At 39.3% G+C, this 260,458-nt stretch overlaps 3 protein-coding genes across 11 annotated transcripts; all 3 read right to left on the reverse strand.

Annotated features, from left to right (window-relative positions):
* Positions 1 to 44,760: 44,760 nt before the first annotated feature.
* On the reverse strand, positions 44,761 to 84,289 carry Il20rb (interleukin 20 receptor subunit beta). Of its 3 annotated transcripts, none has more exons than XM_046431394.2 (7): positions 74,295 to 84,289; positions 62,427 to 62,553; positions 60,711 to 60,901; positions 56,719 to 56,843; positions 54,450 to 54,660; positions 50,840 to 50,982; positions 44,761 to 46,454 (listed from the first exon to the last, which is right to left on the reverse strand). In XM_046431394.2, the coding sequence occupies exons 1-7, from the start codon at positions 74,332 to 74,334 to the stop codon at positions 46,347 to 46,349; spliced, it is 945 nt and encodes a 314-aa protein (XP_046287350.1). In that variant the 5' UTR covers positions 74,335 to 84,289; the 3' UTR covers positions 44,761 to 46,346. The 3 variants fall into 3 exon arrangements, with proteins under 3 accessions (XP_046287350.1, XP_046287352.1, XP_046287349.1); XM_046431396.2 differs by having other exon boundaries at positions 54,516 to 54,666; XM_046431393.2 differs by having other exon boundaries at positions 54,450 to 54,666.
* A 190-nt stretch (positions 84,290 to 84,479) lies between these two features.
* Positions 84,480 to 168,412, reverse strand: Nck1 (NCK adaptor protein 1). Of its 6 annotated transcripts, XM_058574911.1 has the most exons (6): positions 168,276 to 168,403; positions 142,205 to 142,345; positions 122,675 to 122,775; positions 100,969 to 101,212; positions 87,160 to 87,872; positions 84,480 to 85,122 (listed from the first exon to the last, which is right to left on the reverse strand). In XM_058574911.1, exons 4-6 carry the CDS (start codon positions 101,192 to 101,194, stop codon positions 84,928 to 84,930), a joined length of 1,134 nt encoding a protein of 377 aa, XP_058430894.1. In that variant the 5' UTR covers positions 101,195 to 101,212; positions 122,675 to 122,775; positions 142,205 to 142,345; positions 168,276 to 168,403; the 3' UTR covers positions 84,480 to 84,927. The 6 variants fall into 6 exon arrangements, with proteins under 6 accessions (XP_058430894.1, XP_058430895.1, XP_046287346.1 ...); XM_058574912.1 differs by lacking the exon at positions 122,675 to 122,775; XM_046431390.2 differs by lacking the exon at positions 142,205 to 142,345 and having other exon boundaries at positions 168,276 to 168,402.
* A 6,406-nt stretch (positions 168,413 to 174,818) lies between these two features.
* On the reverse strand, positions 174,819 to 217,161 carry Slc35g2 (solute carrier family 35 member G2). 2 transcript variants are annotated; one of them, XM_058574910.1, is made up of 3 exons: positions 216,991 to 217,161; positions 177,791 to 177,871; positions 174,819 to 176,263 (listed from the first exon to the last, which is right to left on the reverse strand). In XM_058574910.1, the coding sequence occupies exon 3, from the start codon at positions 176,243 to 176,245 to the stop codon at positions 175,007 to 175,009; it is 1,239 nt and encodes a 412-aa protein (XP_058430893.1). In that variant the 5' UTR covers positions 176,246 to 176,263; positions 177,791 to 177,871; positions 216,991 to 217,161; the 3' UTR covers positions 174,819 to 175,006. The 2 variants fall into 2 exon arrangements, with proteins under 2 accessions (XP_058430893.1, XP_046287766.1); XM_046431810.2 differs by lacking the exon at positions 177,791 to 177,871.
* Between the last annotated feature and the right edge of the window lie 43,297 nt (positions 217,162 to 260,458).

Genomic DNA, 260,458 nt, shown 5'->3' on the forward strand with positions numbered 1-260,458 from the left:
TTATTAGATAAGTAGTAAATCCTTCAATTATTGTTGGACTTGGTGACGTAAAACATTTGTAGAGTTGGATTCTTTCATTTTCAGCACAAAGTGACTGTTGTGCTAACACCAAATAATGTGTTGGCGATACTTTCCAAATGGCTAGAAGTTGTTATTTCAGAAGTGTCTGTCACTACTTTGTTGCCAAAACTCCATTGAACCGCAACTTATGACTAGTCTGTGAGATCAGATGCTAAAGTCAGTGAAAAGTAACCACTGCCACTGTACTGCGTTAGCATTTTTAAATACAGGATGTACTTGAATAGCCTGATGTCATGAGGCATTCGTTAGAGTTTTGCATGAGATTCTAATACTTCAGTAGGCCTCTAGTTGTTCATCTACAATGGTTACCACAAAAAAAAGGGGGGGGCAGGATTTTAAACTCAATTATTCCATCCTTTCTTTGAGCTACTGATTGAAAAAGAGAAAAAGAAGAGAGAATATTAAGTCTGTGCCAATCACTTGGCTAGAAAATTATGAATGACTGGTAGTAGGCTCAGGTTTTTGAACTATTTCTTACCTAAATTCTTTCAGAGTAATAATTTTTGTTACTGATTATAAAAGACAGAGTTAATAACATTTGCCATTCAAAACTGCAGTGACCATGGTCTTCATAAAGGCAAACCCAGAAAAGAGTAGGGTTTAAATCTCCCATATCGCCAGTCTTGTTTGTATTGCAAATATATAATATTAAGAAATATTTTGTCTTATTTATAGATTATATGGGGAAAACAGATTCTGTAATAAAGACACCAGAGTTGTCATCCAGCTGCAGCAGCTCTTGGGAGGGGCCAGCAGCAGGTTCTGCAGGGTAACCTGAGTGTGTGCTGCCCGGACTGGGCCCTGGGCCCGCTGCAGCCTGCATGCAGGGTGTGTTCAGGGCTATTGAGAGCAGTAGAAACGACAGGCTGCTGGCTATTGGAGGATGGTGCGGACTTGGGGAGGAGTTGACTTCTTTGAAGTAACATATTTCAGAGGCCAAAAATAAAGGTGCCTGAAATCCTGCTATTGAAAAAAAAAAAAAAAGAATCACTTTTTGGTCAGTGGGATTACAGGAAGAAGCAGGGGTAAATATGTGTCTTTTCCCTCAATCTACTCTCTCTAACTGGGAGTCCTCCATGCATTTTAATACTCTGCACTGTGTGGATCTGAGAAGCCCTCCTTCTCTTGAGTCTTTACGAGCTACATTAGTTTCCTAGGACGGCCATAACAAAGTACCAACAACTAGGTGGCTTAAATAACATAAATTTATCTTCTCACAGCTGAGGGGCTGGAAGCCCAAAGTCAAGGTGTTGGCAGAGTTGGTGTCTTCTGCAGGCTGGGAGGGGGGTGGTCTCTGCAGGCCTCTCCCCTAGTTTCTGGTGGTTTCCAGGGAATCTTTGGTTCCGCGATGCATCCCTCCCATCCCTGCCTCCATCTTCACCTGGTATTCACTCTACGCCATTTTCTTCTTTCATTGTCTTCTCTCTGTCCATGTCTGTCTCCATGTAGCCAAACGTCCCCTTTCTATCAGGACACCAGTCATATTGGGTTAGGGTCCACACTAGTGACCTCACTTGAACTTGATCACTTCTGTAAGGATCCTATTTCCAATAAGGTCACATCCGGAGGTACTAGTAGTTAGTTAGGGCTTCCATATACCTTTTCTGAGGTCACATTCAATCCATAACAAGAACCAACTCAACTTTCTTTCCCTGCATTCAAGATGACACCAAATGCAGGTGAAGGGCCACCTATTTAGAGGTGTCTCCTGTGGAAATCTCAGCCACTGAAGTAAGTACTGCTCTCTTTATGAAGTTGATGACTCTGAAATGGCAGCAGTGTATGGGATAGAAGGCAAGCAAAGCTGTCCAGCAAGGAATAGCAGTGACATCAGTGCTTCCAGAAGGTTCCCATTCAAGCTCCTCAACCCAGGCACAAGGACACTGACTGCAGAGCCATGATTCACCTGACATTCCTCAATAACTCAGTCCTTTACCATGATTTTTGCTGATACTTGGAACCTGGTCTGGAGTCAGGAAACTTGATGGTCTCAGGAGCAACTTTCCTGCCTCACATTCAACCTTTTTTATGCTTTAAGCCTGAAAGTAATGCAATTCTTATATTCTACCCCTTAATATATACTTATTTTGATACTCAAATAAAATCTTAAATAACTGACAGTAGTACATATTTAATTCTCTGGGAGAATACTCCAGGCTTATATCCTAAGGCTTATGAATCACTAACACAAACTGTTTTCTAGATACCCTTTTTGAGAGAGCCTTACTCAATGCAAAAGGCTAGGACAATGACCAGTGACGTTCTCTCACTCATATGGCTCTATAAGAACTTTTTCCCTGGAATCAAACTCAAAAGCTTCTTCACAGCAAAGGAAACAATCAATAATGTGAAGTGAGAACCTACAGAATGGGAGAAAAACCTTTGCCACCCGTATCTCAGATACATATCCCCAGGATATGTAAAGAACTCATAAAAACTTAACACCAAAAAAAAAAAACAAATAACCCAATCAATAAATGGACTTAGGACCTGAACAGACACTTCACAGAAGAATAAATATGATCAAAAAATATATGAACAAACATTCAACATCCTTAGCAATTAGAGAAATGCAAATTAAAACTACACTGAGATCCCATCTCACTCCAATCAGAATGGCAATTATAAAGAACACAAGTAATAATAAATGTTGGGGAGGATGTGGGGGAAAAGGCACACTCATACATTGCTGGTGGGACTGCAAATTGGTACACCCACTCTAGAAAGTAATATGGAGATTCCTTAGAAAACTTATCCCATTCCTCAGCCTATACCCAAAAGACTTAATATCAGCATACTACAGTGACTCAGCCACATCAATGTTTATTGCAGCTCAATTCATAATAGCTAAACTATGAACCCACCTAAGTGCCCTTCAACAGATTGGATAAAGGAAATGTAGTATATGTACACAATAGAATATTACTCAGGCATAAAAAAGAACAAAATTATTTTTTTAATTTCTTTTTAGTTTCATATAGACACAATATTTTTATTTTGTTTATTTATTTTTATGTGGTGCTGAGGATGGAACCCAGTGCCTCACATGTGCAAGGCAAATGTTCCGCCACTGAGCCACAACCCCAACCCAAAAGAACAAAATTATGGCATTTGCCTATAAATGGATGGAACTGGAGAATATCATCTAAGTGAAATAAGCCAATCCCCAAAAAAAAACCAAAAGCTGAATGTTTTCTTTGATATGATGATGTGAATTTCACAATGAAGGGGGCAGTTAGGGAAGAATAAAAGTACTTTGCATTAGAAGAAGAGTCATAAAGGGAAGAGAGAGAAAATGGGAATGGAAAAGAGAATAGAATGAATTGGACATTACTATCCTATGTGCATATATGATCACGTAACCAATGTAACTATACATCATGTACAAGGAGAAGAATGAGAAGTTATACTCCATATAATATGTCAAAATATATTCTACTATTATGTATAGCTAATTAGAACAAATAAAAAGAATTGGAAAATTAAAAAAGAACATTCTCCTTAGATCTTATGGACCAATCAATGGAAAATCCCAGAGAGGTGATGAGAGACGCAAGAGAAGCACATGTCTTTGTAGACTGATATCACAAGGCAACATAACCCTGAAAAGAGGAAAGAGGAGGAACCAAGCCTGATCTGAACTCAGAGGCAGCAAGAGGTAGTATGACAACTATGGGCCTCGTCCTGGAAGACCAAGGATGGCTCCTGGTTCTGCCACTTCTCAGCCACATGAGCCAGGACAGACATGAATGTTTCCTTTGGAAATTTGGGTTGGGAAACAATCCAGTTGTCCCTCAAGGACCCTGGGTGACATCTGCCTGGAAAGAAGGCATGGAGCCATCATCTGAGGATTCTGAAAAGTAAATGCTAGCCGAGATGAGGGAAGGAAACCAGAGTTTAAAGGAACCATCTTTAAAAAGAAAGAAAGATGAGTTTCCTTGTTTTATTCTTCAGTATCTCTGAACCCAGATTCAAAGCCAGTCCAAAACCTGCATAAGAGGAGGAACCGAGAAACTGGGTTCTCCGTGTCATGAAGAGAACCCCACGGTTTTTTTGTTTGCTTGCTTTTCTCTACCTATTCACTCACCTCATGGCTCCGGATGCAGAAGGGTCACAGTAAGTAGGTAGCAGAGTGGGGAAACTAAAACCCGAGCTTTCTAGCCAAAAGATCAGAAGCGGAGGACCTTGGGATTGGTTTAGGCATGAACCTAGAACACAGTTCTGGCCAATGAGAAATGAAAGGAGGCTCTGGGGAGCAGGGAGAGAAGGCAGATTTTGGTAAAATTTTCTTTGCTCTTATAAGGAAAGAGAAAAAAGACAGTCCTGTGCATCACACTGTGGACTGGGACCACAGCAGCCATGTGCAGCCACCATCTGAGCCCGCAGAGGACAAAGCTGACACCGACACAGAGCGAATGGGGGAAAAAAAAAACAATAGAACCGGGAGCCCTGGAATAAACCAGCGTGGAGTGCATTACCCAGGGCTTCTTGCGATGAGAGATCATTTTTTTCTATGTTTTGAGTCAACGAAGAAGAATTTATGGAACCTGCAGCCAAAACGTACCCAAGAGTAATGTCCTATAAGGTACATGCAAGACAAGAAGTTTGCTAGACCAGAAGCAAGGGTCAGGCTCTTAGCTTCCCAGCCGAATATTACATCAGTCTTCCCCAGTGCTCAAAAGATATGTTAACTTTAGGAAAAAATGAGGAAACAGTGTTTGAACAGAGAAGGAAGGAGGCCCTCAGGTATTTGCAAAATGGCTTCCTGGACAAGCACAGGCTCTAAATAGTGAGGTCAGCTCCCTACCGGAAGCCGGAAACACCAAGGTGCTAGAAAAGATAAGAACTTGTCTATTCTTCCCTAATCTATCATCTTTATCCAATTAATGCTCAATAAACGTTTAAATAAATAAAATTTATAGGGAAAAGAATTGGAAACTCCCAGATTTTTACATCCACCTACATTTTTTTTTTGAGACTCATGAAAACACAGACACTATTTCCTTGAAGCTGTGGAAGTGAGTGTCTTGTTCTGCACTTTGCCTTGTGATGTACACACACTTTCACCCAGGAGCACGGTTAGCGTACTTGTCAATTTTAGTGGTCACACAGAATTCTGATACATGATGGTTCACCTAACCATTCCCATTCACTGGGAATTTTGATCACTTTCCATCTTCCCCTAGAATGAATATGCTGCCATAAATATCTTTGTACAAATGACATTTTTTTCAATTTGGATTATTGCCTTAGGGCATATTCCCAGAAGTAGGATTACCAAGTCAAAGGGTATGAATGCTTTTATAGTTCTTATTACAAATTGCCAGCTTGCTCTCCAGAAAAACAGGGACACCTTGCAGGGTGGCCAGCAATGTGCGTGGGTAGTCTTTGTAGAGTCTAATACAGTGGATTTTATCCATCTTATTTAGTTTTTACCAATTAACATTGACGCTCCATAGCTGTTCAAATCCCTATTTCTTTCATTCTTATTTAGGCTGAACATTTCTTCATGCTCATTTACTATTTATAAAACAATAAAATAAAAAAGACATGCCCAGAAAGCAAATCTATCTATTATATGATCTGGTGACATTATAAATTATAAAGGTGAAAGATATCATCTGCATTTCTTTATATGTAGGCAATGTCTTCATAGCTTTGATAAGTCATCATTCCGAATTCAGGTCTTAACTATAAGACTATATAATTCTTTATCTATGTTGGGCTGTAAGCCTTATTTATAATAGTCATAATAATTTTCTAATTTCTTCATTTCACTCAGTCCTTTTTTTTCTTTACTCCCAAAAGTCAAAATTCTTTAATGATTGATTCGACTCACCTTGTTTCTGATGATATCTTCTATTACCTTAAATAACACAAATATATTTCTCTTTCGCTGTAGATATAAATATTCTATTTCATCCTCTTTTGATTTTTTTATGGTTTATTTTACGGTCATTTGTAAGGGCAAACCTGAGGTAAATTTCATTACTTCCTGGACTTCTGAAATACATGGCTAAACCCTTCCCTTATAACATTAACTTGCAAATAAGAGCATGCATCCATTTATTTCTGCCCTGGGAAGGCTGGTGCAGAGCAGCTCTGGGTCCAGGATGCTGTGGTACCACATGCATGATTCCTTAGTGTTGTGGTCTGGATCTTGAGTGTCCCTCCAAAAGCTCATGGGTTATAAGCATGGTCCCCCATGTGGCAAGGTTCAAAGGTAGGACTTTTAGGAAATGATTGGATCATGGGGGACATAACCTCAGTAATGAATTAATCCATTTCAAGGATTAATAATTTAAGTGGACTACTGGGTATCCGCTGCAGGCAGATGGGGACATGGCTGGAGGATGTAGGCCCCTGGGGAAGTGGCCATGAGGACTATATCTGTCCCTGGCCCCTTCCTGTTCCTCTCCTCTTTTTGCTCCTTGGCTACATGTGCTGAACAACTTTCCTCCACCACATCCTTCTGCTATGATCTTTCTACCCTGGAGCAGCAGATCATGAACGGAACCTCTGAAACCTAGAGACAAGATAAATCTTTCCCCTTCTAAGTTGTTCTTGTCAGGTATCACAGTGACAAAGAGTTGATAATGTGCTTATTAACCAGAAAGACTAAGTATAGGGGTACTTAAGCATCCTAAGATTAAAAAATAAATGCACACCACACACACATATACTTTGTATATCTTTCTGAACTATTTCTTACAACTGCATGCAAATCTATAATTGCCTTAAAATGAAAATTTTGAGAAAAAAAAACATTTGCTAATGTGAACATTTAGCAAAGTGTTTTCTCTTAAATATATAAATTTCCAAAAGTATACCCTGACTCTCAATAAAATCCTAGGAGCTCAGAGCATAGCTATTCTTTATCATCAATTCCCTGACACTCAAGGCAAGGGACACCAGGTTGTGAAGACTTTATCCTCAACCTCCCATTATTTAAGGAATCAGTCTTCAAACGCTGCAATGTTAAGGCCAAAGGCAGGTTTCGAAGTGCTAGTTTTAACCAAATTACCAGATATTTATTAAGGAGCACAAGCAATCTGGCTTGAAAGTGGGGCACCAGCTGTCAAGTAAACAACTTGGGACAGGGAAAATTAATATTTTTAAGCTACTAACAAACAGCCCCTTCCTGTTGCTACAGGTGAAGTTTAATTTTTGAAGCTGAGAAGCTGTCATTGGGGTAACCAAGTGGGGTTTGCATCCTTGAGTTTCAGCAGGAATTTGTCCTTAGTCAGGTTTCCTTTCTGCTGTCAGGGCCCACTCCGCTGACCTTTTCAGCCATGCAGATTGATAAAGCAATTTCTTCCTTCTTTTTCTGAGAACAGCCCAGAACCAGCCAGTGCTTTGGACAAAGATTGTTAAGTATTCTCTTCACTAATGAAAATTTGGCTTATATCTCAACAGGATTGCCCTCACAAATCAGTTGTTTTAAAACATGAATTTAAATGTCCTAGTCCATGAAAATTATTGTTTGTTTATGAGAGAATTCCTTTTTTTTTTAAGTCACCAATGCTTATTCCCAGAAGGTTACCAGACCAGCTCTGGCCAGGTGAAACATAAGCCCTAATTACCTTGGCACAATGCAGAGACAGAACCTGGGCTGTGCTCAGCAAGTGCTCCCTTAGCCCATACAGCTGAGACCCCACACTTGAGGCGCTGCCCCTACTGCTGTTTCTGCATCCATCCCAGCAGTCCCAGACCCTGAAACAATCCAAATAGAACAAATGTGGATTTGAACCTCAATTCCACCAGGGTGCAGCTGTGTGACCTTGAGAAATTCACTTTACCTTTCCTGTCTCAAGTTTCCTCATCTGCAAAACAGGTGGTGGGGAATGTTATTTACTAGAGGGGTGCCAAGCAAAAGTTATTCTCTCTTCCTGGCCCCTGCCCTGGGTTGGAGGGTTTGCCATCCTGTACACACAAGCTGCCCTTCAGTCTATCAGAGGGCTGGGCAAAGGCTCCAGCAGCCCAGGTGTCGTCCTTGGAAGACTTCCTTGAAACTGGGGCAGCAGCTTCAAGTAAACGACTTGAAATATGGAAAATTAATATTTTAAGCTGCTAGAAGTAGAGAAATTCCTGCCCATCCTTCCAACGGACACACCAGCAGAATCTGTTCTTAGCAGGCAGTGAGATTTAACAAGTGTGGGGACAGCCTGGAACTCTGCCCAGGGTACAGGGTGGTGACAGGGGTGGAGGATATGGCTCTGAGCCAAGATCCTCCTCACAGATTATATGGAAGATCTTCCCACACTCTGTCCCTCTCCCCTGGCATATAGAGTAGCACTGGCACCAAGGCTGACCTTGGTCTCCTCACATCTAGCAAAAAACATGAAGACCCCTAGAGGGCAGTAGCCTCTGCCCAGTGGGCCACTGTCATTGACCTGCCTGTTCAAAATTCTCTCAGTTGGTCTTCTGGGCCAGAACCAATACCCAGGGCTCTTCTTCTCCCCATGCCCCTGCATCATCCCTCTGCTCCTTGAAAGAAATCTCCCCACACCTCCAGCCCTCACCTTCCTCAACACACAGATACTGATCTCTGCCCAGACCCCCTTTACCAGGTCGGAGTGTCCATCCCCAGGTTCCTCTTCCAGAGTGTGCTCTGCTTCTGAGCACTCTCACCCTGCAGTCTTCTCAGGATGACGCCTGGGCTGCTGGAGCCCTTCCCCAGCCACACTGACACACAGAAGAACCTCTGAGGGTAAGTCCCAGCGCTGCCTGAAGCCCATGCATGACAGGGGCAAGGATCTCAAAACCAGTTCCTTCGCCTTGATGAGGAACAAAATGGGGGATGACTTGGGCTCCTGAGTGCACCAATAATCCAGAAGATCTGCAGCTCCACCCAAAGCCACATTCTCTCTCTCCTCTGGGGTCACCCTACACCCTCCCTAGCCTCCCCCAGGAGCACTGCCTTCACAAATCACTCACCCGTGGTAGAGCGTTCACCTGGCATGCGTGCGGCCCGGGTTCGATCCTCAGCACTACATACAAACAAAGATGTTGTGTCTGCCAAAAACTAAAAAATAAATATTAAAACATAAATCACTCACCCGCTCCCCGTCATCTCAGATCTGCTCCTGGGTAACCTGATCTAAAGCACCACACTTACTTGTTACACTCTGATGAGACAGAGGGTTGGTCAGTTCACCACATATGTGTCGTTGGCCATGTATATGCACATCCACACGCACATTCATGTGGAAAGGAGTGTAAGAACAGGCATGTTTGTGTGTAGGTGTGCTGTGAGTTTGCCTGCATTTGTGTGTATGTACAGATGCGTGAGTTTCTGTCTGCAAATGCAGGTGTGGTGGGGGGAGGAGGAAGTAGTAGTGTGTGTACACATGTTCACACCTGTGTCTTGCTCTCCCACTGGGGAGGTCAAGGGAAGAGGTAGCTTGAAGCATCTGAACACCCCCACAACCCAGAGCCCACACGTTTCCAAGGGTCCTGGATCACAATGGGATGACATTTCACCATAAACACAGCCCCGTTGCTCAGTTAAGTGAACATCAGCTCCATCTCCACACAGAGTCCACTGACACATAAACCAAAGACTTGAGTAAGAGAAGAGTCCTAGGATAAAGGAATCCTGGTGGCCAGGCAGCTGCTCCATTTAATTACTTCCCACACATCTGGGTGCCTGGGAAGCTAAAGCCTGCCCCCCACTACCACCCAGAGGGCTGGAATCACAGTCTTCTACTTGGTTTTGTACATTTAGGTCCATAGCTTCTCCTCTCTGCCTCGGTTTCCTTGTCTTAAAATGAGAATTAAATATTGTGATAATAGTGTATTTACTATATTAATTTGCTACAGCTGCCATAACAAAGTACTAAAGCTGAGTGCCTTTAACAACAGAGAGTTATTGTCTCAGGGATCCAGACAGTTTAAATCAAGGTGTTAACAGGGTCGGTTCCTTTGAAGGGCCATGAGGGAAGGCTCTTCCAGAACCCTCTCCTTGGCGTATAGATGGCTGCCTCTCCCTGTGTCCCTTCACATCATCTTCCCTGAATGTATATCTTCATGTCTATAGTTTCCGTTTTTACAAGGACACCATTCATATTGAATTAGGGCCCACCCTAATAACCTCACTTTAACTTGATAACCTCTGTGAAGACCATACTTCCTAATAGGGTCACATTCTAAAGGTTAGGACTAGGAATACAATCAACCCCTCACACCTGCCCATAAGGTTATTATGTGGATTAAAATGAGTTAGTTCTTATAAAGTGTTTAGTTCAGTACCAGGCAAATAGGAAAAATTTTTCTATAATGATAATGATGACAATTATGTAAACTTCCTAACTTTCAAGTCCTGTAACTAAAAAAAAAAAAAAAAAAAGTAAGAGTGATCACTAAGTGATTCTGAGACAAAGTATAAAAAAACTTCATAAAACAGAAAAGGGGACCGGGTACGGTGGCACACACCTGTAATCCGAGTGGCTTGGGGGGCTGAGGCAGGAGGATGGCAAGTTCAAAGCCAGCCTCAGCAAAAGCAAGGCACTAAGCAACTTGTTGAGCCCCTGTCTCTAAATAAACACAGAATAGGGCTGGGGATGTGGCTCAGTGCCGCTGAATTCAATCCCTAGTACCCCCCAAAACACATACACACACAAACACACACACACACACACACACAAAAGGTGAAAGAGAATACAGAATCTATCCAAAAGTGTTTACTCTCTGGTTATTGCCAGACCAATTTCCACAAATTTAAGAATCATTTCAGCCTACTTTGTGCAAAGCAAAACTGAAGAGGTGGGCAAAATGAACTTACCTTTAAATAATTCTTTTAACGAATGTCTATCACATCTGCAAGACACACTTCCCACAGATACCACACGGGAGCTCACAATAAACAAGCAAAATCAACCACAGTTGGCAAATCATCAGCAAAGACAGGACATGGGGCCTTGCCTCAAGGAACCTCTCTTTTCATTAACTCGTTCTCTTAGATCACAGAACCAGAGAGAAAGGAGAGGCGATCTTTGAATGCACTGTTCAATTTAAGGCTCAGGGGAGTTTCCAGGATAAATACTATAATTGTGTGTTTATATTGTGCAGGTCAATCAGGAAGCTCTGCATGCACGCAGGCCAAGAGAAAATGGAAGTGACTTCCCTGAGGACCCCTGGCAGGAATACAGAGGCTAGGTTTGCTGAATGAGCCTCCCAAGCACGGTGTCCAGCAGAGACCCTGGAACTGAATCCCAGTGTGCTCCACCCCACAGAGCAGCTTCTCTCACTGACCAGCACTTCTAGTTTTCCCCTGCAGGCCTGGGAACAGCAGCTGCACCCACAGGCCAGGCCAGAGGTCACTGTGGCCTCAGCTTTCAAAGGGTTGGTTGACTGTAAGTGCAGTTACTTAATGTAATGCAACTATTATTGTAAATAGACTTTTCTAGGACTTGGATAAATATTGCATCAGACATATTTGTCTCTAACAGAAAATATCACCAACAGTTTCAAAATATGCAGACATTTATGATTTGGAAATGAGAAGATAGGAGAAAAGTGATTTTAGAGTCAATATGCAGCCTAATTATGCTATAGGAGAACCATGAATTTTCTCCATCCACACTCCTATCCTGAATAGTTAGTTGCTCTTGGTCCTTACATTTGCATAATGGTGGTCACTGGTTACACCATATCTTGCCCATTTTTCTCCTCCAAACTAGGGGTGTTATTTTCTGGTTTCCTCATCCACTGCTTGTCTTTTCTGCTCCTCTATCATTGGCTTACACAATTTCCTATACTAAATTCCTTCTGTTGCAATAACTGAAGTATATTTTTCTCAGTTAAAACCCACTGCCATATGGCTAAAGCAATAACAAATTCATACCCTTAGGGAGTTAGGCTTTAAAGCACATGCTTATGGCAAACATAAAGGTAGAAATTTTTAAATGAAAAGTAGTTAATAAGATCATATTGAAAATAAGACATAGTAATCATGCAACAATGGCAGTCTCCTTAACAATGAGAAAGTAGAAGAGGGTGGCATCCCTTTAAGTTGGTTCTATACAAGGCCCTTGGGCAGGGGATTAAGGGGGTCATTTCAGCCTGTGTTCCCCTCACTTTTCTTTGCACCCTATGTGGGGCTATTCTCCCAAGGAAAAGGCTCTTTTTATAACTTGCCCAAAGATTCCCCAAAGTTGCCTCGAATGCCCACAGGCTAGCCTTGGGCTAGTCTTGGCTCCATCCAGAGTTTCCAATAGTCATGGCAGCCAGGAGGAAGATGAAGAGGAACATGAAATAACAACAGAGCCTAAAATGCTGCCAACCTGAACCCTGAAGAGCTTTGTTCAAGATTTTTAATTTCCCAAGAACACAGGGGAAAGGATGTTGAAGAAGGAGGCTCAAAAAGGAAGGAGGAGGAGGAGGAGGAGGAGGAGGAGGAGGAGGAGGAGGAGAAGAAGAAGAAGAAGAAGAAGAAGAAGAAGAAGAAGGAGAAGGAGAAGGAGAAGGAGAAGGAGAAGGAGAAGGAGAAGGAGAAGGAGAAGGAGAAGGAGAAGGAGAAGGAGAAGAAGAAGAAGAAGAAGAAGAAGAAGAAGAAGAAGAAGAAGAAGAAGAAGTCATCTCCCTGTCCTGAAGCAGGGCTTGAACATCAAACACAGAGTCTGTCCTCTGAGAAGCCTAAGGTAGTCCACTGGAAGAGGCCTCATTAGAAGGGGACCCCATGCTTTTGACAAGTGTCCTGTTCCTCAGATAATATGATCCGAATGTTTGTGTGGCTCCAAAATTAGTATGTTGAAATCCTAACCCCTAAGGGGATGGTATTAGAAGGTGAGAGCTTGGGGAGGTGATCAGATCGTGAGGGAAAAGCTCCCATGAATGAGATTAGTGCCCTTATAAAAGAGGCCCAAGGGAACTTCTCACCCCTTCCACCATGAGAGGACACAGCAAAAAAGGCGCCATCTGTGAACCAAGAGATAGGTCTTGTCATAGGCCAAATCCACCAGAACTTTGATCTTGGGCTTTCCATCTTCCCGAATGGTGACAAATTTCCTCAAACACCCTCACAGTTATGGGGTCCATGCAGAAGTAGAGAAGTGATTCTTCTCACCAACTCTGTGACCCACCTCCTCATCCAGGTCCCAAAAGCAGCTTAGATAGTACCCAGAGTCTCATGGAGCATCTCCATCAACTCATGGACCACCCCAGCCCCAGCCCTAGGCCTAGCAGCCTAGAGAGACCCAGGCTTCAGAAGGGATCCCTGTGTCTGGCAGAACCCCCAGTCCGGCCACAAGGCCTCACTCCCAGTCCCCGGAGCTAACTGGACAATGACCTGAGCAGACACTACTGTACCCACCTGTTCTCCTCCTCTTCATCTTTACCTCCTCCTCTCACAAAAAATAATCATCATCATCATCATCATCATCATCATCATCATCATCTATGCTCTTCCAATGGCAAAGCAAATACTCCAGATGCTGGTATGTCTGAATGAGAGAAACAGAGAGAACTCAGTATCCGACGATGCACACTGTCTGGTGTACTTGGCAGAAGGGAAGGTGGCTCTCCTCAGCAGGCAAAGGCAAAGCAGGTGGCTGGCAGAGTGAAAAGAAATCATGGCAGAGACAACTATTTCCTTCTGATGGATCTCCAGACCCCCAAAGGTGGCTCGGCAGCAACATCCTAGGACAGTAGGGACTCCCCAGAGAGTCTGGAGAGGGGCCAGCTCTCTCTGGAGCAGGTGGCTGTGCAGCTCCCTTCTCTCTCTGCTCCCCTCTTCCTCCCCATGTCCTGTCTCCATCCCTTTCTCTTCATTTCACCTCCTCTCCTTCCCATTCCCAAGCCTCCAATTCCTTGCTCTTCCTCCACCTCCCTCTTACTTCCTTGCTCTCCAGAACCACTGTGGGCAGTATCTCTCCTACATGCTGTTGGAGGAGAAAAAAGAAATAGCAGACTCTGGCCCCACCTCAGAGAGTGAGCGATACAAGAAGTAATGGCAGAGCCAGGCAATGCAGTAGGACTGAGCCAAAGATGACTTTGACCCCTCTGTATCCACCTATTACCACCTACGGCATCCTTAGGGGAAGATTGCCTAAAGAGAGAACTCCTTCTGGATCAAAAGACAAAAGGATGGTTTTAGAACCTCAACGACACATTGAATTATCTAATGGAATATAAGAAAGCAAAAAATTTCTATGAGAGACTCATCTATTTTCTTTTAAAATTTTTAACCTGATCTAATCATTATGCAATGAATCCATGTGTCAAAATGGTATATGGTATCCCATTAATATGAACAATTCTTATGTTTTATGCATCAGTTGCCACAAATTTTTTAAATATTCTGTTCAAATGTACTTTTTTAAGACAGAAAGAGAGAATTTTTTAATATTTATTTTTAGTTTTCAGTGGACACAACATCTTTATTTTATTTTTATGTGGTGCTGAGGATGAAACCCAGCGCCCCGCGCATGCCAGGCGAGCGCGCTACTGCTTGAGCCACATCCCCAGCCCTCAAATGTATTTTTAAAGAAAGGTCCTGTTGAGAGCCACAGCCTGAGGGGCCCCAGCAAACTTCCAGCTGCCAGCAAACTTCCAGCTGCCGGCTGATGATTGGCTCACAGCAGCCCCAGCAACATCTAGCTGATTGGCTCCTCGGCCCCAGCAACATCTAGCTGATTGGCTCCTCTGCGGTGATGCTCATTGGACTGTTTCCCTGCCCTTTCAGACCACGGAGCTGCTCATTGGGGGACTTTTTTGGCTCCGCCCACGTGACCCAGCCAATCGGCCTCAAGAGCAGGAGGATTGTGGGAGGTGGAGAGAAGCTTGGGTGGGAGAGAGAGGCTTGTGGAAAGCCGGTGGTGGCAGTTGAGGCTCTGAGGGTTTTTCCTGAGAGACTATTTTGTTTGTCGTGTGTGGTTCTAAAAATAAAGTTAGTTTCTTTTGACAAGTGGCTCCTGATTGTGCCAAGCCAGACTGCGGCATTTGGTGGCTCGCACGGGGAGCGACTGAGGGTAAGTGAACTGCTCGCCCCTGAGGGCAGGGCGAGAGGATGGGTAGCCATTTTAAGATTCCTCTTTTGTTATTTTGTTTCACTTTTGTTTTAAGTTGCCTGTCCCTGGAGATGAGTGAGACGGAAGAAAAACCGCTCACATCTGAGGAAAAACTATTTACATCTGAGGAACAGATAGGGAGAAAGGACGGATGCCCATGTCAGGAGGATAGAAAGGCTATAATGACTTTTTGTTGTTCCCTTTTTATTTCATTCTGTCTCGGTTTTGTTTGGCGTCATCTTGTTGGGTTGTATTATAGTAGAAATACGGGATCAGAAATTAGTAAAAAACAAACTGAAAGAGTGTTAAGTAAATTGTTAGAGGAAGGAGGCATCTCAGTAAAATCAAGAACAATCAGGGCATACGTTGATACAATACAAAAATGTAGCCCATGGCTTTTTAAGGAGGAGTTGTTAAATATATCACAATGGAACCATCATGGTGAAGATTTAAAAAGAATAGAAAAGAAAAGCCCAGGGACTCTGCCAGTTGGCACATTGCCATTGTGGACGTTCATATCTTGTTTGCTTAGTCCAAAGCCTTCAGTTCAGACAATGGTAGAGGAAGGAGAAGACATAATGATTCAAGTAAAAGAGAAGGTCTCTCAAGTTAGTCAGACAGAGGAAAAGATTCAAGTAAAAGAGAAGGCCTCTCAAGTTAGTCAGACAGAGAAAGAAAGTGTAAAACAGAAAAAGCCATCAGGGGGAAAGGTACAACAGGAGACTGCTACTAACACCTTTCTATCACCAGAGGGTGTAAGTGTCCAACCAACAGCACCACCTCTACAGGAGACTGCTACTAACACCTTTCTATCACCAGAGGGTGAAAGTGTCCAACCAACAGCGCCACCTCCATATGCTGGGAGGCCCCCAACCCCCACAGTTGATAGTTGGGATCCTGAGACAAGGTCTCAAATATTAACATGCCCTGTATTTGAGGCAGGAGGGCAGCGATTTTACCAAGTTTTAAATTTCAAAACAGTGAAGCAGCTAAAAGAGGCTGTAACAACCTATGGTCCTCAAGCACCCTTCACTGTAAGCTTGGTCGAATCCATTAACAACTTGAACATGACGCCAGCAGATTGGGCTAATATGTGTAAAGCTGTGCTAAATGGAGGACAATACCTGTTATGGAAGGTTGCCAATGAGGAATTTTGCAAGGAGACGGCTAGGCGAAATGCAGCAGCTGGTTATCCTCAGAGAAATCTAGATATGTTGTTAGGAAAGGGACCTTATGAGGATCAGCAGCAACAAATTGCATATGATCCTGGCGTATACGCACAAATTGCTGCAGATGCAATTAAGGCATGGAAGACTTTACAAGGACATGGAGGTTTACAAGGTCAATTATCTAAGGTAATACAAGGAGCTAATGAACCTTATGCTGAATTTGTAGATAGGCTTATTCAAACAGCTACCAGAGTTTTTGGGAATACAGAACAAGCAATGCCATTACTAAAACACCTGGCTTATGAGCAAGCAAATCGTTGGTGCAGAGATATCATTAGACCATGGAAACATGAAGATTTAAACACATATATTAAATTATGTAGAGACATTAATGAACAAGAGCAAGTCGTGGCAGCTGCAGTAAAACAGGCTTTAGATGCCAGAGACATTAATGAACAAGGGCAAATTGTGGCAGCTGCAGTAAAACAGGCTTTAGATGCCAGGCCAAGAACATGCTACAATTGTGAACAAACAGGACATTTTAAAAGGAATTGCCCCATTGGAGGAGGGTTTAACAAAACTAGGTATCAAAGGAGTAGAATACCAGGTATTTGCCCACGATGCCGTAGAGGGAGACATTGGGCTAATGAACGCCGTTCTCAAACCACCATAGAGGGTACTCCATTATCAAAAAACGAACAAGGACCAGGTGTTTATCCACAATATCGTGGAGAAAGGCATCGGGCTCCATTGCCAAAAAACGGACAGGGGGGCCCAATGCTCCGGGGCCCAAAACCACAAATATACGGAGCACTGGAGGAACCCAGCAACCCCATCAGGGTAGTGCCCAGGACACATTGTCCATCAGATCCCTCATCAGACAAACCAGAGGGAGCGCAGGGTTGGACATCTGCGCCTCCGCCAGAGCAGTACTAACTCCAGAGATGGGAGTTCAAATCATTCCCACAGGGGTGAAAGGACCTCTTCCCAAAGGAACAGTAGGCTTATTATTGGGACGCAGCTCTTCTACTCTAAAAGGACTTATGATAAGTCCTGGGGTAATTGATCCCGATTATGAAGGTGAAATAAAAATTATAGCCAGTTCTCCAAAGGGTATATCAGTAATTTCACCAGGAGATAGAATAGCACAGTTACTAATAATACCCAGCCTACATGATAAATTTTCCAGTCGTACTGTAGAAAGAGGTTCCAAGGGATTAGGCTCCACAGGTGTAGATTGGGCTATGCTTTCTTTAAATTTAGATTCTCGCCCCATGCTAAAACTAAATATTCAAGGACATGAATTTAATGGGCTACTGGATACAGGTGCAGACCTTAGCATCATCTCTCGTCAAGAATGGCCAAAACATTGGCCATTACAACAAGCCACTCAAACGCTTCGAGGCCTAGGAGTGGCGACTAATCCCCATAGAAGTGCAATGGTATTAGATTGGAAGGATCCTGAAGGATGTGAAGGAACTATACAGCCATATGTATTGGATCATCTTCCCGTAAATTTATGGGGACGAGATGTCCTAGATCAATTAGGTTTGACATTAACAAATAACATCAACCAAAATGCACCCACTATTATGACTAGACAAGGTTTTAGGAAAGGAAAAAGATTAGAAAAACAAGAACAAGGTATAGCAGCACCAATACAAATAGATCAAGGAACAGACAGACATGGGTTGGATTTTCAGAAAGGGCCACTGAGACAATAAAAATTACTTGGAAATCAGAAAGACCAGTATGGGTTCCTCAGTGGCCCCTGACTAAAGAAAAGATACAAGCAGCCCATGACCTGGTCAAACAACAATTAGCGGAAGGACATATACAACCTTCTGTATCTCCCCATAATACTCCCATTTTTGTCATCAAAAAGAAATCTGGTAAATGGAGATTATTGCAAGATTTAAGAGCCATTAATAATGAGATGGTTATTATGGGACCTGCTCAATCAGGGATTCCTCAGTTGTCTGCTTTGCCAAAAACCTGGTATGTTTTAGTTATAGATATTAAAGATTGTTTTTTTTTCAATTCCAATTCATCCTGAGGATAGTCCACGTTTTGCATTTACTATCCCTGCACTGAATCATGAAGGTCCTGATCAGAGATATGAATGGAAAGTACTCCCTCAAGGGATGGCCAACAGCCCAACTATGTGTCAAATTTATGTTAACAAAGTAATCCAGCCACTTAGAAATCAAAATCCTGAACTACAAATATTTCACTATATGGATGATGTATTATTAGCACACAAAGATAAAAACACATTGCTAGAATGTTATGCCACACTTACAAACTTATTAAAAAATTATAATCTAGAGATAGCAATAGATAAAGTACAATTAAATTTTCCAATTAATTATTTAGGAGTTCTATTATCCTCAACCATGGTCCGTCCACCAAAAATTCAAATACGAGTAGATCAACTCAAATCACTTAATGACTTTCAAAAGTTATTAGGAGACATAAATTGGATAAGGCCTTATTTAGGTATACCAACAGGAGAGTTGGGACCTTTATTTGATATCCTAAAAGGTCCATCAGATCCAAATTCACCCCGAATGTTAACGCCTGAAGCAAGAAAGGCATTAAAAATCATTGAAACATATATGGAAAATATGCATTTGGATAGAATTGATATAAGTTTGCCTTTATTATTTATTGTACTACCAACAAAAAATATTCCTACAGGAGTATTTTGGCAAGAAGGTCCATTATTATGGATACATTTATCTTATTCTCCTAACACTATTCTTACTAGGTATCCTGAGGCTGTAGGACAATTAATACTCAAAGGAATAAAAGCAGCAAAGGGAGTGTTTGGAATTTCTCCCAATAAAATTATTACTCCATATACTATGAATCAAATTGATGAGTTAGCTAATGAGTTAAATACTTGGGCAATAATCATGTGCAAATCTAATGTTTCATTTGATAACCACTTACCATCTAATCCTTTATTGTCTTTTTGGTCATTGCATCCTGTAATTTTTCCAAAAATGACAAGAAAAACACCTATCATGAATGCTCCAAATATATTCACTGATGGGTCAAATAATGGTACAGCAGCAGTAGTTACCCCTGATCAAACTTTTACATTTTTAGTACCCAAACAATCAGCTCAAAAGGTAGAGCTTAATGCAGTTTTACAAGCTTTTGTGATGTTTAAAGATTCTGTATTTAATTTATTTTCTGATAGTCAGTATATAGTTAACGCTATAGTATCCCTTGAAGATGCTGGTAGGATTTCCCCTTCCTCTACTGTCTTCTCTTTGCTTTCCACTATACAAAGTCTAATCTGGGACAGAAAAGATCCATTCTTTATAGGATATATCAGGGCACATACAGGATTGCCTGGAGCCCTTAGTTTGGGCAATGATTTAGCAGATAAAACTACACATGACATACATATTTTCTCTACACTAGAAGAAGCTATAAATTTTCATAAAAAGTTCCATGTCAATGCTAATACTTTACAAAAGCGTTTTAAAATAACTAAGGAACAAGCTAGACAAATAATAAAACAATGTCAAAATTGTGTGACCTTTTTACCACAAGTTAATCTTGGAGTCAATCCTAGAGGATTGATACCTAACCATATTTGGCAGATGGACGTCACACACTTGCCAGAATTTGGAAAATTAAAATATTTGCATGTTACAGTTGATACTTCTTCTGGATTTTTGATGGGCTCCCTTCATGCCGGAGAAAAAACTAAAGATGTTATAGCTCATTGCTTACAAAATTTTGCCACTGTGGGTGTTCCAAAACAGTTAAAAACAGATAATGCCCCTGGTTATACTTCTACCTCTTTTAAACAATTTTGCTCAACATTTGGCATTACTCATATAACAGGAATCCCATACAATCCACAGGGACAAGGCATAGTTGAAAGAGCTCATCAAACTATTAAAATGTACTTATTAAAGCAAAAAGAAGGAATTGGGAAGGGGTATATATTCCCCAAAGATAAACTTAAAATAACCCTTTTTACTCTAAACTTTTTAAATTTGGATTCATCAGGACTTAGTGCTGCGGAAAGGCATATGTGTCCAAAAAATGTACATAAGCCCAAGGTACTTTGGAAGGATATTCTAACAGGACAATGGAAAGGTCCTGACCCAGTAATTGTCTGGAGTCGGGGGTCTGTTTGTGTGTTTCCACAGGGAGAACAGCAGCCGATTTGGATTCCAGAGAGATTAACCAAGGTCCTGACCCAGTGATTGTCTGGAGTCGGGGGTCTGTTTATGTGTTTCCACAGGGAGAACAGCAGCCGATTTGGATTCCAGAAAGATTAACTAAAGCGATTTCTACAGACCAAAAAGAAGATGATTTGGCTCAAATCCATAACAACTGATATCCAAAACTCCAGTTTGGCTATTCTTACATCTGCAACAGAACCAGGATGCTTTTTTCAATATCTATTTTATTATTGCCCTTTGCCATATCATGAAGTTCTATTTTGTTTTTTGAGCTCATACAGACCTAGGTTAATGTTTTGCTGATCAGTTCTATTTTTTGACTATAGAGTTTTTAAACATTGCAATGGAGATTTCACCTGTAAAAAGTTATAAGGCCTTTACTATAATGTTATGTGTTGTATGTATTATATTATGTGTGCACACTTGTGTTTTGTGTTATATGTTTGAATGTACGTATGTCCATATATCATATATGATGAGCGCTCATGATAAAATGGATCCAAATATTTTTTTTTCACGTGATTTATATGGTTTAATTTAAATTGGGTAAACAACTGTTGAGGATTGTTTTAATATGTAAACAAAAAAGAAGGTTAACAGATCTGTTTGTTTACTTTCACCTTTCCTTTTCATTATATTTAATAATTCTCTTAAAGATAATGTAAATTGTTAAGAAAATTGTTTTCTTTTAGTGCCTTCTGTAATGTTACATAATTTTTTCTTTAGCCATTATTGCCAGAATTCCTATCTTCATCCCAGTGCCGGTGAAGACAATGTAAATTGTTAAGAAAATTGTTTTCTTTTAGTGCCTTCTGGAATGTTACATAATTTTTTCTTTAGCCATTATTGCCAGAATTCCTATCTTCATCCCAGTGCTGGTGAAATCAAAGATAAAACCAGTCTACAGCTTCTACAATAGCCATCACTGAACTGCTTGCAGAACTTGCCTGGACACATTGTGAGCTCACCTGTATGCATTGTGAACTATCTGTTGGTGCAGCGACTTATGGTAGTGTTGGGGTATTTTTGCTGATGATGTCACCGGTGGTACAATTTTTCAAAGGAGCCCTCAATTGGCTTAATGTCATGGCATTTTGCATCCTCCTCTACCAGTGATGGTCTGAAATTTGGGGGCCAACAGAGGTGAGGCAAAGAACCTCACCCCCCCACAGGTGCAAAGGCCTATCCACAAGTATGGCTGTATGCTGGACCGGTAGTCAGTGACGGGTATGATCCAATTGCAGTGGTACCAACCTAAGACAGGAGGCTGACGCCTAGAGGTCAGTTCATCCGATGACGGGTAAGGACCATATGTTGAATTGGACTGCCTAACAGGCACGGTCCCTAAGCCACATGCTTGTTGTTTAAACAGAGAGGGGGAGATGTTGAGAGCCACAGCCTGAGGGGCCCCAGCAAACTTCCAGCTGCCAGCAAACTTCCAGCTGCCGGCTGATGATTGGCTCACAGCAGCCCCAGCAACATCTAGCTGATTGGCTCCTCGGCCCCAGCAACATCTAGCTGATTGGCTCCTCTGCGGTGATGCTCATTGGACTGTTTCCCTGCCCTTTCAGACCACGGAGCTGCTCATTGGGGGACTTTTTTGGCTCCGCCCACGTGACCCAGCCAATCGGCCTCAAGAGCAGGAGGATTGTGGGAGGTGGAGAGAAGCTTGGGTGGGAGAGAGAGGCTTGTGGAAAGCCGGTGGTGGCAGTTGAGGCTCTGAGGGTTTTTCCTGAGAGACTATTTTGTTTGTCGTGTGTGGTTCTAAAAATAAAGTTAGTTTCTTTTGACAAGTGGCTCCTGATTGTGCCCAGCCAGACTGCGGCAAGGTCCTTTTAAAATCTTCCCACACCTTATTATCAAAAGTCCTATCATACACAAGGTCAGAAAGCTTTGGGAGGGCCACAAATACTGTAAATAAAAATACAAAACTTCATCTTAATAAGCAAGGTAAACTCAAGATTTGTATTCAGAGAGAAAAGGTCCAGGAAGAAGATTACTCCTTTCTAACTTGAAAAAGTACAATCCTAAAGATTTCTGGGGACAGACATGCAAGAATGCTCCCCCTTTGTGTCCAGGAAAGACAGAGTCAGGTCTACTGAATACAAACACATCTTTTCCTTTGTACAAAGAGGCAGGGGTCTGGGCTCTTGGGGGAAGCTAAGTATGGGCTGACAGTAAGAAACTCCCCAAACTGTCTAAATGTCATTGAGACCAAGGTTCTGGCACATCCCAGACAAGCAAGAAAGTGCCAACATCATCTACTATCATCTGGGAGTAGGAACCATGGACAGACAAGCTGGCTGGTTCTCCATTTTCTTCTTTATATTTCTTTAAAACTCATCCTAGAGATACTAGTCTAACACACATATGTTGTGTTGATAAGAGTTAACTCTGGGGCTGGGGTTGTGGCTCAGTGGTAGAGCACTCGCCTAGCACGTGCGAGGAGCTGGGTTCGATCCTCAGCACCACATAAAAATAAATTAATTAATTAATAAAGGGTTTGTGTCCAACTACAACAAAAAAAAAATATTTAAAAAAAAAGAGTTAACTCTGCGGCGGTTTCAATTTCAACATAGCTATGAAAAAGGAAGCTAAATTCTCTTGCAGCTTCCCATTGGTATAGGAATCCTTCTTTTAAAAAAATATATATATATATATAAAATATATATATAAAATAAATAAATATATATATATATATATTTAGTTGTAGTAGTTGGACACAATACCTTTATTTTACTTATTTATTTTTATGTGGTGCTGAGGATGGAACCCAGCTCCTCGTATGTGCTCGGCAAGCGCTCTACCACTGAGCCACAACCCCAGCCCCTGGGAAGCCTTCTTGTTGACCCCTATCTCCCAAGATGGGCAGCTGAACTGGAGTACCCTCCCTTAAGAGGATGCCTAGCATTAAGAGGTAACAGCAGATAGCACAACGCCTGCCTAATGGATGGGTGAGGTGGGGACTAAGTAAACAACCAACTAATTAGACCAATGACTTAGACAAAGCAAAAAAAAAGAGATGGATAACAGCCACGTTTTCCTGTTGCTGTCCCATAGCTGCTGCATTAAGGATGATGGACAGGAGAGCTACCTTCTGCCAATTAATTCCAGAGTATAATTTGTAGCCTGGGCCCATCCTGGACGATCCTGGGCTGCTAACAAACCATGACACTGCTTTAATTTCTCCTTTGCCCCCATACTTTATTAAAACCTAGAGTGGGTTCCATCAAATATCCCTTCAAGGAAAAAAACAGAGAGAGGGAGAGAAACGGAGCAACATTTGTCTCAATGCAATTTGAAAGATTAGAGTTTGCTGGATAAAGAGGGAGAGAGGAGGGGGTAGGAATTCTTGTGAAACACACATACGCACAGGGACACACACACACAATTTCTCTTTCGCAATGACCTCCTTATGCCCCATCCATCAGCCTGGGGTTGGCTTATTCTAAGGAGCAGATTCCTTTATTCTGTATAACAGGCCCATCAGACACAATCTGCATGCCAATTACTGGCACAGACCCCTTGATACCAAAAAATGGAAATTAGCTGTCAAGAAAAGGCTTCAGCCGGCCAGGTCTCTTTCTCGCTCTCTATTTCCAGCTCATATACACCCTCACTCTGCTCAGCGCCTGGCTCTCACCAGGGAGTCCCCAGTGGAAAAAGTCATCTAAAAATACAAACATATTTTATTGTTATTAGTATTAGTTGCTGACTTTCTCACTACAATGTGAAATTCACCAGTGGGCAAAAGCTGCTTAGGGCAGAAATGGGTGAGAGAGGTTGATTTCTGATAATTGCATTTCTTTGGGAGCAGATCAAGACGTCCCATGAAAGGACATTCAAAGAAATGTGAGGATAAGGGCAAAAGAAAACAGACAAGGAATGGGATTCTGTAACCGAGATAACAATCGGAACTTCCACACTTAGGAATGGGCCTAGGCAGAGTTGAGGGGCAGAGGTGAGACAAGCTCTATGAACAAGCCTGCATTTCCGCTCCGCATCCTAATCAGCTCTCACAGAGCCAGGCTGCGGCCAACCTGAGGGCTTCCCATGGACAGCATGCTCCGCTGTGTGCCAACCCAAGCAGGCTACCTGCAAGATTTCTACCCCGCTGCTCCCAGAATCTCCAGAAGGAGCAATTTTACCATAGATTTCCTCTTCTCTTTTTTTGCAAAATGAGCCAAAAAGAGGAGAGAGTTTATTTTCCATTGTCAAAGATCCAGGACCCCATTGAGTCTCATCTGGTAGGACAAAGGAATCCATAGGGAAGATTCAGGGTAGCACCTTCACTAAGGAACACATACAACCCAACACTAAAATGGCACTTATCCTTAAAATTTTGATTAAGGAGGGCTGGGGATTTAGCTCAGTGGTAGAGTATTTGCCTAGCATATATAATTAAAATTTAAAAAGTAGGGGGTGGTACTGGGGATGTAGCTCTGTGGCAGAATACTTACCTAGCATGTGCAAGGCCCTGGGTTCAATCCACAGCAGTGCCACCCCTAAAAAAAAAATTGATTAAGGGACATCCCTATATTTTCTTTTTTAATTGCTCAAGGATGACAATTTTAGTTGTATGGATCCATCCAATAACAACAATTTTTATTAAGTATTTTTATGAGTTTTTATTAAGATTAATAATTTTATTAAGTATTATCACTATCATAATTCAAGTCTTGCTCAAAATCTGAATTCCTTCATGGGCAAATAGAAAATGGTTGTACTTTTAAATAAACTGTCTCTTCTTCCCAAGCTAAAATTGTCAGGCAAGCAAATCTGGAGCTTTTTAGATGAATAATTTTCAGAACATGATGTGTAGACAGCTTAAATTATCCAATATGTATACACTGAATGCCTACTTATGTGCTTAGTGCCTCAGCATGCAACAAAGATTGTAGAAGGAATGAATAGAGGCAGGTGCCGTGGTACACACCTATAATCCCAGCGGCTCAGGAGGCTGAAGCAGGAGGATCACAAGTTCAAAGCCAGCCCTAGCAACAGCAAGGTGCTAAGCAACTCACTGACACCCTGTCTCTAAATAAAATAGAAAATAGGGCTGAGGATGTGGCTCAGTGATTGAGTGCCCTTGAATTCAATCTCTGGTACCTTCCCACACACACACACAAAAAGAATGAATAGATGCCAGGTGCTGAGCTAAGTACCACAAGTAGGTGGTGGATAAGACACATGCTCTGCCCTGAGGAGCTCTATCTAGGCCAGACCTAGTTTAAATCCCACATCATCTTTTTTTTAAAAAAAAAATCATGGTTAAGAATGTGTTTTGCAGTTGGTGTTAATAAAGAATCTCCATGCCTTCCACTGGAGGGTGACTTATGTGTCCTTTATCCAAATGCTCATTAGGTTCCCTGTTTTGAGTTACCAACTTAAAAAAAAAAAAAGTTATTGTCTTGAATCACTCCAAACTATTATTGACATAGAAACGAAAGCCACTTGGCCTAGGACCTCCTAGGGTTCTCCTCCTTCTCCTGAATTCAGCCTCCAGAACAAAAGAGAAGGGAAGGAGAGTCAAAGATAACTCTCCCTCCCCACCCCCCAGGTTTCTGGCTTCATCAACGGACACACAAAGATTCTAGTCAGGAATTTTGGATTGCAAGCAACAGAAATGCATGCAACTAGACAGAGTTTTATGAGGTCATAAACCATCTCAGCCACTTTCAGAAAACTCTGGGCCCAGGAGAAGACAAACCCACACTACAAAAGTACAGACTGTCACCTCCTCACCCTTGAGTGGCTCCTCTGCTTCTCCAGTTCCCTCTGTTCCTGTCCACCCTCCCCGTCAGCCAGCTCTGAGTGTCCCCTTCTCTCTAACTTCAGTGAGCCTCAATTGCCACTCCTGACATGACTCTACCCCAGCCTTCCTGCTCCAGTGCCAACCTTGAATGGGAAATCTTGATCACTTAGAATCCTCAGAGTGGGGATCTGATCAGCCCAACGCATCTCATCTGAGCCAGCCCAGCTTCTCAGTGAGCTCCCTTAGGGATGGAGCAGACCCTAACACCTGCCAGATGTGACTGATGTGGGGTCAGGTGGCCTGCTGTTTACTCCTCTGGGATTGTGAACAGAAAAAGAATCTCTAAAGGAGGGGTCTAGGTGATGTGGGTGTCCCCAAATATCCCAAATTCAGTGATATTCTTAAACATCTAGATTTATTCTGCCAATATTCATTGTGAAAGTGCTAAACGCAAGACAAGAGAAGAGGGTTGAGGTTTAAGAGGACAGAATGAAAAGGACAGCAGAAAAAGCTGAAATTTTCTATTGTTTGGCTATGACGATCTTGGGAGAAGTTTGACACTCTGTTGTTTTCTCCTATTGCTGCTTTAACAGATTACCATACACTTAGTGGCTTAAAGCAAAGCAAATGTATTCTTTATAGTTCTAAAGGTCTGAAGTCTGTGTGGGCCTTATGGGGCTAAAATCAAGATGTCAACAGAGACAGGTAGAGTGGCACACACCTGTAATCCCAGCAACTCAGGAGGCTGAGGCAGGAGGATCACAAGTTTGAAGCCAGCCTGGGCAACTTAGTAAGACCCTGGACTAGAGATGTAGTAGTAAGGTGTCCCTGGGTTCATTCTCTAGTACCCAAAAAAGACACAAAACTATCATCAGGGCTGTGTTCCTCTTGGAGGTCCAGTGCAAAATCCATTCCTTGCCTTCCCCAGTTTCTAGAGGCTGCCAGCATTTCCTGGCACATAACCCCACACTTAATATTCCACAATGAATATTCATAGTCTAGGACTAAATATCCAAGAGTACCACTGTCTTTGGCACTTTTGGGGATGCCTGCCTCACCCACACCCACTTCAGGACCCTGTATCACTCCTACCTCTTCTTCTATCATCTCATCTCTGATGTGACACTCTCCTGTCTCCCTCTTTCTCTCACAAGGAGCTTCGTGGTTACACTGGGTCCCCTCAGATAATCCAGGATAATCTCCCCATCTCAAGATTCTTAACTCAATCACACCTGCCAAGTCCCTGCCATGTAAGGCAACAGATTCACAGGTTCCAAGGTTAGGACATGGACATCTTTGGAGGGCCCAACACAAATACGATGATCACATGGGTTAAATCCTACCACGAGGCTGTGGAAAACCCACCAGGTCTAGACTCTACCATCTGATCCGCTTTCTTCAAAAACCTCACTTGAATACAGTAGGAGTTAAAATTAAATGCCAAGAGATTAGGAATATGCAGGATGGTACAGAAAAGGAGGCAGAAATTCTGACCTCTCCTTGGAGAAGTCTAGTGATGGAAGAAGAGGAAAGCACTGTAATCTGAGGAATCATCAGGCCAGAGGAAGAAGTTGTGATTTGCTTGCTACAGCCTAGTGAGCCCCTGGCCACCAGGAAGGAAAGGACTTAAGGTCATCCCCTCAGTTTCTTCCGAGTTTTCCATCATTATTTTGTTCTATGTTTTTCAGGAGGAGCAAAGGGGACAATTTTATAAGACATCTTGAATGGCTAAATTCAAGCAAAACCTAAAAACATGTCTCCACTTGCCATGCAAATATTTACCCAGGCTTGTCAGATGGACCCCGACAGAAAGCACATTTCGCCACCAGAGTAAAGAAAGATGTCACTGAAATTAACTTGGGTTCCAAGGGTGACATTAATACAGCTAGACTGTGGAGCATCAGGTCCCAATTTACATGTCAGCTTCTGTGGTGCTAAATGGAAATCTTCCCCTTGTTGTGCCAATTATGTAGGTGAGAAGCCCCCCTGCTTCAGGGCCCAGTGCTGGACTGTCTGTGAGCCCAAGGGCCACTTATCTACTCATGTAGGTGAATTTTTTGATGCTTGGCTCTAGAGGAAAATGCATCTTACATAAGGTGCTGCTCCATAGATAAGTCTGTTGTTGATATGCCTAGACTGCCTTTGCCACGGCTATTATCACAGATACATGCGACGTACATCTTTTTTATCGGTGTACATTGTACTCATGGTTAAATAAATAAATAAATAAATAAAGCAAAAGAGACCACAGGATGTCATTTTTTTAAAAAGAAGTTTTGCTACAGATTCAACCCATACTACATATTATTCCTGATATATAAAACTGGAACATCAAACAGGCATTAGTCAAATTTGTGAGATTTTTCAGAATGGAGTTCTCTACAATTGGTGTGCTTCAGCAGCATTTCCAGGATGCGTGACTAGCTGAATGAACTGCTCAGTACTTCCTGTTATGATTCTGACTGTCATTACTGTTTTAAAATGTGTGGAGGTGTTTCCTGCCCCCCACAGTTCCCCCCTTTAAAAAAAAAAGAAGAGGAGGATTTGGTTATGAGCTCTTTTAGCTCAGGGAATAGAAAAGTGGGGGCAGATATTCCTATCTTCTCTGGGCTATTTATTCTTTAACATCCAGGAACTTCTCACCCAGGGAAACTGAGGCAGTTCCACCTCATGGCTGTTCCAATGAAAGCCTTCAGCAGTGTGAGCCCCAATGACATTATGTTGGGGGAACTGTCATGTCCCTCCGGTGAAGACCCCCATCTGCCTGGGGGGTTCAGAGCCACATCGGGTAACCCACAATCTAGCACCAGTTTTAAAGGTGTTCAGGCAGTGGTGGGACAATAATTTGCTTCCCATTTTACCGGACCCAGGAAGGCAGAAACTTGAACCATGATGAACAATATTGAAATCAACCAAAGCAGCCAGAGCCAGGCCCAGAGGCTCACGGAGGCTGAAGAGGCAGGTTGACAATATCATCTCTCTGTGTCCTCACCTGCGAGAGTCCTGGAGTGGAGTAGCTGACCAGTGACAACTTCCACATTCCGACTGCATGCACGCAATCCTCCTGGACAGGCTTCATGGCCACTCTCAATACATTTCAAAGCAGCTGAAATGATGGCCAGGGACCGCACTCAAGCCCTGGCTGACCCTTCTGGCCTGAGAAAAGCCCAAATGCCTGATGAGCACTGATACTGAGAGGAAAGAGCACAAGGTACATGTTAGGACACCTGGACAGGTGGGTAGGGGCACAGGGGTGGAGACTGGCAGGGCCGGCCTCCTAAGCAACAGGAAGCCTCAATAGAAGCTGGGAGTGATCTGGCTCATCACTTGCCCCAAGAGGGTGCAGCTGACAGCTTAAATTTCAAACAACGTGCAGAAACCCAAGGGAGGAGACTCGGTGACCCACTCCCATCCCCTGGGCTCTCTCTCTGTGGGTCCTTCTCCTGGCTGCACTAGGCTTTCCCTCTAATGGCCTCCTGTGCTCCACCTCCAGACTTTACACCCTATATACAGAGATCGGCTTTTAGAGTCCTAGACAGGAGTGGACACTAGGAGAGAGTCTTAGTCACTTCCCGGAGCCCAATCCAGACCACCAGAATTCTTCTCAGCCCAGAACTCTTTGTGTTCCAGCTCCCCTAATCCCCCGCCCTCTGCTTCTCCCATCCGCAGCTGACTCTCCACCCACTGGTGAACCATAGTTATGTTGCTATGTTGCCTTCTCCAGAACACGGAGCATAAAATGATTCAGTCAAAAGCTCCTGCATTCCCCCACACACACACCTACAAATCCCCTTCCTAGCCCTCTGCTGTTGGCGGCATAGTAAATGGTATCACGCAGACTGTGCCAGGGTGCCCATGTCTTGCTCTGGACCCAAATGACAATTCTTCTTCTCAACATAAGTTTAAAGACCTCTTCATTGTTGATTGTAGCAGCAAATAACTCTAAGAAATCAGGACAAGGAACCCAACAAAAAGACCCCCCAAACAGACTGAGTGCTCAGGTTTAGAGAGAGCAAAGGATGAGAGGGAGAGATGGCGGGAGGAGGTGAAAGGGAAGAACGTGAGCACCACCATCCGCCCACCTAGCCTGTCAAGCTGCCAGCCAGTTCTTTTACAGAGCACAGACAAAACATCCTGCATTCGTGAATTTAAAAACAGACATCAATTGCCTACTATGTGCCTTTCCATAAAAATCAACAAATAAAGAACCAACGTTTAGAGATTTTTCTTTGAGCATCTGCAAATACAAAGATAAACAGCTTACTGTAAGTAGGTCCAAAAGTGAGTCCAATATCTAGTAAATTGTATTGGCTGACTCTGTCAATGTGGTAAGGATAGCATGTCATCTTGAGACCCTTGGAGATCCTTATTAGTTATGCCAGTTAAGGCTACATATTTTATGTAAATATGTATATTTACATATTTCAGTAGATGATGCAGAGGCCCTTGGGGACATAAGGTGAACAATCCCTTATCATTGATGCCCTGGAGGACTGTCACATGATGTTGTCGTGCTGTGAAGACATGTTCCTGCCCGAAACCCCTAGAACTGCTGAGCTCAGAAGAGAGACAGTTTGCAGGGGCAGCTCAAGCCTTCCAGGAGTAACAAGTTTATTAAGATCCAGACTTGAGGCTAGGAAAGCTGTCAGGATAGACAGGCCTGGAGGCAGGGAAGCCTAAGGTGGGGTGGGGACTCAGGCTGCAACAGAGTATCTGGGGTCTGAGGATTTGGGAGAACTAAATCTAACAGGGTGCTTGGCTGGGGCGTGTGCTGAGCTCTGAGAGTAACAGCTGTTTACATAACTTTGATACTAGCTGACAATTCACTCTGCAGAGTACAAGCATTTACCCATCCAGGACCAGACTTTGGCAGGGATCAGGATCAGCCCTTGTGGCAGTGACCACATTGGTGCCCAGGGTGACCATCTGTGGTTTAAGAAGAGCACAGGCACGGGCTGGGGATGTGGCTCAAGCGGTAGCGTGCTCGCCTGGCATGCGTGCGGCCTGGGTTTGATCCTCAGCACCACATACAAACAAAGATGTTGTGTCCGCCAAAAGCTTATAAATAAATTAATTAATTAAAATTCTCTCTCTCTGTCTTTAAAAAAAAATTTTTTTTTAAAAAAAAGAAGAGCACAGGCAGGGTATGGAGGCCTTAAGAGGCGATTCTCCTGACCCAGTATTAAAAACCCATGGGTACTTGTGCAGGTAAGGTAAACATTAAAGCAAAAGTTTGGAATTTTAATTCCAAACTTGAGATGCGATTCAAACGTTAGAATCCTGATTCTTAAAAATAAACCAAAAAAAAAAAAAACAGGGTTTTTTGTTTTTTGTTTTGTTTTGTTTTTCCAGTCTAAATAGAGTGGACAGTTGGAGGAGGTTTGGCAAAACTTGGGGGGGGAAAGTGGAAAGGCTCCTTAGGAGCCTCCTTCCAGCCTACGGTCCTGGTCCCTGGAGGTCCCCACATCTCACTCCTCTCTCCAACCCCTCATCCTCGCCGTGCAGCGACATCTCTGTTGTGCCAGGCGTCGCAACCCACACAGGACTCCATACCCTCAGCCTGCCCAGCGAGCGTCACCTGGCCCGCATTGCCTCGCCATAATAATCTCATATATCAAAGCTGGGAGAGACCCGGCTCTGCTCCACGCTGAATATCATTATCAGAAGTCCCTCGCTCCCTCGGCTTCGTATGCAAACTCCTGAGCTCCCTGGAGAACTTCCAGAAGAAAGTGCCCTGCACCACGGACAATTTGTTATTTTGCGCGAGAGGACGCGGAGGCTCCACGGGGACCGAGCCAAGTCAACCATAGCCCGGAGCCGGCACCAACCCAGACTTCCACTGACACCTAGTGGACGCGCCGAGAACGACAGCTGATTCTGCGCGCTCCCCGGGGAAGCCGCTGGGGAGAGTCAAACCCCCACTGGTCCAGATGTTGACAAATATTCCAAAAGAGGAGAGAAGGGAAATAAATGTTGGGATTCACCAGCTCTTTAGGGCTAGACGAACCAACACTTCATGTTTAAGTATATGAACTTGGCAAGGGGAGAGAGAAATGAAGTCATAACTCTTCAATCCATCTCAGGATAAAGCCAGGGCATGAAGAAGAGGTAAGGAAGGAATAGAATCAAAAGCATAAGCTGGATTCAGCTTCACAGCACGCATGCCCCTGACCAAGGATTGAGTCCTAAACATACTCAAAAAACCTGTGAGAGAGTCACTGCAGCAGTATTTGAAATAGCAAGAAAAAAAAGCACTATATATTAATCTAGATGAAACATATTTTTGCCAGGTGTAGTGGTGCTCACCTGTAATCCCAAGGACTCTGAAGGCTGAGGAAGGAGATCACAAGTTCAAGGCCAGCCTGGACACCTTAGGGAAACACTATCTCAACTTAAAAATAAAAAGGGCTGGGGTATAGCTCAGTGGTAGAGTGCCCCTGGATTCAATCCCCAGTACTGATACCCGCCCCCCAATAAAAAGAAACCCACACTTTTCAAGCAATGTAACTCAGCTGAACATAATATAACTTTTTTAAAAATATTATTTAGTTGTAGTTGGACACAATACCTTTATTTTACTTATTTATATGTGGCGCTGAGGACTGAACCCAGGGCCTCCCACATGCTAGGCGAGTGCTCTACAGCTGAGCCATAACCCCAGCCCCCATAATAAAAATTTTATTGTTCCATAATTCAATTCTTCATCAGCTTACTCCATAGGTTCACTTTTAAGTCTTAGTACAAAGAGTATGGGGTGGGTGGAGGGGGAGAGAGACCTGTCATTCCTCAGGGTTTGGAGGATATTACAGAGAGGGTTGGGTGCATGCCCATTCCCCAGTCCTGATCAGATGTCTTCCATTCATGTCTGAGACGTTGCTGCGCTAGACAAGCAAGATGTGGGGCCTGGGCCCAGATCTTCACAGTCTTCCCACAGAGTGGACAAGCCCATTTCCAAAGAATCAGCACCCCTCCATCAAATTGCTCTGGGAGGAATTTATCAAGAGTGGTTTGGGCAGAAAGGCTCCCTCCCTGGCCTGACCTCCCTCCCCAGGAAAGCTGATACAGGACAAATTGGCTCAGTATCCTGAAAAGCCACAGTGCCAGGGCCCTCTTCAGACCCTCGCTCTCACAGAAACCTGAGCCAGGACTTTCAGATAAAAACATCAGGTGCAAACGCTGATGTCCCCCAGGCCAAGCCCTCCTTCAACAGGCTCAGAAGGCCCTGGGCCTCAAAGGTGCTGCTCACCAGCTCTTGTTCCCTCCTTTGGCTGCACCATCAGCCCAGACCCTGAAGTCCCAACAACCAATCAGGGGAGCAGGGAACAGGAAGAAGAACCTGGACACTACCCACCGGGGCCATGGGGCACCTAGACCCAGAGAGGCAACATGGATGCCTCGGGAACTGTAGTGCTTGACACAGGAGCAGCCCATGTAGCCACACCCCACAGGGCTCAGCACCCATGGGTCACCCCATGTGAAAGCAGAGCAGCTAATCAATCAGCAGAAAGTTCCATCCACTAGAATCATCGAGTACAGACCATACACCAGCCACTGCGCTAAGCACTTTACATGTATTATCTCATTTAACCTCTAGCCATTCTGATGTGGGAGGTATTATTATTAGTCCTAAGGAATTAAAGCTCAGAGAGAGGTTAAATAACTTGCCGAAGATCACACAGCTTTTAATGGTAGAGTCAGAACTCAAAACACAGGAGTCTGAGCCCATAAGCAGCACTCTTGGTTCCTCTGCTCGGCTGCCTCTGGCTCTGTGACTCTCCAGGATCTTGAGCTGGTCCACCCTGTATTGGCTCCCATGAGAGGTGTCTGCTGTTCTGGGTAGGAAAGAGCCTGAGCATCTCTGGGCCATACCTCCCAGGCAGTGAGGAGTGAAGGAAGACTTGCAGCACAGGAGAAAGAGACCCCAACCCCAGAGTCCAAGCAGGAGGACCCTCCCATACACCTGGCCCAAGATCCTCTGTTCCCTGGAGCAAGAACCCAGCATAAGACAAGGGACATTGAGGTGCCCACGTTCACACTGCAAAAATCCAGCTGCACCAGATGCATCTCTACACAGGAGCAGCCCTTTAGTGTTTCTATACCCAGACAACACCTACTGTGAAGCTCAGAGCTGCTTCTAATTCCTTTTTTTCTAACGTCAGACTACCACACCTCCCAGGAGAGCCTTCCCCAAGCACTTGAAGTGTTTTTGGAGTGAAGTGTGGGCACCTGTCCTTCTTAACCTTCCGAGGTGACTCTGCCATGCCACCTCATCTGCCCTTGACTTTCTCTTTGGTTCTTTCCTCCTGTACCTGTTTTGGAAGGAGTTATCTGTCACCCCCACACACACCCCACTCCTCACCACCCCAGCCCTTCAGAGCTTCCTGCAGTGGACACTCAGCTGCCCTCCGTTGATTGGTACCACTCTCCTGGCAAACCCAGCACCCTGACAACCCCCAGTGTCCTGACACCCCTACTGCTATCGCCTCTGGACACCCAGTACTGCAAAACCAAAATGCATCCCAAATCACATCCCAAAACGAACTCATCTTCTTTGTCCCCATGACCCTGGGCTGCTCCAGCTCCTTCCCTAGCATGTCAACCAAAAGCAGGACCAACTATATAATTTGTGAGCCCCTTTGTGCATGAGGTGGAAAAAGTGTCACCACAGGTATGGAGAATGTTTTTCCCTTCCTTTTCTGATCTCTTTCTAAGCTAGTCGCCATGATTTTTATTTGATATTTAATAGTGTTCTAAGTGAAAAAGAGAAACTTTTTTTAGTTACTGGTATCAATTTTACTGCTCATCTTTATATTGTGCAGTTTCAATTTTAAATGCAAACGTCAGAGCATTTAGCAGGTGTGCAGAACCATGGGAATCACATAATTCTTATTTCATGGCTTGTCCCTGTGGGGTGCCAGGAGCTGGCCAGAGGCAAAAACAAGGCAGATTCAGGAAGTATGGAAGGAGGAAGGGAGGATTCCCCCAAGCATGACTAGCAAGGGAGAATTCCCAGCCACAGGTACCTAAGGGCTCTGTCCTATGACAGTCCAACCTGCCAGCCAGCTGGCCTGCCAATGCACCTCAACTCACCTGGGAGTAGGGTTAAGGAAAGTCAAGCTAGGCATTTCTCCTTCTGGTGGATCAGGCTCCAACCCATAGCAGATGGATGATCTGACCTCTAAACCTCCATGTGGGAGGCCCTTGGTACCTGGATCATGGGTGGTGAGAGGTTCAGACACTTTATGGTAATGCCATCCTGGGTTGGGGCTAGCTACCACCCCACCATGCCCCAAGACAAAAATGTGTGATCAACAAATCTTCCCTAGGCCCGTACCCAGGGGTCCCTGTGGAGATAACCATGGTGGTTCTGGGGTGAAGGAGGGAAGAGGCGGCCAATTGGAAGAGGACAAGAAACAGGTTTGGGTGGAGCTGAGAACCTGTGCCAAGGAGGCAGCACGGGGGGATCTAACATGAGCTGAAGCTGCAGGCCCAGGCATGAGCACGAGGGACTTCTCTTAGAAAAGACAATAAAAAGATAAAAGTGTTAAGAGTATCAAAACAGCAACCAAAAGAGCATTGAACTGCAGAGGGAAGGAGGCCTCCTGACTCAGGTCCGCGCTGGCACATACCTGTGAAGGTGGCCCTGACCACACTCCTCTGGGACACCTCGCCTGGATGGTGGCAGCCACCGGACTCCTCTCCCTTCCTTGGGTCACCCCTCCAGTCCATGGCTCTGCTGCCAGCTGCATCTAGGGTAATCCTTCTCCTGGAATCCAAGGCCCTACCTGATTGGGGCCACCCTGCCCCTCCACCCTGGGCTGCTGCTCAGCCTCCTGTCTGCTCCAGGGGACCAAGAGAGCATCTGCACAGCTGAGAAGGGTCAGGACAAGTGGCTGCATCCTGCCCACACTTCGTACTGCCTCCACTGGACCTTGGGCTTGGGACTCCCTGGGAGAGCTACTTTCAGATTCCTCACCCCCTCTCATGGTGGAGCTGGCCTTCATGCCTTGGTTGCACCCCCATGGTCCTGCCTGAGCCAAATACCCTTGACCCAGGATGGACACCCAACCCATGCACTGGCTCAGGCAGATTCTCTTTCAAAAGAATTTGAACCAAAGGACCCAGAATTTGATCATGGATGGTCCCTGGAACTGAGAAAGACAGGAGCTAGGCTGGGAGGGGTTCGTGAAGGCCTTGGGAGGTGCTGAGAAAGAACAAAGAATCAGTCCCATAGAGGGAAGAAGCAACAGAGAGGACAGGCCACAAGGTCAGAGAGAGAGGACAGAGCTGCTCTGGCTATCCAAGGCAGCGGGCAGGGCTGTCCCATGTCCTGTGAGAAGGCAAGTTGAAATGACTCAGCACCAGTTTTAAGAAAAAGAATGCAGCAGGGTGTAGTGACACATGTCTATAATCCCAGGGACTTGAGAGGCCAAGGTAGGAGGATAGAAAGTTCAAGGCCAGCCTCAGCAATTTAGCAAGACCTGTCTCAAAATAAAAAATAAAAAAGGCTGGGGATGTAGCTCAGTAGTAGGGCACCCCTGCAGGGGGAGCGGGATCCAAATTTAGTTTCAAAAGTGAATATTTAGTTAGAAATACAAAAGTAAATCATAATGGTACAGATACACTATTTGACACACCTCTGTAGTATCAGTTTTCTGACACTAGACAGCGCTTTCCAATCTCCTCTTCATATATGGACTCTGTAGTCACTGTTTTTAGATGAAAAGGTAATTTAATCTTCCCTCTAAACCTAGTTGATGAAAATTTGCCATTTGTTACTGATAGCTTAGACAAGTTCCTCTTATTTCCACAGTAGACATGGTTATATCATGTACACTTTTAGAATTGTTATCAAATTTGGAGGAAAAAAAAACCTTTAAAAAATTTCCTTTACAAGTCAACTGCAAGTATTGGAGGCACTTCCCATTCTGAGCATGTATGTGTGCTCTGACTGAAGCTAAAGTTTTAAACATTCTTTGAACTAATAACATTCATTACCCAGTTTGTCATTTTGTGGGACTTATTATGAGGTTTGTATTCACTTGTTTCTTAGGAGAAAACTTCCTTTTTGATCCATAGTGTGGACATGAGACAGACAAAAAATTGTTTTCAACAGAACTTTTGCTGATACTTATTGTTCTCCATATATAGAAAGAAAGGACAGGGACTGACCCTCAGTCAGAAGTCAGGATCCATTGAACCTCAACTCCTAAGCAATAGTTTTATTTTTTTAATATTTATTTTTTAGTTATAGGTGGACACATGTCTTTATTTTTATGTGGTGCTGAGGTTCGAACCCAGTGCCTCACGCATGCTAGGCAAGCGCTCTACCTCTGAGCCACAATCCCAGCCCCTAACCATTAATTTTATTGGTTCTCTTAATGCATGAGTCTGATCAAATATATCCCAGTTGAATTTTAATATTTTATGTGGCATTGCTCTTTCTTCCCCCAACTCCATCCTCAGTGCTGAACCCAGGGCCTCACACATGCATGGCAAGTGTGAGCTCTACCACGGATCTCTATCCCCAATCCCACTGTCTGTCTCCAAGTCACAGTTTACAAGGTCGGTCAACTTATATTCCCCTTGTATTTGTGTTTCCAGTTTCTGTTTTCTTCATTTATACAGTGTTTAAGTTTGTAATCCTGATATTGATAAGAGACTCACCAAATACACCCCCACCTTCTCTTAGAGTACTTGATGTCAACTTGTTCTCTTTCCATGTACCATTTTGGACTCATGACTTTTCAGATTTACTGTATGCTAGTTGACCTCAGCTAGTGTTTGATTTCTGACACTCAGGTTATCTCAACTCTGGGCAGCAGGACCCCGTTTTAGATTGGCTCCTGTGCCCTGTGCATTTCACTAATTTATTGATTTCTAGCCTTGTTGTTCACTGTTCATGTTCACCTTGCACTTCCAGCTCATTATGTGGAAACTTCCATTTCTCCCAAGGTTCTTCCAGTGGGAAAGAATATGAAAGAAAAGAATATGGGAGCCACAATGGATTGTGAATGACACAGCTCCCTGGTCATTTTAATAGACACAGATAAAAAAAAAAAAACTATGTGCTTTTAATGTACTATTTTTGTTCTCTTAAAAGCATGAGTTCATATTGATTTTTCCAGTCCAGTTCTAAAAAAAAAACTCAAACTCTTCATTCTACAATTGTAGTTCCTTTTCTCTTATGCAAAAAAAATTCTAGATTTCTAACCAAGTAAACATAATTATTTATTTATCTTTATCATCTGAAAAACAAATTGTTCTAAGATAGCATTACAACATCATCCAACAATCCAATAAATGTTCCAGTTATCAAATAAAGTTCAACTCTTCTAATTCTTATTTTTGTTGGTTTTCAGACTGCACTCCACTAAGGATTTGGAAAAACTCTCTTTGCCCTAGAGTCACTCGTCATCTCTCATTCTCTGGCTCTATGAGTCTTTGTCTGGTACCGGGATTTGGTTCAACTGTTTTCTGGTGATTTAAGTTTGAGGGCCCTGGCATCAGAATGGTTAGCCAACCAAAGCTCTTAGAAGTGGACACTCTACCTACTGCAAGATGGCAGAGAAACCTCCAACAGAACAATGGCCAAAATTCTCCCATGGTGATCGCACTTCATTTGTCCATCATCAGGGGCTAATACACAGGGATAAGATCATGATTGGCTCACACAATATCTAGCTGAATGAACAATTCTGCCCACCCCCCATCTAATCTATCTTTTCCTTTGTTACTTTCATAGGTTGAGGGGGGATGTCTTTTTTTTAAAGGACTGTTCTTATTTTCCAATTTTTTAAATTTATCTTGCTTCTTTTGTGAGCTATAAACTCTCCCACCGGTTGTAATATTCAACTTAATAAACCAGTGCATTGTATTGTGCATGGTTACATCAAGGTCCATAGAGAAAAACTGAAACGTTCTCCCAGTTAGGAGTTTGGGGGAGGGGGATTGCCAAGAATTAAACCCAGGGGCACTCAACTACTGAGCCACATCCCTAGCCCTATTTTGTATTTTATTTGAAGACAGGGTCTCACTGAGTTGCTTAGTGCCTCGCTTTTGCTGAGGCTGGCTTTGAACTCGTGATCCTCCCATTTAGGCTTCCAAGCCACTGGGATTACAGGCATGCACTACTGCACCTAGCAGTAGTATCTTGAACCCAAAACTAGTCAAAGTTTTTAATTTTCTCACAGGGAGATCATATTCTTTATAATTAACCCAAAAATGTACTTTAAGTACAGTATACTAAGATGTTTTTGTGTACTCTCTTTTGATTTATAAATCAAAATTCAGATTTAGCTTTATATATGTTTCATTTTGTCCTTATTTTGATCATAGAGATCAACACTGTACAGAATGTATATTCTCAGAAGTCTTTGGAAAGCACAATTACCAATCACCTTAATTTTATAGAAAATTCAAAGTTCCCAAAGCCAAATAAGAATGTCATAAAATATAACAGTTACATTTAAAGTTTAAATGAAAAAATATATAACCAGATATATCAAATTATATCATGATGAATTTTTTCATGGACTGAAAAATGTATCAGATTATTTCACCTTTACATCATTTCAGAAAGTTAAAATGGAAGCTTTTCTATAGAATCCTACAACGTCCAAATTATGTGAGTTCTAACAGAACCAGCTCATAAGAGACCCCAGTGTTTAAAATCATAGCACACACCATCGGACCACAGCTGTAGCTATTTAGTATTAGTGGAGAAATCCAAATACTTCCCTGGAATAAATTATGGCAGACCCCAAATTCCTGACTTAGCATTCTGTAGGAGCTGCATCTGTGATTTTAAAGAAAACCATAAAATCATCTTCTTTGAACTAGAAGCAAATTAATGTCATCTGGTTTTAATTATTCATATATCATGCCTTTTTAAAGTTTAAATTAGCATTTAGTTCCAAAAAAAATCCCAATTTTGCAATAAATCCTTTAGGTGGGAAATGACTATTTAAATGAGTCATGAGGGGGCTGGGGATGTGGCTCAAGCGGTAGCACGCTCGCCTGGCATGCATGCGGCTCAGGTTCGATCCTCAGCACCACATGCAAACAAAGATGTTGTGTCCGCTGAAAACTAAAAATAAATAATAAAAAATTTTAAAAAATAAAAAATAAATGAGTCATTAGCCAAGAAAAGAGTGGGCCCCTCTTCCTCATGTCCCTCACCACCGCCCCCCCCCAAAATTCAGCTTTTGATTTTCAGCAACATGTTTAGAACCACACCTCAGGCCATCAATTCTTCATTGTGAGGCTTCTTGTCAACTCAAAGTCAAACTCCTTCAGACTTCAAAACTCTTAGAAAAGGAAAAAAATTGAGAGTAAAAGAAGAGAGGGATGGAGGGAGGTAGACAGGCAGGAGAAGAGGAGAGAAAAAAGAAAAGGCAGAGAATTACTTGTTTCAAAACAGTGCAATTTGTAGCCAGGAGTGGTGGTGCTCACCTGTAATCCCAGCAGCTGGGGAGGCTGAGGCAGGAGGATCACAAGTTCAAAGCCAGCCTCAGCTATTTAGTGAGGTCCTAAACAACTTAGTGAGACTTGTCTCAAAATAAAAAACTAAAATATGTGGCTCAGTGGTTAAGCAACTCTGGACAATCCCAGGTGCAGTTTGTATATGCTTTTAATCCCACACAGACATGTACAATCAGTCTATAGGGCTAAAGAGCAATAATCCATAATCAATAAGGTAAACAAAAGCAAATTCAACACATTTCAGACTTTTTACACTTACAGCCTCACTGTTTGCTGGGATGGCATATTTCCAAGCAGATGACTCCCTGATGTCTCTTAATATTACTTTTAATTTAGTAAATTTCAAGTGCTAAGAACCTGCCAATTTTTTGTAAGTAGAAAAATCCTTTTATCTGAAAAAGAGATCACCTCGTAAACTAAAGCTGAACTTAAAGTTATATTTATATTTAAATTTCAGCATTACTTGCTACCATATGCTAAATTAAAACTCTTCACTCATTAAAATACAGTAATTGCACCAGGCTCAGTGGCCCAAGCCTATAATCCTAGTGATTTGGGAGATTGAAGCAGGAAGGTGGCAAATTTGAGACCAGTCTCAGCAATTTAGTGTTGACCCTATCTCAAAATAAAAAATATAAAAGACTGGGGATGTAGCTGGGTGGTAGAGCATCCCTGAGTTCATTCTCTGGTACAGCAAAATCAATTAATTAATTGATTGATTGATTGATTATATACCATCATTATCTCCCCCCCCCCCGCCATAATCCAGGCCTAATCTGAGGGAGGGGTTCGTTGTAATCTATTTCCAGTTGCAAGACTCAAAATTTAAGGTGAGGCAGTGGAGGAAGGAGTGCGGATGAAGTAGCTTCACCTGGGAAAGCCCTCAGGATGACGTAGTTGGTAGGTTGGCCGTAGGTGTCACCCCACCAGGGACCCCTTTCCGGGTTGTGATCTCCTAAGGCTGGAGATCCGAGAGCATGTTTCCTAGGCTTAATCTTTTTTATTGTTGTTTTGGGTTGGTGTTGGTTTTGAGGTGCCAGGCATCTAACCAAGGCCTGCACATTGTTTGTGGGCGTCATCTTACACTGAGGCGATTTGATGAAAGACTCAGCTGGTGTCTCCAGTGGTATTTGGAGGCGCGTGGCCTCTTGGTAGATGGGCAGTTTTCAGTACAAGAGCAAAATGCAGGACCTAATGAGGTTTGCTGGGGCACTCGTTTTTCCAAGGTTCCAGGTTTTTTAAAAGTCGTTTTAAAATTGTCTTCAATGGGGTGCAGTGGAGGGACCAGGAACCTCCTCCACAGCCTGGGGGCCTGGACTTCGCTCCTAGGTGCGGGAGAGGGCAGCCTCTCACTGAAGGAGGCAAAGAGGAAGCGCTGTCCTCTGGTTGCGAGCCTCATTCTCCACTTCAAGCAGGTGTGGGTTTTCCAGGCTCACTTGGTTTGTCCCGAACTTGAGGACCTGAGGGTCCCAGGAGCGAGAAAAAGAAGGCCATAGTTTGGGATCAGCTCTGATGTTTCTGGTCCCAATTTCACAGACTAGGTGTCACAGTGGCGCCCCCTAGTGATCCGTAGCCAGAGGAACACCCCCCAGAAAGTCAGTCTAATCCAGGATGGTTGGAAATGGGACACACAGCAAGAAAGACATCAAAAGACGTCTTTTTCTTCTTCTTCTTCTTTTTTTTAGAAGTTGGGAATAGCATCACAGTACACAGGGCGAGCCAGGCACTCTGTGATGCCCCCAATGTGCCAGGGACAGATAGAACACAGACACAGAGCTAAGAGACAGGCCACTAAGGTCTCAATTCACTACTGACAATGAAAGTTTATTAGAGGCAAAGCCCGTGGGAATTTTCCAAATGACTCCTCATTCTGGGAAAATGGTCAGAGTCTTCCTTTATCCCCGGAGGCCCAGGGAGTTTCATTGCGCTCGGGAACAGCAGAGGGAATTTTCCAGAACTCACCACAAGGTGGCGCCAGACACCCATGGACGTCATGAGGTCCTCCAATCCAGGTGGCCCCAGAAGCTGGCGCTGGAAACTCAAAGAGATCATCAGCATTTACATAGTCAAAGGCCAAAGGATAAAATAAGGCGCGGAGGAAATAAGAAAAGACACCCTTTTTAAAGAGATGGGGAGGAGTGGCAGAGAGTGTCTACAAAAGGAACTCAAAAGAACTTTGCCATAGGACCTCTTGGCAGGACACGATGTAGGCGCGGGCAGACTGGAGATGGCCTCTGGAGAGGCTGTACAGACCTTCAGGTGGAAGAGGGCAGTGACTGGGGCCAGAGATTGGTGGTGAAGGAGAAAACACGTTCTGAATTGTGCATTTACATTTACTAGTAGTTTTTACTGACACAATAAATGAGTTAATAAGCCCAACCCAACTGAAATACATTCTATTCAATTATTCTTTGAAAATTCATCTTGTCAGCCCTTGTTGGATATCATTAGGGACTGATGAATTCAAATGTATTGTACCAATTGATGCCAGCCAACCCTCTCCTGATGTTCCCACTGCCAAACCTTTAGCTAGTAGGAGCATTTTGTATAGATGGGTTGTGGATAAGTTTGAATGACTCAATTATTTAAAGCTTTGTTTTATGATCCAACAAAGTATAGGTGTTCTAGAATCACCTTGTACCTTTCAGCCCCCAGACTTGTAGAAAAATAGCATCGGAAACCAAAATCTGGGAATCGGGGTGCATTTTGGCAGTGACATTTCTAATGGGCTGTTTCAGTGGGGAATAAAAAGCCAAAATATGTTTGATTTACTGTTTTATGCAAACATGACTACATATTAACTTGTTTGATTCAGTCATAACCACATACAGTTCTTATTCAAACTGTGAGATCAACAACTGACCCTCCTTTTCACTAATCCTGAAAGCTAGGTTCCCAACAAAATAAACAATTATTTCTTGCTCTAACTGATAATTTAGGAGAATAGCATTTTTAAATGAACTATCAATATTAACAGTGCAAATACTGAACAACATTTTTGCATTAGTCTACATACCTCCAAACATTTGTTGCCAAATTGCTTTGTTATTGAATCACTGGTAATTTGTCACACTGTATGGCTATGAAAAAAAACTTACCCAACAGATATCTTAGGTTCCATTGTTTGTGTTCACTTTCATTTTGAGAAAGCTTCAACCGGCCGCCAGGCCCCATTTTTCTACTCTACCTTTCATTTTTCCATAAGCCTCATAAACTCCCAATATACTAATTCACTAAATAATATACTTCTTTATTATCACATTATTAGTATTTTTCCCTTGTCCTGTTGGAACATAATCCTCTTGGAACAGAGGACAGTGGGAGATGTTCCCTGAAGGCAAAATCAGGACAGCTGGGCTTGACTCTGGGGCATCCAGGGGACAGCTCCTGGGTGGGCAGCGGCAAAAGCTGCAGGAGACATCACTGAAACCAAGGAAGCCACCCTGGGCTGCTCACAGACACCCAGTGCCCTCCAACTCTTCCCCAGAAGCCTGTAGGTCTCAATGATGGCTGTGAGAGGAAAGCCAAGGATGACCAGGCTCCTGGGCCTGGTAACTGAGCATCTGGAAGGCTAAAGCTTCCAGAAGAAGCATGAAGTCAGAGCTATGCCTTATAACTAGGGTAAGCTCACTCCTGGCTCACCAGAATAATCCCAGTTGATAGCTCTTGTCCTGTTATCATTAAATGCACCCCACGTCCACTTGTTAGAGCGTCCCAACTTAAAGGAACAAGTGACAGGGATAAATTAATTGGAGGGAGAGGCTCCAGGAGGGAGGAAATCTTCAGCTACAGAGGAGGCAGCCCCTCTATGATCAAGAACTAATTCAGTGTCTGGTGCATGGTTGGGGCTCAATAAACACATGTGTTGGGGACATGGGGAGACAACAGAGAACTGAGAGAAATTTCCATGTACCTATACAGGCTAGCAAAAATGGATGGAATCCTGTGAGAGATTCAAGCAGAGGAGGTCAGAGGTCATTTCTTGGTTCTGGGCTTGGCCAGGTGACGGAGGGACGATACTCACAGATTAAAGAGGCAGGGAAGAGGAAGGATCAAGGATGGCCCATGTAGTCGTGTGGTCTTTATTTTTTATAAAATGAACATGTTTCCAGTTCAGGCACAATATAAAATTCACACATACTCTCCATAAAGGAGTCAAAACCAACAAGAAGAACATAAAGGCAAAGCTCTTAGGATATCTCATCCCTGGACACAGCCCCTCCCCAATCTACTTGAGACCCTGCCAGGTGGAGAGAGGATGGTGGGGTGGTGGTGTTACAAAGGGGAAAACATCTGGTTGAGGCAGTTAGACTGTCCCCACCACAGGCTGGCTGGAAGGGCCAGGAAGTGGGGGTAGAGAGGAACCCACTCAGAGGCTCCAGACCTGGGAGGGAGTGGGGAATAAAAAGGTACAGGTCTTGCTCAACAATCAATCCTTCACTCCTCAAGAAACTTCCTCCCTCCACTCCTTCTCTAGCCTTAGGCTTTCTTCTTCACCTGGTTGGGGAGAGGAGTGAGTAGGGGCTTCCAGAGTTGAGAACAGGAAAAGCAGAGTAGAAGAGGCAGAGTCTGATCTCTGAGTGGAATGCCTAAAGGAAAAGGAAGTACCCACAGAAATCCTATGGAAAGGGGCCTCTGGGAAAAACCAAGAGCGCCCTGCTCAGGTGATCTTGTTGCCTCCTGACTCAACTGGAGCTCTTGTACAATAGAAGCTGTCCCCAAGCAAGCAGCCTGTGGCTAGGGGCTGAAGCATGAAGCCAGAGCTGTGTGTACTTTATGTTTCTCTGGACCTAAGGCTGGTGATGTAACTAAAACCCCGAAGCCCGCTTTTTTTGCAGGAACCAAAAAGACTACCCCTTTTGATTTTTACTTCTGCACTTTGACAACTTCACAGGAAAAACAGACGCTACAAACATTACACTTGGAACTGACCACCTCCTGCCCTCTCGTCACACAACACACATATTACCTGCCATCCTCAGGATGTGCACACAGTCCACACTTGATGGTGTTTTGTGGATCTCCAGCACTGGTGCACATCCTATGTTGGGGGGCTGTGGCCTTCCAGTTCACCCACCATGGCTTGCTGAGCCCTCCACCTCTGCATAGGCATTTAGCTTGAAGGGAGATCAACACTTGCTCCCATCCTTCCTTTCCTCTTCCATTTCCTCTGGGAAAGCGGGGAGCCCAAGCCAACTCATGTGTGGCCTTTGGTCCTTCTTACTACACATTTATATCCTGCTCTCCAGGAGCACTGGCCTTTCCCAGCATGAATGCCACCCGCAGTCCTGCAAGTGCTGAATGTATTTACATACATAGAAAGAGAGACAGAGAGCAGAGACAGGTGAGTAATTAATCCCCATTGCAGATGAGAAATCTGAGGACCAGAGGGATGAAGTCACTTTCCCCAGGGTCACTCAGCTAGCAAATGTCAGCTCCGGGTCTGGAAGTCACATCTCCTGAACTCTCACCAGTGCCACTGGCATGACACTCAGCCTCTGACAGTTGCTTCCGCACATGGACATGGCAGGCTCTTCATACTTCTCTTGTCCTTCATCCATGGAGGAAAACAGGAACACAGCCTCACCCCTCACCAGTCCTGTGTCCTGCAGGCCAGTCTGTGGGCCCTTCCTCAGGTCTAGATCCAGGCCTTGAAGAGTTCCTCAGAAGATAGCACAGCTGTGGCACAGACATCCACCTCTTCCCTTCTGCAGCTGATTACCTTCTGGGGTGAATTGGTTATTTTCTGAAAATTAATTTTCATCAATAATTATTAGATGTCACTAGTAGAAAGCAGTGAGAGTAAAGAATGTCACAAAAATCCCAATTATTTGATGAAATTTCAAGCTGTTAAAAAAAATCCCAAAGACAATTCCAACCCCTAGATCAGCGACTTCCAGCATTTGCTGAGGTCATCTCCCAGTTTACTGCCAAGCTATTCCCTCCAGGCCCTGATGCATCAGTGCTCCAAAATTACAGAATTCTGGAGGGGGGAGGGAACTAACCATTTTCCACCAAGAGCTTAAGAACAATGAACTAGTCTAAGATGCTTCATGAACAGCAGCTATCACAGTGCCAAGTCCAGAGAAGGTGCTCATAAATGCAGTCTCTTTCTTACTCATATTTTTTTCCTGAGACCCTGGTGCATAATCATTGCTAGTTGCAAACATGCAGATACCCATTTTTTCAAAGTGACTTCATTGCTAGTCTGCTCACCTCCACAAATTCTCTGTGTTCTTCTATAGTTACCTCCCACTGACCTCCTGGTCATCACTCCTAAAGTACATGCACACAAATGAACAGGCATGATGGTTTCCCCCACCTTGTTCTCCTAGACATCAGCATCATCCAGCCAATCACCCTTGATCCTGTTTCTAAAGAGGCAGCTTCAGGGGTTTACTCTTGGTGTCCACCAGCCAATAAGAAAAGATATCACACAAGAAGGGCTCTCTGAGCAGGAGTGTTAGCCTGGAGCAGCCATCAATTCACCACTGCTGGTCCTAGTCAGATTCTCAGGACACTGGCTGTCAAACCTGTACTGGTTTGCTTGATTATTTTAAATCCTAGAGCAGTGCTGTCCAATGAAAGCAATGAGAGCCACATATACAATTTTTAAAATCTAGCAGCACATTTTAAAAAGTAAAAAGAAATAGGTGGAGTTATTGTAGTGATATACTTTATTTAACAGATACACCAAAATATTGTCATTTAACATGCAGTAAAAAATTACTGAAAATTTTCAAATCTTTTGTACTGTCCTCCCAATCTATCACATATGACTATAACGGATAGCACAATTCTAAAACATCTAAATTAAATAATCCCAGCAGCTCTGGAGGCTGAAGCAGGAGGATTGCAAGTTCAAAGCCAGGCTCAGCAAAAGCAGTGTGCTAAGCAACTCAGTGAGAACCTGTCTCTAAATAAAATACAAAATAGGGCTGGGTATGTGGCTCAGTGGCCAAGTGCCACTGAGTTCAGTCTCTGGTACCCCTCAAAAAAAAAAATTAAACATTGTTGTACAATTAGAACGAACTTTCAAGCAAGGTTCCAATGATATTTTTAAAATATGTGTTATCATTTTTTTTAATTTAGTTGTAGTTTATTTATTTTATTTGTTTTTATTTTTATGTGGTGCCAGATCAAACCCAGTGCCTCATGCATGCTAGGCAAGTGCTCTACCACTGAGCCACAACCCAGGCCCCCCAAAATATGTTTTCAATATTTAAAAATCATGAGATTTCTCATAAGGATCTGAACTTCTAGGTTTCCTATTTACAACTTGGAGATCTCAGGCTGGGGTGTAGCTCGGTGGGAAAATGCATGTCTAGTTGGGTTTGATCCCCAGCACTGCAAAAAATAAATAAATGAATCTTGGAGGTCTGGCAGCACTGGCTCAGACCTTGGTGGCAACCTTCTGGAGCTAAAAAGCAGCTGCTTTCTTTAGATGGAATGATTTTCCCTGGGTCCATCACCTCTCCTTATTGAGTGATGGTCATTGTACTGCATTGACATTTTTTTCCAGTACCTATTTGACCCCCAAAAGCATCTGAACTCACAACTGCCACTTTCTGTGAAGCAAACAAGGCCACATTGGGGGTGGTCCATTGTTACTAACTTGGGGCCATCTCTATGCTTGCCACCCACCTTATAGTAGAATATGACAGCAAGAAAAGAAAGAATGAAGTCAGTCACAGAAAGGAAAGGAAGACCCTTTAGCACCAAAGCCCCATCCCTGGGAAGCAACTATGGATGAAAGACATGGGGAAAAATTATATTTTTAAATAGAGAATATACACTGGACCGAATTAACATGATTTTCCTTGCATGGGTACTTTTGCTTTGACTGTTACATGGTGATATAAACTTTAATGGAAAAGAATTCTTCATGGCACATTTCAGAGTGCAGCCATCCCAATTGTAAAATTGTAGATATAGACATGTAACGTTTCACCCACACAGATAAATTAAGCACAAACCTGGAAGGACATTTTGGAGAATTGCCAAGGATTTCCGATTGGTAATTTTCTACGGTTTAATTGGCTAGATGAGTGGATTTTGCAAGGCTGACTGGAAATCGCTTTTTTTTTTTTTAACAGTTTCGAGGATTATGTGTAAATAATGCAAATGTCGGAGAGAAGCTAGGTTCTGCTGAGAGAAGGGGGATAGTGGTAGTGATGCCCGGCTCCAGAATGTGTTTGGGATTTAATGGACACTGATGATCTATCTCTCACACAGCACTGTGGGGAAATGCATTGACTCAGAGAATTTGTCCACTTTAGAAATCCAGGGGAGAAAACAGAATAGAAGTTGGAATATCCAGGGAGGCTCTGGAGAGGTGGCCAGATGCACCGTGTGGGAACTGCTGGCTTCTGCTTCTCCCCACCATGGCACGGACACATCCCCACCATGGCCCGGGCACACTCACTCCTGTGCTCTGTGTTCCCTGGAGTAGAATAAGAATCCTAGGCTAGTGCAGAGCTAGGAACACCGGCAGGGACCCCTAGTCTTTGGGAGTCACTATGAAGTCCAAATTGCCCCCCATGTCCCCACGCCATACCCACCAAAGACAAAGCATAGTCCAGACTTCCCATATTCCCACACATGCTCTTTACCCTGATGCCCTTGGCAGATAAGTTGAATATGTTGTGTTGGAGTATGTTATTGGATGTAGCCACTGTTGGAACTGTAGAAAGGGACCAAGAAGGTTCAGCAGGACAGTTCAGAAGAGAAAAACTGTATATGACTCCTGAAATGGCAAGCATCCTGGGCTGGGCAAACACCAGGTTGTGTTCATGCCAGATCCTGGGAGAAAGCAGAGGTGGCCTCAGGGAGGTGCCTATACCCTGGAGAAGGGAGATCTCTCCTAGACCCTCTGATTAGAAATTGCTGTGGTTTGAATATGTTCTCCCAAAAGCATGTATTAGAAACTGAATTCCCAAGGCAACAGCCTTAAGGTGGGACCTTTGAGAGATGATTAGCTGAGGGCTCTGCTTTCACCAATGGATTGATGCAGATCGTAAAAGGACTTGAGAATGGGAAGAGAGAACCTACAGAATAGGAGAAAATCTGTGCTGCTTCTTCTGACAGAGGATTAATAGCCAGAATATATAAAGAACTCAAAAAATTCAGCATCAAAAAAACTCAGCCAGGCTCTGTGGTGCATGCCTGTAATCCCAGCAGCTAGGAAGGCTGAGGCAGGAGGATCCCAAGTTTAAAGCCAGCCTCAGCAAAAGCGTGGTGCTAAGCAACTCAGTGAGACCCTGTCTCTAAATAAAATGCAAAATAGGGCTGGGGATGTGGCTCAGTGGTTGAGTGTCCCTGTATTCAATCCCTGGTATCCCCCCCCCGCAAAAAAAAAACCCTCAATTTATAAATGGGCAAATGAATTAAACAGATGTCTCAAAAGAAAAAAATGCAAATGGCCAAAAAATACATTAAAAAATGTTCAACATAATTAGCAATTGAAGAAATGCAAACCAAAACTAAAATGAGATTTCATCTCACTCCAGTTAGAATGGCAACATCAAGCACACAAACAATAATAAATGCTGAAGAGGATGTGGAGAGAAAGGAACACTTCTACACTGTTAGTAGGATTGTATATTACTACAGCCACTATGGAAATCAGCACGGAGATTCCTCAAAAGACTAAGAATGAAACCACCATATGACCCAGCTATACCACTCCTAGTATTTATCCTGAAGAATTAGTTGTTATACTATACTGATCCATGCACACCCATGTTTATAGCAGCACAATTCACAATAGCCAAACTGTGGAACCAGCCTAGGTGTCCATCAATGGATGAATGGATAAAGAAAATGTGGTATATATATACAATGGAGTTTCAGCCAGTCGTAAAGAATGGAACTTAAGAATATTATGGTAAGCAAAATAAGTCAAACCCAAAGGTCATATTTTCCTCAGAACCAAATGAACTTCTATTGTTTATGAATTATCCAATCTGTGATATTCTATTCTAGCAATACAGACTGAGACAGAAGTGGAGTCCTATAGGTGTTCTTCCCTAAAAACCGAAAAACCCACAAAAGCATGCCATGCCCACCTAAGGCCTAAGGTACAGCCCTCTGATCAGTGTCATGCTGCAAGAAAAGAGGAAGCTTATTTACCAAGGTGTCTGGGAGGACCACCACGGGGCAGCAGGAGTACCGGAGCAGCTGACCCATTTTCCAGATGGAGAACGGCACAACCACGAGGATCAGCATGAAGCCAAGGAAGGCAAACAGGGCCAGGGCCAGTGGGAGAGCCTCTTCTGGAGACAGAAAGACAAGAAGACGCTTAGAAACCACAATGAAGGGGAAGCCTCCAAGCCCAGGCCTCCCCTGACCCCTGGAGTTGGCTCCGAATGTCAATCAAGACGGCAAAAGCCAGAAACCTGAGATTTGATATGTGCCCTGGTGACCAAAATTACCGCCATTTTTCTAAAATCTAAATTTTAGATTTAATCTAGAAAATCTAGATTAAGGTATGGTTTCCAGAAAGCTCCAGGGAAGATTAAAATCTCTTTCTCGGGAAGGGGAAGGGAGGAGCATTGTGTGTGAAGGCAAGAGTGGTGTTAGCACATACCTGGCACAGCTGCCAGAGGAAGGCAGGGGGCCAGGCCCCAGAACGGGCTGGGTGGTAACTGAAAACAAAGTGTTTCGCAATTTGCTCTTGGCACTGATCCATCTTATGGAGGAGAATATTAAGTCCGGAAAACAGTCACATAATAACTATGCTATATCAAGCCCCTGTTATGTGGCTCCTCCTTCCAGCTCTATGCTGGGGGCTGGGTGGTAAATCCCTGTTCTTTGCAATGGGCATGAGTTTCTCTGCTTTTATAAGATGATTCTATGCTCAGAATGGTTAGGCAATTTACCCCAGGTCACACAGATAGGGTTAGCTCCAAAGCCCATAATTATTGTAATTGTAAATGTAGCAGAAAGGAACAGACCTGGGCATCTGGAAATGCAGAAAGGAAATGCAATACTTTCCCATCTCTGTTCTGTGTAACCTGGAGTAACTCATTTAAGCCCCCCTGGTCGGGCAGTTTGCTCACAATGTGAAGGGTAACCTAGCCAGGGAGGTTGTAGAGAAGCTGGTAGTCAAACATGTGGCTGGGGCCATGCATATTGTTTCAAAGATTTTGAAAAATATTTTAGCAGTGTACATTGAGAGATACACAAATGTTCATACCCTTTCAATCCACTCCTGTGATTTCAATTCCAAAAAAATAATTCCAAGGAAGGAAACAATTATATGCATCAGTCTGTTCATGGAAACATCTGGAATACAGCACATGCCACCCACTGATACCATCCCATCTTTTGCTTGTTGGGAGTCTGTCTCCACTAGAGGAGAAATTCTTGAGGGCAGGGATTTCCCTGCTGTATCCAAGTGCACAGGCCAGGATTTGGCACACAGTGAGTACTCAGTAAATATTCATTTAATAAAAGAATGAACATCATCTTCAAAAGCAAATGGAAGCTGGGTGTGGTGGCGCCTGCCTGTAATCCTAGTGGATAGGGAGGCTTAGGCAGGAGAATCACAAGTTCAAAGCCAGCCTCAGCAAAAGCAAAGTGCTAAGCAACTCAGTAAGACCCTGTCTCTAAGTAAAATGTAAAATAGGGCTGGAGACGTGACTCAGTGGTTGAGTACCCCTAAATTCAATCCCTGATACCCACCCCCCAAAAAAAAAGCAAACGGAAGTGATTCAAATACCCAATAATAGGGGATTCACCAGCATGGTAGGCTAGTCATTCAGCTATTAAAATGAGAATCAGGACAGATACACACTTGGTTACTACAGCATGTTTTATAGTGGCAAAGGATTAGAAAACAAAAAATATTCTCATTAATAAAAAGATATTAAATATATTGGTTTATTATGCAGCATTTTTAAAAAACTGAGGTGGACCCAAAGATACCGACATAAAATGATGCTCATGATATACTACTAAGTGAAGACAAGCCAGGCACAGAACAGTAGGTATGGGATAGGCCCCTTTGTGTGTGTGAGCATTTGAATCACACAGACAGTGCTGGGAGGATTAAATGCCAGACTCGCCAAAAGAAACCTCCTGAGTGGTGTATGGGGAAGAATGGACAATATTTAACTCTGACCCTTCTTAAAATTTCTGTCTTGATTGGGTTTTTTAAACAAGACATGATTTTTTTGAAGTGTATAAAACAATAATCAGAAAATCTACATGGGAACTGTTATAGATATGTTAGTTATTTGAGAAAAAAAAAAAAGAAAAACAGGCACAGTGTTTATATGCTATAGAACTCCCACATGTAAGTAATGACTGAGGGTTATGCTCCTTTGGAGGGCAATTTGAAAACAGCAATCAAAATTAAAGGTCTATGTCTTCAATTGAATCAATCTACCTTGAAGAATTTATCCTTCAAATAAATATATACCAGAAAAATTATCTTTTTTTTTTCTCACAATGTTGAGAGAGTCAAACTTAAGGTCTTGTGCATGCTAGACAAGCACTCTACCACTGAGCTACACACCCATTCCTGCCAAAATGATCAATGTATTAGAGGAAATTAATTAGTGCATTGGCCGTAATAGCAAAATATTTTGGGAAAAACTAAGTGCCCATTAATAGGGGACTAGTTAAATCAGTTATTTCATATACATATAATGAAATAGTATGTAGCAATAAAGAAGGATAAAGGAACTACTTTATTAATACAGCAAAATCTATAAGATATATAAAATAAAAAAAGACAAGATCCAAAACAATGTATAGAACATGCCACCATTTGTGCTAAAAGGAAAAGCAACAAGAATTCAAAGCCAGCCTCAGCAACAGCAAGGTGCTAAGCAACTCAGTGAGACCCTGTCTCTAAATAAAATACAAAATAGGGCTGGGGATGTGGCTCAGTGGTCGAGTGCCCCTGAGTTCAATCCCTAGTACCCACCCCACAAAGAAAAGGAAAGGCAACATATGTAAATACATTCTCATTTACTTGTATATGCATTTAAGTCTTCAGAAGTATATGCAAGAAGTTCGTATCTATGGAAGAGGGTATAGGAATCATATGGATGAGGAAGAGATATGGAAAATAAAATTTCCATGTGTCTCATATTTTTGGCACCATATGAATGTACTATCTATTCAAAAGGCTAAAAGATCACACACACACACACAAGTAGTGATATTTGGGTGGCAGGATCATAGGATGTAGAATTTTGTTGGGTTTATTTTTTCCAAAAGGGTTTTCAAGCGATTTAAGTTTTTAGACTATAAGGGGGTGGTGGGGGGGCGGGTCTGGAGGAGTAGCTCAGTGGTAGAAAACTTGCCTCACACCTGTGAGGCAATGAGTTCAATCCTTAGCACTACATAAAAATAAATAAATTAAATAAAGGTATTATATCCATCTACAATTAAAAAAAAATTTTAAATGTCAAGGGGGGGGCGAAACAAGAGGCTTCTGGAGACTCTCCATAAAGCCCCTTCCAGATAAAAGAAACTGTGGCATTGTATGGTGTATGACCTCCTTCCCAGGATCACCAAGGAACCTGGCAGCCTCTCCTGCAGCCACCTCTAATCACAGGCAGTATTCATCAGCCTTGGCACATCTGGCCTAGGGAGGAGGAAGCTCTCACAGGGAGAGTGACAGCTGCTCAAGAATCTCCCCCAGCGCTAGGATGGCCTCCTGCATACGTTTACCACCGGAACCCACCCAGGTCTGTGAAATCAAGGGAAGGCTCAGAATCAAAGGCACCTGAGCATGCACCAAGAGGGGCTGTCACCTCTGCGGAGGCCCAAGGAACAGGCAGACCTTCTTTACCTTGCACCTCCACACACTCTGCCTGGCTGAAGGCACTGTGCCTCCCGATGACCTTCACCAGAGACTGGGCCTTCACACAGTATGTGGCCCCTGGGTCCATGGTTTCCAGGTGCACAGGAACGCCCCTACTCCTCACCACTTTGGTCTGTTCCTTTGGGAGACCAGAAAACACAGTTATTCTCTGAGGGCAGCAAGACTGGAAAGGTTGAGGAGAGTCAGGGAGGGAACACTGCAGAGATTTCCTTTCCGGGGTGTGTACAGAATGTTCCCTGTTACTCATGCATGTGTGCACTCAGTTGCTCGTTTATCCACTCACGTTTATTAGGCACCTAATAAGTATCAGGCACTGTTCCAGGAACAGGGACAGAGCACAGAACAAAGGAGGCAAAGTCTCTGCTATTGTAGAGCTTTCGTGGGGAAGACCAACAATATATAAATACATGTCAGGTGGCCATAAAGGCTGTGCAGAGAAAAGGCAAGGGGCTAGAGAGTGACAGGGAGGCACTAGTTTAGACAATGTGGTTAGGGGAAACCTTTCTGAAAGGATGATACTTGAGCAGAGACTGGAAATTTGGAAATCTGACTGGGCAAGGATTTGGCATGGTCACTGCTGCCACAGGGATCAGTGCATAAAATCAGAGCTGGTGGGCCATGCCTCCCCACTTGCCCATCCATCCCTCTGTCTATGCACTCCGCTGTCTACCTTTCCACTTCCACTGTCTGCCCCGGGCCTGTGCTCTGCATCTGAGCCTGCAGAGGCTTGTGTAGGCTGAGCCTAGGTGACTCAGGGCACATACTTCTCTTTCAGCACTGGCCCTGCCAGTTACAAGGGTGGGGAGCCACTCTGTCCCAAAGAATCTGAGGGAGCTGTGTGCTGCCTCCTGCCAGGCGCTGACCTGTCCCCAGCACCACTCCACCTATCTGGTTGGCAATGCCATGTCCTATCAGTTGGCTCTGACCTCATGGGGATAAGGGCTGGAACCTGGTATTATTGCCTGCCCTACCTGCCCCCACCACCTTCCAGGGGACACTTCCCCACCCAAAGCCCCTATTGAGTGTGTGGCAGGGCATATGCACTGCCCTCAGACACCACTAAGTGATCTGGGATACCTCCGGTCTGAGAAGGGTCCTATCAGAGACCAACTAGCTCCCTGCAACCACTAAGCTTGGCCCGATGAGCATGAACAATGGGATTCCTCTCCAAAGACTTTGGTCTTGGGAAACTGAATACCTGGATCTGGAAGTAGGGATAAAGGGGAGAGGATACTGTGAGGGGCCTCAGGCTCAGAGGCCTTGAGTGGCTGGGAAGGCACAATCATAGGCATATGTTGGAAGGTGTGATGAAGGGCAGGGCCTGGGAGTAAGCTGGGCAGGGGGCCACAGGAAGAGGACTCACCGGAAGGAGGCAAGGCCACCACAGGTAGGGGGCCCTGGGGAAAGGAGACTCTGCCAGCTCTGCTCAGGGATTCTGTGAGAGCCCATATTAATACTCTGAGAAAGCCCATTACTTCCTGGTGCTGATGGCAGCAGGCCTCTAGGCCCTGTCTCCCTCTCAGCTTGGACAGGGGTTCCATGGATTTGAGTGTCCCCCCACTTTCCACTGGTGCTCCACCCCTTCTGCTGCTGCTATTTGTGAGGGCTGGACTCCACTCACATGGATTACAGCAGCTTTCCCACGGGGAGGGGCAGCTCCCTCCCGGGCTTTCTGCATGGCCTACCTGCTCATAATTAAATGGGCTTATTCATAAGCCAGCTCCTGGCTGGCTGCTCCCTTCTGTTCCTTGCCAAGATACACACCCTCAAGAGGCTTGTACCAGCCTCATAGGCTCTTGAAATCATCCAGTTGATCTGGAACACCCTGGCCTGCTTCCCCTAACTGGCTGAGGAGATCAGCTGATGAGAGAGGGGAAAAGTCCATTCAAAAGATGTTCCAGGTCAATCTAGCTTAATTTGGGGCATGAGGCTGTCCCCAAACTTCAGCAGATCTACCTGAAAACGTTCCCAGCCAAGGCCAAAGTGGACTAAGGCATTTTTATTTTTTAAAGAGGCCCATGGAACGGTCAGCATCCAGTCATCTCTCCCTTCACAGGCTTCACCCAGAGCTGCTCATTCTCAGGCTGCCCAGACAGTGAGCACTGCAGGACCTGGCTTTCCTCACCCACCCTCAGAGAGCTGTGCCATCTCCCCCCAAAACCCGATTCACCTTGGCACCAGGCTCCCTCCTCCAGTAGACCACGAGGAACTCAAACTGCGGCCCCAGGTCTTCCAGCTCAATAACCAGGTGGAAACCATCCTTGGACACCTCCATCCTGGGTGGAGTGAGGATGGCTGTTGGCAAGACAAGGGCAGAATCAAAGCCAGTCCCAGGCAGGACCACTTTTTGAATGATGAATGAATGAAACCCAAATGGCAAAGATTTACTATGATTCTTTTTTTTGGGGGGGGGGCCTCTTAACTTCAATAAAGTCTTCTATTCTTTTCCAGAAATACATATACTCAAGAAAAGAGGAAAATGGATTACATACTCAAGTAGACATTATAACTTTCCCTTCTAAAATTGTGTGCTCCAGGTTCCACTAACCCAATTTTTTAGCAGACATTGCTCTTCTCCTTGGCTCATCTAATGAGCAGATGCCGTTTCTTAATGCTTGCCAAACACCTGCCTGAACTTGGGTCTATGTGGAGCATAGCTGGGCCCCATCTTTTCCCCTTAGGAATGAACATACCTGGCAGGGCATGTGCATCCCTATAGTTCTCATAGACAGTGGCATGTAGAGGCACCTGAATACTTTCAGACATGTGCAAACCAGAGGCCTTTGGACGGGTTAGCTATTCTGTTCTAGGCCTTATCTCACATCCTGACAGAGGGATATTATTGGCAAGTCAAAGGCTTTTTACAAATTTTAACATTGACTCTAGAAATTACAACTTAAATATAAATATCATCTTTCACATTACTTGGATCGCAAAGAGAGAGGGATCCCCACCAGCAGGCCAAGAACAGAAGGGGTCACAGAGGCAGCTCCCACCCCCTCGCTACTGATGATGAATCCATATGTGCCTTGCAGATCCAGGTCCTCTGACCTCCATCTTTATTGAGGATAGATATTATTAGAGAAAATGACCCAAAGTTTCAGTTCAGAGAAGAATTTTTTGACAGTATTGGGCAGGAACCTCTGTCCTAAGCATTCTGCATACTTGTCTCATTTAATCCACCCAGGAAACCTAAGAGGGTAAATATTATTCTGTTTGTATGGAAATGTTAAGGGACTTTCCCAGAATCACAGTTAATGACCAGAATTTGAGCCCATGTCTATGTTTCTAGCTCCCCCATGAGGGGCGTTTATTGTTTGTACCAGGCAATCCCAAGTCCAGCTATAAATGAAAATAACTAGGGAGAATTTTGAACTCCCAATGACCAGGATGCACACAAATCAGTCAAATCAGACCCTCCAGGAATGGGCCCCAGAAGTGTGGTTCTTAAGCGCCTCCTCGACTCCAGCATGCAGTCGAGGCTAAGAACCTCTGCTCCCAACAAGTTTAAGGGCAGAAGATCCTCTATAGGGTAACCTTAAAGAAGGATCTTTCACATTCCTGGGGAAAAGTCAGAGTGGCCTTTTACAAACGGAAAAGGACAGACGGAATGCCTTTAAGAGATCACCATGCCACCCAGCTCAGTTGCTGACTCCACTGTGCAGGGATAGCTCAAGAACACATCTTCAACCTTCTGATGCAAGTACGGGCTCTTTTCTTCAGCTCCCCCTGCAGCAAGACCTTTTCCTATTTATTCTGGCCTTCTCAGCCCATGTTTGACAGCACAGCCCTGCCCACATAGTTTGGAAGGCACTCCCTTATCTATTTGACCCCAGTCTTCCTTCCAACAGCTGCCAATCCCCAGCAATAGTCTTGGCATCTCCCAGGTGCCAGAGGGAGGTGGTGCTGGGTGCTACCTGGGTACTGCAGGCAGAGGCAGAGCTGCAGTGCCCTCCCCAGTGCCTAGGATCCTTCCATTTCCACTAAGTCCTCCCATTGCCTGGGAAGGAGGCCAGAGGGAGGAATCCATTTTTGGCACCACAGTTCCTACTGGTGTTTCATTCCAACAATCCTGTTCCTGCCCCACCCCTCCACTCCTCTGTTCTCTGGCTCTCAACTCCAGGCATCCCTAGGGCAAAAAGTGATAACACCTACCCACAGTTGAGTGCTATGGTAGGACAGCACTCCGCTGAGTAATTTGCACATTTCTTCTCATGTGGTCCTTACAACTATCCAGTGAAGCAACCTGTTGCCCCTTTTACAGATGAAAAGGCAGGGACCCAAGCATCAAGTAGCTGAATTGGGATTTGAACCACATCCCTCAAGTTCCACGGGGCCAACTTCCCTTTCAAAGCTGTCTTCATCTTCCTCAGCCTCTTGCTTGGGCACCCCCACCTTCTGAGCCCTCCTGAGGTCCACACAATGTCACAAGATCCTTAACCACTCTGACTTGCCCCATTACTTCCTCTGCCCTCACTCACAGCAGAGAATCTTCTGCCACCTCTGAATATAAGGCTACCAAAGGCCCTTGCCCTTGTTCTTCCTGCAGCTCCCAACCGTCTGCATTCTCACCCACACCTGCTTAGGGGAAGAGCTGCCCGGCTGATTCCCACCTCCATCAGTCTTCCACCCCGGCAACCACACTGTTATCCCCTCCATTCCATGAGGTCACTTTCTTGAGGACCCATGCAGGGGCCTCCTTCAGCCTTTTCTCCCTCCATGACCTCCCAGCCCATTCACCTTCTCTCCATAGACATGTTAAACCCTGAGGTTCCCCAAGACCCCAGGGTCTCTTTGTCTCTCATATCTTCTCCCTGGATAATCTTATACTCTCCCAAATCTTTAACACAACTCTATGTTGTGTGTCTCTGGCTTTTGACCCCTCTGAGGACCAGACCCTGATGTCCAGCTGCCAGTCAGGCATCCATGGCATGCTATTCTGCTGGAATCTCCATCACAAAGGGCACAGAGACAGAGATGTCTCTCATTGCTCAAGACCAGTTGCTCCTCCCAGTGTCTCTGCTTTGGACGGCATTCTCTCTGACTCTAATCAGAAGCTGGACACCATCACCATCTCTCCCAGCCCTATCTTCTAATAACTGGTCTCCAAGCCCCGTCCTTTCTAACTCATCATGTCTCTTGAATTCATCCTTTCCTCCTCCTCCTTCTCCTCCTCGCTTGGGACTGGGCTCCATCTTGAATCAGCTGGAGTGTTACAACCCTCTCCTCGTTCTTCCCCTGCCCTGGACAGGCTTGCCCATTCCAGGTCACTTTCCACACAGCAGCCAGAAGGATTGTGCTGTGAGACAGACCTTGCCTAGACACTCTCTCTTCCATGGCTACCTTCTGTTGAATTGACAAGCTTCATATCAAAGCCACATGGATAGCTGCTTCTCTACCCTCTGCCATCCATCCAGTCCTGGCTTCTACTGTTTTCCACCTCTGCACATCCTTTCATGCTCTGGCCATTGCTTGCACTCAGCTATATGTGAACACCTACCCGGATTCTTGTCTTCTTTCTCAATCATTTTCCAGGTACCATAGCAATTAGAAGAGTCATTTCCCAGCAACCACAGAAGGGTACTATTTCTCATGACCCATTAAAAATATAGCTCTTTTTAAACAACAAAGTTGCTTACAGTCAGTAAATATGGAATTCATGAGGCACCAGAAGGGAGGCAGTACAAGATTTATGGAGGTATGAGCGGTGTAGTCAGAGGCAGTCTTAGTGCTATCTCCCTATTTCCAGAACAGCCAGGTTCCCAATGCCAATGTCTCCACCATCCACAAACCCTGACCGAGACAGTCAGCAACGACATCCAAAGCCAAAGAACCAAAGAGAGGGAAGTGATCAGCAATTTTAAAAATATATCAGTGGGCTGAGGGTTTAGCTCAGTGGTAGCGTGCTTGCCTAGCCCATGTGAGGCACTGGGTTTGATCCTCAGCACATCATTAAATAAATCAACAAACAAATAAAAATAAAGGTATCATGTCCATCTATAACTAAAAATATTTTTCAAAAATGTATCAGTAAGAGTGATTTACATCCACCATACTCTGGCTTTGCAAGATTATTTTGATGATAAAAAGGATCCTGAAAGTCTTGGTGAACATGAGAAGGGGAGCATGGGAGAGCAGAGAGTAAGGAAAAAAGTGCCTTACTTGAGTTTCGATTAAAGGGGTGCTTCAGGGTGCTCCAGGCAGAAGTTTGGGAGCCCAATGTGGCCCTGACACGGAGTTTGTAAGGGACTGTGGCAGTGATGTCATCCGTGACGTCACACTTGGGTTCTTCAGTGACCGTGCACCAGCTGGTGGGGATCCAGATCCAGCTTATGTACAGGCTCTCATACTCTCTGGCCAAAGAAAAGAGGATGCAGCGTCACACCAACCCCTTGACCCAGGCACAAAGGTGATGGGAACTGCCTCCATTCTCCCACTCTTTATACTCAGCATTTGCTCCCCATCCCAGCTCCTCCACTCTCTTCCCTCACCAACCATCCATTCTTCACTCCTTTTGTCACCAGCCAAGGGAAACCTAGGCATGAACCCCAATCTGTGTATTTCTCTCCATGTTCACAGTCAGCACCCTTATCTCAGCCATCCTCATGTCCTGCCTTGCTGAGGTCTCCCAGCCTCTGCTCTTGCTGTTCTTCAAGCCATTCACCACCCTCAGCATACCATGACATTTCTGTCTTCCATGGCTTTTTACAGCACTTAGAATGGAATCCAAACTCATCCCCATTGCTACAAGACTCTGGCCAGCTCAGAAAAGAGATATTCTTGCCACACTGACCTCCTGGTCATTTCTCCCAGAATGCTGATCTCTTAATTCCAAAGGACCTTTGATCAGCTGTTCACTCTCTCAAATGATCTGTCCCTGCTGTTCACAGGGATGGTTCCTTGCAGATCTGATGTAAGGATCACCACCTCAGAGAGGCCTTTCCAACCACCTATTATAAAGCAGCTGCAGAGTCAGCCCTTTTGCCTCAGCCTTATAGTTGTTCTAGCACAAATCACTCTCTGAAATTGCCTCAAGCATTGCTACCCAGTAGAACTTTCTGAATTGATTGAAATGTTCAGTACTGGTAGTGCTCAATATGGCAGCCACTAGCCACGTATGGCTCTGGAACATCCAAAATGTGACCGGTGTGACTGGGAAGCAGATATTTGAGTTTAATTTAAATTAATTTAAACTTAAATAACTCCCTGTAGCTAAAGGATACCATACTGAAAAAGAATGGACCTATTATATTTTCTGCCCATCTCCTCCTTCAGATATTAAGTTCCCTGTATCCAGAAATGTTGTCAGCTGTGTCTTGAGCCTACAATACCTACACACTTCTAATAATGTGATCAGTTTGTATTTACTGCCAATGAAATACATTGAGCACTTTCTCTGCTGCTGTCACTACTCAACAGTTGCAAATTCCTGGAGAAGACTAGAGCCTGGTAGGCCCCAGGGCCAGCTGATCTTTAAGGCAAATATTTGTTTTGGCTTCTAAGTACAAGACTATATATAGTCAAGAAAACTGAGATATCTCTCTCCTCCCAAAGGATCTGGATCTCCAATGATTTGTCCATCTCAACTCAGGGTCAAACTCTTTGGACAGCTGACTCACTGTTGAAAAGAAGCCACAACAAAATGTATGTCTACACATTCATGTTTCCAGAGAGTTCACTGTCAAAACCAAAGGGGAGTTCCTTGCTTCCTTGACTCTTTCAATGCCCACTCACACAGAGAGGGCAGATCATTGGAGATAATCCATCCCTGGGCTCACAAGGCCTCCTTGAGCCAAGAAGGAAGGGGCTGTGTCTCCAGGAACCAATTGCTGTCTGAGGGAGGAAAAATTATTCAAACAACAAAAACCAATCACTCACCCCTGATACTCAACAGAATAGTGTACTGTTTCTCCAGGCAGGATCACTGGGCTCCATGTCAAGAGATGCTTCATGTTGGTTGAGTGCACAGAGAGGTTCTGAGGGGCAGGCAGACTGGCCACTCCATCTGGGTGAAGGCAGAGAGGAAGGCTGAGGGGTGGCTGACATGGGGGAATACCACAGCTGCAGACTGGTAGCATCCAGTGAAAGGCCACACAGGTTTATGAATGATGACAACTCTAATTTTATCATACTTGTGCTAATGCTAATTTTTGGATACCATAATTATAATTTTGCCTTTGTGATAAAAGGGCATATTAACAATGATAATGGGTAATCTTAAGCAAGATCTTATATTCTATTAAGCTATGTGCTAGATTGTTCCTTTAATCTTCATTACCCTACTGGGACTAAGGACCATTGGTTCATCCACTATACAAATGAGAAAACCAAAGCCTATTATATAGGCATGTTATGTATGTACTTATTTTAACAAACATATAAAAATTGTACATATTTATGGTACACCTACCACATGGTGCTTTGATACACACACATACTGTGTAATGTTCAAATCAGTATCTATCTCCTCAAACATGTATTATTGCTTTGTGGGGAAAAAACATCCAAAGTCCTTTCTTCCAGCCTTTTAGAAATATCTAATACATTTTCATTATCTATACTCACTCTACTGTGCAATAAAATATCAGAATTTTTTTTCACACCAATTCATGTCTTTATATAGTACAATTCTTATTACACATATATATCACAATTTTTCATATCTCTGTTTGTATATAAAGTATATTGACACCCAATTTGTGTCTTCATACATGTACTTTGGTTAATGATGTCCATCATATTCCACCATCCTTGCTAATCCCCTGCCCCCTCCCTTTCCTTTTCACCCCTCTCTCCTATCTAGAATTCATCTATTCCTCCCATGCTCCTCCTCCCTACCCCACTATGAGTCAGACTCCTTATATCAGAGAAAACATTAGGCATTTTTTTTGGGGGGGATTGGCTAATTTCACTTAGTATCATCTTCTCCAACACCATCCATTTACCTGCAAATGCCATGATTTTATTCTCTCATATTGCTGAGTAAAATCCCATTGTGTATATATGCCACATTTTTTTATATCCATTCATCCACTGAAGGGCATCTAGGTTGGCTCCACGGTTTAGCTATTATGAATTGTGCTGCTATAAACATTGATGTGGCTGTGTCCCTGAGGTATGCTGTTTTTAAGTCCTTTGGGTATAGTCCGAGGAGAGGGATAGCTGGGTGAACTGGTGGTTCCATTCCCAGATTTCCAAGGAATCTCCATACTGCTTTCCATATTGGCTGCATCAATTTGTAGTCCCACCAGCAATGTATGAGTGTACCTTTTCCCCCACATCCTCCCCAACACTTATGGTTGTTTGTCTTCATAATAGCTGCCATTCAGAATATCAGAATTTCTCAAATCTAAGTATAATTTAGTACCTGTTGGCCAAACTGTTTCCTCTTCCCTCCCTCTCTCCTAATCCCCCCGTGCTCTGGTAATCACCACTCTGTTCTAAATCTTTATGAGATCCACATTTTGGGATCCCACATTTGAATAAGATCATGTAATATCTCTGTGTCTGTCTTGTTTCATTTAATGTAATATCCTCCAGTTCCATCCACGATGTTGCAAATGAAATAATTTCATCCTTTTTATGGACAAACATTATTCCACTGTATATGTACCACAGTTTTGTCTTTTTATAAATTTATCAGTTGATGTACATTTAGGTTGTTTCCATCTCTTGTCTATTGTGAATAGTGCTGCAATGAACACGGGAATGTAGATATCTCTGCAACATACTGATTTCATTTCCTTTGGATATATACCCAGTAGTAGGATTGCTGGATCATATGGTAGTCTTATTTTTAATTTTTTGAGGAAGCTCCACACAGTTTTCAATAGTCACTATATTAATTTATATTCCTAACAATAGTGTGCAAATATTCCCACCCTTGTCAGTACTTGTTATCTTTAATCTCTTTGATAATAGACATTTGTTTTTGGTCTGTCCTGGGAATCAAACCCAGAGTCTTAAACATGCTAGGCAAGCATTCTGCCATTGAGCTACAACCCAACCCTGATAATAGTCACTCTTATTGGGGTGAGGTGTTAAATCATTGTGGTTTTGATTTGCATTTACCTTATGATTAATGATATTGAACATTTTTCATATACTTGTTAGCCATTTGTGTTTTTTTTTAAAAAATAAATGTCTATTTAGATCTATTATCCATTTTTTAAATCAGATTATTTGGGTGTTTTGTTTGTTTTGCTATTTGAATTCCTTATATATTCTGGACATTAACCCTGAAGGATATTGCTTATGACAGGCCCTTATTCCAGGCTTTGATGCAGTCATGTGCTATGTCACCTTAAGCAACTTGAATTAACCTGAGCCTCCCACTCCTTTGTGGCAAACCCATGCAGGCTCTTGCTAGCTTCTTGTCATATTCCTCTCCTGCTCATGCCAACATATGGTATGAAAGCACAACTCTTCATGACCTCTAACAGTACAAAATGGGGCATCAGCTTCCAGGTGGGGAGTGTAGGCTCAGGTCAGCTATGAAGTGAGTCCAGTCATAAGAGGTGCTAAGCCAGCCTAGAGACTCCACCCCAGAGCAATTGCAAGGCCATGAGCCAATCTGGGACATCTGCTCACATAGATGTGTGTGGTGCACCAAGAATGGTTGGCTCAGAATGAAAGAAGCCTGTGAAGCTGAATCTACTCTCATAAGGACTTTGGGTACCCCAAAGTGCAACCTTGCAGGTAACACCAGAGTGATCTTGACTGTCTACTGAAATCCTCTCTTCTCATTTTACATGCTCCTATTTTAATGCCCAACACCTGCCTCCCTTTGCTGTTGTAATCACAGTGATAACATCAACAGCACAGTGGAGTGAGGGGACAGCTGGGGCCCTCTGTGCCTATCTCCATATTGGCACCTGCTGTTTGTTATCAAGCCCTCTTATCACAAAGAAATGGGGCCAGGGGGCTTCTGGGGACACCTCATCTGATTCCCTTGCCTCTTCTCTAATGTAGGACACTGGTGATACATCTTCATCTCACACGTACTAGCCACAGTCAGCCCTATGAGGAAACACCTGGGGCACCCACAAGGAGGCTTCCTGACCTCCCAATTCCTCACTTTGAAATCATCAAAGAGATGGAAAGGAAAAAGGCCATGTGGGGGTGGGGGTGGGACAGGAGGGTCTCCTCTGACATCCTTCCTCTGGGAAAATTAAAAAAAAAACTATTTTGGAAATATGAAGCTGCATAAATGTAAGGCTACATTTCATATAATAAAAATTATGTATTAATATAATTTATTCATTAATATACTTCAATTATATACTTTAAAAGCCCTCAAAAATTAAGTCTTCAGACCCAGATGGTTTCACTAGAGAATGCTACCAAACATTTACAGAAGAATTAACACAAACTTTACACACACTATTTCAATACATAGAAGAGGAAAGAACACTTTCCAACTTATTTTATGAGGCTAGTATTACCCTGATGGCAAAACCAGACAAAGATAATTTATATTTTATTTGTTTGTTTACAATGATGGAGATTGAACACAGAGTCTTGTATGTGCTAGGCAAATTCTCTACCACTGAGATACAGCCCCAACCCAAACAAAAATAATTTGCATAAGTGTTTTTACGAACTTAGGTGCAAAAAAAATCAATAAAATATTAGTAATCCAAATCTAATAATGTATAAAAATTATGACCAAGTAGGATTTTTTCCAGGTATGCAAGGGTGGGTGGTTCAACATTTAAAAATCAATTAGTGCAACCCACCATGTCAATAAACTAAAGAAGAAAAACCACATAATCTTTTCAGTTGACACAGAAAAAGTATTTATAAAACCTAACACTCATACATGATTAAAACAAAACAAAGTCTCTCTTCAATTAAAAAGAGCAAGGAGTTTATCTGAACTTGAGAAAGATCATCCATAAAAAGTCTACAGCTATGATTTTAGCAACATAGTAAGAGACTGAATTCTTCCCCACTAAGAACAAGAATAGGCAAGGATTTCCACTCTCACCACTCTTATTCAACAGAATACTAGAAATTCTAGTCACTGTATTAAGGAATGCAAAAGAATAAAAAAAATACAGATTAGAAAGGAAGGAGTAAAGCTCCCTCAATTTACAGATGATATAATAGTGTATGTAGAAAATCCCATGGAATAAAACAAGAACAAAAACAATTCTTGATATTCCAAGTAAGTTCGAAAGACATAAGATAAACAAAATTTAATCATATTTCCATAGATTAGCAATGAAGATTTACACATAGAAATTAAAACTACAATCACTCAAAAAACAATGAAATGCATGAATGCAAATCCAACAAAATATATCAAGATTGATATGGAGAAAAGTTTTCAATGTTGATGTGAAAAACTGAAAAAGACTTAAATAAATGGAGAGACATATCATGTTCACGGATTGGAATATTCAAAATAGTTCAGATGGCAATTCTCCTCCAAACTGACACACAGGTTTCACACAATTCTATCAAAGGCCTGTCAAGGTTATTTTTGTAAACTTTATTTTAAAAGGCAAAGGAATTAGAATAACCAAAACTACTTTTTCTTCTGTGTGTGTGTGTGGAGATATATATATATATATATATATATATATATATATATATATATATATATATATACTCAGCATGTGCTGAGCAGCTAACTAACCCAAACTAAAATAATTTTGCAAATAAAGCAGAGGAACTAATCTATTCAATTCCAAGAACTATAATAAAAATTGGAAGCACTCCCTCTAAAAACTGGAACAATACAGGGATGCTCTCTTTCACCACTACTATTCAACATTGTCCTTAAATTCTAGCCAGAGCAATTCGACAGATGAAAGAAATTAAAGGAATATGAAAATAGGAAATAGGAAAAGAAGAACTCAAACTATCATTATTTGCTGACGACATGATTCTATAGAGGATCCAAAAAACTCCACCAGAAAACTTCTAGAATTAATAAATGAATTCAGCAAAGTAGCAGGATATAAAATCAATACCCATAAGTCAAATGCATTTCTATACATCAGTGATGAATCTTCTGAAAAAGAAATTAGGAAAACTACTCCATTCACAATAACCTCAAAAAACAAAACTTGGGAATCAACAAAAGAGGTGAAAGACCTGTACAATGAAACTACAGAACACTAAAGAAAGAAATTGAAGAACACCTTAGAAGATGGAACAATCTCCCATGCTCTTTGACAGGCAAAATTAATATTGTCAAAATGGCCATACTACCCAAAGTGCTATACAGATTCAATGTGATTCCAATTAAAATCCCATCATTCCTTATAGAAATAGAAAAGGCAATCATGACGTTCATTTGGAAAAATAAGAGACCCAGAATAGCCAAAGCAATCCTTAGCAAGAAGAGTGAAGCAGGAGACAACACAATACTGGGCCTTAAACTATACTACAAAGCTATAGTAACAAAAATGGCATGGTATTAGCACCAAAATAGACATGTAGGGCAATGGGACAGAATAGAAGACACAGAGACAAATCCACATAAAAACAGTTATCTCATACTAGACAAAGGTCCCAAAAACATACACTGGAGAAAAGATAGCCTTTTTAACAAATGGTGCTGGGAGAACTGGAAATCCATATACAGCAAAATGAAACTAAACCCCTATCTCTCACCATGCAAAAAACTCAACTCAAAGTGGATCAAGGACCTTGGAATTAGACCAGAGAGCCTTCAACTAATAGAGGAAAAAGTAAGCCTGAATCTTCATCACGTCAAATTAGGCCCCAACTTCCATAATGAGACTCCTACAGCATGAGAAATAAAATCAAGAATTAATAAATGGAATGGATTCAAATTAAAAAGCTTCTTCTCAGAAAAGGAAACAATCAATGAAGTAAAGAGAGAGCCTACAGAAGGGGAGCAAACTTTTGCCACAAGCACATCAGATAGAGTATTAATCCCCAGGATATATAAAGAACTCAAAAAACTTAACACCAAGCAAACAAATAGCCTAGTCAATAAATGGGCTAAGGAGCTGAACAGACCCTTCTCAAAAGAAGATGTATAATCAATCAACAAATATATGAAAAAATGTTCAGCATCTCTAGTAATTAGAGAAATGCTGATCAAAACTACTCTTTCATCTCACACCAGTCAGAATGGCAGTTATCAAGAATACATGCAATAATAAGTGGAGAGGATGTGGGGGAAAAGGTATACCCATACATTGCTGGTGGCACTGCAAATTGGTGCAACCAGTCTGGAAAAGGATTCCTTAGAAAACTTGGACTGGAACCACCATTTGACCCAGCTATCCCACTCCTCTGTCTTTACCCAAAGGACTTAAAATCAGCATACTATACTGATAGTAATGTGGCCATATCAATGTTTATAGCAGCTCTTTTCACAATAAATAAACTGTGGAAGTAAACTAGATGCATTTCAATAGATGGATGGATAAAGAAACTGTGGTATATATACACAGTAGAATATTACTCAGCATTAAAAGAGAAAAATATTATGGCATTTGCAGGTAAATGGATGGAACTAGAGAACATCATGCTAAGCAATGTAAGCCAATCCCAAACACCCAAAGGCCAAATGTTCTGTTAAGTGGATGCTGACCCATAATGGTGGGGGGGGCATGGGAAAATGGAGGAACTTTGATTGGACAAAAAGGAGGGAGAGGAGGGGAAATGGGGGCAGGAAAGATGGTGGAATGAGATGGACATTATTACCCTGAGTACGTGTATGACTGCACATATAGTGCGACACTACATCGTGTACAATCAGAGAAATGAAAAGTTGTGCTGCAACTGTGTACAATGAATCAAAATGCATTCTGCTGTCATATATACCTAATTTAAATAAATAAATAATATAAAGCTGCTTAGGTGAGGGAAAAAACCTGCAAAAAAAAATTCTAATAATCCAATTAAAAAATGGGCAAAAGGTACAAAGAGGCATTTCACCAAAGGTGATTTATCACATGCAAATAGGCACGTGAAAAAAATATTGCATATTTAGCTATTATAGAAAAAACAAAATAACACTACAATGAGATAGCAGTGTATACAACTATCAGAATGGCAATTTTTTTTTTGTCACTAGGGAATGAATCCAGGGGTACTCAACCACTGAGCCACATCCCCAGTCCTTTTTTGTGTTTTTTTTAAGAGATGGAGTCTCATTGAGTTACTTAGGGCCTCACTAAGTTGCTGAGGCTGGCTTTGAACTAATGATCCTTCTGCCTCAGCCTCTCAAGCTGCTGGGATTATAGGCGTATGCCACCACGCCTGGCTGGCAAAAATTTTTAAAATAACAAAACCAAAAGCTGGCAAGGAGACAGAAAAAGTAGATCCCTCAGACATTACTGGTAAGAATGTAAAATAGTACCTTCACTCTAGAAAATGGGCTGTTTCTTGTAAAACTAAACATGCAATTACTGTCCGACCTAGCAATTGCACTCTTAGGTGTTTATCCTAGGGAAATGAAAATTTTCATAATATAAATCCTGCACATGAACGTGCATAGTCAAACTGGAATCAGCCCAGAGGTCCTTCAATAGGTGAATGGTTAAACAAATGGTGGTACATACAAACCATGGAAGGGGGCCGTGTGCAAGGAACACAAGTGGCCACTAGAAGCTAGGAACAGCAAGGAAATAGATCCTCCCCAAGAGCCTCCAGAAGGAACACAGTCCTGCCAAAATCTGATCTTAGCCCAGTAAAATGGTGAAAATTAGTTGTATTTTGAAATACTTCAGACTTTCAGAGGAATTATAAAATAGCGGTGAGCTCCCACACACCTTTCACTCAGGCATCCATGGGTCCATGACTGTAGTTCAATTTTGAAAACTGAGATATTAATGTTGATGAATATGATTAACTAAGCTTCAGTCTTTATTCACATTTCACTAGTTCCCCTAAGGCTCTTTGCCCTGCCCCTAGGAACCAGTCCAGGACTCCCCATTCAGTTGTCACAAATAGTTAGTCTCTTCCAATCTGTTCTCAGTGTGTCTTTGTCTTTTACGACCTTGACATTTTTGAAGAGTACTGGTCAGCTGTTTTGCAGACTGTCTCTCAGTTGGGGTTTGTCTGATGCTTTCACATGATTTGACTGAGGTTATACTTTTGCCATGTCCTCACAGGGAGCACATGATGTCGGTATGTTTTTTTACCAGTAATGTTAATCTTGATCACTTTGTTAAGACAATGTCTCCACAGTAAAGCTATCAATTTCCCCTTTAGTGTTAATTAGCACCTTAGGGGAGATGCTTTGAGACTATGTAAATATTCTGTTTCTCTTCAAACTTCCACACATTAATTTTGCATCTATTGGTGGAGAGTTCTTACAACAAGTACTGTTATTATGTACTAATAGTGATTTTTTTCATTTAATTGGAATTTGGTAGAAAGAGTGTTCTCCACTGTTTATCTATTCAATTATTTATTTCTACCAATATGGATTCATATTTATTTTATTCTTTGATTAAAACCAATACATTGCTATTATTTTATTATTCAAATTGTTCCAACTTTGGACACCAGGGACTCTTTCAGCTTGACTCCTGTGTCCATTTGACTTATCTCTATTCTTCACCCCTTTTCATGTAATTATTATTAATAGACTTTTTTAAAAAATAATTTTATATCTACAGAAAAAAAGATGCAAGGACAGTACACAGAGTTCTCATATACCCATCACTCTGCTTCCACCATGCCAACATTTTATCCAACCATGACTCGTTTACCAAAACTAAGGAACCAGTGTTGGTGTGTTACTGTAACTTAACTCCGGACTTTATTTAGGTTTTTCAAATTTTTCCACTAATGTCTTTTTCCATTCCAGGATTCAATCCAGCATGTGGTGTTGAATTTACCTCCCCTGTCCTCTTCAGAGCCCTTCATTACTTACCACAGGACACTCCTGTCTCGTCTTGTATTCTCCCTGCCCAGCCCTGTAATCAACCACTTCTCTTAAAGAGCCCCATCCAGGAAGTTTTGAAAAACCCCAATGCCCCCAGCAACATCCTAAATTAGTTCAGAATCTCTGGCTGTAAAAAGCTCTCCAGGTGATTTCAATGTTCATTCAAGATTGGGACCCACTGATCTAGACCTTATTTCTGGTTGCCAAAAGAATAATTAATACTACATTTCAACTCTAGATGTCACGGACTTCAGTTATCTGAAAACAAAGGACTGTTTTGTTGTTGTTGTTGTTGTTTTTTCATCTCTCTGCTAATCAGCACCCAGCTCGGAATCTGGTGCTCTGAATAAAAACAGAACTGAAGCAAGTCTTGACTTCCTTGGGAAACAGCTTATGTCTTACTTTTTTTTTTCCCCCTAATCTCTCATCCATCTTAAATTAGTCCTTTCTGCTGCTCTAAGGTTTATGCTGAACACCTCTATCCTAAAATCTTAAGTCACAAAAAAGAAGGGAGCATGAAGGCTGCACACCATGAACTGTGGGCAAACTTTCTAGGCAGAAATCAGCATCTCTTCCCTGTAAGAGACCCAGCTGGGTCTGATGTCAACTGCCTTCATTTGAGTCCTCTTCCACCATTCTTTTCCTTAAATAACCTTCAAGTCAAATGCATCAGAAAAAGCACTACTGTTTCCTCTACTTTGTTCCTCCTCCCTTTTGTGGGCCTGTGTCAATGTCTCAGTTTTTTCTGCACAGAAACACAAAGGGCCTCTGGAGCTAGTGAAACCAGAACCAAATCCCAATTCCCCCTCTTCCTAGAATGTTTGTACTTGGACAAATAATTGAAGGTTTCCAAGTCCGTTTCCTAGTGTGTAAAATGTGGGAAATAACAACTGCCTTGCAGGATTGATGTGAGAAGTCAAGAGTATATTTTCTACTAAACTGGAGCACAGAAATAGCAATTGTGATTGTCACTGTCATTAATGTGATTATTATTTGAAGGAAGAATCAGTTTCCTAAATACAATACTCTTATTGGAAGGAACAAAGCAAGGCAAATGATTTCTATGAAAGAAAGCAACAAAACTACCCATCTGTTCAGTGATCTAGTTACCAACAGAAGTTCATTTAGAATTTGCAGAATTCCTCACAGGCACCTACACAATCCAGAGGAAGTGGTCAAAATTGCAAAAAAGCAACCTGCACTTATCTGCTGACACCACCATCTGTTTGCACCATCATCGAAGTCTTCAAAGTGATTTTGTTTGCATCATTTTAGTTAACTCCTCCACACTTCAAGGTGACTGTGATAACCACTTCACATGTGAGAAAACTAAAGTTATATGATCTTGTCACTGAACAAGGGAGTGATAAAGCAAAAATTCACACTTTTAAGTCTTTTTGACTCTGACATCTTTTGGTTTCTACCACCGTTTTCTTTTTGTTTATCTGTAAGTCTGTAAGTGTCAGAAGAAAGCACTTACCCCCAGGTCTGTTTGAAACAGGAGTGTTTAAGAAAAGCCTCAAAAGACTGAATTCAATGAAGAAAATGTCAGGTTAAAAAATGCTAACCTTTCTGATTGTCATTTGGCCTCCCATCTTCTGCCTTTGGCAACTTTTTTGTTCCCAAAATTAAACAATCAAACAACTAACTTACCAAACAACCAACATACTTGACCTGTGCTAGGAGTTTGGGGGACACCAGAAAAGACAAACAGGTTCTTCTGTGTTGAAAAGCAAAGCAACCCAACGAAGCTAGAGCACATGGAGTCAAGTGCCAAAGGATAGAGTTCTGGGAAATGTCTGCAGGGAGAAGGATCTGCCTGGAATGATGATGGGAACATGGACTTGGGATGGGGAAAGGAACTGGAGGTAGTGCTTCTGGTGGGAAATTATATATAAAGACCAGGAAGAGGAAATCAGATAGAATGTACTGACTGTAAAGACAGCACCTGCCTGCAATCCGCATGTTTTCAAGGAGAATGAGAATCAAATAAATACAGGATGGGGTCTGAATGTACTGTGTTATGAGAAATGGACATGCAAAATTTGGACGTCCTGTGCTGTGCAACTGAGAGCTGTGAAGGATTTGGGAATAGGAAGGAACACTAAGTTGGATGTTTAAACCAATTCTAAACATTGCCTGATTTATTGCCTGATTTAAATAAACTAGAATATTAGTTCTGTGTTGAAAGAAACAAACCAAACCAACCAACTAACTTGAGACTCCCACTGACATCACAAAGTGACTGGTATTAAAATTAAAAATTTCTCTTAAATGCAGTTTGACATGGAGAAATACCAACAGCTAAGGACCAATAAAGCAGTTTTTGGACCAATAAAGCAGGTACATACATGCAACCAGGAGTGGAGTAGAGAAAATGTTGTAATAGTACTGTAAGAGAAAATTCCCCAAATATTTTCTAAAATGCTATAGAATACCTTATCCAATTTTTATAAGGCTTGTACCCCAAATTTAAGTTCTCAAATTGTCTATTCATGTGTTTTGTTAGAATCCTTAAATATGTTACTTTAAACAGCATAGATAAATAGACTGAGAATTCCACTGCACCTTGTAATACCAGGTAATGAGATAAAAAGCAAAATGCACAGAGCTATGCCAGCTTTTAGACTATTTTAATGAGGTCTTTCTAGATAGTTCTGCAGACACTTAGGAGAGAGGTTTCCAAACATAGTGCAGGACTTTTCTTTGAGATGTGGGGATGCTGATGTAAGAGGTGAGAAACCTTTTTAAAAACAGACATAAGATGTTCTATACAGGTATTGCAACCCCAAACCCTGGGAAAGTATTTTTCACCTTCTTAATCCAAGGCCCAAACAACCAGATGTATTTTAATTCATACTTACCTGTGAACAAACATGGAATCAAGGCGTAGAAAAACCACATGATAAAACTTGTCCAGATTCCTTCTAGAACCCTAGTGAAGGGGTTAATTTGACCTGGAATGCCTTTTCCTTCCAGAGTGAAGCATTCTGTCCATCTCAGCCATCTTGCTTCTGAGCAGAGATTTGAGCCGAGGTCTGAGTCACAGTGAAGCCTGAATTGTTCTGAAAAAGAGGAGCTGGTCCAAACAGCTCAGAAGGGGCGGGCTCTCCAGCACCCTCCTTTCTGCCCAAACCCAGATATTGCATCAAGGGGAGTGGCCTAAGAGAGTTCCAAAGACAAGGTAACTCTTAAGGAGCTTGAGAATCTGCCTGGGGGAGTTATCTGGACCACAGGCTCTGTCTTGGAGGCCCCTGCGTGTCCCAAGAGGTCAGTAAGTAGGCAGGATTTTCTTCTCCCCTCATCCAATAGCTGTCTTCTTCCAAGTCTCCCTTCCTATGACTTCATTCAAGCTGGGTACTGATTAGCACTTTTTGCTAATACTCACCTCAGAAAAAAATAGGGAAGTTAAAAAAAATCAATACCTTTTTAAAGGCAAAAAAGAATATAAAATTTCATATTTACATACATTTGCAAAATTCTAGAAAGAGATATAAGAAATTGACAAGATTGGTTACCTCAAGGCAGAGGGGCCACAGAAGTGGCACCTAACTCATAGGGCTATTTTGGGAAGTAGGAAGTTGGAGGCAAAAAATGGGAACAAGACTCTTTACTGAGTACTATACCTTTTGATGAGTGAATCATGTGAATAGATTATTGAAAAAGTAAAATCAATTTTGAAAGAAGGAAAACCTTTTAACAGAGTCTTAACTCTTCAATGAGTTTAAACACCCTAATGTGCAAATACCGTAGTGGAATAAACATGAGTTTTACAGTAGAAGTTTCACAAGATCTTTGCAATTTAACCTCGGGAAAGTCATTCAGATTCATTCAACAAAAGCATCCACTGAGGGCCTTTCACGTGCTAGATCCTGAGAATTCAATAGGTCCTGCCTTCAACAAGAACCTCCCAAATAGTGACAATGCCCAAGCAAATAATTATAAATCAATAATGAAAATTCAGTGACAGAAATATTCATAAGGAATGTAGGAGCACTACAGAGAAAGATCTAATCCAGTCTGTGGATCACAGAAGGCCCCCTGAAGGAGGTGACTTTGAGGTTATTAAACTTTGGGAGGGAAAACCAAAACCAAACAAAAACCCCCAGAAAAACAGCCAGGCACTGTGACTAGGAAACTGGAAGAAAATTGGTGCAAATGGAGAACAAAGTTGGAGTCCCAAGAAAAATAGTTCTCAAAGACTGAAACAGAATTCCAGAGAGCTTTCCATGTCTTGTTGAGGGGCTTTGAGTTTATCCTGAGAATAGTAAAGGTCAAAGAAAGGGTTGAACGCTCAAATCTGGCCATAATATTCTCTATATTTGAACTCCTAAAGTTTCTGACTAGGGTGGAGAAAGCAGTGAAGGAGGCCAGATTGGAGGACCAAGGCTATCAGTCACCTAGATGAGAGATGGCCGACATTAGGTCTCTCTTGTCTGTGGAGAGAAGTGAGCAAATTCAAAGGAGGTAGAATTTCAGGAAATTGAATTTCAGCTCCTAGATATTTGAGAGGATTGTGAGGGCCACAGAAGCAAAGTCAAACATGACTTACAGGTTCTGTGTTTGGGTAACTGGGTGGATGTCAGCACCTCAACTACAACAACAGAGGAGCAGAGTGGGGTGGGGTCAGGGCAGGCAGGGTTGAGTTGGTGCAAGAAAAGTTTGCATGTGTTTAACCTGATACACTTGAATTTGAGATGCTTATATGGGCAGAAGTCTCTAATCTTTGTCTCAAGGTGATAGGTAAGCTAGGCACAGTGGTGCATACCTATGGTCAGAGCTACTCAGGGAGGCTGAGATGGAAGGATGGCTTGAGCCCATGAGTTCAAGACCAGCCTGGGTGATACAGAAGACCTTGTATAAAACAAAAAACTTCCAAATCAAGCTGATGGGTGTCAAGGGTATGGTAGCGTCTCCCCTGCCTCTGGCATTTCATTGGTAGTGGGTAAGATCATCCAAGGAAAATGTAGATTCAGAAGGGCTGTGAATGTGCTCCTGAAGAAGACCCACATTTACAGACCAGGGCAAGAAAAAGAAATAGGGAAATGGGTTGGGGCAGGGGAGCGGGTCAGAGAAATGGTCCTAGAAAAAACTGTGGTCTGGAAGCAATGAAAGATGAAGTGGCTATCACAGCACAGTACAGAAGAGAGGACCAGTGAGCTGAACATCAGAAAGTGTCCCCTGGATTTAGCAAGAGGTGTTTCAGTGGAGGCCTTGGATCAGAAGCTAGATGGGTTGAGGAACAGATATAGTAGCTCTCTTTTGATACAAAATAGAAAAACAAAATTCCATAAGCCCCATTTTTTTCTTTTCATTTATAAGTACAATAATGGCTTGTATAATAGTGATGGGGCATATAAAAGAATGCAGACAAAATCCATTGGCACAATGCGGGGAACAGAATAGGCCTTCACAAGTAGTATGTTCCATCATTTGATGTTAATAAGCATACATTAAGGACTCTGATTGGCTGGCCCTTTGCTGGCTGCTTCTCTTTGGGTTTACCTCTGGAACAGCAATCTCTCTGGTTGGAGATATTTACCAGGAAGTTGTGAAAAGCATGGGCTCCAGAGCCAGAATACCTAAGTTGCCATCCAGGCTCCTCTACTTATGCTGCTTTAGGCAAGTCATTTCAACTATCTGCCTTAGTATTCTCATCTCTAGATTGGGAACAATTATAGTGGCACCTAACTCATAGGACCATTTTGAGGACTAAATGAGATAGTAATTTAGAACAGGACTTGGTAGAAGGGTGTACAATACTAGCTGAATTCTTTTTTTTCTTTTTTAACTGCACCATGATCAAGAACATTTGGTGCATGATTCCAGCACTGTCAGTGGTCACCATATCTTGGCCCTGACCTCTGGTTACTGACATCTTACACAATCCTTCATGGCTCTTCCAGCATCTGATCCTGTTCCGTCTTACCTTTGGGTATGAGCACATCCCAACTTGGAGTGCTTTGTATATGCTTCATACACGGCCTCAACACCTGTCTCCAATCTTTATTCTCCCAGTTCTGGTTCCCTGATTTCTTTTTTAAATCCAGGAAAAAAAAAAAAAACTTAGCAATATAAGTGAATGTGTACTAGATATCTACTATCTACCAGGAATTGTCCTAAGTACTTCCCATACATTATTCACATTTCCCATTACACAACAGACTTAAGGTAAGGTTTGAGTCTCAAGACACTGGGTTCAGAGAAATTGGCTTATTAGAGATCACAAAGCTAGTGGGGGATGCAGACAGGAAATCCAATTGAAGTCCGCCAAACTCCCAAGTACTTTTCATTCACCTTAACAACAAAGGAGTGCTCTCAATGTGTCTGAGGGGCACAGTTTAGTGAGTGAGGCAAGAGTCTACTTAGCAAAGTTTCGTAGACAGGCTTCAATACAGTGCTCCAAGAATATACCCATCTAGGTGTACTGATAGGGAAAAAATGTGGGAGAATGACATGAGCAAAGTGCAAGGATGGAACAGTTGAGAGGAAAACACACTGAATTAGAGAAGGATAAGAAAAGGAAAGGTACTCCAGTGCCACAAAAAATAAAATTTTTAAAAAGAGGTTAAGTCATCAATGTTGTGTTCACCGAACTTGTAGATTTTAAGATGGATAGTTGGTTCTACTTGGGCATGGGTCCCTTCCAAGACAACCCTGCCCAGCACTGCCATGCTCTTGACAAGCACTGTCTTCCACAGAGCTGGAGAATCATCCATGTTTAAGATATCTGCTGGAAGAATAGACTGATTTCTTATCATAAGCAGGTACAGTCGAGAAATGGACTTGTTTCCTAATAAACTATTTGCCACTTAAATTTTTGAAAATTAATTATGGAAGGAAAAGCAAGCAGGTAAAAGGTTTTTCTGGAAAGGAAAAGAGGCTGAGGGGGAGGAAGGAAAACTTAATGGCCAAAGAGACTTGTAAACTCCCAGTGCCCTGCATAGGGGAAGGATTAGAATGAAAATACCTACGATACAAAACTGGAGTTACATATTCTTAGAGCTGTCCAGGCCAGGCCAGGCCTTGGTGCCAAGGCACAGACCACATGGTTAATTACTCCATTCCTATAAACTTCCCTTACCCTGCCTACCATAGAATAGTTCCTCCCCCCACACCAAGATTCCTAAATATTTAGGTCCTATTTTAGCACACATATCCTGTAGTTGTAACGACTCCTCAATGGTTTTTCTTTCTTCTGGAAGTAATATAGGAAATTTAAATAGTGAAATTCCTTTGTCCAGACTCTTAAAATTCCCTAGAAGTCTGTTCCAGGTATAATTTCTTTTGTTTTTTAAAAATATTTATTATTTTTAGTTGTACTTGGACATAACATCTTTATTTTTAGGTGGTGCTGAGGATCAAACCCAAGTCCTCACACATGCTAGGCGAGCTACCAGTGAGCCACAATCCCAGCCCCTCCAGGTGTAATTTCTACACCATTTTCCAGCTCCAATTCAGAACTCTTGCATCCATCCAAGGCCTCACACATGCTAGGCGAGCTACCAGTGAGCCACAATCCCAGCCCCTCCAGGTGTAATTTCTACACCATTTTCCAGTTCCAATTCAGAACTCTTGCATCTTTTTTTTTTTTTAACCTCATCTGAACATACTTCTAGTTTTTCAATTTCCCTAATATTTACTGTCCAGCCACCAAGAATTTAATTTCCCTTGACTTCAATTCTTCCCTCAGGATGTGATCAAGTAAAACCCTACATCTAAAACTGCCCTCCTTTAAATTTATTTTGTCTATAGTATCCCCCCAACTCCTCTTAAGATGGTGAATAAGGGTTTATTCAGAGAATCCCTTTTTGATTAAAATTTCCAAATTTAAATTTTAAAATGCCATTTTAATCAATTTAAAATTTTTAAAACCAGAAATAGTGACCTATAAATCATGATGATAATAGTTGCTATTGCTCTATTTCACTCATCACTGGTTAATCCTTCTGTTAAACAGAGCACACAATATGCTCAAGGGTCAGTTTTATGAGACCTCCTTTGATCATCTTGTACACATTAACAACCTCAATCTTAACTCTACAACCTCATCAACCTGTTCTATTTTTAATTCAGAGCTCTACTCCATTAAGCACTGCATCATTGAAACATAAGTTTTATGAAAGCGCTGTCCATTTTCTTCACAACTATTTTGCTAGGTGAGACTAGCCTGGCAGCTGAACAATCAAATACTTAAGGTGAGTTAGTTGGATGGATAGTATCTCTGAAGTTATTTAAACATACACACATGCAATAATATACACATAGATAGCCCATCTGAGGGATGCCTCCAATGACCTAACTTCTTTCCACTAGGTCCACCATCTCCCAATAGCCCTGTGGGCTAGGGACTGCGCCCTCAATATGTGAGACATTGAGTCCAACAGTTCAGAAATACTGTTTTCTCATCTTTACACCAAGTGATTATCATAAGCCTTGGTGAAATTACCATTTATTATCTATAATAGCCCCCTTACTCTAGACTAGAAAACATCAAAACCAGTTTGTTTAACATCATTTACTCTAGAGAAGTCAAGCTCATTCAGGGGTTATTAATTTCCTCCAGAAGTGCTAAAAAACATCAATTTTATAACTATTCCTGTGTTTTAGTCTATATTTAAGTGGACAATTCTTAATAGTCATTTTCTGGAATCACCCTTTTATCTCCAAAATTTTCCAAGGCTATCCGCCAAAATTTCTCCATAGTCTATGATGTAAATTATCTGAGCCCAAAAGATTATGTAAAGCAACTAAACATCTTAAGACATCTACTTTAAAAGGTCTACTTAAAATGTTTGTTTTCCAATCTGAAAGTCATCATTCCAAGAGGTACAAGAAAACATGGAAGGAGGAAATTGAGTATTGTGACATTTTAGTTAAAATATATAAAATTTGTTAACATTATTTCAAAAGAATAAGTTTTACCTGCGCTTTAAGTAATTTTGAGAGCAAACACATAAAAATCAGCCAGTCTAGCAGATAAATATTTATGTAGACCACTGTAGGCATCAGACCAATTCCGAAATATCTGATGTGATGAAAGTGCTCTACCCAGCAAACATTCTCAAAAATACACTGATATAAAACAGGGCAACTGAAATGCCTCCTCCTATTCTTCAAAATCTGCCAAGCACAGCGTAGGTTCTACTCATTAAACAAGTCTTAGCAAATTGTGTATACTTTTAGTTCAAAAGAGAAACAGAAAAGTTAACCAGAAATATACAATTCCTCATTTAGCTGGTTTAGATCATGTAACAGCAAGAAATTAGGGTGTGGAGCGTACATATTTTGCTTGTCTGTCAATTTTTTAGAATATAGCAAAGGTGAGTCACATGAACTTTTAAACACCAACAAAATCACCTTATCAGGAGAGGAGCAAGCCAATACTTCCTACCTTGCAACAAAAGCTAATAATGTTTTCCCCCAGAATCAATAATTTGATGTTTTAAAAGTACACCAGATGCTGTCCAGAACATAAAATGATGATATCATCTACCCTATATTGAATATCCCTTTAAGAAAAAATGACAGCATACACAAGGCCCAAGGTTCACTCCCCAGTACTGCCATATAATAAATACTTTTTTTCTAAATAAATATTTAGAAATATATATTAAAAATATTTTTTCTAAATTTAAATATTATGTATATGATATTTAAATTTAGAAAAATGCAAAGAACTCTTATCTTCTAGCAAAGTATTTAAAATGGAAAAAGTCAAAGCATGAGTAATGCTACACAAATTTATTGGACAATGCAGAAGTGTTTCTAAAAAATGAAAATTTCAGGATCCCAAGTCTCAAACTCTTCAAGAAACAGAAAAAATGAAGAGTAACAGTAACCGAATTTGGAAATTGAACTAGATAGGTAGGGAAAGGGGCTTTACTATTTGAATTTCTTCACCATTCATATTAGTAAAAAGAATAAGGGGGGGGTGGTCTGGAGTTGTGGCTCAATGGTAGAGCACTTGCCTAATGTGTGAGGCACTGGGTTTGATTCTCAGCACCACATAAAAATAAAGGTCCAACAACACATAAAATATGTTAAAAAAATAATAAGGGGACCACCTGTACTGGGTTTCAGCTGATTGCTATTAGGGGAATTGAATTACAGTGCTGCCAGCTTCTCATTTTAAAGAAGGAAATGTTGAATTTTATCCGAAACCCCCCACTTAAAAAAAAAAAAAAAGTGCTATTTTCTTTCTTTTCCTTAGAGATGGGATTTTAGTATGTTGCCCATGGTGGGCTCACAGGTTCTCTTGCCTCAGCCTCCCAAGTAGCTGAGGCTACAGGTATGCACCACTCTCCCAGGCTTCGTTCTTTTTTATATATACCTTTATTGTTATGTGGTGCTAAGTGAGGATCAAAACCAATGCCTCACACATGCAAGGCAAGCACTCTACCACTGAGCTACACCTGCAGCCCCTCATTAATTCTTTCAAGCACTGTATGGTCAACTAGTACTCCTATAAGGCCACTATGTTTGGTTAAAGTCTGAACAAGGCACTCTGTCAAGACGAGGGGGTAAAATTCTGGATTTCTTTATAGGAAGGGGTTGGGCCTGTTGGGAGAAAAAGGTGCCTTTTCCTACTTTTCACAAAGGAACTACATAGACAGTGGCAATCTTGCTTCTTTGTTACCTTTGGATAACATGACAGAGCATTACAGCTAGAAATAATTCATATGACATTTATCTATAAGGATGACCTTATTCTAACAACCCAGGTCGCTCAACTGCTAGGCCTTTTTATCCTTCTGGTAATGGTAATAGATTTGCACTCACCCTTCCTGCTTTCTGCGAAACAGTCTTTAATACCACTAGGTTCATGTGTGAACATATATATCCAGCTGAATCCTAAGGACCTACAAACAAATAAGGGTTACAGTAGCAATAGCCATTCTTCTTATTACTAAGCTCCTTCCTAGATTTTGGAGAAGTTATTTGTAGAAGTGGGTTGGGCAGGGCTACATGTGTGTTAGGTACATTTAAATTTGATAACTAATCACCTCCTATATGATAGAAAACTTCACTACTTTTCCTAGGACATTCCTCCTAGTCTAAAAGTAGCGCAGAGCACTTTCTGATACACACACCACCAGTCTGGGGATGAGGAAACTTGGTTCCTAACACAAATCCTATTATTACCTAGCTATGCAGCTGTTTTATAAGGTTGTTCCAATTCCTAAAAAAATTGCTTCAAGTAAAATTTATGCTTATAAAAAGTCATTGTCGTAAGATTAACAATGAAGTTCAAAGTACTTCCCAGTAAAGCTTCTATCCCATAATGAGCACACAATAGCTATTACTGGCACGTGTTACCTGGGAACTCTACATGGCATGGGAACATGTACCTTGCTTCCAGGGCTACACCACTTCTAGCTACTTCCTCAAAATCATGCTCTATTAATATCAGTTCAGTGGGGGATTTGCTATAAATAGTTGATATTTGTTCATACAAATTGCTCCTTTTAAAAATTAAGCATTCATCTTCATTTTTCATAATGAAGAGTTGGTAGAAAAAGAGAAAGCATCATTAAATGTTAAAAAGGATGTTTACTACCTAGTCATTCTACTCTCTTAAACTGTTTTCCTCAATTTATATTCATGTGATTTTACAGCCAAAAAAGCATAAATAACTTTTATTTCCGTTAAACTTATCTAATAATTAATTTAATAAAGCACTGAGAAAGATAATAAAATATGAACTATAAGATTTTAAGAACAGATATACACCATTGTCTTAATTATATTTGCTGACTTCTGTTGCTTAGTGGGAAAAGCCAGGGCTGCCACCCAGTGGCAACATTAGTCTTTAAATGATTTTAAGATTTAAATAATTTTTTTAAATATACATTTCACAACTTAAATTTTACCATCAATAACTCTGATGTATTATCTGTTTATAATAGCAGAAAATGGAAATATTCATATACTTTAGGTAATATAGGAGAAATTTTTGAAAAATATGATTTTTTAATGTTTCCTTTTAATAAGTATTTTGAATTAAAAATATGATGGTTACTTTGCTTAAATTTAAATTTTCAGCATAATGAGAAGTATGACCACAAAATACAATGGTTGTTTCCTGTGGCTTACAGCAGTGGATTCAATACTTTTATAGAAGGGCTGGGGTTGTGGCTCAGTGGTAGCGCCCTTGCCTAACATGCACAAGGCACTGGGTTCGATTCTCAGCACCGCATACAAATATATAAAATAAAGGTTCGTCAACAACTAAAAAATATTAAAAAACAAAAACAAAAAACTTTACAGAAGCCTGTCATCCATTCACCTAAACTACAACTTGTTAAACAAAAATAAAGAGTTTAAAAATAATGTAATTTTATCTAACCATAAGCACATTCCATTTCCCCCCTCAGGTTTATATCAAATTTAGTGTCTCAGTCAATAAAACTCAAAGCTGAAAAGAGGAGGTGCTTGGGGAGCAGCTTAGTAGTATAGCACTTGCCAACATGTATAGAAGGCCCTGGATTTGATTCCAAGCATGGAATTGGGGTGATATGGGGTGGACATTGAAAGAAGGAAGTAAAAATAGGAAATACTGTCTCTTACAACGTATGTTTGGAGAGGAAGAAAACCAAAACGCCCTACATATCTTATTGTCTTCTATTTCCCCAAAACTTGTTCATAATTTTTTCACACGGGCATCAATATAACATGTTCTAATACAAGATGCTTTGGTAAAGTAACACTAGGAAAAAGAAAGTAACACAGAGCAGCCATTTACATTTTTAAAAGCTCAGTATCTCAGAGACTGCTTTGTTCTCGAGTAACAAGAAAAAAAAAAAAATCAAAGAAAATTCTTAAGAATCGAGTGATTTTTTTGTTTCAACAGTTGTAATTAAAAATTATGTTAAGATGTTTCTAACCCATGCCCCATCTGTTTCATAGTACAGTGAAGATAATGAATGAACTGTTAAAAATAACGGCATACACAACATACTTGGTATTTACAATGGCTTGTGACAAATACATACCTGAAAATAATTTCTAATTTTCCATTTATTATTGCTATTTAGTCACAGAAAAGATTAACACTCTCCAAGAAATTTATTTGAGCATATGCCATATATAGATATAATTTTATATGAAGAGAAACCATGGCAGAATTAATGGGGTGCCTTTACAAGGAAATCAGTAATAGGAATAAAGAAATTCTTCCATATAAAGACTTCTGATCTGTATTACTCCTTTTTTTCCTCCAAAATATAAAACCTTAATATTAGAAGCAAAGAGAAAAACAGCAAAGAAGGAAAAAGTAAAATAGAAGACCAAGGATAAGAACTGTTCTATGCAGATGCATTGCATACGTAGTATATAATGTATGGGCTGAGTTATAATAAAAATACTTATGTATTATAGTCAATTCCGAGAGTTAGAAACAGCAATTTCCAATCAAGCATGATTGGACTGACACTTCCTCAGTCTTCAATTACATGATGAATTAAAGCTGTAGAGCAGTCATTTTGATCAGCAATATCATGATAAATGCTTGACAAGATATAATTTTTCTCCTTGTTCACTTGTAAAAATTGGTGCCTTTTTGTAATGTTCTACAAGTTCTTCCATGGTGCTGAATTTACGCTGCCCAATGCAGTAGACAGTCTCTTTTAGTTGGACTTTAAAATGCTTGTTTTTCCCCTGTGCTTTTAGTGATACTGAGAAATCATTTGGCTAAAAGAGAGAAAAAAAAAAATAATAGTCAACATTTTGAAAGCCATATATTTGCATTTTCATATTAAACTAATAAACTGCTAAACTCCAAGTGCTTAATAAGTACAAGGCATTATGCAAAATTTTACATTATTTCTTTTACTTCTTAAAACAAACTCTTTTTACAGATGAGAAAAATGAGGCAGAAAAGCCAACTTGCCCAATATCACCCATTTAGTTAACAAAAGAGGACTCAAAACCATGCAATCAAGAGTTTCTGAACATCTTGGTGTCCACAGCATAACAACTACAGTAAATCTTTTAGTTTAATATCTGAGGCACAATAACTGTCTTCTCTCCAGGCAGTCTACTGAATACAGGAGAAAAATCTCATACATCCACCCCATCTCTTTTCGATTTGTAGCTAATAGTAGGTGACGAAGAGGTAATACTCTGAAGTCTCAAAAATAAAAGAAACAAAGTGAGTGAGAATCAGTCTAAAGTCTAATGGAAGGTCACAAACTCAAAAGCCTACAAGGGCCAAAAAAGTAATGTAAACAGGTGTCAAAAGTAGATGGACAGAGAGAATGACAGTGTACAGGCCAATCTAAAGCAGACACTTGTCATCTGTGATTGTTGTCCTGTAGAATAATATTCAATGTTGGCAGGTCTCATCATCTTAAAAGAAAATTTTGAAGTCTGGATTCTTATACAAAATATACCTATTCAAGACCTCAACCTTAAAAATTATATTGCTCAAAATAATGGTATATTTTGCCTTATATCTAGCTCTACCCACAAGGAAATACATAGTATTCTATACTCAAGTTCATTCTTTTTTAATTAGTGGGGTTTTGTTGTTAGGTTTAAAAACAAAAGCAAACACCAACCAACCAAACAATCTTCTGAAAAATCTATATCAACATTGGAAACCTCTTTTTATTCCCAAAGTTTCAAACAGTGGGCCAGACCAGACATCTGGCCACTACTCTTACTATCAACCACCTAATCTTCTGAAGGGTTAGGTACAAGCCCCATCTCCCGGAACTTTCCCTAAGGAAGTTCAAATAATTTTCTTTTCTCTTTCAACCTTTTGTATAAATATACCTTCATTTTTTGTATAAATTATGCTCACCAAAGTCAATACTAATCATGACTTGCTAAGTGGAAGAGTAGTGCTATCAATTACCAAAGGAAAAGAGAGGTAATTTTTAAGGAAAATTAGTGTCATCAAATTTTAATATGTAAGACAATACCCAAAAGAGACCAAATAACTATATTCTTCCTCAATTTTTATGGTTTTATAGTTTTTTCATTTTACTAGTACTGTAATATAATTTACTTTTTATTGGAAATGTATTTCTAACAGTGTTAAAATAGAATTTTTTTTTGCTTTTGTTTTACTGTACTAGAAATTGAACCCAGAACCTCACACATGGTAAGAAACTGCTCTATCAATCTTTTAACTTTGAAACAAGGCCTGCCTTCCTAAGTTGCTCAGGCTGGCCTCAAACTTTTGATCCTCCTGCCTCAGTCTCTCCCAAGCCATTGAGATTATAGGTGTGTACCACCTCATCCAGCACTAAAATAGATTTATAAAGTATAAAATAAAAGTGTATTTTGATTTTCAAACAACCAATATGAAGAAACTTAAATATCAATTTTTTAAATTTAGGGAATTTCTATGTTTTAAAGACTACAGTGATTATTTTCTAATATATTGCATCTGATAGCAATTTAAGAAATATTTTCCTGGTTTTATCTACTGCATTATTCTACTTTAAATGAAGATGTCAATGTTTAATTTTCTTCCTTTTTCTGTTTAATGCAACAGAACACATTCCAGGAACACCAAATCAACACAACTGGACAAGGACAAATAAATTCAGTATAATATCACTGCTACAGCTATGTTTTATTCAAGATACATATAGTTAGAAAAAACAGCAACTTTACCTTCAGAACATTTATGCTTAGGTCCCAGCATACAAATTCTCTTTATTTATTTATTTTAATACCCACAGCTCTGTTTCCATTTACCTTTGAAAATCAACTTACCGAAGATTCACTATCACGAATGAGGAAATCCCCTTCATGCCCTCTTTCATTTAATGCCATTTCTGCTTGATGCCTGGTGACTTTGCCATAATACCAAGGATTGCCAGCAAACTTTCCAGTGAGTGAAGGCCTAATGTAATCACACTGTGGAGGTGATGGCTCCAAACCTGAGGTTAATGGATTATTCTGCATAATGGTAACATAGTTTTTTGGTACCAGACCAACCATTCCATTGATCTTCCTGCATTTCCACCATTCTGGGTCATTTTCTGGTTTTTCAATAACATCCATTACATCACCTTTCTCAAAATTAAGTTCTTCATCATTGGATGAGCTGAATGGGTAAAGAGCCTGTACCACATGCAACACTTGCCCACTATTTAAGTTATTGACAACTGCTGCTAATTTCTCTGACAGAGAACCCACATGGTCACCCAAGGGACTGTCACCTTCTTCAGTTACATAGTTTGAAGGGAACCATCCAATTTGTCCATTGTAGCTACCCCGCCACCACCCATCACTGCATTTCTCCATGACGATCACCTTCGTCCCTTTTATCAATGATAATTCATCCTCTCTCTCAGCCATGTAGTTAAATTTCACATAGGCAGGCATACTGAGGTCATAGAGACGTTCCCCTGGGTCAACAAAGCTATCATCAGCAGGAGATGCAGAATCTGGAACACTAGGTTTTCTTTTCACTTTTCCAATGCCTGTTTAAAAGAAGAGAAGGTAATAAGAATATAAGTGACTACCAAAAACACCAATTTATTCATTATATAAAAATAATCCTCAATTCTATGTAGTTTGTTTTGTTTTTTAGTTTTAAGCCTTTACATGTAGATAACAAATGTCTGTGTAGCATAAACATCTTTTTGGAAATGAGATAAAAATTCTCCTTTCCTGGCACCAAAACAGGCTGGTAGACCAATGGTATGGAATAGAGGACACAGAGACAAATCCACAAAATTACAACTACCTTATATTAGACAAAGGTGCTAAAATTATGCACTGGAGAAAGGATAGCATATTCAATAAACGGTGCTGGGAGAACTGGAAATCCATATGCAATAAAATGATTGAATCCCTTTCTCTCACCATGCCCAAAAATCAACTCAAAATGGATCAAGGAGCTGGGAATCAAACCAGAGACTCTGCGTCTAACAGAAGATGGTTGGCCCTAATCTTCATCACGTGGGGGCAGGCCCCAAATTCCTTAATAAGACACCTATAGTATAAGAGTTAAAACCAAGAATCAACAAATGGGATGAATTCAAACTAAAAAGTTTTTTCTCAGCAAGAGAAATAATATGTGAGGTGAACAGGGAGCCTCCATCCTGGGAACAAATCTTTACCCCTCAAACATCAGATAGAGCTTTAATCTCTACAGTAAACAAAGAACTGAAAAAGTTAAAAAACAAAAAACCCAATCAACAAATGGGCCAAGGACCTGAACAGACACTTCTCAGAAGAGGATATACAATCAATCAACAAATACATGAAAAAATGCTCACCAACTCTAGCAATCAGAGAAATGCAAATTAAAACTACTCTAAGATACCATCTCATTCCAATAAGAATGGCAGCCATTATGAAGTCAAACAACAATAAGTGCTGGTGAGGATGCAGGAGGAAAAAGGTACACTCATACCCTGCTGGTGGGACTGCAAATTGGTGCAGCCAATTTGGAAAGCAGTATGGAGATTCCTGGGAAAGCTGGGAATGGAACCACCATTTGACCCAGCTATTCCCCTTCTCGGATATACCCAAAGACCTAAAAAGAGCATACTACAGGAACACAGCCACATCAATGTTTATAGCAGCACAATTCACAATAGCTAGACTGTGGAACCAACCTAGATGCCCTTCAATAGATGAATGGATAAAAAAAAAAAAAAATGTGGCATTTATACACAATGGAATATTACTCAGCACTAAAAAAACAACAAGATCATGGCATTTGCAGGGAAATGGATGGCATTAGAGCAGATTATGCTAGATGAAGTTAGCCAATCCCTAAAAAACAAATGCTGAATATCTTCTCTGATATAAGGGGGGTGACTCAAAATGGGATAGGGAGAAAGAGCATGAGAAGAAGATCACCACTAAATAGGGAAGAGAGGTGGGAGGGAAAAGGAGGGAGAAGGGGAATTGCACGGAAGATGGAAGGAGACCCTCATCGTTATACAGAATACATGTATGATGTTGTGAGGAGAAAAAAAAGTGTGTCACATTAGATTGGGTAGAGAGAAGTAATGGGAGGGATAGGGAGGGGAAGGGGGGATAGGAAGAGCGGCAGAATAAAATAGACATTATTATTGCTGTATGTATATAGGTGACTGTATGACCAATGTGATTCTGCAACCTGTACAATCAGAAAAATGAGAAATTATACTCCATTTGATTCAAATGGATGAATTGTCAAGATCATTGTACTGTCATGTGTAGCTAATATAAATAAATAAATAAATAAAATTGTAATGCAAAAAAAAGAGCTCATGTATAATGACATAATTTGGTGTGAACATACTTTATATATGGAGTTACAAAAAATAGTGCTGTGAATGGATAATTATGAATGTAATGCACTCCGCTAATGTCATGAAATTAATTAATTAATTAATTAATTAATTCTCCTTTCCTAATCACAGATTTAATCTCAGCTATGTGACTGTTTACCTTTTCATCTTGGTTCCTGTCAAAGACCTGGAAGTAACCACATAATTATAAAGTTGTCATACATTAATAGACTTCCTCTTAAATGTTAATATACATTACTTTTTCTCATAGCTATAATCTAAGCATAAAAAAGGCTCCACCAAACTCATACTAATCTCATTAACCTGGATTTTATAATTAGCTGTATAGACACAAAAGAAAAACTTAAATTAGAACTTAATATGCAATATAAAATTGTAGTGATGTCTGGGTGGGTAATCTTCTCATTTGCTTTTTTAGTTCCCAGAACCAGCAAACTCGATCTCATATTTATTTTAAAATGATGTATTATTTACTGTTTTGTCTCCCTCCACCCATTCGCATGTAACCTCCACAAGGGCAGGGAATTTTGGTTACAGACATAATTCCAGGGACCTTATTAAATGCTCAAAACTAGCAGATATTTATTTATTTATTTTGAGAGAGAGAGAGAGAATTTATTTATTTACTTATTTTTTTTTTAGTTTTCGGCGGACACAACATCTTTGTTTGTATGTGGTGCTGAGGATCGAATGAGGGCGGCACGCATGCCAGGCGAGTGCGCTACCGCTTGAGCCATATCCCCAGCCCAAAACTAGCAGATATTTAAACTTCTAAAATTCCTTCCTACTGTCTCAAAACTTTCTCATTACCCTCACTCATTTTCTTCAGCCAAGTCCCTAAACTTTGATCCTTTTGAGTTCAAAATACAATCATTCCTCTTTTGAAACTCTTTGGCATCCTTGCTTCCCTCTCATTCAATTTTGTTAAGTCTACAAACATATTAGAATCTTCTACTCCAAAATAAAGTCACTTCTGCTCACAAACTCTTGAGAATCTGATTCTTTATATCTGCCAATGCTATCAAAATTGCCCAATTAAAACATGAAAATTGTGCCACCACCTTACTGCCAAATCTGAATCTTTTAGAGTCCCCAGTCTTCTCAATATCTTCATGCAGCAACCAAGATCATAGACCTCTCTCTCCAGTATGTTTTCTTTCTCTGAACTTTCCTGAGTATCCTGTTCTCTCTCCTGACTACTTACATATTCTTTTTTTATTTTTAAAGGAAAAAGCATTCTTTTTTTCTTAACCTTTATTTTTTAAATTTATTTTTATGTGGTGCTGAGGATCAAACCCAGTGCCTCACACGTGCTAGTCAAATGCTCTACCACTGAGCTACAACCCTACCCCTAAATATTCTTGTATAGCCTGTGTGGGCTCCTCTAAACCTTGCTATTATGATGTACTTGTGTGTTTTCCTTTATATGAAAGTGAAATTCTCAAGGACAGAAAACTAAATCTTATTCCTTTGTATCTCCAATGCTTGGTAGTACCCACATTAGTAGTAGGAACAAAGTGAATGTTTGCTGAATAAGTAGGTGAATGATTGTTCCTGGGTTAAAAGTGTTTTCCAAAATGACATGCCTGGCCTCCCCTCTATTTCAAGGAAATTATACACTTTCATTTTAACTTCTATGTAGAAGATGCTTAGATCTATTTGCAGCTCTAAGCTCTTTCTGGAATTCAAGCACCAGAATTCCAATTGTCATTAGATAGCTACAGGTTATATTAGTATCTCAAACCCAGTACTATGTCCACATAAAAATAATCTCTTTTATACTCATAAATCAATTTTCTCTCCTCTAGTTTTCTGACTTTTGGTTAACAGTTTCATCATTCTTAAAAATTTCTACATCAGAAGTAATTATCACAGTAGGGAAGTCCAGGGCTCCCACTAAATACTGTCAGAATTAACTTTTGCAAAACAAAACCCTGAAACTTATTAAAAAAATGTATAAAAACTAAGGCAAGGATTAGTTAAGAAAGCTAATGCTGTGTGCTGCCTACCATTCCCCACACTCCAAGTCAGTATAAGGCTGTAAGGGCACCAACCTGCACTCCCAATGCCTGAGGGAGTGACACAAATTTTTAAACAATTGTGATTGTGGGTTTCAACTTGTCTGGCAGTTCCCGGAAGAACTGGCACAATGGTTTGCCTTGGGTTTGCCTTACTGGAGCATTCCCAGGGTTAGGGTGTCTTTCTGGGTGGCTTTTAACTAAATCATTGCATTGATTCAGCAGCCTGCGGCAAGGATCAACAATTGAAACAAGGGACAGATCACAGAAAGCCTGAAAAGGAAGATGATGGGAAAAAATATACATAGAATAATAAGGGATTTTTTAAAGCTCTTGTAAATACTAGATGTTATGGTTTGGATGTGAGGTGTCCCCCAAAAGCTCACGTGTGAGACAATGTAAGAAAGTTCAGAGAAGAAATAATTGAGTTATGACAGCCTTAACCCAATCATTTAATTAATCACTTGATGACTGAAGGAAGGTGAGGCGTGGCTAGGGGGAGGTGGAGCACTGGGGGTGTGGCTTAGAGGAGGTGGGGGCACTGGGGGTGTAGCTTTGGGTGCACAGTTGTATCTGGCAAGTGAAGATCTCTCTCTGCTTTCTGATGGAACCACTTCCCTTCACCACACTCTTGTACCATGATGTTCAGTCCCACCTTGAGCCCTGAGGAATGGAGCCAGCTGTCTATTGTCATGAGCCCCCAAAATATTAAGAAAATTTCATGTATTTAGAAGAATAAAATAATATAGAAATAAATTTAGCCTAAGAAGTATAAATTTACACAATTATAAAATACTGCTGAAAGAAATCAAAGAAAACTAAATAAATAGACATCCTGATGCTAAATTTCAGATTTGGCAAGGGACTTTAAGTAGCCAAAACAATCTTGAAAATGGAAAAGGTGGAAGACTCATCAGTTTTGTGCTCAACTTACTACAAAGCCAAAATAATCAAAATAGTGTTGTGTTAAGATAAAGGCAGACAGATGAACAAAACTGAATTTTGAAATTCCTGAAACTCATCAGCTATGGACTCATCAGCTAGTAGTTTTTGTCAAGGGCACTAAGACCATTTGATAAGGAGAAAAAATCATCTTTTCAATGAATAGTACTGGGGAAAATCCATACTTAAAAGACACTGGACTCCACATCATATATAAAAATAAACTCAAAATGGACCAATGACCCAATTTTTTTAGAGCTAAAACTATAAAACTCTTAGAAGAATATACATGAGTACATCTTTATGATTTTGGATTTAGCAATGGATTCTTAAGTTATTGACACCAAAAGCACAAGGAACCCTCCCTCTCAAAAGAAAGAAAAATTATTTTCTTCATTGAAAATTAAAAACATTTATGCACAAGGATACTTTCAAGAAAATGAAGCCAGATGTTGTGGGGCACGCCTTTAATCCCAGTTACTCAGAAGGCTGAGGCAGGAGGATGGCAAGTTTGATGCCAGTCTTAGCAACTTAGCAAGACCCTGACTCAAAAAATAAAAGGTCTGGGTGGGCAGGCCACTGATAGAGTGCACCTGAGTTCAATCCCTAGTATTTCAAAAAACACAACCTACAAAAATAGGTTGTATATTATAATTCTGATTAACAGTCTAGAGCATAAAAAGACCTCTTAGAAGCCAAAGATAAAAACAATTAGAAAAGGATACACAAATAAATATTTTTCCAAAGAAAATATACAAATAGTCAACAAGCATAAAAAAGTTGCTGAACAGCATCAACCATTAGAGAAATGCAAATCAAAACCATGCAATAACTTCATACCCACTAGGATGGCTATAAACAAACAGATAAGAAACAGAAGTGTTGGAAACGATATAGAGAGACTGGAACCCTCTCACAGTGCTGGGTAGCATGTAAAATGATGATACAGGAGACAATTTCACAGTTCCTCAAAAAGTTAAACAATTACCATATATTCCAGCAATTCCTTCCCCAGGAATATAACATCAAAGAACTGAAAATAGATATGCAAACAAATACTTATATATGAATATTCACAGCATCATTAATCATAATAACCAAAACACGAGAACTTGAATTTTTAAAGAATACAATTCAGTGATATTGAAGAACTTTAACAATATTATACTGTCCAACAGATAAGTAGAAAAACAAAATGTGACATCGATCCATAAAATGGAATATTATTCAGCAATAAAAGGAATGAAGTACTGACACATGGATTAACGTTGAAAGTATTATGTTAAGTGAAAGGCACAAGATCATATATTGTATGGTTCCATTTGTATGAAATATCTGGAACAGGTAAATTCAGAGAGACAGAAGGCAGATTAGTGGTTCCCAGGGGCTAAAAGAGAGAAGGGAAGTGGAGAGTGACCGTTTAACAGGTACAGGGTTTCCTTCTTCAATGTTGTTTTGGAATTAGAAATGAAAGGATGTTGATGTTTGTCCTCGATATCAATGAATTGCATATTTTAAAATGGTTAATTTTATGTTACATGAATTTTACCTCTTCTCTTTTTAACCCTTGTACTCTAATACTAAGTTATATCCCCATTGCCCACCCCTACCAAAATTTTTTAGGTGTCTTAAAGCAAATCCTTAAGAGTTTTCTTATCATATCTCCTTACTATCAACACTGTTTCCATTACTGTCATTCTAGTTCAGGCCTATTATGTAGTACAAGACCTTCAATACTCTTTAAATGACAGCAATTTCCTTCCTAATCTCTCCCTAATTCAACCCATCATTCATCCACATCAACCAGTCTAATCATTCTATAAATACAGTCACAATCACACTAATACCACTGCTCAAAAGTCAACAGTAGGGCTACAGATGTAGTTCAGTGGCAGAGTGCTTGCCTAGCATGTGTGAGGCCCGGGTTCTATCCCCACACTCTAAGTAAGTAAATAAGAGAAATACTCTGCCTAGAGTCTACTGCCCTCTCTGTAGAGTGTTCTCAACCTTCCTTTCCAGTTCTATGGTACAAACTATTTTCAAAAAGCATAAATGTTGAATCAGCCTTTGAGTTTTAATTCCAGCTCTACTACTTAATTAATTATGGGATCTTGAGCATGTCATTCCACTTTTTCTGAGCTTAGAAATATAGAAAATGCCACTTACCACATAAGAGTGTGTTGAGAGTTGAATAAAATAATACACAATAACTGTATAGTAAATACAGCAAATGTTAAATAAAAGCATATTTCTAATAATGCTCTTCACTAAATCTTAATGAAAGTGGGCTGGCTTTAAATTCCCTAAAATGTTTCCATTCTTCATGACTTAGTTTACCCTGTTTGCTAGTTTCTTTCCTAAAACTACATTAAAACTCCAGTCTCTCAAAAACCAACTCATAGTCATTTAAAAGCATCATATCAAATAATAACTTTATTATTAATATTCTTGCTCCATGTTTCTCAATATCCTTCATTTTCCATGCCTACTTCCAATGACATGTTAAGCTCTCCTTTTTTTTCAAATATCCTAGCACCCTGTATTTCTGAGGCACCTGCATTAGAGACATTGGTCTATTAAGTCCATCTACTAGAACATAAGCTTTCCAGGAAGAGTGTTGTATGCCTGGTTGATCTTTTGCGTTTCTTATACCATCAGTGTCTGCACACAGCAGACACTCATACTACATGTTTGTTAAATGGAATATGGGTATACAAATACAAAAATATTTTTCTGAAAATGAAGACTAGTGTAGAAATGATTTTTGATTCTGAAAGAGATAATGTCTAAGATGAATTATATATGATCAAGAAAGGAATGAAGAATTTTTGGACAAATCCAATAACTAAAATGTTAAGTGAGAAAACATCAGGAAGAGCCTATTTTACTCTTAGAGGCCAGAAATATTTCAAAGAAGAACATAAGCTTAGAATATTTGTTTTCTATACAGCACAAAACCCTTTGTGATGTCTTCAACCTCAGACCCATTTCTCCCTGACAAAGACACTACAACTAATGTGCCACAGGAAGCTGTCAACCTCCTCAGGGTTACTTAAAACTCATGTTCTTTGAAGGGTCTGGAGCTTGTAATTTATGTTTTTCTGCCTAAAACACTGCCCAACCTCATTCTTCAAGAAGTAGTCTAGATTACCTACTCACTGAAGATTTCTCTCTCCCCCTGCAAAACAGTTCACATATTATTCCTATGTGCCATTACTATTCTTTGTATTTTAACTGGAAGATCCCCTTTATACCATTATTTGCTTCCTTGAGGTCAAACATTTAATTACCTTTCTATCCTCTATTCTCTGTGTCTGACCCATATTAAATGTTCTTTAAATGTTTATCATGTGAATAACTGAACAAATGCAAGCATACTGGTAAGCAATTTTTGAGAAGGGTCTGTGTATCAGTCTTTGTTTCCATTGCTAGAAAATGATGGAACTTCCAATCTCTCATCATCAAAGTATTTCACAAAGCTGTATAAACAAAATGTGTTAGCATCTCTCAGCTTCTCAATTATGTTATAATCAGCAACAATTAGATCTTTTCACAACAGGTCTTCCTTCAATCAATATATTCTCTTTTCTAAATCGTTCCCTGTCTTGTTTGTTCAGGCTATTGTAACAAAAATATACCATAAATTGGGTAACTTATAAACAAGTGAGATTTACTTCTCACAGTTCTAGAAGCCAAAAGTCCAAATTCAAGGCACTGACAAAACTATATCTAGTGAGAGCCTGTTCCTCATGGATGGTACCTTCCTTTAAATGGCAGAAGGAGCAAACAAGGTCCATTGGGCCTCTTTGATAAGGTCATTAATACCATTCATGGCAACTATGCCCTGATGACCTTGTCACCACCATTTAACACTATTACATTGATGATATAAATTTCTGAATATACAGCCTGGTTATTGTTAGCTTTGCTTTTGAAAAAAATAGTATTAGTATAGCCTCCAATCTTTTCCTACTACCTACTAGTCTTACTTCTCTATTTCTATAGCAATGTTTCTTAACTATAACAATGCATTATAAGTTCCTCAAAAGTTTGTAAGAACCTGGATAAGCACTGTGAATGCTTCACCTTATGTAATAACCATTCCTATTCTGAGGCAAATCTTTGTACCAATAACTCTTCCCCATGTACCTGGTTTCTAAATCCTTGATATACTGGATGCCAGTATTTGGTAGTATCACAGTTTCTCAATAGCATTGTTAAAGTGTATCTATCCAAGTGGATAAACTACATCATGCTTTAATTAGCTAGCACACATAAAAGGGAACCATTGCATCCCTTCACCTGAGTATCTGTATCATGGACTATGATGAAATTTTAGCACTTAACATTACCACAACAGCTCTTACTAAGTCTTTACTCATGTAAACTGCTACCAGGCTAGGGCCTCACCAATCTTGTAATACTTACTGTTCCAGCATCAGGTCTTTCTTGCTTGAAGCATGTCATTTTTTTCTACATCTAAGTCTCTGAGTAAATGTTCAACAGAATGGGTCCACAGAAAGTATCACTTATGCTTTTTCAAATTCCTCAGTAAACTATTATATGTTCTTATTTTGCTACTTCTTTAGGACCAATTTCACCCTCATGGATTTCCCCTGATTCCTATGATACACATAAGACCACTTAAATTGTTTACCAAAACTGTAAGACTTTTAGAGTTAGAAGGGACTTTCCAGGATCATCTAGTCTTGCCTAACTCTATTTACAAAGAACAGGAAATCAGAAAAATTTAGTTACATACCCTAGGCTAGTCAGTAGTTTATCTGGGGACAGAACTAAGGAATTCTAAATACAAGTATGTGATACTCTTTCCATTACAGCCTTTCTTGTATTTTTACTTATTCTCTAAATGAAATAAACTATTGTTTATTATTATTTGTTTTATCTAAAACAATGTTCAATTTTTGTTTTAACGAGTATTCTGGTTACCACCCAAAGAGAGCACATATCCTGTTTCCTTTACTTATTTAAGTCCGTTCAGGGAATAGGTGAATGGATAACCTATCTCTACTCTGAAAAGCTGGCAAAATAAGCAGAAATTTTAAGGTGCCACAGGGATTGAGGAAAGGAATATTTTGGCTACAAATATTAGATCCTGGCCCTGGGACTATAAATACATTTAAGAGTAACAATTAACTTCCTAAGACTCAGACAAGAGAATAATTTTATCATTTTATTAATGAGATGATAAATACTAAATCACTGTATCACAATAATTTTTATACCATTTCTGATTGGTTTATGGTCAACATTACTTATGACCACACCTACATATAGAATCCATTGTATTGGTAATAAATAACAACTATCATCTACCTCCCTATCAGAAAATAAGCTGTGTAAGAGTTAATGTTAGTATTTCACTCTGTGATTTTTGCCTGCTTTGGGTAGACGTGCATAAATGTTTTCATAAATAAGTCCTCTGAAAAGAAAACTAGTCCCAAACCTGGAAATGTACAGATCTAAAAAAATGTAATAATTCTCCAAAAAGTAAACAGAAGTTATGAGACATTCCACAAAAATACCTCATGTCCTAGCCACCAAAGCTAACCAAAGAAATAAATGAATGCTCATATTAAAATTATAACATTCTTTTTCAACAAAGTGCTTACTCCTCTTCGTTTTGCCCTTTTCCCCGGAATCTCTCGTCAGGTTACCCTTTGTTTCCTTAGATTCCTTGTGCATAAGAGACTTCTACAACAACTCCTCTGTTCATTTTTTAGAAATACCAAGCAAATAGTCAAGGAGATCAAATAAGTTCACTCCTTAGGATCATAAAAAGATTATCAGCAGACATACAGACTAGACTTTTTAAGTTAGTACTAGTATTTTACTAATGCTTTTACTAAATGTTACTTTACACAGTTTCTACAAAATCTAGAAGTAGCAAAACACTATCATGTTAATTAATTCAAAGGTTGAGGATACAGGAATTTGTTCACTCAATCGCTTTTTCTAATGTTTTTAGTATGTTTACAATTGATTTATTTCACTTCAAATGTCTGTGGCTAAGTTGAAAATTACTGAATTAGAATTAACTGTATCAAATCCAAAACATTGGATGTCCTTTTCCTATTTGTTAAATTTTCAGACCAAAACATTTTAAAATTATTTTATTTAGCAAGTCAAAACTAATTCTTGATTTATTACCATCATTTAGCTTACATTACATAAACAACACTAAGTACTAACTTATATAAACCCAAGTTCTTTCCATAGTCTCCCTTAAATTCACAAAACTGAAAAATCTAAATCAAAAACAACAAAACTACAGATTAAAAAAAAAAAAAAAGAATAACTTACTGAAAAAATCTTTAAAGGCGTTTAACCAATCCATCTGAATAAAAATCCTGTGTTCTCTTTTGTAAGTTTGTTAACACAGCTCAGGATAATTCTCAGTCAGCTTCCTGGTCTGTTCTGCAACACTGAAACTTCCCACACCCAATCCATGTGACCTGGCTGACACCCAAGCAATAGAAAGTTTTTCTGAGGCTTCTCTCTTTCCAAAACCCTCCCCCAACCCCAAAGTAGAAAAGAAGCTATAAAGCAAGTAAATCATCATGGCCAAAAATGTGAGCTTATTATTTACAATTATTTTGGAAGAAGAAACATTATAACACATATATATTTTTTAATAATTAAAAATATATTCACACGTTCATCCTTTTGTTTCCTCCTTTTCCTTAACTCCCAAACATTTTAACTAACTAGTTAGACTAGTATCTATACTAGTATAATCACTGTGAAACGAATTAATTATGTGGGACACTTAAGTTACCAAAAAGGGGTGCAGGGCTGAGGGTTAGCTAAGTGGTAGGGCACTTGTCTAGCATGCATGAGGTCATGGGGTTTGATCATCCCTAGTACCCACCCCACCAAAAAAAAAAAAAGCCAAAAGGGGTGCAGAAACTCTTGAGAAAAAGGAGAAGGCAGACAGATGCAAAACAAGATTCATATCCTTATACAGGCTAACTACAGATCACTAATGTAAAGCCATGTTTCTGAACACCTTGGAATACAGGTAGCAATAACTATAATATTATAATAAAGTTAACAACAATTTCTTAAAATAGAGATAAGTCTTTGGTTCAGAGACTGACATTATAAATACTTAACGGAATTCTTACTTTCAATTGTACTGTATTTTAGCTTTTGCTGTACAATAGTTAAAAACATTAAACATTTGTCTTATATTGCTGATAGTTAAAAGACCTAGAATAACAATACTGTTGAATAAAAAATAAAAACTAATATAAAGCAGTGAGTCAAAATAATTTTACATATTTGGGGACTGGGGTTGTGGCTCAGAGATAGAGCACTTGCCTACCATGCGTGAGGCACTGGGTTCAATCCTCAGTACCACATAAAAATAAAATAAAGATACTGTGTCCATCTAACTAAAAATAAATATTTAAAAATAATAATACTGCATATTTGTCAATCATGCTACAATGATCCCAAACTATTTTTTACAAGGAGGAATTTTTCTTTTCTTCTAGAACAGTTAAGCAACAGCATATCTGCCTAAATAACAAAATTAATTTCTATCCCTCCCAATTCCTTCCTGTCAGCTAAGAAGAATTTAATTAAGAACATTAAAAAAAAAAAAAAAAAGCCAGTCTTCAACCGTACATATTTCCTTCCTATCAGCTTAGCCAAGTCCAGCGTGAAGTAGCTACTGCTGCCTCTGAGCCTCACGTAAAGCCAGTAAAATCAACAAACTTAGAGGAAGAATAGAGGGGGTAAAAAGGAAATCAAAATAGGAAGGACATTAGCCTTTAGATGCTAATGTACAGTAATGATCCACAAATGTTTTAAAATAAAATGGTTTGTCTTTTAAAGTGAAATTCAAAATGTCAAGTCATTAGATATTAAAATTTAGTAAAGTGCCATTTAAAATAAATTGCCTTGATTTCCAAGAAGGCTATACTGTGTTGTACTTACTTTTCCCTGCCTCAATTAGAGGCAGAATTTGCCTCTAAGTCTAAACTCCAACAGGATACTCTGAATCAAGGAGCTATAAGGTCAGAGTTAATTCTGCTCTTTAGTACCACTTGACCTTTGAACTTGGACCTGGATTTATAGAAACTACTAACTCTTATGACTGTCACAAGTCTCCTAACTTGAACACCTGCTATAAAACCAAACTTACCTAATGATTAACTGAAATTCCAGTCCTGGCCTTTTCAAGTCAATTTTTCCTACTCGTGTCAATTTTGTACAGTGAACCAAGTTCCAGAATCCATTTAAAAGGAATTTGTTTTTCTTTCAATACAAAAGCAACTTACCTAAAGTATCCTTCAGGTTTTTTACAATAGATGCTTTCCGAGCACTGTTTTTTCTTTCCACATAATTAGAAGGCACAAAACCTGTTTTATTCATGGAATTTCGAACTCTCCACCAGGATTTAGAATCATCCAGAAGCCATAATCTCTCATTCTTCTTGATGTCCAACTCTTGTTCTTGCTGAGCCACATAATCAAATTTGGCTACTACTACTACTTCTTCTGCCATCTTTTAGCAGCTTTAGCACTGTAAACAGAAAACATTTTTATATGAAATTCAAATAGTGGTAGTCTACATGCTTTTTCAAAAAAGACATCAAGATTACTGAAATCAAGGATATTGAAAGGCTCAAAGTAAAACTACAGAAAAAATACAACAGGTAAATAATAATTTTAAAAAACTTGTGTTATTATATTAACAGTGATATTAAATTAAGGCAAAAACCATTACTAGCAATGAAGTTCACCAAATGACAAAAAGTTCTATTCATATAAATAAGATCAAAACTTTTATATACCAAATAGCAGAAACCTGAGCAGTGTTTTTCTTTCCACATAGTTTGAAGGCATAAAACCAAAATAAATACACTGAAAGAACCATAAGGAGAAACTGACAAATCTATAATTACAGAGGGTAATTTTTAACATTTACCTCAGTAATGAAACAATCTAAGAGACAAAAACATTAAGGAACTGATATCACAATAGTAAGTTTGATCTAATAGACATATACTTCTAAACAGAAGAACAGATATGGAACATACCACAAAAATAGATCAAATGCCAGGCCATAAAGCATGTTTCACCAGGCACAGTGGCACACGCCTATAATCCCAGCAGCTCGGGAGGCTGAGGGAGCAGAATTGCGAGTTCAAAACTAGCCTCAGCAAATGAGAGATACTAAGCAACTCAATGAGACCCTGACTTTAAATAAAATACAAAATAGGGCTGGGGATGTGGCTCATTGGTCGGGTGCCCCTGAATTCAATCCCTGGTACCTCAAAAAAAAAAAAAAGTCTCAAAAACTCTCATGTAAATGGTATCCCCTTCATCCATATTCTCTGGCAACCATAAAAAACAAACAAACAAAAGACAGCTTTTTAAGAAACATGTTTGGAAACGTCTAAAAACACATGAATTTAAGAGGGAATCATATAGAGTTTGGAAAGTACTTAGAAAGTAAATGATAATGAAGACTATAGTCCTACTTTGTTGATGCAGCAAAAGGACTATGTAGAGGGAGATTTTAAAATAGTAAAAGAAGAAGAGCTAAACATAGAGCTGAGGAAGGTAGAGTGTAGTTCAATGTAAGAGCCTACATTTAGTATGCTTGAGGCCTTAGGTTCAATCCTCACCACCAAAAAAGAAAGAAGGAGCTAAAAATTTTAATTAATGAACTGAGCACTTATCCTAAGCAGTTGGAAAAATAAGGTCTAAAGAAAAATAGGAAGGAAATAATAAAAATAAGAGCAGAATTGCAGAATTTAATGAAACAGACAATAAAGATACACTAGAAAGTCCCAATAAATTGAAAATGTAGTTCTTTATCAAAACTAAAATTTGAAAACATTTCTGACGCAAAACTGATCAATTAAAAAAAGTACACCCAAATACCAGGAATAAAAAAGGAATCACAATTATAGATGCTGAAAACATTCAAAAGATCCAGCACTACTATAAGCAATTCAAATCTGAAATCAAGTGAAACACAAATTTATAGAAAAATAAAAAGAATACTACTAAATCAGTCATTAAGCAATCTTCCCACAATGCAAATGCTAGGTGATTTTATAGGCAAGTTCTAGGAACAAATCTTTCCAATTTATATAAACTATTTAAGAACAAAGAAAAATAATTACAAGCCAATTTCACTCTCCTGAAACCAGATCAGATCTTTGCTTTCTTCAGAGATTTATTTGAGGGGGCGCGGGGGGGGGGGGGGGGGGAGCGGTAGTGCTTAGATTGAACCTAGGGTCTACACATGCTAGGCAAGCAATCTACCACCAACCTGCATCCCCAGCCTGAGAGATCTTACATAAACAGCTACCAATTGCCTAGCAAGCAAATAAATTCAGCTTTTTATTTGGATATTGACCAGTAATCTCTTTTCAACAACCTTTGAAGCAAGTTTCTTTTTTTTTTAATATCCTTAGAAAAATGCATTTTAATCCAGAATTAAAATGGCAAGCAAAGTCTCAAAATGAGTCACACATTGTTTACTCTTAAGCATGTAAAAAACTAATGCAAAAAAAGAAAAAAAAATGATTTGATATTCAAGAAACAATGATGAGGGCTAGAGTTATCGCTCAATGGTAGAGTGCTTACCTAGCATATGTGAGGCTGAGTTCGAACCCCAGCACCACATAAAAATTAAAAAAAAAAAAAGTATTATCTCTACAACTAAATAAACAAATAAAAAGAAACTATGATGAGCAGAGAAATCAGAAAAAAATTATTTGTATTACTGCAACTTGATTTTGAAGTAATTTCAAACAGAAGATTTTCAACCAAGTAATTTTCAATTACTGGTACACTAAGGAAAGAAGTTACAACAATAAGCAATAGGCTATCTGAGAAAATGAAAAGCTAGAAGCAGGGATTTTTTTTTTTTTTTTTTAAATACCTGGCAGCAACTCTGTGTCCCATCACCACCCATTTAATCCATTGGCTTAATGAAATTCAATTCTAAGTCCCAAAAGAATCTATTTTGAAAACTGACAAACTGATACGAAAATTTATCAAGAAAAGTAAACATGTAAAACTGGCAACAAATGTTCTGGAAAAAATAAGAATTGGAATGCCAACATTACAGATTATGTACCCAGCATTTCACAATGTCTCTTTTTCAAAATACCCTTCTACTAGCACCTCTTCTGTCATTAGCTTAGTCATGCAAGTTGGGAGGTTGATTCTACTTATAAAAGTGACTCTATAGACTAATTCAAGCCCCACCTGAATATTAGAATCACTTCCTGAACTTATCACAGGAGACCTACTGGGAAGTAGAGCCAGAGTTGCTAAAATAAGCACTGAAAGCTGCCCCCTGAACCTCCAGTTACTTGAGCTAATAAATTTCTTTACCAAGATAACTTTAATTGGATTTTCTGTTATCCTCAGTAAAGACAGTTACCCAATCAGATATCAAAATGTGCTTTAAAAAGAAAAATGGAAGTCCCAAAAAACCAAAAGCCAAATGTTGTCTTTGATATGAGAATGCAGAAGCATAATGGCAACTGGGTGGGGGAGGGGGGAAGCATGGGAGGATCTGAGGAACTTAGATAGGGCAAAGGGGAGGGAGGGGAAAGGAGGGGACAAAGGGGTAAGAATGATGGTGGAATGAGTTAGACATCATTACCCTAAGTATAAGACATGAATGGCGTAAAAATATTCTGTGTACAAATCAGTGTCTTGAAAAACTGTGCTGTGTAATATGAAATGAATTGCATTCTTCCATCATGTATAATAAATCAGAATAAATTTTTTAAAATAAAATATTTTTAAAAATGAAGTAACTTAAAATAAGATGATACTAGTACAGAAACAAACAGACCAACAGAATATTCATTGAGGTCTACAAAATACACACACAGGTGGCTTTAGAAGCCCTCTTCTCTAATATACAAGTTTTGAGTTCTTATTTAGGCTTCTTAAAAGTAGAGTACACTTCAAAGCAGGTGATGTATAATCTGAATATAGAAAAAGACTTCAGTGTATAATCCCTCCAAATATTTAAATGTCTCTCCTAAACCAAATTCAAAGCAAGTAACTTTTTACAGTGATTTCCTCTGGTAAGTTGTTTCAAATCAATCAATCTAGTTTTCACAAAAACAATTCTCTAATTTTAGCACAATTTTTTTTTTGTTTATATCATACATAAAGTTTTGACAAGAAGCACCTTTGAAGAAACTTTACATTTGAATCCTGGTGAACAGATTCAATTTAATTGGGGAGAATCAAAATATGCCAATGTTATCAAGTTATTATGCTTCACAATAGAAATGGATAGAGTTAATCAGGCAAGTCAGTTAAGAAATTTCTACTCTGTACATGCAAACATGAGAATTTTATATATGATAGGTGGCATTTCACCAAGAAAATTAAGTTATTCACTAACTGATACTAGGACAACTGGTTATCTATTTGGGAAGAACTTTCCTACTTCATAAAACACACATACACACACACACACACACACAACAGAGGACTTTCACTTCTGGGAAGTGAAATTGTGACACAGTTGTAAACTCCCTAGGTTATATTTTTACCCGACTTGAGATGAAGGTCAGTAAAATAGACACATAAATTGGCATATACAAAATAATAGCAACCTGTGCACTCCAAATAATGGCCCAAAAAAGAGATCCTGGCAAGACAGAAATCTTTTAGACAATAATTACTCTGACTCCAGACAAACAAAACAGAGAAAATGTGGCCCCACCCACACCAGCAAAGTCCACGTAGGAAACCTAGACTTCCAACTTTTCAGAGGCTGTAATGAAAAAATCCAACCTCCTTTTTGACTACCAGACAAAATCAGCAGATATCAAAGACCTCAATATATTCAACCAAAGGATCTATTTAATGTTTATAGAATCCTCTACCCCAAAATAGCACTTTATCAAGTGTCCACCAAATAAATACCAAGAGAAATCATAGCTTGGGCCATAAAATAAAACCCCACAAAATTTAAATGAATTGAAATCACACAGTGTGTTCTCCAAGCACAATGGAATCAAACTAGAAATAAGTATTACAAAGTGCTACGGGTTGGACCCTACTATCCCCAGGATTCATGGGCTGGCGACTTAGTCCCTAATATGACAGTGTTGGGGTGATGAAACCTTTAAGACGCAGGGCCTTATGGTGGGTGATTAGATCATTAGTGGTACTGCCCTTGAAAGATACTAATGTAATTCTCACTGGAATGTGATTAGCTCAAGCAAAGATGGGTTGTTATAAAAGGAGTGAGACTGGCCCCTGAATCCCTCTGGCTTCATGTCTTGCTATGTGGTCTCTCCCTCTTGCAGACACCTGTTATGGTGTCATTTGCCACAAGGTGACATAGTCAACAGGACCAGAGTACAAACTGACAGGACTATCAATCTCGAAATTTTAGCTTCCTAAACGATAAGCTAAACCAATCTCTTTATATAAAAGTACCAAGCCTCAGGTATTTGTTTTAGCAACAACAACAACAACAAAAAAAAAAAAAAAAAAAAAAAACAGACTAATATACAAAGATAACTAATACACAAAAATAATCACTTGGAAGTAAACAACAAACTTCTAAAATAATTCATGGGTCAAAAAGGAATTCTTCAGGCAAGTCAAATATTAAACAGAAATTAATGAAAACAAAAATACAATCTAGAGACATTTATAGGACACAGCTAAAATGGAGCTAGGAGGGAATTTTATGGCACTAAAGGCAAACACATAGAAGAACATCCTCAAATCAGTAATCTCACCTGCTTATACCTCAAGAACCTAGAAAAACATGAGAAAAATAAATTTAAAGCAAACAAAAGGAAGAAAATGATTAAGAGCAGAAATCAATAAAATCAAAACAAAAAATTCAAAAACCAATGAAACAAACTGGTTCTTTAAAAAGATCAATAAATTGACAAACTTATCAAGAAATTAAAAAAGCAAATAACTACCTAAAAATCAAATATGTGATATCACTATGGACCCCAGGATAATAAGGATGCATAATAAAAGAATACTACAAACAACTCTACACAAATTTGACAACTTAAGAAAATGACAAATTCCTCAAAAACACAAATTACCGTTACACATCCAATATGAATTAGATTATTGAAATAGTTCTATAACTGTTAAGAAAATTAAATTCATAATTTTAAAACTCCTCCCCCAAAGAAATTCCCAGGTCCAGATAGTTTTACCAAAGAATGCTACCAAATATTTAAAGAATTATCACAAATTCTACATAGTCTCTTCTAAAAAATGAAGAAGACACTTTCTAGTTCATCTTGAAGGTTAGTATTACCCAGATGTCAAAAGTAAATAAAGACAGTATAAATAAGAAAACCGCCAATCAATATCCTTCAGGAATCTAGATTCAAAAATCCTTGATAAAATATTAGCAAAGGGAATTCAGCAGTATGTAGAGAGATTTGACATTCCATGACCAAGTTGTTTTCTTCAGGTTTAATATTTTAAAATAGATAAGTAAATTTACAACATTAACAAGATAATATAGAAAAAAATCATATGAGCACATTAACTGGTACCAAAATACTGACAAAATTCAACACCCATTCATGATAAAAGCTCTCAGAAAAATATGGGGCTGGGGATGTGGCTCAAGTGGTAGCGCGCTCGCCTAGCATGCATGAGGCACTGGGTTCAATTCTCAGCACCACATAAAAATTAAGATATTGTGGTCCACCTAAAACTAAGATAAAATAAAATAAAATAAATAAGAGAACTTCCTTGATTTGATAAATGGCATGTTCAAAAAAAGGAACAGCAAATATCATACTTAATATAGTGAAGAGATCAAATACTTTTTCCTCCTAATATCAGAAAAAAAGGTAAAAATGTCCACTCCCATCACTCTTACTCAAAAGAGATTTCTGAAGTTTTAGTTGGTTCAGTAAGGCAAGTAAAGGAAATAAAGGGCACCTAGATCAGAAAGGAAGAAATAAAACTATGCTTATTTGCAGACGATATGACTGACAACACAGAAGCGTCTAAGAAATCAAATTTTTAGAAACCCACATCCAACTCCTAATACTGTTCAAAATTATTAAATGGAGGCAATTAAGACAGAGGTAGCTCTAAAGCCCTGGGAAACTATGCAAGTAAAAAGAAATCTAACAAGAATTAAAAAAAAAAAAAATGAAACTTAAACTCAGCCAACCATAGGCAGCCAACTGGGATGGGCTATCCAACCTTTAAATTCCCACTGGGATGGTCCAAATAAGGCTAACTACAAAAACCTTAAACAAATTTTTTAAATTTCTTTGGAGTCAGGTCTCACTAAGTTGCCAAATTTGGCCTCAACCTCCTTAGCACAAGAGATCCTCCTGCCTTAACCTTCAGAGTAGCTGGAACTAAAAGCATATGCCATCATGCCTGGCTAACCTATCTGTTCACCTGTTTTTATTATGGTATTAGAGATTTAACCCAGGACACTCTACAACTGAATTACACCCCCATCTTTTTTTGTTGTTTTTATTTTTAGACAGGATATTGCTAAATTGCAGAGGCTGACATCAACCTTTCAATCCTTCTGCCTCAAACTACAGAGTTACTGGGATTATAGGGATTTACTGGGATTACAGGTGTGAACACCATGCCTAGCTTAACCCAATAATTTAATGTGTGATTTCAGCAAGGTCACAGGACACAAGAGCAATCTGCAAAAATCAAATGAAGTTCTATGTACTAACAATAAACATCAAAATTAAAAACTATTTAAATCACTCAAAAATTTTTTTAAAAGGTAAATTAATGAAACTTTGTATGTTGGAAATATAGAATGATAACGAAGACATTAAAGAAGAGCTAAAAAGAGCTAAATAAAAGTGTTTATAGATTGGAAGACTAAACACACACCCCTTACACAGTTTAATGAACTTCTTAACAAAATCCCTGCAAAAATTCTGTATAAACAGATAATATACTATATTATATAATATTAATTCTATTAATATTCTATAAATTAAATGGAAAGGCAAAATATATAGAATAGCTAAAATAATTTTTAAAAGGAAAATTAAAGTGAGAATTGGGATCCCAAATTTCAAAACTTCTTAAGTAGCTACAATAATCAAGATTATGTTGTATAGGCAAAAAGGATGAATGTGCAGATCAATAGAACAGAGAACCCAGAAGTAAAACCACACATAAATACACCTAACTAAATTTTGACAAAAGTGCACAAGTAATTCAATGGAGGAACACTGGTTGCTAAAGCAATTAAGCAACAGGACAAAAGATAAAAAGTAAAATACCCGGACATAATCTTGGGTCTTATACAAACACTAACTCAAAATGGATCATAAGCCAAGCTTGTGGCTTATGCCTATAAATTCCAGCTACTTCAGAGACTGAGGCAGGAAGACTGCATATGAGATGCCAGCCTGGATAATTTAGTGAACTCCTGTATCAAAAATAAAATTTTAAAAAGAGGGCAAGGACAGATAGAATGTAGCTCAGTGGCAGAGTGCTTGACTATATGAGGCAAGGCCCTGATATTTCAATCCCCAGTTGGTGGGAGGGGAGGATCACAGTCTTAAATGTAAAACTATGAAAATTTTAGAAAACGATGAGGGAAAATCTTCAAGATTTAGAGCTAAACAAAGACTTTCACCCAAAGCAATACTCATAAAAGGAAAAACTCAACCACACACAAAAATAATTTTAATTAGAAAAAGAGCAAATAAATGATACAATCACTGAAAAAGATGTACAGATAGCACAAGCATACAAAAGATAGTAAGAAAATGCAAATTAAAACCATATTGAGATATCACAACATAAACATTTCTGAATGGCTAAAATAAAAGATATTAAATGTTGACAAAGATATGCTGAATCTGAATCACATGTTAAAAAAGTAAAATGGCACAGGTACTCTGAAAGATAATTTAGAAGTTTCTCATAAAATTAAATATGCAGGTGGGCTTGGGTGTGGCTCAGCAGTAAAGTGCTTGCCTCCCACATGTGAGGCACTAGCTTCAATCTTCAGCACCACATAAAAGTAAATAAACAAAATAAAGATACTGCATCCATGTATACCTAAAAAATATTTTTTTTAAAAAATTAAATATGCAATTACCATATAATACAGCATTTGTACTCCTGGGTACCAAAGAAATGAAGACAAAAACAAAAACTTTTACATGAATGTTTATAGCAACTTTATGTGTATTAACAAAAAACTATAAATCATCCAGATGTCCTTCAACAGATGACTGATTAAACAAACTATAGTACATCTGTACCAAAAATGAACAAGACTAATATACAAAACAATCTGAATGAACTGATGGGGAATTATGCTGAAGGAAAAAAGCCAATCCCAATGATTACTTACTATAGGCTTTGTTTATATAACATTCCTGAAATGACAAAACTATAGGAAGAGTTGAATAGATTAATGATTGCCAGGGGTTAGAGAATAGGGGAAGGAGGGCAGTGGGTATAGCTATTCTATTAGTTAGCTTTCTGATACTCTAACAAAAACCTGAGATAATCAACTTATAGATAGAAAAGTTTTACTTCTGCTCATAGTTTTGAAGGTATCAGTACATGATCAGTTGGGCCCCAGTGCTTTAAGCCTATAAGAGGCACAACATGGCAGGAGTATAAAGAGTAAAACTGCTCCCCTCATGGTAAGGAAGCAAAAAGAATGAGGAAGAAGGGTTGGGGTCCATAATCCTCTTCAAAGGCATATTCCCAATGACTCAAAGACTGTAAATCCTACCTATTAAAGGCTCCAGCACCTCCCAATAATGCCACTATATTAAGCGACCAAGCCCTTAATATAAAGACCTTTGAGGGACACTTATCCAAAACACAGCAAGTATAAAAGAACATGAATGATTTTTGTGGTAAAGGAAATGTTCTGTATCTTGACTGTATCAAAATTAATATTCTGGTTGTGATGCTGTAACTATACTTTTGCCAGATGTTACACTGGGGGAAATATTTCACAATAGGTACATATTACTTAATTCTTCTACAATTTACTGTAAAAAGAGAGAAAGCCAACTAACTGAAAGCTAGCTATTAAGAACTGGCACCCAGAAAATAAGGTAAAGATGAGGTAACAAGTGGGTAAATAGAGGAAGAAAAAAATATGTTACAGAAATAAACAGGTATAAAACTACATTTACAGGAGAACTACAACTACAATAATTTAAATCCAGCATATAAAGAAAAAAGTGGGGGCAGATGGGGCTGGGGCTCAGCGGTAGCACACTTGCCTGGCATGTGTGAGGCACTGGGTTTGATTCTCAGCACCACATATAAATAAATAAAGGTTTATCAACAACTAAAAAAAAATATATTTAAAAAAAAAGACTCTTATAATTTAACTTTCCTTTGATGGCCATTTCTTTAGTCATGCACCAGATAGAAGAGGTAATTTGAATGTGTTCTAGGTAGCAGGAGACAACAATGCACAGTGAATCACAGTGATCTGGGTGTGATGGTAATCCCAGTGGCTTGGGAGGCTGAGGGAGGAGGACTGTAAATTCAAAGCCAGCCTCATCAAAAGCAAGGCACTAAGCAACTCAGTGAGACCCTGTCTCTAAATAAAATACAAAATAGGGCTGGGGATGTGGCTCAGTGATTGAGTGCCTCTGAGTTCAATCCCTGGTACCAAAAGCAAGCAAGCAAACAAACCAGAATGAGATAAGACAGCTTACACTGTGAGGACAGCAACTGTACTGTGTCCTGTCTCAAGCATGCTCTGGAACAAAGCAGAATGATCGAAGAATGTTTATGCTATTTTAACAGCCTTTTTTTCTCTCTTTTGGCTAAGCTAGTTCAATTTATATAAATTAAATATGAAGTGATCTACTATACTTTGATCCAGCCCAGACTGGTTGTCCATTAATATTCTATATTCTCATACTAAAGCTTCAGTCCCCTTTTTCCAACTGCACTGATGATTATTTGCAGTTAGATGCTTTCAGGAACTGAAATTGTGTCTGTCTCTGCATCCATGTACCTAGCACCTAAACCCAGGGGCCCCAAATACTACTATCCAATTCCTACTTGCCATCAAGGGTTGGATTTCACCTACAAAACCTGAACTACTATCTTGATCCCTACTGACTCCCTACCCTGCTCTAATTATACCAACATCATGGACTTCAGACTTGATCTCAATCCCAAATTACAGAACTCACAACCGTCCTGCCTGCCTTTTCTTACTTGGACTTATTTTCTGACCTCAATTTGTTTTTTTTTTCAAATTCACCTCAAATCATCCCTAACTGGACCTATGCACAATCATATTTCTGGCCTTTTCTGATCTGGTTATCAGAAGAATAGAAGCCAAATTCAAAATAAAAAACTAAATTATTTCAAGATGTCACTACAAAAAACAAAAAAATTAATGTTCTGGAGATCTTCATAAATTATACCATTCCCTATGACTGCACAGGAATCATCAGATTAAGTTGAAAAATACCTATTGGTTTAAATCAAATGTCTGCATCCCCTCACAAAGGCTGCCAAAAATATGGCAACCTTAACAAAGAATATTTATTGAATGTCCATAATCCAGACATTTCCTAACACTTCCTCACAATAATCCTTGAAAGCTTTATCATCATTTCAGAAAGTATGATTCAGAGGTGAAGTTAAATGGCTTTTCCAACTTGGAAAACAACTGGTGGAAACTGCAAGTTAAATGTGTGTATTTTTAACTTTCCCATGTACTTTGACTTACCCTTCTACCTCTCAAAGAAAAGTAGTACACAGAGAAACCTAAACTAAATTACTGATCCCAAACCTTTTGGTCTCAAAAATCCCTTCACAAGACTTAAAAATTATTAAAGACCCCCAAAAAGCTTTTGTGTATATGAGTTATTATTAGAAATTAAAGTTGAAAAAATTAATGATTTTTATAAAATATATTTAATCCAACACATTTCAACATTTTTATAAAAACATTATATTTTCCAAAACAAAATCATTAGTGAAAAGGACATTTAAAAGTTTTGTAATCTTTTTAATGTCTAACTTCAGAGAAAACAGAAAGGGTTTCCCATTTATGTATTTAATGTTTAATGTGCTGCAATATGTTGTTTCAGTCTAAGTAAATGAAGAAAACTTGGTCCTATACAGAAAATGTAATAAAAAAAATGAGTCCCCCAAATACATGTAGGAAAAAAAACTATAAAACTGATAAATCTTGAAAACTTCACTATTACTCTCAGTAATCAAACTAAAGACAAAAAAGCAGAGACACAGAAGTTCTAAACAACATCCTCAACCATTTGACTATTTTTATATAGCACTGTAGTCAAACAAAAGCAAAATATATTTTCAAGTACACATGGAATGTGTTAATCAAAAGCTACGAAAATCTCCTAGCATTTGGAAATTAAACATAACTTCTAAATAATTAATGATTCAAAGAGGAAAATAGAAAATACTTTGTACACATAAAAAACCTGTTAGAGGCAGCTACAGCAGTGTTTAAAAGAAAAATTATTGCATTAAAATGTAATAAATGTTAGAAAAGAAGGTTCTGTATCAATAGTATAAATGTCTGCCTTAAGTCTAGTAAAAGAAGGGCATATTAAATCTGAGGAAAGGACATCATAAAGATGAAAAATCAGAGACACTGAAAACAGATTAGAGAAAAATCAAGGAAAACAAAAGATATTCTTTGAAAAAAATCAAGAAAATTAAGAACCCTCTAGCAAGAATGATCAAGATGACAAATTACTAATATCTGAAAGACAAGATATAATTACAGACCTAAAGATATAAAAATAACAAAATTATACTATGAAAAATTTTTATAAATTCAACAACTCACATGAAACAGGAAATTTTCTTACAAGACACACACTACCAAACCTCACTCAAGATCAAATGTACATAGCTGGATACAATGATACACACCTGTAATCCCGGCTTCTTAGGAGACAGAGGCAGGAGGATCCTAATTTCCAGGCCAGCCTGGGCAACTTCACAATAACTTGTCTCAAAATAACAAGCAGCTCAGTGGTAGAGCACCCTGAGGTCAATCTCTAGTACCATAAAAATAAAATACATAACCTAAATAATCTATGTACAATAAAGACTCTCAACAAACTAGATAAAGAAATTCTTTAACCAGACAACTATAACATACAAAAAAACTTACAGCTAATATCAAACATAATGATGAAAGAATGAGTGCATTCCCACTACAATCAGAAATAAGATGTCAGCTCTATTCCTATTTAATTTCATACCAGAAGTCATAATCACTGTGAAAAAGGCAGAAAAAGAAATAAAAAAATACAAATTGGAAAAAAAAATTAAGCTAACTTTATTCACAGATGACATGACTGTCTAGGAAGAAAACTCCAAGGAATCTACTAATGTTTTTAAAACTAACAAATAAGTTTAACTGCATGGCAGGATACAAGTTTAATATACAAAAACTGTAGAAATCAAAAATTTGTTTCTAAGTACCATTTATAATAGCACTGAAAAATCAAATATTTCAGGATATACCTAACAAAATATGTAAAGAAAAAGAACTACATAAAGGGAATGACAGAAAATTTGTGCTCATGGATCAAGACATTCAATTTGAGGGAGAATCCAGAAGAAATATCTGTAAAAATCAACAACTCTTAAAATTTATATAGAAAAGCAAAGGAACTATAATTATTAACATAATTTTAAAATAGAAGAACACTGAAGCTCTCATCACCTGATCTCAATTTAACTATACTACATTAGAGACAGTAGCTTCTGGCTAGATTCAGAGATCAATGGGAAGTAACAGAGTCTAAACACAGGACCCCCAGTATGACCAGTTGATTTTTGACTATGGTACAATAACATTTAAATGGTCAATAGTCCTTTCAACAAATGGTGCTGGAACAATTGGCTATCCATATTTCCAAAAAAGTGATCCTGGACATAAAACTCTTATTTTATACAAAATTTTAACTCAAAACAGTAACAGACTTAAAAGGTTAAGAAAAAAAAAAAAGTTGTGCTCTATAAAAACGTAAAACTTTTGGGCTGGGACTGTGGCTCAGCAGTAGAGCGCTCGCCTAGCAACTGTGAAGCCCTTGGCTTCAATCCTCAGCACCACATAAAAATAAACAAAGTAAAGGTATTTATTGTGTACAACTAAAAAAATGTAAAACTTTGCCCTGAGACACTGATAAGAGAATAAAAAGTCATAGAATGGGAGAAAAATTTTGCAAGTCATAAATTTGATGTAGAACTTATATTCAGAATATATAAAGAATTCTCAAAAGTTGCCAATAATAAGCAACCCAACTTAAAAATGAGCAAAGTAACAGATACTTCACCAAAGAAGATATACCGATAGCAAATGAGCACATGAAAAGATTCAACACAATTACTAATTACAGAAATGCAAATTTTAAACCACAAAATGATAACTACTACATTGCAACTAAATATCTTACAGAATAGATGAGGAGACAAAAAGAATAAAAGGAACTGACAGTACCAGGTGCCAAAGGGGATGCTTAACAATGGGAACTGATGGTGGGAATGCAAAATAGTTCAGCACTATGGATATTTACCCAAGGGATATAAAACACCTATTTTCACACAAAAACCTGTACTGAATGTTTATAACAGTTCTAGTCACATGCACCAAAAGGGGAAACAACTCAACGCCCTTTAACGGGTAATGGACAAACCAGTTATGGATTGCTCCGCAAAATGGACTACTATATAACAGGGATGAATCACAAATGTATCACGCTAAATGAAAAAGCCAGATTCAAAGGCTACATATAACATTTTAGAAAAGGCAAAAGCTGCATAGACAGACTAATGATTATCATAGCTAATGGTGTGCAGAGGGATTGATTACAAAACACAAAGTATTTTTTATTTTAAAGAGAGAATAGTAGAACTGTTCTGTATTTAGATTGTGGTAGGGAATACATGAGTTCTAAATGTATTAAACCTTATTCACACCAAAAAGTGTGAATTTTATACTATGTCAATTAAACAAAAAACATGTGTTGGTCTTTTAGTTTAATGGGCCTGTTCTGATCCATGCATAATATTATATCATTGTTTAATATATATTCACTGAGTTTGCAGGTCTTTCAAATGTTGACAATTACCACTGAATTTCATGCAGCCTCTAGAACCTCCAGGAAAAAAGAAAATTAATATACCTAGTATTATGAAAATAATTTTGGTTTTCAGACGCTCTAAAAGGTTCACTTTAGAAAACCTTAGAAAACTACCAATCTAAATATATGAATAATACAAAACCGAAGACTTTTAAAAACATGTTCTTTCTCATAGCTATGTATTAATAATACTAAGTCTGTCAAATCATTTAATCAATCATATTATATATGACTTATAAATGATGAGGAAAGATACTGTTTGCTATTGTATGTAGGTCATGATAGATAAACCTTTTCGGCATAACAGTTTTTATTTTCCGAGGAAAAGGCAAGGAATCAACTAGTAGGAAAATTTCTAGAGGGAAATCTGTCATGCTGCTACAAACGCAATTTTAGAATCTGCTGTACTTTAACACGTCTTGACAATTTCCTGTTTCTGTTAAGAATCAGCTAAGTAACAATACCCAAGTGACTAAGTCCGGAAGTTTGGTAGGGTTACAAATCTCTCAGTAAACAATGAAGGGAGAAAAAATCCAAATAACTAACTTTGATATGTTATAAGTAAAGCAGAAAGACAATTCATAATAAGATGATTCTTATTCTGTTCAATTTTTAAGCCCCAATATCTTGTAAAGTAATTTTTACTATTAACCATTCATAATTAATAAAGCAAATTCCAACCATTAGGGAAAAAAATCACAGGTCAGTTAGAAATGAAAGCAACTTAAAATCGATGTTTTTAAGATACGGGTCAAATAAAATGCCACCTTATTCTATTCACTTTGGGAAATAACATTTTGAAAACATCTCCAAGAGAAAGGAAAAAATTATGACAAACACAAAAGTACTGTGCATATTAAAATTCATTTACTTATTCATTCAACAAATGTTTACTGAATAGTTATTATACACTTGAGGAGACTGAGCTAAGGAATGGGAATAAAGAAAGGTATATCAAGCCAAAAATCTTCTTACTCTCAAAACAAACAAAAATCTCAACTATAATCTTATTTCTTCAACAAACTTATTAATGTCTTATATTTACAAGGCATTACTCCCTATATGATTACTTTGCCAGGCATCACAAAATTTTACTTATTATCCTCTCTGAATTACAATCAAGATCACATTAAAAACATATCACCATTTTATAACAAAGAGAATATTACATTTCATATTACAATTTTTAAAAGCCATTATATTACTACCAAAAAAAAGCAAATAATCTTGTTAATATATGATGAGTAGACAGGTATAAACCACCAACTTTGAAAAAGTCTAACACTTTGAAGAATGTCATAATTAACACATGAGTACATTAACTGTTCTAACCTTTATTGTACTATAGCAATTAGATATAAATACGCTCATAATTGACTGTAATCATATTTTTAATATTTATTTTTTAGGTGTAGATGGACACAACACAATGCCTTTATTTTTATGTGGTGCTGAGGATTGAACCCAGGTCCCACCCATGCTAAGCGAGCGCTCTACCGCTGAGCCACAATCCCAGCCCCCATATTTTTAATTTTGTTAATTGTGGTGAAATAAATGTTATGGACTGAATCTTCCCTCCTTTCACATTAAGGCATTTGAATACAGGATCTTTAAGAGGTAACTGCTAAAGCTTTTTCACTGCTGTAACTAAAGGACCTCACAAGAACAATTTTAGGGCAGGAACAGTTTATTTGGGGACTCATGATTTCAAAGGTCTTAGTCCATAAGTGGCTGGCTCCTTTCCTCCAGGCTCAAGGTGAGGCAGGACATCATGGTGGAAGATTGTAGCAGAGGGAACCAGCTCACATGATAAGAAAACAGACAGACTCCACTTGCCAGATAGATACTCTAAAGCTATGCCCCAATTCCCACCTCCTCCAGCCACACTCTAGTGCTTCCACTCAGTTAATCCTTATCAGGGGATCAATTCACTGACTCTCTTAACCCACTCATTTCTCCTCTGAACCTTCTTGTATTTTCCAAACATGAGATTTGGGGGGACACCTCGTATTCAAACCACTGCACTAAGGTAAAACAAGGTCATAAATGGGATTTAATCCATTTAATTTAATCTAGTGTTCTTTTAAGACATCAAGACACCAAAAGACACAGGGAGAAGACAGCCATCTAAAAGACCAGAAGAGGAAAATAAGCCAAAACCCAGAAGAGAAGGAGGCTCTCAGAAGAAACCAACCCTGATGACACACCTTGCTCTCAGATTTCCAAGCCTCCCTAAACTGAAAATTTCAATAGAAAAGTAATTTCTATTGTTTAAGTCACCCAGTCTGTGGTACTTCATTAATAGCAACCCTGACAAATCAATATAATACACATGAAAATTACCATGTGAACTATTTTTTGAATCAATTAAAGAAAACGGTTTTTGTAGTTGTAGATGGATAGAATGCCTTTATTTTATTTTTATGTGGTGCTAAGTGCCTCTAGGCAAGTGCTTCAATTCTGAGCTACAGCCCCAGCCCCTGAACCACTTTTATTTATTTATTTATTTTAGTTGTAGATGGACACAATACCTTAATTTTATTTGTTTATTTTTATGTGGTGTCAGGGATTAAACCCAGTGCCTCACTCATGCAGGCAAGCACTGAATCACAACCCCGGACCCCCTTGAACCACTTTTAAATGTATAGTTCCATGGCATTAAACACATGCATGCTGTCATGTAACCATTTCCACCATCCTCAGAATACTTTTTATCTTGCAAAGCTCAATCTCTGTAATTATTAGAGGGTAGCTTTTTTATATATAGTCAAACTAACAATCAAGTGTGAAAAAAGAATGAAATCATTTTTAAAACATGCCTTTTCAAAAATTTAATTCCAACGTATGTTTACTCAGGGAACAACTAGAGGTGACCTAATGAAGAAATGAGAGGTGACCTAATGAAGAAAAGCGGAGAGAATTTCCAAGATGCGAGTAAAAGGAAATCTAGCTATGAAGCAGACCTAGAAGAAATAGGTCAAATCAGAGTAAGATTCCAGAAAAAAAGAAAAAGTGAATAAATCATGTGACAAAAATGAACATGTGAAAAATTATAGAAATGTAAATTTACAGAACTGCTGAAAGATATAAGACACCTTTAAGTTCAAAGAAAGCGAAAAAATTTTTTACAATGAGAATTTCATAAGTTTTAAGAAAAATTAGATTACAAAAGGAAGGAAATTTAATCACAAGAGGTAGATCAGCTGTATAACACATGGTCACAGTAATGAAAACATCAAATCTGGACATGTTATTTCATGAAGACAATAGGGCTAAGAAAGTATTTTTTTAATGAATATCTTCATTTATCTTAAGAGAAAATCAGAAAATGTGTAAACTTAATGAAAATATAATATAGACAATATTACTAAAACTAGTCTAGACATATTCAATTTGCTTTCTCACGAAATACTTAGTTTTTAGTCACTGTTTTGCCAGTAGCTATGATTCAGGGCACGTCACATCAACCTCCCTGACACTCTTATTTCCTTATCTGCAAAATTAAATATCAAAAGCCTTTTTATCTTTTATTTTTAGTTTCGTTTCTGATAACTGTTTTTCCCATAGCTTTACTGAGGTAAAACTAAAGTACAATAAAATGCACATATTTGAAGTATCTAATTTGATCAGTTTCAACATGTATGTAACCAATGCAATCAATATAAAAAGCATTCCCATTAGTTTTTAACTTGAAATCATGCAGTCCATGATTCCTTCATGACTTATTATATTAGAAATCAATCACCTTAAGATATATAGAATTCCACCCCCACGAAAACTATTTCAAAATTAAGTAGCACACTTATAAATATCTCTGAGGTCAAGGAAGAAAGCACAAGAAAAGTAAATAAAAAGCACTTTGAAATAATTGATTATAAAAGCTTAAAATATCAGGATCTCTGGGATGAAAGAGTACTCAGATGAACATTTAGAACTTAAAGTACTTATATCAGAAAGAAGCTAGAATAACCATCAAATTATTTTCAAATTAAGTAGTAGGAAGAAAAAATAAGAGTAGGAAAAGAAATATATGAAATAGAGAATACAGGTAAAATTTGATAAAAATCAAACAGGTCTAATCCAGATAAAAAAGAACACAAAAAAAATAGTATCAGTGGAAAGGGAGCTATCAAAATAATCCTGCAGATACTAAAAATATATTAATTGTATGCCAACATGTGTAACAGCTTACATAACATGGTCTATTAGAGAAGGATCTGTGTACTGCTGAGAAATATATTCAGTCAGTGATATATTTCGTCTGTTAAGTCTAAATTACTGATTATATTAATTAGTTCTGTAGTTTCTTTGTTTAAGTTTTTGTTTGGAAGATCTATCCAGTAGTGAGAGAGGTGAGTTAAAGTCACCCAGTATTATTGTGTTGTGGTCTATTTGATAACTGAAGTTGAGAAGGGTTTGTTTAATATACATAGATGCTTCATTGTTTAGAGCATCAATATGATTGTTATATGACTTATTGATGTTTAATTCCCTTAAGCAGTATGAAATGTCCTTCTTTGTCCCTTCTGATTAACTTTGGCTTGAAGTCCACTTTATCTAAGGATAGAAATCCCTGCTTGTTTACATGATGCATGTGAATGATACATTTTTTCTCATCCTTTCAACTTCAGTCTGTAGATGTCTTTGCCTATGAAGTGAATCTCTTGGAAACAGCATATTGTTGGATCCTGTTTTTTAATCCAATCTTCCAAGTCTATGACTTTAATTGATAAGTTTAAGCCATTAATGTTCAAAATTTTTGAATATGATTTGTGTTCCTGATAATTTTGGCTTATTAATTTGACTTAGTTTCTCCTTTAATTGACTGTTCCTTTAGTGTAGTTCCTCCCTTCACTGGTTTTCACTTATTTTTTTCATTTCATCTTTTTTTGGGGGAGGAGACCTGGGGATTGAACTCAGGGGCACTTGACCACTGAGCCATATCCCCAGCCCTATTTTGTGTTGGTTTTGTTTTTTTTTTTTTTTTAAGAGACAGGTAGCACCTGACTAAATTACTATGGCTGGCTTTGCACTCAGATCCTCCTGCCTCCGCCTCTGGAGCTGCTGGGATTACAGGTATGCCCCACCACACACAGCCTTTCATTTCCTCTTCATGGAATGCTTTGTTGAGAATATTCTGAAGTGCAGGCTTTCTGGTTGCAAATACTTTCAATTTTTATTTATCATGGAAGGTTTTTATTTCATCTTCAAATCTGAAGCTTAACTTTGATGGATATAGGATTCTTGGTTGGCATCCATTTTCTTTCAGAGCTTAATATATGTATGTTATTCCAGGACCACCTAACTTTGAGGATCTGGGTTTAGAAATCAGCTGAGATCTATACTGGTTTCCCCCTATATGTTATATGATTTTTTTTTCCCCTCCAAGGCTTTAAAATTCTATCCTTATTCTGTATGCTAGGCACTTTCATTATAATGTGCCTTGATGTGGGTCTGTGGTAGTTTTGCATATTTGGGGTCCTATAAGCCTTTTATATTTGATTTTCCACTTCATTCTTTAGATTTGGGGAATTTTCTGATATTATTTCATTAAAGAGATTGTGCATCATTTGGTTCATCTGCCATGCCTTCATCTATCCCAATGAATCTTTAAATTTGGGTCTTTTCCCGTTATCCCGTAATTCTTGGAAGTTCTTTTCATGATTACTTAACATTTTTCTCTCTGTGGTCAACTCTATTTTCAGGATTATATATTTTGTCCGCATTGCCTGAGGTTCTGTCTTCCAAATGGTCTAGTCTGTTGGTGATGCTTTCTATTGAATTTTTAATTTGGTTTATTATTTCCTTCATTCAAGGATCTGTTGGGGTTGTTTTTGTTTTCAGAATCTCTCTTTATTGAAGTGATCTTTTGCTACCTGTATTTACTCTCTTATATTGTCCTTTACTTCACAGATCAGTTTAACTATGTACATTCTAAACCTCTTCTCTAACATTTCTTCCACTGTGGTATCCATGGATTCTGTTACTAGAGTATCCTGGTTTGCTTCGAGAAATTTGTTCCCTTGCTTTTTCATGTTGTTTGTGTGTCTACCCATGTAACAGAGTGGGCCTAAGTCAGCAGTTTCTACTCTGTGGATTACAGTGTCCCTGAAGGTTTCCAGCACCTGCTTAGGTGGACACAAATAATAATAACCAATGCAAATAGCTTACAGCATTAAATCAAATACTTCCTACTAAGACATTTGCAATGTTAATTATCATAATAAGCAGAAATGATATGATCAGTTATTGCCTATAATAAAAACAGCAAGTTTGCAAAAGCATTTACATTTTCAAATGGTGGACTGGGAGACAACAGAAGTGACACAGGATGTGATGATTATGAGGGAGGAGAGAAGACAGAAGAAAAAGATTAAAGGAAGAGTGAGAAAACAATAGACATTGGCTGTTGGCAGAAAAAAAAGAATCAAGGGAAACAAGAGAAAAATATATAAAGCAAAAATTCTTAAAAATTTAAAAACAAAAATACAAAACTAAAATTACTAACCAAACATCCTACTTCACACACGAAAAAACTAATTCATGTAAAATAACTGACTTCAAAAACACTAGAGAAGGCAAAAAATACAAAGGAGACTTTATCGTCTCAATAGGTTTAGGTGGGTTCTCCTGGATTGCTAGAGTGAGAGCGTTAATCTCATTGGCGGAGTTCCTGGAGGCAGGGTTTAGGCTTAAGAAGACTCCAGGCTCTTTGCTGAATGCTAACTGGTCTGGAGATTTTAAATCAGTGTACCTCCAGCACCCAGTACTTGCTGGTCCACACTGAAGGACTGTATCTTAAGGATCTCCCCTGGTTCCCACTCATGTGGTGGGGTAGGTACCCAATTCTTAGTCCCCTACATCACCTGCAGACGCCATGATTCCTGTTCTTGGGTTCAGTCTCCAATCAATTTCTCTGGCCCAGCCCTTCCAAGTTCCCAGTTAGATGCATCTCTCCCAGCTGGTCCTGTAACAGTTGATAGGAGGGAGAGGGGTAGAGCTGGGTGGGTTTCCACAATGAGTTGTCCCCTGTGTAAACCTCTCATGTCTGATTTTCTCCTGTCACTTAAGCACACTCTATGTCATGTAGAGTGTTTTTACTGGGCCTGCATTTTGGGCCAAACTCAGTTGCCACGAATCCGCCCCTCAGCTGCTGTCCTCCCACAAGCAGCTGCAAAATGGTTCCTTCGTCCTCTGCACGCTACCTAGAGAGATGGCAGCTTCCTTCCCTGCACACAGATATTGTGCAGTGTTTGTTTCAGGTTTACTGGCCAATGTCCTTGATCTCTAAATGCTCTGTACCCAGACACACCTTGGGCCTCCCAAAACTGAGGGTTCCTTTAATTCCCTTATCCCTACACTATGTTCACGAAGGAACCTCTCTGGCTGGAGTTTCTGGCCAGGCTTGGCAATAGCTGTGCCACTGGGGATTCCTTATTTTATTATATCCAACCTCCTGTGTCTCCAGTCTGCTTTGAATGTCCAGTTTTAAATTCCAGTAAAGTCTCCCTGCCTTTTTTTGTTGTTGTTGTTCACCCACCTTGCTGAGAAGATGCCTGTTGGTTTTCTTGGTTTCATTCCACGGAGCAGCCCAGAACACAACCTCCTCTATTCCACCATCTTGAAAACCCCCAAACTTTTTTTTTGAGCACCAAATTATATCCTAAATTTTCCCTTAAATTTTCTAAATAAATTCAATTTTGTTATCTCTTAAAAGTGTCACTCCAAGTTGTACATATTTCCAAACACAATTAATAGAACAAAACTATCATTTTCAAGCTTTATGCTACTAATAAGGTTTATAGGGAAGAGGGATGGGAAGGAAAAGGAGTGGGCAGGGGATTAGCAAGGATAGTGAAATGTGATGGACATCATTATACAAAGTACATGTATGAAGACTTGAATTGGGTGTCAACATACTTTATATAAAGAGATATGAAAAATTGTGGTATATATGTGTATTAAGAATTGTAATGCAAAGAAAAACTAAGTACATGTATAAAGGCATAAAGTGGCATGAACATATTTTATATACAGAGGTACGAAAAATTGTGCTATATATGTGTAAAAAGAATTTTAATGCATTCCACTGCTGTTGTGTATTTAAAAATAATAAAATCAATTAAAAAAATAAATAACCTGTAAAAAAAAAATAAGGTTTAAATTATGTCAACTCTTTTAGCAACCAAATTCTCCTGATACACACAAATTTTTTGGTTACCTGAAGTTCCAGGCATATTTAACTTGTTATTAATCATAACTAGTGTTTTTCTTTCTAATTGATGTCATTAATTCTAATTTCCCCTCATGTCTTCCATATGCTTATGTATTATTCAAAAATGTTTCAGGGCTTTACCAGTTAGATCTATTAAAGTTTATCATGGGTTGGGGATACTGCTAAGTGGTAGAACTTATGCTTACAATGAACAAGGACCAGGGTTTACTCCCCAGCACCAGCACAAAAAAAAAAGTTTATCATGCACCCCATTATCCTTTTGGCCTATACATGCCACCAGATCTATTAGAGTTACAGAGAACCAGTATGCTATTAGAGATGCCCTGGGGTGCCACAAGACATCAAACACATGTTCTAAAGTGGGTGGGCAAGGCAAACCTTTACTTCTGGCAGAAAGGCGGACTATGAAACTTCGGTGGGCAGTCACCTGCTTTTATATTGAACCTAATGCTGCTCTACCCTTCACTCTGACTGGAGGAGCTGGGGTTACAATCTATGCGACTGGCTAGTTTTAGAATTAGGGCAAACAAAAGGGAAGGGCCACAATTGGTCCAATTAAGTCTGAATACTAGATTTTGAAAATGAACCACCACACTTTCTATTTCTCACAACTATTACTTTAAAATCCTGGCTATGAAAGTGCTTTGTATATTCTACAGTATGAGAAATTGAAAGTCCAGTGGTCCATTTTCAGAATATGGTATTTAACCTTAAATGTAAAATTACTTGGGGAAAAGCAGCAGAAGGGAGAGCAGAGTGGAAAGTTACAAGCAGTTAACACCGGAGTACGAAAACTTCACAGTTCTTGACAAACAGGAGTTCAGGGTAAAGGGGTCTCCCTATGTGCCAAAAGGCACTCAATCCAAAAAGTCCTTCCTGCACAAGAGAACAAAGGAAAGTAAGAATGACTAGGGCATATTTCTTTAAATAACTCAATAGGAGACAGTAAAACCTAGGCCACCTTGGGGAAATGTATGCATCCCACAGTACTCAGCCAATGAGGATCCAAGGTCCTCTATATGACCTTGCACTCCAGGGAATAAAATGCTGATTCTAACTGCTCTGGGGTGTGCCCACTTCCCCCAGACACCTGATCTTGCAAGATTGCCTTTTTGCTATACCTTTTTTCTCTTAGTCTATTCTCTGGGTTTGGACAGGTGTGTTTCTTACCTATAGTAATAATCCATTCACCTTTCCCACAGACATTCTGTTTTTATGTTCTGTAACTGGATCATCAATCCAATGATGTGGATTAAGTCAATCCCCACACATCTCAAATCATGCCCTTTACCTTCTTAAAAATAAAAATGAGCTACATGGTCATAAATGAATCAAAGTACCTCACTACTATATTAACTATAACAAGCTTACTTAAAGTAGTCTCTTCTATGTGACCTCCCTATTTTTGGTCTCACCCTTTCCTAGTGGAAGCTTTTAGTTATCTTATAAGAAAGGGGGGAAAAATCTGACATGTGAATTCTTTTTTAAGCACTTGCTAACTGACTTGAAAGTTAAAGAAAAGGTCTCAAACATAATGTGAGTTACAATAAACTTACCATTCTTGGGTTCCACAAAATCAAGGAGGAAGAGCTAAAGGCTGTTCTAACTCTAATGGAGCTTAAAAAGTCATAAAAGGGGGACTGGGGTTGTTGTAGCTCAGTGGTAAATCACTTGCCTTGCATACGTGAGCATCAGGCTCGAATCTCAGCACCACATAAATAAATAAAGATAGTGTGCCCATCTACAATTTAAAAAAATCTTTTTAAAAAAAGTCATAAAAGGACTCTGGAAAGATGGCACAGTAGGAAGCAACAAAAATCTGTCTCTTCACCCAGAAAACTATTGTACTAACATAATCTGTCTAATTTAACTATTTTGGAACTCTGGATCTATTCCAAGACAAATTCCAGGAGAAAGCTTGGAAATAAACTGCTGTTAATTTTAGCTCTCAGTTGGGCAGTGACTGACTTGACTACACCATTCCCCAACACCCAGGAAGCTATGCATGTGTTCCACAGTTTGTGGAAGGCTAGGGTGGGCAATAAAGATCTTGTCCTCCAAATATCTGGAATCTGTGTTCAGATAAAATGGATTGCTGCTTCTCCTCTCTGACACAGAGGCAGGCAGCCATTGTTTCACATCCTCCAAATTGTTGTAAGCCCTTCCCCTTTGGGCTAAAGGAGATTTAAGGGGCCAGTAACTTTTATTTTTCCTTCCTCCTTCATTTTTCTGTTTTTCCCCTTTGGGAGTTAAGATATTAAAGAACCAGGAAATTTAAAAGCAACTGCATAATTAAGAAATTTAGAAAGTCACCATGATTGCCCAGGAAAATTGCAAGCCCAGAAAAGACACAAAAAGATCTTTGAGTTTATACATACCTCTGACTGATTCCCAGCACAGAGATCACCTATAAAAACAAAAAATTTAAAAAGCAAGAAAGGAGGGAGAGATGAAGAGAAAGAGGAAGACAGGTAGAAAGTTAGGCAAGCAAATAATAAAAGAGCAAACCTGAAGAGGGAGAATCCGATTCCTAGAGTTACCACATTAGATTCAAATGTACAGTTTTAAAGCACAAAAGATACCAAGAAACAGGAAAATATTATCTATACAAAGAAAAAAAAAATAGGCCAACAGAAACCTTTCCAGAGAAGGACAAGAAGATGGATCTACTTATTTACTAGACAAAAACCTTAAAAAAATCTGTCTTAAAGGTGTTCAAAGATCTAAAGGGAGACATGGAGAAAGTAAAAAAAAAAAAAAAAAAATGATGAACAAAATAGAAATATTAGTAAGGAGATAAATATTAAAAAGGAAACTCTAGAAACAAAAAATATCATAGCAAAAGAAAAATTCACTGGAGGGATTCAATGGAAGATCTGAGCAGAATAAAGAACCAGTACATATGAAACAAGAACAATTTAAATTATCAAAACTGAGGAACAGAAAGAAAAGAAACTGAGAAAAGTGAACAAAGGCAATGGGATCTGTATGAGAGAACCAACATATGCATGTGAGAATGGCAAAAGGAGAAAAGTAGCAAAGAGATTATTTGATAAAACTTCTCAGATTTATCAATGACACGAATATATACACATCTTAATAATAAGTTCAAAGAACTCCAAATTGGTAGGATGAACTTAAGAGAGATTCACACCAGAAGCACTCTGTCAAAAGCAGAGAAAATCTTGAAGAGGCAACTCATCACATACAAGGGATCCTCAACAAGACTGTCAGCAGATAATCAGGCCAGAATGTAGTATACTGATAAATTTAAAATGCTGAGGGGAAGAAGGGGGGGGGGGGGACTCTCCACTAATAATCCTGCATCTGGCATAATTTCTTCAACAATGAGGGAGAAAGTAGATTTTCCAAGATAAACAAAAGCTGATAAAACTTATTGCCTTTAGACCTGCTCTGCAAGAAATACTAATGGGATCTAACTAAAATGCTTTTGCATAGCAAAGAAAACAATTAAAAATGAAAAGGCAATCCATAGGATTGATAAGGGATCAATGTCTTCAAAACAAAAACAAAACAAAAAAACATAAGGAATTCAAACAATTACAGCAAGAAAAGCACCTGATCAAAAAATGGGCAAGCATTTGAGCAGACATTTCCCAAAAGAAGACATATCTTCAAATGGCCAATGGGTACATGGAAAAAATTGCTCAGCATCACTAATCATCATAGAAATACAAATTAAAATCACAATGAGATATCACTGCACATTTGTTAGAATACTTTTTATAAAAATACATGTGTTGGTAAGGATGCAGAGAAAATGTACTCTTTGTACATTTTTGGTGGGAATTTAAATTAGCACAGCCACTAGAGAAAATGTTTTCCAACATGCAACAGGGTCTTGCTAAATTGTCCAGGCCGACCCAAGTTACTGGGATTTTAGGCACACACCACCTAACTCCTAAATATTCTTCAAGATTCAACTCATATTTGTCGTCTTTACATCATTTCCCCAGATATCTCTGAGCAAAGTTAGTCACTCCCTTCTCTGTGATTCTAACTTTTGCCTCTCTCTTACTGTCCTAATCCATCTCATTCTGCTACAACAGAATACCTGAGACTGGGTAATGAATAAAGAACAGAAATTTCCTCACCAATCTAGGAGCTGTTAAGTCCAAGATCAAGACACTACCATCTGGTGAGAGCCTTCTTTATTGGGCTATCACATTGAGGGGAGGGTGAGACTACTCCCACAATAATGCCTTATGTAATCCATTCATGAGGGTGGTGGCACCTTAACCCAAACAACTAACATTAAGCTCCACCTCCCAACACTCCGAATTGGAGATCAAGCTTTCAACACATGAACTTTGGGGGAAATACATTCAAAGCATAGCATTTACTATAGTTTTTCCACTGGATGTAAATTTCTCTTGTACTGTTCTTATAATTTCTACACTTATGCATTAGTTATCTACCTCTGAATCTGTTCTCTTCTCCCTAAGTAGCAGAACTACCCACTTTTGGGTAAAGCAGATAGCAACCACAATGTGGACAATCCCTGATTTAACAATGGTTTACTTAAAACTATGCAAAAACCAATACATACTCAATAAAAATTGTACTCAAATTTTGAATTCTGATTTCTTTCCAGGGTGGAAATATGCAGTCTAATACTCTTCTCCTGATGCTGGGCAGTGGCAGTGAACCACAGATCTCAGTCAACCATTACTGTAAACCATGTTTTCAAAAGTAAACAACCAATACTTCATAGTGTACTTCTGTGTTGCAGAACTATGATATTCAGTAGGTTAGGTATATTAAAATGCATGTTCAGCTTACAATCTTTTTAAACTTTCAATGGGTATATCAGAATATAACCCCATCTGCTTAAAAAAAAAATGTATCTGCATGCTTTTTTGGAGTCAGATATCACCATAAAAGCAGCAGTCAGTTGTAGTTAGTATCCTTTAACAGGTGGGGTAATCTATCCCCATCTCTGGTTTTACTAATTGTCCCTAACTCTGATCTCCAGTTTCACATGTGACTCTTTCAGCACCCATGATCTTGCAGGAAATAAATTCAGAACACCCAAAACCTTATTTACATATCTAAATCCTAGAATTATGGCTTCAATTCTACTTACAAGCTGAGCTTCTAATCATCTACTAACTACCACTACTATTGATAAAGGCACCTCATTTGTGAGTAAGGCTTTATGTTTTAAAACTTTATTTTACTTATCATTGTTTTAATTTAGAGTAGGAATGCATTACCCATTCTAATATTTTTAAAAGTATTTCATGATTGGGGGCTGGGATGAAAGTCAATCCCTGGCACCAACCACAAAAAAAAGTGATTCAATATCAATTATTAAAACTATAAAGGTCTCTGCAGATATTGCTGAATGTGTATGACAGTGATGAGGCTGTGTAGAATATATACTTTTGTAAGCAAACCATTTTACTATTATAAAGAACTACATGCTTTTTTGTTCTGAGTCATATTTATCATTAACTATTTCTTTACTATTGTACATTTTTTTATTTGGGGTATTTCCAAATGGTAAGCACTTCATTATATTTTCAAGTATTGGACTACCAGGAACATCATACTACTAAGAAACAATATTTCTTTTTTTGAGAGAGAGAGAATTTTAATATTTATTTTTTAGTTTTCTGCGGACACAACATCTTTGTTTGTATGTGGTGCTGAGGATCGAACCCAGGTCGCACGCATGCCAGGCAAGCGCGCTACCGCTTGAGCCACATCCCCAGCCCAAGAAACAATATTTCTGAAGAGAACAAATTATAAAATGTTTGGGTCACCAGTTCCTACCATATTAAGCACACAAGGATCTAGAGACTGAAACTGATGACACATAAACAGACAGTACTCAATAATCAATTCATGAAAAAGCAGGAAAGGAGAAGCAAAGAAAAAGCATAGTGAGGGGCTGGGATTGTGGCTCAGTGGTAGAGTACTTGCCTAGCACATGTGAGGCCCTGGGTTCAATCCTCAGCACCACTTTTAAAACAGAATAAACAAAATATATTTTAAAAAAGAAAGAAAGAAAAAGAAAAAGCACAGTGAAAGCAAACAAAACAAAAAGTCAAAAATAAGTCTAGTTATGTCATTATTAAAATAGATATAAACAAAAATTTCTAACAGGTTACAAATTATGTAAAAAATAAAACACAAAATTCAACTAAAGCTGCTTATATCAATCAACTAAAACATTAACAGAAAAAAGGTTAATAATGAATGAAAAACTATTTTGGCAAATACTGTCACAAAAAATGGTGGTATGTAACTTCAGATAAAACAATTTTAAGGCCACATTATAGGTATGGAGAGAGATGTTTTATGTTTTATATATAAAGTAATAAAACAATAAACCCCCAAAGCCAAAACCTTATACATACCTTTCAAAATTAAAGCCAAAAAGAGAATTCCAAGGGAAAAAAAAAAAAACTTCAACCTCCAACTCACTTATATTAGAAACTGATAGATCAGAAAGTCAATATATCAGAAACTATTCAGAAGACTTGACCTGCAAAATTAATAAATTTGACCTAATGATTACATAAAGAACGCTCCATCACACACAAAAAATAATATAACTACTCTCAAGAACTTGATCATTCATTAAGATCATAATGGAAACACAAAAAACTTCAAGAAACTTTTATCTAAAACGACATTCTGCAGTGACAGAGATGGCGGCGGGTAGGGAGGGAGCACCCCCGTGACCTGCGCTGCTGCCCCAGCAGTGAGTTCAAAAGGGCTGGATGCTGTCTTGACAGGAATATTCAGCGAAGTTGGGCTACATGGAAACCTAAGGCAAGAGTTTGAGCATTTGAGGGCAGGGACGTGGCTCAGACAAGAGAACCCGAGCCATCCTTGCGCTGAGGTACCGGCCCGCTGAACAGCAATCCGCTGCAGCTGGAGGTGATTGAGCACTGCAGAAACCTGCCAGCAAAAAGAAACGGATCTTCGGATCCTGTGAAGATCTGCCAACCGCGCCTCCAGATCTGCCAACAGCGCCGGACCAAGATCTGAAGTTGGGACTTAGTGGAGAAACGGCCTAGGTCCACCCTCCTCACTGGTCACCCCAGGCTGAAACCAGAGGCCACAATATTGGAGAATTGACGTCATCAGCTTTCGGCAGATCGGATCGCACTACAGCGAGTTTGGTGACAGAGCAGGTGTGTGCCCCCCCCCCCAGATCCCCCCTCCAGACAGCTAGGATAACTCAAAGAATGATCCCCAGCAAACCGAAAAGGCACCTGACCTCCAACTCCCCCTCCCACCAGCAGCGAAAACCAAAACCTTTCTCGCCAGCCCTTGGGGGGAGGGGGAGCGTGGCTATCACAGGGAATCAGACAGAAAAGATCACTGGTTTCCAACACCCGCTGTCGCTCTCCCTCTCCACAGCCATGAGGACTGGGTGAATAACAAAGAGAGCAGGGCATCCAGGAAACTGCATGCCCAGAGTGTAGCTAGAACTGTGGAGAAGTGCTCCAGTAAGTAGGGCCTGGCAGGCAGAAGAAGCAAAGGAGCTAGAGACCAGCAGCAACCACAAACGACCGGGATTAGAGAGACACCTGGCTGGGGAGGGAGAGCCGCCTCACAAGGATTGCTTCCTACATCCCGAGGGCAGAGACTTAGCCTGGAAAGCACTGCGCCACCTACTGGAAGAGAAGAAAATAGACTTCTAAGAGTGCATTTTTTTTCTTTTTTTTTCCTTTCCTTTCCCCTACCTTTCCTCCCAAGCATTACCACTTCTACTACATGTAATTTACTAAATGCAAATAGGTGAATGTTTCCAGGCTATCTATAGTGCTCCTAAGTACTTAGCTACCCCAAAATACTCCTGTCTATTCTCCTGTTAATATCCCCCTTCATTAGAGCTATCCTCCAAAGTAGCTAAGACATACTAACCCACATATCATCACATCTTTCGACCTAAACATAAAGTCCTAAAACCAATCCTCAGTTCTCTATACACCATCAGATTCTGTATGCCTTTTATGAAACTAATGAATTTACTTTAAATTACAATTAAACCCAACATCTCTAGACATTGTCTCCCATCACAAAGGAGAGATCTCAGAGCTATACAAAACCAAAACAAATTTATAGGAGAAAATAATAACACAGCAATCACACAGAGCTGGAAAGAAATGCAAGCATCATGAAAAAAACAAGGAAGAAAAGGAACACAAACAATGCAGGACAGCTTTGCAATACAGGAGATGCTAAACACAGCAGAGAGATGGTCAGATAAAGATTTCAAGACATACTTGATTCAGTTGGTATGGAGTCTTAAAGAGGACATTAGACAGCAAATGCAAACAATGAAAGATCACCTTGACAATGAACTACATAAACAAATCCAAGAAAGGGAACCATTCACCAACAAGATATAACAATCATCAATATATATGCCCCAAACAATGGTGCTGCTATGTTCATAAAACAAACTCTCCTCAAGTTCAAGAGACAAACAGACCACATCACAATAATTATGAGTGACTTTAACACACCTCTCTCACCATTTGACAGACCTTCCAAACAAAAGTTGAATAAAAAAACTATAGAACTCAATAACACAATTAATAACCTAGACATAACTGACATATATAGAATATATCAACCATCATCAAGCGGATATACTTTTTTCTCAGCAGCACATGGATCCTCCTCAAAAATAGACCATACATTATGCCACAGGGCAACTCTTAACAATTATAAAGGAGTGGAGATAATACCATGCATCTTATCCAATCATAATAAAGGATAAGAAAGGATAATGGAATGAAACTGGAAATCAACAATAAAAGAAGGAAGAAAAACTCCTACGTCACTTGGAGAATGAACAATATGTTACTGAATGAACAATGAAGACATCAAGGAGGAAATTAAAAAAATTCTTAGAGATAAATGAAAACACAGACACAACACATCAGAATCTATGGGACACTATGAAAAGCAGTACTAAGAGGAAAATTCATTGCTTGGAGTTCATTCCTCAAAAAAAGAAAAAAACCAACAAATAAATGATCTCACACTTCATCTCAAAGCCCTAGAAAAAGAAGAGCAAAACAGCAGCAAATGCAGTAGAAGGCAAGAAATAATTAGAATCAGAGCTGAAATCAATGAGATCGAAATAAAAGAAACAACTTAAAAAAACTGACAAAACTCAAAGTTGATTCTTTGAAAAAATAAATAAGATTGACAGACCCTTAGTCATTGCTAACGAAGAGAAGAAGAAAGAGAACTCAAATTACTAGCATACGGGCTAAAAAAGGCAGTATCACAACAGACACTACAGAAATACAGAAGATAATTAGAAATTATTTTGAAACCTTATACTCCAATAAAATAGAAGATAGTGAACGCATCGATAAATTTCTCAATTCATATGATCTGCCCAGATTGAGTCTGGAAGATATACACAATTTACAATCCTACCAGCTGGGTAAAGTGTTTCTTTTTCTGTATGTCTTCTCCAGCTAATTGGATACTTTACTTTTTCATGTATTTGTTGACCATTTGTATTTCTTTTTTTGAGAAGTCTCTGTTTTAATACATAAGCCCATTTACCCCTCACACTTCAGATAGAGCTCTAATCTCTAGAGCATACAAAGAACTCAAAAAGTTAAACAAAAAAAATAAATAACCCAATCAACAAATGGGCCAAGAACCTGAACAGACACTTCTCAGAGGAGGATATACAATCAATCAACAAATACATGAAAAAATGCTCACCAACTCTAGCAATCAGAGAAATGCAAATTAAAACTACTCTAAGATACCATCTATCTCACTCCAGTAAGAATGGCAGCCATTATGAAGTCAAACAATAACAAGTGCTGGTGAGGATGCTGGGAAAAAGGTACACTCGTACATTGCTGGTGGGACTGCAAATTGGTGCAGCCAATTTGGAAAGCAGTATGGAGATTCCTTGGAAAGCTGGGAATGGAACCACCATTTGATCCAGCTATTCCCCTTCTCGGACTATGCCCAAAAGACCCAAAAACAGAATACCACAGGGACACAGCCACATCAATGTTTATAGCAGCACAATTCACAATAGCTAGACTGTGGAACCAACCTAGATGCCCCTTCAATAGATGAATGGATTTTAAAAAAATGTGGCATTTATACACAATGGAATATTACTCAGCACTAAAAAATAACAAGATCATGGCATTTGCAGGGAAATGGATGGCATTAGAGCAGATTATGCTAAGTTAGCCAATCCCTAAAAATCAAATGCTGAATGTCTTCTCTGATATAAGGGGGGTGACTCAAAATAGAGTGGGGAGGAAGAGCATAAAAAGATGATTACCACTAAATAGGGAAGAGAGATGGGAGGGAATTGGAGAGAGAAGGGGAATTGCACAGAAGACAGAAGGAGACCCTCATTGTTATACAAAATACACGTATGTTGATGTGAGGGGGAAGAAGAAAAAAAAAGAGAGAAATGTGTCACATTAGATTGGGTAGAGAGAGGGGAGGGGAGGGGAGCAGGGGATAGGAAGGGCAGCAGAATAAAATAGACACTAGTATTGCTGAATGTATTAAAACCAATATGATTCTGCAACCTGTACACTTAGAAAAATGAGAATTTATACCCCATTTGATTCAAATGTATGATATGTCAAGATCATTGTATTGTCATGAGCAATAAAAAAAAATGACATTCTATGACAATAATATAGTGTTTAAAGAATGAAACATTTTTAAAATATTTGGAAACTTAAAAGTGGACATCTAATCAGGAAGTTAAAAAGAAAATTCTAAGAGAAATTATAAAAATAAGAACTGAACCAGGTGTGGTGGCACATGCTTGTAATCTCAGCTACTCAGGAGGCTATCTATGACAAAAGGACTACAAGACCCCTGACTCAAAATTTTTAAGAAGGGCTGGGGATATAGCTCAAAGGTACAGCATTTGTCTAGTATGCATAAATCCCAAGTACCAAAAAAAAAAAGTAAAGTTCAGCTAAAATTATGGCCTTACTAATGTATGTCAACAAACAATAAGATGAATTCCTAGAGATAGGTACATCACAGGCAAGTTATTGGCTATGATATTCAACCACCCAATCCAAAGCAAACCCCCAAACTATCATCTTTAACTCGCACATCAAGCCAATATTCCTCCTACCATAAATCATCCCAGGGCCAGATACCAGACAACTAGGAACCACCCCTACAGGCCAAAACCTACCAGAATTATTCAAACAATCCAATCCTAAATTTGCTCAAGTTTGCCTAACCTGCTCACCCATTTCTTCCCACAGAAACCAAATGAAGACCAGGCATGATGGTGAATACTTGTACTCCTGCTACTTGGGAGGCTGAGGCAAAAGGATCACAAGTTTGCGGCCAACCTCAGAACTTAGCAAGACCCTATATCAAAATATGAAATATAAAGGTCCGGAGATGTAGCTCAGTGGTAGAGGGCCTTCAGGTTCAACTCCCAGTAGGTAAGGTAAGGTAAGGTAAGGTAAGGTAAGGTAAGGCAAGGCAAGGCAAGGCAAGACAAGGCAAATCAAATGGGTTCTGGCCCATTCCTTCCTCCTCACTCCTGACTCCAGATCATCTTTGATGCTTCTCAATGTAGCTTGCCTCCTGTTTCTAGACACAGGGCATAAGAAATTCTTCATGATGTTCTTTTTGGTATCTGCCTGTCTTACTATACTTTGCTTTAGGACAACAGGGAAATAAAGGGCAGAAATCAATGAAGTAGAGAATAAAAACACACACGTGTGTATATATATATATGTTTATGTATGTATGTGTGTGTATATACACATATACCATACATATATATCATACGTATATATTTATGTGTATATAAACATACATATATATCTCCCTCATAGGGAAGTTTCTGAAACTAAATCACCAAAAGCACAAGCCAGAAAGGAAAAGACAGATACATAAATAGATTAAATCCTCTGCTTTAAAATCAACTTTGAGATGTAATTCACATACAATTCACTCATTTTAAGTATAGAGTTTAATGACTTTTGACAAATGTAAACAATCATATAAACCACACAGTCAAGATCTAAAACACTACCATCACCCAAAAAAGTTTCCTAGTGTCCCTTTATAGTCAATTCATTCCCCCCTAGAAAGCACTGATGGGCTTTCTGTCATTAGTTTGCCTTTTCTTGAATCCATATAAATGGAATCAAATAAATTGGCTATCTTAAAATTTAATAAATCTGTCCATCAGATTCTGTCATCAGAAACATCAACTTATTTTTTTTAGTGTTATAATAAAAAGTTTGAAGAAACAAAATTCTAATATTCGTATCAAAACAGAATGCAAATAGCAACTGGTCAGATATAGAACTGATCAGGTAAGCATGATGATGTTGGGACCCTTGCATTGTATGGAATTTATACTCACTCTAGAAAGAGGTTGCCTTCCCTGAGTGTGTCTCAGCACTTACAGCATCTCAACAGCTTCAAAACATTTGCTTTACCTTTACATCATCTCAAATCAAAAGATCTATTAAATGATAAAGGATAAACAACATTCAGCATTTGACCATGGCCTCCACAGGTCCTACCACATATTACAACACCTAAAAACTGCCAGACTAACCAAATGAGTGATGCATTAAGAACTCAAATAAAAAGTTGTCTTGCTGGTCTTTAAGATATCTGTACTGAACCAACAGGTGGGGTGTTATATCCTGATACCTAGAATGCACAAGTCCAGAAACCAAGAGTAAAAGCTGGATCGACTTTTTTCACTATCTCCAGTAATTCATTTATGGAATGTCAGTTTCCTATTTACACAATTTAGAAATCTGTTTTACTAGATGTCCTAAGGGGAATGCTTCTATTGGAAGCCATGGAGACTATCTAGTAAAGGAATTCACTGAACATAAAGCTACAACCACTATCTATCACTTGGTCACACTTGGGCTCCTCGTGCTGATGGACTAGAAAAGAATAAATATACTAGCAGTAATAACTAACCCTGATTATCATTAGGCGCTGCTGTACACAATGAGAGCAGCAGCAATCTAGTCTGGAACTTAGTACTATGGTAAATAGGAAATTGCAGCAACCATGGTCCAAAAAGAGCAAGGAAACCAAGGGCTCAACTCTCTCAAGGAGGAAAGTCTAGGAGTAATAAACAATCAAGACAGCTCAACTGCTGGCCTAGTGTAAGAAAAATCAGAATAGGTGGAGAAAGAGAAATAATGAATATTAATTCCTGCAGTACATAACCCCTGGCTTACACCACTAATCCTTAAATCTCTAAGAGATTGCAACTTGCAATTAGAGACACAGTAATGGATTACAATCAATGCAGGGTCCAAACCAATCTGAGCAGAGAACGTAGATTTCATTAAAAATCTCTTGTATGTCATTTTTGCACACTCTTTTGATTCTAGCTGTATTAGTTTCCCATGGCTGTGCAATGAATTACCACAAATTTAGTGACTTAAAATAACACAAATTTTTCTTACAGTTCAGAAGTCTGAAAAAGATCTTAATAGAGTTACATCAAAGCCTGCATTCCTGGGGAGAACCCATTCTTCTATTCCAGTTCCTAGAAGCTGCTCACATTGCTTGGCTACTGGCCACATCGTCAAAACCTTTGCTTCCATAACCACATCTCTTTTTTTGATTAACATTCCTGATTCTCTCTCTCTCTCTCTTTTTTTGGGGGATGAAGGGAGAAGGAACTGGGGATCAAACCCAGGGCCTCATGAATACTAGACAAGCACTCTACACTGAGCTATATCCCCAGTCCCCTAATTCTCTCTGTTATAAAGACTCATGATTATATTGGGTCTACTCAGATAATCCAGGACCAAAAGCACAGGCAAAAAGAAAATAGGTAAACTGAATTTAAGCAAAATTAAAATTTTTTGTGCAAAGGATACTATTAACAGAGGAAGGGGAAAATATTTTGGAGTCATATCTGGTAAGGGACTGATATTCAAAACATATAAAGAACACTTGTAACACAACAACAACAACAGTCCAACTCAAAAATGAGCAAAGGCAAAAAAAAAAAAAATACATTGGAGACATTCTTCAACAAATGGTAGTGGGAAAACTGGATAACCACATATAGTACATTAAAGTAGATCACTATCTTTCACCCTGTACAAAAACAACTAAAAACATATCATAGACTTTAACATAAGACCTAAAACTTGGAAATTATTAGAGGAAAAAGAGGCAACAATTTCCTAAAAGCTCAGGAAATAGAAGAATTGACAAGTGGGATTACATCAAATTAAAGCTTCTGCAGAGCAAAGGAAACAACAGAGTAAAGAGACAAGCTACAGAATAGAAGAAAATCTTTGTCAGGTATTGAAAGGACTAATATCTAGAATATATAAAGACCTCAAGAAAATGAACCAAAGTAGTAACCCAATCAACAGATGGGCAAATGAACTAAACAAACACTTCTCAAAAGAAGTATAAAGGGCCAATAAATATAAGAAAAAAATAATATATTTAGCCAGAGAAATACAAATCAAAACTTCATTGAGATTCCATGTCACCCCAGTCAGAATGTCTATTCAAAACACAAAACAGCCAACATGGTAGCACATGCTTATAAACCCAGCTACTTGGGAGCCTGAGGCAGCAAGATTGCAATTTCAAGACCAGCCTGGGAAACTTAGCAAGACTCTGTCTCAAAATAAAAATAAAAAAGGCTGCGAGTAGATGTAGCTCAATACAGAGCACTTGGCTAATATACAGGAGGCTCTGGATATTCAATCCCTAATACCACCCCCTACAAACACACACACATATGAAAAAAATAAATAAGAAAGACAGAAAGAATGAATGAAAAGAAATGAATGCTGGCAAGGATGCAGAGTAAAAGGAATCCTTATATGCTCACTGTAGGTGGACACGTAAATAAGTACAGCCACTATGAAAAACGGTATAGAGGTTCCTCAAAAAACTAAAAATAGATCTACCATAGGATTCAGTTATACCATTCCTGGGTACATAACCAAAGGAAATGAAGTCAGCACACACAAGACAACACCTGAAACCCATGTTTATTGCAGCACTATTCACAATAGCCAAGATATGGAATCAATCAGATAAAAATTATATGATATATACAGTGAAGTATTATTCAGCCATAACAAGAATGAAATCATGTCATCTACAGGAAATGGATGGAACTGGATAGTACCATGTTAAGTGAAAATAGCCAGATGCAGAAAAATAAGTATCATGTTTTCTCTCGTATAAGAAAACTTAAAAAAAAAAAAAAGATGACCTGAAGATAAAAATGAACTATTAGAGAAGGGAAAGGGGATCAGGAAAAGAGGAGGGCAAGAAGTTAGTGGGGAAAATGCAATCAAAGTACAAAGTTTGCATGTATGGAAACGTCACAATGAAAACAACTAACATGACTGAATAACTATAAAAATAATTTTAAAAAGAAACAGACTAAAAAACAGCTTTGCCTCTACAAAGAGAAAATGAACCTTTTTGCAAACATTGGCTGGCTATGGGTCAGCAGACAAGCATCAAGTCCCTAGGCAAGAATTTTCCAAACTTTCAAAAAATTCATGCATGATAATAATAATAATAAAAATTAACACCAGGCATGGTAGTGCACACCTGAAATCCCAGAGATTTCGGAGGCTGAGGCAAAAGGATCCCAACTTTAAGGCCAGCCTAGGCAATCTGGCAAGACCCGGTCTCAAAATTTTTAAAATTTTAACAAAGGGATGGTGATAAAACTCAGTGGTAAAGCACGCCTGATTATAAAAGAAAGAGAATGGGAGAGATAAAGAAAGATTAAATATCCCCCATCCCGCCCACCCCCCAAAAATGGACAAAGGACTTGAATAGACATTTTCCAAGAAGGTACACAGCACATTTAAAAGATGTTCAACATCACTAACCATTAGTAATGGAAATCAAAGACAAAGTAAGACATTACTAGCTTGTATTTACTGGAATGGCTATTATCAAAAAACAAAAAAATAAGTTTTGGTAAAGATGTGGAGAATGTAAGATGGTGAAGCCCCTGTGAAAAACACTATGGCAGTTCATTTAAAAATCTGAAATAGGGGGCTGGGATTGTGGCTCAGCGGTAGAGCGCTCGCCTCGCACAGGCGGGACCCAGGTTCGATCCTCAGCACCACATAAAAATAAAGGCATTGTGTTGTGCCATCTACACCTAAAAAATTAAATAAATACTTTTTTTAAAAATCTGAAATAGAATGATCCAGCACTTTCACTTCTGGGTATATACTCAAAAGAAGTAAAACTGAGGACGCAAATATTTTTACATTGATGTTTGTGACAGTATTGTTCACAATAGTCAAAAGGTAGAAGCAAGCAAAATGTCATCAACAGTTGAACAGGTAAACAAAATGTGTATATGGAGTCACTGGAATACTGTCAGCCTTAAAAAGGAAGGAAATTTTGATACAGGGTACATACAATATGGATAAACCTTAAAGATGCTATGTTAAGTGAAACAAGTACTCATAAAAAGTCAAATACTATAAGAGTCCATTTATATGCAGTTTCTGGAGTGGTCAAAGTCAAAGATGAAAAGTAGCATGGTGGTTGCCAGAGGCTGGGGGATGGGAGACAGAAATTAGTGTTTGTGTGTACAGACTTTTGTTTGCAAAAATTTGAATACTACAAATAGGCAGTGATGTTTGTACAATGTGAACATGCCTAAAAATGGTTAAAAAGGTAAAATTTATGTTATGTATATTTTGCCATAAAAATATGGCAGAATAAAAATTTAAAAATAATAATAAAAAACATGAACATGTTCATAGTAGTATTCATTATAGCCAAATGCAAAAGGGAAAACAACTCAAATGCCCATTGTCTGATAAATGGGTAAATAAAACATGGTATATTCATAAGATGGATTATTATTTAGTAATAAAAAAGAGTAAAGAATTGATAAATCCTATAACATGGATAAACCTTAAAAACATTAGGCTAAGTGAAAAAAAGTCAGTCACCAAGCACCAAACACTATATGACTTCATTTATATGAATTGTCTAGAATGAGCAAATCTATAAGGAGAGAAAGTAGATTAGTGGTTGCATATGACTGGTACATACAACTAACAAGCAAAGGGTTTCCTTTGGGGATAATAAAAATGTTCTAAAACTGGGTGATGATTAAATAACTCTATAAATACACTAAAAGCCAATGAAATGTATACTTTAAATGAATGAATTATATCCTATGTAATTTATATCTTAATAAATCTTTTTTAAGCCAGTAAGACTAATGACTAAATGAAGTCATAAAATGAAGCACAGGGATGAATAAAAGTATAAGAGAACAGAAACATTACAATTTGAACTCTTGCTCTGCCACTTATTATCTGTGTGACATTGAGCAATTATTTAACCTTTCTGTACTACTTCTATAATACCTACCTACAAGGCTGCTATAGGAATAAAACAAAATAGTATATAAAATACTTGTATAGCGCCTGCTACAGTTATCCTCCACTGCATTATCTTTCTATCTAAGGCTAAAAATCGCACCACCAATTTTACAGAAATAAAAATTCAGACAGTTGTATTTGGATACTGTTTGATTTTATTAAATTATGCTTCCATTTTTAAAAAATATTTATCTTTTAGTTGTAGTTGAACACAAGAATTTGTGTTACATCTGTTCCAGGTAGTAAATAATCTAAAGTTACCAATTATATGGTACTAGAAAAGCAAGTTTCAATTATGAATTTACTACAAGTTGATACCTAAGGCGAAGGGAAAGATAACTTTTAGATGATTCTTTTCACAAATTTTTTTCAACTCCCTTTTCTCCTCCCTTCCTTCATTTTTCAAAAATATTTATTTTTCAGTTGTAGTTGGCCACAATGCCTTCATTTTATTTATTTATTTTTATGAGGTGCTGAGGATCAAACCCAGGACCGCACATGTGCAAGGCGAGCACTCCACTATTGAGCCACAACCCCAGCCCCCTTCCTTCATTTTTAAATTATTCTTTCCTCACTTACCTGTCTTTTTACTTTATCCTTTACTCCTAACTACTTATTCTTATTTTTTTCCCCCATTTCATGTTAAGACAGAAAAGAACATGATTATTCAAGCTATAGGACAGTTCAAATTCTGCCCAGGTAACTCATCAATGATCCCAAAATAGAAAGATGAACATACTAACAGTGGCACACATCTGTAATCCCAAGCTTGGCAGGAGGATCACAAGTTCCAGCCCAGCCTCAGCAATTTAGCAAATCCCTGTGGCAAAATAAAAAATAAAAAGGGCTGGTGGTAAAGTACTCCTGGGCTAAATCTCCAGTACCTAAAAAAAAAAAAAAAAAAAAAAGATGAGAATGCAAATGAATGTTAATGGCTCTCTTGTTTATCAGAGACAAAGTCATAGAACATCTATAGGCTGGCAATGGAATCTTTCAGTATACTATCCACCGCCAAGTTTTACTACTGAAAAAAAAGAATGAAAGGAAGGAAGGAGTAAGGGGCTTTAAGAATGTTAGTAACATTTTTTAAAAATATTTATTTTTTAGTTGTAGTTGAACACAAGAATTTACAGGAGCTGGGGTTGTGGCTCAGTGGTAGAGCACTTGCCTAGCATGTGTGAAGCATGGGGTTCAATTCTCATCACCACATATAAATAAATGAACAAAATAAAGGTCCATCGACGTCTTAAAAATATATATATTAAAAAAAAGAATTTATGGGCTGGGGTTGTGGCTCAGTGGTAGAGCGCTCGCCTAGCATGCATGCATGAGGCACTCGGTTCGATCCTCAGCACTACATAAAAACAAAATAATGTTCCACCTAAAACTAAAGATACGGGCTGGGGATGTGGCTCAAGAGGTAGCGAGCTCGCCTGGCATGCTTGCGGCCCAGGTTCGATCCTCAGCACCACATACAAACAAAGATGTTGTGTCCGCCGAAAATTAAAAAATAAATAAAAAAAATAAATAAATAAAATAAAACTAAAGATACATAAATATTTTTCTTTAAAAATTTACAATTTACTCTGAAACTATTTTAAAGGACAATGCATTTCTAAGAGACATCTGCATTATAAATGATTCTAAAACAAAATTATGTGTTGTGATTACGAAGCGTAAACAGATGCACTACCATTGTACTGCTAGAATTTTGTACACTTTCAGATCAGAAAATTCCAATTAATAATATTTCCAAGTAAATCAATAAATATTATCTCAATAGAAGCTTTTTATTTATTTTTACTTACTGGAACATTCTACAAAGAATTCTGTAGCCCTGTCCTCCTTATCCACAGGGTGGTTTGTTCCAAGACTCCCAGTGGATGCCAGAAACATGAAGAATAGCAAACCCTACATCTTTTCTTATACATACATAAAGTTTAACTTATAAATAAGGCACAGTAAGAGATTAACAATAGTGATAAACCAATTACAACATTATACTGAAAAGTTACAAAAATGTGGTCTTTTTCAAAATATCTTTTTTTAAAACTTTTGTTTATTTTTATGTGGTTGCTGAGGATTGAACCCAGCGCCTCACACGTGCAAGGCAAGCACTTTACCACTGAGCCATAACCCCAGCCCCAAAATATCTTATTGTCCTGTACTTACTTTTCTTATGATGTCAGATGACATCATCCTACACAAAGAGATAAAGTAAAATCAATGACATAGGTATTCTGATATAGCATTGGGCTACTACTGACCTGACATACATCAGAAGGAAGACCATGAAGCCAGGGTAATGTCTGTTGATCACAGGCAACTTGATATGTGGGAAAGGCAAAGCCATGGATAGTAAAAACATGGATGGGGGTAGGAAGGTACTACTGTGTCTCTCTTTTTTAAAGAGTGGCTACAACAAACCCAAAAATCTTTTCTTCCTCTGCAAACTCTTTAACCTTGAAGCCTAACTATATTGTCTCACTGTGTTGCACTACAAAAATGTTTATTGGACACACAGTGCACAGAGTATGTATGCTAAGTACTTTTACTAGAATATTATTAATCTCCACAGCAACATATAAAATAACTATTCATATTCCACTTTATAAGTGAAAACTGTACTATTTAACATTCTCACCATACTATACTTTTTTATAGACAGAACAACACCCAAGGCACCCTGTAACCTCAAACTACTTCATGAAAGATTAACATTTCAGAACCTTTACAGGCATATCACAAGGAATAGCCAAGTCAAGTGTCTCTCTTTCTTGAAACAATATGCTTGCTTTTATTAAGCCTACATTAAATTGATTTTCTTACCTTTCCACTTACTCCTGGTTTCAATTTTTGATTACTCTTTTCCCTCCTCCTGAGTTATTTCCTCTTCTCAATACATATCCTCTGTCTCAAAAGCTTGCCCATGTTTAAGGCTTTCTCATATTACCTTTGACTGGTTGACTCTCAAATCTGTAATTCTGATTGTGTTCTCTCATCCAAGTCATCGTTCAACATTTCTACTTGTATGCTATCTTATCACCTCAAACTAAACAAGCATCAGTTGCAGCTCATCATTATTCTCATTTCCAAATTCTAGTTCTTCTAATTTTTATCAATCTGTAAATTACAAATTACTATTTTCTCACCCAGACTCCCTTTAAAGTCAACACATCAGTCAACACATCATTCCTTTGAAATGTCTCTCACCCATCCTTTTCTGTTCCATTGAAACTGTCACCACTGAAATCCAACCTTTAAGCAATTCACCTAACTTACCCTGAGAGCCCTTGATTGTAATTCTCTCTCTCCAATCTCTCTACTTCAGTGTGTTCTACATAAAATTCACTCATTCCTACACCATAATCACTGAATTACCAGTGCATGCTAAGCACTGGCTGGGTGCTGCCAGGAATCAACCGTGAGCAAGACAGACATCCTTTTCTACCAAAGGACATATTTAAGAAAATTAATTTTTTCAAATAAAATAATGATAGATTGTGATATATGCCATGAGAGAAACACCTTAATATTATAAAGGACAGAGAAAAGAAAGGCTACTTTAGTTAGGGCTATTAGTTAAAGACAGAATTTAAGCTGACATTTTAGGGTTGGAAGAGAAAACAATCATGAACATATTTAGAGTGTTCCAGGCAAAAGAAACTGCAAAGCACACGTATTCTAGGAGGAAAAAGCTTTTTATGTTATGGAAAATGACCTAGTTGAATGTGGCTAGAAAATATTAAGGGAGAAAGGTGGTATAATGTAAGAAGGATAAAACAAAGGCAGAGGCCAATTTTATTCTACATGTATTAAGAAGTCACTAGAGGGTTTTAAGCAAGAAAATTACAATTCAATATACACTGAGACAGAGACTATTGGTGCTCATTAATGCCTGTGCTCTTTTCTTTATTATAATACTATTATATTACTTTTCCCAGTCCTCCTGCAGTTAAGTAGGATCATGTGACTAGCTATGACCAGTACAATGTAGGTGAATGACATATGCCACTTCCAGCCTGGACCCTAAAGTCTTCCTTCATACACACTTACCCTCTGAAACAAATCTCAAAATTATATAATTATGGTGGTAAAATAAAGAGAAAGAGAAGCCTTAGTCCCTAGGCAACTGCAAGGAGCTAAGGTGTCCCCAAGACACACAATGGACTAAGATGTTTAAAAGTAATATCAAACTTACAATGTGTTAAGCCATTAAGCTCTGTTTCTTATTAGAGTTGTTAGCATTCCATATATCATATTTAATACATCTTAAAAACATTTCTCTAGCTGTTGTGTTCAGAAGGGGATAAGAGTGGGAAAGGAAAAAAATAAGGCTCAAGAATAAAAACAAACTTTAAAATGGGCAAAAGACTTAAACATTTCTCCACATATATACAAATGACCAATAAGTATATGAAATGATGGTTATCATCACGAGTTATTTGGAAAATATAAATCAAACCTACAAAGAAATATTACCTCACACTTATTTATTTATTTCGATGGTTACAGGGCTGGGGGGGGGGGGGACAGAACAACAAGAGCTGATAAGGATGTGGTAAAATCTGAACTTTTTTTTTTTTTTTAATGTACTGAGGATTGAACCCAGAGTTGCTTTGCCACTGAGCTAAATCCCCAGTGATTTTTTTGTTTTGTTTTGTTTTGTTTGTTTGTTTGTAGACAGGGTCTCACTGAGTTGCTCAGTATCTTGCTCAATTGCTGATATTGGCCTCCAATTTCCAATTCTCCTGCCACAGCCTCCCAAGTCGCTGGGATTATAGGCATGCACCATCATATCCAGTGAAATTAGAAATTTTGTGCACTGTTGATGGTAATGTAAATTGTACAGCAGCTGTGGAAAATGGTATCACAATTTCCTCAAATAATTTAAAAAAGAATTACTATATGATCTAGCAAATCTACTTCTGGTATATATCCGAAAGAACTAAAAGCAGGGACTTATTAGGAATAGATATTTAGATATTTGTACACCCACATTCATAGCAACATTATACATAAAAGCTCAAATGTGGAAGCAATCCAAGTGTCCATTGATGGATGAATGGATAAATAAAATGCCATCTATACATACAATGGAATTTTATTTTGAGATTTAAAGAGGGAAGAAACTTTGATACATGCTACAATGGATCAATCTAGAGGACATTAGCTGAGATAAGCCAGTCACAAAAAGACAAATACTATATGATTATGCTTATATGAGGTGCTTAGAGTAAGTAAAATCACAGAAAAATAAAGCAGAATAGTAAGTGGCTGCAAGGGCTAAAAGAGAGAAACAACTATTTAATGGGTACAAAGTTCCCCCATTTTGCAAGATGCAAAAGTTTTGGTGACTGATTACCCAACATGTGAATGTGATTAGCAGGGCTAAACTATACATTTAAAAAGGGTTAACATGGTAAATTTTGTGCTATATGTAGTTTACCACAATTTTCTAAAAAAATCAGTTAAGAGGCCAACAATCCAAATGATGATGGCAGCTTAAACTTGAATGGTATGTTGATGCAGATAGAGAAGAAATCAAGATGCATTTGGAGGCATAAAAAAAAAATTACTGCTGGACTGAAAAATCAAGGGCTACAGTAAGGAAAATAAAGGTATCACGTACAACATCTTGCTTTTAGCAAATGAGCGGATGGAAACACCATTTAATGAAATGGGAAAGAATAAGGAATGAACAAATATGTCCAGGTGGGGTTAAGGAGAAGACTCAAGTACAGTTTAAGAATGAGGAAATCAAATTTGTTTTGGCTATTTTAAGTTCAGGATGCCCAGGGAGATATCCAAATGGCAACATCAAGGAAACAACTCGATATATGTGACAAATTTTATTTTCTAAGGATGGTTTCCATCTTCACTGCCATACTAAAAGTTCTTCCTACTATGTGATGTAGACCCCCACCTCTCAATGGGGAGAAAGTCACCATCCCTTTCCTTGGCTGTGGCAACAAAAGGTATTAGAGCTTCTGCTTATTCTTGAAGCTCAGTTACCATGCTATAATGAAGCCCAAGCAGACCTGGTAGAGATCTAACACATAACCAAGGAACTCCCAGGCAACTGTTAACACCAACCTAATAACAATGAAAGCCATCTTGAAAGTGAATCACTACTGCTAGCAACAGAGCTAATCCAAATGATATAACACGGAACTGAGAAAATCCATCTCCATCTAAGCCCTACCCAATCTGCAGACCCATAAGTTAAAAAAAAAAAAAAAAAAATTACAGTTGTTTCAACCACTCAGTTGGGGCCGAGGATGTAACTCAATGGCAGAGCACTTGCCTAGCATGGAAGAGACTCTGGTTCATTCCCAGCACCATAACAACAACAAAATCTCAGTTATAAAGTGGCTTTTAAACAGAAGTAAGATAACTGATATATGACTCTGAGCTCAGTGCAGATACCTAGAGACATAAATCTGATAATTGGTTACTCATCAATACTATTTTAAAAATCATTAGAATGAACAATATTGTTGAGAGCCACAGCCGAAGGGACCCCAGCAAACTTCCAGCTGCCGGCTGATGATTGGCTCACAGCGGCCCTAGCAACATCTAGCTGATTGGCTCCTCTGCGGTGATGCTCATTGGGCTGTTTCCCTGCCCTTTCAGACCACGGAGCTGCTCATTGGGGGACTTTTTTGGCTCCGCCCACGTGACCCAGCCAATCGGCCTCAAGAGCAGGAGGATTGTGGGAGGTGGAGAGAGGCTTGTGTTGGAAAGAGAGCCTTGTGGGAAGCCGGTGGTGGCAGTTGGGGCTCTGAGGGTTTTTCCTGAGAGGCTGTTTTCTTTGGTGTGTGTGGTTCTAAAAATAAAGTTAGTTTCTTTTGACAAGTGGCTCCTGATTGTGCCCAGCCAGACTGCGGCATTTGGTGGCTCGCACGCGGAGCGACTGAGGGTAAGTGATAAGGTAAACTGCTCGCCCCTGAAGGCAGGGCGAGAGGATGGGTAGCCATTTTAAGATTCTTTTGTTATTTTGTTTCACTTTTGTTTTAAGTTGCCTGTCCCTAGAGATGTGTAAGATGGAAGAAAAACCGCTCACATCTGAGGAACAGATAGGGAGAAAGGACGGATGGACATTTCAGGAGGCTATTATAATGATTTTGTGTTGTTCCAATTTTGTTTCACTCTGTTTCAGTTTTGTTAGGCATTATCTTGTTGGGTTGTATTATAGTAGAAATACGGGATCAGAAATTAGTAAAAAACAAACTGAAAGAGTGTTAAGTAGATTGTTAGAGGAAGGAGGCATCTCAGTAAAATCAAGAACAGTCAGGGCATACGTTGATACAATACAAAAATGTAGCCCATGGCTTTTTAAGGAGGAGTTGTTAAATATATCACAATGGAACCATCATGGTGAAGATTTAAAAAGAATAGAAAAGAAAAGCCCAGGGACTCTGCCAGTTGGCACATTGCCATTATGGACGTTGGTATCTTGTTTGCTTAGTCCAAAACCTTCAGTTCAGACAAAGGAAGAGGAAGGAGAAGACATATTGATTCAAGTAAAAGAGAAGGTCTCTCAAGTTAGTCAGAAAGTGGAAAAAATTCAAGTAAAAGAGAAGGTCTCTCGAACTAGTCAGACAGAGGAAAAAATTCAAGTAAAAGAGAAGGCCTCTCAAGCTAGTCAGACAGAGAAAGAAAGTGTAAAGCAGAAAAAGCCATCAGGGGGAAAGTTACAACAGGAGACTGCTACTAACACCTTTCTATCACGAGAGGGTGTAAGTGTCCAACCAACAGCACCACCTCTACAGGAGACTGCTACTAATACCTTTCTATCACCAGAGGACGTAAGTGTCCAACTAACAAGGCCACCTCCATATGCTGGGAGGCCCCCAACCCCCGCAGTTGATAGTTGGGATCCTGAGACAAGATCTCAAATATTAACATGCCCTGTATTTGAGGCAGGAGGGCAGCGAGTTTACCATGTTTTAAATTTCAAAACAGTGAAGCAGCTAAAAGAGGCTGTAACAACCTATGGTCCTCAAGCACCCTTCACTGTAAGCATGGTCGAATCCATTAACAACTTGAACATGACGCCAGCAGATTGGGCTAATATGTGTAAAGCTGTGCTAAATGGAGGACAATACCTGTTATGGAAGGTTGCCAATGAGGAATTTTGCAAGGAGACGGCTAGGCGAAATGCAGCAGCTGGTTATCCTCAGAGAAATCTAAATATGTTGTTAGGAAAGGGACCTTATAAGGATCAGCAGCAACAAATTGCATATGATCCTGGTGTATACGCACAAATTGCTGTAGATGCAATTAAGGCATGGAAGACTTTACAAGGACATGGAGGTTTACAAGGTCAATTATCTAAGGTAATACAAGGAGCTAATGAACCTTATGCTGAATTTGTAGATAGGCTTATTCAAATAGCTACCAGAGTTTTTGGGAATACAGAACAAGCAATGCCATTACTAAAACAACTGGCTTATGAGCAAGCGAATCGTTGGTGCAGAGATATCATTAGACCATGGAAACATGAAGATTTAAACACATATATTAAATTATGTAGAGACATTAATGAACAAGAGCAAGACGTGGCAGCTGCAGTAAAACAGGCTTTAGATGCCAGGCCAAGAACATGCTACAATTGTGAACAAACAAGACATTTTAAAAGGAATTGCCCCATAGGAGGAGAGTTTAACAAAACTAGGTATCAAAGGAGTAGAATACCAGGTATTTGCCCACGATGCCGTAGAGGGAGACATTGGGCTAATGAATGCCGTTCTCAAACCACCATAGAGGGTACTCCATTATCAAAAAACGAACAAGGACCAGGTGTTTATCCACGATATCGTGGAGAAAGGCATCGGGCTCTACTGCCAAAAAATGGACAGGGGGGCCCAATGCTCCGGGGACCAAAACCACAAATATACGGAGCACTGGAGGAACCCAGCAACCCCATCAGGGTAGTGCCCAGGACACATTGTCCATCAGATCCCTCATCAGACAAACCAGAGGGAGCAGAGGGTTGGACATCTGCGCCTCCGCCAGAGCAGTACTAACTCCAGAAATGGGAGTTCAAATCATTCCCACAGGGGTAAAAGGACCTCTTCCCAAAGGAACAGTAGGCTTATTATTGGGACGCAGCTCTTCTACTCTAAAAGGACTTATGATTAAGTCCTGGGGTAATTGATCCCGATTATGAAGGTGAAATAAAAATTATAGCCAGTTCTCCAAAGGGTATATCAGTAACTTCACCAGGAGATAGAATAGCACAGTTACTAATAATACCCAGCCTACATGATAAATTTTCCAGTCGTGCTGTAGAAAGAGGTTCCAAGGGATTAGGCTCCACAGGTGTAGATTGGGCTATGCTTTCTTTAAATTTAGATTCTCGCCCTATGCTAAAACTAAATATTCAAGGACATGAATTTAATAGGCTACTGGATACAGGCGCAGACCTTAGCATCATCTCTCGTCAAGAATGGCCAAAACATTGGCCATTACAACAAGCCACTCAAATGCTTCGAGGCCTAGGAGTGGCGACTAATCCCCATAGAAGTGCAATGGTATTAGATTGGAAGGATCCTGAAGGATGTGAAGGAACTATACAGCCATATGTATTGGATCATCTTCCCGTAAATTTATGGGGACGAGATGTCCTAGATCGATTAGGTTTGACATTAACAAATAACATCAAACAAAATGCACCCACTATTATGACTAGACAAGGTTTTAGGAAAGGAAAAAGATTAGAAAAACAAGAACAAGGTATAGCAGCACCAATACAAATAGATCAAGGAACAGACATGGGTTGGATTTTCAGAAAGGGCCACTGAGACAATAAAAATTACTTGGAAATCAGAAAGACCAGTATGGGTTCCTCAGTGGCCCCTGACTAAAGAAAAGATACAAGCAGCCCATGACCTGGTCAAACAACAATTAGTGGAAGGACATATACAACTTTCTGATCTCCCCATAATACTCCCATTTTTGTCATCAAAAAGAAATCTGGTAAATGGAGATTACTGCAAGATTTAAGAGCCATTAATAATGAAATGGTTATTATGGGACCTGCTCAATCGGGGATTCCTCAATTGTCTGCTTTGCCAAAAACCTGGTATGTTTTAGTTATAGATATTAAAGATTGTTTTTTTTTCAATTCCAATTCATCCTGAGGATAGTCCACGTTTTGCATTTACTATCCCTGCACTGAATCATGAAGGTCCTGATCAGAGATATGAATGGAAAGTACTCCCTCAAGGGATGGCTAACAGCCCAACTATGCATCAAATTTATGTTAACAAAGTAATCCAGCCACTTAGAAATCAAAATCCTGAACTACAAATATTTCACTATATGGATGATGTATTATTAGCACACAAAGATAAAAACACACTGCTAGAATGTTATGCCACACTTACAAACTTATTAAAAAATTATAATCTAGAGATAGCAATAGATAAAGTACAATTAAATTTTCCAATTAATTATTTAGGAGTTCTATTATCCTCAACCATGGTCCATCCACCAAAAATTCAAATACGACTAGATCAACTCAAATCACTTAATGACTTTCAAAAGTTATTAGGAGACATAAATTGGATAAGGCCTTATCTAGGTATACCAACAGGAGAGTTGGGACCTTTATTTGATATCCTAAAAGGTCCATCAGATCCAAATTCACCCCGAATGTTAACGCATGAAGCAAGAAAGGCATTAAAAATCATTGAAACATATATGGAAAATATGCATTTGGATAGAATTGATATAAGTTTGCCTTTATTATTTATTGTACTACCAACAAAAATATTCCTACAGGAGTATTTTGGCAAGAAGGTCCATTATTATGGATACATTTATCTTATTCTCCTAACACTATTCTTACTAGGTATCCTGAGGCTGTAGGACAATTAATACTCAAAGGAATAAAAGCAGCAAAGGGAGTGTTTGGAATTTCTCCCAATAAAATTATTACTCCATATACTATGAATCAAATTGATGAGTTAGCTAATGAGTTAAATACTTGGGCAATAATCATGTGCAAATCTAATGTTTCATTTGATAACCACTTACCATCTAATCCTTTATTGTCTTTTTGGTCTTCGCATCCTGTAATTTTTCCAAAAATGACAAGAAAAACACCTATCATGAATGCTCCAAATATATTCACTGATGGATCAAATAATGGTACAGCAGCAATAGTTACACCTGATCAAACTTTTACATTTTTAGTACCCAAACAATCAGCTCAAAAGGTAGAGCTTAATGCAGTATTACAAGCTTTTGTGATGTTTAAAGATTCTGTATTTAATTTATTTTCCGATAGTCAGTATATAGTTAACGCTATAGTATCCCTTGAAGATGCTGGTAGGATTTCCCCTTCCTCTACTGTCTTCTCTTTGCTTTCCACTATACAAAGTCTAATCTGGGACAGAAAAGATCCATTCTTTATAGGATATATCAGGGCACATACAGGATTGCCTGGAGCCCTTAGTTTGGGCAATGATTTAGCAGATAAAACTACACATGACATACATATTTTCTCTACACTAGAAGAAGCTATAAATTTTCATAAAAAGTTCCATGTCAATGCTAATACTTTACAAAAGCGTTTTAAAATAACTAAGGAACAAGCTAGACAAATAATAAAACAATGTCAAAATTGTGTGACCTTTTTACCACAAGTTAATCTTGGAGTCAATCCTAGAGGATTGATACCTAACCATATTTGGCAGATGGACGTCACACACTTGCCAGAATTTGGAAAATTAAAATATTTGCATGTTACAGTTGATACTTCTTCTGGATTTTTGATGGGCTCCCTTCATGCCGGAGAAAAAACTAAAGATGTTATAGCTCATTGCTTACAAAATTTTGCCACTGTGGGTGTTCCAAAACAGTTAAAAACAGATAATGCCCCTGGTTATACTTCTACCTCTTTTAAACAATTTTGCTCAACATTTGGCATTACTCATATAACAGGAATCCCATACAATCCACAGGGACAAGGCATAGTTGAAAGAGCTCATCAAACTATTAAAATGTACTTATTAAAGCAAAAAGAAGGAATTGGGAAGGGGTATATATTCCCCAAAGATAAACTTAAAATAACCCTTTTTACTCTAAACTTTTTAAATTTGGATTCATCAGGACTTAGTGCTGCGGAAAGGCATATGTGTCCAAAAAATGTGCATAAGCCCAAGGTACTTTGGAAGGATATTCTAACAGGACAATGGAAAGGTCCTGACCCAGTAATTGTCTGGAGTCGGGGGTCTGTTTGTGTGTTTCCACAGGGAGAACAGCAGCCAATTTGGATTCCAGAGAGATTAACCAAGGTCCTGATCCAGTGATTGTCTGGAGTCGGGGGTCTGTTTATGTGTTTCCACAGGGAGAACAGCAGCCGATTTGGATCACAGAGAAACTAACCAAAGTGAATTCTACAGACCAAAAAGATGATGATTTGGCTCAAATCCATAACAACTGATATCCAAAACTCCAGTTTGGCTATTCTTACATCTGTGACAGAACCAGGATGCTTTTTTCAATATCTATTTTATTATTGCCCTTTGCCATATCATGAAGTTTTATTTTGTTTTTTGAGCTCATACAGACCTAGGTTAATGTTTTGCTGATCAGTTCTATTTTTTTGACTACAGAGTTTTTAAACATTGCAATGGAGATTTCACCTGTAAAAAGTTATAAGGCCTTTACTATTATGTAATGTTTTGTATGTATTATATTATGTGTGCACACTTGTGTTTTGTGTTATATGTTTGAATGTACGTATGTCCATATATCACATATGATGAGCGCTCATGATAAAATGAATCCAAATATTTTTTTCACGTGATTTATATGGTTTAATTTAAATTGGGTAAACAACTGTTGAGGATTGTTTTGATATGTGAACAAAAAAGGAGGTTAACAGATCTGTTTGTTTACTTTCACCTTTCCTTTTCATTATATTTAATAATTCTCTTAAAGACAATGTAAATTGTTAAGAAAATTGTTTTCTTTTAGTGCCTTCTGTAATGTTACATAATTTTTTCTTTAGCCATTATTGCCAGAATTCCTATCTTCATCCCAGTGCTGGTGAAGTCAAAGATAAAACCAATCTACAGCTTCTGCAATAGCCATCACTGAACTGCTTGCAGAATTTGCCTGGACACATTGTGAACTCACCTGTATGCATTGTGAACTATCTGTTGGTGCAGCGACTTGTGGTAGTGTTGGGGTATTTTTACTGATGATGTCATCGGTGGTACAATTTTTCCAAAAGGAGCCATCAATTGGCTTGGTGTATCTTCCTCCCTTCTGCTTGTCATGATCGTCCAGCTAAAATTTGGGGGCCAACAGAGGTGAGACAAAGAACCTCACCCCCCGCTGGTACAAAGACCTCTCCACAGGTGTGGCTGTAAACTGGACCGGTAGTCAGTGACGGGTAAGATCCAATTGCAATGGTACCAACCTAACGGGTAAGGACCATATGTACTATTGGACAACCTAAGGCAGGCACGGTCCCTAAGCCACATGCTTGTTGTTTAAACAGAGAGGGGGAGATGTTGAGAGCCACAGCCGAAGGGGCCCCAGCAAACTTCCAGCTGCCGGCTGATGACTGGCTCACAGCGGCCCCAGCAACATCTAGCTGATTGGCTCCTCTGTGGTGATGCTCATTGGGCTGTTTCCCTGCCCTTTCAGACCACGGAGCTGCTCATTGGGGGACTTTTTTGGCTCCGCCCACGTGACCCAGCCAATCGGCCTCAAGAGCAGGAGGATTGTGGGAGGTGGAGAGAGGCTTGTGTTGGAGAGAGAGGCTTGTGGGAAGCCGGTGGTGGCAGTTGGGGCTCTGAGGGTTTTTCCTGAGAGGCTGTTTTGTTTGGTGTGTGTGGTTCTAAAAATAAAGTTAGTTTCTTTTGACAAGTGGCTCCTGATTGTGCCCAGCCAGACTGCGGCACAATATCACCTAAGGGAGTGCATGAGAAAGAATTCCCAAATGAAGCACTAAAACCAATATAAAAAATTAAGCAAATAAGAGACATCATCAATTCAACTATCAACTGCAAATTTCTTATGTATTCTATTAATTTCATTGTCATAAAACTTTACAGAGGAGCTGTGGATGTGACTTAAGGGTAAAATGTTTGTCTAGCATGTGAGAGGCCCTTGGTTTGATCCCCAGCACAACAAAAACAAGACAACTTCATTAGAACATTCTGATATGCTCAAATCTGGGCTCTCTTTAATTTGTGATAATTTAATATTCAGGGAATTCTCCTGTCACAGTCAGGTCACTACCTAATGATACACAACTGTGCAATACACATTCTTTTCATCAGCACATGTGACATTCTCCAGGATATGCCATATGTTATGCCATTAAATAAGTTCTAGCAAATTAAAAAGAAAGAAAGAAAGAAACTATAGCTGGTATCTTCTGTAACCACAAAGGTATAAAAGCAGAAATCAACTTTAGAAGTTGTACAAACACATGAATGTTAGACAACATCCTCTTGAATAAGCAATGGGTTATCAGGAAATCAAAAGGGAAATTTAAAAGTTTCTTGAAACAAATGAAAATGAATCCCAAAACCTATGGGATTCAGAAAAAGAACAGTACTATGAGAAATTTATAGTAATAAGTACCTATATCAAAAAGTAGATTTCAAGCCAGGTGTTGAGGTGCACATCTGTAATCTCAGGTACCTGGGAAGTAAAGGAAGAAGGATCACAAGTTCAGGGCCAGGCTGGGCAACTTAGTAAGACCCTGTCTTGAAATGGAAAAAAAAAAAAATGGAAGGGGAGCTTTGGCTGAAGGTCAATGGTAGAGCACCCCTGGGTTCAATCCCCAGTGCCAAAAAACCCCACCACATTAACATTTCAAATAACTTAATGATGCAACACAAGGAACTAGAAAAGAACAAATCAAACCCAAAACTAGAAGAAAATTAGTAAGCAAAGATATAAGTAGAATTAAAGTCTAAAAACAAATTTTAATCAATGAAATTGATTATTTTTTTAAAAAAAGCCTTTAGTTGTATTAAACAAGGGGAAAACAGGAGAAGGTAGACCCAAATGAATAAAATCATAGATGAAAAACCAGACATTAAAACTGATACTACAGAAATAATACTATAAAACCTAGAAAAAAATGGAATAAATTTCTGGACACATAACCTACCAAAGTTGAACCATTAGCACATGGATAATCTGAACAGACTAGCAATAAAACTCTCCCAAAAAAGAAAAACCCAAGACCAGATGGTGCCACTACTTTTAGAGAACTATGCCAATTTTTCTCAAACTAGTCTAAAGTATTGAAAGGGCGGGAAACTTTCCAAACTTATTAATTGCCAGCATTACCCTATATCAAAACCAGATATGGACACACACACAAAAGAGGAAATTATAATCCAAAATCTCTGATGAAATGGTTTGGGGGTGGAAATGTAAGTAGTAGATCACTTGCCTAGCACATGCAAGACCCTAAGTTCAATCAGCAGTACCAAAAAAAAAAAAAGTTTTAATAGTTCTGGGAAAATCAAATATCCATATTCAGAAGAAAGAAATTAGATCCCTCTTACCATATACAATAATTAACTCAAAATGAATCAAAAGACTTAAATAAATATAAGCCACAACTTATGAACTACTAGAAAATATAGGGGAATCCTTCTAGACATCAATCTAAGCAAATATTGTGTTAGCCAAAAGCACAGGTAACAAAAGCAAAACCTGATACACAGTCTACATCAAACTAAAAAGCTTCTATGCTAGGTTCAGTGGTGCACACCTATAACCCCAGCGACTTAGGAGGCTGAGACAGGAGGATCACAAATTTGAGGGCAGCCTGGGCAACTTAGCAAGCCCCTGTCTCAAAAATAAAAAGGTCTAGAAATGTAGCTCAGTGGCAGACAGCCCCTGGGTTCAATCCTCAGTCAGTACTGTGTTAAAAAAAAAAAAACTAAAACAAAAACAAAAAATGTTCTGTACAGTAAAGGAAAACAAGTGAAATGAAAAACTACAGAATGGGAGAAATATTAGCAGACTATTTGTCTGACATTAATTTACATGATGTATAAGAATACAAGCAAAAAAAGAGAGCCTTTAACAATGGGTGAATGAACTAAACACCTGAATACATATTTCTCAAAAGAAGATTTATAAATGCTCAACAAATATATGAAAAAACACTCAACATCACTAATCACCAGGGAAATGCAAATCAAAACCTCAGGATATCTTATCCCAGTTAGAGTGACTAGTAACAAGAAGATTTTTAAAAGCCAGATGTGGTGGTACATACCTGTAAGCCAGCTACTTGGGAGGCTGAGGCAGAAGGATAGCAAATTCATGGCCAACCTGGGCAACTTAGCAAGACTGTCTCAAAATTAAAAGGGTTAGGGATGCAGCTCACTAGTAGAGTGCTTGCTTAGCATGCAAGGCCCTGGCTTCAGTCCTTAACACCTACCAAATAAATAAATGAGTTTTTAAAATAATATTAAATGCTGATGAGGATACAGAGAAAGGGGTCTCATATGTTGTTGGCAGGAATGAAAAATAAGTTCAGCCACTGTGGGAAAAAAATATGGAGTTTTCTCCATAACACTAGAAATAGAACTATCACATGATCCAGCAACCCCACTATTGGGTATATATCCAAAGCAATTGAAATCAGTATGTTGAAGAGACATCTGTACTCACACGTTTACTACAGCAACACACACACGAGCGAAGACATGGATTCAACCTAGATGTTCACTGACAGATGAAAGGATAAAATAAAGTATGGTATGTACACATAATGGAATTTTATTCAGCCATTTAAAGAAAAATGAAATTCTGTCATTTGCAGCAACATAGATGGAACTGGAAGACATTATCTTAAATGAAATAAGTCAGCACAGAAAGACAAATATCACGTTTTCACTTATATGTGGAATCTAAAAATGTTCATCTCACAGAAGTATATAATCTTAGAATAGTGGTTACCAAAGTCATAGAAGAGTATTGGGTGGGAGTAGGAGGAAGACAGAGGGTGGTTAATAGGTACAGAGGTACAGTTGGATAGGAAAAATGACTTCTACAGCTCAGTAGGATGCTATGGTTGATAATTAATTGAATACTTCAAAGTAACTATGAGGGACATTGCTCCCAACACAAAAGAAATGATATATAGTTGAGGTGATAATATGCCAATTACTCTGATTTGATCATTAAACATTGTACATAAGTATTCAAATGTCACACTGTACTCCATAAATTTATGCAATTATTATGTGTTGATTAAAATTAAAAATATATTTTTAAGAGGACTGGGGTTGTCCCTCAGCGCTAAAGTGCTCATCTAAAATGTGCGAAGCCCTGGGTTCAATCCTCAGCACCACATATAAAATAAATAAATAAAAGTATTATGTCCAACTACAACTAAGAAATAAATGAATATTTTAAAATATATATATATTTTTAAACTATATCCCAACCCTACATATTTCTTTTTTATTTTAATTTTGAGGCAGTGTCTCACTAAATTGCCTTGGCTGGCCTCAAGCAGGCAATCCTCCTGCCTCGGTTTGAGTAGCCAGGATTACAGGAGTGCACAACCATACGCAGCAAAATAAGAAAAAATTTAAATAAATTTTCCATTAAATAAGTATCTCATCTCTTTGATGATGTAGTAATATCCTACCAATTCTTACTCATAATTTTCATGACATACCCTAAATTAAATAGCCTCAGGAAATTCTAAGTTTATAAACTTCAGTTTCTTTGTAGGAAGAAAAGTAGCAGTCTAGAAACAGCTTTATTTGAAAACAGAAACTGTCTAACAAGCACAAAGTGGGCAAAACTTTTTTATATAAACAACCAGATAGTACATATTTTAAACTTTCTGTGGTGCCACACAGTCTGTCACATATTCTTCTTTAACAATCCTTTAAAACTTTTTTTTTAAGCAACAAAGTTTCAGAAGCTAAATGACAGGTGGACAATTGGTAACTAAATTGTTTAGAAAATTTCAGAAAGGTGAAACCTAAACTAAGAATGGAAAACCCAATTTATGCCCTAAAATTCTCAAAAGATTCAGGAACTGGCAGAACACAGTACTCTCCTCCCCACCACCATGGGGGGTTGGTACCAGGGATTTAATTCAGGGGCACTAGACCACTGAGTCACAACCCCAGCCTGTTTTTGTATTTTATTTAGAGACAGGGTCTCACTGAGTTACCTTAGCACCTAGCTTATGCTGAAGCTGGTTTTGAACTCGAGATCCTCCTGCCTCAGCCTCCTAAACTGCTGGAATTACATGTGTGTACCACCTCACCAGCTAAAAATGGAAGAGGGAGCCAAATATTTGAAGACTGGGTAAAAGCAGTCTGAGAAGCAGTTGAATACTTAAGTTTCTCAAATCTACCTGTTATCTACCCTACCTCACTAAGAAGTCTAATGGTTTATTCTCTGAAAAGTGTTTCCATTTCTTGTTTAAGAATCCCAGAAGTAAACCTGGCACAGTGGCACATGCCTGTAATCCCAGCAGTTTGGGAGGCTGACACAAAACAGCGAGTTCAAAGCCAGCCTCAGCAACAGCAAGACACTAAATAATAGGGAGAACCTATCTTTAAATAAAAATACAAAAAAGGGCTAAGGATATGGCTCAGTGGTTGAGTGCCCCTGAGTTTAATCCCAGGTACCCAGCTCCAAGGGGGAAAAAAAAAAAGAATCCCAGAAGAAGAGGTCATCAGATACATTTGATGTCTGTGTACCTTATCAAATATGGGGGAAAGAGAAATACACTCCCTAACTCCAAACATACCAAACACACCAACCCCCCCCCCCCCGACAGACACACACACACACGAGAGTCAATCTTCAGTCCTAAGGTAAATTTAAGTTTTCCTACATGTGCATGGCCCAAAAGGAAATACCTCTCAGACAACAGGTTTTTTCCTCCAAAAAACTGCTCATTTTAGAATATCATGCCATGAAGTTCAAAGTCAGTAAATTCCAATTAGTAGGCTTTTTAGTTACTAATCACCCAAGAGTTATTCACATCTAAAGCCTTAAACATAAGAAAGACAAAAGGAAATGGAAGAAAAAAAATTTACAAGGAACAGTCTGCAAGGAGGTAAAAAAAAAAAAAAATTGGGGGGGTGGGGGGGTGTTTGTTTATTTTCTTTAATAAGCTGTTTAAGTCATGTGTAGTAGCTCAGGCCTATAATCCCAGCAACTCAGGAGGCTGAGGCAGAAAGATCTCAAGTTTGAGGCCAGTGTGTGGGCAATTTAGTGAAACCCTGTCTCAAAATAAAAAATAAAAATGGCTGGATGTGTTGTAATCCCAGTGATTTGGGAGGGTGAGGCAGCAGGATGCAAAAGTTTGAGGCCAGCCTGGGTAATTTAACAACATTTAAAGAAGAATGAAAAATAAAAATAAAAAAGGGCTAAGGACGTAGCTCAGTGGTAGAGAGCCCCTGGGCTCTATCTCCAGTAACACCAAAAATAAATAGTCACTTATAGCCTCTGAAATCAGAGAAGATACTGTATCCATGAAAAAGCACAGGCTGTTATACTGAAAGGAATTTTTCAGAGAACAAAAAGAGAGAGAGAGAGAGAGAGAGAGAGAGAGATATCTTGGGAAATCAAAATCTTGACTGCAAAAATAAAAAATTCAGTAGAACGTTTAGAAAATAAAGGCCATCTTCCAAACAGCCAAAACTGGGAGATAAAACAGAGAAGAAAAAAGAAAATTAGAAAACTGGTCTAAGAGATGCAAATAAATGACAAATTTCAGAAAAAGAAACAAAAGCAGAATCACTGTTACAATCCTGTCTTCCTCCAAATTCTTAAGTTGCAACTTTAACCCCCACTGTGACTGTATGGGGAGACAGAGCTTTTGAGGAGAAGGTAACTAACATTAAATGAGCTCAAGGAGAAGAACCTTAAACCAGATTTTTCCCCACAGAAAAACCAAGGAGACGCTTCAACAGAAACTAATCCTGATTACACCTTGGACTTCTAGCCTCCAAAACTGTGAGAAAATAAATAACTGTCAATGAAATAATTCAAAAAAATTTTGTCAGAACTAAAGAATGTTAGAGTCTGTAAACAAGTCAAGATGGCGCCTGGCATTTTGCGAGAGGGAAGTAACGCCAGCGAGCCATTAAGTGTGGAGATTCCTTATTGATTGACTGCTGTATCTAGTTTATGTTAATTAGATAAGCTGTGTGGAATGTGTATATACCCCATAAACGGCTCCCACTCCTGCTATATCAATGTACACAAGTTGTTCATCACCCCCCCCCCCCAGTTATTTTGCTGCAGCCGGACTGCGGCAAAAGAACATAATTTCACAGATTTAGAAGAGACAACAAACATCCAAGAAAACACATTAAATATAGATGTATACCAGTTATACTCTATTTGTGTATGACGGTCAAAATGCATTCTACTGTCGTGTATAACTAGTTAGAAGAAACTTAAAAAATAGGTGTATACCAAGTCACAACCTCATGAAATTTCAGAATACAAGAAATACAAAATTCCAGAAAGGAAAAAGAAATTTATGATCAAGAATCAGAATGTCTTCAGAATTCCCAGATGGATGATGAGTTAGAAAAGAATGAAGTAATGCCTTCAGAATTCTCAAGGAAAATTATTTTCAACTCAGAATCTGTTATCCAACCAAATCAAGTAGAAATACAAAAACAACAAAGATTTCAGTGATATAAGATCTGACTCTTTCACAGGAATTTACTGCTACTGCTTGATATATTCTACCAATGAAGAGCTAAACAAAAAAAGACAAGAATAAATTTTATGTTAATTGGAAAAATTCCAGAAAGCTCCAATGTATCAACCATAAAGGGCGGTTCAAGTAGGTTCAAAAACTGCTGGATAAGGACATAAGAAGAGATCAATTCTATTCCCAAGTATACATACCCAAAAGAAATAAAGCCTCAGTGGTAGAGGGCTTGCTTGCGGATTACGCAGGAAGCCCTGAGAACAGGAGGACGGAAAGAAGTATGTCCACTAAAAAACTTGTAACAGCATTATTCACAATAGCTAAAAACCTGAAACAAACCAAATATCCATCACTGGTATATATTTTTTAATTATAGTATATTTATCCAACAGAATACTATCATCAGTGAAAAAGAACTACTGTTACACCCAACATCATGGCTGAAAGTCATAAACACCATGTTGGGCAAAAACAGCCAACCACAAGAGTGTGTGTGTATGGTTCTACTTATATTAAGTTCAAGCAAAAATAATTTATAGTGATAAAAGTCAGAAGAGTGATTATCTCTGAGAGAAAGATAAGGAATACTGATTAGGAGAGGGTAGGATGTAGAGACCAGATACACTCTATGTCTTGATCTGGACCATGGGTTATATGATTGTCTACAAATAGGAAAATTCATTGAGGTATACATTTAAATAAGTTTACATGTAATAAAAAAAATTAAATTTTTCAATTGAATACAATAGGAATATATTTTTTTTAAAAAAAGGAAAAATGTTTAAAGCCTTATACCAAAGATCTTTATTTCAGAACTAGTTAAAATAGCAAAACATACATACACACATGCATACACACACCCACACACGCGCACATGGAAATAAAATTCAATAAATTAATGTCATGCCAACCCTGGATTTTTCTGGCATAAAAGCAAAATTGTTATTTGGCGTATTCCTGTTTCTAGCAGCCAAACTTAATACCAATTAACCAAAGAGAACCATCTGGCCAAAGGGAAAAGTATGTTCACTGGCTCCAAGGCAAAAAAGAGCTTGGCTAGTCAAGGCCCTAAAAAGAAAAGGGAGAATGGCTAGAGAAACAACCTAGAAATCAGCAAAAGCTGTATCATGAGAGGCCTTATAGGGCTTTCCCTAAGGACATGGAAAGGAAATGAAAACAAACACAGAAAGCAAAAGTAACTGACTAGAAAGCTCAGCATGGTGTTTATGACCTTCAGCCATGATGTTGGGTGCAGTTCTTTTTCACTGATGATAGTATTCTGTTGGATGAATATATTGTAATTTATTTATAGGGCAGCAAGTCAAGTTATTGGGATGGGGGTGGGTTGTATAAGAAATAGTCTAAATGTTTCCATTTTTTCCCCTTATTCAATAACAGAACTGGGATGTAATTCTATGACAGAGAACTTGTCTAGCATACATAAGACCCTGAGTTTGATACCTAGCACAGCCAAAAAAAAAAACAAAAAACAAAAAACAAAACAGTAGTACCTGGAAGTGATCAAGCCTTATTATTATTTTTTTTAAATGTTTTCTCCTCACAGGATTGAGCTACACCCCCAGTCCTTTTTAAAATTTTGTATTTTGAACTATGTCTCACTACATTGTGCAGGCTGACCTGGAATTTTCCATCTTCCCATCTTGGTAGCCCATGTCACTAGGATCACAGGCTTGTGCCACTAGACCAAGCTGATCGACCATTTTCAAGGAATATTTTCCAATATCCTAGTAAACTAATGTCTTTGCATTACAGTTGAAATACTTAAAAAGTGCAGAGCATATTGATTTGGGGAATGTTTGCTGAAATCTTAGGAAGAAAAGACTGACTCTTTTTTAAAAAATGTTCTTGAAAAGCACAGTTCTTTGAAAAATTTCCATATATTCTGTTTGCTTTACTCAATTGGTCTTTCTAAATAAAAGCAGAAATCCTTCATATCATACTCAAATCCAGTTTGCCAATCCGTTAAGTATAACTTAGAAAAAATGAACAAGAGAATTGGTATTTCAACTGTTTATTTTAGGTGGTAATTTATTTAAACAAAAACAAATCATTAAGGGTTGGAGTTATGGCTCAGTAGTAGAGCACTGGCATGTGTGAGGCCCTGGGTTCAATTCCTCAGCATCACATATAAATAAATTAATTAATTAAATAAAGGTCCACTGACAACTAAAAAAATTTTTTTAATCATTATTAACAACCAAAAACTAAGTGAAAAACAGCTTGTCTCAGACCAAAAGAGGAAACATTCACTCCTAAGAGATTTTGCCCAGTAGTTTTCTATGCGGTTTTACACCATTCAACTCTTGTTACTTAGATGTAAGCAAAATACCAAGACAACTCTCACTGCCTCTATTAACAGAAACTAAAGTTAAGAGAGGGGGAAATATGAGGAAAAAATACATAAAAGCTAACTCCCCAAAATGGAACATGACTTTTAGAATGTTTTGCTCAACCAACAGGTGTACTTATGGTCCCTGACAGATGAACAAGATGACAAAAAGTAGCAAAATGTGAAGAGTGCTTTTCTAATGCTAGTACTACCTAGCTCTACCTAGCTCTACCTAGATCATTTTTAATTGTGTGATAAAACCCTCCACGTTTTCTCCAAACCTGCAATATTCCAATCCTTCTGTATTACCTTTGAGGACCCCGACTCATTCTCTTTACCAAGAAATTCAAATAAATAAACTAAATTTCAGGGCTGGGGCATAGCTCAGCTGGTAAAACACTTGCCTCACTCGCATGCACAAGGCCCTGGGTTCAATCTCCAGCACCACAAAAAAAAAAAAAAAAAGAGATTTCATCCCCTTTTTAGTGGATCACAGGACTCAACTACAGAGATGACGGTATTATTTTTGCTGATGCTCTAATGCTCTTAACACAGATAACAAGACTGTAATACAGATATAGCCAAGTGCATTGGCCCTCACCAGTAATCCCAGTGACTCAGGAGGCTAAGACAGGAGGATCACAAGTTCAAGGCTAGCCTCAGGAATGCAAAGCCCTAAGTAACTTATTGAGACCTTGTCTTAAAAATAAAAAGGGATGGGGATGTAGCTCAGCGGTAAAGACCACCAAGTTCAATCTCTAGTAACCCCCCAAAAATATATATGTATATATACACATATATAAATAATAAAGAAAAAGTTGTATGTAGATTTGAAAACATTGGTTGTAATAATTTATAATGAATTCACAATGCAAGTCATGAAGGTTCCCCTGCCCTACAACACAAAATAATGTGAAGTAAACAATACAAAACAACATTACAAAAGATGAGTAGTAGTACAGTTTTATAAATACACCAAACTTGAATAAAGAGATTAAGTTTATACTCATAGCAAGATGTATGAATTTTAGTGCAGTTATTCTATATGGATTTCAATTTCCCTATCTATAAAACAAAAAGTTGGTTTCTAACATTCCTGAAATAATGTTCTATAATGCTATCATACAAATAGACACAAAAACATGATTTAAAAAAAGGATTTTGAGTTCAAAGAAAAGCAACATCACAGGAAACACTTGGAAGGCTATACTGAAATATCAAAAATGTAACTTCAACAAAATTTTATTTCATTTGCAACCTGGGTAATTTAAGGGGAAATTTTTATTTTTAAAGAATAGGCAGTCTATGCATCAATATTCAAAGTTTCAAAAGATATGAGAAATACAAAGAGCAAATCAGAATGATTACTTTAGTTAGAATGGACAGTTCCTACAGAGAAATAGTACTGGCATTAGAAAAGTAGGTCTTGAACAGATTGTTAGAAGGCTATGAATTCTGAACTGTGCTCTGTAGATAATAGAAAGATATCACTGGTTTCTTAACAGTGAGGGATGTGTTCAAAGCATTGTTTTTTAAGATCTAGCAGCAGTCATGACATAGTTGAGAAAAGCCAGACAGAAAATCCAGTTAAAGTTGGTGCGCAATTCAGAGACAAAAATTAAAATAGGGCAAAAATTTTGTTGAAGAAAAGTATATCTTTCTTTTTAAAATTTGCAGTGCTGGGGACTAAGTCTTGTACTTGCTGTCTAGGTGTTCTACCATTAACCTACATATCCCACCCAAACATATATTATAAAGAAAATGAAGAAGAAAAAGCAAAGTGAATATTAAGTTACGTGGCTAGAGATGAAACCAAGGTGTGTGTCTGGATAACTAAAAGCATACTGTTATACAATGTCACTAAAACAATCAGCATATGGAATGTTTTGAAAGGAAAAAAGGTCTAAGTCAGTATTTGGAGATAAACTGTAACTAAGTCAACTTTGATATAGGTTAAAGTAAGGATCTTTCAGAACCAATTGCTGCCTTAATTTATCTTTAAATGCCATATTCAGCCTGTCAGTTGTCTTCCTAAAACAGCACGAAGTACTTAAGAAAAAATTTTTCAATGTTCAATTATTTCAAGAATTCTCTTCAATTTTACTTATCAACTAAATAATCATTTAATTTTCGAATGTTGCTGAAGAACACTTTGGCATGTTTCCATATTATCAAGGTAACTAAATTTATTAAGTTTTTCTCACAAGAGATCTGTTTACAAAAATAATCACATCAAATCTTCCTAAACTTTGGAAAGAAAGCTCTCAGGGCTGAGGTTGTGGCTCAGTGGCAGAGCACTAGCCTAGCATGTGTGAGGCACCGAGTTCGATTCTCAGCACCACATATAAATAAATAAGAAGGTCCATTGACAACTAAAAATAAAAAATAAAAAAGCTCTCAATTGTATTAAAAAAAAAAAAGAAAAGAAAAACAGAAAGCATAAAGTACCAAAACATGACAGTATATTTCCAGTTTTATTTACAGGAACCTGAAAATACTTAGAAAAATAAGGCAAATATTTTAAAATTTAATATGAGAAAACAGGCAGAACAGACTTTAATACTCAGCAAACTATGTTTATTGATACTAAGCTAAATTCTCCAGATCCCAACTTTCCCAAAGAAAATCAATTTCACCACAAATGAAATGAATGTAGTATTAATCAACCAATGCATTGTTGAGTTACTATCAGAATGTGAACTGAGCATTATTAACAATTACCAAAAAACTTTCTTCTTGGGTTATTTCCCCACTTACTTTGTGACCTCACTGAAAGCTGAGACTTTAGATACAATGATTTCCAGGTTTTTAAGAAATCGTTATGGTTGGTTTGTCATAAAGTTATCAAAGTAAAAATTTTTAAAAAATAAAGACCTCTTGCAACACTCCCTCTTTTTAGCCAGACATTGGGCTTCATTGCTCCCCTCCCATCATGAGGTTAGTTCTCTGAACCTCACCTCATTCTTTCCTAACTCTTAAGGATTCTTACCTAATGTAATGGGTAGAATTATTTTCAGATGATTTCAGTTCACGAGTTCGACATTAACGGAGCGCCTACCTTATGGTTCTCAGTTTTAAACAAAACCCAGCCTCCCCAGCTTCAAACGGCGAATTAACTTGTATGAAAACACATATAAGAGGGCACAAAACCAACCTATCGAAAAAAAAAAATGTTTTTTTTTAAACCGGACATGCCACAACTCATGTCAAAAGCTCAAAGCCCAAGCAACTCGCGTACAAAGCTAAAGCAGGTCCTCCCCGTGAAAGTTAACACCCAGATTTCCACCAGAACAGGGATAACGGCCGGGGGCGCGAGGGGGAGGGGCGGCGGGCGCGCCCCGCGGACGTCCACCGCGCACGGGGCACCGCTGGCTCCCCGGCTCGGGGCTGGAGGTGAGAGCGCCCTTCCTTCCCCACCGCGTCCCTACCTTCCCGGCCTCGGGTTACGCCACAGCTGGCAGCCAGACTTTTTCAGGAGGAACACCGAGGCAGCGCACCGCGCGCTCGACCTTCCAGCCTCGCAGGGGCGGCGTTCCGGGAGCAGGAGGGAGGCCGCGGGGTCGCCCCGAACCGCGGCGCAGACGCCCAGCCTCCGCCGAGCGGCCTCCCCGCCCCCTCCGGCTCCGCTCCGCGCCCGCAGACGGCGCCCCCGGGGCTAACTCTGCCGGGGAAGAGGAAGCGACGCAGCGAGAACAGGCTGTGTGGACCGACGGGGGACGGAAGAGACTGTGTGTGCTCGCCGGCAAGGCCCTCTCACCTTCCCTCTGCCGAGCCCAGCCGGCTCCAGTCACTTGAGGAGGGCACAGGGACACCGCCGCGGCCGCCGGGATGGCCGTTACGGCACGAGGCCTGCGCTCCGCCGCCGCGTAGCTCTCTGGAGAGGGGCGGGCCGCGCGGCGAGAGGGCGGGGCCGCGCAGGCAGGAAACCATTTCCCGGCCCAATCTGATACGCTCAGTACACCCTTTCCCCGTCCCCGACGCGACAGCGGTCTGCGCCGCTCCGGGATTGGGCGAGCCTACCTGTCAATCAAGTGCTGTGCTGGATGTTGAGGGAGCTGAGGCTGCGCTATGGTAAAGACAGAGGTTGAGGAGTCCTGGGCCTGGTGGTGTCTAGCGGTTTGCCTCCCCGACCCCACTGGCTCTGACCTTAATGCTCCTGCTTAGCGCTGCTGCAGAAACTCCACAGCAAAACCCGACTGCGTCCGGTCCGGAGTTCAGCCCTAACTGCCTTGGTGGTTACCTCCTGATTTGTGCACCTGAACAGGATCCTCCCAGCTGAAGATTCGTAGCGGGAGGGAGCGACAAAGAAAAACAAACTCCTGGAAATGAAAAACTAGAGGGGGAAAAATGTAAGACTTATGCTTAATTTGAGCCACAACTAAAATAACTGAGTCTACGGGTCCTCAAAGCGCCCTTGTGCGTGTTTTCCACTCTCAGCTTAACAGCCCCGTTAAAAGGACTGTTACCCTCGGATCTTGATCTGCCCATTCTTAACAGCCTGGCTCCAGCCACCTGCTGGGTCATCAGTAAATTGCCCCCGCCCCCCATGGACACACGCACACTCCACTACTACAGTCCCATCACCACTACCACCAAAAAAAAAAAAAAAACACCTGCCTCATTCCTTCCTAAAGATCTTTGTGATTTAGTTTAGGTGTCGCTGTTCAGGGAAGCCTGCAGGGTTAAGAACCTTTCTAGGAACAGGTATTGCCCCATCTGAACTGTAGACCTTCCTAGATTGTAAACTCCATTAAGTCAGGAACAATGTCAGTTCACTTTTCCCCAGTGCTCAATTCATGACACGTGGTCAATATTTTTGTTGAAGGCATTAATATATTTTCTTTTCTTTTTGATCTTGGACCTGACTGTAAGTCTCAAAAGTTCACAGTTTTCTGTGTTTAAAACTATTCACTTGCGTGCTAATGGATATATGTGGTTAACTTGCCTTATGTAGGATCACAAGGAAAAGCACAGATTAACTATGGCCCCTACCTAGTCTCAAATTTGCTGAGACAAGTAGACTATAAAAATGGAAAGCAACTACTGTCTGTCTACATTCCATCATTAGTGTCCAAATTGAATAATGCCTGTGAATTTTGGATTTAAGGGTTTGAAGTTGAGGGTTATCATATCTACCATGGACTGAATTGTATCCCTGCAAAATTCATATGCTGAAGCCCTAACCCCCAATATGACTGTATTTGGAGATAAACTATATTTGGCTATAGACCTTTAGAAGATATGTAAGGTTAGGGCAGGGCATAATGGCATTGGCCTGTAATTTCAGCGGCTCAGTAGGCTAAAGCAGGAGGATAGGGAGTTCAAAGCCAGCCTCAGCAACTTAGCCAGGCCCTAAGCAACTCAACCAGACCTGTCTCTAAATAAAAATACAAAATAGGGCTGAAGATGTGGCTCAGTAGCCAAATGCTCTTGAGTTCAATCCCTGGTATAAAAAAAAAAGGAGGGGAAGCCAGGGGTCTAGCGTTGTGGCTCAGTGATTAAGAGCCTCTGGGTTCCATTCTCTAGTACAAAAAAAAAACCCAGTAAGGTTAAATAAGGTCATAAGGATGATAACCTAATCATATAGGATTAGAGACTTCTGTCTTTAAAAATAAAAAAATAAAGAACCAGACATGTTCTCCACCATGTGAGAACACAGAGAGAAAACAGTCTTCTGAAGCCTGGAAGAAAGCCCTCACCCAAAATCAACCATGATCTTGGACTTTCAAGCCTCCTTAACTGTGAGAAAATAAAATTCCTATCATTTAAGCCATCTAGCCTGTGATATTTTGTTATGGCAGCCCAAATTAACACATGGTTTTCTTGATACACTTTATGAAGTTTATGGGTTGAGATACTATTATCAATTTTGAAGAAACCATTGTCCAGAAGTTAAAACTACTTCTCCAAAATAGTGAACGTAGCAGAACGTGAGTCAATTTCAATTCTAGTTACAGATTCACCAAGTGATGGAAGCAGAAGGTATGAATACAAAAAACAAGAAATAAAATACAATACTTGACTTCACACTAATTAACCCAGAAAAAAATGTGTAAATCATAAATTTAGGTTTTATTTTGGAAGAGAATCTGTATTTTGAAGGAGCCAATGATCTAAGTAGACCCTTTACAAGATTTTGATCCAGATCTGTTGGCTATTATATGCCATCTATTTAAGCAATAAAAGATGTTTGGGGCTATGGGGTGGAGTCTCAGTGTAGAGTGTTTGCCTAGCTTGCACAAGGGTGTGGTTTTGATCCTCAGCACCATAAAAGAAAAAAAAAATAAAATAAAAAGCAGCTCCAAATGAGCCAGTCACCAGGACTTGGTGAGATCCTATCAAAATAAAATATTTTGTTTTAAAAAACACTAGAGGCTGGGCACAGTGGTACACAACTGTAATCCCAGTGGCTTGGGAGGGTGAGTTAGGAGGATCATAAGTTCAAAGCCAGCCTCAGCAACTTAGCGAGACCCTGTCACAAAATTTAAAAAGAGGGCTGGGAATGTAGCTCAGTGGTAAGGCACCTCTGGGTTCAATCTCCAGAACCAAAAAAGAAAAGAACTGGGGGTGTAGTTCAGTGATTCAGCACTTGCCTAGCATGTGCTAGACCCTCAATTCCCTGTACTGCCAAAAACAAAAAGACAGATGTGCATGTGCACACACACGCAAGCACACATACACACACACACACACTATATATATATATGCACAAGAGGAGTTGAAGAAAAGGAAACAGTGAAAGAGAGAAGCATAGACTAAAAAGATAGATAGAAAGTCTTATTTGAATTACACTTAGAAGAAATAAAGTCGTGTTCTTATGGGATAGAAGTTGTCTAAGAGACTTAGTTTCACACACTCTTATCTTCCCAGCTTCCAAACAGGCAAGTGGCTTAAGAATCATCCTTGTTAATTAGTGCTGAGTGGACCAGAGACTAACTAGAATTAACCAACAACAAACTTGGGTCAAAACTCAATGACCTGGGCTGGGGATGTGGCTCAAGCGGTAGCGCGCTCGCCTGGCATGCGTGCGGCCAGGGTTCGATCCTCAGCACCACATACAAACAAAGATGTTGTGTCCGCAGAAAACTAAAAAATAAATATTAAAAAAAAATTTCTCTCTCTCTCTCTCTCTCTCTCTCTCTCTCTCTCTTTAAAAAAAAAAAAACTCAATGACCTACCGAGGTGTGATGGTACATGCCTATGACCCCAGTGATTCAGGAGGCCAAGGCAAGAAGATCATATATTCAAAGCCAGCCTGGGCAACTGTGTGAGACCCTGTCTCAAAATCAAAAAGTGACTGAAAATACAACTCAGTAGTAGAGGATGTTTGGGCTCAATCTCCAGTACCACACACACACACAAAAAAAAAAAAAAAAAAAAATTGATGACCTATGGACTGGATGTAGGTAGCAAATGTCTAAGATAAAGACATGCAGACAGCTTCCTTCATTAATCCCAAAAGAAAGTATCACAGAAAACAAGGAAGTGAAAAGTGAACCTTCATGTCTCAAGACCTTTCCCAGGAAATTATTGAGGGCTTATAGTCAAAACTAATTGGAGAGAATAACTGTCAGACATAAGTATTTAGGACAAAAAAAGTCCTACATACCAATTAGCAAGGCTGGACTATAAGGTATAGAAATTACAGACTTCTGGTACTAAATTTAATTTTTAGATTCAGCATTGTTATGCTTTGATGGGAATTAATATAATAAAAATGTGTTAAGGGTTCACTCAGTAGTAGAGACTACAGTAGGTACTGGATATCTAAAGAACACTTAAAGCACCTTATAAGTGCTCACACCAGTGTCAGAAATTGAGATTTAAGTAGACATTATTATAACAATAAATAACAATATATGTATATAAGGAGGACATTAAGACACAAGAGAACAAATTGTGATCAAGCTAGTGAGACAATTAACTAGGCAAAAAGAAAGATTTTCTACTTAATAAAAGGCACTAAACAACACTATTTGCTGGAGAAGAAGATGATTAGAATAGTAAGCAATAGGTTATGGAAGTCAAGAACCTTAATGTTTATCCTAAGGACAATGAAAAGTCATTGAAGGGCTTTCTTTCAGTCCTTTAAAACTTCTCAGGACTGAGGATGTAGCTCACTGATAGAGAGCTAGTCTCATGTGCAAAAAGGCCCCAGTTCCATCTCCAGTATTACCAAAAACAAAACCAAAAAAAAGTCACTTTGTTATTTTTTGGCCTCCAATGTGTCCACTGAGAAGCTAATTGTAATTCTTGTCATTATTGTCCTATATCATGTGTTTTTCTCTGGTTGCTTTTAAGATTTTATTTCTTTATCTTTGTTTATCAGCAGCCATACTGATAATAGTAGTTATACAGTTATCAACAGTTACACTTTTTTTAGGTGTTTTTTCTCTTTGCATTTATGCTGCTTGGGGTTTACTTAGTTCCCTGGATCTCTGAGTTGGTGGGTTTAACTTATTTTTTTTCTTTCTCTGCTTTTTTCCTCCTTTCTTTCTTTTATCAAATTTGGAAAAAGAATAGTCAATATTTTTTCTGCCTCTGAATTTTTTTTTTCCTGCTTCATTCCCTCTCTTTTCTTCTTCTGGGACTATAGTTACAATTATGCCAGATTTCTTAGTTCATGTCATTCGGGCTCTGTTCTCAGCCTACTCCCTTTAAATCTTTTTCTGTCTGTGCTTCAATTTGCAAAATTGCTATTGAGAGCCAATGTCTAGTAATCCTTGAAAAATCTAAATGTTGACATTTTCCCAAAGTACAGATACCTTATAATTAGTGACTGTGAATTTCTTGGAGGAAGATTTGGAGACATATTAATCATGAAAACAAAAATCACAAGATATTACAACAGAGAAAATTTAATTTGGGCTGTTGATGGACAGGAAAAAAGGGAACATGAAGTAACCCAGAGGTGATAACTACATGGAGCAGCTACCTCCCCTATGGCCAGGGAAAAGGGTAATCAAAGTTGGATTATCAAGTCTCAGAAGCTCAGAGGAATGAACCAGAGGAACCACAGCTCAGACCCCTGAGAAGAGGCTATCATGCTACTATTTTTTTTTTTCTTTTGGTCCTGCTACTTCTGGGAGGGATTTGATAAGGCTAGTTGTTTGCCAGGAGGGGCAATGCCAAAAGAAGCTCAAGGCTAAATTCAGTACCTCCTGCTGACGCAAAGAGTCCTTGCTAATGGCTTGGATAACAGTGACAGGAACTATAAGCAAATGGAGAGGAAGAAGTCCCTTCTCCCCTTTCACCTTCCAGTCTCCCTCTAGGGTCCTTCATTGCTGGAACCTAGGAGCACCAGCTAACATAGGAAACTTGTAGATTGTAGGTCTGTGCCATGGCATTCTACAGGAAAGTATAGAAAGGTGAGCTAAGAGAATTTGCAGCTAAGAGACAATAGTTTAAAAACCAGGCCCATTTCAACATTTGTGCAGAATTAATAAGTGACCTAAAATAAAGTCAATGCCATCCTAAATGCTTTCATAGACTTTGGGCCCTTTTGAAAAGAATCTTAGGACACCATGTCAATTTTCTGCTATATTATGATTATTGTTGGTGTCATCAAAAGAAGTAACTTTGCTGGAGCTCACTTATATACCTGCCATGAAATCATGCACAAGGGCAGCTTTGAAAGATAGCTGAGGATAATCAGATCCTGCTCCAATGTTAGGTCTCCCACCATCAGGCACATGAATCATGTAAAGCTGGCAAGAATTCAGCCTTATCCCTATACCCCTTTCCCATGCATTGTCTAATATGGCTATAGCAAGGGGAGGACCAATTTCCTGTTCTAACATTGGACCCATGTCATTGAAAACCAGCTCCTTTCCTTTGTTCTCTCATTCTTGCTTCAACTCAAACTTTACCCACCTCTGTCATCTCTAGTTTTCTAGTGCAAGTAGATGACAAAAGAGCACTTAGTTCAACATTTGACCCTATAGTATTCTTTTCACAAATGAAGATTTTTAACATTGAAGGGTTTTGTTGAATATTTGTAAAACATTGGACGTGAGCATTTTTCAAATTTTGGAGCTTGTGGGGCCACAGAAGTTTCACCTGAAAAAGTCACTTCTTTGGGCTGGGGTTATAGCTCAGTGGTACAGCACTTGCCTTGCACATGTGAGGCACTGGGTTCAATCCTCAGCACCACATAAAAATAAATAAAGATATTGTGTCCATCTTAAAAATAATCTTTAAAAAAAAAAGTCACTTCTTCGAGTTTTGTGACCTTTGCAGTGGAAATTATTACTTCACAATCACCCTGTGTTAATAAATGTAAAGACACCAAGTTCTTGACATATTTTGCATATTTAATATCTATATTTGAATATATTACACTATAATAACTTTTCTGCATCTGATTATATTTATTATATATTATATAGCACTCTGAATTATATAACATAAAGACATTTATAGGTAAACATTAAATTGGCAGTGTACATATTAATAACTGAGCATTAACAAAATAACAATAACCAGGTATTATTTAATGGGAGAGTCTAGTATTTCCTGATAATCTTGCCTTTTTAAATTTCTCCAATAAAGTTTATAGCCAGCAAGGACAAATACACTAATCATAATGATCACCCCTCCAAAGACATCATAGACACTAGGAAATATGTGTAACACTAGAAGCTGTAGGACCATGGCTACCACAATCTCCAGATGCTGTACTGTGCTGACCAAAGCTGGATGGAATTTGTCCAAGGCATAATAAACTCCTAAAAATGCCACAGTAGAACAGATGCATATAGCAATGAGATAACTCCATGTTTCTCCATCTAATGGAATGATGGGTTCTTGAAGAACAAACATAGTAGACACTCCCCAGATTGTCCCAGTCCAACCAAAGGTAAACAGTGCAGTCCACATGCTGATCTTCTCCCTGATGGATCTGTATACTATCATAGAAAGAGCAGTGGTCAGTCCAGCCATCACAGTCATAGTGTACCCAAAAGCTTCTTTCCAGGCATTTAACAAAGAATTGTCTTCATCAACAATGTTGGGAATCATGACAAGACAAACACCTAAGATGCTGCAAACAACCGTTGCCATGTCAACATAAGCCATTTTCTCATCTACAAGTAAAAATGCCAAAATGGCACTGAATACTGTGGTTGTGGCTCGCCACATAGTGGTGCCATTGCTGGGAGGAACTATTGAAAATGATGTATAAGCACAGGTGATAGAAATAACATTGCATACACCATAAAAGAAGAGTCGTAATCTGTATCCACTGGGTCCAAAGGGAGGTTCCTGGTAGTAACACACAACTAACACAGATAAGACTTGCATGACAGAACGGATAAAAATCAGTTCTAAAGATGGAACTTTAGAACGATCAGAAACAAGCCTAGTGATAAGGGCTACACATCCATGAGCCAAGGCAGATCCAAACAACACTATCCACATTTTTCGGGATTGAAAAATATTTTTTTCTGCAAAGCTCTGGAATTGTCCGATCTCGTTGGTCATTGGGTCTTCTGTTGGTGGAGGCTGAGTATCCATGGTTCCAAAGAAAGTTCTTCCTTTTCTTTTCATTTCACTCAGCAAACCTTTCTTTGGATTTTCTTCCATAAAATTTCCATAGTCTTCATTGATTTCTTCATATCCATCTTCCCCAGGCTGGGGATAATGAGAAGTATATTTCACCATCACTGTGTTGGGATGTATTTTCACCCGTTTTTTAACTGGATACTTTTTGGATGGAGAAGTATCCATTTTTTCAGATAATCAATTCTATTAAAAATAAAAGAGACAAATGTCATATTCATTTCACTGAAAAAAGAATTTCTGTTATAATAATATGCACCACTTCAATGACAAAAAGAGATTATAACAGGAGTCTATAAAAAATATAGGACAAGATGATCTGGAAATATGCTTATCACATGTATGTGGAGCACAATGGAATCTTCTACCCTTTTTTTCCTCCCATCTTAGATTTGTCCCAATTTCTCATCCTGCTTATTCTTGTCTGATCCAGCTTTATTTCTCAGCTTTACATGACATAATATTTTTTCCATTCTTTCATTCCTACCCATTTCTCTACTCATCCAAAAACACAAGGAAATCAATACAACTTAAATCAAACTTTTCTTTTTCATTGTGACCATTTGTCTATGTTATAAATTATAAGTAGATGAGTCCAAAGTCCTTTGTGTAATCAATTTGGTATAATGCTGGAATCCACCTTATATTACCAGTTATAGTGATTTTACTCTATATTTGTCATACACTTTCAAATATAAAAATATACTGAAATTAAAAAATAAAATGAGTTTAGTAGCATATGAATTGTTGGTGAGAATAAAAAATGTACAACTTTTCTGAGAAGTAGTTGAGTAACATATATTGAGATCCTGTATTAAGCAATATCCCTGCAACATATATTGAGATCCTGTATTAAGCAATATCACCATGAAAAGGTGATTACAAGATGCATTTTACATTCTGAATAAAAAGAGAAGGGAAGGAAATAGAAAAGAACTGATTGTGATGATGTGTACCTATAATCCCAGCTACTTGGAGGCTGGAGTAGGAGGATTGCAAGTTCAAAGTCAGCCTGGAAACTTAGTGAGATCCTATCTCAAAAACAACAACAACAACAACAACAAAAAAAACTTTTAAAATGGGTGGGGCTGTAGATGCCCTGGGTTCAAACACAATTACCACCAAAAAAAAAAAAAAAAGTAAGAAAATTTATTTATATTTCCTTATATAACAAAATTATGGCTGAATATAAACAAAATAAACTAATAGTGGTTGGGGTGGTACAGGGAAGAAGAATAGAAGAAAACCTTTTTGTAGCATACTTTTACATATTTTTTATTTTTGAATCATGATATTGTTAAAAAAATTAAATTAAAAACTAATGTAGGGGCTGGGATTGTGGCTCAGCGGTAGAGGGCTCGCCTAGCACGGGCAGGACCCAGGTTCAATCCTCAGCACCAAATAAAATAAATAAATAAATAAAGGCATTGTGTTGTGTCCATCTACACCTAAAAAAAAATACTTAAAAAAAAACTAATGTAAAATTTCATCTATTACTTAAGGAAAAAAGAGCATACAAAAAGTGTGAGGAGATGTATGTAGGATCATTATAGCTAACAAAGATAACCCTTTATACAATGGATTATTATGCTATAGATCCATTAAAAATGACAATGTGGATCTTTACTGAAATGGAAAGATGTCTATGACATGTTGTTGAATAAGGAAAATATTAAGGGGCTGGGGATGTGGCTCAAGCGGTAGCGCGCTCACCTGGCAAGCGTGGCATGCGTGCCGCCCGGGTTCAATCCTCAGCACCACATACAAACAAAGATGTTGTGTCCGCTGAAAAAACTAAAAAATAAATATGAAAATCCTCTCTCTCTCTCTCTCTTTAAAAAAATTTTTAAAAAATTAAAAAAATAAATGTGTCAGCCAAAATAAACATCTTTAAAAAAAAAGAAAAAAGAAAAATATTAAGCTTCATTTGGTTAAATAAGGAGTAAAGAAATAATGCATATAAAAAACAAGCCACAGTGCCAGCATACAATAAACTCTCAATAAGTATCAGCAATAAATTTGTTTTCTTTCATCTATAATTATCTTATGAAACATTTGTATTTTTACACTGGGTGATTCTTTTTTTTAGACCAGTATTTGCTCATTCAGTTATCTTTCTTTCCTTCCTTTCTTCCTTTGAAAAATTTCCTAATTCCTTTCCAGTGACTCCTTTTTTTCCCACTAAAAAATAGAAAATGAAAGAGAAGAAAAAGAAATTTTTTTTGTCCTCATGACTCCCTGGTTCCTTGCCCAAACTCATCAGTTTCAGGATCTTAAGCCATGGCCCAGAAATCAAATCTAATTCTGTTCTTTGACACCATCTGGAGAGCCAACTGTCCTATTCTATTTACTTTTTTTTCTTTTAAAAGGGACTGACTTTGGCTGGAAAGTCATGGGAAAAAAACACCATCCATTCCCCCAAGTCCTTCAGTTTCTTAGCATGGACCTATCCCTTGCAGCCCTTCCAATATGCCCCTATCAGACTAATCTGACTATTCTTTATTTCCAACTTCTAGAACATTCCCCCTCAAATCATGGTTTCAGCTTTAATAACCTCAAATTGAATTAATAGCCTTGTTCTCCCGAGTAGATTTTCCTTTCCTATTTTCTCACTTATATTTGTGATGTCACCATTCTTTTAGACCCTCAAACTAGAAATTAAAGAATACTCTAAATTATCATTTCTGCCATTACACTCCCATTTGGTCATCAATATTACTGTTTTTGTCTTTGAAATATTCCTCAGATTTTGCCTTTTCCTCCAACTCCATTTTACTTTTATGAGTCTGGGTCAAGTTATTGTCCATTCCTATCTAAAATAACTGCAACCACATCCCATTACAGTTGGATATGAAAGAAACCACTGAAAAGCTTATGTGCTGGAGACATGTCCAACGTAGCAATCAATATTAATAGGTGAACTGATTAAATTATTATGGTTGTAACCTCATCAGTGGATTGATCCATTTGATGGATTATTAATTTGAATGGTCTAATAGGTGGTAACTGTAGGAAGGTGGAGCAATGCTGAAGGAAGCAGACCACTGGGTGTATGCCCTTGGGGATTATATCCTGTCCCTAGATCTTTGCTCTCTTTCTCCTTCCCAGCTGCTATGAGCTCAGCAGCTTTCTTCCACCATGCCCTTCCTCATTTCAGACCCAGAGCATGGGAAAAAAAAAAAAAAACACACACACACACACCATGAATCAAGCTGACCATGAAGTGCATCTCTGAAACTGTGGGCTGAAATAAACTTTTCCTCCTCCGAGTTGCTCTTATTAGGTATTTTAGTCGCAGTGATGAAAAGTGGACTAACACAGAAATTGATATTGAGAGTGGGATCATTGCTGTGGCTAACCTGACCATTTGGTTCAGAAGCCTTTGGAACTGATTTATGGAAGTAGTTCGGAAAAGTTCAGAGACACAGGCTGGAAAAACCTTAGAATCTTGTAAGCAAAGCTTAATGAGCAATTCTGGTGAGAGCTCAGAAGACCACAATATATATAGGAATGTGAACAGTAAAGACTGTGCTCATGAGGTAATAAAGGGAATGAGGACTCTATTGGGAATTGGACTAGAGGCCACATATGTTACTTTCTGGCAAATAACTCATCTATATTTTGCCCATGTCTTGAGACTTTGTATGTGAGGCCAAAATTAAAGGTGATGGATTTGTTAATCTGGTAGAGGAAATTTCAAGGCAGCACAACATTCAGGAACTGGCACTGATATTGTTGGATGTTTGTTATCAGGTTTACTATGAGAATAACTAGCAGAAAGCAGACAAGAAAGAGTTTTAAAACTTGCAGTTTGACCATAAAGGCATGTGAAAAACTGGATACAAGGAAGGTGTGGTTGTTGAAGAAAGTACCTCCACTAAAAAGAAGCCAAGTACCTTCCACAAAGAAAATAGAAAATATGCCTTGAGGGCTGGGGATGTGGCTCAAGCGGTAGCATGCTCACCTGGCATGCGTGCAGCCCGGGTTCGATCCTCAGGACCACATACAAAACAAAGATGTTGTGTCTGCTGAAAACTAAAAAATAAATATTAAAATTCTCTCTCTCTCTCTCTCTCTCTCTCTCTCTCTCTCTCTCTCTCTCTCTCTCTTTAAAATAAAATAAAATAGAATCAGACTTTTTAAAAAAAAAAACAAAAAAAAAAAAAAAAAGAAAATATGCCTTGAGGGAATCTCAGCAATCGCAAGATCACACCCACAGCAGGCTCAAGGGTAAAATCTCTTTCTTTGATAAAAGACCGTGGATGGGGTCACCTGCTCACACAGTGGTGCCTAGAACGTTGTCTCCCCAGGATTAATTTTACTGCATTCAGCTGCCCAGGCACTCAGACACCACTGCATCCATGGTCCAAAAAGACCTGGCCACTGCTTTATCTGGTAGTATATCTTGTTGGTTCTGCAGGAATGCAGGATGCTAGAGGTTTAGATTCACAAAAGAAGACCTGGGAGGCCAAGCAAAATGTGACAAGGTCTAAATCTCTGTGAGCAGCCCACAAGAGGGCAATGCATGAAACTGTGAGAATTAAGCTGAAACTGTAGTGAAGACCCCCAAGGATTAAGAGATGCCAGTAATGTGGAACATCTGCAAAGAAAAGCTGTTGGCTGCAGAGACAGCCAGCCTAAGAGGAAGGCCATCTTGGCTGCATCTGGGCCTTACCAACAAGGCCATAAAGGTGGGACAGCCCAAGCCCTTTGGAGTTCACATCTCATCACCATGTACACAGGATGCCAAACAGGGAATTACAGAACCTAATGTTTACTTGGCTGAGTTTTGGTCTTGCGCTGGTTCCATCCCTTCTTTTTAAGCACTTATTCCTTCCTTTTGGAATGGGAATTCTTATTCTTTGCCACTATATATTGGATGCATGTAACTGGCTTTTGATTTTTTTAGGGTCTCACAGCCAAGAGTTTGCTTTGAGTCTTTTTTTTTTTTTAAAGAGAGAGTGAGAGGAGAGAGAGAGAGAATTTTTCAATATTTATTTTATTTTTTTTTTTAGTTTTCGGCAGACACAACATCTTTGTTTGTATGTGGGGCTGAGGACCGAACCCGGGCCACATGCATGCCAGGCGAGCGCGTTACCGCTTGAGCCACATCCCCAGCCCCTGCTTTGAGTCTTGAAGGAGACTTTGGACTTAGAATTTGGAGGCAATGCTGGAACTGGTAACACTATGAGGACTCTTGGAGATGGACTGAATGCATTTTGTACTGTGAGATAAACATGAGATTTTAGGGGTCTGGGGCAAAATATTATGGGTTGGATATGAAGTGTTCCCTCAAAAGCTCATGTGTCAGAAATATGATATCCAATGTAACAATGTTCAGAGATGAAATGATTAGATTATGAGAGCTTTAGCCTCATAGTGGATTAATCCATTTGATGAATTAATAATTTAAATGGACTACTGGGTAGTAACTATAGGCAGGTGGGATGAGGCTGAAGGAAGTAGATCACTGGGAGTGTATCTTTGGGGATTATTTCTTATCCTGGGTCAAGTTGCTCCTTCTGTTTCCTGGCTGTCATGAATTGGGCAGCTCTCCTCTACCACACACTTCCACCATAATGTTCTTGCCTCATCTTTGGCCCAGAGCAATGGAGTGGCCAATCGTAGGTTGAATCTCAAAAACCATGAGCCCAAAATAAACCTTTCCTTCTCTAAGTTGTTCTCATTAAGTATTTTGGTCACAGTAATGAAAAAATAACTAAAAGACATCCTAACTACTTTGAATCCCAATCTTTCTCTAAAACCCATCTATATTTTTCCACTGTCACATTACTCTGTTTTTAAAAGATTCAAACGAAACAAAAACTTTCCTCAAGGCTTTCCCATTCAAGAACCTAGAGTTCATTATAGACCTACTCTCTACCTTATCAAATTTCAACTCCTCTGCCTCTATCTCAATACTCTGCCTAATATAGCACCTATCAATAATTAGTTCCTTAACACACTTTGCTCTGAGCAATTAGTCCAGCAATTAATCCAGCAATCCCTGACCTCATTCCATATGTGCACATATCATTTCCTAAGCCTTTATTCTCACTGACTCCCTTTTGCTCAAACTTTTTAAACACTGCTCATCTTTTAAGGTCCAATACAAATTCTGTCTTTAGAAACAAGCTTTTCCTGACTTCTCCAGCCATTTGTTTCCTCCTCTTCCTCCTCTTCCTTTTCTTCCTCCTCCTGCTTTTTTTTTTTAATTTTTTAGGTATAGTTGAACACAATGCCTTTATTTTATTTATTTATTTATTTATTTGTGGTGCTGAGGATCAAACCCAGGGCCTCACACGTGCTAGGTGAGTGCTCTACCACTGAGCTCCAACCCCAGCCCCCTCCTCCTCCTTCTTCATGTTTAAACATCTGCAGTTGTTCATCCCATCTAATTTTCATAATCTAATAATTTTGTTATCGAGTTGATTCAACTTAGTGTAATTTTGTTTCCAGTTACTATAACCAAATATGCTACGTCACATTTCCCTTCCTTGATGGACAAAAATGATCTTCATCCTATCTTAGTCAGATTCCATAACTTTCCATTCACTGTTCATTGTTGAAGTTTTATTTTATATCCATTCAAGGCTTTCCCTTTCCAACTGCAAGTCAGATCTATAGGTCCAGGAACATGAAGAAGGAGGAGCTGTGGTTGCTATTTCATTCTTCCTAGTTCCTCCCTTTGAAGGCCACAGAAAGGAGACAGATTTCTCTCAAAAGCTTCTGTCTCATTCTTCTAGGCTCTATCTCCCCTAGTGTACTGGCACAGGGAGGAAGGAAAAGGAAAGAGACACATGTCTCATAAGTTGGCTGCTGTCATATAATGAATTTTTGATCTGTAAACGTGGCTAGACTGAACTACAGTCCCCAGTTACTTAAGCAGACACAAATCTAGGGCTGAAGTTGCTCAGAAGTAAAGCCCTTGCCTAGCGCTTACAAAAAAACAAAACGACACTAATCTAAATAATACTGTGAAGGGATTTTGCAGATGTGATACAAGTCCCCTATCAGTTAACTTTATGAAAAATAGACTAAAGTGAGAATAGGCCTGACTTAATTAGGTCAGTCCTTTAAAAGGGAGCTAGTCCTTTCTTAAATTCAGAGATTTCAAAATATTTGAGTTCTAACCTGCTCATGATATATCTTTTCTTACTGCTTGTGGACAACAGACTTCAGCCATGCTTATGGGTTTTCAACTTGCTTCCTGCCTTATGGAGAATTGAACCCAGGGCCTCCAGCATGCCCAGCATCAACTAGCTCTTAATCTCCCCTCCCTGCCCACCTGCCTGCCACAGACTTCAGACCTACTTATCCAGGCCCACAAGAGCATATGCCAATTCATTATATTGAATCTCCTGCTGGTTCTGCACCTCAGATTGAGCCCTGACCTAGATACTTATTGGAATTCTCCCTCAGCTCATGTCTTTATTGAGATATCCTCTAGGTTGCAAGTATGCAAATGCAGTTTATCTCATGTAAATTCTCTAGGCTCTCCTCAATGCACACATCCCCCTTATGGGAAAACCGTATCCTGAGGCTTATAATCCACAGATTTTTGTTGTTTGGCCTCCTTGCCTGCTCAGAAGCTCTCCTGGGAAGAAACTAACAGTACTTTCTTGGCCCCAGGAAACTCACCTCTCCTTGCCACTCTAAACAGAGTTGATAAGGATCACTTATCACAGGACTCCTCTCCTACATTCTCTGTGCTCAGGAAAGCAAAGGACAATTAAAATGTGCTGTCTAGGCAGATTTCCAAGCGGGGAATGGGAAGGCACACCCAACAGTTACAAATAATGATCTGGTGACCTTTCCCTACACGGAAAAAGCATATTCTTCTTAGAACAAAGCCCCATGACTGTTAATATGATCCCTGTGACCAGATGTACCTTCTGAAGATAATCAGTAATCTCGTATCTAGTATCTCCCATATTATATGTTTGGGTTTAAAAAATAGATAGATAGATAGATAGATAGATAGATAGATATTTTTAGTTGTCAATGGACCTTTGTATTTACTTGTTTGTTTATTTATTTATATGTGGTGCTGAGAATCACACCCAGTATCTCACACATGCTAGGCAAGTGCTCTATCACTGAGCCACAATCCCAGCCCATGTTTGGTTTTTTTTTTTTTTTTTTAATGTTTGACATATTTAGATAGAGAGGAGGGGAGGGTCTATGTCCCCTCTCATTGAAAGTAGACAGGCTTTCATGACTATTTCAGGCAACACAGTATGGTAAAAGTGGCACACTGAGTCTTGGTCCCAGAACTGTGCCTTCCTGGCTGGAATACTCCTACATGTAGCCCTGAGCTGCCAGATAAGCAGTCTGACTGCTGTGAGGAAGCTCAAACTCACCCATGTAGAGAAACCACATGAAGAGGTTTTGAGGCAAAGAAAGAAATGCCCGGTCAGCCCCACTTGCTACAGCCCCCTGCTATTCCAGCCACCTACCTGAATGCAAGGTCAGCCCCACTTGCTACAGCCCCCTGCTATTCCAGCCACCTACCTGAATGCAAGGTCAGCCCCACTTGCTACAGCCCCCTGCTATTCCAGCCACCTACCTGAATGCAAGTATATGAGACGCTCAGAGTCAGAATCACTCACCCACACCCTTTCCAAATCCCTGATCAGCAGAAATCATGACAGATAATAAAGTACCTGCAATAGAAAACTGAAACATTCACTTCCCTCACAGAGTTTTGTTTTATGTTTTTCTTTACTGGGATTTGAACCTAGGGCCTCGGGGCCTCACACATGCTAGACTAGTGCTCTACCAATTGAGCTATATTGCCAGCCCTCTCCCCAATATATTAAAGAATGGGAAGGAAGGTGGATATTCTCCAGTGATAGTTAAAATTGGAAGATCTCTTAGGAAGTATCATCTGGCCCAAACTGATTGGCTTTGGAAAGTGGAATATTTTGTCCTTCTGTTGTGGGATTCTAGATGTGATTTCTGAGGCAAGAGGAAAGTCATATTCAACATCCTCTTAGGCATTCCTTAGTTTCTTTGTTAGTCTAGTAGCACATATTAAACTGTCATTTGTATTGCATAATTTTTGTTCATTTCTCTCAGTAAATTAGTCTACAACAGATTCCAGCATTTCTCAATGATGCTAATATTATATTGTATCCCATTGATGCAAGTCATCTAAACTAAAGAGATAGATATGAATCTTCATCAGTCTCTCAAATATTCATCTAATTCCAGAATTTCATGACTAAGTTCTTGAAGAGAACCTGGAATCCTGATTGGCTCTTATATTTTGCACATCTTTGAGTCTTTCAACTCAATTAATAAAACCAATTGAGGTACATATGCTCAGCACCATGGTAGGTGCTAGAAATATGAAAATAAATAAAAGAGATAGTCTCTGTCCTCATAGATCTTATAGACTAGGGGAGATGAGATGTAAATTTAAATTTAGTATTTTAAGAAGTAAATAAAAAAAGCCAGGGAAGTACAGGAAGCTGTTGGAGCATAGAAAAGAACTGTTTTCTAGGTAGAAAAGGCACCTGAATTAGAACCTTCAGCATATGTTACAAGCAGTCAGGTAAAAAGAAGGAGCCAGAAAGGTAAACTACTTGAGAGTGAGAAATGTTGGCTTTTAGTTCTGACTCTGCTCCCAACAAGAGTATAAATAATAATTATATCTATTTTAAGAGAGTTTGGGATGATAACTTGTAGGATCTTTTGACTCAACTCTTCATAATTTGTCTGTCTCTTTTTTTTTTTTTTTTTTTTTTTTTTTTTTTGCAGTGCTAGGGATTGAACCCAGGGCTCACACATGCTAGGCAAGTGCTCTACCAATTGGGATATACAGATCAACTCAGCCATGTAGAGATAACATGAAATAGAACCAAAGGAGCAGCATGCCTAGGTACAAATGTATCAACCTGAAATGCTAGAAACTAATGGATTAAAAGGGTAAATTGTTTGGCATCCACTTGAACAATGGGCATAATTCAGTATGGAAAGCCTAAAACCAATAATTTTGCCCACTATCTTGGTTTGAATCCTTAGGACAATCCTCTTGTAATGCCGGCAGTAGATGGGAACGAATAAGTGTGGGGGGTATATATGGAGGGGGGAAAGAGGGAAGTAGGGAGGTAGAGAAAGAGTTGAGGAGGGTTTTCAAGATAGTGGAATAGAGAAGGTCACTTTCCTGACTGCTCCATGGCATGAAACCTAGAAAGCAGATAGGCAGCTTCTCAGCAAGGTGGGTGAACAAAAAAGGGGAGAGGGGGCATTCTTTACTGGAATTTAATATTTAATATTCAAAGCAGGGGACTCAGGAGACTAGATATAATAAAATAAGAAATAAATTCCCAGAGCCACAGCTGCTGCCACAGTTGGAGGCACCAGCCAGAGTGGTCTATCTGTGAGCAAAGCGGAGGGATAAGCCCTGAGGTGTGTCTGGGTATGGAGAGTTTAGCAATCAAAGACACTCCCCACTAAACTGAAAGAAACTGCCCAACTAAACTTTTCCTTGTGCCAGAAAGAAGCCAAATATATCTTGACTGCATGTGGAGGACAGAGGAAGAAACCATTTTGCAGCTGAAGCTGATTTCTGGCAAATCTGAGTTTGGTTCAAAATACAGGCCTGGGAAACCCACACTGCACAACATGGAATGTGCCTAAGGAGAAAATCAAATGTGGATAGAGACTTACACAGGGGATAACAGGTCAAGGAAATGCACCTGGCTCTCCCCCTCCAAACCATCTGCTTACAGGACTGGCTGAGAAAGACTCACCTGGCTGGGATTTCAAAAGAGTAGGGGTGAGAGATATTGATTTTGGAGACTAAATCAAAGACCAGGAAACATGGGTCCACAGATGATGTAGTGACTAAGAATTGGCTCCTCCACCACATGGAAGCCAGGGGAGATCTTTGGGGTACAGTCCTCCACCGTCAACTGGCAATAGCTGGGCCCTAGAGGTGTGCTGATTTAAAATCTCCAGACCAAATGGCACAGTGAAGAACATGGAGCCTACCAAAGCCTAAACCCTGACTCTAGGAATTCTGCCTATGGGATTACCTCTGTCACTCCAGCAACCTAACCCTGAAGTGAACAAGCATCACACTCCAGACGACCCACCTAAAACTGCTGAGAAGGGAAGCTGAGAATATTTTGAACTCCAACAGAAACAACTCCGTAACTTTTCATCAAGATCTTTTTTTTTTTCCTTTTCTATGTTCAATTGTGATCTTAATGGTTCATGGACATTCATACATTCATATTTGGTACTGTTTCTCATTTCTAGAATTTTTAATTATTTTTTTCATTTGTTCTAATTAGTTATACATGAGAGTAGAATGCATTTGAGGGGAGGGTACCAGGGATTGAACTCAGTGGCACTATACCACTGAGCCACTTCCCCAGCCCTACTTTGCATTTTATTTAGAGATATGGTCTCACTGAATTGCTTACCTCCTTGCTTTTGCTGAGGCTGGCTTTGAACTCACAATCCATGCCTGACCAGACTGAATTTTTGATGTAAATTATTTTTCATTGATCAGTTTTTTGAGGACTAGGAAATTCAATTATTATATTTCAGTTTTTTTATTCTTTTATTTTTAATTTTTTAAATGTGTGTGTCTATATATATATATATACACATATATATGTATATATGTGTGTGTGTATATATATATATATATATATATATATATATATATATATATATTCTCTCACTTCTCTGTTTCCCTTCTTTCTCTCTTGTCTTCTGCTAACAGCCCAATCTCTATGATTCTTACATTCACTCTTCCTTTAATTTTTTACTTCTATCTTTACTCCTCTCCCTGATAATCATCACATCCTATAGCACTTCTGTTCTTTCCCTGTCCACCATTTGAAATTGTGAACACTTTTTGAAAATTTATTGTGTTTATGGTAAAATAAAAATAATTTTCCAATAATAACATTGAATGTAAATTACTTAATCTCATCAATCAAAGATATAGACTGGCAGATTGGATTAAAAAGCAGAACCCAACAATACGCTATCTCTAAGAGGCTCACTTCATAGGCAAAGACATCAACAGACTGAAGGTAAAAGGATGGGGAAAATATATCATTCATATGAATCTCCTAAACAAGCAGAGGTTTCTGTATTCATATCAGATAAAGTGGACTTTAAGCCAAAGTTAATCAGAAGGGACAAAGAGGGCATTTCATACTGCTTAAGTGAATTATACATCAGGAAGACATAACAATTGTAAATATTTATACCCCAAACAATGAAGCATCTACATATATTAAAACAAACCCTTCTTAATTTCAAGAATCAAATAGACCACAACATAATAATACTGGGTGACTTTAACACCCCTCTCTCACCACTGGACAGATTCTCCAAACAAAAACTAAATAGAGAAGCTATAGAACTTTAAAAAATACCATTAATAATTTATACTTCACAGACATATATAAAACATTTCATCCATCAATGACTGAATACCCTTTCTTCTCAGTAGTACATGGATCCTTCTATAAAATAGACCATATCTTAGGCCACAAAGCAGCTCTTAGTAAATACAATAAATAGAGATAATACTTTGCATTCTATCAGATCATAATGGAATGAAATTAGAAATCAACAATAAAATAAAAGATACAAGCTACCCCAACACCTGGAGACTAAATAATATGCTATTGAATGACCAATGGATAGCAGAATAAATCAGGAATGAGATTAAAAAAATACTTAGAGGTGAATAAGAATAGCAACACAACATGTCAAAATATCTGGGACACTAAAAGGCAGTGCTGAGGAAAGTTCATTGCATTGAGCTCATTCATTAAAAGAATAGAAGTGAACAGTTAATCCAGGTGCGGAGGCGCATGCCTATAAAGCAGCTCAGGGGGCTGAGACACGAGGATCGGAAGTTCAAAGCCAGCCTCAGCTAAGCTAGGGATATGGCTCATGGTTGAGTGCCCCTGAGTTCAATCTCCGGTATCAAAAAAAAAGAAAGTCAACAATTAAATAACCTAACATGACATCTAAATCCTTAGAAAAAGAACAAAGCAACAACAAAAGCAGTAGAAGACAGGAAATAATTAAAATCAGAGCTGAAATTTAAACAAAAAATCCAAAAACTGAAGAAACAAAGAATTGGTTCTTTGAAAAAATAAATAAAATCAATAAACCCTTACCCAAGCTATTAAACAGAAATAGAAAACTCAAATTTCTAAAATTCATGATGAAAAGGGAAATATCACAATGGACACTACTGAACAAACTATTTTGAAAATTTATACTTCCATAAAATGAAGACATCAAAAAAATTTCTAGAGACATATGACCTATCTAAATTGTATCATGAGGGCGCTGGGGATGTGGCTCAAGTGGTAGCGCGCTCACCTGGCATGCGTGCGGCTCGGGTTCGATCCTCAGCATCACATGCAAACAAAGATGTTGTGTCCACCGAGAACTGAAAAATAAATATTAAAAAAGTCTCTCTCTCTCTCTCTCTCTCTCTCTCTCTCTCTCTCTCTCTCTCTCCCACCAATAAAGAAAAGCCCAGGACCAGACATATTCTCAGCCAAGTTCTACCAGACTTTCAAAGAAGAACTAACACCAATCCTCCTCAAATTATTCCATGCAATAAAAAAGGAGGGAACCCTTCCAAACTCTTTCTATGAAGCTAGTATCACCCTGATACCAAAACCAAAGACACATCAAGGAAATAAAACTTCAGACCAAATCCCTGATGAACATAGATGCAAAAATTCTTAATAAAGTCCTGACAAATTGCATACAAAAACATATTAAAAAGATAATGCACCAGGATCAAGTGGAGTTCATCCCAGGGATGCAAATTGGTTTTAACATATGGAAATCAATAATTCATCATAATTCATCACATCAATAGACTTAAAAACAAGAATCACATGATTATCTCAATAGATGCAGAAAAGGCATTTGACAAAATACAGTATCCATTCAAGTTCAATGAAAAACTAGAAATAGTATAAACATACCTCAACATTGTAAAAGCTATATATGCTAAACCCACGGCTAACATCATTCTAAATGCAGAAAAAATGAAAGCATTCCCTCTAAAAACTGTAACAGGACAACGATGTCCTCTTTCACCACTTCTATTCAACATCATCCTGGAAACTCTACAGAGGAATTAGAAGAAAGAAATTAAGTGGATACAAGTAGGAAAAGAAGAACTCAAACTATTACTGTTTGCTGATGTCATGATTCTATATTTAGAAGATCCAAAAACTCCACCAGAAAACTTATAGAACTCATAAATGAATTCAGCAAAGTAGCAGGATATAAAATCAACACCCATAAAGCAAATGCATTCCTATGTATCCAGTGATGAATTCACTGAAAGAGAAATTAGGAAAATTACCCCCATTCACAATGGCCTCAAAAAAAAAAAAAAAAAAAAAAACCTTTGGGAATCAATCTAACAAAAGAGGTAAAAGAACTCTAGAATAAAAACTACAGAACACTAAATAAAGAAATTGAAGAAGACCTTAAAAGATGGAAAGATCTCCCATGTTCTTGATAGGCAGAATCAATACTGTCAAAATGGCTATACTACCAAAAGTGCTATACAGATTTAATGCAATTCCTATTAAGGTTCCAATGGCATTCTTCATGGAAATAGAAAAGGCAGTCAACAAATTAATTTGGAAAAATAAGAGGCCCAGAATAGCCAAAGCAATCCTCAGTTGGAAAAGTGAAGCAGAAGGCATCACAATACCGGACCTTAAGTTATACTACAGAGCTATATAACAAAAACAGCATGGTATTGGCACCAAAATAGACATGAAGACCAATGGCACAGAATAGGAGACACAAGGATAAACCCACATAAATACAGTTATTTCATACTAGACAAAGGCGCCAAAAACATACGTTGGAGAAAAGATAGTCTCTTCATCAAATGGTGCTGGGAAAACTGAAAATCCATATGTAGCAAAATGAAATTAAACCCCTATCTCTCAACCTACACAAAACTCAAAGTGGACTAAGGACCTAGGCATTAGACCAGAAATCCTGTGCCTACTGGAAGAAAAAGTAAACCCAAATCTCTATCATGTCAGCTCAGGATCTAAATTCCTCAACAAGACTCCTAAAGCACAAGAAGTAAAATCAAGAATCAATAAATGGGATGAAATCAAACTAAAAAGCTTCTTCATAGCAAAGGAAACAATCAAGAACACGAAAAGAGAGTCTACATAATAGGAGAAAATCTTTGCCACATACACCTTAGATAGAGCATTAATCTCCAGATTATATAAGGAATTCAAAAAACACAAAAAACACCAATAACCCAGTCAATAAATGGGTAAATGAAATGAACAGACACTTCACAGAAGAAGTCTGATTGGTCAAGAAATACATGAAAAAATGTTCAACATCTCTAGCAATTAGAGAAATACAAATTAAAGCTACACTGAGATTTCATCTCACTATAGTCAGAAGGGCAATTATCAAGAATACAAGTAACAACAAATGTTGGCAAGGATGTGGGGGGAAAAGGCACACTCATACATTGCTGGTAGGACTGCAAATTGGTGCAACCACTCTGGAAAGCAAAGCAGATTCCTCAGAACACTTGGAATGGAACCACCATTCGACTCAGTTACCCTACTCTTCGGTATATACCAACAAGGACTTAAAATCAGCATACCACATGATTACTACATTGATGCAGTGACATCAATGTTCATAACAATTCAATTCACAGTAGCTAAGCTATGGAACCAATCTAGCTGCCCTTCAACAGATGATTGAATAAACAAAATGTGGTATATATACACAATGGAATATTACTCAGCCATAAAGAAAAATAAAATTATGGCATTTGCTGGTAAATGGATGGAACTGGAGAAGTGAAATAAACTAAGACAAAAAACAAAGACGAGATGTTCTGATATATGGATGCTTACACACAATAGTGGGGTGGGTAGATTAGAAGTTCATTGGATTAGACAAAGGGGAATGAAGGGAAGGGAGGGGAGGTGGAAAGAGAAAAGACAGTAGAATGAATCAGATATAACTTTCCTATGTTCATATATGAATTCACAACTAGTGAAACTCCAAATCATGTACATCCACAATAATGGGAAATTATATTCCATGTATATATGTCAAAATACACTCTACTGTCATATATAACTAAAAAGAACAAATAAAAAAATTAAGAAAAAGAAATAGGCAAGGAGAAAGAATTGATATATTTTGAGGAATGGGCTCATAAAATTTTGGAAAGTGGGCTGGGGTGGTGGCTCAGTGGTAGAGTGCTTGCCTTGCATGCATGGGGCCCTGGGTTTGGTCCCAGCACAACATAAAAATAGAGATATTGTGTCCATCAACAAATAAAATTTTAAAAAAAAATTTGGAAAGTGGAAAGTCCAAAATTTCCATATTAGGTATCAGGATAGAGAGCTAGAGAAGAACCAGTGTTGCAGTTCCATTTCAAAAACTGTTTCAGAATTCCCTCTTGCTGGGGAGGTTATTTATTTATTTGTTTGTTTGTTTATTTATTTATTTATTTTTGTCCTGTTTTGGTTGGTTGGTTGTTTGGTTTTGTTGTTGTTTCCTACCGGGGATTAAACCCAGGTCTTTGAACATGTTAAAAAAGCACTCTACAACTGAGCTACATCCCAGCCCAGTCTTTTGTTTTACTTAGTTTTTCAACTGATGGATGGTGCCTACCCACCTTATAGCCGACAATCTATAAACCATCAATTTTATTTTTCCTGCTTCTTTTTTTCCCCACATTTTAAATTGGTGAATTACAGTTGTACACATTGATGAGATTTGTCATTATATATTCATACATGTACACAATGTAACAATATAATTTGACTAATACAACTTCTCAAAATTTCCCTCCTCCCTCTAACCTCCCACCCCTTGGTCCCTTTCCTCTACTGATCTCCCTTTGATTTTTAGGAGATCCACCCCCATCACTGGGCTTTTATTCCTGAATGTTGGCTAAACTCATTAGGCTTAACCTACTGGCATCAAAATATTGGGCAGTCGAGTTACCTGTTCACCTCCTTATTATTATAGGAATGGGTTATGTATTCTTATTTGGAATTAACATGATGAGTACTTCTCCACTCAACTCCATTCATGCAATCACAGATAACTATGCTAAAAATCAACAGCAGAAGAAATACCAAGCAGAGGCCTTCCCAGCATTAAGAGAGAGTCCTAGGGACTGGGGTTGTGGCTCAGTGGTAGAGCACTTGCCTCACATGCATTAGCCCCTGGATTCTATCCTCAGCATCACATATAAATAAACAAATAAAATAAAGGTATTGAGTCCATCTACAACTGAAAAAAAAAACAATTTAAAAAAAGAGAGAGTCCCATTAGTAAAGTAAACTAAATGTTCTTTCTTGCAGCCAAAGAACTTCACACCAAAAACTGAGTTGCATGTAAAGATGCTAATATCAAGCATGATGTTTTGACAGAATAATTTTGATCACAATTATCTATTTTCTCTTATTATTGCTCAATATTGAAATGTAAAAAAATTGGAAGTTGTTCTTCCCAAGTAAATTTTAATGAATATTGTAAATGTTTTTAAATATTCATCATTAATAGAATAAATAAAATACAGCATTAAAAATAAATACATAAAATTGAAGCATCTGCAATCAATTATGAAGCACACTGGTGATCCACATCCTTCAGCATCTCCAGGCTGAATTTCAGTTGCTAGTTCCCTGCTTCCCAGTGTACACCTCACAGTTTGGCCCAGTCAAGTGAATCCCAACACCAGAAATCCACAGTGGCTCTGCATCAGGACTTCCCAGAGGTTCAACATCTGGGCTTGCTTAGAACAAGCATCTGATTCAGGAGTAGTTTACCACCATCATATTTCTAAATAAGAAAAAGACATTTTGCTTATTCCTACTACAAAAGCAATATATAATTATTATAAAAAATCATAAATATGAGAAAGCAAAGAATATAAAAATCACTCATAATCCCTACCTCTTGGAGAAAACTACTGACTCTTTCAGGGATTTGTTTTTCAAAATTGATATGGAACAACGTATACTATTTCATAACTTCTTATTTATACACATTTTTCTATGTCATTAAATATTTTATAATATTGTTTGTGTGTGTGTGTGTGTATTGTGCCAGGATTAAACCCAGGACCTTGCATATGCTAGGTAAGTCCTTACCACTGAACTATATCCCCAGCTCTATGCTATCCCTTTCAAGGACTGGCTAATATGGATGTAACAATGAGCTCTGAACCCAACAGACCACTCATTAACTTCATCCTTTTGAAAGCTGAAAGGCAAATGGGATGACCAACTACGGCCACTCCTTTATTCAAGGGTAGACCACAACTATAGGAAAAGCCACATATGTGAAAGTGAATGGATAATGATTTCTTAGTTTTTCCTTTGAATTTGAATATTTTTTTATGATCAGGAGAAGATTTCCATTTTAAAATAGAAGAAATCTAGAATATTCATGTTTGCCTCTTTGTTCTCTAGACAGAGAACAATGGGAAAAAATAGCTGTAACTAAAAGTGAACTAAAGTATCTTCATTCATATTTTATGTGTTTATTTAGGATCAATACACTGTTTGGTTTGGGAAGGATTTAAGGCAACCATTCAATTAAAGGAAAAATTAAACCACAAGAAATATCAAGCACAGATGCTCCCAGTCACCTGGGATGTGGATTGGTAGTACTGACTATGGGTCTAATTATAATAGCTAAGGTTATTTAGCACCTTTTCTGGGCCACACATGTGCTAAGAACTTTATTTTCTCATTTAATGGTCAAAAGAGGGGTCAAGATTGTGATTCAGTGGTAAAGAATTGCCTAGCATGTGTGAAGCAGTGGGTTCATAAATAAATAAAATAAAGGTCCATCAACAACTAAAAAAATATTTAAAAAATAAAAAGAATTAAAGGTCAAAACAACTCTATGGAGTATACAGTTATAATCTGCTCCCCACCCCTTACCCCCAGCCAGTTCTGGAGATTGAACCCAGGGTCATGCAAATGCAAGGCAAGGACTCTATCACTGAGCTACAGTACCCTAGCCCTGTAATCACCTATTTTTTTTTTAATTTTTATTTTTTTAGTTGTGGATGGACACAATATCTTTATTTATTTTTACGTGGTGCTGAGGATCAAACACAGTGCCTCCCATGTGCTAGGCAAGCGCTCTACCACTGAGCTACACTCCCAGCTCTGAAATCACCTGTTTTAAAGGCAAGGAAATAGGTTTAGTGACTTGGCAGTGGGTGACATCCAATTGATGGCAGAGCCAATGTTCAGATCAGCCTTATTTTAAAGCCTGGGCTCTTCTATACCATACCGAAAAGTAGCCATCCCTGGTGGGCAGAATAACGCCCACACCCAACCAACATGTCTACCTTTACATTCCCAGAACTTGTGACTATGTTGCCTTGTGTGGCAAAGGGAATTGAGGTAGCAGATGAAATGAAGGCTGCTAAACTAGTTGACCTTAAAACAGGGAGACTATCCTGGATGATCTGGTTTGACCCAGTATAATCATAAGGGTCCTTAAAGGTGAAAGATAGAAAAGTCAGAGCACAACAGAAGCCAGGGTAGAGGGATACAACCTGAAGACTCAGCCTGCCGCTGCCAGCGCTGAAGGTAGAAGGGAGCCGTTGAGCCAAGGACTGAGGGCAGCAGCTAGTAACTGGAAAAGGGGAGAAAATGGATTCTTCCCTAGAGCTGGCTGACACGTGGGTTTTGGCCCAGTGATACCCATGTTGGACTTCTGACCTACAGAGCTACAGGATAATTTATGCTGTTTCAATTCACCACGTTTGTGGTAATTATATATCATCATTCTGTCAATGTCTGAAAACCAAACAGAAGAGCCGCAGTGTAGTACAGGTGTAGACAAAACAACTGCCTGCAGGTAAACCCATGATTTTCCTTATTTTATTTTTTATTTATTTAATTTTATTTTATTTTATTGGTGCTGGGGATTGAATCCAGTGCCTTGCACATACTAGGAAAGCACTTTATCACTGGACTACACCCCCAGTCCTGAATTTTCTTATTTTCTGAAGTATCTATAAATAGGATCACAAAGATGTGGGTCAAGTGACATCGACAAGATGATTTTAGCCTGCAGGGAAATAAATGATTTGCTGGCTTGCTAGTCCCCTGTGACCTTGTGAAACTTCTGAGGTTTTTGTTTTTATAGTTTGCAGTCCTGGGAATTCAATCCAGGGCTTTATGTATGTTACCAAGTGCTCTCCCACTGAGCTACACCCCTATGCCTAAAACATTTGTTTTTAAAAATTACATCCTCAAGTATCATCTAGGAAAAAAGTGAATTGTAAAATATGTTTCAATACCTGAAGGAACTGGCTTGCTGGATGTAGTTATTGAAGAAAGAACTTTGGTTGGATGTCACCAAATTTGAATTTTGCCTCTATCATTTCTGTTTGTGCATACATGACATAATATTTGTTTTCTATTTTTTTTTTTTTTTGTATGTGGTTCTGGGGATTGAACCCAGAGCCTCACACATACCAGACAGCACTTTAAAACTGAGTTACATAATTTTTCTAAACTTCAATTTCTTTTTTTTAAAGAGAGAGAGAGAATTTTAATATTTATTTTTTAGTTTTCAGTGGATACAACATCTTTGTTTGTATGTGGTGCCGAGGATCGAACCTGGGCCGCAAGCATGCCAGGCGAGCGTGCAATGGCTTGAGCCACATCCCCAGCCCCAAAACTTCAATTTCTTAATCTGTAGGATAGGCTGAAATTACTATGTTAAAATATGGTCAATAAAGATTTAATGATATGATGGTCAAGAGCACTGATTAATGCCTAGCACAGAGTAGGTGCTCAATAAATACTAACATTATTCCTTTCCATTAGTTAAATACTGTGCAGACTTTGTCACTAGCATTGAAGAAATGCTGATTTTTCTCTCAGTTCTCTTTCTATAACAAGAAGCTTGCATACAGTTTATAAAATGCTACCAATAATTTAGATTAGAAATAAAGAATAAAATAATGTGGGCCTGGGGTTGTGGCTCAGTGGTAGAGTGCTTGCCTAGCACACATGAGGCACTGGGTTCAATTCTCAGCACCACATAAAAATAAATAAAGGCATTGTGTCCATCTACAACTAAAAAAAAAAAATTTAAAGAATAAAATCATGTATTCTAGAAAGTATGCATGGAGGTCAAACTGGAAATGTCCTAATCCAGATTTTCCTGTGATTTTAGTAACTTTTGGTTCCTTATATTCTATCTCTGATCCAAAAGGCTAAAGGATTTTTGTTACTACAACTAAACTTCATCAGATACACTGGCATACCATGTAACATTTAAAAATGAAACTCATCAATCAATAAACCTCTCCTACTTCTTAACAATACTATTTTAATACAAATGTTAATAAAGCATTCATACTTAGAGAGAGAGAGAGAGAGAGAGAGAGAGAGAGAGAGAGAGAATGAATGAATCTTTTTTGTAGATGGACACAACATAATGTCTTTATTTTTATGTGGTGCTGAGAATCGAACCCGGGTCCCGCCAGTCCTAGGCAAGTGCTCTACTGCTGAGCCACAATTCCAGCCCCATACTTTGAAATTTATGAAAGAATATTGATTCATATATAATGCCTGTCTAATGAATCAGACTGACCATAATACCACTGATCTTTTTTTTTTCAGGTACCATACACTCAACCACTGAGCCACATCCCTAGCCCTTTCTTGTATTTTATCTAGAGACAGGATCTCACTGAGTTGCTTAGTACCTCACCATTGCTGCTGAGGCTGCCTTTGAACTTTCGAACCTCCTGCCTCAGCCTACTGAGCCACTGGGATTACAGGTATGCACCACAGCACTCAACTCCAGTGATCCTTAATGGCTTTAGAGTTAGTTATTTGTTAGAGTCTGTAAACAAGTCAAAATAACACCTGGCATTTAGCCAGGGGAATGTTAGAGTTCTTAAACAAGTCTGGATGGTGCCTGGCAAAATGCCAGAGGGAGTGGTTTGAGAAGCAACAAAAGCGAGCCATTAAGTGTGGAGATTCCTTATTGGTTGACTGATGTATCTAGTTTATGCTAATTAGATAAGCTGTGTGGAATGTATAAATACTGCTCCTGTCCTGCAATAAACGGCTCCCACTCCTGCTGTATCAACGTACACAAGTTATTCGTCACCCCCCGGTTATTTTGCTGCTGCAGCCGGACTGCGGCAGATGGTGGCCCGTTACGGGGAGCCCCGGGACACTCGGGGGTAAGTGACGAAAAAAAGCTGCCCGTCCATAGATAGGACGGGAGCAATCCGCTCGTCCCTAGGCAGATAGGGCGAGAGGAAAAATGACCATTTCGAGAAAATGGAGAAGATTGATACAGTATGTTTGTGTCTTGTTTTGTCTCAGTGTATTGTATTGTCTTTATGATGAAAATATGGAAGGGGTGAGAAGTAAATTACTAAGGGAAGAAGGCACCCCAGTGGAACCAAGAATAGTTAGGGCATGTGTTGATAGAAGCCCAGGAACTCTAGTCAGAAAGAAACAGAAAGTTCAGAAGAAGAAAGATTATCAGAGGAGGAAGGATTATCAGGAAAAAAGTTGCAGCAAAAGGCTATTACTAAATACTTTTCGTTACCGGAGGGTGCGTGAAGCAGAGAGGCGGCTGCCGAGTGTGCAAGCCAGTCACAGCGCAGCAAGGATTTTCCAGGAGGCTGCGGCAACTGGCCCTTCCCTGCCTCCTGGCCGGGGAGCTGGCTCTTCCACTGCTGCGAGCCCAAATCTAGACCTGACCTGGAGGCACAGTCTCGCAGGCTCTTGCTCCCTGTGCCCAGTAGCAGTTTGAGTCCGGGACACTCCCCAGGGCCATCTGGGGTTGCCCAGGCACTACAGCCAGCAGAAGATGCTACTGGTGTCCCTGATGTTTGGTCATTTTCAATGCCAATAACTAAGCTACAATGGTTCTCCCACACCTGGAAGCTGATGAGTAATGAGCACTATTAATGCTTATTTCAAATGTATAAAACCTTGAGATAATATACTAAATTGTTCAGAAGGTTACTTTCTTAGTTGAATGCTACAGGATTTTCTTTAGCCATCCGGAGTTCCTGCCTTCGTCCCAGTGCCGGTAAAGACCAAGGTGGAAGAATTTTCAGTGTTGCTGAAAACCGGACGAGATTTCAGCTGAGAACCGGACGAGACTTCGGATCAAGCTAGCTGCCTGCAGAACTTACCTGGACGGTGATTTAAGCTAGCTGCCTGCAGAACTTACCTGGACTGTGATTTACCTGGACTGTGAGTTAATCTATTGAGACACTACTTTACCTGGACTGAGACAACAAACTGTAATCTATAACAAATTATAACTCGGTATCTTTGCTAACAGTGTCATTGCTGGTATAATTTTTCCAAGGGCTTCTTGCATGGAGCCATCAATTGGCTTGGTATTGTGGCATTTTGTATCCTCCCTTTCTGTTTGTAGCAGGTTATTTATGGTGTTTCTGTAAAAACCACTATGGTCCTTATTTAAATTAAACAAAAGGGGGAAATGTTAGAGTCTGTAAACAAGTCAAAATAACACCTGGCATTTAGCCAGGGGAATGTTAGAGTTCTTAAACAAGTCTGGATGGTGCCTGGCAAAATGCCAGAGGGAGTGGTTTGAGAAGTAACAAAAGCGAGCCATTAAGTGTGGAGATTCCTTATTGGTTGACTGATGTATCTAGTTTATGCTAATTAGATAAGCTGTGTGGAATGTATAAATACTGCTCCTGTCCTGCAGTAAACGGCTCCCACTCCTGCTGTATCAACGTACACAAGTTATTCGTCACCCCCCGGTTATTTTGCTGCTGCAGCCGGACTGCGGCAGTTATTAAGTATTTTCTTGATAGATAGTGTATAACAGTAATTCATAGTAAACAATTTGCCTATATTTTGTTCTGATGTAGTTATTGTTTTGGAAAAAATAGTCTATATTATATCAAGAACTCTAGAACGATGGTTGGGGTTGTAGCTCAGTGGTAGAGTGCTTGTCTAGCACATGTGACACCCTGAGTTCAATCCTAAGCATCACATAAAGATAAATAAATAAAATAAAAGTATTGTATCCATTAAAAAAATAAAGTATAGTAAAATTTAAAAAAAAAGAAAAGAAAAAGAAAACTAGAATGGATTTTTTAAAAGAATCAGCCAGGTTTGGTTGGTAACCATACTTTGGTAACATAGGATTTCCTTAAAGATGAATGGATGGCATTTTTAGCTCAGTATACTGAAACAATACACATCAACTGTGACAAATTAGGATTTAGGGTCACCATTTGAGAGTCTGAATAATTCCTCCAAGCAATCGTTATATATATAAAGGATCCCTAGCTTTGTGTGTATATATATATATATATATATATACATACACACACAAAGCTAGTGGATGTGGCTCAGTGGTTGAGTATGTGGTACCTGAAAAAACAAAAAGATCAGTGGTATTATGGTCAGTTTGATTCATTAGATAGGCATTATATATGAATCAATATTCTCTCATAAATTTCAAAGTATGGGGCTGGAATTATGGCTCAGCAGTAGAGCACTTGCCTAGGACTGGCGGGACCCGGGTTTGATTCTCAGCACCACATAAAAATAAAGACATTGTGTTGTGTCCATCTACAAAAAAGATTCATATATATATATATATATATATATATATATATATATGTTTATATTTTAGTTGTAGATGGACACATTATCTTTATTTTATTTTTAGGGGATGCTGAGGATCGAACCCAATGCCGGATGCATGCTAGTTGAATGCTCTACCACTGAGCCATAGCCCCAGCCCTCCAAGCAATCTTTTAGTAGGGAACCTTTTAAAACTTATGTGATCATTTATATAATTCTCTGGAAATGCAGTTGTCAAGAAAAATTTATTTTCTTATAACTCTCTTGCACATCCTATCCACCTCCCAATCACTTCTACTCAAATCTTCATGTAGGTCCATCTAGCCTAGGGGGAAGAGGGAAGGAACAGGGAGCAAGTACTAAAATTTACTCAGACCTCTGCTTTTTCACATGCTCCTTCTGAGAAGACTGAGAACCACAAGGAAGTCAAGAACTATCACAGTTGATTCCACTTCTTCCCACAACCAGGCTAAGCAGGATTTATAAGCATATCTCGAGACTTCTGGGTTGTACAAGGCCCAAGATGGCTCCTTTAATCAGTCATGTCCACTCTTCAACAGATTCAGGTATAGGATCTGTAAGTATATCTTTAGGCCTATCTAAAGGGAATAGGCCAAACCATAGCCCCCTTTGTAGCCTGTGTGTTAAAGAAGCCAACAGAAATTTCATTTGTATTCGTATTTGCGGCACACAAAGCACATTTAATAATCATTGGTTGAGCAAAAATACTCAGTCATGAACTGCAGCAATCCACCTCTGCTTCTTGAACTTTGTTCCATCCTGCTGTCAGCTATCAGAGGCTCTCTACTCATTCTCCTATTTCCATCCTCACCTCTGTTATTGTCCTGACAGTGTTAGCTTTGCCACTTCACTGCAATTCTGTGCTGGGGACACTGTTTCAGATCCCTAAGGAACCACTCTTCAGTCTGCAGAGGCCTGCCCTAGACTCTATACTGGTCCCAAAATTTAAAAAATGAAAGATGAACACTTCCAGGGCACGCCCTCAGTGAACCATCTCCTCCAAGTACAGCCCACCTGCCTACAGTTACCACCCAGATAGTCCATTCAAACTAGGCTGGGCTGATTAGGTTGTAATTCTCATAATCCAATGATTTCACCTTTAACCAATCCTGGATTAACTCAGGAGTTTTTGAGGGACACCTCATAAAGGATAACAATAATTTAAAAACTTTCAATCTGAAAACAGGCTTTGAACCCCATTACTCACACCTCCTTGTCATGTGAAGCAGATCCCAAACCACTCAGCAAGGAAGAAATAAGGAAATAGCAATGGAATTGGATCAAATGACTTGAGTAAGGTTGGATGAAAGGTTGGGTATATCTGGAATATTAAAGATAAGTTATTCGCTTGTACTACTTTTTTTCTATTTTCAAAATGTTTTTGTGGCTAGAGTTAGGCATTCTTGGAATTCACTTAAGAGCAATAAATGTAAGCATATTTGAAGTAGTTTTATGAAATATGGAAAGTGTCTATTTCAAAATACTTCAAGATAAGTCTTCTGATTATTTACCAGAAATATTATGACATTTTATTAAGTCCCATATTAAAAGTGATTGCTTGGCCTGGTGCAGTGGTGCATACCTGTAATCCCAGCAGCTCAGGAAGCTGAGGCAGGAGAATTGCCAAGTTCAAAGCCAGCCTCAGCAAAAGCAAGGTGTTAAGCAACTCAGTGACACCTTGTCTCTAAACAAAATACAAGATAGGTCTTGCAATGTGGCTCAGTGGCTGAGTGCCCCTGAGTTCAATTCCTGGTACCCCTCAAAAAAACCTCAAAAGTATCTGCTTAATTACTTAGTACTTTATTTATAATAGCCAGAAGTGATTATATTACACATTTTAGATTTTTCAGAGTGAAAAAGATATAATTTTAGATTGGATTTTAAATTGGCTATAAACTAGGAGTTTCCCCACACAATCAGGGATTGAACCTGGGGTACTTAACTGCTTAACAACAGCCCCTGCCCTTTTATTTCTTACTTGAGGACAGGGTCTTGCTAAATTGCTGAGGCTAATCTTGAACTTTCAGTCCTCCTGCCTCAGCCTCCTGAGTAGGTGGAATTAAAGGCACCTTGCCCAGCAAATTCTGACCTTTATATAAACATTATTGACAATAGAAAACTGATATTTGGTTCAAAAATTGGGCAGGATATTAGACCAGGAGTGGTAGCCTATGCCTGTAGTCCCAGTTGGAGACCAGCCTGGGCAGCATAGCAAGACTCTGTCTTTTTGAAAAAGTAGTGGGAAAGGGCTTTGGATGTAGCTCAGTGGATGAACACTTGCTTAGCATGCATGAAGTCCTAGATTTGATTCCTAGCACTGAAAAATAAAAATTAGTGGAATATGAAGTCTTTTACTTTATCTATGAGCTTCCTGTTCTTGAGAAAAAATTACTGGGTCAGAAATGATAAGCTTGTTGCATTTTGCAATCTGGCTTTGGCTTTCTGACCCTGATAGTCCAGTTTTTAGATAGGATGCAGCTCTGTATTACTGAAGCAACTGCTAACTTTTGTTTCCATAGTCACTGACAGACCTCCTGACCTTGATAATCATATTGCAAATACATTTTCTTGCTTAGAAGAAGTGGGGGAGGAACATGAATGAATTAATCCAAATCCATCAACACTGTACCTTGCTGGTGACAGGTCTGTGGTGACATCCTCTATGAGGATAGCTCCCTGCAGGGCTTAACAGATGTACAACAATACCAGAACTAGATGACAGCTCACTTGATCTAGGTTAGAAAAAATTCAGGGCACACAAGGCTGAAGAAGTTTTTCACATTCAGCTAAAATCAGCTTAAACAAGGGTCATCTGGGTGAGAGAGAACACTCATTCTGGACTGAAAAACAGAAGCTTCCCCCAGAGGGTGTGGGTCAAGGATGTTTTGAGGGAGCTGAGCTAGCTTTATGCTGAGGGTGTCACCAGCTGAGTTGGGGACAAAGGCTGCATATTAGTTGAACTAGGAAAGGTGATACTGGACTCCAGAGTGGAGGACACGGGGAGGAGTAAGTAGTATGTGGTCTAGGGGGCTAAGAAGAGTTGGGCTGAGCTGAGCTATAGGAGAATGGGTTTAGCTGGGTTGTAGGAGGGGAAAAAATATCATACCTAAGGGACTTGGAGATGAGATGAAGTAAGGAGAGAGGCCCAATGGGATTGAGCAAGGAGAAGAAGTGAGACGAGATGCACCAAATAGGAGGGCTAGCCCAAGTTTGAGCTAGAGACTCAGGTGGCAGTTCTAGAGCAGTAAGTTAGGGAAGGGACAGCCAGGAGCTGTCTATCAACTGTGCAGGAGCTGCAAAGAGTCAACAGCTAGCTCTATAAGGAAAAAGATTCAAAAAAAGAAAAGAAGAACAGAAGCTATTGAAAAGGAGAGGTAGAAATGAATTATCAATCTGGTTAGAGCTAAGCTACATATTCAGTTTCCCATCATCCCGAAAGCAATTGAACCTGCTCATTGAGATACAAAGCCTGGATCCTCAGTTCTCAGTGGTTAGTGACTTCAGTAGACCATAAACCTTGTATTACCAGGAAAGGAAAAGGTTAAAAAGGACTTATGTGGCAGTTTTCAAACAACTCAGTTGATTTGGCTTGTGTAAAGGTGATGATGCCTGATTTGGAACAGAGCAATTTATGTTGTGATGCTTTAAAATCCATCCTGGCACACTGCTGAATGTGTCAGCTGGCAGCTAAGAACTTGCTGGAATGCAAGTTTTTAACCATTTATAATTGACATTTCCCCTTCCAGAAAAGAGGTTTTCTAATCTCTTAAGTAGTAGATTTACCAATTTGCATAAAATATGCCATTCTCAATGAACACATACTTACAATATATCACTTTCCTACTATCTTTAAAATAAAGTTGTTTTTTAAAAGCAGAATCAGTTTGCAGTCAATCAGCACCTTCAAATTCAGCTATGCTGGGTGAATCTGTTCAGGGTGAGAAGAAGCCATCACTAGAAAGGGGAGAGGCAGGAAAAAAAATAGGCCTTTTTCTATTTTCATGATCTTTTTTGAATGTATGTAACCAATTTGGTTAGATACTAATTAAATGTAAAAGAAATTGCTGGGCTGTTTCAATATGCTTGTTAAAGTTGTACTTCTTGGTTGTTTATCATTTACCTCTTATGAGAGAGCATCAAACAGCCCAGCTGAGTTCAAAGATTTCCAACCCTCCACAACCCCTGAACAAAAAAGGAACACCCCAGGATCAACAGAATCTGTTCTAAAATCCCTCAAACACTACATATTCCACCTGCTCACATTTACCCTGTTCTTGCTGCTGTTTATCTATATGAAAGTCAAGCCTGAAATCCTCCTTGGGGGTCAAGATTTATGGAAATGCCCAATTAATTAGTTCAAAATTTTACAAATTTAGTTTGGTTTGGTGATAACTGATTCTTCACACACATCACTAAAATTACAACTCAGTCACCTCTTGCCATATGCCATATTTCATTAAAAATCACTTAGGAGGGACTGGGATTTTAGCTCAGTGGTAGAGTGCTTGCCTAGCATGTGTGAGGCACTAAATTCGATTCTCAGCACTGCATATAAATAAGTAAATAAAGGTCCATTGACAACTAAAAAATATTTTTAAAAAATTATTTAGGATAGGCCATTAAGAAATGGTTATCAGATTCCCTCTTCTTTCAGAACAAACCACAAGTCAAATTTTGAATGAAATGATAATATTTGGTTGGTTAACTAATATACCTAGATTTATTAAAATTACTCCACTCCTGTAATGTCTATAGGACAATACACATATACACACAGATGTAGTACGTGGTCTAATAGGACTAATAAGTTTTTGTGTGTGTGTGTGTGTGTGTGTGTGTAAATGCTACTGCAAAGTTGAAAGAGACTTTACCACGTTCTTTCATTTTTAAGGACATTGTATATAAAGGACAAGCGTAATGTCATCAAAGGTTAACTTTGCTAGCAACATGTATCAAAATTTTAAATTGTGAACTCTCTGACCCAGTCATGCCACTTCCAGGAACAGCTTCTAAGGAGGTCATTGTAAAGTACAGGAAGGGTACATGAAAGGCTATTATGGTTTCCTTTACACATGAAAAATTGGAAATAACCTAATTATCTATCAATGGGGGAGCAGTTAAATAAAACCATCAATGTAATTTTATATAGATATCCAAAAAGATAATACATGAGTAAGTATATATTTACATAAGAAACTTTTGATGGAATATTGATGAATAAAACAAAAGGTATAAAAGAGTGGTCATGGTATGGTTTTATTTATATAAAACAATTTGTGTGTGTATACTTATACTTCTGGAAGTATATGCATTATTCAGTATTTTCTTCTATATAAAGCATGTATTTACTTTTTCTACATATAAGCATATTTAAAGTCAGGAAAAAAAAAACTATTTTCACCAAAGGAAAAAAATAAATCACTACACTGGATTCTAGTCAGAATAGAATAGTCACCCAGGAAGCCAACTGTAGCTCTTATTTCTGTGCCTTCTGTGGGAAAGAAAACTGTGGATAAACAGACCACGTTACAAGAGAAAATTTGAATGAATGGAACCCAAACCAAAACAGAGGTGAAAGACTTCACAAACTAAAGAGGTTGCCTTTATTGTTGTGTTTGAAAGACTTCAATGTGTGTATATATGTTACTATATTTTCATGACTAACCAAAATATAATGTAGATTCCAAATGGCAGCAAAGAATATAATATAATTATCATTGGCTTTTCTTACATAAGTTACCACCCCATAAATCTTCATGTTAATGTGGAAAAATATGACCTGAACAGATGGACTTCATGCTGTTCTCAAAAACATGCACAGATTTCTAATCTTCCGGACCAGGAAATGAAGTCAGCACTACCATCACCCAACTTCTAGAATTTCAATTTAAGAAGATGATAACAAAAGCAACATTTCCCTCTTTAGAAACAGAGTACAGTGATATGTTTATATCTTAATGGAATGTGCCCTTGATATAATAAACCATAGTAGAACATTTGTCGCACATGAATGCTAATTGTCTGGTTCTTGAACCTTACCAATTTTGAGAATCCTCTCAATGTGGTTAATGGCAGTGTTTGGCTGCCTCTACCCTTGATCCTCTAGGCTTCTAAGGAAAGACACATCACTGCTTGGTTAAACCTTCATCTCATCAGCCCAAGGCCTCTTATCCATGAGAATCTTCACAGAAGCAATTTCATAAATAGATGCCCTTTGGGCTTGAAGACCCAATAAAGGACCCTCTACTGAGTAATTAACTGCTTCAAGATTTGAATACCTGCTCCACAACTTTCTAGTTGTTTAGTTTAAGGCTATGAGAAGGCTGATGGGAGCAGTCAGAGTGAATCTGAGAAGGAATTGGGACCAAGGAAGTGGCTGGTAGGTCAGGAGAGAGTTACATAAAGGGAAGATGAACAAAAAATATATTGAGCATAATGGGAGCCAGATTCTTACCATCAGAAAAGGAAGTTATGGGGCTGGGATAGTGGCTCAGTGGTAGAGCACTTGCCCAGCATGTGTGAGGCACTGTGTTTGATTCTCAGTACTACATATAAAGAAATTAATTAAATAAAGGTCTATCAAAAACTAAAAAATATTTAAAAAAAGAAAAGGAAGTTACAAGGCAATTCATTTGCAATTTGAGACTGTCAACTACTTAGTACCCAACAAAGCAATTTCCAGCAAACTCCCACTCATGTTTATAACCTTCCTGGTGACCTACTTAGAGAAGGTTCTCACTAAATGATCTGTTCCTCCTCTGAGCTCTGAAACACTTTTTTTTTTTTTGAGCTCTGTTACTGTCCTTGACATACTCTATCTCTAGGTATTGTGTATATAATGGTAACCCCTGATAGACTGTTACCATTCCAAGAACAGGGATTATATCTGTCTCATTTCTTAGTATCTCCAGGTCTTAGCTCAATACTAGACCCAATAAATGCTGGCCTACTTTGAAGAACATCACCCTCCTATATGGAGACTTCCCGTTTTGAATCTAATTAATTTTGCTGCAGAGGTTTGGTTGTCACAATTCTGCAGCCCAAATCCATTGTGCATCTCCTAACTCTAAATTAAAGGAATCCAAGAATTAAAGTATCATGAGAATCTGGCTGTTGTCCATCATCATCCTCAATAGATTCATTCATCTTGGACATCTTCACCCCTGCTTACAACAGAGGCTCAGCCAGAATTACACAGAAACCAGAGTTCCTTTTTTAAAAAATTTTTTTTAGTTGTAGATAGACACAATATCTTTATTTATTTATTTATTTTTATGTGGTGCTGAGGATTGAACCCAGTGCCTCACCTGTGTGAGGCAAGCGCTCTACCACTGAGCCCCAGCCCCAGCCCCAAGAAACCAAAGTTTTAAAAAATGGAAAAATAAGATCACCAAACATTTCTTCTTTCCTTCATCAAGTTCTTTAAAAGTCCAGCAAAGATGCTGATACTTTGGTGTCTTAAAGAGAAATACAAAATAAGTAAATTTATATAGTCAAAAAACAATTAAATAGGGCTGGGGATATGGCTCAAGTGGTAACGCGCTCGCCTGGCATGCGCGGGGCGCTGGGTTCAATCCTCAGCACCATATAAAAAAAATAAAATAAAGATGTTGTGTCCACTGAAAACTGAAAAATAAATATTTTTAAAAATTCTCTCTCTCCTCTCTAAAAAAATTAAATACACTTTAGTAAAGATGTGGCTTGTGGTTGAGTTCATATATAGTTATACATGTGAAATAGTATTAAGTCTTTTTTGCACATAAAGTTTTATACTACATATGCATAGTGGTCACACATACAGCAGTGTATGTGTGATCACTATGTATATGTGTGTATGTGTGCATGTGTGACTACAGCAGTGATTTTAAGGGAAGTTACAGTAAACAATTTAACTTGCTATGTAAGTGCTCAAAACTTAAAATGTGTGTGTGTATGCATTCATACATACACATAACATTTAAAAGGCCAAATTAAGTTTTGGTCCGGAAAAAGAAAAAAGCTCTGTGATCTCAGCTCATCTCTGACATTTCCCTACCAAGTAGAGGGTATTTCTCAGGTACAGACCAGAAAGTAAATGGATGAAACCTGAAGAAGGAGAGGGACTGAAGTGGTTATCATTCCCCTTCCCACATTCAATGGCCAGGAGACAGTAGTATCAAGGCAATAACTTTGCTACTTGGAGAATCTACTGCTAAGAGGTGAATGGCAGAAAGGAAAAAAAAAAAGTAGTGTTGGGAAAGGAGATATTGCCTGATTTTATAGCCAAGATATACAGGAACATTAAACAAAAAGGAAGATAAAGCTGTGGTCCAAAACAACCTGAATAGCAATTTACCAGTGTTTAAGTTCTAAGGCACAAGATAGTCTGAGGCAAGAAAAGAGTGAGAGCTCTGTCCTTGTGACCAGATCACTTCCTATCACCAATACAGATTTTGAAAATGTTCAGGAAAAAAGTGCTCAGTTAGAATGATTAGTGCTATCACCTTTTCCCTCATCAACAAATTCGAATCCCAAAGTGGAAAATTATATTTCTAGTCATGTTGCCAGGAAACCCAGACTTAATATATATATATATATATATATATATATATATATATATATATATATATATATATACATACATATATATGTATGTATGTATGTATGTATATATATGTATATATATGTTAGTAGCTGATGAACCTTTGTTTTGTTTGTTTATTTATTTATATGTGGTGCTTAGAATCAAACCCAGTGCCTCACACATGCCAGGCAAGAGCTTTACCACTGACCCACAACCCCAACCCTAGCACAGACATTTTTAGCACCTAATATTTGGGAGGGATTAATCCTCATTGTTATAACCACAAACCATTAGATTTTTAGATATTATGGTTTGGATATGAGGTGTCCCTCGATTGCTCCTGTATTAATGTTAATAGTCAAAGGTGAAGTGATTAGATCATGAAAGATGAAACCTAATCAGTCCATTCTAATTTGAATAGACTGACTGGGTGCTAACTGTAGGCAGGGCAAGTAAGCGGGGCATGGGTCATGCCCTTAATTTTCCCTGCAGCTCCTTCCCCTTTCTATCTCTGCTTCCTGGCCACAACGAGGTGAGCAGCTTTCCTCTGCTCCATCCTTTGGTCACAATGTTCTGCCTCATCTTGGGACAAGAGCAATGGAGTTGGCCACCTGAAACCTCTGAAGTCATAAGACCCAAATAAACTTTTCCTCCTCTAAATTGTTTTTGTCAGGTGTTTTGGTCACAGTGAGAAAAGCTAACACTAATACAATAACTACAGAGATGAGTTGAGAGATCTGAAGGTAAATATCAATGGTAAGCTAAAAGATAGTGAAAAATCCAGCCAATCATTTGCATAATAACTTGCATAACTTTGTAAGTTCCAATTTAAATGACATTTGATTATTGAATATAATTGTGCCTATACATATTGTCATGACTTTACTAAATCTATTGCTTTGAAAAGACTCAAAATTATGTTAGGACATTTTACGAATTCATGATTTTGGGTGTGAGGGTATAACTCAGTGGTTGAGTGACTAGCAGGGCTGAGGTCCTGGGTTCAACCCCCAGCATGGCAGAAAAACAAAAAACAAATACATAATGTATGATCTGTTCATTGGCTAACCTCCCTGCCACTCTTAAGTTTATGTTCCCCTCCCCTGTAAATTTATATGTTAAAACCTAATCCCTAATGTGAAAGCATTTGGAAGGGGGAACTGATCTGGTCTCAAGGGCAGAGCTCTCACCTTTTCTATCTCCCAAGGATGCAGCAAAAGGACGACATCTATGAACTAGGAATCAGATCCTCACCAGATACCTAATATGCTGCTGTCTTAATCTTGGACTTCTTAGCCTCCAGAACTGTGAGAACTAAATTTCTGTTGTGTATAAACCAGCCATTATAGCAGCCTGAATGAACTAAAACACTCCCCAAGTCTTATTTTCTCATGTGAATGAATCCACTAACTCCCACTTTTAATAGCTAAAACAGAAGTATCAGCCACATTAATTAAATGAAATCAGTGTGATTGTTGGGCTCTCTTCAGTTGGGATCTTCCACTTGATACTAGCCACTCCTGACAAGCTGTCGGACAGGTCTACTAACACAAACGGATAAAGCCTATTAGAGACTGTTCAGAAACAGAACTGGTGACTAGATAGATACAATATGATTACCCTGAATAGGTAATCACAAAAGAAAAAACATACATGACATGTAAACACCTAGAAAGACACACAGTTTCTGTAAAAGACACAGACATAAGAAATAAAAGAAAAATGAGTTATCTGTTTTGCTTCTTGGATGAGAGAAATGAAAAGGGCTGATTATTTCTAACACAAATAAGCAAAGTAGCTAGAAAATCATGTACTATTGGTTGCAAAACAAATTGTTACAAAATTCTTGGGAAATTAATGTACACAAAAATGTAAAATGGGGCCTGGGGTTGTGGCTCAGAGGAAAAGCGCTCACCTAACATGCATGAGGTACTGGGTTCTATCCTCAGCACCACATAAAAGCTAAATAAAGGTATTGTGTCCACTTACAACTAAAGGATAATTTTTATAAAAATGTAAAATATGCATACTCCTTAATTCATTATTTTCATATAATAATTCATCATAAGGGCTGGGGCGATAGCTCAGTGGCAGAGCGCTTACCTAGTATGTGTGAGGCACTGGGTTCCATCCTTAACATCATATAAACATAATCAAAATAAAGGCATGCTGTTCATCTACAACTATAAAAATTTTTAAAATAATTCATCAAAGGAAAAACATCATTGGATGAAGTATACTGAAAGAATGTTCAAGACATTAATGTTTTTATTAACCAAAAGCCATTTATAATCTAAACATGCATAAGTGGGGTATTGATTAGTTCAAAACTTCTAGTAACATTCCAGTGAACTGACATATCTTATGTGAGAAATAACAGAAAAAGTATGTATCAAGATCCTATATATGATATATTAAATTTAAGATGCACATTATCACATAATCTAAGATGTTGATAACATCTTAGATTCAATGAAATGTATGATTATTTATGAATTTAATAATCTGGAAGTATTTACTCCAAACAAATATTTGTAGTGGTTACCTACTGAGACTGTCTCACTAGGGCATTTTAAATTTCTACTCTGGTGTTCTTTTCATTCCTTATAATTAGCTATATTTTTAAACATATCCCATAAAAACAACAATATTATTCCTATTTAGCTATTCTAAGATAGTTTTAAATCCCAGGAAAAAATATAACATGGTTCATCAATACCTAAATAACTATTCTTTAGTGTAAAGGGGTGGTATTTTGATTCATAATGGATACCAAAAATAATGTTTTCTTTTTAAGACATTTGACCAAACTTACATGTACACATTCTTATGGGTAGGTGGCTCCTTTTTCAGAACCTCAGTGACATAAATTCCAATGTGGCTAAATAGTGGACATTACCACATTTTCTTTCAGCTACAAAAAAAAAAAAAAAAAGAAAGAAAGAAAAGAATAGCTTTTGTCTGCCACGTGCAGTGGCTTATGCTTGTAATCCCAGCGACTAGTGAGACTAAGGCAGGAGGATCAAAGTTTGAGGCCAGCTTGGGAAATCTTGCAAGAACCTGGGGACTTGGGGATATAATTTAATGGTAGAGCACCCTGCAATTCCCAGTGCAGAAAAATAAAAAATAAAAAGCTCCTTATGAAAAAGGATGCATACTAATAATTTAAAAATACTATAGGCTAACCAGCACTTTAAGTAAAAATACTTTCATTAATTAAAAATTAAATTTCATTTAATTAAAAATTAAATACATCACACTAAAGTATTCAAACTAAGTAACGTATATATTCCTCATACAAGTTGTAACTATGAATATATGGGCTAAAAATAAGTACTTCTTAGGAAGGAATCTCTAATTGAGTTATATCTAGCAATGAACTAAGTCTAACTAAAAAGGGAAATGAAGGAATAAATCTAGAGTTTAAAATGTAATCTCTTTTACAAAACCATAAAATATGGTAGATTAGTTTTTATTATAGAGGATACAACACAGATACGTGTTCATATATAACTAATTAGAGCAAATTTAAAAATAAAAAAAGCAAAAAAAGACAGATACATGAGCCTGAAATTCCAAAGAAAATATAGCTATTTGGTATGTAAAATGCAAAATATTCCATATAGTATAAAATACCTAAATATAAAGTTAAAATTTTTTAAATGAGAAATATTACAAGTGTAATATAATCCTTACTATAAAGAGCTCTTATAAAGTAAAAAGTATATAAGCACACCAATAGAAACATAAAGATATGAGTTAGCAAGTCACAAAATAAAAAGTAAATATGACTAGTTGGGTGTAGTGGTATATGCCTGTAATCCCAGCTACTAGAGTGGCTGAGGCAGGAGGATCCCAAATTCAGGTTCAACCTGGGCAATTTAGCAAGTTTTTGTCTCTAAATAAAAAAAGAGCAGGGGATATAACTCAATAGTAAAGGGCCCCTGGATTAAATTCCCAGTGCTAAAAGAGAAAGAAACATGGCCAAAAAGATGCATGAATGGATGTTCATTTTCTGTCTGGCCAGTTGAGAAACACTTTTAGAAGACTGATAAACCCTAATTTTGGTGAGAGTATGGGGATACTAGTACTAATTCGGTGTTTATCATGGTACATGTTGGTATACATTTTCTGTAACACAATCTAGAAAGAGTGTTATTCTAATAAATATTCCCTGACTATCCATTTATGTGGCACTGTTGTAGATGCTAGGAAAAATAATACAAAAGAGAAAAAAATAAGGAATTGAACAAATTAATATATCAAAAAAGAATAAAGTACCTCCCTTTGAAACATTAATTTCACATCTAGAAATATAACCAAACAAGTGCACAATCATTTGTTCAAAGATGTTATTTACACAAAAACACAATCTAAATGTCCATCAACACATGAAGGCATACAGAAAATGGGTATATATGTGTTGCAATAAGCGACATATGAATAAAACTTGAGACATTATGCTAAGTGAAATAAGTAAATATGTTCTATTCACATAGTGAAATGCAATCTGTGTAGCAAATTAGTTTTATGATAACTAGTTTATGCAATATTATGCAAGCCTTTAATTAACAAGTTATCATAAAACTAGTTTGTTATAAGGATCACATAATATTGCAAATTAATTTTATGATAATTAGTTTATTACAGGAATGCATAATATTTCAATATGTGGATAGAACATATTTATTTAGGTAATCCAATAATCATGAATGTTCGTATCTAATTTTTTGCTATTCTGGTCAATTCTACAAATACCATAATTTTCAAAAAAGTTTTTTATGGTAGTAAGAACATTCAGCATGGTTCTACCCCCTTGAAATTTTAAATGTACAAAGTAATATGATAAATTATACAGTGAAAATTTAACAGGAAACTGATCCACTTAAAATGCATGTGTGCTCATCTAAAAGAAAATCTGTCTACAATGTTCTTTTTCTGGTTTTATGCATTTCTCCATTACCTAAATTTCTCCACATGAGCATGATTTTTTGACAAAAAAATATATATCAATGTTTTGAAAAATACAAATGTAATCTTTAAGAAATTCACAAATGGGCTGGGGTTGTAGTGCAGTGGTAGAGCATTTGCCTAGCATGTGAGGCACTGGGTTCAATTCTCAGCACCACATATAAATAAATAAAATAAAGATCCATTGATGACTAAAAAATATTTTTTAAAAAAGAACTTCACAAACCATATACCACCAATGTATTTGAAGCCACAAGCATTATATATAAGCAATTTTCTTCATATTATAAATTTCCTTAAGATTATTATGTAGATATTGTTCTTCATATTGAAATCAACATTATTTCTTTTTTTTTCTTTTTTTTATTAATTTTTATTGTTGGTTGAACATTATTTCTTTTTGCCTAAGCTCTCTTTGAGATTTTTTTGTATTAATTTTTTTAATATTTATTTTTTAGGATACAATACTTTTATTTTATTTATTTATTTTTATATGGTGCTGAGGATTGAACCCAGAGCCTCCCACACACTAGGCAAACTCTCTACAGCTGAGCCCACAACCCCAGCCCCACTCATCATACTAGGAATTGGACCCAGGGTTTTTCTACCACTGAGTTATGTCCCCAGTCCTTTTAATTTTATTTTAAAACAACGTTTCATTAAGTTGACTAGGCTGGGATTTGGGATCCTCCTTCCTCCATCTCCCAATTTGTTGGGATTAGAAAAGTGCACTATCACCACCATGTCCAGCTTTATTTGCTTATTTCTCTCTCTCTCTCTTTTCCCTCATTGCTCCCTTCTTTCAATGGTACTGAGGATTGAACACAGAGCCTTGCGTCCTAAGCAGGTGCCCTACCGTTGAGCCCCTCTAGACTAGCTTTGCTCTGGAATTTTAATGTGTATATATACTTAATTGCTCATCTAAATACCAAGCACTTGAACCCATAGGTTTTATGCATTTTGAACAGATGATTATGAAAAATTAATGGTACTGCAGAATCCAGAAACACTAGAGGTGTCAAACAACAAAGATGGAATTGGGCACAGTGGTGCATGCTTGTAATCCCAGTGGCTCAGAAGGCTGAGGCAGGACGATCGCGAGTTCAAAGCCAGCCTCAGGAACTTAGCAAGACAGAGTTTCAACTCCGTCCTGTCTCTAAATAAAGTTCAAAAAAGGGGTGGGGGTGTGGCTCAGCCCCTGGGTTTAATACCTGGTAGCAAAAATAAAGATGGATCACAAAAAGTTCTGGAAAATGTGTGACTTGTGGTCCATGATAGCTTTGAAGAGGGAAGTGTGTTACGTTTGTGAGCATGTACACATATATGCATACCTGTAGCCCATATGTATATATTGGGGGGTTGCGTTTATGCTCCCCGTGTATACTTTCCCCTAGGTAATCAAGCTTGCTATGTACATGCTTTATATGAGCCTCTAAGGTTAGCCACATCTGCCTTCAGTGTTATCTTCAGGAAATCAGTATCAACCCATCTGCAAAGGGTTTCAGTGCCTGGCTGGCTCCAGTCTATCTTGGATATGGACTATTTTGGGCGAATGTGCAGATTAGAAGACAAGGCAGGATGCGGCTCGGGAAGTCAGTCGAAGAGGTCGCTTGAGGCACTTCAGCACCACGGACACGGGCAACCCTGGTCAAAGTCCTTTCAGTACGAACTGGGGGCAGAGCTCGCCCCTGCCTCCTCCGCCGCGACCCCACGCTCCCCAGCCCTGTCCATCCCGTGCAGTACTATTTCCTGATCCTTTCCCACTGACTCTTTCCGACTCGCCCCACTGCGAGCCAGGTGAAAGCTTGGACCCAGAGGCAGGTCCGCATAGCGCCCCCTCCTCCCCACGCGAGTTCCTTCCTGCTGGCCGGTGGGATCCTAGCTTCTCTCATCTCCTTTCAAATGCAGCCAAATGGGTGACACGGCGTAAGATTTTACACCCAGAGGACCGTCAGGAACGATTCCTGTTTTCCTCCCCGAGGCTAGATGAGGCTGAGCGGACTTGCCCCGGGCCTCCGTCTCCACACTCGGCCATAGCTGGGCCCTTGCTCTTGTCTCTCCTTGGGAAAAGGTTTCTACAAACTGTTTATTTATCTCGAAAATCTCAACCCACATACAGTGGCGTTCAAGAGTTATGAACATGAGATAAGAGAGAAATGGCAAATACTAATTCTTGGCCGTGTTCCCAAAACCATTCTTTTTTTTTTTTTTTTTTTTCCTAAATTGTGTTTGAAATTGATCCCGTGACGCCACAGGGACTCACCCTTGTTTGGGTAGGTTCCTGGGGGAAAGGAAAGCAAAAGTGCCTTATCTTTATCATGGAGCCTGGGGGAGGGCCCAACACCTGCGACGGTGGCAGGAAATGGGGAGCAAGAGATGGAGCCAATTCTGCTTTTACCCCCTCGGTATTCCGGTTCTCCAGGAGAGCAACCCAGAGAGCTGGGGCTGCGGGACCCCACGCAGGCGTGGTACAGAGACCCCGCAAAGGTTTACAAAGGGGGCGGGGCGCTTCGCCCCCAGACCAGCCTTTACCCCTCCAAAAAAGAGCTCTGCCTCTTAGCTGTCAGGGATAAAGGCGAGTTGTGAGGTTCGGGGTCCGTGCCCGGTCCCTCGCGGTGGGGCTGCCCAGCAGACAGGGCAAAGGTCCCAGTCAGTTCGCTGCTGCCAACGGGCTGCAGGAGCCCGATTACCTGCTTGTCGCGGCGAGGAAGGTGCGTCCTGAGCTCTAGCCCGGTCTGCCGGGTGCGGCTTGCCTGGTGCAGCCTCGGAGCCACTGAGGCTGCCGCGCACTTGCCAGGGAAAACCGCGGCTGGGACTGCCAGGAGGCGCAGGGAGGAGAGGGGCGCCGCCGGCACGGACACTGCGCCTGCGCTCTCCACTGCCCCCACCCCCCACCCTGGCCGTTGCGGGAGTCGGAGACCGCGGGGGGCGCCCGGGATTGGTGCCTAAACTGTGGGGGACTTTTACTTGTGCGGTGGAGAGTCTAAGACAGGTAACCAACACCCTGGGAGAGAGCGAGTTTGGAGCAAGCCTGTCAGCAGGGGCGACGTCGTCTAGAAGGAGCCGAGGAGGCAGTCTTCGTTCATTTCCATCCAACAGTTTGTGTTTTAAATACGACTCCTTGATATTTAAAAATGTGTCCAGCAACGGTAAATAGTATTCCTGAAAGATCTTCCAGCATCCCTGAGTAGAGCAAATTCCTCAAGCCAGGTCTGTATATCCCAGTACCAGGCCAAATGAATACAGCCTATTGGAAACAGACCTGGTCATCGAAGCAATGGATTAGATGCGTCAAAGGGATAGGCAGGAAGGCTATAACTGTAGGCCAGACAGACAGTACGAGGCCTGAACAACCATGCTAGCTGTGGGAAAAAACAAATAGCTCCTGCTGATTTTTCCTCTGTCCTTTCAGATCTACCCTCCACCCTTGCTCTGTGACTCAGGACTCACCTTTATGGTCTACATCAACTGTCCTCTGACTTTCAGTGGGTTTTGGAAAGTGGGAGGCACTTGCAGGAGATCAAAAGGCAGGATATTATTCAGGTCAGTCCCTTCACCACCAGTGGGCCACTCTGCTAGCAGTGCTCTGTTGTTCATTTGAAGGACAGTACTTCAGTCCTGTGATCTCTCCTAGAGTCCTCTCCTTCAGGACTGGGGCTGGTAATGGCTCCCAGAGGTTTCCTTTCATTCTGTCCACCACCACCACTACTCCACTACTATTTCTCTTCATCCTCCTTTTTTTTTTTTTTCCTGGACCTGGGGATTGAACCTCTGGGTTGCATCCCCAACCCTTTTTATTTTCTATTTTGAGATATAGTCTCATTGAATTGCCCAGGCTAGCATCAAACTTGCAATCTTCCTTCCTCTGCCTCCACAGTTGCAGGGATTACACGCATGCACCCATGAACTTGTCCTGTCCACGCTTTTTAAAATAGTTCCTTTATTAAACTTTCCTCAACTATTTCTTTTTTTTTTTTTTAAGGTGAGATGTCTTCTAGAACCATCTTGACAGTTTCTCTAGCTCTAAGCAGCCATCATGTTAGGTGGTTTTCCACTGCGTCCCCTAACTCAAGGGTGCCAAAGACAGTGAACAGACCCAAGAATAGAATTCAGACCACTTGTAAACCAATGTGTTAACAAAAGGGCTGGAGATCCTCTGAGTATGGAGCATAAGAGAATTCTGTATGCCTCTTGATGCCAGGAGACATCAAGATCATTAAGGAGCAAGTTCTGGTGCTCTCCTAACTGCAGCTGGGCCACTTTTGAATGAGCTAATAGTCTTAGGACACTTAAGAGAGTCTGGGGGAAGGGGCAGGGCATACCTTATAATAAATGTGCTTAAGGAGAAGCTGTTGAGTGAGGCAATTATTGATTGAGAGTCTTCAGGTGTTTCTGTAGAAAACCTAAATAATGTTCCCAAACAGGAAAAAGTAGGCAATAACATGAGTAATGATCATTGGTTAAGTTGTCCTTAGCACTGGGACACAAGCATATCAACTTGCTCTGAATCCAGGCCCTGTTTATTTCTCAGGCTTGTAAAAATAAGCAAACAAACTTGGTTTGACTAGTTGGAGTATTCCTCCACCCTTAAAAAAAAAAAAAAAAAAAAGGGCTAGGCTGGGGTTGTGGCTCAGCAGCAGAGTGCTCACCTCGCACATGCACATGCGAGACCTTGGGTTCCATCCTCAGCTTCGCATAAAAATAAATAAATAAAATAAAGGTATAAAATTTTTTTTAAGAGAGAGAGAGAAATTTTTGATATTTATTTTTTAGTTTTCGGCAGACACAACATCTTTATATGTGGTGCTGAGGATCTAACCCAGGCCACACGCATGCCAGGCGAGCGCGCTACCGCTTGAGCCACATCCCCAGCCCCTAAATTTTTTTTTAAAGGGCAATATCTTGGTTAAAAAAAAAAAAAAGTACCCAAAGGAACCCCCAGCCTTGGCTGTTTACAAATAGTTATTGTCCAAGCAAGTATACTATTTGTTCTGAATACAAATGAGTCCAGAACTGAACATTTAACATAAGTTTCCAGACTTCCACCCTTTCTAAGAGGAAGGATCATTTACTGTTCAGACAGGCATTAATTGTGCTGATCTAGTAAGGAATAAGGAAGTAAAAGGAACCTCAGAAGGTGAGTCTGATCTGCAAGACTCAGCTAGATTTTATGTTTCTTTTAGAGGAAGGAAGGAGAAGAGGAAGAGAGCAAGAAGCATTATGAGGATGTGAAAGAGAAAAAAGACAGTACAAACTGACTTTATGAGAAAGATTTCTGGGAGTTTCGAGAGAGTAACACTAGGGATTAGCACAACTGCCATTCTGAGTGACACTTAGATACTAGCTCAATGGTAGAGTGCTTGCCTAGCATGTGTGAGGCACTGGTTTCGATTCTCAGCACCACATAAAAATAAAGGTATTGTGTCCATTTACAACTAAAAATATATGTTTAAAAATTAAGTAGATGATAGGGATGGGGTTGTAGCTCAGTAGAAGAGCACTTGCCTAGCATATGTGGGGTACTAGGTTTGATTCTCAGCACAGTGTATAAGTAAATAAAAATAAATAAATAAAGGTCCATTGACAACTAAAAAAATATTTAAAAAAATAAATAAGTAAATAGATGGAATTCTTTTGTGCTCTAATACTAAGGACTTTTTCATGTCAAAAACTCAAACTAAAACAGAGTTAAGAAAATGAATGTATTTGGCTTAATAACTGAAAAATCCGTGGATGGGTAACAGGGTACAGACAATTTCATTGAGGCAGAGTCTCTCTTTTCCTGTTTGTTGACTTCAAAGAGTTTGTCCTCCTGTAGTGATGTCCATTGCCCTCCTCAGCTTTCCTGTGTTCAACTTAACACGTCTTCATAGCTAACCATTCCAGGAGAAACAGGCATTCATTTCTCAGGATTTCCAATAAAATCTTGGGATTGGGTCTCATTGGCAAATTCTGAATCATAAGACCCCACCCTATACCTTAGTCTAGAGACCAAGAGTGAGGGGAAGCATCATTCTACACAAGAAAAGCAAGGGTCTATTTCCAGAAGAAACATATAGCAATGGTCAGATGAAAAAAAAAAAAAAGGAAATGCCCACTATAGATGCCTTCCCAAAATTTTTCAGTTAAGATTTATATTGCTCTAATATTTTTTTGATCCTCTTGTTTCAGTCTCCTCAGTATCTGGGATTCCAGGCATGCTCTACCATGCCCTGTCAAACTATTGTTTCTTTTGAAATGACATCATGTTGACATGAGCAGCACAACCATTGAAATGCTCTTTAAACCTAAAAAATAAGGCAAAATGTTTTGCTGTTTCCATACAAAGAGAAACCAGAAGACATCTTTAAATATATTTCAGTCTGCAATTCCACATACTCAGAGCTTATTATTTAAGTAAGAAGGCCCCTTTTCTGATTTCAGCAAACAACTCACATCCCTCAAAGCCCTGGATATGTTTCCAGAATTCCTGGTTACTAATGTGGAAATATTTGTTTCCTCCATCAATATCACCAACTTTTCTATCATAATCAAATACAAAGCTCTGTACTCATAGCACTCCAGGCTAACCAACCAAGAATTGGTTTGTACACCCATATGGGAAGGCAGACAGTGATACCCCATTTCAGGACTATTCATACTCTCTTTTATCAGCCTCAAATACCTGGCACAAGGATAGATATGGTGGCAGAGCTTGTAATCCCAGTGGCTCCGGGAGGCTGAGGCAAGAGGATTTTGAGTTCAAAGACAGCCTCAGCAACTTAGCAAGGCCTTAAGCAACTTAGAGAGACTATCTCAAAATGAAAAACAAAAAGGGCTGGGGATGTGTCTCAGTGGTTAGGTGCCCTGGATTCAATACCCAGTATAAACAACAACAACAACACACACAAAAAAGGCACAAAACTACAAACTTCGAAATAAGAAGGAATTTTTTTTTTTACAAAATTCAAGGTCAAGTACTTGCTTTAGTCTTCAAGTTACTTGCACCAACAATAAGCAATTATCTATTTTCCACCAATTAATTATTTTTCCATCACTACTTACCACTCTACCATACCTCTGCTCAAAACACCCACGTACTATGCTTCAGATTCCTTACTGAAAAGAGGATAACAACCTATAGTCATGCACCCATAGTGACATTTTGGCCAATAATGGACTGCATATACAATGGATATAACACATAGCCTAGGTGTGTATCGGGCTATATCATCTAACTTTGTGTAAGCACACTGTGTGATAGTCACACAATCACAAAATTGATTAATGATTCATTTCCCAAAATATATCCCTATCATTAAGCAGCACAAGACTGTTCTACACAGCCATTATGAGAATTAAAGGAATTAATAGATGTGGTTGACCTTGGGTTGTTGCTCAGTGGTAGAGTACTTGCCTAGCATTTGTGAGGCACCGGGTGCGATCCCTGGTACCACATAAACAAATAAAATAAAAGGTATTGTGTCCATCTACAACTAAAAAAAATTATAGGTGGGGACAATTTCTAAAAAGCATGTCAGTAGAGAGTAGGTATTACTTCAGCTTCAAAACTACAAGAAAATGTGAATCTAGTGTCAATGAACCTTTTATGCAATCTATATAAACTTCTTATTATCAAAATCACAAGTGTATTTGTGATTAAAAAAAAACATTTAACAAACAGATGAAAACGATCCCAATGTAATATAGGCCATATATGAAAAATTGCAGCAAATATACTCAGTGGTAAAAGACTGAAAACCTTTCCTCAGGAACAAAAGAAGGATGGCTGCATTTGCCATTTCTATTCAGTATAGTACTAGAAGTCCTAAACGGAGCAATTAAGTACGAAGAAATGCAAAACACCTAACTTGAAAGAAGAAGTGAAGTAATCTTTATTTACAAACAACAAGCCCTTGAATGTATAAAACCCTGAATATGCTGGGCGCGGTGGTACACACCTGTAATCCCAGCCAGCTCAGGAGGCTGAGAAAGAAGGATAGTGAGTTCAAAGCCAGCCTTAGCAACAGTGAGGTGCTAAGCAACTCAGTGAGACCCTGCCTCTAAATAAAATAGAAAAATGGGCTTGGGATATAGCTCAGTGGTCAATTGACCCCGAGTTCAATCCCCAGTACCAAAAAAAAAAAAAAAAAAACCCAAAACCTAAATATCCAAATATCCCCCAAATCATGGTAGAACTAATAAAGGAATTCAAAACCAAGGAAAAAATTTACTTGCATTTCCATACAATAATGATGAACAATAAGGAAAGAAAAATAAGAAAACAATTCCATTTACAATAACATCACAAAGAATAAAATATTTAGGAGTAAATTTAATTAAGAAACAAAAGACTTGTAAACCAACAACTATAAAATATTACTGAATGAAATTAAAGACAAATAGAAAGACACTCCATGTTCATGGATTGTAAGACAATGTTATTAAGATGTCAGTACAAATTAAAGGGATTTACAGATTTAATACAATCCTATCAAATTCCAAAAACATTTTGAAGAAATAGAAAAATCCATCCTAAAATTCATGTGGAACTTTAAGGGGCCCTGAATAGGCAAAACAATCTTGAAGACATAGAAGAACACAATTGGAATTCTCTTCCTGATTTAAAAACCCAACACAAAGCTACAGTAGTTAAAATAACATGGAACACCATATAGGTCAATAGAATAGAATAGAGAATCTAGAAATAAACTCTTACAAATATGGTCAAATGATTTTCAAGAATGGTGCTAAAACCTTTCAATGGGGAAAGAACAGTCCTTTCAACAAATGGTATTGGGAAAACCAGATATCCACATGCAAAAAAAGAAAGAAAAAATTAAACTGGACCCTGACTTTATACCATATGTAAGAATTAACTTAAAATGGATCAAAGACCTGCATGTAAGAGCTAAAATCATTAAAGACATGACTGTAAAAGCTAGAACTATAAAACTGGTAGAAGAAAACTTGGGGAAGGCTGGGGCTGGGGCTGGGGCTTAGCAGTAGCGCATTCACTTGGAGGGGGTTATAGCTCAATGGTAGAGTGCTTGCCTGGCATGTGTGAGGCATTGGGCTCGATTCTCAGCACAAAATAAAGGTTTATCAATGACTTTTATATATAAGAAAACTTGGGGAAATGCTTAATTACATTGGATTTGGCAATGATTTATTAGATAAAACTCAAAAGCCCACACACAGCAAGAGAAAATATAGACCAATTTGACTTCATCAAAATTAAATGTGTGGATCAAAAGACCATATCAAGGGCTGAGGCTGTAGCTCAGTGGCAGAGTGCTTGCCTAGCATGTGTGAGTCACTGGATTCGATCCTTAACCTCACATAAAAATAAACAAAATAAAGGCATACTGTCTATCTACAACTACAAAAAAAAATTTTTTTAACTTTCTTTCTTTTCCATTTTTATTAGTTCATTATATTTGTATGTAATGATGGGATTTATTATTATATATTTATACATGCACACAATATAACAATATAATTTGACCAATATCATTCCCTAGCATTCTCTCCTCCAGTTTTTTTTTTAATTTTTTATTGTGGGTTGTTCAAAACATTACAAATTTCTTGACATATCATATTCCACACTTTGATTCAAGTGGGTTATGAACTCCCACCTTCACCCCATACACAGATTGCAGAATCACATCAGTTACACATCCATTGATTTATATATTGCCATACTAGTGTCTGTTGTGCTCCGCTGCCTTTCCCATCCTCCACCCTCCCCCCTCCCCACCTCTCCCCTCCCCTCCCCTCCTCTCTCTCTACCCCCTCCACTGTATAACCCTGAGGGTCTCCTTCCATTACCATGCAATTTCCCTTCTCTCTCCCTTTCCCTCCCACCTCTCATCCCTGTTAAATGTTAATCTTCTTCTCCTGCTCTTCGTCCCTACTCTGATCTTAGTTACTCTCCTTATATCAAAGAAGACATTTGGCATTTGTTTTTTAGGGATTGGCTAGCTTCACTTAGCATAATCTGCTCTAATGCCATCCATTTCCCTGTAAATTCTATGATTTTGTCATTTTTAATGCAGAGTAATACTCCATTGTGTATAAATGCCACATTATTTTATCCATTCGTCTATTGAAGGGCATCTAGGTTGGTTCCACAGTCTTGCTATTGTGAACTGTGCTGCTATGAACATCGATGTAGCAGTGTCCCTGTAGCATGCTCTTTTTAGGTCTTTAGGGAATAGACCAAGAAGGGGAATAGCTGGGTCAAATGGTGGCTCCATTCCCAGCTTTCCAAGAAATCTCCATACTGCTTTCCAAATTGGCTGCACCAATCTGCAGTCCCACCAGCAATGTACAAGTGTACCCTTTTCCCCACATCCTCGCCAGCACTTGTTGTTGTTTGACTTCATAATGGCTGCCAATCTTACTGGAGTGAGATGGTATCTTAGGGTGGTTTTGATTTGCATTTCTCTGACAGCTAGAGATGTTGAGCATTTTTTCATGTACTTGTTGATTGACTGTATGTCCTCCTCTGAGAAGTGTCTGTTCAGGTCCTTGGCCCATTTGTTGATTGGGTTGTTTGTTCTCTTATTGTCTAATTTTTTGAGTTCTTTGTATACTCTGGATATTAGGGCTCTATCTGAAGTGTGAGGAGTAAAGATTTGTTCCCAGGGTGTAGGCTCCCTATTTACCTCTCTTATTGTTTCTTTTGCTGAGAAAAAACTTTTTAGTTTGAGTAAGTCCCATTTGTTGATTCTAGTTATTAACTTTTGTGCTATGGGTGTCCTATTGAGGAATTTGGAGCCCGACCCCACCGACTGTAGATCGTAGCCAACTTTTTCTTCTATCAGACGGCGCGTCTCTGATTTGATATCAAGTTCCTTGATCCATTTTGAATTCACTTTTGTGCATGGCGAGAGAAAGGGATTCAGTTTCATTTTGTTGCATATGGATTTCCAGTTTTCCCAGCACCATTTGTTGAAGATGCTATCCTTCCTCCATTGCATGCTTTTAGCCCCTTTATCAAATATAAGATAGTTGTAGTTTTGTGGATTGGTTTCTGTGTCCTCTATTCTGTACCATTGGTCCACCCGCCTGTTTTGGTACCAGTACCATGCTGTTTTTGTTACTATTGCTCTGTAGTATAGTTTGAAGTCTGGTATCGCTATACCGCCTGATTCACACTTCTTGCTTAGCATTGTTTTTGCTATTCTGGGTCTTTTATTTTTCCATATGAATTTCATGATTGCTTTCTCTATTTCTACAAGAAATGCCATTGGGATTTTGATTGGCATTGCATTAAACCTATAGAGAACTTTTGGTAATATCGCCATTTTGATGATGTTAGTTCTGCCTATCCATAAACAGGGTATATTTTTCCATCTTCTGAGATCTTCTTCTATTTCTCTCTTTAGGGTTCTGTAGTTTTCATTGTATAAGTCTTTCACCTCTTTTGTTAGGTTGATTTCCAAGTATTTTATTTTTTTGAAGATATTTTGAATGGAGTGGTTGTCCTCATTTCCATTTCAGAGGATTTGTCGCTGATATACAGGAATGCCTTTGATTTATGCGTGTTGATTTTATATCCTGCCACTTTGCTGAATTCATTTATTAGCTCTAATAGTTTCTTTGTAGAGCCTTTTGGGTCTGCTAGGTATAGAATCATATCATCTGCAAATAGTGATAATATAAGTTCTTCTTTTCCTATTTTTATGCCTTTAATTTCTTTCATCTGTCTAATTGCTCTGGCCAGTGTTTCGAGAACTATGTTGAACAGAAGTGGAGAGAGAGGGCATCCCTGTCTTGTTCCAGATTTTAGAGGGAATGCCTTCAGTTTTTCTCCATTCAGAATGATGCTAGCCTGAGGCTTAGCATAGATTGCTTTTACAATATTGAGGTATGTTCCTGTTATCCCTAGTTTTTCTAGAGTTTTGAACATAAAGGGATGCTGTACTTTGTCGAATGCTTTTTCCGCATCTATCGAGATAATCATATGGTTCTTATTTTTAAGTCTATTGATGTGGTGAATAACATTTATTGATTTCCGTATATTGAACCAGCCTTGCATCCCAGGGATGAATCCTACTTGATCATGGTGTACAATTTTTTTGATATGTTTTTGTATCCGATTCGCCAGAATTTTATTGAGGATTTTTGCATCTAGGTTCATTAGAGATATTGGTCTGTAGTTTTCTTTCTTTGAAGTGTCTTTTTCTGGTTTAGGTATCAGGGTGATGTTGGCCTCATAGAATGAATTTGGAAGTTCTCCCTCCTTTTCTATTTCCTGAAGTAGCTTGAAAAGTATTGGTATTAGTTCTTCTTTAAAGGTTTTGTAAAATTCTGCTGTATACCCATCCGGTCCTGGGCTTTTCTTAGTTGGTAGTCTTTTTATGGTTTCTTCTATTTCCTCAATTGATATTGGTCTGTTTAGGTTTTCTATATCCTCCTGACTCAATCTGGGCAGATCATATGACTTAAGAAATTTATCTATGCCTTCACTATCTTCTAATTTATTGGAGTATAAGGATTCAAAATAGTTTTTGATTATCTTCTGTATTTCTGAAGTGTCTGTTGTGATATTGCCTTTTTCATCCCGTATGCTAGTAATTTGAGTTCTCTCTCTTCTTCTCTTCGCTAGCATCGCTAAGGGTCTGTCGATTTTGTTTATTTTTTCAAAGAACCAACTTTTAGTTTTGTCAATTTTTTCAATTGTTTCTTTTGTTTCGATTTCATTAATTTCAGCTATGATTTTAATTATTTCTTGTCTTCTACTTCTTTTGCTGTTGTTTTGCTCTTCTTTTTCAAGGATTTTGAGATGAAGTATGAGATCATTGATTTGTTGGTTTTTTCTTTTTTTAAGGAATGAACTCCAAGCAATGAATTTTCCTCTTAGAACTGCTTTCAATGTGTCCCATAGATTCCGATATGTTGTGTCTGTGTTTAAATTTATCTCTAAGAATTTTTTAATTTCCTCCTTGATGTCTTCTATAACCCATTGATCATTCAGTAACCTATTGTTCATTCTCCAAGTGATGTATGCTTTTTCCTTCCTTCTTTTATCGTTGATTTTCAGTTTCATTCCATTATGATCAGATAAGATGCATGGTATTATCTCTACTCCTTTATATTGTCTAAGAGTTGCCCTGTGACATAATATATGATCTATTTTTGAGAAGGATCCATGTGCTGCTGAGAAAAAAGTGTAACTGCTTGATGTTGGGTGGTATACCCTATATATGTCAATTAGGTCTAGGTTATTAATAGTGTTATTGAGTTCTATAGTTTCCTTATTCAACTTTTGTTTGGAAGATCTGTCCAGTGGTGAGAGAGGTGTGTTGAAGTCTCCCATGAGTATGGTATGGTGGTCTATTAGACTCTTGAACTTGAGAAGAGTTTGTTTGACGAACATAGCTGCACCATTGTTTGGTGCATAAATATTTATGATTGTTATGTCTTGTTGGTGTATGGTTCCCTTAAGCAGTATGTACTGTCCCTCTTTATCCCTTTTGATTAACTTTGGCTTGAAATCTATTTTATTTGATATGAGTATGGACACTCCTGCTTGTTTCCGAAGTCCATATGAGTGATATGATATTTCCCAACCTTTCACCTTCAGCCTATGTATGTCTTTTCCTATCAAATGCGTCTCCTGTAGGCAGCATATTGTTGGGTCTTGTTTTGTGATCCATTCTACTAGCCTGTGTCTCTTAATTGGTGAGTTTAAGCCATTAACATTTAGGGTTCTTATTGAGATATGGGTTGTTCTTCCAGCCATATTTGTTTATTTCTGTTACTAAACATGGTTTGTTTTCCTCTTTGATTATTTTCCCCCCCTTTACTGTCCTACCTCCCACTGTTGGTTTTCATTGTTATTTTCCATTTCCTCTTCCTGTAATGCTTTGGCGAGGATGTTTTGAAGAGATGGTTTTCTAGCTGCAAATTCTTTAAACTTTTGTTTATCGTGGAAGGTTTTAATTTCATCTTCCATCCTGAAGCTTAATTTTGCTGGATACACAATTCTTGGTTGGAACCCATTTTCTTTCAGTGTTTGAAATATGTTATTCCAGGATCTTCTAGCTTTCAGAGTCTGTGTTGAAAGATCAGCTGTTATCCTGATTGGCTTACCCCTAAATGTAATCTGCTTCCTTTCTCTTGTAGCTTTTAAAATTCTCTCCTTATTCTGTATGTTGGGCATCTTCATTATAATGTGTCTAGGTGTGGATCTCTTATGATTTTGCACATTCGGCGTCCTGTAGGCTTCTAGGATTTGGGATTCTGTCTCATTCTTCAAGTCTGGGAAGTTTTCTCATATTATTTCATTGAATAGACTGCTCATTCCTTTGGTTTGGAGCTCTGTACCTTCCTGTATCCCAATGACTCTTAAGTTTGGTCTCTTAATGTTATCCCATATTTCTTGGATGTTCTGCTCATGGTTTCTTAACAGTCTTGCTGAGCTGTCTATGTTCTTTTCCAGTTGAAATACTTTGTCTTCATTGTCTGATGTTCTATCTTCTAAGTGTTCTACTCTGCTGGTAGTATTCTCCATTGAGTTTTTAAGTTGGTTTATTGCTTCCTGCATTTCTAGGATTTCTGTTTGTTTGTTTTTTATAACCTCTATCTCCCTGTATAGTTGATCCTTTGCTTCCTGGATTTGTTTGTGTAATTCGTTGTCGAAGTGATCTTTCATTGTCTGATTTTGCTGTCTAATGTCTTCCTTGATACTCCAGATCATCTGAAGCATGTATATCCTGAATTCTTTATCTGACATTCCATCTGCTGCAGCTGTTACCTCTTCTAAAGTTGCGTTGACCTGCATTGCTTGTGGTCCTTTCTTTCCTTGTCTTTTCATACTGCTTGCGTATCTTTCCTGCAGGTGCGGGCAGCGGCTCTGCTCTCTCCTTATTCCAATTGGGGTGTCGTGGCTACCACGCCGGCTGGTCACTGGGCCTGTTCTGGGCCCTGGCGGCGGCTCTGTTCTGCCCCTACTCCAATTGGGGTGACGAGTGTACCACGCCGGCAGGCCACCGGGCCTGATCCGCCGGTCGGTTGCAGGTTTGCCTACCCTGCAGGCACGGGCGGTGGCTCTACTCTGCCCCTACTCCAAATGGGGTGACGTGTCTGTCGTACCGGCAGGCCACTGGGCCTGTCCCGCTGGTCGGTCGCAGATCTGCCCACCTTTTGGGCATGGGTGGAGGCTCTGCTCTGCCCCTACTCCAATTGGGGTTTCGTGACTACCCCGCCTGCAGGACGCTGGGCCTGTTCCTGGCACAGGCGGCGACTCTGCTCTGCCCCTACTCCAATTAGGGTGGTGTGTGTACCACGCCGGCAGGCTCCTGGGCCTGATCCGCCGGTCTGTTGCAGGTCTGCCTACCTTGGAGGCGCGGGCGGCGGATCTGCCCTGCCCCTCCTACCACGCCTGCGGACCCCTGGGCCTGATCTGCAGGTTGGTCACAGATCTGCTCACCCTGCGGGCATGGGTGGCGGTTCCGCTCCGCCCCCACTCCAATTGGGGTCACGTGACCAGCACACTGGCAGGGCCTGATCCGGGCATGGGAGAAAGATCTGCTCTGCCCCTACTCCAGTTGGGGTGACGTGTGTACCACACTGGCAGGCCACTGGGCCTGACCCGCCAGGCTGTCACAGGTCTGTTTACCTTGCAAGCCCGAACGGCGGCTCTGCCCTGCCCCTCCTACCACGCCCATGTTCCACTGGGTCGCGGGTCTGCCCACCTTGCGGGTGCGGGTGGCGGCTCCGCTCCGCCCCCTCTCCAATTGGGGTCACGCGGTCACCACGCTGGCGAGCCGCTGGGCCTGCTCCGGGCGCTGGCGGCGGCCCGGCTCCTCCCCTCTGGCTCGACGACAAATTGAGGAGACTCGGGTGTCTGTGCCTCACCCCCCCTACCAGGAGACCAACTCTGAGTCACCCCTCTTTATCATAGAAGATATTCGGCATTTGTTTTTTTGGGATTGGCTAACTTCACTTAGCATAATCTTATCTAATGCCATCCATTTCCCTGCAAATGCCATGATCTTATTCTTTTTTATTGCCGAGTAATATTCTATTATGTATAAATGCCACATTTTTTTTTAAATCCATTAATCACTGAAGGACATGTAGGTTGGCTCCACAGTTTAACTGTTGTAAATTGTGCTGCTGTAAACATTGATGTGGCTGTGTCCCTGTAATATGCTGTTTTTAGGTCTTTTGTATAGTCCGAGAAGAGGAATAGGGGTCAAATGGGGTTCCATTTCCAGTTTTCGAAGGAATCTCCATACTGCTTTCCAAATTGGCTGCACCAATTCGCAGTCCCACCAGCAGGGTACGAGTGTACCTTTTTCCTCCTGCATCCTCGTCAGCACTTGTTGTTTGTCTTCATAATGGTGCCACTCTTACTGGAGTGAGATGGTATTTTAGAGTAGTTTTAATTTGCATTGCTCTGATTGCTAGAGATGATGAGCATTTTTTTGTATATTTGTTGTGCCTCACCCCCCCTACCAGGAGACCAACTGTTTATGTCGCCGCTGGTATTGATGAAGTTCTCTCCTCCGCCGCTTTCTGATGACATCAGATCTCTGCCATGTTGGTATCCTATGCGAATGGCAGCATTTCGTTCCCCTTGCCAGGCAACCCAAGCAACGGGTGAGTCCTGACCGGCCCTCAGCAGGACCTGGACCGAGAAGCAGTTTCCGCGGGCTCCTAGCCCCGGGCCAGGGAAGTTCCGGGAGCCGGAACTCGGCCGCTCCGTGCTCGGTGTAAGCTCCTATAAGAGTAGGCTCCAAGATGCAGTCCCCGCGGGCTCAGTTCCGGGAGCCGGAATTCGGCCGCTTAGTGCTTGGTGTATGCTCTGATAGGAGCAGGGTCCAAGAAGCAGCTTCCGCAGGCTCCGCAGCCCTGGGCCAGGGCGGTTCCGGGCCGGTTCCAGGAGCCGGAACTGGGCCGCCCCACGCTCGGTGTTCGCTCCGATGAGATCAGGTTCTAAGAAGCCCCCAGGCACTGAACCCTAGCAATCTGTCTGCAAGCCGCAGGCGAATGGCAGCCTGAAATTACCTGTTCTATGGCTGAATGAGCTGCGGTCAGTCGAAAACAGGGATGGTGACGTCAGCTTTCCAACATGGTGGCTGCTGGCCTCCTCTGTGGTCTGACCGGTGTGGAGAACCGAGATGGACCGCTTCCTTCCCCCGTCTCGAACCCAGAATTCAGCCCTGAGTACGGTGCTTGCACAGCTGGCAGAAACTGCAGCACTGTATCCCTGCGTCACTATCTCCTCGTTTCCCAGCGCGCGCTGCAGACTCTAGCCGCAGGGCGATTTGCTGAATAAGCAGTGTTACCCTCTGTGCGACAAACCTCTCTCGTTTGAGTCCCCGTAGCCGATCCTCGTGCGATGGAAATCCTTCCTCCAGGTTCCGGAGCACCCCACTATTGCTGGAAATTCCTAACAAGATATCCTTTAGCTGTCCTGACTTGTCATACTCCCACACAGTGAAGCAGCACACGGGGGCAATGCACTCCCCTCGCCGCCATCTTCCTCGATAACAAAAAAATTTTTAAAAAGACCATGTCAAGCGGGTACAGTGGCACATACCTATAATCCCAGTAGCTCAGGAGGCTGAGACGGGAGGATCACAAGTTCAAAGCCAGCCTCAGCAACTGCAAAGCTGCTAAGCAACTCAGTGAGACCCTGTCTCTAAATAAAATACAAAATAGGGCTAGGGATATATGTGGCTCAGTGGTCAAGTGCCCCTGAGTTCAATCCCTGTTTCTCCCTCAACACCCCTAAAAAAGATCATGTCAATGCCAGGCACAGTGGCGCACACTTGTAATCCCAATGACTGTGGAGGTTGAAGCAGGAGGATCACAAGTTCAGGGATAGCTTTAGTAATTTAGCAAGATTCTGTCTCAGAATAAAAAGTAAAAAGGGCCAGGGCTGTGGCTCAGTGATACAGTGCTTGCCTAGCACACATGAGGCATGGGTTCGATCCCCAGCACCACATTAAAAAAATAAGTAAACAAAAATAAAGATATTGTGTACAACTAAAAAATAAATATAAAAAAATATAAAGGTATTGTGTCCATCTACAACTAAAAAAAATTTTTAATGGGGGGGCTGGGCTGGGGATATAGCTCAGTTGGTAGAGTGCTTGTCTCCCACACATAGGGCCCTGAGTTCAATCCCCAGCACCCCAAAACGGGGGGGGGGGGAGTTGGTATGTAGCTCAGTGGTAGAGCACTCCTGGGTTCAAGCCCCAGTACTGCAAGGGGAGGAAAAAAAAAGACAATATTAACAAAGTGGAAACACAAACCACAGAATGGGAGAAAACATTTGCAAATCGTGTATCTGATAATGGATTACTATTCTGATACTTCAAGAACTCCTGCAACTCCAAAACAAAAATAACAAACAACACAGATTAAAAATAGGCAAAAGATTTGAATAGGCTTTTCCCTAAAGAAGAGACACAAATGGTCAATAAGCACACGAAAAGATGTTCAGCATCACTAACCATTTGGCGATGCAAATTGAAACCACAATGAGCTGCCACTTCATACCCATTAGGAATGTTATCATAAAAACATAAAATAAGAAGGGTTATCAAGGATATGTATAAACTGAACCCTTGAGTATTACTGGTGAGCATGTAAAATTGTGCAACCAATGTAGGAAAAGGTGTAGTGAGTCCTTAAAAGATTAAGAATTACCATAGAATTATCATACTTTCCAGAAATTCTACTTCTGAGTACACACCCAAAAGAAAAAAAAGTCAGGGACTCAAACAGATATTTGTACACCCATATTTGTAGCATTATTTGCAATGGTCAAAATGCGAAAGTGGGTTGGGTTGTAGCTTAGCGGTAGAGTGCTTGCCTAGCATGTGTGAGGCCCTGGGTTTGAACCTCAGCACCATATAAAAATAAATAAATAATTTTGGGCTAGGGATATAGCTCAGTTGGTAGGGCACTTACCTTGCATGCATGAGGTCCTGGGTTCAATCTCCAGTACCCCACACACACACACACAAAAAAAATGTGGAAGTAACCCAAGTGTTCACTGATAGATGAATGGATAAACAAAATGTGGTATATACATACATATAATGAAATATGACTCAACCTTATAAAGGAATAAAATTCTGACACATGCTGTTGAACATGCATGAATCCTAAGGACCTTATGCTAACTGGAATAAGCCGATAGTGGAAGGAAAGTTATCGAATGATTCCATCTATGTGGGATACCTAAGAGCAGCAGTCAAATCTATAGAGACAAAAAGTAGAATAATAGTATCAGGGCTGAGGGTGGGGAATGAGAACTCAGTATAGTAGGTTAGTGAGTGTAAGGTTTCAGTTGGGGAAGATGAAACAGTTCTGGATATAGGTAGTAGTGATCGTTGCATAAAAATATGCTTTATCTCTTATTATTTATTTATTTATTTATTTGGTACCAGGGATTGAACCCAGGGGCACTTAACCATTGAGCCACATCCCCAGCCATTTTTTATATTTTATTAGAGAAAGAGTCTCACTGAGTTGCTTAAGGCCTCACTAAGTTGCTAAGGCTGACTCTGAACTTGCGATCCTCCTGCCTCAGCCTCCTGGGTGGCTGGTATCACAGGCATGCACCACCACACCTGGCTTCCTTTTTATTTTTGATAAGGAAAATGTGAAATACACACACACACACACACACACAATGGAGTTCTACTCAGCCATAAAAAGAATGAAATTATAGCATTTGCTGATAAATAAATGGAACTGGAGAACATTATGCTAAGTGATAAAAGCCAGACTCAGAAAGTCAAGGGTTAAATGTTTTCTCTCACATGAGGAAGCTAGAAAGAAAAAAGGAATTTAAAAAGGCATCTCATAAAGATAGAAGGGAGATCAGTATAGTAGAACCAGGGTTCAAGGGGGAAGAAGGAGGGGAGGGAAGAGGCAGTATTAGGATTGAAATAGATAAAACTATATTATCTGCATTTATGAATATATTTCAATAAACTCCACTATTATGTATAACTATAATGCACTAAAAAATGTGACTATACTTAATGCCTGAGGAACCATGCACTTAAAATAGTTAAAATGGCTGGGGACAGTGGCACACACCAATAAAATATAAAAAGGGCTGGGGATGTGGCTCAGCAGTAAGTGCCCCTAGGTTCAATACCTGGTACAAAAAAAAAAAAAGAGTTACAATGGAGCTAGGGGTCTAGCTTAGCTCTAGAGCAGGTACTTAGCATATGAGAAGCCTAGGGTTCAATCCCTAAAACCAAGAAAGAAAGAGAATAGAGTGGTAATTTTTATGTTGTGTATATTTGACAACAATATAAAATATTGACTTAAAATGCAAATGCATGAACATGCTGTCAAACACATTCACCACCCACAAAACAGCACTCCCAGGGAAAAACACAAGCTTACCAAAAGAATTATTTTAATCACATGAGCAATCATCAATAGGGAGAGGAGCCAAGCAGATTTTCTCTTGGTACTACTTGGTTCTCACTGGCACTAGTCAGGAGCCCCCTGACATCTGGGTGGGACACCAGGAGGATTTCCAGCCCGGGTAATCTGCCTGAAGCTTTTGGCTACAAGGCCACTTTGCTGCCACCATCCTGACCTGCTAGCCAAACCTAGCAGCATCCTCTACTTTCTGGATTTCTCACGGTGTGTGCAGTAAGTTTCATATTCCTGCCATACGGTTCTGGAGTTAAGAGGGTCAGGAGGGTCAGCTGGGCCCTCACTTTGCTTGCCTGGGCAACGCTCCTCTTCCCTCTTCTTTCCCATCCTGTGTTGGTGCAGAACAACCCCATGAGGCTTTCTCCACCCATATTTCCAAATAGGCAGTGGAATCCAAGCCCACTCTACTTACAGCTTTCCCGGCAGTCTATTCACTGGGATTTCTGCGGGAAAGGTTAAAGTCACAAGACCCTACCTACTTATTCCCACTGTCTTTTCCTCTTTTTACTCAAAAAAAACCTTGAATTTTGACATTTTTTTTCTAATTAATTCCTCTTTTTTTTTAAGAGTCCTAATCCCATCCCACTTCTCCTAGTCATTGCTAGATACTTTGAGCTGATTATAGAGAAGTTCATATAAATAGAAATGCAAATAAGAGCATGTTGAGAGCTGGGGTTGTGGCTCAGCGGTAGAACACTTGCCTAGCACATGCGAGGCCCTGGGTTCGATCTTCAGCACCACATAAAAATAAATAAAGGTATTGTGTCTAGCTACGACTAAAATATATATATATTTAATTTTTTTAAAAGAGCATGTTGATATATTCTTTTAAACTAAGTGAAATAGATTGATTTGGGCAATAAGGGAATATAATTACTTGGGTAACTGAATAGCCTAGAATTCTAAGTCAGGCCTTATACACTTGCTAAAATCATGGGATCAGGACCCAGTTTCTTTATTTCTCAATTCTACTTCCTTATTGTTGGTTCTATTCTAGGCCCTTCCAAGATGACTGGCAGAAGCTGCTGGGCCCATGTGCTTCTTTGTTCACATGAAGGAAAGAAGAGCAAAGCACTTCTCTGCCCCCAATTGTTAACGTCCTGAATTCAGTCTGGGTGAACCTGTGCTTCCCTGATCCAGTCATTATGGTGACTGGGATAGTGTTTATTTGCTTAACAGAAACACTGTACCTCTGTACACTGTATTAATATTCAGTCTCTAAATCAGAAGAGGGGAGCATCAGGTTTTCCTGAAGCACATGGATCATGGGAATAAATATGAGAAACCATTACCAAGAAAAGGAGGAATGAGTGTTGGTTGGCTTCTGATATGTAGCAGATAAGATAGGATTTGACGTGCTGATCAACAAGCATTCATTGAATACAACACTAAAAAACAAAAAATACAATCAGAAATAATTTATTCCTGGCAACTCTTTCTCTTAGTCTATACCTTTCTATTGAGATCATTTTCTCTGGGAAGTTTTATTTTAAGTGACTTCCTAGCACCTGCACTTGGTGCATCCAAATTTGCTCCTGGAAGTCCACTCATATTTGATGATGAAAATACAAACATAAGGCAAGGGAGGGGTGTTGAATTATAGCCTGCTTTCCGTTACTATAACAAAATACTTGAGATGAGAAAGTTAAAAAGAGGAGAGGTTTGTTCTGACACCGTTTTAGAAGTTTCAGTTCATGGTCAATTGACCCCATTGTTTTTTGAGTCTGTGGTGAGCAGTATATCATGGTAGGAGCACAGAGTAGAGCAAAAACATTTACCTCATGGCAGCAGATAAAAGAAATGAAGAGGCAGGAGCTGAAAACCACTATCTCCTTCAAGGTCATGCCTCCAGTGACTGGTAAACCTCCCACAAGATCCCACCTCTTAAGGCTTCTATTATCTTCCAAGGGCACCAAACTGAGTACTGATCCTCTAAAATATGGACTTTGGGGAGATATTTGAGATCCAAATTATAGCAGGGGGTATCTTTCCATGAGGATAGAATCACCAGATCTAGGCTCTTTGGAAGTACTGGGGTATAAATAGCTCACTCTGGCTTCTTGCTTTTGCTCTTCTGCCCCTTCACTTCATTACCGCCCCCCTCTTTCTCTCTGTAGTGCTGGGGATCAAACCTGGGGCCTACACAGGCTCGTCCAGTACTGTACCATTGAGCTACACCCCCAGTCCCTCTTCACCCAACTAGCCTGCCACCAAATTTCCTAAATGCATTACAATTTTCTCTCTCAGTTAACCTTCAAAGAATTCTCATTGCAAAACTAAAGAGGTAATTGCTCATGCTGGTTATTTAATATTATATGCAATAATAATCAATGTGATAAAAATTAGAGTGAACTCCGCTGCAGCCATAAGGTAGTTTATGAACCACTTTAATGATCTTTAAGAGATAGAGACAGGCAGACTGGCAGTCTGCCCACACAGCAAGTGGTGTTGGGCACAGGCTCCTGACTAAGGATGAAAAGCCTAAGTTCTATTGTTAGCTCTGCTGCTAGGTCACTGTGTGACCTTGAACAAACCAATTAACCTCCCCTGGAACTACCAGTTCCTCAACTTTAAAGCAGCACATTTAAACTTGATGTTCTCTAAGCTCTTCTCACTTCCAGTATTCTAAGATTTTCTAAGGAATTGATTTTGTCTTTAACAATTCACGAATGAAAAGTTATCAGTAAAGAGTTTTTATTTTTTCTAGAACAAGAAAGTTTGCCAGGAGATACTCCTTCAGGCGATATGAGGTTAAAGAAGAGATGTAAGTACACACAGGTAAGGGGCTACAGAGTGATCTGGATCTTTAAGGGGACAAGATCCTGATGGATCCTGTTCAAGGAAAAAAATTCAATAAATACTCATCAAAGCATGATAAGGAATACTTTATTAAAGCATGAGAGCGAATACTTCATTCAGGATCATTGTGATTGGTAACAAGCCATGAGATTTTTTTGGGGGGGGAGTGGATACTGGGGATTGAATTCCAGGGCACTCTACCACTGAGCCACATCCCCAGCCCTATTTTGTATTTTATTTCGAGACAGGGTCTCACTGAATTGCTTAGTGCCTCGCTTTTGCTGAGGCTGGTTTTGAACTCAAGATTCTCCTGCCTCAGCCTCCCCAGTCATTGGGATTACAGGCGTGTGTTACCACGCCAGGCAAGCAATGAGATTTTGCAATGATGGAGAGAGATTGGGCTCAACTCCAAATGCAGCATGAGCAAGTGGGAATTTACAGCCAGGGACCCAGGATGGGGGTCATTGGATGGAAAATTACTCGAAGGAAACATCAAGGGCAAGGGGGAGTCTGTCAAAATGTCAAAACCAACCTAACAGGATTCTTGCTGCAAACAGGCCAGTCATCAGACTTTACATAGGAGATGATCGAGAATGAGGAGCCCAATTAGATATTGAGGGAGATCAGATATCAAGGCTGGGGGTTCTTGCTAGACTGACTTAGCAGGGTTCCTTGCTAAAATTGAATTTTACAAGAGTACACAAATGGGCCTAGGGGAAGGTTCAGGAACCTGACCAAAGTTGGGCAACAACTAGCCATGGGATTACAGAGTCTCTAGTGAATCTCCAATAGGAGATAGAGTCTCGAGAAGCAGCATGGATTGAACTTCAGGAGCCTTCATCCTTTTGGGGCTGGGGAAAGGATGAATTTTCTAGGTTCACTGGATTCTCTTCTTCAGAAGATTTTCAGAGACCCAGGACTTTCTAGAGACCTTTTCTATAGAAGGTCCCAACTAGAGAGGAGCATCCTAGGATTTGCCCAGCTTACCTAAATTGAGACACACCTATAATCCCAGCTAGGCAGGAAGATCAGAAGTTAAAAGCCAGTCTGTGCAATTTAGCAAGACTCTGTTTTAAAAAAAAAAAAATTTTTTTTTTTTTAAAGAGCTAGGATATAGTTTAGTGGTAGAACAGTCTGGGTATAGTCCCCAGGACTGCAAAAGAAGGGAGGGAGGGAGGGAGAGAGAGAGAGAGAGAGAGAGAGAGAGAGAGAGAGAGAAGCATGAATTAACCTTTGCTTTCTCTCAAAATCTCACTTAAACTGAATATGGTGGTACATATCTATAATCTCAGGGACTAGAGAGGCTGAGGCAAGAGGATTGCAAATTCAAAGTCAGCCTGGGCAATTTAGTGAGACTCTTTCTCAAAATAAAAAATATAAAAAGGATTGGGGATGCAATTCAGTGGTAGAGTGCACTAGATTCAATCCCCCAGTACTGGGGGCAGGGGGAGAAAGAAAAGAAAAGGAAACCTCATTTAAAATAACCAAGAAAGGCCAGACACAGTAGTATACACCTGTAATCCCAGAGACTCAGGAGGCTGAGGTAGGAGGATTGCAAGTTTGAGGCCTGCCCAGGAACTGAGGCCCTGTCTCAAAAAAATCGAAAGGGCTGGAGATGTGGCTCAGTGGTAATGTGTCCCTGGGTTCAATCCCCAGTGCCCCAAACAAAACCACCAAGAAGGAATTTAAAAAACAGTGGCACACACCTGTAATCCCAGTGGCTAGGGAGTCGGAGACAGGAGGATCACAAGTTCAAAGCCAGCCTCAGCAATTTAGCAAGGCGCTAAGCAACTCAGTGAGACCCTGTCTCTAATAAAATACAAAAAAGAGCTAGGAATGTGGCTCAGTGGTCAAGTGCTCCTGAGTTCAATCCCTGGGACCCCTGCCACCCCCTGCTCCCCCCCCAAAAAAAACCCAAAACACATGAATCCATAGGAATTGAGAAAAGGCAGAAATAACTAAACATTGGAAGCTTTTTTTGCCTGAGCAAGTGCTAAACTGGCTTAGTAGACTGGTTAAGCAGATTAGTAAAGTAATCCTAAATCACTGATGATGAAAGGTAACAAGCAACCTGATTTCCACCACAAAACCCAAAGTGCTCAGAAATTGGCAGCACCAGACACAGGGGTGGGGTGGCACAAAGGGTACAGGTAAAAGGGAATCAAAGCTCTTTTAGGAAGCTGGCAGATGCCCAGATGCCTCTCCCCAGTTTGTGAAGCAAGGAAAGTGCTCTTCCCCACCTCAGTAGAAGACAGAAGGCCTGACTGTTCTTGGAGAAGTGTTCATGGAGAAGAAAGGTTTCTGTATCTCCGCACTCGGAGACCACACGCACAACTCAGGACAGGGAGATGCAGGTGGAATCCTAGAATCTGAGGACAAAGAGAACATCTTCAAGTTTCTAGAACTAAAACAAGGGTGTGACATGAACACTTGCATGCTGAATGTTGAAACCATCAGCCCCCTTCTTCCTCTCAACTCCCAGAACACTAACAGACAGGCCTGATTATCCAGAAGACTAGAAAATTCTTCTCTGAGCATTCTGACAAGTCCAAAAGAAAGCTTTAAAATTCTAACATAGTAACTTTCCAACTGTTTCATTCTGTTAGACCCATGTACAGAGAAGTTCCAACTTATCCTCTTGAAACATCTAATCAGTTTTTTATGCCCAGTCCTTAAGTGGAAGAAGAGGCCAGAGATCACCATCCATCTGAGGAAAGCCTTAGAGAGACCAAATGAAATAAATAGATGATGCCAACTTTGAGACAATAGACTGTCCAGGGAGAAGAAAATAGTTTTTAAAATCACCAAATTCCTCAGAGAGATGGATATTACATCAATGAAAGAGAAAAATGGCATGTTTATATAAGATGGAATATTTAAAGAACACAAAAGGAGCCTTGAAAATTAAAAACAGTAAAAATTAAAATAAACAGTAAAAAGGTGGAGAGAGGGCTGGGGTTGTAGCTCAGTGGCAGAGCACTTGTCTGGCATGTGTAAGGCACTGGGTTTGATTCTCAGCACCACATACAAATAAATAAGGATATTGTGTGTCCATTCTCCAACTAAAAAAAAATATTTTACAAAAAAGGTGGAGGGCCTCGGCTGTGGCTCAGTGATAGAGCACTCGCTTAGCGTGGGAGAGGCATTGGGTTTGATCCTCAGCACCACATAAAGATAAATAAATAAAGATATCATGTCCATCTATAACTGAAAAATATTTTTTAAAAAAGTGGAGAGAGAGCTCTGTCTCTCATTAACTAAATAACAAAAAGGAATGTAGGACAGAAAAGGTAAGAATATTAGATGACCTGATCAAAAGCTCAGTACTCAAATAAAGAGTCCAGAAAAAAAAGGAACAAAGAAAATAGAGGGGAGGAAATATTCCTCAGAATAATTCAGGACCATATCTCAGAAGTTGCATATTGAAAGGGCCAGTAAAGTAACCAGCATAGTACTCTAAGTTAGGCCCATACCAAGGCATATTTTAGTGAATTTTAGAATCCGGAAGACAAACAGAACATCTTCAAGCTTCTAGAAAGAAACCAAAATTAAAAAGAAAAAAAGATCAGGAATCAGAATTCTTAGGGCTTTTTGTCAAGCCCCACCCAGAGCTTCCAATAAAATTTATTTTGTGCTCTTTACTTTTTTTTTTTTTTAATTGCTGTACTGGAAATTGGATCCAGGGTCTCATGCACTGTAGATAAGTGGTAAGTGCTAAACCGCTGAACTACATCCTTAGCCTAAGTGTTCCATTTTTTTACCCCAGGGCCTTTTGCATACCAGGTAAGGGTTTTGCCACTGAGCTACACCCCCAACCCTTTTAATGTTTTATTTTGAGACAGATCTTGCTAAATTTTTCAGGGCCTTGCTAAATTACTGAAGCTAGCCTCGAACTTGCAATCCTTCTTCCCCATCCTTCCTAGTCCCTGGGATTACTGGCAGTTTCCTTCCACCACATCCAGCTCCTAGTGTCTATGCTGAAGTATGAGTCAAAGATACAGCCAAAGAAAATTTGGAAAGATGACTGTGAAAGATTGAACAGTCTAAAAGCTGAAAATTCTCTCCCTCCCCCAATACTCCCTGATGGGCTAGTGGAATGGATGAGCCAGAACAAGGAGCTACTGCTCACTCATCCCACACTCCTCCGTTTGACCCCAGCTCCAACACCCAATTTGTTCCTATCCCCATCCCAATCATATCCCTCTCCATTCCTCTCTTTCTCTCTCTCTCTCTCTCTCTCTCTCTCTCTCTCACACACACACACACACACACACACACACATAATTTGAGGGCATGCATCACGCTGCTTTTCTTGAGAGCAAACATTGTTAATTATGTCCCAGCCCAGGAAATAGGCAAAGATCCCAAGGGCTCAGGCCTTGCCAGTAGGGAGCTGCACTTCTTTCTGGACAAAGAGTCAGACCAGATTTAGTGACAAATTCTAAATTGGTATGAGACTTTCCCATTTCCTTGAAGCATAATGCTCCATTGATTGCAAGCTGAGTCATATATTGAGCCTGCTTCTCACACTGTCAGCGGGAAGTGTAATTCCTGAATGACTCCCAGCAGACATTTATAGATTTTTCAGTCTGTTGAGTTATAAAAGATAACCAAAGTCTTTTTTTTTTCTTCTTGAAGTCCTTTAAATAAATCTTGATCTCAACTGCTAAGTCATTGAACATAATTACATACAACACACTGAGAATGATCTGCATAAAAACAAGAATTGAGGTAATGAGGATTAAAAAAAAAAAATCCAAGCCAATGTGCGAAGGAACAAAGACCAGAGGGCTAAAGACTGGAGTTCCACTTTCCATTGGCTCCTGTTTAAGAGGTAAAAGAAAGAAAAATAACTGTACAAGGAGATAGGTCAAAAAAGAGAATGAGAAGAGGTTAAGGCACCAGGATAGGAATCAAAGAAAGAGAATACTTCAAGAAAGGTGGCATGGGCTGGGGATGTGGCTCAAGTGCTAGCACGCTCGCCTGGCATGCGTGCGGCCCAGGTTTGATCCTCAGCACCACATACAAACAAAGATGCTGTGTCTGCCGATAACTAAAACATAAATACTAAAATTCTCTCTCTCTTTAAAAAAACAAAAGAAAGGTGGCAGGCTGAATATAGTGCCCAGTCCATCTAGTCTCAGGTCTTAAAGGCAGGACTTCTGACTCCAACTATCTGAGGACCTTTGGCTGCTGGATCCCACTCTGCCTCAGCAGTGTTAAGCCAAAAGTGCTTGGGAATTAGTGCTTCCTGACATTCACCCTGAAATAGGAGCCCCTAACCAAGGACTGGCCAGAGTTGGTGTATAAATACCTCACATTCCTCACCTCTTAGCATAGCTATGAGCTCATTATGTACACTGACTCCTGAGTTCCCCAGAAGAACTAAGCTTCAGTTACTAACAGTGGTAACTGACATTGAGGGAGATACAGAAGAGCTTAGGCAGCCAGGGCAAAATATGGAGTGAAGAGGTCAAGGGCTGAGCCAGAACAAAGGAGCATGGAGCAGGTCTTCTAATGAGGTCAAATTCCTGGTTGACAAAAGTGCTTGTGGACATGAGCAGGTGACCCAATCAGACAGACACTTCCATATTCCTAAGCTCCTAAGTGAGGGATCCAATAGAAAAACTAAAACAGACGCTTGGACCCTGGGGCACCAATCAATAATAGTGAGGAACATGTGGACAGGGAGGGGATAAGGAAAGGTGGAAATTTCAGAGACCATAAAAAGAAGAGGCCAAAAAGTGACCTACCAGATTCCCAGCTCTGGGGCCCTTTCTTTTCTGGGAAGTCTGTCTTTGTTGCTTTTGCAATAAACCTGCTGCTTGCTTGCTATCTCTGTGTTCCTGTTCTTCAATTCTTTGCTGGATGGAGACAACAAACCCAGCACCCCTAGACAGTAACAACTTGACAAAACACCATTTATTGCCTTCTTTCCTTTTTCTTTCTTATTCCCCTATTCCCCTTGTAGCATCCCAAAAAGACTGGGTTAAGGAAAAATCCCTAATAAAATAGCCTAAAGAGCTTTGAGAAATCAAGATGAGTAGAGTAGAAAAGACAGAAGTCAAACTGCTAGATTCTGAGAGTTGTAAATGAGGACTTGGATACAGAAATGGAAAACAGCCCTTTCAAAAGTTTGGCACTTAGAGGAAGGAAAAAAAAAAAGATAGTGACTCCATTGGAATCTTTTCCTGGGGTCAGACCCTGTGAATCAGGGTAGGTAGGGGAAAGACATTCCTGGTATTTTTCATCTGTTAACGGTAACCACCAGGTAAAGGTCCTAAAGTTAAGAAGTGAAGCTGAATGAGAATTATGATAAAGAGAAAGCTCAAGATTCAGAAGGAGTTTTCCCAAAACAAACCTTTCAAGGTTAAGGCAAGGACGACATGGCTAGATACAAGAAAGGGATTTCCTTAGAAACTTTCTTAGAAACTTTTTGTTTGGAAAGGCTTCTTTTGGACCTCAGTAGCAGAACATTCCTATCCTGGCTCCCACACAAGGTAACAATTACATCTCCTAACTTGACGCATGTGTAGCTCTAGAGGCACAGGAAGACTTTCCAATGGATTAGAAAGTAAGAGGATTCTAATATAACTACTTTCAGATCCTTAATTTTCTTAAATTTTTAAAACAAATTATCAATATGGGTTCATGTCCTGCAGGATGTCCTTTCCTCTCCTACCATCTTACAGTTATCCTTGCAAAAGAGAAGCACATACCTCACTCATCCTGAATCTCACTCTGCACCAAAAAGGTGTGTGTGTGTGTGTTTGTGTGTGTGTTGATATTTTGGTGTTGAGAAAATGACTCACTTGAATACAATTTTTTTTTGTAAGCAAGATGTTTTCCACTCTTTAATTGCAACAAAATTGGAGATGAATCTAAACAAATTATCAGCTGAGAGCTCAACAAAATAATTTTCAAGCTGGGTGCAGTGGCGCACACCTGTAATCCCACAGACAGGGGAGGCTGAGGAGCATTGCAAGTTCCAGGCCAGCCTCAGCAACTTAGTGAGCCCCTAAGCAAGTCAGTGAGAACTTAGCTCAAAAAAGAATATAAAAAGGGCTGGGGATGTGGCTCAGTGGTTAAGTGCCCCTGAGTTTTTTAAAAAAAGCAAAACAAAACAAAACAAGTTGTCAATAATATGTCATAGGACTTTCTAGCATATAACTTAAGAGGTATTCGAACCTGAGTGACATTTGTTTATGGTAAAATGTCTACTATTCTTATTATTTTATTTATATAAGTATATATCAGGATTCATATGTATATAAACAAACAAAAAAAAAGAATATGATTGATGCTGGATTGGGTTTCATTCCAGCAATAAAACCAGCTGAGTATGGTGGCACACACCTATAATCCCTGCTGCTCAGGATCCTGAGGTAGGAGAATCCCAAGTTCAAGGCCAGGCTGAGCAATTTAGCAGAATCCTGTCTCAAAATTAAAACATCAAAATTAGAAAAGGCCAGCTGGGGATGTAGCTCCGTGGTAGAGTATCCCAGTTTCCATCCCTAGTATAGAAAAAAAAAATTCATCCATACATTTGTGAACCAATTAAAAATTTTTTTTTAGTTGTAGATGGACATAATACCTTTATTTTATTTGTTTTTATTTTTATGTGGTGCCAGGGATTGAACCCAATGCCTCATGCATGCTAGGCAAGCGTTCTACTACTGAGCCACAATGCCAGCCCCCAATTTTTTTTAAATATTTTTTTTTAGTTGTTGATGGACCTTTATTTAATTTATTTATATGTGGTGCTGAGAATCGAACCCAGTGCCTCACACATGCTAGGCAAGGGCTCTACCACTGAGCTACAACCCCAGCTCTATGAACCAATTTTTAAAAATAAACTTCCACCTTACTAATAAACTTATTTCCAATAAATTTTCATTTTTATGTTTGATGTTATTTATCAAAGTTTGTGATATATTTATGTTGTTTTGGTCAAATGTGCACATACATTAATTTTCATGGTAGCTCAATCAAAAAAATGTTTAAATAGTTGAAGTCTAATGGTCATAGCTAATGTTTTAAAATTGCATTTTAATTTTATAACATACCTTTTTTTTGTAAAGAACTATGGTAATGTGATCAATGAAAACTTTCAAGCATAAATAAATTCTGTGGAGGAAATGGAATAGCTCTTTAAGTTCAAGGGGTTAAAAAAACAATATAAAATTTTGGGTGAAAAGAAAAGGTTCATGTATTTTAAGATGGACATCGATTGGTGAGTATATTGAATTGTTATGGTATTTAGATTTTACAGAATTCATTTGAAAAGAATAATATAACAATTTATCTTAAAATGATTATATGTAGGGGCTGGGGTTGTGGCTCAACAATAGAGCAATCGCCTAGCACTTGTGCGCTGAGTTCGATCCTCAGCATCACATAAAAATAAATAAATAAAATAAAGGTATTGTGTCCAACTACAACTAAAAAAAAATATTTTTAAAAAATGATAATATGTAGCCGGGCATGGTGGTACATGCCTATAATCCCAGTGACTTGGGAGACTGAAGCAGAGAATTACAAATTCAAGGCCACTCTCAGCAATTTATCAGGACCCTAAGCAACCTATTGAGACCCTGTCTCAAAATAAAACAGAAAAAGGGCTGGGGATGTAGCTTAGTGGTAAAGCTTCCTTGGATTCCAAACCTAGTACCAAAAAGATAGATAGATAGATAGATAGATAGATAGATAGATAGATAGATAGATAGATCAATAGATAATAGAGATAGATGTATATAAAAATATCAGAAACTATATCCTTTATCATGATTAAAATTATGAGAAAATTTTTAAATGTCAAGTTAAAATATGCAAGGGATACAGAGTTTTTAAATTATTTTAGGGAATAGGTAAGTAAAAATATATGAAGAGCACCAAGTTAATGTTCTGCAAGGAAAATTCATTTTTGTTTTGCTTTGTTTTGTTTTTAAATTAACCAAGGCTCCAAAGGACCACACTCACCAAAAATCTCCTAGTACTGATAACTGCTCTTTAGCTCTGAGGATAAAACTTCTTGGCATGAACCAGGCTCATAAAGCTCTTTGCCCATTCAAACTCCATCGGCCTCATATCAGTGCAGCCTTCTCCCTCCTCCCTCATTTCCGGCTCTGCCTCCTGCCTCAACTCCAATCTAAAGCAGGCAGGATTCTTGCAGCTCCCTCAAACCACCACAGTATGTCACATCTTTGGGTCTTTGCTTAGCATGACCTTTACCCCTCCCTACTCTCCAGGAGTTCCCCCTCTCCACCCAGCAGGGATTTTCTCCCAGAAATTGTCACTCATAATTGACCCTGAATTTAAGGCAACATCATCCCAGTTTTCCCAGAGTGAGGAGTTTCCTTGGTCAGAGGGACTCCAAAAGGGGAGACAGTCGAAAGAATCACAATTTGGCCTGGGGAGAGTGGTCCCGGTATTAGGGTGTTAACTTGTGTCTTCTTCCTCCTGAAAGAGCTTCAGAAGGCAATCACTCTTCCATAGCCTTCCACACTCCTAGAGCACTTTCTTAAGATAATAGGATCCAAATTCTTTTAACATTTGAGTTACAGTGTTCCCAATTACCAGCTCCTATTTCAAATAGCAGTTATGTTGTGATCTTAAAAGAAACAGTCTCCCCTAATTAATTGAACTCATTATGCTTGTATATTCAATTCTGCCAATGTATGCCTTAGAGCATCACTTCAAAATAATTTGTCTATGAAGATTCAGGGCTCCTAGTCTCCTAAAAATAACTTTGAGAGATGCATTTTAAATCTTCTGTGAATATATGTATGTGTGTTTGGGGGAAGTGGGAGTTGGAAAGGTTAATTCTAAAATTACCCTAAGGAAAGTTTCTAGAATTTTCACAGGTCAGCATGTGGTCAAGAGCAGAGAAACCATAGAGACGTGTAATCTGATTAAACTCCAGTATTCTATCTGTCCAATTTGTCCAATTCAATCAAGTATTTTAAAAAGCCTGTATAGCAACTTAGTTAGGAGCACAGATTCTGGAGCTATGCAGCCTGGGTTTGAATTTTATTTCTAGAGAGCTGTGTGACCATGGGCTGGCCACTTAACTTCTCTGCTCCTAATTTCTTCATTTGTAAAATGTGGTTAATACTAGAGGCTGCCTCCTAGGCTTGTTATGAGCATTATATGAATTAACATGTGTAAAGTGCTTAGAAAGGGTCTGAGAACACAGTAAGTGACGTATATTTGTCAATCAAGTCTGTGTGAAGTACCTGCAGCATGAACCAAAAAAACAGAAACTATTGTTGTGTTTATAGGCATTCTTTCTCAGCTGGAATCTCTAAACTTCCAGAGAATAACTGGATTCAACAGAAGTTCAAGAATTATTGAACCATGAGAACAGATTTCCTAACTTTCCATAGAGAGTCCTTTGTTCAAATTGTCTAGGGCTCACTGAGAAAAGATTTTGTGCGATCAGTTTTTTTTTTGTTGTTGTTTTTTTTTAATTGCTAAGAAAAATCTGACAATGGACAAAAGAAATGTTTTAAATAAACTGTTTAAAATTAGCAAAGGTGCCATCCCTGCAGCTTTCATCCCGGGAGATTCATTTCCATCACTGCTCTGCTTGCCCAGGAAGGGAGGTTGGCAAATGCGTCACGGCACGGAGTCCAGGTCAGCAGGCAGCCTTCCTCAGCAGGGCTCCCCTTGGTACACAGGGCTGTGAAACCAATTTTGGGTTACTATGGTAACCAAGGGAGCTTCTAGAAATTTTTCTAAAGTGAAACATTCATCAGGCCATCAACAGGCATAGCCTGGGGGTAGGAGTAGGGGAGGAGAGAGACAAAAATATACTACTGTCCCTGACTCCACCAAGTCTGTTGGTAAGAAAAAGTGTAGAACATCATTGAATTATTTCTTCAATTTAAATATGTTCTTTTGTTTGTTTGTTTCACATTTTAAAGCTTCCAAGATCAGATGCCTCCATGGATGAGTCCACTTACTGTTAGAGGTTCCCCTGAAACTAACCTGTTATTAATTAATGGACCAAAAGGCGTCTTACAATCTATAACTTTTGGGAACTGAAGAAATTTGGGATACTGGTGTGCCAGGTACCATGTCAGAAGCACATACAAATGATAGCAGGGACCAAGCCACGGGAGGAGGGGGAAACACCACTCTAGCACTCAAATTCCCCAGGAAGCTTTTTACAAGCTCCTGCCTTGGTTCTGAATTGTTTGGACACAGAAAAAGATACAGGATTTCGCCAGCAGGATGCTAATCGAATTGTCTTCTCTTTTTCTATCAAGTAAACGTGGCACACCAACTGTACCTTGTGATATACGCCAGATAGAGCGACAAGTACAACAGGATTCGGTGGTGGCCAGGCTTCTGCTTATTGATGACCAACATGTTAGCATGCCCTGGACCTTCTAGCTCTATGCCCAGACAGTAGGGGACAGCCCTGATTGAGGAGGCTCTGTCTGAACTGCCAATTTTTAGCATGGCTACTCAGGGGCATAATCCCTCTAGCCAAACAAATATTGAACCCTATAATGGGGGGTCTGTACATACTATTGTACAGACTTTGTACATTCTTACTTGTAGACTAGAGGGATACTACTGTCTCAAAACCAAGGACAGCAAACACATAACCTTTCCTATATCACATTTATACTGTTCTAAGAGTCTTACATCATTAGCTCATCTAATCTGAACAATCATTTTATAGTAGGGATCATTATTATCTTCATTGTAACAATGACACAGAGAGGTAAAGTGACCTGCTCAAAGCCTCCGCACATAGTAAGAAACTGAGATCTTAACCCAGTTGGACTTCAGGAGGTAAAGGGTGCGGAGGGCTTGTGTTTAATTTTAACATCTAGCTGCTCAGGTGTGGGTTCAGGTGGAGGCAGAGTCCCTCCCTGACTGTCAGGCCACCACATATGACCAACTTCTAAAAAAGAGAAACCCTCCCCTTTGCATACTTTATAGTTCCCCTTCCACAATCCCTTCATCTGTTTCCCTAGAGGGACTAGGGATATAACAGAGAACAGACAAGCAGCTGCTGGAACTAAAACAACAACAATAAAACAAACAAAAAATCTCCAACCCAAGCCTGACAAAGGAAATGCTCTTGGAGAAAGAACATGAACTGGGGAAATTGTCAGTCTGCAATTCCTGATCTATTCCTTTGTTTCCCACCCACAACCAGAGATCCACCTCTCTTTAGAGCTCAGCCTCCAGGGAACCGAACCGGCATGTTGTTTTTCTGTCCACATCCTATTTCTTTGCAAGTAGACGAAAGCAATATCATTGATCTGGAAACACTCAGATGGGGTCTTGAAGAATGAGTAGGACTTTTCTAGAGGGAGATTGAAAAAGGGAAAAAGTGGATTCCAGTAGAAAGAAATAGCAAGAGCTATGACAGAGCTGAGAAGCAGACAGCATAGACTTTTGAGGACCTGGGAGTAGTTTCATGTGATTAGAGAGTATAGGCACAAGATGAAGCTGGAGAGGGAGGCGAGGTCAGCTGTTGTCAGCAGGACGCCTCCAGTATCAATTGGAGAAAGTTCGTTTTTACCTGGAGGCAGAGAGGAGCCCTTAGAGAATTTAAGTTGGAGAATAAGATGCCCTGATTTGTGTTTGGAACCTTCACCCCAAAGGCTGCAAAGAGAGGTCAGAACCAGTGGGGAACTGCAGGCAGGCCAAGCTGCTTGTACTAAAGCAGAGACTCCAAGGAGAGAAGGCAGAGTTCCCAGTGATTTTCAATTGGTGGAAATGACATTGTTTAATGATTGGAGAAGGGAAGTGAAAAGGAGATTGCAAAGTGAATAATATTAGAAGCAGCTCAGGAAAATAATTCAGAAATTGGTACTACTGGTGTTTTTCGTTTTGTTTTGTTTTTTGGTGTTATTTCAATTCTAGGTTTTTTGTTTTTGTTTAAGTCTTTGTTTTTGTTTGTTTTGTTTTGTTTTGTTTTGTTTTGGGGGGGGGGCGTTCTGGGGAAGCAGCCCATTCCCTCACACATGCCAGACAGGGACTCCAGCAGGGATCTACACTCTCAGCTCCTGGTTCTGCATTATTTTAATTGAATTGTTTCTACCTTCTATGAGCAAATCCTATAGAAATGTTTCAAATGCTCATTCTGCTCTAGTGCAGCTGTAACTGAGATGTCTCATAGAGGAAACAGGGAACACATCTTTGAGGAAACATGGGGCTGGACTTCATAGGCAGTTTCCTGTGGCAGTGTTAGGTGGAGACATAGCCTGTGCTGCCTCCGTGGTGTCCACTTCCCAGGCTCTGGTCCCTCTCTCCTGGCAAGATTCTCCAGCTGGTGCTCCCCTTCTTCAGTTGTTCAGCCTCTAATTGACTTGATCCTCAGAGGCAGGCACCTATGTGCCATCTAGTCAACGCCCCAGGGGACAGAGCAGTATCTTATCAAGGCAACTCCCTATCTACAGAAGCAGGACAAGATCGGGAAAGAGAAGAGGCAGATAGGTGTCAGGGAATATTGCTCCTTAGGTCAAGGTCACCCTGGGAGATGAGCTATGGATAACCCAGTGCTCAGAGGATTTGTTCAGAACAAGCCTTGGGGGTTGGTTTCAGAGGTTTCAGAGTTCAGTTTGGTGCAGCCTCCCCAGAGACAGCACCTGTGTCTCAGTAGGTAAGAAAAAGCTTTGGCTGTTGACTACAAATCCAACTGCCTACAGGGACTAGGCAAGAGTGAAACGGGCTGAAGCCGACCAGCATCCTGGGCCATTCGTGCCTCCTCTAGATGGGGCAGCTTCCCAGCTGAGGTCATGTGTGAACACCAAGCCAGGGAAGGAAGAGCTGCCAACTTTTCAAGAGAAGGCAGAATTCAAATTTTCATAACCCATCTCCTGATTTTTGGATGTTGGCACTTAATTCATTTTTAAAATGTTGAGCGGGCCAAACAAAGTTTGCCTATGGGCCAGATTTGGTCCTGCAATTTGCCAATTCTGCTCTGAAACTTAGGTATTAAACACAGAATTTCAACCCTCTAAAGCTAGAGCAGGAAAAAGGCTGGAGCTACCAGAAAGCTGGAAACAGGCAGATTGGTTCATTGGATCTGAGAGGTCATTAGTTCAATTCCTAACCGCATAGAAGGGGAAACTGAGGCTTGGAGAGAGGTGCTCAAGGGCACACAATTATTTCCAGGAAGTGCTTGTCGCAAGAACGAGGAGACTCAAGCCAGGCTTTTACAAAGCAGCATCCATGTCCATTAGTTCCCTCATTTACTTGTATGTTTTTCCATTCACTAGTTTGTGGCTATGACTAGTACATCTGTCCTCAGCTGAACCCTGGAGATTGTCCTAAGCTTCGTCTGGAGTCTCTGTTCCTACCTCTTGCCTGGAGCTAGGGCCTCTTCTAAATCTGTTGGCTCTAAGCCCCTGGGCTTCTTGACTGCACCTGTCTGAGCTCACATTGTGCTGGGTGTGACACACAGCTAATCAAGGGCAAAAATAGGACTTGACCTAAGTCTGAGTCCTGTGCCAGACCCACAGAGATTCACTGCTTCTTGGGATTAATATCTCCCTGCATAAAGGAAAGGCAAGTTTGAATGTCATTTTATGTATGTAAACTATAAAGTAAGTTTGAATACATTTGATTTTGCTCTTTTTTGCCTTTTTTTTTTTTTTTTTTTTTTGCCAAAGGTCAGAGCCTACTTATCCAGTAGGCACACAGAAAGCTCAGCATCTAGGATCTACAGTACTTTTTTTTATATTTATTTTTTAGTTGTAGGTGGACACAATATCTTTATTTCATTTTTATGTGGTGCTGAGGATCGAACCCAGGGCCTCACGTGTGCTAAGCAAGCACTCTACCACTGAGCCACAACCCCAGCCCTGAAGAGACTTGTTTTTGTCTGTTAGGCAGGTCCCACCTTATTTAGCACAGTCCAACAAGACACATGGAGAAGGTCAGTTTCACTCCAAAGAGGTTTTATGATGATTTTTTGGTCCCAGGGATTGAACCTAGGGCCTTGTGCATGCAAAGCAAGCACTCTACCAACTGAACTATATCCCAGCCCTGATGATTTTCTATATTAAACCAATCTTTTTCTTTGGACTCCCAAGCAGCATTCTAGTGGACCTCTCTGTCATGGTTTTTGTTCCCATCCAATCCAGAATGACCTCTGTACATATATGTCTTCCTGGAATAAGATTATTCAGTGACTTCCATTATTTTCATTATTTCAGAAAGCTTGATTTTTATGGTTTGGATTTGGAACCCCATCCCCACCCCAAGGGCCGATATGTCAAAGGCTTGGGTCCCCAGTGCAGCAGTGTTCAGAAGTGGGACTTTTGGAAGTGATTGGGCCCTGAGGGCTCTGATCTTGCAATGGATTAATCCATTGATGAGTTCAAAGTCACATGAGCGCTTGGGAGCTGAGGCCCAGTTGTAGTACATAGGTTACTGTGTGGGGGCATTTCTTGAAGGCTATATCTTGTCCCCAACCCTTTTCACCCCCTCTGCTTCTTGGCTGCATGAGGTAAGCAATTTGCTCTGCCACACCCTCCCCACCATGATGTTCTGCCTCACCACAAGCCTACAGGGATGGGACCAAGATACCATGAACTAAAATCTCTGAAGCCATGAGCTAAAATAAATCTTTCCATCCTTTTTGTTGTTTTTCCCAAATATTTTGTCACAGCAATGGAAAGCTGGTTAACACATTGATGGAAATCCCACTTCTCCTCATGGTAATGCTTTATAAAGTAACTAAAATTTTCTTTAGTTTGGCTTGGAATGGTACCAGTATGTCAGTAAATAAGTAAATTTGGGGAAAACAACCGGGTTATTCTTCCAGATGTAATGAGGTCTTTCACCCACAAGCCCTTGGGGGAAAGATCATGAATGGGTCCTTGGAAGTGAGAAGATGCGGGGATCCCTGGAAGTGTCTCTGCAGAGTTTGCCTCAGCATTCTAGGCGGCAATGTTATTCCAGCCAGAGACAAATTACTGACTAGCTGAGCACAGGAGAGGGGGTGGGGGAAGATGAAGAAACATCACATTAAAATTCAATGCAAAGTGAAAGCTTGTCTTGAGCAAGGGTGAGTGACTCAGCAAGAAACCTGTTTCCAGGATTGTAGTTACTGCTCTCTGCAATTTCTATATTAAAAAAGAAAAGCAGATTCTCATTATCTGCTGGAAGTAATTCCACTACTTACCAGATGGCAAATAAGCAACAAACACATTTGCTAGAATATTTTTTAAACCCTAAAGTGAAAGCACTGTTTAGGGTCACAAATGCTTTGCACATTTGGTCATTGACAGAAATATGGCCTTTGGCAGAATGAAAGAAATTTCCTGTTGTTTATTTAGTTTTGAATTTGAGACAGAGTCTTACTATGTTGCCTGGGCTGGCTTCCAACTTAACCATCCTCCTGCCTCAGCCTCCCAAGTAACTGGGTTTACAGGTGCGTGCCACAACATCCAGTTCAATTTATAAGTTTATTTCTGTTTGTTCATTAATCATTGCAATGCATAGTTATCATTTCACATTCCTACACTCAAGCTCCTTTCTTCTGGTAGCAGTTAGACACAAACACACACATGCACACATCAATTTTTTTATTATTATTAGTGTTCAAAACATTACATAGCTCTTGAAATATCATATTTCATACATTTGATTCAAGTGGGTTATGAACTCCCATTTAAAGGCAGCAGATTACAACAGACACTAGTATGGCAGTATGTAAAAACGTGGATGTGTAACCGATGTGATTCTGCAATCTGTATACGGGGCACACATCAATTTTCATGAGAAATAAACACATGCATACACATATTTAATCCATTCTTTCCTTAATTGAAGTTATATATAATAATTTATAGTATATAAATACACACAACATATAAATGCCTACTGTATGCTATTCTGGACATTGGGGCTATAACAGTGAACAATTAAGAGTCTTCAATAAGACAAGGGCTGGGGATATAGCTCAATTGGTAGAGTGCTTGCCTTGTATGTACAAGGCCCTGGGTTCTAGATAGGGAAGAGGGGTGGGAGGGAAAGGGAGGGGGCAGGGGATTAGCAAGGATGGTGGAATGTGGTAGACATCATTATCCAAAGTACATGTATGAAGACACAAATTGGGTGTCAAAATACTTTATATACAGAGATATGAAAAATTGTGGTATATATGTGTAATAAGAATTGTAATGCATTTCGCTGTCATTTTTTTTTAAATCAATAAAAAAGAGAGTCTTTAATAAAACATATTCAGTTGCATGTGGTGTCGAAAGGTAAGTGACCTGACTTGTCCATTAGCATAATACTTAACCACTCGTCCAGCAGCTGGTTCAGATATCTGGGTCTTTCCCAGTTTCCTTAAAAGCAGAGTCCAGGATTCAACTGTAAGAAACATGGAGTATTTTATTTTATTCATGTATTTTTGGTACTAGGGATTGAGCCCAGGGGTGTTTAACCACTGAGTCACATCCCCAACCCTTTTTATTTTTTGAGACAGGGTCTCACTAAGTTGCTTAGGGCCTCACTAAATTGCTGAGGTTGGTCTCCAACTTGTACTCCTCCTGCCTCAGCTTCCTGAGCCACTGGGATTACAGGCGTGCACCACCATATCTAGCAACATGGAGTATTTTAAAGCGACAGCTATAAAGGGAGCAAGACAGACAAGGGGAGGGCGCCAAGCAAACATCTGATGTTAATTAAAATCAAGATTTGGCCTGGTGTGGTATGTGGAGGGAAATCTTGTCTCTGAAACACAAATTGCATTACAGAGTTTTTTTCTGCCTTGAGTCAAGGCAACTGGCCTTTTGTAGTTCCTTATTTGTCAGTCTTCTGGAGATGGAGGCACCCCTGGGCTCTGGAGCTCTCAGCAGCCAAAGGCAACTCTCATAAACAGACATGATGCCATAAAAAAAAAAAAAATCTAAAATCTGCCAAGCACAGTGGCACACACCTGTAATCCCAGGAGCTCAAGAGGCTGACGCAGGAATATCACAAGTTCAAAGCCAACCCCAAAGGGCTGGGGATGTGAGGCTGTGGCTCAGTGGTAGAATGCTTGCCTAGCATGTGTGAGGCACTGGGTTCAGTTCTCAGCATCACATATAAATGAATAAAATAAAGGTCTATACATCTAAAAAAATTTTAAAGAAAAAGGGTTGGGAATGTGGCTCAATAGTTAAACATCCCTGGGTGCAATCCATTGTACCAAAAACCCTCCAACAAACAAATTTAAAATCTGGTTATGCATTTGGGCTTGCCCTTTTGCACCTCTGTTCTTGCCATGAGAAGAACTACCCCCAGGTAACTACTGCCCTGGCAGCCTGAGACTGAGAATAAACACATATGGAGCAAATTTGAGCTCCATTCTTAATAAGGAGTCAAGAACAGGTGAACCCACAGCTTGAGGCAGAACCAGTCAGCCAAATCCAGCCAAGATCAGCCAATTCCCAGATATAAAAGCAATAATAAATGGGTTTGGAATAATTTGCTATGCAGAATTATGTGACTCTAACTCATTGATTTATACACTGAGAATTTCTGGAATATTCTAACCTGGCAATGTTATTGGACACTTCATACACTTACTAAAACTCTCTTGGCCTTTCCTGCCATTCACAGTGGAAACTGTGTGGTGGGCAAAGCTTTGTGAATCTGGTCTCATAGTGTCCTAGCTGTTATGAAGCTCTACCAGTCTCACGAACTTTGATTCTCCTCAGGGCTTGCTCTAAGAATCTTTTTTCTTTTCTTTCTTTCTCTTTTTTTTTCCTTTCTAGAGATTGAACCCAGAGGTCCTTCACCCCTGAGCTACATCCCCACAGCCCTTCTTATTTTTTTTTTTTTTTATTTTGAGACAGGGTCTTGCTAAGTTGCCAAGGTTGGCCACAAACTGGCAATACTGCTGCCTCCACCCCTCAAGCGACTGGGATTATAGGCATGTGCCACTATGCCTGGCTAAAATCAATATTCTTCAAGCCCATGGCTCAACCCACTGTGCTAGTCAGCTCATTGTCACTGTAACAAACATCTGAGATAATTAACTCATAAAGAGAAATGGTTGATCTTGGCTCACAGCTGTAGAGGTTGCAGTCCATGATCTTGGCCCTGTTTCTTTTGGACATGTGGTGGCACATCATAATGGGAACATGTAGAGAAGCAAAACTACTCACCCTCATGGGCAGGAAGTGAAAGAGAGAGAAATAGGAAGGGCTGGGATCCCACTATTCCCCCAATGACCTTAAAATCTCCTAGAAATTCCACTCTCTCTCTCTCTTTCTTTTTTTTTTTTTTTTTTTTTTTTTGGTACCAGGGGTTAAACCCAGGGCCACTTAACCACCAAGCCACAACCCTAGTCCTTTTAGTTTTTTAAATATTTTATTAGAGACAGGGTCTTAGTGAGTTGCTCAGGTCCTCATTAAGTTGTTGAGGCTGGGTTTGAACTCTTGATCCTCCTGCCTCAGCCTCCAAATGCCTGGGATTACACGCATGTGCCACTGCACCAAGCTGAAGGTCCATCTCTTAAAGGTTCTAAACCTCCCAATAGTGCCATGCTGAAGACAGACCTTTAACACATGTACCTTCAGGGGACACTGAAGATCCAAACATAGCACTCATCAAGGTGGTGTTTACAGACAGAAGTTGCTGAATTTTGAAACCTAATAGCCAACCAATTGCAACCACCTTCTTTCTGCCTCAGGCCAGAACAAACCCCATAGCCTCTTCTGTACTTTTCTGCTCTGGAAACCAATTGACAACCTCTCTTTTTTTCTAACCATTCTGACAAGGTCTATAATTATTAAATTATCAAATTGTGGGACCATTGTTAACCATTGTGAAAGCAATTCCAGAGGAGTAAATCAGAAATCAAACTAATAGATTCAGCAAAAATGATAAGTGAGGGCTGGGGATGTGGCTCAAGCGGCAGCGCGCTCACCTGTCATGCGTGCGGCCCGGGGTTCGATCCTCAGCACCACATACAAACTAAGATGTTGTGTCCACTGAAAACTAAAAAATAAAATAAATAAATATTTAAAAAATTCTCTCCTCTCTCTCTCTCTCTCTCTCTCTCTCTCCCTCCCTCCCTCCCTCCCTCTTAAAAAAAAAATGACAGGTGAGGAAGAGGGTACATTAGCATGAGGTTGTCTGTCTAAAACTTGCCCCTTGACTCTCTCCCTTCACAACCTGGAGTCTTTTAATTTCATTCTGCCTCTCACAACTAAAATTAATAAAGTGTTCTACATTTTACAAAGCCCTTTTTAGGCAGAAAAAAAATTCATTTAATTGTCACTTCTAAAAGCTAAGTAAGAAAACCACCTGACATTAACAGGTAATTTACATAAATTATCTTATATTTTGTTCTCAAAGTCGTGAAGTATGTTTTACAAAATGATAGGTGGTCTCCATTTTTTCCAGTGGAGATTAAGAGACTTTGAGTGATATGCCTAAGGTCACTCAGTGGGTTAACAGGAGTGAGATAATCAGAAACCACCAGGGTAGGACACAAGGCTGGAACAACTGAAATAAACCCATGGGCACAATAACCTGTCACTCTTCATAGCATATGTCCTTTCCTCTACCCTTGTGTTCTTTTTAACAGACCCGCTTAAAATCCTCATAAAAACCACAGAAGATAAATGCTTGCACAAGATGAAATTGTAACTGGGGGACCACCCTTCCCTCCCTGCCAAAAAAACCCCTTTAGTTTCCCTTATTTCTTGTCAACATAAAAATCACTAATTTTGGAGGTCATACAGCAGGCTGAGACATTATTAGTCTCCCACTAACTTTGTTGTAGGTAACACCTCTGATATGTGGATTATGATGATAATGGTTGCTTAGGTTACTTTTTAGGGACTTGAAGGCTACTTTTGCTGAAGAACATTGACTCTTGGTGTGGGCTTGCAGATGTCTGGTGGGTGATTGGAATGGGATCTCTGTCATTATATATGTCTGTCCCTTTTGCTGTCTTAACTTTTGGATTAGGCTCTGCCTGTAGACATGTTGATTGCTTGTTGGACCTGGTGTTTTCTTCTACCACACTCTTGTGCCTTTATAGTAGGTATTGCAGCCCAAGCACCCGAAGTCCTTCAGCCCTATCATAAGACCCAGATCAAGGGACAAGTCTAAGATGTTTGCACAGGATAATGGTGCCAGCCACAAGAACCCCAAGAAAGTTGATTATGACTTCCTGGTGGTTCAAATCTTATATAAGAACAAACATCTTTTGGAACTTTGCCCCTGGCTAATGGAAATTACCAAATCTTAGCCCACCCCAGCGAATCAATAAAAGCTTGTATCTTCCTTTGTTTAGAGAGCAGCCTAGTCCTTTGATCAATGCTATCTCCCTTTAGCCAAGCCCCAATTAAAGACTTGCCTCTATATTTATGTTCACTTGACTCTTTCATTTCTATTGTCACCAAGTCAAAAGTTTCTGTCTCTGGTATCAGAAAAATTGAACCAGGAATGAGGACTCCTAAATCTTGATTAGTGTTCTTGCCTCTGCATAAAAGGATGTCCTCCCAACCCAAGGTGTCCAATTCTCTTCACTATTCAGTAGTCACAGAATCTTATTTCCTTACTCCAGAGAACAGATTAAGTGAGATTAATGTGCCAGAAGATCTAGGATTGGAATCCAAACCTTGTGACTCAAGTTGAAGGCATGTTCCAGAGCACCAGGCTGCCCCAGTTCTTGGCAGATGTAAATATTCTTTTGCCAAGGAAAGAATATTTGTTTTACAAGGTCAGCCACACACTGTAAAAGAAATCTTGCCTGGTGACCATCCAGTGTATCCTCATTTACACATCTGGAGTATCCCTAAAGACTCCCGTCAGCTTTGGAGAACACCAAGTTCTGTGCCCTTTGTCATGTCTCCTTGGAGTGTCAAAGTGATCACGTGTTCCACTCAAAACAGAATTTGGACAAAATGAGGGCCAGTTTCTGTGCTGACCTGTCAGTTCTGCCCCCAACCACTTGCTTGCTGAAAGCAGCCTGAATGCATGCTGCCTGTACTTGCTCACAACCCCTGTTGGCACTGTATCGCATCCATCTCAAGGAGCCAGCAGGCTAGGGGCCAGAAGATCCCATTAAGGATCATGAAATGTGCCTTACTGCTCCTTTGTTGCTGTCAAGAAGTTGGAACTAACCATCAAAGAATTTTTGGAAGTAGAGAAGAATAGTGACTGAACCAAAAGTTCAATATAAACCATCATTTTTTTTAAAAAAAAAAAAAGGTGATAAAATCCAAATTTTAAGAGAGAATTAAGTTTCAAGTTGTTGCTCAGTTGGCTTTATGAGTGATGCCTCTTTCCTTTCTCCACACCCCAAAGTCTGAAAATGTTATTTCTGAGTATTTCCAAGTATTAGCAATATTTTTGTGGGTCTATTTAGCAAAGCATTAGAAATTACAATAGAACTTTAAAATTTTGGAATTGGAATTTCCTTTTTTTAGTACTAAGGATTGAACCGAGGGGTGCTTAACCACTAAGCCACTTCCCCAGCCCTTTTTTGTACTTTTTTTTTTTTTTAAGAGACAGGGTCTCCCTGAGTTGCTTAGAGCCTTGCTTTGCTGAGGCTGGCTTTGAACTTATGATCCTCCTGCCTCAGCCTCCCTAGCCACTGGGATTACAGGTGTGCTCCACCATGCCTGGCCCCAGAATTAGAATTTTCAAGTATATTGTTTTGTTTTTTTTAATACAATGCCAAAGGCTACCTTTTTACATCCAGACTGCTGAGCCAGCTCTGTTGAGATTCTCCTTTGTGAATGTCAGGGATATGATGATCCACCACTCAAATACTCCTTCAATGCAGGATTATTGTCCTAGCTGCTAGGAATGCTGTTGGCAGATAATTCTTCAGCCATCAGCTTCTTCAGGGATTGTCTCATTAGTAGAAATTAGCCTCTCTCAAGGTCACAGTGTTTCAGGGCTAGCCATTTCCAATAACTAAAGATGAAAGAAATAAAATCTGGCCCCTTAGCCCAACTTGGG

Source organism: Marmota monax, unplaced genomic scaffold, assembly GCF_021218885.2.
Source record: "Marmota monax isolate L192 unplaced genomic scaffold, Marmota_monax_Labrador192_F-V1.1 WCK01_AAM20220418_F8-fsc00022, whole genome shotgun sequence".
NCBI lineage: Eukaryota > Metazoa > Chordata > Mammalia > Rodentia > Sciuridae > Marmota > Marmota monax.

Coding starts and splice junctions, on each gene's coding strand:
- Il20rb (XM_046431393.2), bottom strand. CDS start 74,334: ATGTGGTTTTTCTACGCCTTGATTCCATGTTTGTTCACAG. Junction 62,554..74,294: donor GATTCCATGTTTGTTCACAG/GTAAGTATGAAT, acceptor GCCTTCACCCAG/ATGGAGTGGCCAGTCTGCCT. Junction 54,667..56,718: donor GGAGGGAGCCTGGTGCCAAG/GTGAATCGGGTT, acceptor GGTCTCCCAAAG/GAACAGACCAAAGTGGTGAG.
- Nck1 (XM_046431389.2), bottom strand. CDS start 101,194: ATGGCAGAAGAAGTAGTAGTAGTAGCCAAATTTGATTATGTGGCTCAG. Junction 87,873..100,968: donor AAACCTGAAGGATACTTTAG/GTAAGTTGCTTT, acceptor TCTTTTAAACAG/GCATTGGAAAAGTGAAAAGA. Junction 85,123..87,159: donor TTCGTGATAGTGAATCTTCG/GTAAGTTGATTT, acceptor TCTCTCTTTTAG/CCAAATGATTTCTCAGTATC.
- Slc35g2 (XM_046431810.2), bottom strand. CDS start 176,245: ATGGATACTTCTCCATCCAAAAAGTATCCAGTTAAAAAACGGGTGAAA.